The sequence below is a fragment of the Perna viridis genome, chromosome 8, assembly GCF_037379345.1.
Source record: "Perna viridis isolate PV_CMFRI_1.1 ecotype Kerala chromosome 8, ASM3737934v1, whole genome shotgun sequence".
NCBI classification, from domain to species: domain Eukaryota; kingdom Metazoa; phylum Mollusca; class Bivalvia; order Mytilida; family Mytilidae; genus Perna; species Perna viridis.
The window spans coordinates 42066233-42343466 of NC_142452.1; the positions used below are offsets into that span (position 1 = coordinate 42066233).

Here is a 277234-nt window from a genome sequence, read left to right on the forward strand (position 1 = left end):
ACCAAGAGTGTCACATATACTGAAGTATTAAATGAACTAAAAACAATAGTGGACGATAAGTCGATTCAATCGATACAAATAACTGAAAAGATTAAAAAGGGATGTATAGTCACCGTTCTTGGCCCCAACACAAAACATATACTTCTCACTAGAGGAGTAAACTTGAAAATCAAACGTATAAGATTTGTAGACGTAGAGAAAGAAGTAACAAATGCAAAGATAAAAGATGCCCCCGTCCACTACGGATTTTCATAGTCAATTTTATATTGTAGGCCAAATATTCTAGGAAATTATTACAAGATCTAACACAAGATTCTGTATTAATTGTGATACATATTTTGTACACTAATAAGCATTAAAAAATTACCATCAATACCATTACGTAACAATTTCTGCCACATGCACCCTATTTACAAAATCGAAAGCTTTTCGATATTCTACGAACTTTAAGGTGCAATACATTTTTTTCGTCTAAACAAACACAGATCGCTAAGACATTTCGAGTTGAAAATATGGTCAACAGCATCATACCCCTTCCTAAATCCAGCTAGCTCTACACATAACAAGCCGAGAACACAGGTACTTTGGGTCGGGATGTGTGTGTGTGTGTGTGTTTTTTTTTTGTTAAAAAGAAAAAAAAACCGAAATCATATGTTATAACATAATTTATTGCACTTACACTATCCAAATGGAGTTTTCTGATATTAGGGGTCGACTGGTATCCGGAATCTCACATGGACAGTACTAGTCATACTTTGATCATGACTAGGCACCATTCCGGTCAAGATTTTGGTTTCCACCAATGATTCTTTAGAATGAACTTTACATCAACTGATAGACAATAAAATCGTCCATTAGAATACAAAACATGTATGTAAATGGTTCTTGACTGGACCTTTTTTTAAGTCTGAGTTATTCATATTCTGATAGGGCATCCTTCCGGTAAATATTGTGTTTTTAACCCCAATTATTCTGTTATAATTATTTTATATCATGTATCTGAAAGGAAATCAAATTCGCTTATAGAACGTATAAATGGTTATTGACCATTACCGGTTTAAATTTGTATACCTTAATGATATGTTTTTTATTATAATGTTGACATGAGTAGAATGATCTTGTCAAAACCTTTCAGAATCCAATTAGATTTTAACCTAACTATAGCACTTTTTACGATAAGATACATGTATGAGTAATATTTGAAAAAAAAAAATGGTGTTTTCAACCCTTCCGTGTCTTAGATTCTTCCTTTTCTTTTCGGAATACCTTCAGGGTAGTCGATTCGTCGGACTTATTGAACGGCATGGCCAGTTTACGTGAGCAAATAGCCAAACTTTCTTCAACTTTACCAGAATTTAAGGATCCAGAAGACTATTTTCAAGATGGTAAGTGCATAGGTTAAAAACTTTTACTCATACAAGAGTTCGAAATCGAGGTTTGAACGAATCTAGGACAGAAAAAATACGTACAACTTCAATTTGTGTTATGTCACACGTCGAATCTCGTCTCCTGTTTCTTATTTGCATTCTTATATGTTAGGTTAGGTTCAGAACGATAATCTGGGGTAGTACCCATCAAGCATACTTTATGATTTTCCAGCTGAAATCAGGCATTCCCATCTTGAATGTTGTATATTGATTTGAATAATTTTGTCCAGTTCAACCTAATCTCAAATTTGGATTTTTTTGTAATGAAGAACAGGGTCCTGCACTTCAGTGTTCTAGGATTTTTCAGAAGTTGAGGTTTCCTTGGAAAAAATCATATAAAATCAACTTTCCCACAGTCAATGGCTGTTTTCATGACAAAATAAATCCTTACAGCATATGAAGTTTTCAACTTGCCATGGGAAAGTGTAACTAAGTACATAACTTTCCCTGACCCAAATTTCACTTGCCCCGGGTAACAGGAAATAGGAATCCTTGAACACTGCACTTGTGTATCAATGTTGGGTCAAGAGGTGTTTACTAACATTTTCAAATCAGCCCAATATCATATGGTACATGTATATTCTTTTTATACATGTGAGTTTGCCATTGTGATTTACTGCACTCCCTAAAAATTCATGTATGTATTCAAAATTAGATTCATGTTTTAATTTTGATTTTCAACCTACAATAATATAAACAGAACAGTTATGTACATGAAGGAGACATTCCGCACTAAAATCAGATGATAATTATATGCACACATGACCAAGAATTTCGCCATTGCACCATGAGATAATCCAAATTAAGGGTTTTGCATGTTGAAACCTTGTAAGTGCAACTCCTCCTAAACCACTCAAGGGATTTTGAAGAAATTTTACATTGAGTGGGGGGGGAGGGGGGTATTCTCTTAGTGAGCTTGTTCACAGTACATCTAGTTTGATTATGATTTTTTTCTACTGTACATTTAATTTGACAAATACTGTCAAATTAACGGGTTCAAGTTTTGAAGACAGATTTCCAAATCCTTGTGTTTATTTACTACACTGTCATATCATGTATTGATGTATTCTTTGAAATAAAAATGTTTATACTTAGTTTTGAAGAACCTTGTGTATAAACAAATTTTGAAATGACATGTTAGTCAACTCAGGATGTGAGTTTTTTTAAGGAGGTAGACCTATGGTAAGGGAAATAACTGTTGAAATCATTTATATGTTTGTATCATATTCAATTTCACCAAAACCTACCAAGCACTAATTTGAAACAGAATTAAATCAATCCAAGTTACTTTGATGCTTACATGAGATTGATGTAAAATGCTTATTACAAACATTAAGATGATTTGTAAGAGTTATGCCCCTTAGCCTAGGTCTACCTCCTTAGTCTGTTTTTTTTTTCACATTTTCTGGAATTTCAAAAGTTTTGTTTGCAATAGTCATAAGAAATACTATTCCTTTAAACAGTGATGTTTCTGGAAATTTTGTCGCAGCAATTTTGAAGAATTGTTACATTTTTGGAATATTTTTTATTTACCTCATGGTATGCAATAAATGTAAAGAACCACTTGCACAAGTTAAGACAGTAACATAGTAAATCCCAAACTGTTTATTTATATGGTGTTGATTTGGTTGTAATGTCTTAAATAACCAATGATGATTTTGAGAAGTTGGCAAGTATGTTTCTCACACTTTTGTCTGAATATTTTACCTCATTTAGCATGAAGAATTGAAATTTTGAATCTGTACTTTTCTTTGTGTCACACAGTCCATACAATTCAAAATTAATATCATCAATAGTTGTTGAACTGACGTTGAGTATAGTTTTACAAAAATCTTAACAATTTTCTCTTTCAGATACAACAGCAAGACTTGCAGAAAAAGGAGAGGAAGAACAGGATGATCTCCCCGTACAGAGTAGTAGTCTGAGAAAGAAAGCTGCAGTGTTACTGGATGATGAAGATCAGAAGTATGCTGGGAAAAGGATATCCAGAAAGAAGCTTGACCAGTTTTCAGGAATTGGTAGGGTTTAGGGAATAAAATAAGGCTTTTGTACACTTTGGTTTAACTCTTTCAGTTTCAAATTTACAAGAAAATGTGTAACATTTATGGTTTGTGGTTTTGACTTGAATCAGTTGTATTGGATTTATCATCCTAACACATTGGCATATTTTTCAAAAGATACTAAAAGGCGATTCTTTGGGTTTAATATCAATCAGTGTTAGGCCACATCAACTTAAATTGTTGATTCTCATTCTCAATTTTGATTTTGTTTATGGTTGTTCAAATTTCCAGATTTCTTTTATGTCTGTATCTGTCACAACTCTATTTATACACAATACTCAAAAAATGAGTAACGTTAGGTATGTTTACAGAATATCTTGATATTTTTCGGCAGATATCAGGATGGTTTTCATTGTTAGTCGCATTATAAAGGGAATTAAAGAGATAAAGCCTTGGTATGGCACAAACATTACCGAAAGAACACATTTACAGGATTTCTTTAACAAATTTGTTAGCGGGAATAAGATTTTACAAATCTTGGAAAAATAAAAAATAAAAAATAAAGTCCTCCTACCCACCCCATGCTTTTAGTTACTGGTGGATGAAAATCTTCAAATTAATTTGATGTGGCCTTGTAAACATATAGAAGAAGTTTACATTTTTTTGGCAATGAACAGCTATAATTAAAAAAAGTAAAGTATCTTTCTGACATGTATGATGATTTATTTTTTGGCTGGCTGGATTGCACTCATGCAATGGTGAATGTTGGTTGGGCAGGTTGATGGGTGTTGGAAATATTTTTGTACCATTTTTCTCAGCAACAATAAATCACCTTCACTGGATATTTGGTACGCAACTTCCATATGGGGTACCATATCATGGGATGTGATTTCTGGTCTTTCACACTTCTACTTCCTGTTTACCAACTTTACGACAACCTGGCTATTTTTGTCTTGACCGATTTTTGCTAGATTATTTTCATCCTTTTGGAAGTAGCTTGCAACAATAATGATTGTAACCTGCTTAGAAGTTTTACCCTGCTCCCATTTCCACTGTTCATTGTTCATTTTAGAAATTAATGAGGTAGACCTAGGGTAAGGGACACAACTCTTACAAATCATTGGAACATTTGTATTCAGCATTTGACATCAGTCTCATGTAAGCAACAGAGTAACTTGGACTGATTTCATTCTGTTTCAAAGGAAAGCTTGAAAGGCTTTGGTAAAAATGAATATGATACAAACGTATCACTGATTTCAAGAGTTATTTCCTTTACCCTAGGTCTACCTCCTTAAGTTAAATTCTGATAGAAGTTAGTTATGGAAATAGGTTCTTTCCATATTTTTCTGATCTGGTACATTTTTTACAAGCTAAGAATTAAAACAATATTCATTTGTTAAAAACAAAAACATTGAGAAGGTGGATGATCAAACCGGATAATTATATTGTGTCCTCATCACATCATGAACGACTACATTGATGTAAGAAGAAACAAATTTACAGTTTATTTTTGTTTTCATTATGTTCATAGAAAATGGTCAGTTTGAAGAAGAGGACTATGCAGAAAATGATGATTCGTTAGATGAAGTTAGTGAAGACAATAGAGATCACTCCAGTGATGATCTTGAACTGGCAGGTGATAATTCTGATGGAGAAGATGAAGAAGATTTAGAAGCCTTCCAGTCTAATTTTAAAGCAGCTACCTTAAATGACAGCAAACATGAGTTTAGGTAAAACTTATATTTTTTTATCAGTCTGTACATCCATGAGTGTAGGATAACTTGAGAAAACTTACTTGGATTTTTTTATTAGTGTTTGGTAGATTTTAAGTCTTTGTGGCATGTTACTCTTTGTTTTTCAAATTAGTTATTTTATTTTTCATTCCAGAGTTATGATGTTTAAGGAGTGTAAGGGACATAATGCATAAAGTCGGGGATATGTTTGTATCATATTTGATTTCATCAAAGCCTTTCAAGCTTTTGTTTGAAGCAGAATAAAATGAATTCAAGTTAATTAGATGCTTACATAAGATTGATGTAAAATGCTGAATACAAACGTTTCAATGATTTTTAAGAGTTGTGTCCCTTAAGTCTTTGTAAGAATCAGGAAAAGTGGAAAATATCAAAAACGTGCAAGTAAAAACCTATCAATGAGACGACTTTGAAGGTACTTTAATTCGTGGATACCAATTTTCATGGATCTGGAAAGAAACACAAGTTTCTGGGTTTCTGAATTCGTGGTTTTAAAGTTTAGAGTAATCACATCAACAGGAATCTCTTATTTGATGGAAACCAAATTTTGTGGTTTGGTCTACCCACGAAAACCACCAAAATTAGTACCCCACGAACAATGATGCTTCACAGTATATAATTTCACTGAAAGAAGTCTGCCTAATAAATTGAATACTATTTGATCCCTGCATCATAGGATATAATTGGAAATTTCTCTTTGAATGTTAGAAAATTGAGGTTTTGGACAGAGTTATTTACCCTTGAAATGTCCATTTGCAGTGCATAGTGCATTTCAATGAAAGTGTACCTCAAGTCTTATCGAAGTGATATGGAAAATCTTGTCTTTATTTCTTGATTCTGAAGGTACATGTAGTCAAATTACACAGTAGGTGAGTGATTTCATATATACCATGTTTTACTCACTGCGTGATTGTTACAGAAACTGACATTGAAAAATGCAAAAATTGTTGGTCAGGCATATCTTATTCTTAGGAGCTGCTGCTTATTTGAAATGTCAATGAAATAACAATAAAATTTTAAGCTTTTCAATCTCTGTACTGGGAGTTATGCCCCTTTTTAAATTGAAATTTTTTTTTTGCCGAACATAATCAGCAGGAAAGATGAAAAAATTGTTTGTAATTTTCTTTTAAAAAATTTTTATTTAGTTTTACATTTTACAAATTTTGCTTTTAGTTTTACTGATGATGGTGACTATGATAAATATGCTGATGACAGCAATGAAGATGATGATGAAAGTATGGACAGTGGTGATGAAAATGAAAATGAAGACAAAGATGATAAGCATGATGATTACATGGATGATAACGGAGATGATGACGGTGGTGTTAAAAGTTTTTCTACCTCAAGTGCTAAAGAGGAGGTTCAGAGAGGGGAGTCTGCTAAACAACAACTAGGTAGGTATTTGTTGCTAAAGTAAATATTGCAAACTTTGGGAATTATGCAATTTCTTTAATTGCAAAAAAATTGAAAGTGGCATTCTTATATTTTGGAAAGCTTATGAATGTAACAGAATTAGGCCTATTAAAATATCCTAGATGCTTATTCCCTCTGGGCCCAATTTTTTCACCCTCTACAATTTCATTTTGCCTAATTTAGGTCAATTTCTTTTAAATTGAACTCTTTTCACTTTATTTGATAAAAAAAATTAAAAAATAAAATTTGCCTTTCGGCCCCTAATTTTGAAAAATGTTGGATGAGATTCTAGGAATTTTTATTTATAATGGTCTTAGAAAAAATGCATTTTGGAGCAGGATGCCAAATTGAGAATGTTGCCTACTTTAGCCTGAGTATAATGCCTGATGGAGATATTTAAATATGTACTATTGTGAAAACTGTATAAACCCCCTTTTGGTTGAAAAAAATGGTTGTTTAGACAGTTGTTCAGTTTAGACAGGTGTTCTGTTTAGACAGGTGTTCAGTTTAGACAGATGTTCTGTTTAGACAGGTATTCAGTTAAGACAAGTGTTCTGTTTAGACAGGTGTTTAGTTTAGACAGATGTTCAGTTTAGACAGGTGTTCAGTTTACCAAGGTTCAAAATATATTTAACCTGATATAAAATGACTTGAAAAAGTGTCTGGTTAAGTCATGTTTTCAGATTATTCAGTGTCTGGTTAAGACAGGTTTTCAGATTATTCAGTGTCTAGTTAAGACTGTTTTCAAGTTATTCAGGGTCTGGTTAAGACTTGTTTTCAAATTATTCATTGTCTGGTTAAGTCATGTTTTCAGGTTATCAGTGTCTGGTTAAGTCATGTTTTCAAATTATTCAGTGTTCAGTTAAGTCATGTTTTCAGGTTATTCAGTGTCTGGTTACGACATGTTTTCAGATTATTTAGGATCTGGTTAAGACAGTTTTCCAGATTAATCACTGTCTGGTTAAGACAGGTTTTCACGTTATTCAGTGTCTGTTTAAGACATGTTTTCAGATTATTCAGGGTTCAGTTTAGACATGTTTTCACATTATTCAGTGTCTGTCTAAGACAGGTGTTCAGATTATTCAGGGTTTGGTTAAGATATTTTCCATGTTATTTTCATTTGTAAAGAATACTTTAAATAAACATTTTGGTGACTGTAGATCATAGTCATAGAGACAGAATGTCCAATGATTGGGATGGTACTTAAAACTTCAATGAGTCATTCTAAACATTCATTCTATAAATTATGATTAAAATGGAATGTTTTCAGCTGGAATGTGATAAATGGCATATGACCCTCTTAAACCCAAATTGTTGAATGTCCATTATTTTTCTAGGACTATGGGACAGTTTTCTTGAGGGGAGGATTAAACTACAGAAGGTTGCTGGAATTATAAACCAGTTGCCACAGTTTGAGATGTGGAGGGAATTTGAAAAAGAAGGTGGTGATGCATTTAAACAGTCAGCTGCTGAAAGTATGTAAAATTTTGATATTGTACCTCAGTTTGTATAAAAGGGAAATTAAGGAAATCAAGATTCAAATGGTAATATAAAAAAAAAACATTTCAAGGATAATGACCAGACAAAGAAAATAGATTCGCACATCAAAGAACAAAAGATAACCAAAATAACAAACACATGGAAGCAAAAATAAATGAGCAACTCCGACTCCACTAAAAACTGGCAGCATTGACCAAATGTACTGGAAGGGTAAGTTTTATCTGCTTTTTATATCACCTTGCTCTTAAAATGTCACATCTGGGGTAGAAAAAAGGAAAAAAAACTAAATTTGACATTACATAGTTGGACAGGGTTTCAGCGCAGTTAAGACTTTCATGCTAAATACAATAGTATTTCTGATGAAGGTTTTTGTTGGAGTTGCGATATGGTACTTTCATGTACTTATTTCCATAAATAAATCTATGAAACAGCGATGATAGTTTGTTTTTCTTTGTTTACTAAATTTTGACCCTGTTCTGCCAACTTGAGAATTATCCCATGATTCCACACATGGTTTCACAATTGTACATGCTGTATTTCAATCTTGTGTCAATATTGTTAGTTCTCTATTTATTTTCTGATTTCTGTTATAAATTTGATATCCACAAACTGTAAGCTCAGATTACATACACATTTCTTCACTTTTAATATAAGCTATTCTTTGAAAATGTTATATTTCCATTGAAAAAGCATGTTAACAATGAAAAGATTTTAATTATTTGAAAACTGTCGAACAATCTGTCTATGACCTTATGAACCTTTGCTTGTCAGGCAATTGGTAAATATGCTTTTTTTTCTTTAGCCCAGGCAATGTTAAAGAAGTTATTGGATAAACTTGTACAGTTACAGACTATACTGCTGTTACAGAATGCAGAAACCAGACATCTAGTAACAGGACAGTAAGTAAAGTTTTCCCTGGCAAAGAAAGTTGGTCCCAACCAACTTGCTCTTTGTTCTTCCATCTGTCCACCATTATGTAATACTCAATCCAGACATTTGTTGATAGGATAGTTAGTTGAGCTCAGTTATTTAATCAAGAATTGAAGGCCTAGATTTTCCATTGCTGGTTTTAATGTGAAATTTGCTTTTTACTTCCAGTTTATTAAACACAGTTTAGTTATGCCAAGTTTAGTTACTTTATGCCTTTAACCACTAACTATCTTTCATATCTATAATCTTTGGCTCAATACAGTGACTACCCATAAAGAAGAATTAGTGGACAGGAAATTAAGGAGGTAGACCTAGGGTAAGGGACATAGCTCTTGAAATCAATGATATGTTTGTGTTGTATTCAATTTTACCAAAGCATGTCAAGCTTTCATTTGAAAGATAATGAAATAAATCCAAGGTACTTTGATGCTTACATGAGATTGATGTAAAATGCTGAATACAATACAAATATTCCAATGATTTGTAAGAGTTGTATCCCTTATCTTATGTCTACCTCCTTATAAAAGCAGCAATAGTTTGAACAAAATTCTGGTATTTGATAATATTTTTTTTTATGTAAGGTTGAGGCATATGACTGTCAATAAAAATTACCATGACAGCTATTTCTAAGCTCATCAGAAATCTCTGATAGAATATCAGCCAAAATATATTTTGTATTGATGCCATGACACTTAAAGAGCAACAGCTGTAGATTACTCTCCAGTGATAAATATTTAACCTTTCCATGATTTACTTGACTTTTTGACCAATCAAATTACAGAAAACCAGGCAAGGTCCAATCAAATGCTGATGATGACGAGGAGATACCTAGTGACACAGATGATGAGCAGGTACCAGAAAAGAAACAAGAACCAGTCCATTTTGGTGTTAAAAGAAAGATAAAAATGGAAAATTACCCAGAATTCCTTGCTAAAAGGCACAAAGACTTCCAAACATTTAGGTAATTTTAGAATGGTTGATCAACTTCACATGATTGAATTTCATGCTTGTACTTGCACATCAATAAGTGAAAATTATCAAAACTATTAGTGTGTATAATCAAATATATTCTCAAAATAGAAATAATCTGTATTATCAGTAATGAAATGAATTTGACACATTGTTATTCTGTCTCTTTTAAACAGTGCCCCTTTCAATGTCTGAGGAAGTACACATTCTCAGCTTCATTTTGACTACTTTTAATCATAATACACACAAATAATGCACTTACAATGCATATGTCTAGGTTCAGTGTGTTTTTGGTACTACATAGGGGGGTGGCCATTTGACCCGGAAGTGGTTAGTGAGACCTGAGTTATAATTTCATTGAAATTCACTGAAAATGAATGTTTCAAGGGCAGATTACTCTAAAAACCATTCTATTGAAAAAAATTCTGAGTAAATCCAGTGATGCAGAAATCAAATAATGGTCTTTTCAAATAGAGAAAGCATCCTTGAGTGAAATTATATTGTCAGATTGGTGGGGTTTTGACAAGCATGTTTCTGATTTTTCCCATTGTGTCTGATTCTTATAAAGACTTACACTTAATAGTGCAAACATTCACATTCATTCTAATTGCATACATCACTTCCATAATATGTCAGTTCTGACATCAAGATTTAGAACCATACTATGGAAGTACTATTATTCTTGGGATACCAATGTTTGTGGTTTTCATGGGTAGGCCAATCCACTAAATTTGGTTCCCAACAAAAAGGAGATTACCTTTGATGTACAAATGTATATTCTGAAAACCTCCAAACCACTCATATGAGAATTTGTGTTTCATCCATAATCTACGGAAATTTGTATCCACGAATTAGAGTACTTTCACAGTATATATTTTGACAGAGGATCTACTTATGTAGGATTTTGATGACGCTCAATCCCCATTATTTTTAATACTGCATGACTTCTAAACAATTTAAAGAGAAACAGCCTAAGAGCATTAAGTAGCTGTCTTTGTAAGAATCATGCAAAATCTGAAAAATGTGATACACCCCAAAAAAGGCTACATATTTTTATTTTTGTAATTAAGTTTTATGGGTCTATATTATGAAATGTGTAATTATTCATTCAAATCTGCCTGCTCTTAGGAGATAATCAGCATTGAAAATCCAATAGATTCTATTGTATTTGAGTGTCGTTTACAGAGTTATCTCCCTTACTTTTGAATTCTACAGTGCATTCTATACAATTTTCATCTCCTATGAACATGGGTTATATGAAAAACCAAATGTTAATTTCTGTTTACTAAAGCATTTTAAACAAGATATCAAAAATAATATGTAGGCTTTCCAACCATGTTTTGCATGGTTCTTAGCTGGAGTGCTACTTAATTCTTGAAAACCTGGTTCCATATCTTTTTCGCACAGCTGTATCAAATTCAAATTTAATGAATTTTTATTTCAATTTGTAGGTTAACAGTTATGGCTTCCATTTTTTGTAGAAATGTCTCCTATTTCACTTCAATATTTATTTTTCTAGAAACAATACTATTCAGAAATGGTATGACAAGACCAGATTAGCTGGGGGAAAACTGAAAAGTAAATCTTTCTCCAGCTTTGATCAGTCAGCGCTGAAGCAGATAGAACAGGTAATAGGAATAATTCACTTTATTATATGGATAGCAGTGATTTATCGATTGTTCCCTGTGTAAAATTTTCGATAATTCACATTGGGAAATAAATTTGATAATTTCACTCTCAGACTTTCTCCTGCCAAAATATTATGTGAATATCAAGCAGCTGATCACAAAATTTTTAATTCATATTGAAAATATCAATAAATTATGGAGATCTTTATAATAAAGAGGATTTTCAATGGATCAATTAAGAAATTAAACTTTTGTCCTTGTAAATAATATTGCGTCGTCACAGCGTCCTTGTAAAAATACGTTTTGACCAATGAGAAATGTCATGAAGAATGGCAATCCCAGAATACAATACAGTTTCTGAATAGGTTTATTGATTATTGTGGAAAACTAATATATAATTACTGGTGCCAAGAATGCTGACAAATATGTACAAGAGAGTACATAAGGGCTGTTCAATTTAAATTTACATGGGGAGGGGGGATGCAACTTGTAATAGACCCCTCCTACCAATATAAAAAAAATGTTGCCAACCCCCACTACAAGATATTATAGATTCTTAAGGTACCACCAGAAAAAAAATAAAATATAAAAAAAGTGATCAATCTGTTAAAAAATGCACATGTAGTACTAAATTTTAGGAAATCATAGCATCAAAATTTCCCGAACCCCAGGTGTATTGAATTTTAGAGATGAAATTTCACCCCTACCAACATAATTTGATTTATCAAACATACCCCTACCAACATATAAAAAAATATTTTTTACCCCCCAACCAAGAGAAAAATAAAAAGTGGGCATCCCCCTTCCCATATAAATTTAAATGGGAGAGCCCTTAAAGATTTGCACAAGAGAAGCTAATGATTTCCTCCTTCAGATTTTAGGGGACCAGGACAGGCTGGTGAAGAGGACTCGGCTGAAACGATCAGTTTATACCATACTTGGTAAAGCAGAGGTAGAACAGATTGCAGAGACACCTAGCAATCAGGAGGAGGTAATGCCTATAGTTCATCTGAGGTCAAAATGGAGAACATTATCTTATTGCATGTGTTTTTATTTGTTTCATAAGTGCTATTCTCTATGATAATCAGGCCGTGGGTGAAACATGATGGAAAAAAACGCACAATTCTTTTCATTAAATTTTATTCAAAATGTTATTGAAATTTGTTTTTTTTTAAGTGTCAGTAATTCCATGTATAAATCATATGAAATGCGTTACAATTTCATCATTAAAGAGAGATAACTCAATTTTCCCCTATCATTCTATTGTAAAATTGAATTTTGATTTTCTCCATCCTCTGACACTTTTAAGATGAACAAACTGGCAACTCTTCTTTAAAAAGAAAAGACATTATTGCCCATAAATTACAATCAAACCTCGGTAACTCGAACTCCAAGGGACCACTGAAATATGTTCGAGTTATCAGGAGTTGGAGAAATTGAAGATTTCTGGATCTTTTTTGTTGTAGGTTCTTGTTGGACTTAATTGTTAGAAATTGCTTACTTCCTACTAAGTTTTGTTAGTTCATGGATATTTTTCATTCGCTTTTAGAAGGTTATGTTGATTTGTAGACATTACAAATGCTGTGTTTGCTTTTAAAGAATTTTCAGAGTTCCAGTGCCTTGGTCAATAATTTGTTCCATCTGATTTTCTTTGATGCTTTCATCATGCCAACTTCTGAACATTCTCAGACTTCAAAATCAGTACTTGATTAAAACTGCCTAATAAGTGATGACATAAATATTACCTGTAATTAACTAAAATGACACTTTGATTAATGAGAGGGTTTCAGTTTTTCACACCTTATTACCAAGCTGACAAAATGGCTGATGAGTTTGAGTTAATGAGGGTTATTCTCTTCGATTTATGATTCATTATCATTTTAATTTTGTATCCAGCAATTAATTATACCATGCTCCAAAGGAAGGGTTGATGTAATTTTACCTGGTGCCATATTTTTTTATTTGGTTTCGGGCTTTGGCATCAATGACTTTCTGTTTGACTAATTTATCATATTCTAAAGTTTGTGTTCTGGGGTATCTTTTGCTGGTATTAGCTCACAGTTGACATTTATTGGACTAGCTGAAAGCTAAAATATGATATAATGTTACATATTATGATAAAATACAGTGATCTCTTGAGAGCATATCATCCATTTCAATACAATGTTTTATGATACAATAGAAAAAGAAGTGTTTTTCACTTCTTAATGAAATTTTCAGGATTTTAAATTGTCTTAATGACTGTTTCCCTCAAATATAGCAAGCAATTTTAAATTTTATACATTTGTTTCCCTCAAATATAGCAGGCAATTTTAAATTTGATACATTTGTTTCCCTCAAATATAGCAGGCAATTTTAAATTTTATACATTTTTCAGATGAAAAAGAAATATTCTAAAATTTCCTCTTTTTTTTTTTCAGTCAGAGATTTTAGGTGATAACCTAAAGAGTTATGACCCAGAAATATTTGATGATAATGATTTTTATCACCAACAACTGAGAGAATTAATAGAAAGGAAAACAGCTGATGTTGATGATCCAGTGGCTTTAAGTCGGTAGGTGTTAAATGTTTAATACTCTCTGAAAAAAAACTGTATTACATTATCCTATCTGTCATTCTGTCTGTTCATAGACCAAAGAATTATGATTATTTTTTTATTGCATATTTTGATTTTAAATAAATTAAAAGGCTATTTTCACCTTGGATTCATTTCCCTGACCCATATCTGCGGGCCTGTCTGATACCTACTCCAATTTGACTCATGGGATGCTCGGTATAACCTGTTGGATCTATTCATTAGGTGGGCAAGCTTTTATTTTTTTGCGCATTATTCATAAATTAAGGTCACAATATAGTATACCCCCATTGACCAATAAAGTATTAATTATCTTTTCAAAAAAAGGAACATGGTTTAGCTAGATCCTTTGATCTCATTTTCTGCTATATAGATGACATATTGTTAAATAATCCCAGTTTCGGGGTTCAATACGTCACATCTACCCCAAAGACTTGAGATAAAGGATACTACTATACTGCTTTTTGTTATTCACAGGCAATGGTTAGAGATACAGAAGTTAAGAAATAAAGTAAAGAAGAAGATAGATACTAGAGCCAGCAAGGGAAGAAAAACAAGGTATTTTTTATGTATTGAATAGTTATTTCTGGTTCGCTTTCGTTACATCAGGCTGGGTTTCATAAAAAAATCTTAAACTGAGACTGTCCTCAAATCCTTCAGTTTGTCCTCAAATCTTTGAATTCAAGTGATTTGATATTTGAGTTGGGGAAGGTTTTGAGGAAAATCTTTATTTGAGATTTTTTTATGAAACTGGGCTCTGAGCTTGCTATTTATTTTGATACAGAAAAAATTAGTGTCAATTTCTGATGCATGACCATTGGAATTGAATTTACCCAGGTTTTGGCCTGGGTTTCATTAAGAATTTCAAATTGAGATTTTTTTATCAAATCTTCAATTTCAAGTGACTAGTTTGGTTGAATGAATTGAGCAAGGATTTGAGGAAAATCTCAATTTGAGTGTCTTTTTGAAACTTTGCCCTTGACTTACGTATACTTTACATTTACTCTTACAGAGGATTTGTTACTTCCTTCAGGTGGACCTTTCATTTAGAATGCTAAATTTTATAACCTTTTATTGTTGAAAGTAAATTTCAGCCCTGGCTTATTTTTTTTCATCAGTACAGAGAAATGTACATGTGTGAGAATAAGACTGTTACATATACTATTTTTCTGTTTATTCATGAAGGCAAAATAACACAATATTTTTTCTTATAAATAACTGCTTAAGGCCGTAATAAAAAAAATTTCTAGATTTAAACAAAATTAAGGGTGGGCAGGCAAATTTTATTTTTTATTAATTTAAGTGAAAAACGCTGTCAATTTAAAAGAAATTTACCTACATTGGGAAAATCCAAATAAAATTTTTCAGGGAAGGTGAAAAAATTAATTAGGAGGGGATGAAAACTTGTATTTGGTTTTGACCTAAGGTGGATCATACCTAATATTTCTAGTAGATAGATTTTCTCAAAGATGACCTTGAATATACTTAAAAAAAATTGCATTTCTTTGCAAGATCCTTTGTAAGAGCTTGTTAATCAACCTTGATCTATAAGTTCAAAAAAGTTATTTCTTTAAGAAGGGAAAAACTTCAGCATATGCACAACTATTAGTAGTAATTATAGGAAGAAAATACCTTTCTCTTCAGTAAGAATCAGGCAGTGGGTGAAACATCCGTCATTTTGATAGCGTAATTTGACAATTTGCACCATCAGAATCAAGGAAAAAGGACCAGGTTTTCCATATCATTTTGGCAAATTGAGTTATAATAATTTCATTGAAATGCACTGAAATGAATATTTCAAGGGCAGATAACACTAAAAAAAACTGTTAAAAACTCATTTTTCTAGCATTCTATTGAAAAATTTCTGAGCAAAGCCAGTGATGCAGAGATCAAATAATAGTCTTTTCAAACAGAGAAAGTATCTTTGAGTGATATTCCATTGTCAGATCAGTTTGTTTTTGACATGCATGTTTGTGATTTTTCCCATTTTGCCTGATTCTTACAAACACTTACACTTAATTATACTTTTAATTCATGTTGTGTATTTCAAACTACTTCTATGGCCTTTCAGGTACAATGTACATTCTAAGCTAGTGAATTTTATGGCACAAATGGACAACTGTTCATGGACGGATGATTCAAAGTAAGTAGAGGATGAATTATTATTTTTCAATTTTAAAATTAAAATTAAAATTAAATTTCGAACTCAATATCGCATACTAATTGTCTGATGAACATTGCCTTATATCATATTATTATAGTCTGGCCAGCATTGCCTAATGACTCACCTTTATAGTCTGATGGGGCATTGCCCAATATCACAAAAATATAGTCTGACAAGTATTGCACAGTATCACATCAATATAGTGTGACAAGCTTTGCCCATTGTCACACCAAAATAGTCTAACAAGCTTTGCACAATATCACATCATTATAGCTTGACGAGCATTGCCAAATATCACATAAGCAAGTCTATTATCACATCAGTATCATCTGACGAGCATTGCCTAATATCACATAAGCAAGTCTATTATCACATCAGTATCATCTGACGAGCATTGCCTAATATCACATAAGCTAGTCTATTATCACATCAGTATCATCTGACGAGCATTGCCTAATATCACATAAGCAAGTCTATTATCACATCAGTATCATCTGACGAGCATTGCCTAATATCACATAAGCAAGTCTATTATCACATCAGTATCATCTGACGAGCATTGCCTAATATCACATAAGCTAGTCTATTATCACATCAGTATCATCTGACGAGCATTGCCTAATATCACATAAGCAAGTCTATTATCACATCAGTATCATCTGACGAGCATTGCCTAATATCACATAAGCAAGTCTATTATCACATCAGTATCATCTGACGAGCATTGCCTAATATCACATAAGCAAGTCTATTATCACATCAGTATCATCTGACGAGCATTGCCTAATATCACATAAGCTAGTCTATTATCACATCAGTATCATCTGACGAGCATTGCCTAATATCACATAAGCAAGTCTATTATCACATCAGTATCATCTGACGAGCATTGCCTAATATCACATAAGCAAGTCTATTATCACATCAGTATCATCTGACGAGCATTGCCTAATATCACATAAGCAAGTCTATTATCACATCAGTATCATCTGACGAGCATTGCCTAATATCACATAAGCAAGTCTATTATCACATCAGTATCATCTGACGAGCATTGCCTAATATCAAATTGTCATTGTCTAACAAACTTTGCTTAATATAACTTTGACTTGGCTAATAAGCATTGCCGAAGATCATATGGCATATTGTGAAAATATATTTATTCGTTGATATCAGTTTATGTAGATTCCAGACAAATGGTTGGTTTGTGCATTCTTAAATTTATGATTTACATAACGGATAATATGTATTTCATTAGGAATTTAATTTTGTGGTTTGAGGCAGTCACGAAATCCATGAAAAATTTAGGTACTTTCGAAGTACATAATGAATATTAATGGCAATTTAGAGTACATGTAGTACCTTTCTCTAAATAATCAAGGAAATGCCATCCTTTTAGGTAAAAGTCTTGAGAAAAAGCCATATTTAAATACCTATCAGTGTTGAATATTTTCTTCTCTTTGCAGAGATGATTTGTACAAATCTTTGTTTGGTAAAAGATTCCAGAATTCAGCTGAGTCTGTCCAGTCAACAGAATTGATACAAGACATAAGTTAGCCGAGGTCTTAATATGTATTTAGATAATTGTGCAGTTTTAGTAAATAATAAAAATTGACAGACATTTCTTGTTTTCTTAAAACTGTCTAGAAAGAAGTGCTTTGTGACTATGAAGTTTTTATACGCCTGATTTTCTGGAAAGGGCATATAATGGTATGCTGCTGTCTATCTGTGATTCTAAATGTGCACAATAACTCCATTTTTATTGCCATCACTTGGCGTCCGTCGTCATTGTTGACAATTATACAAAACTCTTCTCCTCTGAAACTACTTAACTGATTAGAACCAAACTTGGTATAATGTTCCTCGGGGTATCCTGCATTGAACTGATGTGGGGATTTTTGATTCGATGAAAAACATGGCCACTGTTACTAAAAATAGAACATAGGGGTCAGACAGTAGTTTTTCACATACATCTCCAAAGCTGTTTAGCTAAATTCTGACAGAGTAAAAGTGTTCAGCATGATGAGATCTATCTCTGGTCAAATTTTGGTTTTAATTTGTTAAGCCATGTTGGAATTATTGCCCTTTTACATTGATTTTTGCAATTTTTAGTGTAATTTCTTTCAAAAACCTCTGATACTACATTCAAACCTGCTCTACTGGTCACCACAAAGCAACAGTCACCTTCACTTAACGGTCATTTCAAAACCTGCCCTACTGATTTCTCTATTTATTTTAACTCAAATCAGTGGTCACCTCCCTAATGCAGCCAATAGTCACCTACTTTTCAGGCGAAATCGTTCCTTAAGGTATCCTGCATAGAACTGAAGTGGGGATTTTTGATCCATCAAAAAACATGGCAGCCGTTACTAAAAATAGAACATAGTGGTCAGAGAGTAGTTTTTCGCATATATCTCCAAAACCGTTAGGTTTAGCCGAATTTTTTCAATAGCCGAAATGATCCTTATTACTAGGACTACAAGTCTTCAGGGATAAAAGTTGTCAGATGACTCCTTGTAAGAGTTATTGCCCTTGAACGGTGAAAAATTACCAGGTGAGCAATTCAGGCTCCTGGGAGCATCTTGTTTCATTAGGAAATTGTTTCTTTTTATTGTCCAAAATTTTCTACTTTTGAAACTTGGTCTGGGTAATATAATGCGCACACACATGTACTAAAATTAATATTGGATTTTACAAGCGAGTGCGACACCTTTTCGGTATTCAAAGTTACAGGACTAAATAAAAGGTTCATGAAGGCAAACATTTCTGTTCAATGAAGACCCATAGACTACCTTTGGCTGTTTCTTTTCCAGTTTGGTATGGTTGTCTCTGTGACACACTCCATTTCTACATCTCTATTGTACCATCATTTACCCTGCATGTACTTGAGAACGCACTGTATGACACGGGCAGATGGTACAGCATTATACAGGGAAACCTATCTAAAATGAAGACCAAATAATAACAAGCAACTTGTAGCCATGGCAACAGAGTTAAAAATACAAAAGTCCAATAACTCCTGTAAAATAGAGGCACAATATGATTAACTACAAATAGTGACAAACAATCCTACAAAATTTGAACAAAATCCATCAAGTAGTTTCCAAGGTGTTGTGTCCACAAATGTGATTTAAATCACACTGAAATTCTATGTCTCCTTCTGCATGGCAATGAGGTAAAAAAACCTGCCTTAACCCAGGCACTTAAGTTCCTTTATATAAGTTTGAAATTGTTTTGAACCTTAGTGAAGCCAATCAGTAAGTCCAAAATGGGTTTAGTTAATACTACAGAGACTAGTTTCAAAAACAACCAAGTCGTCGTAAGATTTGTAATATTTTATTCACATTTTATACAACAATTTGCTTAAAAGTTTTCAATTTTTATACAAAACAATTGTAGGTTTTGTGCATCAATATGGGAATACATGTACATGTAAGTGTTTTGAAGAAACAAGAACTACATGCAATTCCTCAATACAAGCTAATAAAAATTGAAAATTCAGGAATTTTACTACTGTAAGCTTTCTAGTACAGCAACACCTATCTTTAAAAAAGCGAAATGCATAATGCTGGCCAAAATTTCTTACAGTTCTTTTTTACTTAACAATTCATAAATTAGTTCGGAATTCATAACAAGCAGCAGTATTCTATTTATTTCTTTCAATAATTTTAATCAAATGTTTTTTGTCTGATAAAAATTATTCTTGTGTTGTAAACAAGTCTTTCCTGATTCTTAGATATTCCTAATATTTGTAAATCACCCATTTATTCAAAATGTCTCCAAATAGTTAACAAAACTTGTCTTAATTTTTATCAACATAAAGTCACTCAATAATATTCTTAACAACATGTAAAACTAAAAGAAAAAAAAATGACTCCTAAATGCTGTTTTCTCATTCTCAAAACGGAGTTAACTCCAACAATATCAGTATATGTACCCTAAAATGCTATTTAAAGGTTCATTGAAACTAATCAAAGATGTCAGTGAAAACAATGCATAATGAATTTTTTTTGTATCAATTCTTCCATGAAGAAGTAAAACATTTTAAACTATGACAAATGAAAGACTTTAGGACAACACTGTTAAAAATTGCATGAATAAGAATATGTACACCAATTACTGTAGCTTCAGATTATTGCAATAATTAGATTTTGGAGTAAAAAACAATATACAGGTTTCTTCATTATTTCTAAAAAAAAAAATTAATTTCAGGTGAGGGATGCAAGTGTTCAAGGCTATGATTTGCTCAGTTTTGCTAGATTTTTGCACAATAATGACAGAATTTTCCATCAAAGAGGGGCGGTATTCCAACTTCCAAATACCTCCCCAGCATTTGCAACTGGGAAACTAAATGTGATATCAAACTACTCAGTTCATATACGATGCAATAATAAACAAGTCCCAATTTGATCTTAATTTACAGACAGTATATAAACATTTCAAACATATTAAAATTTCTATCCCAGAATCTGAGCTGATAAGGAAACTGACATTTTTTTACATAACTACTCAGATATGGTGTTTCCTTTTGGCTATTTGGGATCTATGAACATACACTACAAGTCTGGCAAATTTTACAATTTCAACTAGAACATGGTGGACAAGTTTTACATGAGGTTTGGCAAATTATTTGCCCACTACAGCAAGTAGAAATTTGTACATGTAGTGTAATAATTGAAATAAACTTCAGAATCATTAAAATATATTATTTCAAGACTACTGGTATGGTATTTACAAGGAATGTGGAGGTATGAGACGGTTTTCTGAAAATTTTCCTTTACTGGCTGCCTTATTGAATTCAGATTTCAAAAAATGATCTTGGGGCAATGGCAGTTCGTGTAGCTCCTTTACTTGATACGTTTTTATGATTGGCTAATTACGTATAAAAAAATCCATTTCAATGTAAAATATAAGGATTCAATCTAATTAAACAATTGATTAAAAAATAAGATTATTTTAGGATGTATTCCAAATTAATAAGAATTTAGATCATTTACAAAGAATTGAATAAAATGCCCTAGCTATAGTCACAACTCAATAAAATCCTAGGAAAAGACTGACCATTATAAGCAACCTTGTAAAAAATTTGAAATTGATAAAATTTTATTTTTAAAACAATAACACAAAAATGAAAAACCTTTTTAATTTGAAGTTTACAACTTACAAATATATCTTTAACTTATAGATTTTCATGTAAAAAAAAGAATTTAAGAACCTGAGAGACAATTAATAGTGAAAAAAAAAGAATATATATTTCACATTTCAAACAGCATCTTTTATTTACTCATAATTATTTACAATAATCCTCTAAATGGAGATGTACAGATCACTTATTTACAAACCATGAAATTAGCAGTTCAACAAAATTATCAGAAATACCAGTACTGAATTTCATTTCCAATTAAATGCTAATGTCTTTAGAACATATCAAGAAGACTTTTCAGAACCTGAATCTTCCAAATTATAAGAGAACTATAAGTAGTACTCCAGCTAAGAATCATGCAAACTGTGATATGCGTTCAGAAAGACTACATTTTTTTATTTCTGATATTATGTTTAAAATGTTAGAGTAAAAAGAAAGCAACATAGATTTCTTTTCATTTAACCATTGTTCCTAGGAGATAAAAATTATAGAATGTGCCGTGGAATAAAAAATAAGGGAGCACACTCTGTAAACGACACTGAAATACAATAGAAACTATTGAATTTTCAATGCGAGTTATCTTGAAAGAGCAGACAGATTGGAAAGAATTATGAATTTCATCATAAAGACCTATAAAACAACTTAATTTCAAAAATAAAAAATATGTCGCCTTTTAGGGATGTATCACATATAATAGAATTTGCATGATTCTTCACTGCAGTGCTACTTTAAAAGACTTATAAGCACATATACAGTAGAGAAATAGTTCCTGCAGGTCGTTTCAAAAAAGCTTTTGAACATAAATGCTTAAAATTAGCTTTAGTTCACCTGTAAAGTTGTTCAGCTGAACTTCAAATTTAACTAAAAATCATAGGAAAAAAATATTTGAATGAATTAAATTACATTTTTTTACATCAAATATGTTACGATGATAAAAGCATTCCATCAGATAAGAACATGAACAAATTTTCCCATGTATACAATGTATGTGTATTGGTAACTTCTGAAAATTTCATTTAACTCTTACATTCATGAATGAATTAAAACTATTTACAAATTCACTAACAGTAACAATAATAATCTATCATAATGTGACATGAACAAAAATAGCTGCCTTGTCACTTAAATATATTGTTGGTATACTGTTGCCATTTAAATCCAATGAATGGCGAAGACTTCATATACTCTCAACTACTTGCAATATTCAGCAATAAAATACAAGATACAATAAGCTAAATCTGAAGTGAATATACAGTAAAATAAAAATCGATTGGTATCTGGATTTTTTTAAAGGTGCAATCCAGATTTCATCCCTGAACTTCATGTTGAATGAATTGCAATTTGAATGTGTTTGATTGAATTTAGCAGCTTGAAGCTTCAGAAATACTAAATCAATTTAGAAGACTGATTTGTGATTAATTAACATTTGTCAAAATTTATCATCAGTTTCAAGACATTGGTTTATTCATTAAATCATTTATTTCAGTTCAAATTTTTAAGTAAAATGAAATTCTCTGATAATGACCAAAACTGCAGAAATTATATAATTTTCTCCAGTATTATGAGGTTCATTTCTTATTTGTTCACTGTATAACAAAAAAATTATTATTTCATATTTTCAAAAAGGCATTCATTTTGAAATGACAACAGTACACAACCTCCTATGGATTTAGACATTTTCTCAGCACAATCACTCATGAAATCATGAATACATTGTAACATGTCTTGTCAACTCTTTCAATAAAATTTATTATTTCTTTTTCAAAAATGTAATGCACAAAATGTATTTCTCACATTCAATTTGCTCACATGAAGTCACAGAACTTAAATCATCACAAAAGCCGTAAAGTTTCTACTGACAAAGCAGCTCATAACACGGTTTCCCTGATCAAGATGTCAAGACATGCTACAACAACTGACCATGTAAATGAAATAAAATATAATAATAAAAACAAATCTATAACAAATAACAGTAGCACTTATTAAGAAACTACACAACAAATTTGTTGTTTTCCACCCTTGTCCGTGATGATTTTCTCTTTGTAAAACGATTGTCCCTACAGCTGTTGCAGATAAATGTCTCTGGGATATTGTTTTTACGAATTTTCGCACATGACAAATGGATCCATGTCTCACACACTGAACATTCTATCATGGGTCTTCCTCCATAAGGCTTCATACAAAAACAGGTTATCAACTCATATGACTCTTCATCTAAAAGAACAAAATGTGTGTTGTAAGGTGACACAATAAATCAGGTACAGACAGCTTTCCAGCAAAATTTTTACAAAAGTTTTTTTTATTAAGAGTGTATGTTTGAACATGCATGTATATTTTAAATGCGTTAAAATATTCATTTTTTTTTTCATTTCAAACCCATGACTTCTACTTCCTCAAATATTAATGGTCTCTTATTTCTAGGCCTTGCAGCAGATATCATTAAACATTTACCCTTGAAAAACACATTGTACATTCTATTTTTAAATTAAACTCCCAAACCTACAATATAACATGTCATACTTGCTGTAATAGATCATCTATTTTCCTTATCATTTAATTTCTTCACCATGGTCAAGTGGAAATGACTATGTCCACCTGAGATGTATTGTACACTACAGCTAATATGTATTTTGCATTTTCCACTAGTCCACAGTGGAGACATTATATAAGAAGTCTCATTCTAATCTAATGTGTTAACTGGATTAAGCTACAATGAACATATAGTCGCCAATGTTCCTAAAATTTTTGCTGGGCCACTACCTTCTACAAATTGTTTCTATATCCCTGGTCAAAATTGTTCCTATTACCACAGGAGTTCCAAGAAGCAGGAGTGAAAATGTTGTCAGTTACCTGGATTGCATTGCTTCATAAGGCCAGATTTGCCATGTAAATTTAAAACAGGAACTAAGTTAATAGTCTATGTAATAAATATGGTGAGGGTTTGAGTACTGATAAAAATCTTAGCTCAATATTGCCAACATTCGTCACAAAAAGTATATATGACTGACTCCTCCTGAGATGTGTAGTGTAACTTACCAGAATCAGGTATATCCGTACTGATTGATTGATGACCAGGACTTCCAGCTGATAATGTGGTGTCAGAGGTATAACTATCGGCTGTGCTGCCACTACTGTCTAAAGGACTGGTGTTGTGTTGGGTTCTCAACTCCTGAAATGGAATAATATTATATAAAGAATTATACACATGACCAAAAATTTCACTAGATCACTACATTTTTATAAATCAGTCCCACAATGTTGGTTGGTTAAAAATTTCCCTGATAGTGAAATGAATTCTGAGAGTGTTAACCTGATTACATGAAAGTGGTTTTTTTTCTTCAAGTTATTATTTAGCAGTAGTGTTAGCATATTGACCCTAAAACTGTCTATGCTCTAAAATGTTGCTTGCATTCATCAAACAATATCATGTACATGTACAGCAATTTGTATTGATAAAAAAACATCAGTTTTCTGTGCCAGAATCTGAATAAGATGAACAAAAGGAGGTGCTTATTCAAGGTTGCACCCCTTATATGAATATAATCATAAACAAATTACATGTACAAGTATGCCATCAAGTCGATCTCAAACTTCTTAATTAGACTTGCATGTATCATAAATTAAAGTGTATACAATGTACATATATAAATGCTTGAAAGATCAGTCTAATAGAAATGTAACAAGCACCATGTAAAAAGACACATACAGTTCATTTTCATGAATTACATTTTGAATGTTTATATTTTGTAAATATTAGTATACTTAGATACATTTGTACTTGTATTTTTTTGTACTTTTTAACTAATAATTAATCTTAATCCAAGTGAATTATAGCTACATGTAACAATGTAGCAAAGCCCTGAAGCTAGCTACACGTACATGTACACTGTTAATATAAACAAATTACTCACTGTTGTAATGTCATATTGTCATAATGAAAAAAAGAACTGTAATTTTAACACACAAGATTTAAATCCGAAACACAAAAACAAATGGCCCTCAGACATTTACACTTTTAACTTTAAAATATGAAACACACTGCTGGTTGCCCATTTCCCAATACAGGAAGTGTTTCAACACATTAGGTAACAGTTTAAATTGATATTTAATAGCTAATCAATTTCATCAAAGTTAATAACCAAGATGGAGTTCTTTAATTATTGATGACGTAAACAATGCGGGTATGAATTAAACTGCCCGATAACTCAAGTGGAAAAATTGGAAAAGTCTTCACTGCCAATAACTTTCATCATTAGCAAATGTGGAACTTTGAATAAGGTAAATAATGAAAATTACCTCTACACCATTAATGTTTTCATTGTGAGGTGATATGTGGATGCACTTTCATAATGTTTTGTTTGTTTGTTTGTTGGGGTTTAACGTCCGAGCAGCAATATGTCAGCTATATTCAGACAATGAACATGAAATTGATGATAAAATGAACATGAAATGATGATGAAATGAAAAAGGGATGGGACACAAGGACTATGGGGTCGACAAATTTTGATTGCCACTGGAAATAGGGAGAGGTGGGTAGGGTCGGGCAATTTAGCCTCCTGTGGCGGAGCCCTATGGTTCCTACTCCGGGAGAATACCACAGTAGGGTTCTTTAACGTGCGAGGAACGTGGCATCTTTCCCAACACGGTGCACCACTATGGTTTGTAGTCAGGTTTTCTGTATTATAGCCTGACAACCCCAGCATGTAACACGCCAGGGGTACCCTATTCCACCACCTGGGGCTCACATCCCAGTTGATCTGTGGGCAGAGCGCCCTAGCCCCCGGCTAGGGTACTGAGCACTATTTAGTCGCCTTTTACGACAAGCTTAGTGCTGCTGCAGGCCTATTCTTTTAACACCCGGATCTGCACGGGGCTTCATAAATGTAAGTATCAAAGTAAATACAGTAATTACAATGAATGTCAAAAATACATGTACGAAATGTAGACTTAAATAACAGAAACAATTACTCAAGTCAATTTTGTTTTTCTTTTCAAATTGTGTACATGTAATGCATGGTAAAAATTCATGTAAACAAACAAAAAAAATAAAATAATAACATGTTGCAGCTGAGATATTCATTTAAAAAGCAGGATACTGAACAAACAGTTTAAGAAAAAAAATCAGATAAATATTTAGAATATATTGCATACAACAGTAACATTTTGACAAAGCCTTGTATGAAAAAAATTATGCCAAACCCTTTTATTTTCTACATCTAAAGACATTGTCTCTGAGACATTTTCTTGTGACTTTGTCTGGTTTTAAGGCTTCACAGAACCAATGAAAACTTATGAAAACTACAAGATGTTGCAAGACATAGAGACAGAAACAAACTGAACAATGTACAGTGTAATACCTCTCTTTTGCTTGATTCATACTGAGTGTACTCCAAAATCATGGTACAAAATTCATAAAAGTCCTCTTTGGTTTTCTTTTTCTTTGGTGGTGATGATCCTGTATGCTAAAAGCGAAAAACAAAATACATAAGTAAAAAAAAGAGATAAACAAGAAAAATATAAATAAAAAAAAACTTAAGTACTACTTCAAAAAACACTTAATGCAAAACCCTGATTTCCGTGTCAGTTTTTTCTTGACATTTTCCCAAACAATAATGATGTTCAATCCTAGCACATGTACTCCTTTTAAAATCCTGAAGAACTTATGTCTGAAAAAATACACCTGTATTTCAACTAACCTAACCGACCCTAATTTTCTATGCCTTCCCTTAAGTTTTATGGCCATTTTTAACAAGCACAAGTAAAAGTCTGAATTTGTCTCTCAATCAAACAAGTCAAAAATAAATAGTTTCACCTTTCTACCAACCATAGTTTATTTTTAGATTACATGTTTACATGTACAAATGTATGTTGCACAGATTTCTAAACCCATTATTTTCAATGAAACTTTTTTCCTGCTCTAATTTGGTCATTCGACACTTGGTCCCCCTCTAATTATCACAGTCACTACATCCACAGACCACATGAATTAAATACCATTCTACAGAGAACAAATTTTCATTATGCATATCTTTTTTACAGTCATTTTGGTGTTGAATTAACCACATTGTGACTTCGTCAATTAGTTTGTCATCTGCCTGTTTAATATTAGAATGCCTAGATCTGAGAAGTACTTTGCAGGCTGCAGCAATATATTCACTGCCATCAGAAACGGGACTTCAATAACAATTTATTGAATTGACACTGTGCCATATGTTTTATGGATTTGAAGCAGCAGTTTGCAGAGATAAATTTTGGAATGATGATCTACAATGTACATATGTACATGTATGGGTCAACTTTCTTTTAATTTAAAAAACAATGAGCAGATGAGAAACTAACTACCATGAAGAAATGGGTTCAAAATGCACTGCCTATTATAATTATCAACTTTGAAAGGGGGTTAGACGTGAAGTCTCCACTAAAATGATCCTTCAGATGGTATGCAAGGTGGCATGACATATACAGAGTACAGGGAGTATTTGACAATCTAACATGATAAGTAATACTTTAATTGGATTCAAAATTATAATGAACACTACATGTAGATTGTAAACAGTCTGGGCCATATTTTCCACCAGAGGTGTCTTTATAAGCAAACTTGATCCTGCAAAGGACTTATTTAGTAATCCAGGGAAATCTAAATAAATTGGTTGTGGTCTTCAAAATCAGAGATATTTTGCACTGAAAAATTTACTTTCTGCATTTAGAAATCCTTAAGATGATAGAAAACACAAGAAAAAGAGAATCTTGGCAGACACTGTTATGGATTTCTAGTTTATGACTAGATGTCACTTAAAACTGCATGAGTGTCTAAAATGTGTAACCTATATCTGTACCAACTTTTCACAGAACCCAATTAATATTTTGCTGAAATATTCATTATTACGGAATGTTACGAGTTGAAAATTGCACGAGATGAGCAAATTTTCCTTTCAATTAATTTCTAGTCAAGAAAAGGATGTATAATTTTTCAATAATTCTTGTTTGATCGGTTTTCTGATTTCAAAAAGTCTATAAAATATGTAACCAGAAGTTATCGTACATGTACCAGACTAGTCATTGATTTAATTCTCACTTTCATGTCCGGATTTTATGTTTTCTTTAACGAGAAACTTTGGATTAAGTTTTGAAAGATAAAATTTTGTTTAAAAAAAGAAGTGATCCAAGTTTGAATTCTGTACAGCACCTAGTGTCGATACCCAGTACCAGCAAAGAATGGACACAATCTTGTCCAGGATGACAAAGAAAGTTTTATGAACAGAGTCTTATGGGATTTTAATTTATTGTCAATAAATATTTTGATTATATTATGATAATCTACTGTCAAATATGCATTTAAATTGTACAAGTAACAAAAATACCAGACTTTGATTTTGGGTCACACATTTTGGACCTTTTGAAAGCAGAAAATCAATTTTTTTCAAAAAAACATTTCACAAATCATTAATACTAGCCTAGACATCATGTCATTTTGTAAATATGTACCAACTTTCAACAGGATATATCAAGTAATAATGAAGAAATTGGCACAATGGTGCAGAAGAAAGTTGGTAAGGGTACACATGTAGGTTACATATTTTATACCCGATCAACCTTTAACTTCAACTTTGGTATAATGACTGCTTTGATTTAGTCACACTTCAAAAGTAAATGCACATTCCAATACTAAAACAGGTTGAACCATGAATAACCAAGTTTCCTTTCAAACACTGACTAAATCCACTTATACCCAATAAATGAATTGCAACCATAACCTTTCCATGGGTAGTCAAAGACCCCCCCCTTTTTGTAAACCAAAGTAAACAAATCAGAATGCCAGTTGATTGTTCAAAAAATAACAGATAATGATAAATTTTTCACTAGAAACTATTTCTAAGGCCCTTATTTAAGGGAAAAGCTCTGACAAAAACACACCTTTATTGAGTAGTGAAAGACTGTCAATATTAAGTGCCATATTTGTCATCATGAAAGGTTCACTTACAACTTGAAACTTAACAAACGCAGACGATAAAATAAGAAACCAACTTAACACAACAAACTAACATATAACTTATAATGAGTAAACACCTTTAACTCTCAACAAAATCATCATGTAAATTAAATTTCGGTCATGGCCGACTCGTCAAGAATGGCCAGCCGCCATCTTAGATATACAAAAATTGGAAGACAAATAATCGTATTTTCCTACCTCATATTCGGGTCTCCCTAATGGTTTCCGATTTTTCGGAGCTGAAAAATATCAGAAGAACTAATATTAGTTCCGATGAAACAAGTATGAACGAAAAATCATCACCAATCTTATTCACTACAAACAAAAGAATGTCATCAATACGTTCATGTTTACTGCAAGTTCAAACTATGATTTTTCAGTCTGATCTCGCAATTTTGAAACGACAACGGTGAAATATAATAGTCTGACATTCGATCTTCTTAAAATATTAAAATAAGTGGCAAAATTGAGCCTATTCTTAACGTTTGCACCGAAACTGTTAGCCATAGTGACGGGCATTTGAGATTTCAACAGACGTTCACAAAACATCTTTGAAAAAATCACTGCACACAAATTTTTCCGTTAACGTACTGGTATCAAAGTGGTTTATAAAGGGAACCTCACCTTTGAAGATTTCATCCGTCATAATTTTTCCTCCACTAATCACTCTTATACTCCAACAGCCTCAAATTTCTGCCACAATTTAAGTCGGCTGACATGCAAACGGTTCCTTCCTGTGGAAATGCGATACACTGCGACGCAACCTTTGCGCAGGTCGTGACCTGTTGTATTTGCATAAACGTAGTTTCCGGTGTGTTTATTTAGAAACATTGTAATATAAGGTGAAGGTTAGTTAATAAATAAGGCGGCAAATTTTAAACATGCTGTGTGCAAAATTTAGTTATTATAAAATTAAAGTTTTTTTTTCAGTTTTTTTTATCATAACTGTAACGAAAATCTAGGTTTTATGGAAACTTCATGATTAAAAATTATGATGAAATTCTGACACCAATGTTAAATTGATTCCTGGACCTAGTGCAGAAACTTCAACCACAGGAGCCTGGTGAGTATTTTTAGTAACATATGTGCCAGCTAGGCAGTGGGAACTTCGGAAAAAAACGTTTTTTTTTCCGAGGTTCCCATTGCCTAGTGGGCAAATATGTTACTAAAAATACTCACCAAGCCCCTGTGCTTCAATCAAACCTATTTTTTGAGAAAACAACCATTGATTTTCTGGGCTATGGATACTTTTCTGGACAACATGGAGAAAAAAAATTTGAATAATCACTGGAGAAGAAAAAAAAAGGTCCGTTTTAAAAAGAATGACAAAATATATAAATCATGCTGTCTACACTTTCATTGGCCCTGGAAAAAAAATCACAAGTTAAAATTATTTTTGCTCAAGGGAAAAAAGTTTGTCTCAGAAAAAATCCATAGCTCCAACCAGAGAATCAAATGGTTGCTGCCTTATTCTCCCATTTAAATATCAGCACTGGGATATATGATTCCACTAGCTTCAAATACATTAAAATCCAAAAACATGGCCTTAACCTGAACACTAGAAACAAATGAGAAACAAATCAACAAAATGAAGCACTATGACACTTGCAAAGATCAAATTTCATAATCTATGTAATTTTTATCCTTAAAATATGGTTCTACTTCCATAAAACGGTAAAGAGTAAATTAAGATCCAGTATATATCAAATTACCGGTAAGCAGTCTTCATAAAAATCAGACAGGAGACAATTTGTCAAAAACCCACCCAAATCAGTCTTATTTCTTGTTCAGAAACAGTTACTGATCACATAACCAGTCTTAGTTCTTCATTTGGTTGTTGCACTTTTGAGATAAAAATTATATAGATTGCACATGAAAGAGTTTCTGTTCTTGATTTTGTCTGATTTGATTGATTCTATTTCCCCTATGTTTCACAAAATCTAAATTTATCAGCTGTTAAAAAAATTCTAAAATTTATAGTTTTAATGTTTCAATATTTATTTCTAATATTTTACAATGAATTAATTCTTTTCATGCTAATTAGACATGAAATTGTTAACTATCTACAGGAGGCATTAATGAAATTACATTTGATTACTATTAAAGTGCTTTTTTTAACAGGTGTCTAATAATTAAAATATTTGTTTATTGCGTCAAAGATTAATTGCATTACTAGATATGTGGGAAGAAAAATTTATTACATAAACAATTTTGAAAATTTAAATGTATTTTTTAAGATATTCTTACAGTAAAATAGACAGTCCTGCAACAGCCTTGAGGGTAAATATTCCAAGATACTGAATAGTCTGACACTATTTCCATGGCTTTGGTAGGTCACACTATCATTATTTTGCATGTGAAGACAAATGAAATTAAACATCTGTTTCCTTTTACATGTCAGAAAAAAAATGGACGGTAGGTTATGATTTTATTGTACATTGTATTATATTTACTTATTTTTTCCAAAATTTCAAAGAATTCAACTTCATAAGATTGTATTAACCGCCTAGAAGATGACTGCAATCCGAAAAAAAGTTTTGGTCGGTCTTTTTTTTAATGACAGGAAAATTTCCAGTGGGGGTTGCAAGCATGAGTGGTGGGGTAACAGGAAAGGAAACAGAGCTATAATTTCATTCGGTCTTATTTAAGACATATGACTTGGAAGAAGTTTTCAGCTGTGATTTTTTATTTCATCTGTTTCCTCTCTAAAATTTATGCATTAGTATTACCTCTCCAAGTTATAAAATTGTATACTTTTAATCAATATTTTTCACGCTCATGCATTTGTAATGTACATTATATCAGCATATAGAAGTGTTGACCTAATCTAGGTGTGACCATAGGCATTCTACATTTATACCAGGTTTAGGACTTCATTCACCAGCAACAGAATTTTTTGTGTCATATTTTTGGGATGTTTACGGTAATTTCCCTCTATCAGATTTCCAATTGTCACTTCACAAGTTTTTTGTTAAAATCTAATTCTCCAAAATCATGGAATTTGGTACCTATACATTTAATCTAATGAAAGTGTTATTTCATAAATACAAATAAATGTAAATTTTTTTTATTAAAAAAGGGCCATAACTCCTGATTGTCAATGTGCATCATGATTAAGTTAAAAATTGTATTTTAGTATCTACAGTTGTGAGTATGGTTGTTTTGTTCTCCTTAAATTATCATCTAAAAACCTTGAGTTCATGGACCAAATAAAGAACTAGATAAATTTCAGACTTTTTGATCTGCATAGATTATAATCTATGATGTTTGATGGTTTGACCAATGTAGAACCCTCCATATCTTCTTGCTATTGATGTTTCTGAAGATAATAGTCAAACTTTAACTTTCTTTTCCTCATAGACCCAGTTTTGTGTACTCGACTTCAGATTTGCTTGACATCCATTTTCTGATTTAGTTACATTCCTGGTATTGAGGAACAGAGTTCCAACCACTCACCTTCAGCCAGGTGAGCTAAAAAAGAAGAAACTGAGTCGTCCAACATTTGTTTTGATTGATCGATTGATTGTTGGGGTTTAATGCCTGAGCAGCAATATTTAAGCTATACTCAGGTGATATTTGTTTTGAATACAGTCCATTGGTTCAGCAATAACAGTAATGAATATTTCTGATTAAAACTTAGAAGTTTCAAAACATCACAATAAATAAAGGCAAATCAATTTTTAAATCATTTATTAATATCATAGGCTCAATAAGAATATGTCATATTTGTTGTAAATAAAATTTCTTTGTTCTTAACAATTACTTACATACACAAAACAATAATAGCAACTACACATACAGTGTTGTGTGCTCCAAGTGAGGAATTCAGATTTGAGGGCAGACCGCGGGGTGAAGAATTTCCCTGCATCAGATAAAAACATTAAGTACAATACAAGGAAGTTACTGATTGACCCATCTGAAATACTTAAAATTCTATATTTAGCAGACACAATTTTATCTATCCAACCCAAAAAGATACTTTTGCATTCACATTTCTGAAACCTTATCAAAATATGACACTAATCCTTGCTAAAGCTCTTACAAACTCTTATTATGAACACTGTTTTTAACACAACCTTTAAAATCAATATTTACTGAAGAAATGTGAAGTAAGAATTATCATAACTGATACATAAAAAAAGAAAATTATTCAAATTTATTCAAATATACAACTACCCTTGTTGATAAACAGTACAGATTCTATTTTTAAAACATTTACAATTAGTTCTGATTGAGCGTAGGCTTTAGACACTAAGAACTATGAATGAGCTATCAAAGTGAAATACATTATACAAAATTCTAATCTAAGATCTTGAATTAGGTACATATATTTTTGTTTTCTCTTGAAAATTAAATATGGACAAGGAAACCACAAAACATTCATCCAAGAAAAGTAATGTTATATCCATGGATATATTTTCATGACATCTTTTGAAATAAAAAAAAGATATGGAGGTTCCACAAGTATTCAAGTTATATATAATATGCCTTCCAAAAGGTTTTATCTACATCATAAATGACAGGGTCATATAAGTTCTATGCAGCACATCTTGAAACTCTATGCTTTATTTGGAGGTACTGTAAAAACAAGCTTCATGTACATGTAGATCGTAAATTCCCACTTGAAGCAAACAAAACATAAGACACTCTGATATGTCACATGACATACGTCCAACACTAGGTATTATTTGTCTGAAGCTACGACATTACAATATTTGTTTGTCCCTTAATTGTCAGTCCCTGTAAGAATCAGGCAGTCGGTGAAACATGGTATGAAAAAACCCATCATTTTGAAAGTGTAATTTGACTATTTGCATCATCAGAATCAAGGAAAACATACAAGATTTGCCATATCATGCTGGACCATTGAGTTACGATTTCATTGGAAGGCCTGAAAATGAACATTCCAAGGGCAGATAACTCCATCAAAACCCAATTTTTTTCTAATATCCTATTGGAAAATTTCTGAGTAAATCCAGTGATGCAGAAATCAAATAATGGTCTTTTCAAATAGAGAAAGCATCCTTGAGTGAAATTATATTGTCAGATTGGTGGGGTTTTGACAAGCATGTTTCTGATTTTTCCCATTTTGCCTGATTTTTACAAATACATTTGATTGACACTAGAACAGTCCTGTGCAGAGATGAAAAGATGAGGTGCAAAAAAACATAATTTTAGGGCGATTGTTCTCACCTTCCAAGGAATTACCAAGACCTTTAAAGGAGGAATTTTGTAAAAAAAAAAAAAAACAAAACAAAAAAAACAAAAAAAACCTGTTCCAACATTATATTTACTTTTCCTTACTTAAATGAAAACTCTTTTCAATAATTTTGGGCATTGGCATGTAGGTTTTGTTTGTTTGAAAATATCGGATACATGAGATACCAGCCTAGCAAGGCAAAATAATTCAGAACCTGACTTATGATCACACATTAAGTCACTTTTAAAGAGTTCTACAGAATGGAAAATAAACTTTCATTTCGTTTCATTTTCAAGAACAACATTTTTACCACTCACATTTCGGTGGAATGTATTCATCTGGATTTTTTTTTCAACATTGATGGCTTTATTTACTGAAATTGGTCATTCATCAACTTTGGCTCAAATAACTGATCCCAGTTTTTATAAAAATTAATAATCTTAAATTGAATTTTTTCCTCAAACCCTTCTTCAACTCAAACTGATTGGATTGCATGAAGTTGAACATTAAAGGAAAACTAAGACTTTGAGGAAACCAAAATATAAGATTTTTTTTTTTTTTACAAAATCAAGTTTTCCACTACTTATACTAGTTTTTTAACATTTGGAGATTTAAATTATACCACACCTACTAAACCACAGAATATCTTTGTAGAAATGATTTTTTCTTATGTTGTAAATTTTAAAGAATACTACATGTGAATATTTAAAATCAGACATGCAGGAACTTGTACATGTATGTACCCTTAGCATAAATTCAAATAAGAATGAACTTGAAAAAAGTATGCCAAGTTCAGAGAAAAAAAATACTGTTGGAAAATACAAAATAAACTGCATCAAGCCTAATTTTTACTAAGTTGGTTAAGGCTCATTGAAAACGTGGGGAAATAAATAATAATAGAATCCAAACTAGTATATACCCTCGCTATAAACCACTTTTTCATGCTCATTTCTTATAACGAGCTCTCTGTATAAATAATCATATAAAGCATACACGTAAGTTTATTAGTGGAGATAACTCCCATAAAATCACAGTCAACAAGAAACATAAATACTATTAAAGTCTGACAGCAGCTGTCATGATGAATGTTTACATCTAAGATCTATAGGGTGACAGAATACTAAAAGGGGATATACATGTAACTCTGTTTCCCAAAAAGGGGAACAACTCTATCTCTCATACATTTTCCACCCTCATAAAAGTCAAATACTAATATTGATTTACAAAACAGAGTGGTGGACTCTACATATATTCATCATTAAACATTCTTTCATACAACTTCTGTCAATGGAAGTCTTTTGCATGACCAAATCTTCATAATCAGACATGAATCTTGTTTACGCTACTAAAACATATGCATTGAACAATTTACTAAGTGTCAAGTGTCTGACCAAGGTGCAAAAAAAAGTTGTTTGAAACCATCACTTATATGTGCTTTTAGTACTGGCAAGATACTTTACTACCAAACAATTACACCGTAAATTCAGTTTTTTTTTGCAATATGTTTGTTATTGCAAAAACTTGACAGAGTCAGTCTGCAATAATTGAAACTTGCAAAATGCAATTTCTATCATTACTGACCCTGTTTATTTATGAAAATTGCAAAAAAAACTATATGGCATTTTCAGCTTTCATTACAAAATTGCAGTAATTAATGCTTGCAATAATTTTCAAATTTACATTACTCATTTTTAAACCTACAGGTCAGATTTTATCATATTTATCATGGAAAATGAAGATGAAAGTCAATGGCTAAGCTAACTTTACTAGGACTAGTTATCACGGAAAGAGGTATAACAGAAAATGGTCCTGGCAAAATCTAAAAAATTTGGCTAGCAGAAAAAAAAATGAAATGCCCTCCTTTAAAACGGGGATAGAAACCTTTACAACATCAACACTGACCCTATGAAAACGTGAAAGCACCATAAATATTGCTGATATTACTATACAAGTAAATAACGATGGTAAGAAGTCAACCCATAACATTTGCTTGAAGGTAATAATGATAATACGATGGTGCTCAAATGATGAGGTACAAAAACAATGTATTTTGAGGTACATAAAGCCTAAAAATAGATGTGTGTTTCCGGTAACATTCCACATAAAAAAGGGTTGGTTAGTTGGCAATTATTTTGTTGTTGTGTACGGCCAATACAAAAATAGACTAATTCAGTATGGGTATTAAAATAATTTTCATTTCCAGTTGGCCTCAAATTTTAGAAGTTGTTTTGTCCATCTGATATGCTTTTGCTATATTTTACGAACTATTTCTCAAAGATTTCTAACAACGATTTAGCAGTTGGACAAACCAAAACATTACTATAAAAAAAACCAGAACATTAAAAAAAAAAAATTGCCAAAATTTTATAGAAAAAAGTTGGGGAGGGCAGTTCAGAAATAGGGACTGTCAGGTCACAGGAAACACACATTTTTCTTATGCTGAAAAAGCCTTCTTGATTAGTTGGACTACAGCTGCAACCATTTCAAGTTAAGGTAAGGGACATTATTCTCATCAATCACTGTAATGTTTGTATTCAGCATTTTACATCAATCTCATGTAAGCATCAAAGTAACTTGGACTGATTTCAAGCAAATGAAAGCTTGATATGCTTTGGTAAAATCTGAATATGGTACAAACATATCACTGATTTCAAGAGTTCTATCCCTTACCCTAGGTTTACCTCCTTAAAATAAGGCTTATAGAGTCAGAAGCATCTCTTAATGAATATAAATGTTGTTTCAATGAGAATATTTTCAGTGATGAGAGATTTTTACCAAATAACCTCATAACTATTTACCATGGAAACCATATAAACAAATTCACAATGTTTTCAACAAATAAAAAAAAAAAACACAATTCGAGAAGCCATTTATATAGTAACACAAATTATAAATAACAAAATATGGATCCAACACACATGTACTAATGACACACACGATCAGATCTAAAAAAAACTAACAAGACATACACAAGCATCCACACAAATACACCTTTAAGACTGTCATAAAACTTATTTAAATGTACACTTACACATACAATATCAACTAACAAAATAAAAATAGCAAAGTTTACATTTGTAGCTCTTAAAAATCTGATATGGTACACAAAAATAACAAATTTCTCCCTTAAAAAAGGAAAAACGTGACATGTACAACATTTATAATGTAATTTTTATTGGTAAAAAAATGTACATATTTTCACTATTCTACACTACAACTATGTACACTGTACAAATTACATTGTATGTACATTTTATTATGTCTCCTATATAAATGAATACAGAAATATAACTATCATCTTCTTTTGTACATGTTTATTGTGTTAAGTTTGAGAAAAAAAGCTCACTTTTTATGATTTTATGGAATTTCTTGACTAAAGCACTGGAATTATTAGTTATAAGCACTATATGATTAAATACTATTACACTGCCTAATCCTACATTCTTTACTTGCAATACAATGTTTTTTGTGTATTTAAAATTGTTTTGGAGGGGATGTAATGATCTTAATTTAGACAAGGACCTGAATAACAAGAATTCAGATCTCTCAGCCTTTGGTCATTATACATGTAAAAGAATTTTTAAATTAATGAAAATTTTGATGCAAAAAAAAAGAAAAAAAAAAGAAAGAATGTGAGATTAATTTTTGCATTTTGGTCTTTCAGGTTAATCATCCGATCATAATTATAGTGATTTCAAATTTTTCTTCCACCGATACATCTACTCTGCAAAATTTGAAAAAATAATGAGATAGCAAGTTTTCAAACTTACAATAAATTGTATTCAGTTTTAAACATAGACTCTATCAGCTATAAATCCTTAGGTATATGATTAATACATCTACATATACCACATGACACAAGATTTGAATTTATTGACAGAGATCATCAATAATAATACTTTGTTTTTTTAAAGAAATAAATATTTTTCATATAAAGCTTTAAGCATATAAAGAAAACCCCTTGCTCTTGAGATTGCCCTTTTTACATTACAAGATTAACTCTATAAAGTAGCAAAAAGGGTAAGGGGGTACTTTGAAGAGTCTTTTCCATGATAACTAAGTTCAATTTCTATTCACTGAAGCCATAACTGTCATTAAGTCCTGTCTTCATATACCATTGCCAACAGATCATCGAGGAGTCTTCGAAAAATTCAAAGGATATCTATCCAGCTTTTAATGTATCTTTACATGATAACAAATATTGCTATCAACTAAATGGTTGCATCTGCTTTAAATTCTTGCTAAAATAGCATCTTCTTTCAATATAACCTCTGAACTCTGACCTTTGAAGGGAAAAAAACCTGATTCCAACATGAAAGTCTCTGTATTTAAAGGTCTAGTCTTTTGAGAAGGTTATCTGCCTTCATAAATTCTAGCGACCTCTGAGCTTTAGATAGGAAATACTGTTATGAACAAGAGGACAAACTACAAAATGATTCCATACAGAGTTATTGCTCCTAATCACACTATATGTTACACAATGCCCTCCATAAAACTTGTATCAAGATTTTGTATCAACGTCCGAATAAATCCCATTTCTTTCCGTGTGTTTTCGAATATCACTTGTGGTTCAGTGCTTTCACACCTTAAACAGTTTGGGGCCATCACCATGGCTAAGTTGTTAACGTCCATTTTGGTAACTTTAGAATTGTCGTCCGCAGCAAATACCTGAAAAGATAAAATAGGTGTGATTAAATCTAAGAAATTGAACATAAGGGACAATAAACTATCCAGTCATATGGTAAGTTAAATGTTATGTTTCCAAACCTTTGTGATGATGCAATCTTGTACAAAAAATTACAAGAGAGAAAGACAATCTGTTGATTCTCAAATTCAGAACCGACAAGTTCAAAAATTTACAGGAAAAATCAACTGAACTCTACATATACTGGTAAGTAAACTTCATCTGTCTATGGTACATTCAGCTTTAATCAATTTGGTTAAGCCATCCAGAAAGCTAAAAAGTCAAATGTTTTAGTTGTGAAAAGGGGCAATAACTCTTGAATAAATTGTCCTAACCAAATCCTAGGGAATGACAAATGGGTGGGATGAAGAGAAACAGGCTATAATATAATTACACATACAAATTTGGTATGGAGGACATAAAACCATTTTCATATTTAAAGATTTAAAGATATGAAACACTACATTTAGTGATCAATACACTCAAACTGATTTTCAATGAACCATCTTGGCCATTATATTGTGATCATTTTCTTAAATACAATGTACAGGTCGTAAATATTCAGATTTAAAAGAGAAATTATATTTAGTACCTAATTTACATTATAAACAAAAACAACAATCTCTAAACTTTTCATTTATAGAACATTCCTTTTGAAAATTCAATTAGGAATATTTTTATAAACAGCTTCATTTGCAATGCAAATTTTAATAGGGTATTTAATTTACTGCTTTATCACATGAACAATATAACAGAATTTGCACAATTAATATAAGTGGTATTTTTGCATTTACAGTCAAACCTCTTAGCGACCACCTGTATTCAGCAATAACCTGTATTAAAAGACTATGATTAAAATATCCCTACGTAATGCATTTTATGTAAAATTAACCTGAACATTAAGACCACCTGTCTTTTATGTCCAGTATTAATCTCTTCCTTAAAACGTCACTCAAGCCAGGCTTGACTGTAACTAAAAGAGGACACAGCTATTTACCTGTAAAAATCTAATAAGATACGCTAGCACTAATCTATTTATATCTGGTAATTTGTTTACAACTTCAATGGCTTCTTCAACATTTTGATAGTTTTCAATGCACTCCTCATAAAACTCTGCGGGAATCAATGGCTCCTGGAGCTCACGATACCAGAGCTTGAGAAGTGACGCTGGAATGTGAGGATCTGGACAATCCGACGGGACCATCCACTGATCACATTTGATTTTTAACGCATTCACCTCGTCAATATCGCCTGGGACTCTGTAAAATACACAAACTGAACAGCTGTAGTTTTGTAGCTTTAAAAATTTCTACTAACTATAACTCATTTATACAGTGAAGCCTGTTTTAATCAAACTTCTTTAAAACTGAAAGAACTGTTTAGATTAGGAAGGTGTTGAATCTATACAGGTTCAAAATGTACTGAAATTGATACTAAAAGAATTTTACTGAAGAATTTTAGAAAAAATCTGGTTTAGACAGGTCATCAGTTTATAAAGGGTTTGGTTGATATAGGTTTCACTATATTACGTATAACAGTATCAAACTTGAATTATCTCCCTTGAAGTAAGCATGATTATGTAATAAATTGATTCAATCTGAATGAAAACAGCTGCTATTTAAGTTTTTATTTTGACATACAAAACCACTTAGTAAAATAGGTATTTCTATTTTCTGTTGCAGTTAGATTAATTCAATTTGTGTGCTGTATACCGAAACTGAACAATCTCAAGCAAGATCCAAGTATGTTTAAACAACAGAGATGGATCCAGAATTTTGAATTACATGGGGTGGGTGTAAATAAAAATTAAGGCAAACCAAAGCAAGGCAAGAAAAGTTTTGGAGAGAAAATTTGTAAAAAATTAAGATTTTAAACATATACAATTTTTACTCCAATTTCAGGGGTAGGCGGGGTTGGGTGGCAGTTGTGGATACACAGGGATTGCCCCTAGGACCATATCTCCTGCTTACAAACACACTAACCTGTAATTTCTCCATGAAAAAGAAAGTTCCAGGTTGATATAGGTTTTCCACTCTTATATAGATTGGGAAAACTTAATGTAATCAGATTTTTGAAATTCATTAGGCAGTCCCTTTCAGATCAGTAGTATTACCAATTTTAAAGTTTTTTCATTGGATAAGGATCAAATCTAATTCATTTTTACATGAATTTGACATAATTTTCACTTGAATTCAGCACATAAATTATGAAGGAGTTCATTAATTTCATGTAAAATTTTCAGGCAAAAATCAAGTGAATTGAATTTTACATGTGAATTTCATGTGAACAATATTTCATGGTATATAAGCACTTAGTACTTAAGTAGTAGTCTTTGTAAGAATCATGAACATTCTGTAAAATGTGATGCAACCACAAAAAAGGCTACACATTTTTATTTTTGTAATTAAGTTGCTTTATAGGTCTCTATGAGGAAATGCATAATTATTAATTCCAATCTGTCTGCTCTTACAAGATAATCTACATTGAAAATCCAACAGTTTATGTATTAGTGTCATTTACAGAATTATCTCCCTTAATTTTGAATTCTACAATACATAATTTTTATCTCCTAAGAACAAAGGTTATATGAAAAGTCACAGGTTACTTTCTGTTTTCTACATTTTAAACAAAAGATAAAAAATACAAAATATGTAGGCTTTCCAACCATGCTTAACACATTGCAAGATTCTTATGTGGAGTGCTACTTAAAAAGCGACTTCCAATTTAGTCAAATTTGATACCTGAAGATTCCCTCTGTTTGAGCACCATTCAACCGTAAAACCTCCTCTGACAGGGTTGTCTGCAACCATGGTAACTTCCTGTCTGGGAAACGATCCTTCTGAAGAGCTAAAATTTCCTCCAATGTACTTCCAAACATTGAGGGATTAAATATTGATTTCTGAAAAAAAAAAAAAAATACCATGAATTACAGTAAGTATATATATATGTAGGTAATTTAAAAGCAGGAAATTGTAATTTTCTCATATCAGGAAATTTGCCAAGTTTTGTTTTTGCTACAAGACTTATGTTAAGCAACAGAACTTATTTGAACTAAATTTCCTGCAACAATTTCACCTGAAAGACGACACACAATGTTTTCGTATATTACAATGACGGTAAATTTTTCACAGGTTTGAGATAAATTTGTTCGGACAAAATTGAAAGTAATTTATTATGATTTCAAGACAAAAATTCAAATAAGATAGTAGAAATTTCTGAATGTGGCTAAATCTCCTGCTTTGACATGGGCAGGAAGCAGAGGATTGTACAATTTTTAAATGAAATACCCTGAGGCTCTCCCTTAAAGTGGGAGACTTAACACCTATGTATAAAAGATAAATGAAATATCCTGAGACTCTCCCTTAAAGTGGGAGACTTAACACCTATGTATAAAAGATAAAGTGGGAGACTTAACACCTATGTATAAAAGATAAATGAAATATCCTGAGGCTCTCCTTTAAAGTTGGAGACTTAACACCTATGTATAAAAGATAAATGAAATATCCTGAAGCTCTCCCTTAAAGTGGGAGACTTAACACCTATGTATAAAAGATATATTTTAAGGATGGTAGACCTTAATTTATGGCAGCTACCAAACTACACAACAACATGTTAAGCAAGAAGTTGTAAGCGTTATCCTGCCAGGTATACCCCAATTGTACAAGTCCCATCAAACAAGAAGTTGTTACTGAATAGCAATCACAATTGTTAACAATGTATGGTCCACCTTAAGAAAGCCACATACCACATTTGAAATCAATTTGTTAACAAGCAACTTTTTGCGGTCATAAAAAAGCTGAATTACACTTGAAAGTGGAAGACAATCATATCTGTAACAAACAACAAACCTTCGCTTGTTCTATTTCATCACTATTGGGTTTCCTTTGGCCTTTCTTTGGTCCACTTTGTAACATTTTCTCCAGACGTTTACAGCACTGAATAGCAAAATGACTGATGGGGATCTAAAAATAGAAACAATACATGAACTTATTGGTAGGTATTCATCGTTGCTATTTCAGTATAGTAAAATATTTTTTGTTTAAGACAAAAAAAGATTTTAAGGTACAATTAAGAAATTGTGATACTTATTTGTGTCAACTATAAAAATACATTAAACAGTATGCATTAGTTTCAAGAAAGGAATTTATGGCATTCACTTGTAACTGCTGCAAATTGTTCTATAAACATTTAATGCTGCATATAATTATAACTTTCAAAAAAATTCTTCCACAATATACAATAACCCCACTTATTTTTACAGTTCTTGATATCAATTCTCGAGAAAAAAAAAAAACAAAACTTGGTTTAACATGTATTACCTAATATAGAGACTTATTTGCTGTGACTTATTAATATGATTTTTTTTCTTGGTTGCCAAATCAGCGAAAAAAATTGCTCACGAAAAATTACTTGGTTTACAATATTTCACATTACAAAATTTCATCAATCAAAATAAAGAATCACTCAGGGCCCAAAATTATGACCAACGGTTGAACAGACATGGGAATCACTACATACCAACTTCCCCTACTTTTCAAACAGGGATTTTAAAAATTCACTCGTCATGAAACAAAACATTATAATTGACACCATAATTATTAGACCAATAAGCTCAATAGAAACTGCCATTGTGTGTCAGGACAATCTATATAATTGTGGTCTTATTTCCTTCCCTGCTTGCAAAAAAGAATGGACATATATAATTATTTCAGGGAAAAGGAAATGTTTTGATGACTTTATTGATAACAATTTAACAAGTAAGCAATCTCACCAAATGGTACCTAGAAAAAGTTCATCCTGTGAAATATTAGATATCCCCCATTAATAATTTTCAAAACGAAAATCGTCTGAATATAGCTGAAATATTACTGCTCGGACGTTAAACCCCAACAAACAAAAATACAAACAAATCAAAATGAAAAAGGGACGTAACTCCTTAAGAGAACATGCAAAAGTAAATGTCACTGTCCAAACTTCAATTAAAGTTAAAATCTTTAACTGTCATTTGGAAACTCAACTGGGGATTGATTGATTGATAATTCATGAGAATCACTACATATCCCCTGATTTGTCAAGTTTGGATATAAAAATTTACTCATTATGGAGAGAAAAAAATTGTCACTAAAACTGAACTTATCAGACAAAACTATAGCATAGTAGAATCTACCATAACCACCCCCTGGAAATGCTTATTGTATTTAAATTCCTCAGGGAATGTTTCTGTGGTGTATAATTGTCTTTTTCAACCTATGAAAACAAAAAAAAAAAAAAAAATACGTTTGGCCGCAGGTCTTCTTCAGTTTCCTTGTTCAGTACCTTTCTACTTCTTTGTCAGTTGGTGTTAAACAAAAACTAGTATAGCATATACTTCATCTAAGTGATTATGATAGAAATGTTAGAAAATACCCACAAAAAGAGACATAAAAATATAAATGCTGAAACAACTCAAAACTTTTTTACACCAAATAGTGGTTGTAAGTCTCGTCATGTGACTTCGTGGTTTCACGAGAAAGGGTCCTAGTCTACCATTCAAATGCACAGAGATTTGTCATTTTAAGAGCATTGGGTTCAGTATATAAATGCAAAACATATTTTCGTGAAAAAATATGAATAAAAATGACTAAAAAATATCTATTTTCACATGATAAAAAAGTTGAGAAAAAGTGTAAAATAGAAGATTTTGCATTGTAATACAGCGTTTTGAGATCCCGAAAGTAAACAATTAAATGCAGACCAGTCTGGATTTCAATACATTCTAATCAGAAATTCCGGCAAGGAAAATGGAACTAGAACGAGACTTACAGACCCTATTATCAACTAAAAACCTTCTTAGATAGTGTACTTACAAGAATACCATCTGCCTGGCTGACAATCAAATCTGGGAGATCATTATCAGATTCCATGTGTCGAGAGATGTAACCCTCTAAATAGGACTTGAATTTGACAGTTGGAGGAAAGAAGTTCAAGCATATTGCCATGAGTTCCCATCCCTTCAATAAGCTGTCACTGAAAAGAAAGACAATTCAATGTCATGACTTTCTATGCCATTTGCATTGGCTAGTGTTCGAGATCAATGAATCTGAATTCTAATTCATTATCAACAAATAAAAAAATCATTTTACTTGTCTTGCCTTATGGACGAAATAATCTGATTGAAACCAAAAGGTTCCTATATCTAGAGAAGAACTAATTTTCAACTTCCATCATTTACATTAAAGTCAAGATTAATATGATAATTAATTGGAATGAGTGAATAACCAATTGATTATCCTATCAATTATATAGATTTCCTTAGATATTCATTGCTATTTTCAACATAAATTTTGTGAATGGCTGATTGATATTCATGTTGAGATGTCTGGCGAGAGAAAGTGCGAGAGTGAAATTACCGAATTTGTTTCACAGTGTGAATTACCAATTTTTTTTACACTGGGAACACACGGTAAATGACTGCTGTCTATATAATAATAATAGTTAATGATTTATAGAACCTGCTTTGAATTAAGGAACCTAGATAGCTCCTTAAAACAATGAGTATTTAGTTTACACAAGAAATTTTTCTTAAAAAGATTTTCACATGAATTGAGCAAATAAAATTTGTGAGAATTCACATGTGATTTGACTCTTCATGTGAATTTCCCATGAACAATATATGCCTGTGAACCCTTACTTGTATTGGGATAACAAATCATATACTTTGAAAGTTCTCGATCAAAACGTTGCCAGTAAGGCCCATAAATATGGCACAAATTTTGGCATTTAATCCTAATCTGACTATGTATACAAACTGTACTTACAGTTTAGGATTGTCTGTTGTTTGTTTACATAACTGCATATATATTTCATCCCTGAGAGCCACACAATGCCAGCCTTTAATTATTATTTCTTGGGCTGAACTCAGTTGTGTCCCTTTGCCTTTGCGGTCACCCATGTAGACTTGTATCAGTGCAACAGTTAAGGATAAACAAGAAAAGTACTTCATAAACAAAGACACTGAATTCAGATTTAAGACAAAAGCACACAGAATATTCAGGACTTTTTTAAAGCACTCTTTATCTGATAAATCTGACTGCATGTGAAAGGATTTTGAAAAAATCAAAGATTTACACTAAAATTGTGATACAGAACTAAATTTGAAACCTATGTACTTGCTACCCTCCCCTTTTTTAACAAAAAAATTACTATCAGTCAGTCTAAAAATAAGATAAGAATATATATAATACGACTAAATTTAGAATTTCCAGTCCACGTCAAATGATACAAAAAGACAATTCTTTCTGAAGTTAAAGTTCAATATCTATTAAAAGATATGACTAACAATGTATCAAGAAATTCAAGAATTCAATCAAGTATATTTTTAGCTGTATCATACAATGTGTATTAAATTGGACAGATTGATACGCTGTTGTGTACAAGACATTAGCTGTAAGCCTTAAACATAAAAGTGTGTTTTTTAAGAAATATCCACCACGAACAGGTGGAAACTTTAACTTCTACATCAGCTGTACTGTAAAAGGATATGTCTAAAGACTTCACAGGCCTCCTTCTTTACACCTTTATCTTCAGTTCTTAGAATAGGTTTCTGTATGACATCCTGGAAAAGAAAAAGATGGTTTGTGTCAATCATGTAAATATAATTTTATATTTAAAAATTAGGGTCCTGGTACCAGCTCAGCTTTTATTAAAAGGCAAACAAGAGTACCAAGAAATCTTCCCATTAATAAAATGCTCAGACAACAGAGGTCCTAAAGAGTGTTCTTTGGGAGGCCGACAGGGTACATACTTTACGTATAGGTTTGACCATAAACATGAAGTGCACATCCCCACTGATACATGAAGTTGAAATTAGAGAGTAATTTAAAAAAAAACTGATTATAATAGATGCCCCATCTATAGGAAGCAACACACCAAATTCAAAATCAATCCATCCACTGGGAGCCAAGACAACTGCGGTGAAAATTTGGATGGACTGGCGAAATGATGTACGGATAAGATGATTCCAATTCCCACATGTTGAGTGAGAGTACAAGTACAATTTGAGAATGAGTGGATGCAACAAGTAAGTCCTTTCTCAACATTGCATGTCAAAATTATAGAAAGAAACATGTCATATCAAGTTTACATCATACGATATTGCATACAAAAGTTCTGAAAAGGGGGGGGTGATGGCAAAATTTTTCAGACCCTACTAGTGCTTAACCAATTAATAGCTTGTTTTCAACAGTTTTTTAAGCTTTTTTTGCTTTCAAGGCGGGATTTGTCATAATATCCTGAACCCTCTGCCTACATGTATGGAGACCTTGGATAGACAGCCCAGTGAAAAGAATGAAATTATTCAAGATGAGGAAATGGACTTCAGAGAAGTTGTATTCATGTAGTCAAGAGAAAAAAATATACAAAATTAGTCATTACAATGCAAAATGACCTTCTAAAAAATATTTCCTGTAATACAAACCCGCTGATGAATATGGCGTTTGTTCGAACTAAAAGTTAGAACATAATCATTTTCATCTAATGGTTCATATTCCTCACACAAACAATTCCCCATCTCATTTGATTCGTACGACTGTCCCCAAAATGTCCAATTATGTAATTAACAATTTAAACTAGAATGCATCATTTCTCAAAATCTCCCTTCCTGCTTAGAGAATAATTCTCACATCTTTATAAAAGTTGAAGTGATGCTGAATACTTTTTTTGTAAATTCATACTTCCCTGTAATTGATTGGTTTTAAAACAAAAGGGAAATTAAAGAGGAAATTATGACAAGGGTGAAACATGGGGGATTTAAAAATATGACATGTTAATAATTAAAAGATTATAGCGTCTTTTTTCAGAGTTATTTTTTTTCTCATTTATGACCCTTGACCACCATTTTAGCAAAACATGAAAAGAAAAAAAGAAATTTGCTACTGGACCATTCCTTATATCCATAGGAACAAAAGAAAATGGATTTTTTTTTTTGCATAGCAATATCCTTAAAGTCCTAAGAAAATACACTTTAAAACACATTAAAATAATAATAATTAGAAACACTGTTAAAAAAGTCTGATACTCGTAACGTTGTTTGGAAAACTTATAAATCCTGGATTTTGGCCATCATTAATTGGTTTAAATTACCTCCCTTTAAGTTCTAATGTGGCAAAACAAAAACAAAACAAAATATCAGTCATATCAAAGGAAAAAAATATATAAAGTTGAAATAAAGCAGGCCTGACTTTTAATGTTGAAATTTATAAAGTACATGTAAATATGAACTTTGAAATGATAAATACCAAGTCTATTGAAATAAATAACAATATGAATAAATGAGAAACAAAAAATGGGTGTAAAATACTTAAAGGTTTATCATGATGCAGAAGTAATCTTACAATAAAAGTGGGGGGGGGGGTGTCAATCATACAAAAATACACATGGTTATTTTTCTCTTCTATATTTCTATATGTCATACCCAGACTTATATATCTACAAGTATGTAAACATAATATTCAGATCAAAGTATTATGTAAACAAGGATATTATCCCTGACACATCACTTAATCCACTTGATTACAACAAAAACAGGTTGACTAGGGTCTATCCTCTTCATGAGAGAGCACATCAATACATAGACAAGTATTGCTTTAATGTAATACATGTAGTTGAACAACTCTTGTTTGATGTTGCCCTGTAGTATGAGGGTTTCCTCACTGTTCATTGAAGACCAATGGGTGGGCTTGGGCTTACATTTTTGTTTCAGTGTAGTTGTCGTCTCTTTAAAGCTGCATTAGCTGTCATTTTCGTAAATTTTTGTTTCTGTTGAAATATACCTTAACTTTGAATTATTTCTACTGAATAGTACTTTTCTTGTACAATTTCATTTGATATCCACAAATAAAATGCATTTAATACATGAAATGGATGTCTAAATATTTATTGTCTTGCAAGACAAAAAATTGACCTAGTTAATTCGTACGCATGTGACGTCTGGTGACCTTAATCAGTGCATGTGCTGTAAGGGTCGCTTCTTTAATAACAAATCTGATTGCAAAGCGAAAGTGGTATTCAACGACAAGGAAGACAGACGGACTCAAGCCATAAAAGAAATAATTTTGAATATAACGCAAGGATCCTTTTGAAATTTATGTATTGTGATATAATGTGGCTCAAATATGGTCATTATTTATTTGAAACTAATCAAGAAGAAGATGAAATGAAATGCAAACAAGACACATGCTTACCTGTGTATCCTTTATTGTTTTTTTTTACAAAGGTTATAGCATTTTTAATCCAGGTGAATGTCCTTTTGGCAATCTTCGGATGTGATGGTGAAAAATAATTATATCAGAGCTATCGATCTTCTCCGATTAAAAAAAAACGTTATTTTCACAATATTCTGTAGGTACATGTATTATCAACATTTATTGCTCCAATTGCAATACAGTACTACAAATTTATTTCATTGAATCAGCAAAATTCAGTAGAATCAAAACTGAACAAATTTGGCAGCTAATGCAGCTTTAACATGTACACCATACCTATTCTGGTTATATGTGTGTATCATAAATTTTGTTTGTCATTGCCCCTGTAATTGGCATAATGAAATACTTTGGGGGGAGGGGGTGGAAAAATATTAATGGAAGTTCATTCCATTCATGTATCAGTATGCATTTCCTACTACCGTTTAAAACTGTCAAATCCTTGGAGACTCCATTTTTCATTTAAACACATAATGCAGTAAAATTTATTTCTTTTTTTTTTCTATTCACAAAAGTTTTCAAAATCTAACCCATTAAGTCCTAAACATATGACCATTATTAACAACTTGGCCTTGCTATATTGGAGTACTTTTGAATGAAGCAGAAAAACCATGAAAAATGTTGCACCATGAACAATACATGTAGTATCATAAAATTCTTTACGATTTGGTTGCTTTATTTTGAAATTTCGAAAATAGCATTGTATTAACTAACGTTATCATAACTTTCTTCATATTTTGTGATCTCATTATAAGACCTATAATTTCCAAACAACTGTCAAAAGTCTGGAACGTGCTCTGTTGTTGTCGCCATCAAATCTTTGTTATTTTATGTTGTAATGTTTTATATTGACTTAAAAGAACTTGGATTTTGTACCCCTTGATCATTCAGGGGCTGTGATAAAACCTTTCTATTATGGTAAGTACTAGTAGTACACCATGTCAAGAGCAGTTCCCTTTTTATAATGTAACGAGAGAGCATGATTATACCTCTGCCAGGAAGAACTGAAGTCCAGACCACTTGGTGACAAGCCAGCAACAAACCGATTTGGCTAAAAAATTAATCCTTTAGACAAGTCAATCAACTGGCTATTTCAATCTCACTACCTAATACAACACAAGTAGGCCATTCTTCCACATATGTTTGTTTCTTTATAGCCATGACACTTGGGTGATAATATTAGGGTCAATCTTAACTTCACCCATATATATCTATTTATTACCTTTTGCCAAATCAGCATGGCTTCGAATGAGATTTTCTTGCCAAACAGTCCTTTCTTATGTCTGTTCATGTAATTTTCAATGTCACTTTCCGAGTGAAGCTTCTGTTTCTGTGAAAGGGGACTAGCTGATCTGATAGGCGGGGCTGTTCCAGCACGGTTCTGTTACAAAAAAAAAGAATTCTTTAATTGTATACTTTCACAACTGAAAGCAACTCAAAGCATTTGAAAAATAACATCTCTCAATATTTGTATAGGTACTAATAAGGTTTTCATGACAAGAATTTTATTATGCTGCTTTCAGGTTAACTTCACACCGTCAAATAAAACTTAAAAGATATAAACATAATATTTCTAAAAATGGTAAGAACTACAAAAGATTCATTTATTTCTTATTCTTCATGTGAATCATTTTATCCAAGTTTGGCAGCAAATCATTTGCAATTTAATTTTAATTTTTGAGATAAACTGTGAAGATAGTTAACAGATATCTACAAAATAAGGCAGTTGTGCCCAACAGAGGCAAATAATATTCACATGAAATAAATGTAAATTCAAATTCATGTCAAACTATAATTTAGTTTGAAATCTGTCATTTTTATGTGAAATGCACATGAATGAATTTTATGTGAACTCTACACAAACCTTATTTCCTTGACTAAAGTGAAAAATATGTGAGCATAATATCCTTATATACCGGTACACAAGATGATACACTTACCTGTCGGTTCAGGGACCCTATACTCGGACTAATTGAGACATTGGCTTCCGATTGATAGGGTACCACCATGGATGCTGGTCTGGGCTGCATCATGTCGGACTGCATGGAATGGCTTTTCTCCATTGCTGGACTGTGAATAATGGAATCGCCTTTTTCTGGCTTCTTCCTCTTCAGTGAAGGATGATGGGACATGTCGAACCCAGGTGACGAATCGTTAAGATTGAACATGTTATTTGCATCATCAACATCTTCGAAGCTTTGATTCAGTTCAACTAAAATAAAGATGGCAAAAATAATCATCAACTAGTAAAACTTCAGACAGGAACTACTTTTTATACATGATGTCATAAAAGACTATGACAACATGTAGACTTGCAATGTACTAAATTGACATAGTTTGTCTGAATGGCACAATATGACTATGCTAATCAACCAATTGTGGTTTAAACATATAAATGACTCTAATTGTGCAATTAAGACCAATGTACCAGTGTATCAAAGAGTTTATTGCCAATTATAAATTCTAAAGTCTAAATCTTTACCATTGTACAAATACCAGTACCGGTATATTCAATTGTCTTACTGGCATTCACTTCAGGCACAAACATACAAGGATAGATTTTACCTACTCCCCCTCTAAATTAGAAAAACATGATTTTTTTGTCGTGTGGAATTATTATACTTGTTTCAGAGTACCCCCTAACCAGCTCATGTTATATACCTCCCACCAATTTTTATTCAATATCTTCTAACCTTTAACTCCTGATATACCCCTTTGTTGAAAATCTACTGGTGCATGAAATTTTTTTTAATTTTTTAATTTTTTAATTTTTTTATTTTATTTTTTTTTTATTTTTTTTTTTATGGAAAAAGTCATGACTTAAAATTTTTCGTCAGTAGATAAAATAAACAACAACAAAAAACTACCTACCACTTAGTAAATCAATTCAATATTATTGCTATAGCTTTATTCAGAATACTTCCATTATTCTACCTTCAAAAATATTCACCTAAAACTTCACTGGTATCAAAACTCCAAATTCCAAACATTAACAAATCAAATTAAGTTTTTCTTAATTCAATTTCAGGTAAAAGAGTAACCAGCCAAATGACATTCATGAATAAAAGAAGTACACGTAATATATCTAGCATTTACAATCCATCTTTCAAATTAATATCATGTTATAAATTGAATTCCATAATGTCCCCTCCATACCAAATGTATTTAAAAATCAATGAAATTTCTTACCGCCCTTGTAACAATCTCGAAATGGTGTTAAGTTTTTCATGTTAGAGATAAAAATGAACTATTCCTGGCCGTATTAATGATTTCATTATTATAAAATAAGATAACATGTGATACTGTTTTCTTAATTAGAAAGTCCTAAAACAATCTTTGTCCACACTTACAAATCTATTTTTATCAGCTATTGTCACTTGATAGATCTATAAATAGATTTGATGAATGTCAATTTCATTGACTAATCTTATTCAATAAAAACCCATGTTCATTGCTCTGTTCACAGCTATTTTTAGAAAAGTGAAAAATCTTAATTTAAATAGTGATGTGAAGAAAATTTTTCCTCCTTATTGTTTTCGAGAGGTTACATCATGACCATGTGAAAATAAGTACCCAACTCCTGTTCTATAACCAGATACAGTGCATTATAGCACACACAACGATAATGTTCAGTTCCTTGATTGAATGATAATCACCTGATGGACTTTTTTTTGAGAATGAAACTTTCCTGTGTTTCATTGAATAGCAAGAAATATTTGTATTAAAGGTGTGTCTGATTTGTCATGTGACTGAAGGATTTAGTCACTTTCTCCCTGACAGTTGTAGAGTCAAGTTTCATTATGTTTTATGTTCTATGTTTTGTACATTTTTTTTTCCTTTTGATGTCATATTAAAAAAACAAAAATGTCCAAAGCATTTCTCTTGAGATTCCGGTCTTCCAAGCATTGGGTTTAGGACACAGGTTTCCAACATTTTCTTTCCGCATTTTGGTAATAGTGGTTGGTTGGTTTTTCCTGGCCAACAGGATCGTTAAATATAGAGTTTCCAACTGGTATAACACATGGCTGAGGTGTTATGATATTTTTAATATCTATTTTTTCATTGTAATGAGTCCTTATATTTTGTAAATTATTATATTGTTAAACTGTTTTATTATGATTTGCAAAATAAACTCTGGTGTCATTCTAGCTTTCTGGGCATATGGCAATATGATATATTGTTTTTTTACTTGATGAGATGATGAATTTAGTATAGTTAATACAGAGGTTTATACTTTTTAACATATGTAGAATGAAATATATTTGTAAGAGTAATCAAGGTAACCAAGATTCTAATGGAAATCAAAAGAATGTAATCCAGGGACAAAGACAAGACATGGAAAACAGACCAACACAACAAAGAACATAAAATAACCAAAATAATACGTACAAAGTAACAAAAGTAAAGGAGCAAGTTGGACTCCACTAAAAAATGGGAGTATGGACCAGCAACTTATGAAATATGAGAAAAAGTCTATATCACCTTTTCAATTGTTCAGTTTATATTTTAAAATAATTGATCAGGTGATTGTCATTTAATAAAGGGAAGGCTTACTCTATCCCATGAACATCACTATTGCATACATTGTAGACTTCATGGACAATTTTTCTTCAGCATATATTTGATTTATTGAACAACAGGAATATTAGTCAGCACCAGTATTCTAGGATTCCTATTTCCCTTTACCCAGGGCAAGTGAAATTTGGGTCAGGGAAAGTTAGGTACTTAGTTACACTTTCCCGTGGCAAGTTGAAAACTTCATATGATGTAAGGATTTGTTTGTTTTTGTTTGTTTGTTTGTTGGGGTTTAACGTCCAAGCAGCAATATTTCAGCTATATTCAGACTATGAACATGAAATGATGATGAAATGAAAAAGGATGGGACACAAGGATGAAAGGGTTGACAAATTTTGATTGCCACTAGAAAAAGGGATGGGTAAGGTAGGGCAATTTAGCCTCCTGTGGCGGAGCGCAAAGGTTCCTACTCCTATCGAATACCACAGCAGGGTTCTTTAACGTGCGAGGAACGTGGCATCTTTCCCAACACTATGCACCACTATAGTTTGTGGTCAGGTTTTCCATATTATAGCCTGACAACCCCTGCATGTAACACGCCAGGGGTACCCCATTCCACCACCTGGGGCATGCATCCCAGTTGCTCCATGGGCAGAGCGCCTAGCCCCCGGCTGGGTTCCTGAGCACTATTTAGTCGCCTTTTACGACAAGCTTAGTTCTGCTGCACGCCTATTCTTTTGACAACCGGACCTGCACGGGGCAGGATTTGTTTTGTTAGGAAAGCAGTCATTGACTGTGGGAAAGTTAATTCTATATGGTTTTTCCTGAAGAAACCTCAATTTCTGAAAAATCCTAGAACACTGAGCACTCGACAAAGCAAAGCAAAGCTGAATTTTTTTCCCCCGAGGAAATTACTCAAAAATTATTTGTCTTAAAGAGGAAATGTTATTAAATCAAAACTTTCACAGTCCAAAGTTTCACACATTTATTTACAAAGTATTTGTATTTGTATGCAGATTGCAGATTTATCTCCCTTTCCCCCTTTGAAGATTTGTCTCCCCTTTACAGCATGTATTATTTTTTTACAGCAGAAACTTTCGGGATAAGAAGATTACATAGAATAATTATCTAATCTGAAAGCACTATGGGATCTTACTGAAAATTATATCTAGCAAGGGCCATATTCATTTTAAACATATTTAGTCAATCTGAAAATTTTATGACAGCAAAGACCAAGAGAAAACACTCAAATTAAAAAATTACCAGATAAAACTGAAATTTGAATTTGAATTTTATCAGTAACATATCTAGATCTAACTACAAGCAAATACAGAATACTTCATTTTAAGGCAAATGAATGAAGTTAAATGACTAACAGACAGACTGACAGATATATGAACTGATAGACACAGACCACAGCTTTTAAGCTTCTTGGGCTTTAGAATTTTTCAGGCGAACAAAAAAACAAGTCTCACATTTGAAGTGTTCGAAAGATTAGTTTAATAATGACAGGAGGACAGAATGAAGAGTAAGGGTTAAACTACTAAAAACCAATTTATTTTCGCAGTTTTTGAAGTCAATTCAATTCTGCAGTTATTTAATTTTGTATCTAATACTTTTCCTTTTTAAAGAGACTTTTTCCTGGCAATTCATTTTATGTTGCTCACAAGTTCTTGTTCACAAAATAAGCCAAAATAAATCGCTAGGGAATACAGTACATGTCATGGTCACTTTCTGGTGAGGGGGGTAAATAGCACATGACAAAAAAAACCAATAAATTTACTATCACTGGAATTTTAAAACTTGGGGGAAGTCAAGCCAATAAATTTAAACCTAAAAGTATAAACATACCCTACCCTTTCATAAGAAAAGAAAACAACCTACAAAACAATTAAACATATGTAAAATAAATGTACTCACAGACATAAGTTTATCTCTCAACACAATCCTAATCACCTTGGATACATGTACATTAAGACAAGAATAGCTTCTCCAAATATAAACCTCTAAAATCAACACATCAACCTCATAGATAAAATACTCATAAATTCCACACAAATTTATTGTTGTATTTCGAAATGCATTTGCAACAACTGTTGAAAGGAAACTCCAGCATCTAAAGCACTCAAAACTATTTCAAAATCATCCTATTAAAAGCTTCAGGCTGAGATATGGCAAACATATGTTTCATTCATGTTACAAGAAAGCGCATCCTTATCATCATCAAATAAATACTTGAACAGTCGTCTATATCTTAAAATGAACATTTAACCAGAAAAAAAATTAAAAGATATGGTAAAGTGGAATATCATGTCTTTTAGCATGTTTTTTTTTCCAGAAAAATTCGGTCTTTTAATTTTTAAATACATAAATTACATCCTGTTGGCAGATCAGAAGGAGAGGGGTTCTGATGTTGGAACACCCTATAGGGTAAAATTTTCCTAATTTAGTGCAAGCAAATGACAGCCTGAAACAGGACCCCCTTTTTGGAACCACTGCCAAAATCTCTGGATCCAAGCCTGAATATATTGCTATCCTTATGCCTACATTCTCTGATGTCTCTAATTGAAAGCACACACATCAGTGAAAATTTTCAGTTAAGTAAAAGTATGTCAACATAAGAATTTACTGAAAATTAGAAACTCCTCCTTAGATATCAATTCCAGATTTAAATTCCCTGACTGTACAAGAACTACTTTTACCATATAAAAATATATAATAAGATCACTAATATATATATATTATAAATCTTTAAATAGACTAAATATCACATGTATGGCATACCAAGGAAAACCGACAATTGCGGAACTGTATCCTATTTTAAGCTACCCATAAACAAAGATTTAGCTACCACCCTCTGATGACAAAATCCTATTTCAAGATACATATAGATATCTCGCAATATTTCCATTTTTCATAACATTTTGTTTTATTTAGCATGAAAACCAGAAATAGAAAGGAAATTCCAATGTCTCCTTTTCAACTGTTCATGCTCTGTAACTCCTTGAATCAAGATGCAATTTCTTAGGAAATATTATAACAACTATTTTAAAACCAATAAAACCTCATTAAACTTATGGTCAAAATATTAAAAAAAAAAAAAAAAAAAAAAGTCGTCAAACAGGAAGTTGAAGTTGTTTCAGCCTGAAATCCCTTTAAAAATATCAAGGGGCTGTAATAATAAGTTGCCAAGACTTACAGAACAAGTTGTTGAAGTACTTACACAGACACCAGACCACTATGTAGCTTCTACACGGCCAAATAAAGCACTAAAATCATGAGTAGTTTTAAACTGTCTGCTTATAATCAACCTGTCTACACGACATTCCATTTGCAATTTCATAATCAAATATATCGTATGTACATCCATTTCCCAAGTAAGCAACTTTACTGTTAAGATCCATTATCAAGTTTGCAGAAACTTGTAAACGTTGAAAACTTAGAAAAAATACAAAGGAATCTCATCTCAAAATGTATAAATAAAATTCACTTACACCTACTCTCTAAGACATGTAGACATCACTTTTACATGTAGCAGTTTGAATTACTGTAAATCATCAATTTTAACATATCCAATATTTTCACAAGATCAAGAACAAGATTTACAATGATCAACAAGAAAAATCTTCTCAAATCTAATTTCATACTTCCCAGTAAAATGAAGTTCTAATTTGCCTCCCAACTGTTTACTTAAAAGCTAACATTTTCTAGTGATTGCATATCCAAATGCTTAAATTGTATATCGTAGAAATTCACACACAATCATCAACAGTTTTTACACCAGCAGTATGTATCTGACATGACCATTAAAAAAAAATAATCTTCAGATCCAATTTTATTGAAGCTAACCAAACAATCCACCTGTAATTCAGTAACCCAAATTTACAGTGAGTAACATAGTAAACTTCATGAAATAGAGTTGATTTTCCCTTGATTGAACATCCATTACCTGATTAACTTCATTACCTGGTAAACTGTACAACTGATGAAACCTGTCTAAACTGAACCCTGCATAATCTGAAAACTTGTCTAGAACAGACAATTTTCAGTATCCCATTACATCAATTTAAATGTATTTTAAACTTTGGTAAGCCAAACACCTGTCTAAACCAAACAAAAAGGGATTTGGTTTGATAGGTTTTCCTGTAACAGAAGGTTTTAATCTCCTTGTTAACTATCCAGTTGGTTATCAAATCAATGGAAGACAAACTGTATTCCCTGAATTTAACTATTTCACTCGCTGTAATCTATCCTCACAATTTTGCATGGTACAAGTGCCATAATTTCATATTCTTTGATGTACAATTACTTAAATACAATCAATAGAAATTTTTACAAATAAACATACATCTAACCATGCAAAAAAAACCCCCAAAAATTCAATTTCATTGTACAAGCTAAGAGCCATTTTAATTGGCATAAACAATTTTTACCTGTGAGCCTATATTTTGCAGTAGAACTCCACGATTTTACTTCCAAATAAAGTGAGAAAAAAATCCTAATATTAACTGTCAAAGTAATTCCACTTTTCTATTAAAATAACAATATGAAACATACAAATTGTACCATTCTCCTACACCAACCATTAGCTTTAAATACACATCCTTAAGTTGTCACTTATGAGTTACTGATTACCATAATATATCACTACAACAGATAAAAAATTTCCACAAGATCAGCAGCAAATTCTACACTGCTATGAGAACAATCAACTTGACCCTACAAGAAAAACATCTTCAAAACCAATTTCATTATTTCAAATGCTTACCACCCTGTAATTGCCTTACCAATTATCTATCTATCAGGTAACATTTTCCTGTGGTACTGATCATATCAGCCACTATGATATGGTCAAGATTGGCCTTGAATGAGTTATCTATGATTGAGATGATATTCTTTCACCTGAATTTGTGTTGTAAGTACTCATTCATGGTATAGGTTTGAAAAGCATTTTTTCTACTTTAGGGATGTTCGCTGCTCAATTTTTAAATTACAAGCTTTCTAAACTTTTGGTACAGATTTGTAGACAAATGTCTTGGAAATAAAAATAGCAAATAGAATGTTAAGTCAATGATCTTGTTTTCGAGATATGAAGAGTTAAAAATTTGGCGGGAAACAGACTACTCTTGATTTTTTTTAGACTTTGCATTAGCACCTTCAAACCATCGTTTAACTATGAAAAAAATAACAAGGATATGAAAATATTTTGTCACATGGATCAGAATGTTGTATATAATGATATGAGAAAAAGAAAACATAGGGTCAATGGACAAAATTTTCTTAAGGCATTTAGTTGGGTAGAACAGTACAATCCTGAAATTCTAAAATGAGATCAGTGGACATCCTTAAAACAATTTTTTCTGAAGAAATTGCCAGCCTTTTTTATTGTTCACTTTGACTTTTGTAAGGATTTTTCAAAATTTTTAATGTATTTCATTGTACTCAATGCTTTACAATGTTTACAAATACACTAAATAAATTTTGTTATTATTTGAGTTGAAATTTGCTATTTTTTGCCCTTTTTGGGGCTTCAATTGGCTATTTTTCAGACAAATTTTGTTATTTTTGGTCTAACTTTTTTTCATTTCTTGCCATTTTTGTGGCTTAAATTGACTTTTTTTTCGGTCAAATATAGTAATTTTTTTGTCTAAATTTTGCTATTTTTTTGCGTTAATTTAGTTAAAATTTGTCAAATGAAATCAACTACTGTAAATAGAATAAGTATACCCTTAATTTAATGACAGTCATCTGAAGAACTTCCTTCCATAATTAACTGGACAGTTGACAAATAGATTTATGTTCTCCCTCAAACTTGGCTATAACATGCAAATACATTTTGTATCTATTTATGATGAAATGGTATTTAAGAGTACTTTGATATTTTTGTGTGAATTCCATGAATTCTAAATAAACAGAAATGTTTCCATAGACTGCTGGGGGTGAACTTCAATGTATGGGATTACCATAAACCGTACCGCATATAAACTGGTAAGTGAAAGAGTAATCAAGGGAACCAAGATCATAGCGGTAATCAAAAGAATGCAATCCAGGGACAAAGACCAGAAATGGAAAACAGACATACACAACAAAGAACATGAAGTAACTAAAATCATACATACAAAGTAACAAAAGCAAATGAGCAACTCAGACTCCACTAAAAACTAAGTTCTCATTCTGAGTCAACTAGCAACTGGATATACAGTGAGCAAGCTTACAATTAGAATACCATGCTCCAAATGGACTTTAATTATCTGAAACCCATAAGTTAGATTAACTCTCTGACCTGCCATTACTTATCTTTAATCATGTGAATATACATATGGTGGCTAACCATCCTTCATAATTTTATCAAAATCCATTCAGTAGTTTAAGAGGAGTACCTAATCCTTAAAGCTTTATGCTGCATTATCTCCCTTTGCAGGTATGGGGCAATAATTACTACCAGCTTTCTTAATGCACCTGAACATGTGATGCCTAACCTTCCTATAAAATTTCACAGACTGACAGTTGGACAAATGAGGTCATTCTTATACATGTATATACTCAAAACTTCATTATAAATTTTATTAATTTGTTTTATTTTATTAAAACTTTATTAATAATATTAAAATTGATTCAAATCACTATTATTTTCTTTCATGTAAAACTTCATCTTTTAATAAAACTATGTGAAAAAAATGTCGGTAAACTAGCCCAATAAAAAAATCAACAAAACTACGTTACAACAATTTAATGAAAGAACGTGTAAAAAAATAATGGACATCTTTTGTAATGATTTTGAAATAATCATACTGTGAAACTACTTTTATTCGTGGATATCAATTTTCATTACACACATCATTGGAAATCTCCTTTTCTTTTGGATCCAAATTTTGTGGTTTGGTCTACCGACAAAAACCATGAAAATTGGTATCCCATGAACAATAGTACTTTCACAGTATGTAAATCTTGAATACATCTCTTCCTTTTTCATCTTTAAACTTAGGACTTACTTTCTTGTAAATAAAATCCAGATTTCATTACATGAGTATCAACATTATTCTATTTCAGTCAACCAGCTATTTCCATGAAATGTACGTCTGTTTATTTTCATCTCACAAGAAATGAACATTAAACTTACAAAAAACTGCGGCTTTCATTTCACAAGAAATTAATGTGAAATGTACAACTGGCTATTCTAATCTCACTAGGAATAAATGTACAATGTACAATTTACGACTGGCTATTTTCATCTCAGTAGGAATAAATGTACAATGTACAATTTACGACTGGCTATTTTCATCTCACTAGGAACAAATGAACAATATATGACTGGCTATTTTCATAACACAAGAAATGTATGTAAGTAGGAATAAATGTACAATGTACAATTTACGACTGGCTATTTTCATCTCACTAGGAACAAATGAACAATATATGACTGGCTATTTTCATAACACAAGAAATGTATGACCAAAGCTCAATCAATAAACCCATCCATCATTTCCGTTATCAATACTGGTATTTTCGATGGTATTTTTAGACTATTAGTAATTCTCCATCAATAATAATTGTATACAGTTAGTCTAGACAACTGATGTTTTCATCTTCCTCAGAAGAAGGGGAATCGATAATAATAATATGGACACTATAATATAGATATCACTCATTTTCATCCCTACAGTCTAACCCAATCAAGCACTTTTGATGAACATCACATGTACAGTAACTATGCACCTTAGTATTTACTTTTCAGCATCATGGATTGACATTAACAGTGGTCCGGTACTCCTGCGCCTACCTTATTTTTGAGAAACTACCTTAAAATCTATTAAATTGGTAGTCCTTTAGGCTAACTGAATTAATTAATTCAGATTTTATTAGTCCTACAGACGGGACCTACAAGAAATTTGGAAGACTACTAATACATTTATAAGAAAGTCCTATGGGGTACCTAGCAGGAAAAGTTAGCATCAAAACAAAAGGTCATGTGCATATTTAATCACTAGCCTAGAATGAGAGATTGATACAATGAAAACAGAGGTCATTGAAAACTTGCATATGTTAAATGCATAAATACATACAAATAGGTTTTCATTTCACAAGAAATAAATATGAAATGTTCAACTGGCTATTTTCATCTCACTAGGAATGAATGAATGTACAATGTAGGACTGAAACTGTGCAATGAAAGCCTGTGTTTAAACAGGTCTGATTGTATCAGCTTAGAACATTTATCTTCCTATCCTAGGTTTCCAATAAGATATATGACCCATGATATTAGATGTAGAAATTACAATATTAAGACTATTTATTGCATTGAGAAAATTAATCCCCATAAATTCAATACAAAATTTTATATACCATAAATTTTGTTGTAAGGTTTCTAAAAACAACAGAAAGCAGAAATTGACAAAAAAAAATAAACATCAGTAATATAGAGAAATCATAATAGTAAAAAAACTGAATTCTTAAAATGGGATTTCTGCAAATCCATGGCAAAAACCCAATGTCATTTGACAGTAGCAAAATAAAAAAAAAGTGAAATGCAAAGGTCTAACCATTTCCACAAGACACCCTACATTGATGGAAACACTTCCCTACATTCATTTTCACAAAAATCTTTAAACAAAAAAAAAAAAAAAAAAAACCAAAAAAAAACCCCAAAAAAAATGGAAAACCACAATAAACTGAATGGGGGTATCTGTTCAACAACAAAATGACTTACAAAAGAAATATTGACATCGATGTGTGTGCTAGAGTAAGTTATTTCACCATGAGGTCACATAGTGTTGAGCCCCATGCAGGTCCGGGTGTCAAAATAATAGGCCTGCAGCAACACTAAGCTTGTCGTAAAAGGTGACTAAATAGTGCTCAGAACCCTAGCCAACAGAGCAACTGGGTTGTGTGCCCAAGGTGGTGGAATGGGGTACTCTTGACGTGTTACATGCTGGGGTTGTCAGGCTATAATAAGACCTGACCACAAACCATAGTGGTGCATCGTGTTTGGAAATATGCCACGTTCCCCGCACTTGAAAGAACCCTGCTGTGGTATTCGATAGGAGAAGGAAACTTTGCGCTCTGCCACAGGAGGCTAAATTGCCCGACCTTTTCCATCCCTCCCTTTTTCTAGTGGCAATCAAAATTAGTCGACCCTATCACCCTTGTGTCCCATCCCTTTTCTCACTTCATCATCATCATTTCATGTTCATTTCATCATCCATTTCAAGTTCATCGCCTGAATATAGCTGAAATATTGCTGCTCGGGTGTTAAACCCCAATAATCAATCACATAGTGTTGAGTCTGACCAACAGATATATAACATTGCAGGATAAAATTAATTGTTCCCTACTGTAAAATAACTTACCTTCTTGTGGGAAGTTTTCAAATGCTGGTGCTGACCTATGACCTCTATTCATCAGGTGACCATATTGCTCATTAAGCTGAAAGTCATGTGGGTAGTTTAATATCAATTTATCCTTTGAATTTCTATCAGGCTGGAAATCTTCTGGATAATTCAAGATGTTCTGGTTGTCTTTAAGAACTTCCTTGTAAGTATAACTATTGGCATCATTTAAGTTTGTAGGAAAACTAGGAGTCCGTTCATCTTTTGACGGAACATTTGCATAGTCAGGTTCTGAGTCATCTGATGCTTTGGAATCCTGGGAAATCTGACTTCCTGTTTTCACATGTACAATGTCAACATCTCCCATGCTCTTGTGAGAACCTCGCGATGAAATACTGTCATTGAACCCTTTCATTTCACTTTGAAGTTGATGAAGACGTAACGATCCGTGAGATGAGTGCATGTCACGAATTGAACCTTGAGATGATTGTGAATCTGATAAGTCACGATTGCGTGAGGAAAATGATGTTTGACTGTCTGCTCTTTCATGCCTTACAGCCCTTGTAGAAGAATGTGAGGTGTCACTATCAGAGCGTTCGTGAGGATGATAATAATGGCCACCAACGTAATCCCCTGGCGCCATCTGGATGTCAGATGAGACAAATGCTCCAGTTTCTGGTGTAGAGGTAGGTTCATAAGAGACTGGTTGTTGTTCAACATTCAAACGTTTATATGTAGTCGACCCATTACGTTTCGGCACTCCAACAAATGAGGGATTTGTTCTTGGGAAAGACCTTGGTTTAGGTTTTTGAGGAACTGGGCTAGCACAGCCCTGCTGACCAACTATATCTTGGCTAAATGCAATACATTCTTGATCAAGTTGATTTGAAGCTGCTAAAACAGGGCTGTATAGTCTCTCATGAAGGTCTTGTGGAACACTTGTTTGGTTTGTAGAATATCCAAAGGCAGAACTGTACATATCAGGGTTAGGAGTGCTATAGGAATCTGATCGACTACCATAATCACTCCCATGCCGTTTAGAACGACTTGAAAAAGACAAGTCAGAGTCATCATGCGCACGTATTTTTGCGTAATGTGGCTGAGAATCCTCCCTCCCATAATTTGTGTAACGATAACTGTTAGAACGCATTGGAAGTGCACCAGGAGAAACTTCAGATACAGATCTTTGCATTGCATGACCTCTACTTGATCTTGGAGAATCAAACCCTCGTGGAGACATTTCTGTTGAAGAATCCCGCCGCAACACACCAGAAATTGGAGGACTTGGCGAGGAATACCCTGCTTGTGTTGATTGTGATGATTGGCTGCTTCTTCGTCGCACATGTTCACCATTTACAGAATGTTCCTTAAAGCTATCATGGCGACTAGAACTACTTTGAGATGATGTGGAATCTTGGCGGGAAAATCTCTGCTGCAATATTAGAGAAAATCAATAATTTTTCTTAAATTAAATAAATACAATCATTCATAATAATTTATATGATACTATAATATTCTGTTTAAAGCCTTAAAATCAAAGGAATTTTCAAAGAACTTTCTTAAATTATAAACACTGTGGGTTTTTTTTAAAATCCCTGACACATTTATGATTAGGTGGATTGGCAGACAGCGGGATGAAAAGTGGTACGTACATGTATATACAAAATATGGGCATTAATTAGTTAACTGCTTGAAAGTTCACTACAGGCACGTGGCAATTGTAACATTCACAGGAAGTGTAGTGTATCCTTGAATATACCGTGAAATCTGTTTAAACTGAAGCTTTTCTTGGAGAAGAGTCTCTTAGTTAGGCTAGTGTTTGCTTTATACATATTCATAGTATTTAAGTAGTATGCCAGCTAAGAATCATGCAAAATGTGATTCATGGGTGAAAAGTCTACATATTTTCATTTTTGATATTTTATTTGAATTGCCATAGTAAACAGAAATCAACATTCAGTTTTTCATATGTTTTTCATCTAACCTGTGTTCTTACAAGATAAAAATTATATAGAGTGCACTGTAGATTTCAAAATTAAGGGAGATAACTCTGTAAATGACACTCAAATACAACAGAATCTATTGGATTTTCAATGTTGATTATCTCCTAAGAGCAGGCAGACTTGAATGAATAATTACACATTTCATAATATACTCCCATAAAACAACTTAATTAGGAAAATAAAAATATGAAGCCTTTTTTGGAGTGTATCACATTTTTCAGATTTTGCATGATTCTTACAAAGACAGCCACTTAAAACAACTGATGTGAAGGGGTTAAGAATAGGTCTGATTTTCTTAAGTTTTCAGTATATAAAGAGTTCAATTCAGATTGGTTTTACTGTATCATTGAAAATGTAAAATGAGAAGTTATTTATTTACAGTAAAACCAACAATACTCCATGCAGTAATGAGTAAATACATGTATTGTACATTCTGTGAAGAAGAATCAATGCTGAACTTATATACTTCCATCATATCTTTAGCTCAATTGAGCCAATGAGCTTGGCTGACCTGTTCACAAGAAGTTCAGTTAAGTTTATGTGAAATATTCATCTAACAAACAGGTGAATAAGTTTCAAAGGAAAACTGAAAAGGCTAAAACATGACTTTTTCGTCTGAGAAAAAAGTTCAATAGCCCATTTCAAACCAGGAAAAATGACAGTAAAACCTGTCTAAAACAAACCCTTTCAGGACAAAGATTTTTTTCAGTTTATGCAACAGTCCCAATACACAAGTTAGGAAACTAACCCATCTCTAGATTTACCATGGTGTATTTGCTTTCAATGAAAAAAAAAAGCAATTTTCCATATATTTCCATGGAATGTCCATGGAATTATATGGAAATTACCGTTGTAGATGGATTTTTGAGAGATGGATTTTTGGAATACTCAATGTAACTTATTTCCATGGAATTCAATGGGAATTTGTTATTTTTCCATGGAAAATCTAGAGATGGGATTTAAACTGATGAGAAATCACATCAGAAGATGTCACATTTCAATCAGTTTTCTATTAAATTCAAGGTTTGGTTCAAACAAGTGTCACTCACAATCTATTTCAAAATATATTTTCTCCTACTAAATTCTATTAGCCATAATACGAGCCTATTGGCCATTTGTCAAAGAATTCTACAAATATCGGTAACAAATGTTAATTTAATTATATGTTATCATTATATGCTAATTGGATAATTATATGCATGATAAAATGATCCAACATGGTGTAATTTTCATGTGAAGCTCATTAAGGATGCATTGTGTGGGTAAATCAGTAAAGTATGCATATCATGGTCCATGATTTGGCAATAAATATGTGTTTGAAATCGACCACATGTATGAACAAGTCATTATGTCTTCAACACATTATTTTAGATACATGTGTCTAGTTTTTTTCTTTTTTTTTCATTTGTTAATTGCACTTTTGTCTTCATCATTAGTTAAAGTACAGCAAGCTTAAATAACCAATTAGTTTAGATTTTTTTCTGGTCAATTAAAATTCATAGGTGTTTGTTTGGTGGGAATTAAGCATTTTCACAGACACCCTCAGTGACTAACCTAAAATAACCAAAAAAAGTGGTATGTATGTAAAAGGGCAGTTTTGTTTTTTATTATGGGGGGTGGTGTTGGTTGGAGCTTTCAGGGTACTTCCACCTGAAAAACTTATTTATTTGCTATAGATAAAGACCCCCCCCTTTTCCTTCTAGTAGTACTTAAAATTCAAAGTGTGATAATTTTGGTGCGGTGAAAGGGCACATACACAAATCTTTCCTTTAAGTACAACAGGAAGCTATGATTGAGAAACGATAAAAGTCATCAAAGCAATGTTAAAAGGGAGGTAATTAACACTTGTTTAAATGATAGTTAAACATGACCTTTTAACTCCAGGTCATTCCCCTTAAATCTGACACCAACAACACTTGTATACTTCATGTTTAGCTATAAAAATGATGCCTATGTTTTTAAAACTGCACACATACATCATAATGATAATATCTTTAATTTGAAGATAGTAAACTCAATGAACAATTGTGGAGGAGTGCTCTAGTTTTTCATCTTTCACACAAGGGTGTTACATTCTTAAAATTTCTTGTATTTGTGGCACTCAACCAGTTTAAATGGAATGATATTTACCACTCCAGATCTGTTCACTCAAATTGATTTCATATTTTCAACAATTTTGACCATGATACATTATATAAGCCTGTAATAACCTTAAACGTTATGATTTTTGTAGCTTAAAATTGTAGTTGCATAGTGTAATTTACAGGCAAACCTGCACAAATGGGACGTTTAAGGGTAAATAACTCTGCTTTTCTTTCTTTAACTTGAAATTAATTCCAAGATTTCAGTATTGAATTCCTTTGTATTTACATGGAAAGCTCATTAAAAAGTGGAAGCTCCAGCAACAGACTAGTACAAAACTATACCTTATAAACTTTAAGTGAATTATACACAGGTCTGAATCTAGACTGAACAAGATAGGTATAAAAATATGAATCATATTTACCCAAAACAAAACAAAACAAAACAAATTATTGTATAATACAGGTTTCACTATACCAGTGTTCTTGATCCCCTTTTCCCATCACATGAGGCAAGTGAAATTTGGGTCAGGGATTTTTTTCAGTTATTTTTCAACTGCTACTTTCCCTTAGAAAGTAGAACTCAAAGAATTTTTTATATGATATTTTAAGCTTGGAAAGCATATTTTGATAAATGGAAAGCTGATTTTCATGCGGAATTTTCCCATTGAAAGTTAGAATTTTCAAAATTCCTAGAACTTTGTATACCTACCTTCCGTGATACAATGGGACTTGTTTGAGGAACTCCTGTCTTTATAGACCCTGCCCTTTGGTTCTTTGGATGTTCTCGTCTCTTTAAACAGAAAACATACAGAATATAAAGCAAAGGAGCCAAAATTACGCATAAACTAACAGCTAGCTCTATGTACAAACTACTCCTAATACTAACGTCTAAAATTCCCATCACACGTTTTAATCCCTTCATGTGAATAAATATGACAAGTCACAGACACTTTGTAAAAATCGTAGATCCAATTGCCACTGTTTTTTCATGTAATAAAATCTTTTATCCAAATTTTATTTCAAACATATCTTTAGAAACAGAAGTTACTGTATTAGTTTTTAAAATTGAAAGATCCAATAACTACAAGGATTTGATTTACACAATCATATCACATGGATGTCTATGTTAGTGTACAAATTTGATCTTTAATCCTCACTGCAATCCAAATTAATTCACAATTAAAAGTTATCTCCCTTGTTTAGGCCTCATCCTGTACTTGTCTATGTAAAAGCTATTTATGGTATTTAAAAATGTCCAATTGCTCAAAGGAAGAAATATTTCCCTGATCTGTATTCTTCATAAATATAAAACTTATGCAACATTTTGAATTTCCATATCTTTTTTATTTTTTTTTATCTAGATCACCTTTCACCAAATATCATATGATATGAAGTAAACAACACAAAACGGTAGCTGGGACGAACAAGATAAAAACAATTTTAACGCAGATCAACAATTATCAACACCATGTACACTGAACACTTCACGTATTGACATTATAATCTCCTTCCTTTTTCCTTCCACCGGACTTTATATACAGTCAACATGTTTAAAATCGTCTGAAAAGCTGCACAATTTTAACGATTTTCACAAGTCAAAATGCAAACAAAGAAGAGAATTTAACTTAAAACTTTTATCAATTTTCGTTATGCAACTTTTCCATATGTAAATTGTTCCATATGTAAAATTGCAGTGTCAACAATTTTATGCTGATAAATTACCGCAAAACTATGAATGTCAATGAACTAAAAACTTTTAATGGGAGACCCTCCTCCTTTTTGGTATTCTGAACATTCACATCTAATCAAACATTGTCCAAGTTCAACAGAAGAATATCTTGACAAGGGTGTTCTATTCATTGCTTCCCACTTTTTGTAATTTATATATATATATAATACATTCCACATGAACATACATGTAGATAAAATCCATTGTTAAAACACAGTTTTTCAACATAGACAATGTTTAAAAATGTACTCTTTCCCTTTGACATTTGATCCAATCCTGAGATTTGTAGAAAAGATTGCGGGAACTTTAAAACGGTGTCGTTACAAAGCCAAAATTAAATACTCCGAAATCCACAATGAAATACCTCCACATGAAAAGCTCCCAGGATAGTCATGAATGACGCTACTAACAGTTGCAATTACATGTATCAGAATTTGCACCTTATGTGCACCTCATGTGCATCCTGCTTTTAACCTTCCAACAGTAATCACTGATACAACACCACTTGTTAGATTAGTTCAGACAAAGACAAAAATGTAATTATTGCACCGTAAATAACAACTGCCAATTATAAACCACAAAAAACAAGCCACAATGCTAAGGCATAACATATGACAAATATGTAATCATTAATGTCAATCTCCCACACTGAGCTCTGAAATTTTTTCAACACTATCAAAATCTATCGAATTTTTCGAGGAAGAAATTCTTTAGTTTGTTTTTCAATCAGTCTTATCAGACTTCCAGGTTAAGTTCTTTAAAATAGCATTGAAACTGAAATCAGTAAAATTTTCACTTTTTGTTCACCTTTTCTGGAATTATTTAAGAAATGCAAATCTAACACTTTCTTCAGGCTAATAAATCAACATCTCACGGTTAAAATGACTTCTACAGATTTTTGGCAGAATTTTCCAGATTTCTGCCTTTTAGCAGTCCCAAGCAATGAAATATGTCTCTTCAACATATTCCTACTCTAACAAAATGTAAATATAAACGAAAATGTAAGAGTCGCTAAACTACATGTCCACATTTCCATTCATATACAAAAATACATTTCATATGTCATTGACACCACTTGAATTATTGTATTTATATCGATTCAGTCCTATAAAAATCTCATAAAATTCCTAAAAAACATTATTGAAGTGCATAAAACCTTAAATCCAAAAGTCAAAATATCCCTTTAACTTTTCACTTAATTCAGTCTCTGCAAGAAAAATATCCATGTAATTCAGCCTTTCTGAGAAAAAAAATACATCCAGACAATTCAGCCTCTCCTAAGTCATGTTCAGTGACATGGGAACAGTCTTCACACCTGGACATCTGGCCTTCACATTTAACAGAATATGTAACACATAATACTCATCTCTACCCCTCAAGGGAAAGAACTTGTCAAAATATTACAAGACAACAAACCAATCAGTCACTGATCAACCTAAATTAATACCTGCTGCCCTGAACATCTGCCTGATAAAACTACCACACTCCTTCCTACAACTGAACTGGTTTCCTCATCAATTTATTCCAGTAGATACATTATACATTGTAAATTTGACAGGTAGTTCTAGACAATAGATCTATATAGGCCATATGAACATGATTTTTTCATGTTCTCCTGATCAGAAAGAAACTGTAGGAATAACTAAATAAAAACATGTAAAAAGATACCTGTCCCACATTTAGCCATAAATCAAAACACCAAAAAACAGATAATTTTTTGACACAGCTACATGTCAAACCAGTATTTTATCACATTTCCACAAGTTGTTGTGCATTTTTATGATAAAAATATTTTAGGTATTTTGTTAAATTTAAAAACTTTTTTTGAAAAGGAAGGTATTAATTTGACAAGAATGAGGAAAATTTCTTATGGAAATACCATTTTTATACAAAAAGAGATAATTCAATAAGTCTTCCCTGGAAATTAGATATATTTGTTGTTGTTATTTTTGGGTGCTATATTTTTAATGTCTAATGTAGAAAATGTAGAAAATTGGATACATTGTCAAAATATGACATAACACTGCATTAGTTTAAATAGCATACATCTATTCTCCTCAATAGTTTTTTTAAGTAAACCAAGCCTAGAGTCTGTGCACCTAAGCATGTTAAAACAAAAATTCCTTTTGTCTGTCCATATAAAACATTGGTCAAAATGATAAACATCAAAAATATGAATTATCAATGAACTTTTGACTTCACAATGAGCTTATTAAATGCCTGAAACTATCCTTGAATGGTAATGCTTATATGTCATTATCGTCAGCCATTATGGAAGGTTGTACAAGTCCACAATTTAATCACTTTCACTTTGGGAAGTACAGTATCACCAGTGGTAGATTCAGAGGGAGCGGGACATTTAGGCAAGGGGATATCTGTCCATGCACCTTCCCCCTCCTCGGAAAAGATGAATTATTTAACACAAATTTTACCCTTAGTAAGTCCTTTAAAAAAAAAAAACAGAATCAAGCCTAGCTCAGCTTCACAATTACTTAACATACCCCCTAACCTGAATCTTGGATCTGTCCATGATCTTTTCCATTTGCCTGTAATATATCTTGTAACTAAAAAGATCTAATTTGTTCTCAGCAATTTGTTGAAACTTTATATGAAGGTCTGGTAACATTATTATGTAGATATGTATGAAGCATGAATGATATTTTTCAGTGTCTTCATAGGGAGATAATCCAAATTAAGTTATACATGCGGCAAACTAGGGTATTCGTTCAGTGTATTAACAAACAGACTTGTCTAAAATTACCATACTTCATATACATTTGAAGAAAAGAGTCCTTAAAATTTCCAACCCTAACATTAAACTATGTTTGTAAACAGGAAGTCGAGGTCTGACAGAGAATAAAGTCATACAAATGATACACCCCATCATCCAGGAACCAGTATCATACCAAATTTCAAACCATATGTTTGAAGGTTTCTCGAGTTCAAATTATGACAAAATTATGCAACACTAACATTCAAATTGAAGAAAAAAGAGAAGGACATGAGACATGACTGAAAGTCCCTTAAATATACTGTACAATCTCTCATGAAGTAGCATACCAAATTTCAAGCTAACCGGACAAAAAAGTCCCTCCCACTGTACAACCCATCAAGCAAAGTTTACATACCAAATTTCAAATAATCCCCATGAGCAGTTCTTAACAAGTTACAGGCAAAGGTTTAACTTTATATGCACCCAACATGTTAAGGCAAGGGGGGGACAAACAGGGGGACTGATTTTAGACTATTACTTGTCATACAGGAAGGTAAGACAGTCAGCATTTAAATTTGGAGACCCACTGGCTAACATTTGACCCATCAGGATAAAATATATGATAAATGTTATATCATGAAGATATGAAATTTCATCATAAATATTTCATAATATTTTATAATAAGAATGATATTACATTTCTCAAATGGCAAATATTTTCCACCTAAGTACCAATACAAGTTTTTTCATAGTACACCTAAAACTTTTCAACTTCAAGTATTTCATATCACCAAAAGGTATTTAATCCATATAAAGTACTATCTGTAGAAAACTTTGATAGGGCAGACAAATGAAGCAAGAGACAATTTTTTGGAGATTCAGACATTTGGAGACAATTGGTCATTTGGATAGGTAGACATTTAGACATTGTGAGAGATACACATATGAACATTTCAAGATGGACATTTGGACATTTGAGGAGACTTTTGAACATCTAGAGTCTGATATTTTGAAAGATATACAATTGGAGAGAGAGAGAAAGAGAGGGAGAGAGAGAGAGAGAGAGACTTTAGAATAAGAAGATTAGGGACTTATTTGTTCAGTAAACAAGAAAATAATGATTTGGACAAAATGTCCATTGGACAATGGCAACAATCCAAACAAAAGACACAGGTTTTATTTCAGCAAAAGCTGAATCATCCCTTTACTTAAGAAATAAATCATGGAAATTCAATGGCCAGCCAGTGGTAAAACAATGCTAAAATGGAATTTCCATGATTTATTTCCATTCTAATAGGACTAGTTTTGTCACATTTTTTAATAGATGCCACCTATAAGTTGCAAGAAATGTTGGTTATGTGTTTATCACTTTGTTACCATGATTGTGGTCTTAAGAGTTTTGAAGCAAGTCATATTAGTACCGTGAATAAACTGACAAACAACAGTAAACAATAACAGGGTTACCAAACTTAGATCTTTCATATTAGACATTTTATTAATGTCTTTTCCATGCCGAAAAAAACCCACAAAACATTTGAGATAACTATCTTTAAACCAAGCAAGCAAGGAGCATCCATAAATTAGAAAATTGTCATACCAATAAGACAACAAACGCCCAAATAGTTAACGATATGAATCATAATAAATTTCAGTCTTGTTTTTAACATACATAATCCATCAACCTCCAACAATAATTCAATTTTATACTTTGTAAATAATGCATAAAGTTGTACAACTATTACATATATGTAGTATGTAGTACACAGTACATACGGTGGAAAACAGAATTAGTGAGATGCTCAATTAGATAAATTGATGTATAAATTAACACTACATTTCCTACAATTGTGTACAATGGTACTGTGTTGATCTATAAATTGTTTGCTCTTGCAGTGGATGGGACAATTAATAGACTTATTTCTCCAAAAATTAGTAATTTTACCACATACTTGTTTTTAAATATTCATTATTCATTCTTTATTTGCAATTTATTTCTTTTAAGACTAATTTTTTTTCAGCTTAAAATGAAGACCTGTAGTTAACCTCTGATTAATGGATACAAATTCATGAACAAGACCGATGTTAGCGATAGAAGGTAGCCACGTAGCCAAATGCTAATTGAGATTGAACGCAGCTAATTAAATTTTGAGGATCGCCTATTAAAAAACAATGGACATTAGCCACAACAATGTCTATGCCTTTATTTATGTCGTAGTGCGGCTAATGCAATTTTTGTACTACCATTAACACATTAACCAAATATCAAAAACGACTTTCATACAAAAATTGTGGCATAATCCACACTGATTGTAAAAAATTAAATTTGTGCAAAGTCCAATATCAAAAAGGGGTTCTGAGTTTTCTCATGTGAGGCTTATATACAAAAAATTGACATGATCTATAACAGATTGTAAATTATAGCAACTTTCAAGTATTTACCCACAAGCGATAAAGTACATTAAAGAAAAAATAATAAAATTGTCAAGGTTACATGATTTGAAGTACATTTTCCTATCTAACAATGATTGGCCAAACTAAAAAGGATACTTTAAAGTATCTATATGCCTTTATTAATAAAATTTCAGAGTTGCAAAATTTCCTGAATACTTCATACTTGAAAAATCTCATAGATCTTTTGAAAAAATGATGACATTGAATTACCTCCCTTTTAACATAATAAGTTCAAACCCTCTTTGATCTGTAATTAACAACTAAAGTCAACAACTTTGTTTTTTATAACACAGGGTGTGTTAGTCTCGTCATGTGACTCAGCGGTTTAATGAGAATGGATCCTTGTACACCATTCAAATGCATGGAGATTTGTTATTTACTAATTTACATAGTGTTGAGATCAATATTTAAAGCAAAACATCTTTTCTTGTAAAAATAATCATAAAAAATGACAAATATCTAGTTCTACAAGATATAAATTTTAATAAAAGCATAAAATATAGATTTTACATTGAAATACAACATTTTGAGATCCAAGAAGTAAACAGTAAAACGCAGATCAATTTTCAAATTTCAATACGTTCTTCTTTAGGAAATTCCAGAAAAGAAAATGAAACTAGAACAAGACTTACAAATCCTATTGCTAGCTGAAAGTTGTCATGGGTTACTCCCTGTTACATTTGTTAGGACACAAGTACTTACTGTCTGTGGGACTGGTGTTTGTGTGGCAATTTCTCGCTTTTGAGAGAGTCTATCCAACTCATCATTCCTCACTTCGGTATTCTGTTTCAGGGTCTGAAATCAAAAAAAGATTTTATTGCATTGCATACTGGTATAAAAACTTTAATTTAACAGGGTTTGCTATATTGATCAAATATTCTCATCCTGAAATGCATGAAACATCTGCCAATCAATCAATCAATCTTAAAATAGAAAAATGAGAAGCACTTTACTTTTGGACAATTTATCAAAAGGTATGTATAGGTTACTCAGAAGTACTAGAAAAGCTTTTTAAATAAATACACATACAATTTTAATCTTCCCCATAAAAAATGCAAATACACTTATAAATTTTTGCCCACCCCCCAAAAAAAAGTTTTAAAAAAGAGTAAAAAGAAACAACTTCAATTTGTTTAAATATATGATTTACTTTATGAGTTTTCAGCTAAAAAAATATTCATTTTATCCAATATTTTGTCAAATTCATATTAAATCTAAATATATGCACATTGCCAAAATCCATAAGTTTTAACAGGAAGTATTCCTTTCATAGCCAAATTACTAAATAAACTTAGCTTTTCTGCAAAAAAGGCTAAATCTGTACATAAATAAAATGTAATAAGATATTTACAAAAACGTAACAGCAACACAAAGCTGGACTCATCTTATTCCATAACAGAAACCTAATCCTCTTCCTTTTATGTGCCATTGGACAGGTGCTTATGAAACTTGTCACTGCTTTATCTCTCACAAATGATATAATTTTCTAAATCATTTCAGATCAAGTATGCATTTATTGCCGATATTAAAATTATGAGGTACAGCAAACATTTTGGTAGCTAGGGGACAAAGATTTAAAGTTGATTGTTAAAAATTCAAATTGTCTCATTGATAATGAAATGTGAGTCCCATTTTTATGTTAAAATAACCTTCTACAAAATCAAATAATTATTTCAATTTTCTGATAAATCTAAAGTATAAACAGTCAAGATCTGAATAGACTTCCTGTCCTCGTACCCCACTTAAATTTCCGTATTATCATTTGCAAAAAGATTACATAAAGGTAATCGTGTATGTATTTGTCAACAAACTGGAAATGCTAAGGTAAAATGCAAACAAAAATCGTTGAAGTACAAAAATCACCATAACCTGAGTGATGACTCACAATGAATCTAATGACCTATTTATTGATTTTATCTGACATAATTAATAGGTTTTTGTCTCCATTTCCTGTTTTAAAAGGGCAACCTGTGCCAATAATCTCAAAAAAACATCAATTATAAATGAAATCACAGATTTGTAGTCAAAGGGGAGTAACTCAATCATGCATATCATTACAAAAACTAAGAAAAATCTGGATGAGTAATTTCAACTTTTCTTTATAACAAGCTTCATCTTTCATGAGGGTGCTGGGCTAGATATTTCACCTTTAACAATCTCTTGAGGGTACTGGGCTAGATATTTCACCTTTAACAATCTCTTGAGAGTGCTGGGCTAGATATTTCACCTTTAACAATCTCTTGATGGTGCTGGGCTATATAGTTCACCTTTAGCAATCTACATGTACTGGTAATCTGCAAATAACTTTTTCTTGCAATTCGAATTTTTTTGTATACAAAAAAAAAATGTGTTTTAAGAATAATACACATCCTGTAGGAGTTTTAATTATGCAGCAATTACTTTGGTTACTTTTTTCCCTTCAATATCTTAACCCTTAGCCACAACAGCACAACTGTCCCCTAAATGTTATTTTTACTACATTTTTTAACACATTTTCATAATTTTAAAAAAGGTCAAGATTCATATAAAAAAAAGTAACCTCACTGGATCATTTATCTTTTTTATATTTTTTTAGCAATTTTCTATACCCCTTTGGTTTTCAATGCATGTAAGAAGGCTAGAGATAGCAATCTTACCATCTCTTAGATTTGCTTTCCATGGCAAAATGGAAATCTTCCATGGATTTCCATAGAATGTTATCATCTGAGAATCAGTATGATATACACAAACAAGCCACCATAATACAACATTTGGTAGGCCTATGTCTGTCAGAAGAATACTCTCTCTCTCTCTCTCTCTCTCTGTCTCTCTCTTTCTCCATTTATTGACCCCCTGTAACTTTCACTGAAAGTAAGTCTATGTCTGAGGTATGATATAACATATATTTGAAGTGGGACGGTGGTGTTTCATTACAAGGTTGTGAAATGAATCTAGTGTGGCAGAGAACAAAATTGTAGATCTACTGCTGCCATTGGCTAGCCTATTTGTATGTGGGAAAGAAGTAGAGTGAGTAAATCTTACCTTGCCAGGACAAAGCCTCTGCACTACCAAGACTTAATCCCTTCCCTGTGGCAATGCCTTTCAACTGGGATCTAGTATCTAAGGTTGAATTGATTGGGATCTTGGACACAACCCTGACTTCACCTGGGATCTCATGCTTAATTGATGGGGATGGAGAAAACCATGATACTAAATGAAGTCTAGGACAGGTAAAGTCTATCCTGTCCTTCAAGGTAAGGTCTAACAAACACAAACCCTAAGTGCTGAAGTCAGAGGTGATTGGGCCTTCAATGGCACACTTAACAGACCACAACACACATATTTACAGCCTTAATGATACTTGGAATATGGCCCATGCCCTGTGGACACCCACCAGGAAGGTGCATTGTAGGGCTACCTACTGTGAAGGAGCCTAACTGATGCTGGACACTAGATACCTTACAGAAGACCAACAGAGGAAGCAGAAATCCAATTGGAAGGTCAACAACAAGAAGGCATTAATTGAGCCACCGGTAACTTGGCAAGGGGAAGTATGCCTATGCCTATGGGGTAATATGACATTATTCAAGTCACCTTAAACTTGGTCATGGGTATAATACCACATTTATTGATTCATCTGTAATTTGGCAAGGGGTATGATGTCATAGTATGTTGGCCCATGTCTGAGGTATGATATGACATTTATTAGCTCACCTGTAACTTGACAAGGGATATGATATCACAGTTAGCTGACTTGATACAACATTTATTGGCTCACCTGAAACTTGGCAAGGGGTATATTATCACAGTTATTTGGCCTATGTCAGAGGTATGATATGATATTTATTGACTCGCATGGCCCCGTGCAGGTCCGGGTGTCAAAAGAATAGACCTGCAGTAGCGCTAAGCTTGTCGTTAAAGGCGACTAAATAGTGCTCAGAACCGTAGTCGGGGGCTAGGGCGCTCTGCCCAAAGAGCAACTGGGATGTGTGCCCCAGGTGGTGGAATGGGGTACCCCTGGCGTGTTACATGCTGGGGTGAGGCTATAATACGGAAAACCTGACCGCAAACCATAGTGATGCACTGTGTTGGGAAAGATGTCACATTCCTCACACGTTAAAGAACCCTACTGTGGTATTCTCCCGGAGTAGGAACCATAGGGCTCCGCCACAGGAGGCTAAATTGCCCGACCCTACCCACCTCTCCCTATTTCCAGTGGCAATCAAAATTTGTCGACCCCATTGTCCTTGTGTCCCATCCCTTTTTCATTTCATCATCATTTCATGTTCATTTTCTCATCAATTTCATGTTCATAGTCTGAATATAGCTGAAATATTGCTGCTCGGACGTTAAACCCCAACAAACAAGCAAACAAACAATTGACTCGCATGTAACTTGGCAAAGGGTACGATATTAGTTAGCTAAGATTTTACAACAATTATTGGCTCATCTGTAATTTGTCAAGGGGTATAATATCAGTTAGCTGACATAATGTATACAACAATTATTGGCTCACCTGTTACATGGCAAGGGGTATGAAATCAAAGTTAGCTGACATGATACGACATTAAATGGCTCACCTTGAACTTGGCAAGGGGTATGATGTCACAGTTATTTGGAATATGCCAGAGGTATGACATTTATTGGCTCACATATAACTTAGCAAGGAGTATGATATCAGTTAGCTAACATTATGTACACAACAACTATTGGCTCACCTGTTTCTTGGCAAGGAATATGATATCAAAGTTAGCTGACATGATACGACATATAATGGCTTACCTGTAACTTGGCAAGGGGTATAATATCACAGTTAGTTGGCCTATGCCAGACAGTTTTCTGACTGGAGGCATTGTAGTAGTAGAACCTGGAGGTGTTTGGATCAAACAGTTCCCACCACTGATTGTTATCAGTCTTCTTACTGAAATAGAAAAATAGAAACATGAGGATAAAATTACTTTCTGATAACACATGTATTATAAAGAAAGGTAGAAGGCAATGCTCATTCATTTCTAAACCATGAAGTTGCTGAGCTTAAGAGTTGGGGTATCACGCTTTCAAAACCCAAATGCAGGTAATTAGCAAAGTTTTGGAATAATGCTTGAAAGTGGAACCAAATCAGCTTCAAAATGCTTGAGTCTCACACAAATTCTGTGAGGTTTGGAAAGCCAATTAAGTAAAGTTAAAACCAGCCTCATTCTAATCCAACCATACCAATTTCTTTTAACTATATATGGCAGGAATTTTCAAACAAAGTTATTAATTTTTAAAACTTGATCAGAAGAAAATCGCAGGAGAGTTTTTTATTCAACAAAACCATTCATTTCTTCCCTTTCTACATAGATGTAAGAACTTCTTAATTCAGGCTCATAAGGTTCTCATAATGCAAAAAACATTTGAATGGAATAATATAACTCAGAATTAACATTTGCCCATGATAAAAGCAGATGACTGACAACTTCCCTATAAAAACTTCATAACCTCTTAAAAAGTAATTGAATTATGCATTGGAATTACATGAAACTCACAAAAAATAATTCTATTTAATTATTGGTTGATATTTTACAGCAAAAGTGCAATGAATGCACAATAAACAAAACATGACAAATACATCGCAATTACTATTTAATGCTTTTAACGATTGCAAGAAGTTCAAAACTATTGCATAATTCTGTCACTTCTGCTGAGCTTCCAATTCTCTTTATTTTCCCATCTTCTACTATCACTTTTTTCCCCAAAAACATGCAGTCATCTTCTTTGAAGATATGGAATCTAATTAGATATCAATTTCTCCCAACATACAAAACCAGACAGTATTTCCTGAGGCGTACAAGATAATATGAAATAAACATCTGTCCCTCAATGAATAAAACAGCTGATTTTGCACCTATCATTGTTTTCACTAATGTCGATTTCATCTGCCAGTCAAAACAATGATCTGTTGGAATTTCTTTATATGTTTTTTTGGTTTGTGTTTTTGTTTCTTGTTTTTTTCTGCTTCTTGGTCATGTTTGTGTTTGTATCCACCGAGGGTGACTGATCTGAGGTTCAACCACACTCATTCATAACCAGCTGGTTAACTCTTGTCAGACTCATTAGCTTAGAGAAATTACTCACATACAACTTGCAGGAGTGGTGAAGTGTTATTTTTATTTTAGGGAGGGATATCTTTCTTCTGAATTATCAGTATAATAAAATAATATTGCTCTATATGCATACAAGATGTGAAATAGATAAGCAAACAAAAACAAAATCCACAGAAATTTGTATATATTTTTTCCATGTAGGCAGGTATATCAAAATCAAAGCCTATACCCAAAATATGAGAATGCATTGGTTCGAAGTATGGCAAGTAGTGCTAATAACATAAGACTGTGAAATGTATGCTGCCAAAATAGGAGACCACCTAGATTGAAAGAACAGCAAAGTAACAAATATACCAAAGTAGTATAAAGCTAGCGATCCTCAAAAACTAAAACAAGCAAGAAAATTGTGAGTCAATGCCCACCAGTGGTATCCACGCACCCCAAATTTGGTATATGATAAATAAATATACAAACACATTGAATGAGAAATTTATGTCCCCAAAGCCTGAAATTAAATTCCTTGATATTACACATAAGTTGTGTCAGTATGGTGACAGGCAAAAATTTATGACCGATAGACTGATAAAAACAGGTATACCCCATCCTTGGAAGGTGGATATAAAAACTCTAAGAAACTGTTTCTTTTGATTTATGACAAGACAAACATACTTATCTAATGATCTGTCAATATCCAAGTCATTTCAGAAAAATTAATGGAAAATTGATTCAAATACAGTTTTATAGTCTTCTAAATGAGGCACTTTATATTCTGTCTACTATGAGCAAAACATCAAATAAGTCTGGCCAAGACATCCCAAAGAAATTAAATCAATTTGCAGTAATGGTCGTCAACTATATATTAACCCAAAGCATCGGTCTATGGCCATAATGGGAGTTTAGTCTTATCATCAACAACTAGTAATCTAAGTTAGGCAGCCATGACAAAATTAATATTTATTTTCAATTGCCTAGCTATCCTTTCTATTATGAAATAAAAAAATTGTTTTTCCAGCATCAGAGTTTAAGTTCAGAACCTGCAAACACAGTTCAATAAAATAATAACAAGGGGTACAAATGTACTTTCAAAACTGAAAGGTCCTGGACTTTTTTTGGTTTCTAAATGAGAGGTCCTCAAAAAGAATGGTAGGTCCATGACCTACGTATATGAAAATTCAATGGTCCTGCATTAAAAATTGAAGGATCCTGGACCTCAGAACAGTGTGAATTTGAACACATGATGAATTTGATAGTTCTTCAGGTTTTTAAAGGGGATTTAGAGTAAGTGCCCATGTTACATAATTGCAATATTTATAGAAGGATGCTCTGGATAGATACAAGTACATGTACATGTAATGATAAATACCACTTGGATGTAAAAAAAAGTACCAGTATCAGTAAATACCAGGAGTACATGTATTGGAGAAAACCATTAGAATATTCAGAAGTCCATGTACAATGATATATACCAAAGAGATACCCAGGAGGAATTATTTAAGGAGGTAGACCTAGGGTAAGGGACACAACTCTTACATATCATTGGAACATTTGTATTCAGCATTTTACACCAAACTCATTTAAGCATCAAAGTAACTTGGACTAATTTTATTCTGTTTCAAATGAAAGCTTGATAGGCTTTGGTGAAATTGAATATGATACAAACATATCACTGATTTCAAGAGTCATGTCCCTTATCCTAGGTCTACCTCCTTAAGTAAAATACCAGCGGAATATCTACAATAGTGTATGTTGCAAAATAAAATGGGCATATGACATACAAGATATACAAGCAAAGAGAAACTTGAAAATTCATCATAGCCTTAAACCATATAGGAAGTTTGCAAGTGGACCTCTGTCAATTTAAATCCTATCCTCAAAGTACATATATTGGTGGAATTGGTACTCCTGGCTTTCTTACAAGTACATGCAGTCACTAATCTACAACCTCCAACACTATTGCCAAGTACTTTAAGCAATTTTTCTCACCATTAATGCCATAATAATAAAAGATCTTTGATTCTCATAGGCAAGGCTTTAGAAAAGATGTGTATTTTATTACCATCTAAAATACATTAACTTAATCAAAATTTACTCAAGGCATCCATTAATCTAGAAATTCATTTCCCCAAATCAAAATATTCATTATAAAATGTTATAAAGACTAACTATATCAGACAGAACAAATCATAACATTTGATTATGTTAAAAGTAGGTAGGCGTTTACCAGTGAATCAAGGGATCTCAACAATAAAAATGTTACTTCACTATAAGATTGATTGATTATGGTTTAACGTCCTATGGCAGATATTCCTTGCATTTCAGTAGGAGAAAGATTGGCCAACTGAACAGACCATGCTTTGTACTAATCTGACATGCTGAGCCAGATTTTTATTGGGCTAGCTCACCGAAGCAACAGCTAGCAGGAAGGCACGCTGCCCCACAAAGACATATCATTCTGACATGGTGCCAACCAGTTGTCCCACTATCCCTTTAAATACTGCATGCTGACTCTGGATTGAGATGAGAATGCTATCCTGAGATCACCCAGGTGAGAATGCTATCCTGAGACCACTGAGGTGAGAATGCTATCCTGAGACCACCAAAGTGAGAATGCTATCCTGAGACCATCAAGGTGAGAATGCTATCCTGAGACCACCAAGGTGAGAAAGCTGACCTGAGACCATAAGGGTGGTTGTGACACAGTGTAAGAAATACGTTTTCAAAAGTAGGTGGTAGGTGACGAAGGTGGAAAGTGGCAATTATTACCTTCTGCTTTACCATATATTCAAGTATATGACGAGGGAGCAACCAACTTTTGTTGATAAGGCCATTTAACCCTGAAACTTTTAAAAGCCCTGCTTGCCTGACAAATTTGAAAATGGGCAACTAGATAACTAAAGCAACCTGCCCTTTGGAGATGTTAAAAAATGCCTATAAAAACTTTCTTTCTAAGCAGGTCAATTATGGCATGTATTGGCAAGTTGAAAAAACTTAAAACTTGTGTGCTAGGCAACCTTTAGTAAAATGTTTCTTAAACTTGGCAGTCATGGTTATTAAAAGTTATTCAAAACCATAGCAACAGACAAAAACAATTCAAAGAACATGTCAGAAGACAAATACAATGTACAGTGGAATATTCTAATTGTATGTTCTAAAAAAGGCACAAAAGAATATTCAAATTTGTTATTCACTTAATACATGTAGTATGTACCAATATCATGTGCTGTGAAAGTGCATTAATTCGTGGATACCAATATTCGTGGATAAGGGAAAAAACACAAGTTCATGGATTCTAGAATTCATGGTTTTGAGGTTTTCAGTATACACATCAATAGAAATCACCTATTCGATGGGAACTAAATTTCAAGGATTGGCCTTCACACGAAAACCACGAAAATTGATACCCCACGAACAATAGTACTTTCACAGTATTTGACAAGATTTTCCTCTATAATTAGAAGTGCTCCTGAACTAGTATTGCATGAAGTTCAAAATGAACTTAGTTGAGTTTTGTTTGTCAAACATTACTTAAATTGTGTTAAATCAGAAAGACACCATAACACACCAATTATTACAAATCAACTAACACCTGGCGAATACAGCAACACTGCCTGAATTCCTGAATCCCTTTCAATCCATGAATCCATTAGTATAACAACATCATACAGTCAGCATGATATAATAGACAATAAACTACAGTACAAAGTACTTTACTACATTCTCCTGTCAAAATACTGCAACGTACCTGTTCATATCCCATAATGAAATGTCAAATACAAGGGAAAAAAAATTCTACCTGAACTACTATTACTGTACATGTCTACACCAAAATCAAAGATTTTAAAACTTGTTTTCACAAGTCAAAACTGCCTATCTGTAAAATGAGTATAATATAGTTGTGTGCTTCAGACAAGTTTTTCTCAAACCCCTACCCCCCTTTTTTTTAAACTTACCTCTAAAATAGAGAAGAACAAACGCTTACGAAAACGTGTATTAAAATTATACTTTCATCAGTGGTTATCAAGTTTTTATGTTTAACAAACCCTTGGTTATTTATGGATTTCAGTAAAGCTTCTAGATTTTCTAAGGAAAATTTTATTTTTACATTCAAAGGTTTGACCATACCATAAAAAAAACCCATGGAAATTGGAACCAATGAACTACAGATCTTTCTCAGTAACAGCTGGCAAATACAGCAACACTGCCAGAATTCCTGAATCCCTTTCAATCCATGAATCCATTAGTATAACAACATCATAAAGTCAGCATGATATAATAGACAATAAACTACAGTACAAAGTGCTTTACTACATTCCCCTGTCAAAATACCGCAATGTACCTATGATAAAATGTACAACATGATTGAGAAAAATTACCACTAGTAAACTACTAATGCACCTGATGGAATACTTGTTCTGAGAAAGGAATGAGGTAACTTCTAAGACACATAATTATAACAAGTGTAGCTTGGTATATCACGAACTTGCCAATATAAACTACATGCAAGTTCTACCTATTTCCCACCACCCAGAGCAAGTGAAATTTCAGTGAAAGGAAGTTACACATATTTATCATCAAAGTTAGAAATAGTAGCCTGCCTGAGACTGGCTATTTTTTGGCAGGGCTGGCTAATTTTAGCAAAATTCCATATAGCCATATAGTAAGTATATTGAAAAATTGTATTCAGGACTGGCTAGAATTTGAGTCAGTTTCCTACCCTGTTATCATGCTGCCCTTTCTATAAAGATAAATTTGACTTCAAGCTTTCTGGTTTTCCGAAAACCTAAAATTTTCAAAAATCATTGAACACTGTACTTACAATGCATTTACAATTTTCATTTTTTTAGTGTAAATATTATGAAAGATCCAATACAAATCTCAACAAAGCTAGGATAGACCAAACATCTGTAGATGTAATAGGCTTAAGTAACCATGGTTATAAAAGGTCAACCAACTAACCTTTCAACTTTTACCTTTAGCTTAAATTTAAGCATTCTTAATTAAAGGAGTCATAGCATAAACTTCAATCATCTCAAATTTTCAACAGTACAATACATTTGGCACTGAGAATAAAAATAGTAGATAGTGCAAAATTTACACCCCAACATTACAACATTTCATACAGAGATATAATCATGCTTCAAAGACTTGAGTAAATAAACTATCAATATTTATCATACAATATATTGTTCCTACACAGCGTGAAACTTCATCAACTATCTATTTTATTGCATGTTAGCATAAACATATAGAGCTGTTGCTGACAATGGCCTTTTCATCATATCTAGAAGGAAAGAAAAGCCTTCTGTCATGTTCAGCATTCTCAATTTTTAAAAATTCTAATGACCTTGACACAGACTCTCATCTTTAAGGAAATGACCTTGAACCAAGCACAGAGGGTATGCCCATATTTGGTTTTAAATATGTCTGAACTAAAAACAAGCTAAAGATCTAGAGAGGAAAAAGAGAATAACCTTTGTCCAAAAAAACAAACTGATAAAGCCAGTTTCAATTTTACATCTTATTGGACAAAATTTTCTTTTAGTATTAAAAAGCTGTTGCTACATAAGGAATGAAAAGAAATGACCTCATGTTGTTGGAATATCTGAATAAAAGACAGAAAAAATAATGAATACTTTAAAAAGAATGCAAAGTACAATCTTTATTCTGCAACTTACACTTATTGGTATCAATTCAAACCATTGACCTTCGACAGTCATGCCTCAATGACAACAAAACTTACCTGTAATAGTAATCCACCTGGCAGCTAGCCTGACAACTTGAATATTCCACTGTTTCTGAGGTAAACATATACATGTACATTTGCTGGTTGGACATGCTTGAACGCATGACTGTTGAAGGATCCATTGCAAATGTGTTAATAAATTTGAGCACAATTTCAAGTCGATCAACACTCACTAAAAACTATGCAATCCTTCACAAATTCTCAAATATCCAAATAATTTTCTCACATTGAAAATATATAGTCAAAATTCATATAATCTAAAATAAGTTGATAAGTCATCCCTTCTACCTCAATAAGTATACCATTCCAATCTCCCAAGCTGTCTTAATTAGTAAATCCAATATTTCAAGGAAACTCCAGAATGCTATAAGCTGCCTGCAGACGAAATTCCAAAAATTGGAAAGAGGTGCAATTAAACTAAGAACATCATCCTTTCACCCTGATAATATCATCTCAGTCAGAATCAAAACCAATTTTCAGCACATCGTTAGTGATTAACAAGCGAAATTCTCCGTCAACAAACCATAGTTCTGAAGTATCTATGTTCTAATCTATTTGTTTTAACAACTTTCTTCCCATATCAACAGACTATTTCTTGTTACCGATTTTCAAACTTCTAATGACTCTTTTTCAAATTCCAGGAAATAACTTTGTGAATTCTTGCCTTATTATCAACCTGCTTTTCAAAATCATCAAATTGGCTCAGTTTTTCATAATCTACTTCAATCTTTATTTTTTGAAGTTCCTTGTTTCTCAGGACAAGGCCATAGTCTAAAATTACTAAATCTCTAACATAATCATAACAAAATGCATCAGCTCATTCAATTATCTTCAAATATTCTCAAATTTCTCTTCAAAGTCAAAATCCTTTGTTTGTAGATGTTCACATTGCAACAAAAAAATTATCGTGACTATCGAATGATGTTATCTTCTTTGCTGATAAATTTATATCAGCTTCATTAAAAAAAATTATATATAATTATCTCAGATGTTTTACCTTTACTTAATTTGCTTTTTCACTAAAACTACAGTCTTCAAAATCTAACTTTTTTTCCAGCTACTAAAAACAAATTTCCGTTTTTCAGTTCAAATTACTTCAAACTAACAGATTTCTTCCATAGAGAGTGTCCACATCACTCTTAAAATCTATCGTCAACAAAAAAAAACCAAAAAGTAACCCTATTTTTGTCGGTTAAAAATATTTCGAACTGACAAATCTCTCCTGCAGAAAGTCTCCACACAGAAATACACCAGTCCTTCTAAAATTAAGGAAGAAAACAAAAAAAGTAACCCCAAAATTTTTACGCATCACATTTGATTAAGAATCGCTGGTTACAATCATAAGATAATATAACCTCAATACTCCAGGCACAACTAAACGATAAGAATCACCACAGATGATTTTCAACACAATCTGGAGTTCTACCCACGTCATTAAAATTGCCTCATTTGTTTTTTATCGAAATTCATGAAACAAATCATTATTTCAGGAACATAACAATATTCAAAAATATCCTGAAGTATATAATTATCTCAGAAAAAAATCACAACAGAATAACCTTTGTTCAATTTTGACATGAGAAAAATAAATCTTTTATGCTCCCAATTTTCCAATCAAGTCATCTAAAGTTGAAGTTCTGCTAGCAGTAACATGTCAAAGACAGCACTACACCTTCTATAATTTTTCACTAAAAACCTTGCTGTTTGTTGATTTCTATCAATTCAAAGACAATTTTCTTCCATGAAGCACCCAATCTGTTGAAAGTCATCAGCTTTAGTGAAATTCTGTCAGGTCTAACATATGCTAGGAGTCTTAAATGTGTCTCTTATCGAATTTGCCAAATTACAGTGACTCACAACACCTTAATTAGTTTTAAGGCAACTGCTGATTGGTTTGCTGAGCAGAATCCATCATCAAGTTCCCAGATTCAGCAGGAGCTTTGACTACTCAAACCCTGCTTAACTCAATTGGCTTGTGGGAAATGGCTTAGGAAGCTTTAGCAGGTGATTTCCTAAGCCATTGGCTATGGACTGATTTCATCTTTGATGAGGATATAAAATATATCAATTATCAGGACACTACAATCAATGGATGACCAATAGGTTGCTAATTGGATTTTTTTCATGGCCACATGTTCATTAAACACCCAGATACAAACATTGATATATTACCAATAAAAAAATTATTCCAATTCCCTAGCATGTTTGTCACCTTTTGTTAGAAAATGTCCCCAAGAGAGAATACTTTTATAACATTTTTCATCAAAACAATGACATTTTCAGGAACAAGTGTTTGCCTTCATTATTTGAGTCAATTTTCTCCTAAATTCTGATGCATTAATAATTCCATGCCTCAATTACCATTTCATGGATTTCCAATAAAAAAATTAAAAGATGGAAACTAATACCGAAGAGGTATTCTTTAGTAATTATTTATTTTGCCCATAATTCCCATTCAACACATGGAAATTCTGAATCAATGCTGTGTATGCTTAAGCCTAATGGAATTTCCGTGCTTTAAAGCTTTCATTCTTCATCATTATCTTTTCTCTAAACATTCAAAGTTGAATGCACATGTCACAACCGATGGAGAGGCTGTCGATCTGCGAGACACGAGCCAGTCTCATCGTTCCTCAAGATGGCAGATCTGTAATTCTGATTCGAACAGATGATTAGATGTTTAACTAAAATGTCTGGTTTCAAATTGAAAATATTGATTCTAAATTTAGAGATGGTATTTATATTTACAGTGAAGTAATCGCTTGTCAGTTTAAGTTGAAGCAATCCACTTCAAAATCTTCCATACTCGTCAATCTTTCATGAAGACATATAGTCCCTTCAATCTTAAATAACTATTCTTTAACACTAAAAGTTCCAGTAATAAATCAATGAAATCTACAGAACAAGGACTTATCCAATGGAACAAATTTAATGTTAAAAGACAAAGTAGAGTTTTTTAACCAGGCCCATTTGGCCAAAAGTCATAATAAAAAATTATACAGAAGTATAATTGTGATTGATTGATTGATTGTGGTATGTCCTATGATAGATATTTCATCATTTTAGAAACTTGATTTGTATTAGTTTCAGATGCTGAGCTGGATTTTTTATTGTGCTAGCTCACAGAAGCAACAGCCCAAAGGTTGGCATGTTACCCCACTTTGACACATTATTCTGACTCCAGGCCAGCTAAGTCTTCACTCTATCTACTATATACCCAAAGCTTAGTACTCCAGGCAAGCACGGTGCTACTAGACCACCAAGGACAGCAGTGCGCAAAAATATTTGGGAAAGGTTTTTTCAGCTGTACTACTGGGTATGCCAGTTTATACTGTGCTATGATATTCTGGAAACATCATATGAGCTGTACTAACAGGTATGCCAATTTGTTGTGTGCTATGACATTCTGGAAACATCCTTTGAGCTGTATTAACAGGTATGCCAGTTTGTACTGTGCTATGATATTCTGGAAAGGTCTTATGAGCTGTACTACCACGTATGCCAGCTTGTACTGTTCTATGATATTTTGGAAACATCTTATGAGCTAAATTATGTCAGTATGTATTGTGCTATGTGATTGGTCATTATTTCAGTTGAGGAATGGATTAAGGTACTAGTAAATAAGAAACTGCAGTCCAGTTCAAGGCAGTTGGCGGATCACACTTTCCAAACATAGTCACTGCTGCCAGACAAAAATGACATTATACGACAATCAGAATTGATTACATGTATTCAAATTAGTAACAGTAATAGAATAAATGCTTTATTCAATCTTAGATTATGCAATAAATACTCAAAACAGTTTCACAGAGAGCTTTCAAATGAGAAAATTATGATTTGAGATAAAATCAGTTATAAATTTAATGTTTTCAATCTGCACTCCTACATCACAGTTTAATGTCAATAAAACATGTAGAAAATTGCTCTTTGATGCAATTGTATTAAATTTTTAAATTTTAACAGTTACATAAGAATTGCTTTAAAGCAATTGTTTCATCAAAATACTTACAAATGTTACGCAATAGCACAACAATAATTAAATTGTTACCAGTATAAATTTTCAGTTTATTTGTAAATCAGGTTTTGAAATGTAAAATTTGAAAGCAATGCTTTTAAAAGCAAGCTCCTACAAATAATTACCAGCATTTAATGTTGTTACACAATTTTACAAGCTTTTATAAAAGCAAAAAACCTTTCCTGTTTGATGTACTCACACGGCCTTCCACTATGAAACAATTATATTGCCTTGTTTTCATACTATTTCAAAGATGAACAGATCCCTTGTGACAAATTCCCCAAATCATGTTGCACAAATATTGATTGTTTTTTTTTCTTCCTGTTTATGATTTCCTAATATACTTTTTTTTCTTATCTGTGAGTTTATGTGCGTATATCGCATCTGTGAGGTAGGCAGTGCACAATCCCAGGGACTTCGGGACATTGGAACCACTCCCTCCCCTCCCCCCCCCCATTTCTGACCAAAGTTAATACATTTATTTATTTTTCATTAAAGAGCACCATATGAAATGAAAATTGAATGCTTCAGATCTTGCCTTACAATAAATACTGTAATCATAGTAATTTTTGTGGTGTTCCAAATTTCCCTATTTTTTCTGATGGAAAGAAAAAAGTGTGAAAAATAGTACCTACTATATTTATTTGTATCACTATATTAACACTAATCATTTCTTGAAACTTCGAAAATTGATATCCACAAAAATGTTCACTTGACAGAATCAGTGAAAATTAACAACTGTGAAATAAAATACATTTTTTAGTATCATTAAAAAAATTACCTCTTCATTAACCTCATTTTCATTGTTTTTTAATAAAATACTACAAAGAAGAAAGAAAACACAGTTAAGTGTCATAACTGTCATTATAAATGAAGAAACCAATACATGTATACATGTATGGTAATCAAAATCCAACAGCTGACAAACATCCTCTACCAGTACTTCAAAGAATACCAGATTCTTTCAAACAGCTTTTATATCCACAATGTGCACCCAGATTCTCTCTAGAAAAAAAGAACCTTAGTCCAAACATACTTTTATCATACTTGTATATCACCATGTTATCAAAGTGAGATAAAAAGTCATGTTCACAGCACCCAACTGTGGTAAACAGCCAATGATAACCATCTTCTTACAGAAATACTTTCACAGATGTCTAAAGAGGACTGCTTTTGGGAGAGAGAGAGAGAGAGAGAGAGAGAGAGGGTTGGGGTGAAAGAATGTAAAGGTATCTAAGTGGAAGCAATGGTGACCATTAAAAATGAAGGGGTGTCATGGGTAGCACACTTAACAGTGATGGGGGACTAACTTACTGGCCTAAAGACAAACAGACAGATTTATTTATCCCTCCAAAATTTTGTTTGTTGGAATATAATGAAAGTTTAGTAGAAGCTTCAAACTATAGAAACTAAGTATCTTAAAGGAGCTAAAAGTATTTCAGTGATCACATTTTCACTAGAAACTTTTACAGGTTCTATTTATTCTTCTAAATATACCAAGTAACCATAAACAAATCTGGCAAAAAAAAACACAGTATGATATTGCAGAATTACTTATCGATTAATGACCTGATTTTATGAACTTATATTGTATGACTCAATAAAGAAGGCTCCACCTCAGCTAAGACAAGACAGCTTCATGTTCCTTGAAGATTAATAAATCTCCTTTTCCATTCATTCTACATTATTATTATCTCTTGCTACATTGTGTGTTTGCTTAGATTTGCTCAGAATTATCAGTATTGCATATTGTGATCTGCAATAAATAAACAATACTATGATTCATAGATACAGGAACAATGACTGGTTTAAAAGGGTGCCAGTTTAGAAAAACACACACTAAGTTAAGGAATAAGTAACAGATGGCTGATGGCTGTTATGAAGCTGGGTGAGGTAATTTTTGGGATGACCATTGTATAAACAACTAACATACTAAAAACAATGCATTGCTATGAAAATGGCTTCTTTTTTAAATAATAGTGAAACTTTTAAAAAACATTCAGATATACTAAAATACCTGGCCATTCCCTACCTAAAAGCAAGCACAGGGGAGAGGAAAAGTGGGTGCCTGATTGCTAGGTGTTAAATGTTAAGAACGCTATAGTGAAATATTTGAGGACGCAAATAACACTAAAAAATCAAAGTACCCCCAAACCCTGAGTCAATTTTTTCAGGAACTGAAGTACTGTTGTTGAAGTTATACATGAAACCTCACCCTTAATTATATTCATCACCAACCCAAGTGTCTGCAAAATGCCTACTGACAGATAAGGTTGAAAAAACATTTTCTTACTTCAGTTTGCAAAAGTTGAATAGTTTTCTCTTAGCCAACATCAATAAATAAAGCGGAAGTAATTGTCATATTAAAGACTTAAAGAGTAATAATGTAGCCAAAAGCTAGTGTGCGACCTCAAAAAATGAAATATCAAAATATCATAATCGATGCTGTTCATTTTTGAAAAACAAATCTATGAAATATAATGATATGATTGGCACAGACAAACCATTTCAAAGTAAATAACAAATTGAAAAGTAGCAAATAGGTGTTGATAGATAAGCATGTATCGGGGAAAAAAAACACAAGTTTTTACAGAAAACAGGTGAAACACATAAAATCGAATAATTATGTAACATGCATTGAACACATGTACCATTATTTCTAATTCTAAATTACTAATATGCATTTACTGCCAATATTAACAGTAATTTTGTGATCTATGGGCTTGTCTTATGCAACATTATTGCCCAAGATTGTGTAGTAAAATCAAACCAACACAGCTAATGTACAAGGACCCAGAACATGGGGTAATCAATTTTTGCATGTGTTGGAAATATTTTGTAGTAAGGTTTTCAAGGATGAATAATGGTAACATGAAATTACCACAAAAAATAGACATGTATTCTGAATTGCCTATCATACATGTAACATGAAGCATAGAGAACATTGAAGTAGCAAGATTGAAAGGCAAGATTGTGTCAGTATTTGAAAAGGTCACTTGTCTCAATTTCCTTCTAGACATAGCTGTATTGCACTTTGCCAAAATTGTATTGACTATTTCCATGAGGTGCTCCTTTATAACTTGTATTTGTCATCTTATTATGATTGAATAGAAATCTCTGTGCAATTATTCCATTATTTAAATAAAAAATAAACAGTTTATATATTAAAGACAATACAGTCTGGTCAGTGTAAAATTGGCCGTTTTGGGACCTAAAAGTATGCAAAAATGTTTGCAGTTTTTAATTATGTCTGCTTACACTCAAGAGTAAATTTTAGTGGAATCTAACCTGGCATTTTTAAACAAACTGCTAAAATATATGCCCAAACTGGCACCCATAAAAGTTATCTGCTATACAATATATGTATTCCCAGAGAGCAAAGGAGGGGAAACTACACAGGTAAGAGGCAATTTTTTGCACACTGAGCATTTGATTGCAAACACTACTGTTCCATGAAAACCAATGTAGAAGAAACAAGAAATCATACTCGTTGCAGATTAAAGATTGGGTTAACCTTCACTCGTTAGAGAGATTATTTTTTTCACCCTTACAGCTATGCTCTTCCCGTTAAAAAAAATTTGAATTTCTCCAACTCCTGAAAAACACATTTGTAACCTGATCTTTAAACTTCATTATACAGTAAAATCACGATTTAAAAAAGCAGAAATTCACAATATAGTGAATATACCCTTATAAATATGGTTTCATTCCAATCCCACAATCTTAACCTAAGGACTTATTAACAGGGAAACATTATCCTTGTTTTTCTTTTAAGTAGCTGTCTTTGTAAGAATCAAGCAAAATCTGAAAAATTTGATACACCCCAAAAAAGGCTACATATTTTTATTTTTGTAATTAAGTTGTTTTATGGGTCTATACTATAAATTGTGTAATTATTCATTCAAATCTGCCTGCTCTTAGGAGATAATCAACACTGAAAATCCAATAGATTCTATTGTATTTGGGTGTCATTTACAGAGTTATCTCCCTTAATTTTGAAATCTACAGTACAATCTTTATAATTTTTGTCTCCTAAGAACATGGGTTATATGAAAAACTGAATGTTAATTTCTGTTTAATATGGCAATTTAAACAAAATATCAAAAATAAAAATATGTAGGCCATGAATCACATTTTGCATGATTCTTAGCTGGAGTGCTACTTAAGAGGTCAGATGAAGAAATGGAATGTCACGATAGTAAATTGTGAAACAGTGCTGAGGGCCTTTCCAGCATAACAACACTCAAATACTGTAAACCTGGAATTTTTCGCAGTGTTTTTTTCCCCAGGTTTCTTCTATAAATGTACCTTCACAAAGTTTTAAGTTCATGATTGTTCATCAAAGTGTACTGTAATGTTCTTTGAAGAAAACATTCAATGACAGTTTAATTTTCACGTTACGAATTTTGACGGGAAAATAGTGAAAATAAAACTGCCACAAAAATTTCATGGTTCACAGTAACCAAGAAGACATACATGTTGGTAAACCCTGAGACAAACTGAAAGATCTTTGTACAAAAGCTGCAAATTATTTGACATAAGTATTGGCTCAAAAGTACATCTGGCATTATTTTTTTTCATCATTTACCTAGTTCTTCAACCTACATCAAACAATTAGTAAACCATTGGAACAGATGTCTATAGTTTCATTAAAATCCATTCAATCTCTGAATCCCTACATACTGATTGCACAATAAATAAAACCCATGAAAGCTCACGTCTTCAAGCATATGTCTTTTGTTTTATCAATTTCAAGTCAATCACATGAAACCCTTTTAAATGATTGCGCAATAATCACATCCATATGAAATTTATATCTCAACAGCACCACACTTCAGTTGGGCATAGTTTATTTTATGGAGTGGAGTTTTAGAGTGGACTCTTGAAGTGGAATCTTAAAAATCGAACTTTGAAGTGAAAATTTAAATTTGATAGTGGGTTTGAATTTGAAATTAATTTTTGACTTTGCCATATATTGTATAATATACTGTTCATTATTAGACATGAGCGTTTTATAAATGAATGATTGTTGGAAGGTTATGTATTTTTTTTTAAAATCAGAGTCTTAGTTTTGATATATTCTGAAACAAAACTACATGTTTTTAATTAGTAATTATGTAAGTCAATGGCAGATTTAAAAAATGAAAACTCCACAACACTAAGTACTGCACCAAAATTCACTCCACAATACCACTCCATGACTCCACTCCATAAAATAAACCATGTGCCCTTGAGAGGAAAGCATCATTCATTTGAATGGTAATTACATTTCTGAAGGGTTTGGTATCTACATGTAGGAATGATGCAGTATCACTAAAATAATTAGTAAACTCTAACACCTTCAAATCATGAGTCACACGAAAGCCTCTTGGTTAAGTACTTCCAATGGGCAATTTGTCTTCAAATGATGTAATACTACAATATTCATTCAAGTTAAAATGGTTTTGTGCATTGAGGCATATATATATTTGAATGAATAAGAGTAGGAAATTGAGATGGTTAGCTATGGGTTTTATGCAGCAGAAGTGATTCTGTACACAAGAATATTACAAATGAGGATCTAATGTATCGACTACAGAGTTTAAGAGATTTACCACAAATATCACATTTCTGGATAAAATGAAATTAGAATTCAACAATTCTTCAGAGAGAAATCTGGATTTACAATCCCATGTGTCCATGACCCTCCAATTTCATTACAGATGAGACTGGTTAATAAGTAAATACTGTAAACGGAGCACTAAACTTCTAAACATCTTTGTTTGCCTATGACATATGGACCATTTCTTATGTTTAGGAAGAACTATAATCTCCTTAGATTCAAATTTGCAGGTCATTTTTACAATTCAATTTGAAATGTGATTCAACACAGGGCTCCCTCTAAAATGTTTCATGTGCTTATTAACTTTCAAAGGAGTTTGGGTCAAAACTCTGAAAGGAACTGACCAAATAGGATTAAATATCAATCTTAAATGGTTTTTAGTACCAGTATATAAAATCCTTTAAAAAACATCTTTACAGAAAATGAAAGAAATATCATCACAAGAAAACAGACATCTATATGAGAACTGAGTTAATAATCAATAATGATAAATCATACTTCCAAATTTTTTAACGATCCATCACACAAAATTACAAAGACAATGAAAGTGACAAACTGAAATAGACAGTATATTTTGACCTTTCAAACTATGAGAAATACACAAAATTGAAGTGAAGTTTGTTTTTGCCTTCAAAAAAGTATGTCTGACCTGTTTCAAAATTCATATGGGTATAACTCCCCTTAAAATTTAGAAGATCCTAAAGTCCTGGAGGTTTGAACAACTCCCAATCATGTCCTAACAACACACAAAGTTCCATGAAATGTGGTACAATATTTTCTGAGGAGTTGCCCTTAAAAAAGTGTGACATACGGACAGACAGACAGACAGACATGTCAAAAACAATATGTCTCCTTAAAAAAGTCAATGAGACATAATGTACATTGTTGAGTATGACTAAAAAATCTCAACACTATTGTAAAAATAGACCTACCTTTCAAACCATACAATTTTTTCTTTCTACGCATTAACAATCGGCAGCAATTATCTTATTAGATCAGACTCATAACATTGACATATTACACATTGGATTTAGTTGAAACTTGGACATCTCCCAGACTAAAAGATCATTATAAAATAAACACTATCTTGTGAATATTGGAGCAAGTCCAGTCTGAAAGCAATATGAAAATTTGCCAGTGGAGAGTGATAACAGAGAAAAGGGTGTAATTAAAGGGGCCTACTAAGTATATTTTGCCTGTCTGTCTATCAGTACTTTTTTTTCTGAGGACAGTAGTAAGAGAAGTCAGATGATTGCAAGACTAGGCCCAATTAATCCGCTATATCTTTCCATTGTGGAAAAAACAGAAACCACAAATCTTTCAGTAATAATGGAAACAACTAACAAAATACAGAAATGGACCAGGACAGTAGCTTAAGATAATGCCAAAAGATATTTTTGCAATCAAACAGAAGACTTTCCCACAAAATCATACAAATTAGTTAAAAATAAACTCTATCAAGATTTCTTTATGATTTCTGCAGCAATCAAAATACAGAGCTACTTCATCAAACCACATTACAAGGCAACGAAATGCCCGATCAATGGATTATATGCAGATTGCAGAAAAACTGGAATCAAATGATAGATTAATTTCTGACGAAAAGATGAATATCGCCACATGAGATTTTTGATGAAGGAGAAATCAAACACACTTTTGCTGCTGATCAAATCAACAATGATGTAATGCCGTGTTTTTCCCACATTTAATAATAATATCTGATTAGCTGTTTAATTAATGATCAGAATCTACAAAGAATAAAATAACAGGAAGAAATTGTTGCTGTCTTATTAAAGCTGTTGATTTGTTTGTTTTTCTTACATCTTATTTACTTCCACATCCTTTTTATTGGTGTATTTGTTTGTTTGTTTTTTTTATCCATAATTCAAATTAATTTTTTTTTTCATTAAGGCCCATAGAACTAATTAAACAAGAAATTACATGCATTGTTGTGTTAGACAAATGCCACTCATTCTGCATAATGAAAATAAGAAATTCCCACAAAACAGCTGATATAAAACAGCATCCATTGCATGCTCCATCTATATAATACAGTATTATTGTGTAATCCATATTGGCTTAGATATTGGTCCACGGTTAGCCATATTGGACTAAGGCATAGTCAGTATGGACAACCTTATGCAATGATACCTTTATTGACTAACTAGATCAATACGTCTAATTGGCCTAGGCCAATACAGATTTTAACCACCATGCCAATATCACATATTGGATTGGTAAGAGTTGATTGGACGGCTATTAAATCCCATATTGGTGCACTCTTGTTTTTGTATTGTATTAGCAATTTTGGTCATAATTAAGGTAATATTGTAACATTAGTCAATAAAACCACATATCATATATGAAATCAGTCCATCAACAGGAAGTCAAGCAAATTGTGACAAAATTTAGACAGAATGATAAATGTACTGATGGACAAGGTGATTAGGGGGCATCAAAATTAGTAAATGAGCACCAAAATATTGAAGAATCATTACCTTACGTCATACTATTGGTGCTTCATTCTTGATAGGTCTTGTACAGTGAAATCTGCCTAAACCAAACCCTGAATAAATTGGAAACCTGTCTAATTCAGGCACCTTTTGCAGTCTTTACATATCAAACCATATAAACCTAAGACATAATATCTAAACCAACCTATAAATTCAATCCCAAAGGAGTGTGGTTTTGGCAGGTTTAAGGAAGTAAACCTGAGGTAAGGTACACAACAATTGCAAATCACTGGAATGTTTGTATTCAGCATTTTACATTAATCTCATGTAAGCATCAAAGTAATTTAGATTGATTTCATTCTGTTCCAAATGAAAGCTTCACAAGCTTTCATGAAAATGAATATGATACAAACATATCACTGAGTTATGTCCCTTACCTTCGGTTTACCTCCTTAACTGCAACATTTTTTTTCAAATGTGTTGGATTAGATAGGTTCCAATGTACACATGTAACCAATGAATAAAGAGGCAACACTTCATCACAGTTATAATACTCTTACTCTGTAAACACAAATACCAGAAACTGGAAAAGCAAGGTTTTCATTTTTTAGAGTGAAATTTATTCAGGACTTCACCATACAATATCTACAAGCCCATGCGTGACAAAACCACAGAAGTTATTCAGCATTCACCAAATCTCTAGTTCATAATTATTTCATTGCATGTCAAGTACCATAGAATTAACAAATCCATGAAGAAAATGGGTTAATTTTCTGACAAGCATCTCTGTAATAAACATGAAAGAAACAATAAGTGAAATGTACATTGTCGAAATGTACACCAAATGTCAAAGAGGACATGAAATCTACAACACCCAAATAAACTGAGGGAATTATGATTAAGAATTACATAAATAGGACATAACAATTATTAAATGGAATCTGCAATACGACCTTAGGAAACTTTGAGTGATTGGGCAGCCCTAAACTCAGCTATGATGATAACAGAAAATCTACATGTATGCATAACAGATAAAAACAAAATATCAGTGACAGCAGTTTTGAAGTAGCAACAGAAAATATCAAGAGATGTGATGTTCTGTTGAGACATTCAAACCTGATGTTTATCATGTTGATTTGCAATGGCAATCGACATGATACAACATTGTCAATGAAAATTTCCCATATTTTTTGGTATAATGACAGTAGACTAAGATGGAAACTATCAGATAACAAGAACAATGGAAAAACATTAGCAACAGATAAGAAGGCAGTTTGTTTCGTCATTTCTGATAAGTAAATTAATATCAGGGATGATTTTACGAGGTCTACAAACAAAGCGGAAATAAGTAAAATCGGAAGTAAATATACAGTAAAAAAAAAATCGGAACAGTGAAATCCAGAATTGAAACAGTGTAGTTCTGCTAAAAGGCGGAAAAAAGTTATCCCTGTATTATTTCTCACCCCACACACACCTAAAAATTTGACAAAAATATACAAAAAATGGAGAGGGAATTTTTTTGCATCAGCATCTAGCATTTAGATAACACACAAATCTTTCATATCTTGATGACTAAAACATTTCTTCTTTGAAACTGATGTGGCTGTGGATACTTCAAATAGCTAAACTTAGGACAGCAAATATCTGGTAAGAAATAAAAAATTAAAAATTAAAATCTTCCCAGCCGCCCCATATTTTTTGTGAAGGTTGGATGAGAATCAACCATTTAAGTTTTCTTGGCATTACTGAACAACTATACCCAAATCCCTAATCAGTAAGTATTCTTGCATACAATATATATATATATACTTACAACAAATGTCTGAGTGCCACTTGTCTAATAAGAAACAGTTCCATTGTTTTCAGAATAATTCTCTAAAAACTTCAAGCATGAAAATACAGTAGTCTCCAAGTACTGGTACAAAGGTCCACTTAAGCAGAAATATGATCAGTAAAAATGTTACTTTTTTAAATGTCAACTTCAACCTGCGCCAATTGGAATGTCAAGCAAAATTAATAGAATTTTTCAAGACTTGCAATATATAAAAATTCTGTTACAGTTGAATAAGTAACAAGTTGGAACATAAAATAAAAGGCAAACAATCTTAAGTAATCTACAAATATGGCACCACCTTGTCAATTAAATTAAATCCATATAAATGTGAGAAGACTTCATGAATTCAAAGAATGTTCTTTTCTCAATAGAAATACCACAACTGAGAATAATTCCACTGAAAAATGTCAATCGTGATTTGCTTCTACTCAACAATTCAAAAAACGCTACTTGAATACCACACAAAACGGCAATTCCCACATCCAAGGAAGAAAATCCATAGAATAATTTCCAAATGCTAACAATCCAAAATGTCGATACAAAAGTTCAGCATAGCCAGAGACGAAACTCATCAACAAGGAGTGGAAATTATTGTTATTATGTGTCGTCCCGTTATTTCCGGACAAATGGACATTACTGTTAATTTCAATACACCTGTCAATCAGCCAAAAGGGAAATAAGACAAGATACTATTTTTATACATTAATGTAACGTGTATTGTCAAATGAATTGTCAAATGTTCATAGTACATACTATTAGGAGTTATCATGTAACTGATGTCCTCAGCCTGAGGGCTATGTGGTCCTTGATTTGTTGTAAGATAATTTTCTCTGATACATGAAGATGTATTTCTTCTAATTGAAAGTGATAAGTAGTGTAAAATGACAAGACATCACTAGGTATATCTAGATCAACTGAAGGCCATCAAAACCTAGTCACATGGTTTTTGGTTTGATTTCTACTTGTTCTGCATTTTTTCCTGTTTTACTAAGAAGCTGAATAAGTTGAAAGATATCAAACAAATGAATGCTACTGAAGATATAAACACACACTTCCATATCAATAAAACTTACAAACAAGAGGCTCCAATGAGCCTGAATCCCTCACCTACCTTTCAAAGGCAATAAATTTAACAAGGATTTGTCCAACAATTTTGACTTAAGAAGACTTTGGTAGGACTTATCATAAAGATCATTTCAGCAATTGAAAGAATTTGGCTAAACCTAATGGTTTTGGAGATATAATATGTGAAAAACTACTGTCTGACCCTTTTATGTTCTATTTTTAGTAACAGCAGCCATGTTTTTCGACAGATCAAAAATCCTCACATCAGTTCTATGCAAGATATCCTAAGGAACATTTTCACACAGTTTGGTTCCAATTTGTAGTGTCAGAGGAGATTTTAGAAAGAAAAAAAAAACAGTAAAAAAACATCGATAAAGGGCAATAACTCCAACATGGCACCACAGATTAAAACAAATATTGGACCACAGGTAGATCCCTTCATGCTGAACATTTATACCCAGTCAGAATTCAGCTAAGGTGAGCTAAGCATGAGGAAAAATCCTCTCAAAACTAAAGGGTGGGACACAACAGAAACCAGGGCAACACCATATAAATCTTTTGAAGATGCATTTCCTCTAACTGAATGAAAAGAAGCATAAAATGACAAGACATAAGAGATATACTTAGATCAACTGAAGGCCAACAAAATCTAGTCATGTAGATTACTTATTCATATTTTTTCTTGTTTACTAAGACAATAGATAAGTTTGATATGACATTATGAATATTCTTAAACATACTGAGTTCTTTATTAATAAGACTTACTGAAAATGAGGAAGAAGCTTCTCAAATTTAGAGCAAGGGACCAAACAGGAAACATGGGCAAGCAATGCACAACAACCCTACAAATCTTTTAAACTGATAATAATAAGGTGCCAGATAATCGAAAGGCCTAGTAAGTGTCAAGTTTGGTTGAAATTATGTATTGTAGGGTGTTGATTCTATAGTAATCTAAAGGCAGGGGTCCAAATTTAATTTTGAAACTAGAAGGTCCTTGACTTCTCAATGTTTTTAATCAATGGTCCACTTAACAAAGTGTCAATGAGGGTCCGTAGCCTAAGTTAAAGATATTGCAAGTCCTAGACCTTAGACCACCACAAATCCCTGCAAGGAACTTCAGTAATGATTTAAGAACACAACTATTCCCATCAAAACATTAATGTCCAGGAAGGAAATTTATCATTGTTTCTGAATAAATACAAATGTCATTCCTTATTGTTAAAATGCTTGCTTAAGCTCCTTCATTCATTCTAAAGCTTGCTTAACTGGACTCTTTTCCATGAATGTGCACATAAGCTCCCATTCCCTTCTCGGCACCACCAACCAAGTCGAATAAACCCTACATACAAAATTCTAGGTAAATCAAGATAGATTCATAGTAAGACAAAGTTTAAGGTAAATAGACATTTCTATTTAGAATCATAAAGATCCTTTCTTCAATTTTAATTCTAACAATATTTAATTTGAAAAAAAAACACACACGAAATATAAATGAAGTTATTTTAAAAATGTATGAAAAGATCTTTGTTATTCTCTTGTTTACAAGTTCGAAAAACAAGCACGAGACATGCCACACGCTTACACAATGCCGAACATTTACCATAAGTTGAAAAGGTCAGAATATTTTCAGTTGATGGCAAAAGACAAGGTGCTTTCTTATCAGATAGTATATACAAATCAGAATATTATATCAGATAGCAAATATATCTTAGAATATTATATCATAAATTATCATAGAAGCCATCTTAAAGTATGCATCACACGATCTGGTTTCTGTAAACATTTTGAAACAACGCAGTTGTGAAATGACTGCATGTCTGTAACTCTTCAAAGGTCAACAAAGGTCATTTAAGTTATTTTTAATATTTTCAAGCCTACAGACTGTCTTGTTTGAAGTTTTTATTTGTTTTAAAGTATTCATAGTTCTTTTTTTTGTTTCCAAAATGCAAGTATAAACTTGATAGATATTATGAAACATATGTGCAGCAATTTATATGTATACAACAAAAAAATGACAGAAGCAATATTGTTGAAATAGTAAGTTAGGACATGATCAAAGACAAATCGCTTTGTTTTTAGAATATCAGAATAGATTACACCAGAAAGTCAAAATAGAAAGGAAAACTCCCCTTTGCTTTCAGTCCCTTCAATACATTTTTAAAACAAATTTTTGAAATTTCTTTAAAAAATCTCAGGGCAATAACTCTGTCAAAAAGATGACATGGTAGCTGACGCCATGAAAATACTTTATTAACAGAAATTCAATCACAGTTGGTTAATAAATGAAGTTGTGTGTCTAGCATTTATCCTTAGATTTTCTTTTAAACATTTGTAGGAATAGTGTTCAGGTTTCACACAATTTGCCCAATCCAGTTAAGATTATGATAGTTTTTGGAACATAATTGCAACTTTCTCCTGCAAAAAATGCCAGCTTAATTTCAGAAGTATTCTTGATGAACAGAATCAATTAATTTTTGCAACATTTATGCTTTAAAAAGACCAATAAACAAAATGTTTTCTAATTGTACTGACAAATTATATGAATCTTAAAGCTAGATCATTATAAAGTGAAGTCATACAGGTCTTTGTAAGAATCAAGCAAAATTAGAAAAAAATTAAGCAGGCCTGTCGAAATCTCCTCATGTCTGACAAATATTTTCAAGTAAAGCAGTCTTCAATCAAATTTACTCTATTTTAGTTCCAAACTATAATAGGAAATTAGACATTTTTCAAATGAATGTACAAATATCCTTTTTGACAGAGTTATCTGCCAATAAAATATTTATTTGCAACACATTTCAAGGTAATTTCAACTCATTATAATACCAAAATTATATACCATTGTCTTCATTAGAAATAAATGGAAGTGGACTGTTTAAGTGATACTTTTCTGTAATGATGTTTCATCCTTTGCCAGACTCTGACATAGACTGCAGGTAGTGAGGTCCTAATGGAACTCTTCAATCTGGAGATTATTTTTTGATGATAGGAGGGCATAATTTATAATTATCATCTGACACATCTAACATGTGAGTCCCTGATGCACTGTTGGCTCCAGCTCAAATTTTTAAGATGTAAGCCACCCTTGAACTCATATACTTCATTCTTTTCCCAATTGTTCTGACCTAAAAATGCATCTACTGCAGTGATACAAATTTTCATGGCTTCTGTTGTTGTTAAGTGGCAGTCTTTGTTAGAATCATGGAAAATCTGAAAAATGTGCTACAACCAAAAAAAGGCTAAATATTTTTATTTTTGCAATTAAGATGTTTTAAGGGTCTATATTAAGAAATGTGTAATTATTCATTCCAATCTGTCTGCTCTCAGGAGATAATCAACATCGAAAATCCAATAAATGATATTGTATTTGAGTGTCCTTTAGAGAGTTATCTCCCTTGATTTGAAAATCTATGGTGCATTCTATATAATTTTTATCTCCTAGGACCACAGGTTATATGAAAAACCGATTGTTAATTTCTGTTTCCTTAATGCAATTCAAACAAAATATTAAAAATAAAAATAGTAGGCTTTCCAACCACTTTCCAACACTTTGCATGATTCTAACTGGAGCGCTACTTAAGAAACCATAAGTCAAGGGAAAGATACAAAACAAATAAAACAGAACGTAGTCAAAAAAAAAAAAAAAATCGAAAAACCAAATGAATCTGGCTAAATTTTCATGTAAAAAGAAAGTTTTTTTTTAAACTCTTTGCAAACAGGAAATAAGAAAGTGATGATGTTAGTTGGAACAGAAAATTCAGACATTTTGTTCCCTTTTAAAAGTTATTTGTTTAAGAAGTAACTTTTAACCATATTCAATTGACAAAGGATATTATCTCAGAAAAAAAAAATCTCCTAGTGGAAAATTGTATTACATTGATGAATATGACTTCTCTTTGAATGTGTACAAACAATTGAAACATGAGTTACCTCCCCTTTTCACTTTATATATAAAAAAAAAAAAAAAAAAAAAAAATTATGGCCATTTTCCTTCAGGATCCTGAATTTGTGAATAAGATCAATAACCTTTACTGAAGTTTTCAGACATCAATCACCTGTATCAAGTTTAATAGATCAAAGCGATAATCTACCATTGAAACACCATGAAACAGACAACATATGGCAGAAAATTTATTACCTTCTCTTAGCTATATTTAATCTTTATTATCTATATAATTTTTGAAAATCATTATTAATTGGTAATAACAAGCCCTGATAAGTTATTTAAGTTTTAAGTAGATCTTTTGATAGATGAAGCGCTTTAGTTTTTTTTTCATTTTTTAACGGAAATTTTATTTGGCTTTGTTTCAGAAGTTATGATTACATCATGTACACACACAAAATATTGAATCTTACAAAAGGTAGACCCTTGAATTCAAAAGCAGTTGATACTGATGCATAAAACATAATGAATATATTTCAGTTAACTCCAAACATCAAATTACATAATCAAAGTGTTGTCAGCACTGAGGCAATTGTCACATTCATCTAATTGTGAAAAGAATATTCAAAACTTAACAGCATAAATTTAGAGAGTTAGATACCGTAAAGTTCTATTACACTCAAAAAACTATTTCTTGTTTCAAAAACTAGTTTTTTACATTAAGAGGAGTTAAGGATATGGTTCAAACTGCTTTAGAAAAGTCAACTAAATTAAATATCCTATAGTTTAAATAAAATGTATTTAAAAAAAAAAACACAAAAAATATAATGACTGTTGAATACTCTAAAATCAATTATAAACTGGGTTTTTCTGGACTTGATACTGATCTTACCATACTTTTAGGTCAACCCAGGTTTTAGAGTAAGCCAAGTCTATAATCATGTCTAGCAAAAGGGACATAAAACTGGACCAACCATCCACAAATCAATCCCTCCATCAAAGCTTCCCAAACAGGTGAAATCCTCACATCTAATTCCATGATTGATTTATGGTAATAGAAAAAAACCTCCTCAATTATCTCCCTAAAAAATTATTGTTCCTATAAGACATAAAAACTACAACAATAAAAAGCTCTGCCAATGAGTCAAAGATGTCAGTTCTCATGTTAAGTATCAATTAATCTTTAAAGCAAAAAGATAATGAAGCCAACAGCTGTAAGTTTGTAACAACAAAGCAGTCCTCTTTGGCTCTAGTACCATGATACTGCAAATGTGGACAAAATACCTTTTTTTCCATTTGTTTAGTATCCTTGCTACCTCCTACTATTGTGAGAAGAACTGGTAAAATCTTAAATTCTATTTGGTAAATTCCTGTTTATATCCTTATTATTTCACAATGTGTGAAACAAATTTACCTAATTTTAAAGTATTGTCTGGTCAAGTGCACCCTTGTTTTACCTATGCTGGGTTCATCTATATTTAGTCCATGCTCAAAGGTTTTAATGTAGGGTTCATGTGTTCTTTTATGTTCAGTACTTTGTAAAAGCTAATTTAGCAGTTGACTTTAGTAATTTGAATATATTTCTCATCCTTGATTAAACTTGTGATATGGTTTGCCTGATTCAATTCAAACACTTGCCCAATTAACAATTCTGCAGAAAACCCTACTCATGAGTCAAGGTTGTCAGTCATCTTGTTTTTGTATTAATTAATCTTCCTAAGGACATGATAACGAAAACAACAGATGTACGTTTGTAAATACTGACAAAGAGATCTTGTTGGTTTTTGACACTGATTATAAAACATCGTTAAAACATTTATTTTTCTGCATTTAGTAAATCGAAAATGACTAATAGCTGAACTTGTATAAATTTATCTTAAAATTACTTTACAGTACAGTAACCTCACAAAGAGAAAGTTTGCATTAATTTTAGATGCCTTAGCTATAATACAACTTTCAACAGAAAATATGTCATCATAACTGTGAATGGGATAGAGGTCATAGATGAATATGAAAACAGACGCTGATATAATTATGTTACCCTTTTCAGCAGATATTAAAACTTAAGGGTTTTGAGGGTCCCAAAACTGTGTGCTGTCTCAGAAACTGCCTTCAATGCTTTGGGCTTTCACCAAGCTCTTATGAAATCTACATATTACCTATTCCCATAATGTAAGGCCAGAATAAGCTTACAAAGGCATAAACATTATTCTTGAAAACTTCTTATAACTACATGAGTAAGTATAGGCTACAAGATAATTTCAAATATTAGACGCTTACATGATGAGCCAGAAAATTTTAAGACTTTAACTTCAGATTTTTAAAATTTAAGTGTAGCTACATTAAAACAAAACCTCCTTTCAAACTGCATAGTTTGTCATGTTTAAGGGAGGTGTTCAGTTTACATAGTTCATAACACATTAAAATTAATATATAGATAATCTAAAATACACCTGGTTAAATGCATTTCATTGCACTGACATAACACTGATCATACATTCAAAGGGGAATAACAAGAAAATACCCCCAAACAATTCATTTTTCTGAACTCAGTTGTCTCCCATGTCTGCAATTTTCCATGAATATCAAACAGAGTTATCTCCCATTATAAAGCACATCTTTGTCATTAGAAATTCCTCTTCATATTTTTCATCTTCATGAGTTAAAACAAGATCCTAATCAAGGTCAATGATGCAAAACTAACTAATTATGAAAGCGACAGGGTTAATAGATACTTGAGATCAATATAAAGTTTACTTCTGAACCTTAATGCAGGTGCATTGATTTTTTATCCACAATTTACTTTCTAAAGCTTACAAATTCTCACAAAGCTAATCAATAAATGCTAAAAAAAATCAGGTGTGAATGATATTGTAATGACTCAATAACGAGATATTCAGATTTTACAAAATATTTAACTGGGATTTCCAGATTTTAGCATAGTTATTTTCAATCTATACGCAATATGATAGATTTTTTGGCCTCTAATATTCAAAATATCAAAAATACTAAAAGACACAAGTTTCCAGCATTCCATTAAAATGGACTTGAAACAAGAAAATATCTCTGATTGCTTCAATTTTCATGTACTTAAATTTTTTAGGGGGGTAGTCTTCGAATGTCTTTTCAAAAAAGGAGAATTGCAAATTAAAGTGGACATTATTAATGAAAATACAAGAGCATTCTATAAAATATAGAACCAACACTTCATACCTTCCGTAATCCCATCAATTTAAAGTATACAAAAAGGATTTGTAAATGTCAAATATCCTAAAGAATTCCACAACTAATAGGCAGTAGATGTGACATCTCTAATTGTCAAGTCAAGTTGGTTTAAAAGACAATACATTCTTTAAAAGAGTTCAGCAAGTTCAAGCAATGTTCGTCAAGAATACTGCAGATAACCATATTTGGCAGAAGTCTTCTACTACCATTTCCAGAACAAATAGAATTATTTCCATAGGAAAAGATGCCCCTGCCTGTCACAATTACACTTTGATCATTGATTGGGAAGTACAAACTGCGTAAATTTGTATAGAAAATTTCAAAACTTTACAATGAAAGATTGCCCTTCTACAACATATGGCCTAAGTAGTATAAAGAGAAAAACACCAAATCTGAAACCTTTTTGGTTTTCTTTTGTGATGAAAATTTTCCCTATCACTGCATATAGTGTAACATTGCAGAAAAGTCACATGAAACAGGAAGTTGATATCAGATACTGAGAAAGTACTATTATTTGTGGGGCACCAATTTTCGTGGTTTTCGTGGGTAGGCAAAACCATAAAATTTGGTTCCCAACAAAAAGGAGATTCCCTTGAATGTGTAAAATGAGTCTCAAAACCAGGAATTCAAGAATCCACAAATTTGTGCTTTTTCCCTAATCCACGAAAATTGGTATCAATGAATAAAAGTACTTTCACAGTAGCACTAAAAATTGCTTACAATGTATGCCCCCCATCTATATAAAGTAACAGACCAAATTTTAAATCAATCCATGCATCAGGAGCTGAGATATATGCTAAGAAATTCAGATGGATGGTCAGACAGACAGACAAGATGATTCCATTATACCCATCACACCTTTAGTGGGGGTATAAAAGAATACCCTTGCTATCATACATGTACTGTAAAAACAAACCATTCCTGTTCTGATACATGTACTATAAAAATAGAACAAAGACCCTCCTATACATGTACTATAATCCTTCAGATCTAGTTGGCAATTAATTTTCATAAATATTGTGAGAACAGTTATGAAACTAATTTGTTAGAAATTCTAACAAATTAATTGTCCTTTCCACAATTTATCTTGTTAATGTTAGGAAAATAAATTGTCAAGAACTTGCACTTTTCTAAAAATGAAAACAAAAGTGAAATAAACCAACTGTGGAAATAACATGGTTAAAGTACCTGCATACGGAAACAGTAAATCAGGTGAAAGCTACCTGGTTTCAGTAAACAGTAAATATGTGTTGAAAACCTCACAGTCAGGTAGACAGACAGACAGAATGACAATCAGTATGTACCATATAACATAAGAGCAGGGAATTACATGTGTATCCACCTACATGTACCTATTTATGTCAGGTTTGGTACAAACTTGAAACCTGTCTTAACTAAACCCTCTAAAAAGCAATGAAGTGATTTAAATGAGTTTTGAACCTGTTTAAACCAAATATTCCTTCAGAATGAAAAGAGGTGCTGTTTAGGCAGGTCTCTCAGCCCCAAATATTTTAACAGTAATAACATTACATAACTACTTAATACCATGTAACCATGCAGTACAAGGTAACCACAGCATAGCACCTGAATCAATTTTCCTTCCAAAATTCAGGCTATAACTGTCATTAAAGAAATGCTGCTGAAAGCACTGACTGATGATTCAAAATCATCTCATCATGTAAAGGATGGCTGCCATCATAAAACCAGGCATAAAATTTCAATCAATTATGTCAAAATTCTGATCTTATGATAAACAAAATGTTGCCCTTCTTCACACAGATGATTCAAAGAGTAATCGAGGGAACCAAGGTTATAGTGGTAATCAAAAGAATGTAATCAAGGGACAAAGACCAGACATGGAAAACAGACATACAAAACAAAGAACATAAAGTAACTAAAATCATACATACAAAGTAACAAAAGCAAATGAGCAACTTGGACTCCACTAAAAACTGTGAGCATGGACCAGGTCAAAATAATCTAATATTTGTATATAGGTTTCAAACTTTGAATTCTTTAGAAGCTATACCATATTCATGTTTTTCAAATATTAATCTTGATAATAATTTTCATGATGAATGTGAAATACATTTGTAAATAAGTTTTTTGGTCTCTTGTGAATAATATAAAAGTTATAAAGTATTTGAAAGAACATTGCATTAGTCAAATTGCAGACAGTATTATTTCATCAAACTTTATATAACTATTGAAGGGGAGTCTGTTCTTGTGATTATAGATCCCCCCAACCCATTCAAAATTTTCAAAGTGAAAAAAGAGCCATAATTCTTGAAGGGTAAAGTAACAAAATGTTGCAAGTTACATAGTGCTAAAAATACACCCACTCAACCATTTCTTAGATAAGCCAGGAACCTGGAAAGAGAAGATAAGCGAGGAACCTGGAAAGAGTAGATAAGCAAGGAACCTGGAAAGTGGACACCAAGCAAAAGCAATACACATGTACTAAATTTCTCAGGATTCCCTCCAACAAAAGCTGAGGAATCTGGTACAGAAAGTGTAATGGACAGACAGACTGAAGGTCATACATAGTGCCATTAGAATGGGGTTTTAATAATATACACAATACTACAACTTCAACTATATTTCTTTGTCCAAATTGGAAGACAGCAACTGAGGAGCTAATTTTACAGCAAGTAACATGGCTAACTTCAGGGGATAGAATTAGACTACCCAACCCATTAAATGACAATTATGTTTGTACCTGAGGAACTTCATTAGATTGTTAACTGGGCAATAAACTTTCTATCAAACTAAGATAAAGAAAATTTATAAAATGACAGGAAGTTAAAATATCCTTGTTCAATGTCCAGTTTTTCATCAGATAGTTTTCATTTAATCAAGACATTCTTAAGTTAATTATGTTACTGGCTGGAATTACATTAAAATTAGAATGCTGTAAATGAGGATCACTTTGTATTCTGACCAATCAAGTTCAACAGCCATTAAACAACTACAGTGGTTTTATTATTATTCAAGGGCTATCAACTTCCATGATAAAAGATATCAATTCAATTTGTACATGTATTCGAAAGACAATTTTGGAACTACATGTACACCATTCATTATGTCACTTCAAGAGGGTAAGTGTACTTAGCAGCAGCCACCTTTTTTTTTGGACAAAAATCTTAACAGATATCATTATCATAATGATTTAACTGGAATCTTAAATTAAGCCACCATAACTATTTTCAATTAAAAAAAAATCTATCTTTCAAAAGGAAGATAATGAAAAACAAACAAAATAAATCTAAATATTATCAACCAAGTTGAAAAAGAACAAGCCATGTTTTTCTTCCTACAAATTGCATCATAATCATCCAACACTTGCAGAACTGGTTGTAAACATTAACCTGCAATAAAAACTTAATTAACTTATCAAAATCCTGCTTATTTTTTAGCTAATCAATAAACTTCCCAGACAGTTAATGTACCTCCATTATTGAAGAGTTCCACAGACAAATGTGTGGGTTTGCCCTGTAGACAGTGTTTCTCTGCCAGATGGGATTCCCTCTTATCATGTGTTTTTATGTCTTGATTCACTTAATTAACAAAAGAGAAATGAAATAGGCTGCTGTTTTTCTCAGAAGGATGGTGGTTGGGGTCATTAGGTACAAATCACTTAGCTTAAACTTCATTTAGTTCTGTAAAGCAACAGGTTTCTTTTCTAGGCTTTATTTGGTTTGAAATTAGCATGGGCCAACTTAATGCCCCTTTATTTCAAAGTGGGCTACCAAAAATATGGATTTTTTAACCATCTTCTCTACTAGTTCTCCTACAAAATGTAAGAAATTTCCAGTACAAGTTGTAAGAAGTCCTCCATTCCAGTTGTAAAAAATCTTCCCTAGAGGTAAGAAAACTTGAGTAAAATAGGCAGGACTAAATATCAACACACTATATGAATGAAAAAAGTGAATATTGAAGCTTTTACTTTCATTCATGTTCCCAATTTGATTGCATACTAATTGCACACTGACCCAGTAACCTTTGACATTTGACTTTGAGATAGATTGTGATATAAATAAACTGTCCTCAGAATAAAATACATGTATGTTTCAAGTTGGTAAAAAAAATCATTAAAAATGTTAATACAAGCCCATTAATAAATTTATTAACAGTCCCAATGTGATTTTGACCTGACCTCTGACTATGACCTTGAAAATCAATACACTTCTTGATAACAAAATACAAAACTCATCAAAGAGTGATTGATAAGAATGTTTCAGAAGGATGAACAGACCACAGTAATAAAATATCCCTAAAATCCAAACTCATTGGAATTGGAATAATAAAAGTGGCCATTGGACAGTTCCAAGTGAAATACCAGAAAGCCCAAAACAAAGAACATTCCCAAAATTTTGTGCTAATTAAACACAATTCAGAACAACAGATGTTGAAGACTGTTAACACCTTGAGGAAAATTAATTAACAGTCTTTCACAACCCCATCCATGAGGTAGTTATGACAGGCAATATCTTATATTTACTCATCCATCTCATTAGAGGAGGTAAAAGAGGTACTAATAAATTACTTCCCTGAGTTCAAAGATAAAAATACTTTTAAGTATGAACTTATGTACTTTCATGATTTTATACAAGAAATGTGTTGACGGAACTGTAATCTACTACAAGGGTAATTTAAATAACGATGTAGCTAAGGAGGTAGATCAAGGGTAAGGAAAACAACTCTTGGAATCAGTGATATGATGGTATCATATTCAATTTCACCAAAGCCTATGAAGTTTTCATTTGAAACAGAATGAAATCAATCCAAGTTATTTTGATGCTTACATGAGATTGATATAAAAATGCTGAATACAAACATTACAATGATTTGTAAGAGTTGTGTCCCTTACCCCAGGTTAAACTTCTTAAATAGGTTCATTGATTGCAATGTGCATTTGCTTACAAGTTTAAGGGAAAAAAAAACAGTAAGGACTGGGATTCATTCTCAATCATGAGAAGCTTCCCCACCTTACTGGGATTCATTCTCAATCATGAGAGGCCTTTCCACTTTACTGGGATTCATTCTCAATCACGAGAAGCCTCTCCACTTTACTGGGATTCATTCTCAATCATGAGAGGCCTTTCCACTTTACTGGGATTCATTCTCAATCACGAGAAGCCTCTCCACTTTACTGGAGTTGCATCCAACAATGCAAGTAACCAAACTACTGGAATGCACAGGAATTAGAAGTCTATGTAATCTTGTTTCACATAAGCCAAAATGACAAGAGCAAGAAATTCTATAACTTGACAAAGTAATTTAATAGAAATATGGATATCCATTTCAATGATACACATGCAGTCAATCTCTTTACATATGCCAGAATGTCACAAAGGCCTTTAAATGCAGGAATGAGAAATTTTCTCTTCAAAGAGAAGTAACATGTTGTCAAGCATTGTTTCTCACAGCAAGAATGTCAAAAGAGCAAATCAATGGAAATTTTTCTATCCACAAGGTCAACAGAAATCAGAAAATCAGATTTCAAAGAAAATAAATGCCAAACATTTTTGTTATGACATCAATGAAAATGTTATCTATAGCTAAAGAAAGTCTTTGATTCTGTATATGCAAGAATCATACAATGAACAAAGGTCAAAGGTCATTGTCAAAAGGTCACAGCAGCCAACAATGCTCACAAACAAAGGAACATGTGAAGTTGATGAAAAAAGACAAAGAATATAATAGAAATATTTTCTCTGCATGTCAATGCAAAATGATAATAACACCTTGTTTTTAATTAGTGTACAGATGCTGATGCCATAAACTTCTTGTACTTACTCTTTGCTTACCCCCAAAAAAACTTGAGCTAAGATGGCACTATTATAGCGCATATAATAATGTTGTTCAGGGGATAGAGGTCATCTACTATTGATTAAATAACAATTGCTAGATGAACTGCCCCAGACAGTATTACTAGACATGTCAACTTTCAATCAGACAGTCTCATTTGTCAAGTAAACTATATCAGGAAATTCATTGGGTGATTGTTATTTAATCGAAAGATGACCAACTGTAATTCCTGAACATCATTAATGTATTCGCTGTAAGCCACAATGCAAAATAGTTTTGTAGCATAACTTGAAGAATTAATTACTTAAACATTTTAAGATTTCAAATGTCTTCTTTTGTATATCCAAGATGAAAGGAACCCTCATCAAATATCAGGGGCGGATCCAGGATTTTAGATTTGGGGGGTGAGGTGTGTGCACAGTTAAAATGTTTTTAGGTTAAATTTTTGATACATTCTTCTAGAGTGGGTGCAATTAGATATCTTTTGTGGTAAAATTTGCAAGAAATTAAAGTTTCAACCTGACAAGCCATGCTTTGCATATTTTAGGGGGTGCATGCCCGCCACGCCCCGGCCTGAATACGCATCTGAATATGAAAGGTTTCAGATCTACGCCGCCAAATGTGCCACACATGTGAGTTGCTGTACATGAAGAACAACCTAAGATTATCACATGAATTGAGTAACATTGAGTCATCAAATGTGACTATAAAGTGTTAAACTCAAAAAGATTCATTCTCGAGGAATGAATAACAAATGTGGCTATATAGTGCAAACCAAGTCTAACTCAAATAGATTCATTCTCGAGGAATGAAATGAAATTAAAACTGATTCTTAGGATAGGTGGGGCTGTTGAAATAATAAAAATTAATAAGGAACAATTGCCTTTTACCATAGATATTATAATCTTATAATTTTGAAAACACCACAGGAGTTTTTAATGATGAAGTACTACCATTGTACATTTTTTTCTAAAATCAGAGCAACTGTCTCATCTAATCTTGTAGTACATTTTCAACATGCCTTGTCTATTATGAACAAATTAATCGAAAATGTTTCTGGATTGGTATTTATAGACTTCTTCTGATACAACCACTGCTATTGATTAGCAAATGGCATAATGCCGATTATTCAATGTTTCGGAATTTGTAAAAGTTCAGAAACGAAAATAGCACCTTGTTGTAAATCTGTGCTGTTTCCTGCTACAGTTTCTCAGGCATCATTTAATGATTTTCAATGAAAATGAAATACTTTTTTCTTCAAATCCCCATTCATTGCATAATTTGTAACTCTCTCAATTGGGAATTTTGCCCTGACATGATAAAAACAGCATATCAATTCTCTTCCATCTTTCATAGTTGAATAGGCATATTAATTCAGAATATTATGTAACCTGCTGCAGAAATAATAAAGAATTGTGTCAATCCTAAGCATATACCCTCGTAGGCAAACAGAAATATCAATACATTCAGTGAACATGCAATAATTTATGACTGCTGATAACTGCATGTAAATAATATGTACATGTATCCCAAAGTTCTAATTTGACTTTCATGAAACAAAAGTAAAGTTTGCATATGTTTAAAAAAAAATTCATCAGGTTAACACCGTCTGCATGGATTCATAATGGTGTTGGTCAAAGGTCCAGGGCCCTCAAGTTCTCACTGAGGAATTTCTAAATTTCATTTACCTGGATCTTTGACCTTTAACCCTTTTAATTGACATAATTGTGAGCTGAAGATTTTCCTCAAGTGGACCATTGCTTTGAATCTTGGAAAAGTCCAAGACCGTCTACTCATCCTCTGCAGTTTATAAAAATGTCCATTTGAAAAATTAATTTTATTCTTGGTAAATGCAAGTTCTATTTTCAGGATTTACCAGTAAGTTTTCATTATGTCTATTGTTTATGGAGAATCTGACTTGGCATAAGTCCTTAAACAATCGGTCTTCAATAGACTAATTCTGATTTCATTTGGAATTAAGATTTCAAGGGTCATTAAAATCGGAACTCCTAGAACAATTAATGAAAATGGATATGGTGAATATGTCAAATAGAAAACAACCTCACCAAATGAAAATAGTCAGGTAAAGGCCATCCATGGGTCTAGCATGTCATTCAAATTATTTAGTTCACCATTTTCAGGGTGGGATGAAAAAAACACATACAATTGACAATCCTCAAAGATCAAAGCTCAATAATTTTCCCATTTTGCTAATCAAATGCCCTAACTATCAGAAATCCTCTTTATTTTCTACTCAGCAAAACTACAAAATAATGTCTAAGCAATAAATGACAAAAGCCATAGCTTTGATTGTTCTTCCCTACAATACTTAACCCAGCATGATGTAATATTGTTCTAATGATATAACAAGCTTATACTCAAAACATATCTTCACTCCTACTTAGTTTAGTGTTTTATCCTATAGCATATGATACAAGGTAACAATGAACTCTCTGAGATTGTTATGATGTTAAAGACAGTTTAAGCATCAAATTATGTAAACAGAAATTTTGGATCAGTTTTATTTTTTGCTTTTTTTGTGACATAAAAATAAATCTGTTCCAAATATTTTCTTCAAGGAAGATTGTCAAAAGTTTTTACAGATGATCACACATTACTACACCAAAGAAGATAAAAGGTGAAATGTCCCCACTTCCCCCACCCCAAAAAAAAGGGGCAGCACAAAAAAGTTTCCTACATGCAGTAAGTTCTATGAAGAATAGCCTGACAATTCTTTGTAAAGCAGCACAGGCTTCTGTTGAACATTGTATCCAGGCCATCTATATGGAATGTTATTTTAAGATATATGAATGGTCATAATCTATGTGAAATTTTGTTATATCAATTTTTTTCAAATTTTTTATTGGGGTAAGGATGATCAAGTACCAGTAAGCATTGGGGTTGGCATGATTTCAGATCAAGTAGCAGCAAGCATTAGGGTAGAGATGATCAAGTACCAGTAAGCATTGGGGTAGGGATGATCAAGTGCCAGTAAGCATTGTGGTAGGGATGATTTCAGATCAAGTACCAGTCAGCTTCAAGTACAACTAATGCCACAAACCTGGAACAACAAAAATTAAAAAAAGTACTTACATTTTAACTCCAGGAGGGGGGTCCCACACACATTCCCCAGTGGTCAGATTGGCGTACATGTGTTCTTTGGTGCGGGGTTCGATAATCTCCACCCACTCCCATCTGAAATCAAATTGCAATGAAAGAATTAGGCAAAAAACAATTAAACAATACATTCTAATAAAATAACAATTTTTTTTTTATTTTGCCATCTAGACGCAAAACTATTTTTTGGGGTATTTTTTAAACGTCTAGATTGTAAAATAAAAAAAAAAATTTCACAGCTAATGTAAATCATACATTTTTAAGGAAAAATATACTCATTCAGAAATCATATACAAGAAGCATGTTAACCCGTATTGTGTCATAGTAGAACTTCATAAATACATCTTAAATCACAAAAAAAAGCCAAACATATTAGGAATTCACAATTTTTCATGTTATATCAACATCCCTACTTATTGCCACTTAAAGGCACTTAAACAAAATACTAAACTTGTCTTTTCTAAGTTTTCAATTCAAACATACAAGTATTTCATTGTGCAGGCATTGGTTGAAACTCATTCAGGGGACTTTATTTCTCAGACTCATGTGAAAAATTTTCAAAATGACATCTGATTTTCCCTATACATTACTTGTATAGACAAAAGGATGAATTTCAGTCACATGTTACAACAGGAAAACCCTACTTAAAGCAGAAGGAGCTGTAATGTAAGATACAACTTCCTAACCACTGTGAAACATGTATATATGGATCTTTAAGGGTTACATGTAGATGTAATTTCTGTTCTTGTTTTGGTGTAATTGAAAGATTGGAATGTAATCTATACAGCTGCTTGAACATTTGTAATAGAGACCTTTGGCCTACATGTAAAAATGTATGCATGAATTACATGTACAAGAACTTGGTAACGAGAGATTTTTTCAATTATTTAAATGTGGGTTATATGTATGCATATGTCTCAGTAAAAAAATAAAGAGGATTGGAATGTAATCTGTACTGCTGTTAAAGAATTGGCAAAAAAGATCTATGTGCAAAAATGTACATGTATGTGTATGTTTGAATTGAAGAAAACTACTGGTATACCTGTATGTAAACAGCATTTAAAGGTCCATATTGCATTAAAAATATTAAAAAATAATTTTGTGCAGTGTACCAGTGAGAGAAAAATTAATTTATTGTATCCCTCTTACTTGGTACATGTAAATTAAAAAAAACAAATGCTTGGCTAAAGCACATTGATATGCTTGTCGCTCTGTTTTAGTTAAAATTTTCATTGGTACCCAAAAATGAAGAAATAGGAAAGCCATGAAAAAGAACAGAAATTTCCATTGGTAAGGAAAACATTTACCAAATAAATATAATTGAAATCTTTAAAATAACAAGTGTGGACAGATGGACAGACACAGTATACCTTCAAAATGTCAATCAAAAGACATGGATATAAAGAGTAAGTGAGCAATGGCAGAGATGGACAAACAATTACTCTGAAAGAACAACAAATATGGTGAAACTCTACTAATGTACCAATGAATAACCTATTGGCAAATCTAAAGTAGAAAATACCTTTAGAGATCACAAAAAGGTCTTTAACATGTGTAAACACACCTTTAAGTTCTGAAAGGCCCGAACAAAAATAGTAATAAAATCCATGGCAACAGAACAATTCTTCACAACCAAATAAAAAGTAATATAAGGATTCAAAGACACATTAATGGCCAACATCTCAAGACTATGTACAGGCGTATGAAATCAGAGATAAAGTTTAAACTAGTTTTATAAGGCCTCAACCATCCTCTGAGTAAGCAAACAACTTTAAACAGTATAATAGTGATGTCATATCATTAAAATACTTTTCCCAATTATTTCAATGAAGAATGAATCAGTGTAATTGGCTTCTACTGAAGTCTGAAACTCCATCCTTTTGATTTATCAGTTATCTAATCAAAATATCTTACATGAAAACACAAGTATTGAAAAAAAAATAAAAATAATTTAGATATTTTAGGATTTAATGGCACAAAAACTTCCATCAGATGGTTATGGTATAAGTATAATAGGTTGGATCCTTTCTTAGAAACATGACCACATAAAAGCTTCTAATTCAGAACAGTTATCTTCACTATACATCACTCTAATATTCACCATTAGGACTTTGCTGCAAACTGGTTTACCTTCTAAAAATAGACACCCCCCCAAAAAAAAAAAAATACGGTGATTTTGAAATTCTTCTACTCTGGATACGACCACAACCATAAAAAATTATTGCTTATTTGTACATTGTGAAAATTGGAAAAGTTCATTTGAGCTTCCATGTCAATTTAAAGCACAACTTTAACATAGAACACAGTTTAAATTTTGGCTTTCTTCAGCAATTTTCAAATACAAAAATACCAATCATATAAATGTTGTACACCTGTTTCGAGGACTATCCAGTCCAAATAATCTAAAATTTCTAAGTGGTTAGGACAAACATTTGGTTGAATATACTTGTATATGGAATAACTTGTGAACATTTTTGTTTTTAAGACCATTGACCTAATTTTGAGATTACATCTAGTCAACAAAAATATCAATATTGTTATTTTTCAAACAGAATTTTCTGTAACTTCTCATTGAAACGCTGTTATAATATGTATAATCAGTTTCTCTGCATTGTTAATGTATTTGGCGCCATGAAATAATGAAAGCAAACTAAAAGGCATCATTTTACCACCCTTTTTGTACTGGCATTGTAAATGTTGCATCAGTAATGCAGTTTTGATGATCCTATTTAGATACATGACCCCATAAAGGCCTTGTGGTATCACATATATGGTATCCTATCATTGTGTATCTTTCTCCTTAGGGACTCTTCTCCTATTTATGGAGCACTGCAACATAGAACCAGTGCATTACATAATTTTAGATATTTGGAGTCAGAAATTAATTGCACAAGAATTAATTGACATATCTTTTAAAATGATTCTTTTGTCCATCATTTGCTTCAGGAACATTTTAATTTATTTTTGATCCCTTTTTGAAACATGACCTACATGTGACAGAACCATCAATTCATTAGACACATTACATGTAATTTTGTAATCAAGCCTGTATTTTTATCCTGTGGAACTCCCCTCCTATAAATGGAGCACTCAACTCCCAATTTGGTCTCAGTTGACTGTGGCATTATATTTCAAGTCAGAAATAATAGCCTGTATTTCTATTTATATTGACATTACTTAAGTGCTGGAAAAGTCACATTGAATTGTGGACCAAAACATCAATACTCCATCAAGCTGGAATTCATTAGTTGAGTTACATTTTTTTTACCTAAAAGCATGTTATTCAATTGCTGAATAAAGGGGGAGTGTATCTGATAAAAGTTAAGTAATCTATAATCTATAAGGGACATTAGCTAACAAGTTCAATGGAATAAATGGGTTCTCTGTACATCAGTTGTTTTATAGAACAAAAGAATTAAACAGAAAATTTGATCAAATTATTCTTCTCTTCGCTGTCAGAAACCCACGGACATTTGCACTTTCAATTTTGCTACATCATACTGGTACACAATCATGCCATGGCTTCTTTTAGGCTTTAGCATTTAAATCAAAACCCTTCTACTAAGTATACATTAAGGGCCAGCTGCAGCCTGCCCTATGGTATGATTTCCCCTTCATTCATTGAAGACCAATGAGTGGCCTTGGGCTGACATTTTCATCTTAGTGGGATTATTTGTCTCTTTGATATATACACCATACCTTTTCTCGTTATATGAATCTTGTACAACATTTGAGTAATTTCAATTGGTCCGTAACATAGTAGTTTTCTGTTTTAAAAATAGCACTTTAGTATGTTGGTCATTTTGAATTATTTTTTTTGACCAAAAATACTGTTGTAAAACTTGTATTTTTATCAGCCCAGGGTTACAATGACACTAACATTCTATCAACCTTGTCCTATCGGGCAATTTGAAAAAAAATACATTTTTGGAGATAAAACTATGAAAAAAATTACATTTCCTGCTATGAAAAAAAAATAAATTTCCCCAATTTTAGAGGCATATGCCTAGCATATCTATCCTTTGATTTCTGCCTGCATGTCAATTTTGCATTTTAGTTACTCTATGTTCTTTGTTGTGTATGTCTGTTTTCCATGTCTGGTCTTTGTCCCTGGATTACATTCTTTTGATTACTGCTATAACCTTGGTTCCCTTGATTACTCTTGCAACTTCAGTATTAAGAAAAATATTTAGGCAAAATTTTATGAATTTGTATACTAAGCTAAAATGCATCGTAAATCTCACTCTGTAACAGTAACAATAGCTTCTTTATTGTCAAAGATCCAAAACAATAATAAGTTATTGACCAACGCCAATGTTGACAGACTTATACTAACAGATCTCTACATCAATATCCTATCAATGGTGACAGACTTATACTAACAGATCTCTACATCAATATCCTATCAATGGTGACAGACTTATACTAACAGATCTCTACATCAATATCCTATCAATGGTGACAGACTTATACTAACAGATCTCTACATCAATATCCTATCAATGGTGACAGACTTATACTAACAGATCTCTACATCAATATCCTATCAATGGTGATAGACTTATACTAACAGATCTCTACATCAATATCCTATCAATGGTGACAGACTTATACTAACAGATCTCTACATCAATATCCTATCAATGGTGACAGACTTATACTAACAGATCTCTACATCAATATCCTATCAGTGGTGACAGACTTATACTAACAGATCTCTACATCAATATCCTATCAATGGTGACAGACTTATACTAACAGATCTCTACATCAATATCCTATCAATGGTGACAGATACTAACAGATCTCTACATCAATATCCTATCAATGGTGACAGACTTATACTAACAGATCTCTACATCAATATCCTATCAATGGTGACAGACTTATACTAACAGATCTCTACATCAATATCCTATCAATGGTGACAGACTTATACTAACAGATCTCTACATCAATATCCTATCAATGGTGACAGACTTATACTAACAGATCTCTACATCAATATCCTATCAATGTTGACAGACTTATACTAACAGATCTCTACATCAATATCCTATCAATGTTGACAGACTTATACTAACAGATCTCTACATCAATATCCTATCAATGGTGACAGACTTATACTAACAGATCTCTACATCAATATCCTATCAATGGTGACAGACTTATACTAACAGATCTCTACATCAATATCCTATCAATGGTGACTTATACTAACAGATCTCTACATCAATATCCTATCAATGGTGACAGACTTATACTAACAGATCTCTACATCAATATCCTATCAATGGTGACAGATACTAACAGATCTCTACATCAATATCCTACCAATGGTGACAGACTTATACTAACAGATCTCTACATCAATATCCTATCAATGGTGACAGACTTATATTAACAGATCTCTACATCAATATCCTATCAATGTTGACAGACTTATACTAACAGATCTCTACATCAATATCCTATCAATGTTGACAGACTTATACTAACAGATCTCTACATCAATATCCTATCAATGGTGACAGACTTATACTAACAGATCTCTACATCAATATCCTATCAATGGTGACAGACTTATACTAACAGATCTCTACATCAATATCCTATCAATGGTGACAGACTTATACTAACAGATCTCTACATCAATATCCTATCAATGGTGACAGACTTATACTAACAGATCTCTACATCAATATCCTATCAATGTTGACAGACTTATACTAACAGATCTCTACATCAATATCCTATCAATGGTGACAGACTTATACTAACAGATCTCTACATCAATATCCTATCAATGGTGACAGACTTATACTAACAGATCTCTACATCAATATCCTATCAATGGTGACAGACTTATACTAACAGATCTCTACATCAATATCCTATCAATGGTGACAGACTTATACTAACAGATCTCTACATCAATATCCTATCAATGGTGACAGACTTATATTAACAGATCTCTACATCAATATCCTATCAATGGTGACAGGTACTAACAGATCTCTACATCAATATCCTATCAATGTTGACAGACTTATACTAACAGATCTCTACATCAATATCCTATCAATGGAATTCATTAGCAGCATTAATAGAATGCCGTTTATAGTCTATATATAGAAATAGTCATCACAGTAGGCAGACGATAAAAAGATGTAGGTCATAGTTTGTAAATACAGTAATAAATTTCTAGATACTGAGGGAGTGAAATAAGCAGTTAAAGCACTCACCCACTGGCCTGTGGCGGGCAAATTTCATGAGGGGCAAGTCAAAGTCAAACAGAGTTTGCTCACTTGGCCACCTTATTTAGATTTGATTATTCTGTCCATTTCAGTTCTACCAAAACTTGCCTGTTTGATAAGCTCAACATTTCTATCCCTTGATACAAGCTTACATACAACTCCAACAATGCCAGAGGTTGTCTGGTGAACTTGGTATCATCCTTGGAGTATAGGGGAATGGAATTCCGAACTCTTATCTCGTAGTAGTAGTATGCATACAACTACAGGGATCAGAAAGACAAAGACCAATGGGATAATGCCTTAAAGCTCGAGATGTTCAAAAAATTTGTCTAATATCGGTAAAACCTTAACATGTAATGAAACAGGTACATGTAAGTGTCAGGTACTGCAGCTTTTTTCCAGGGCTTAAAAACTATAGTCACTTTAAGGAGGCAGACCTAGGGTAAGGGAAACCATTCTTGGAATCAGTGATATGTTTGTATCATATTCAATTTCACCAATGCCTATAAAGCTTTCCTTTGAAACAGAATGGAATCAATCCAAGTTACTTTGATGCTTATATGAGATTGATGTAAAATGCTGAATACAAACATTCCAATGATTTGTAAGAGTTGTGTCCCTTACCTAAGGTCTACCTCCTTAAGTCACTTTTGTGTGAGACAAGGTAGGAAGTTTTTAATAAAATTTTTAAAAGCAAATACTGTAAATGTATTAACTTTCACGGCTTCAAAAATATTTAGTTTTATATAGTGTTAAAATCAATTTCCCAGGTATTATTTTTCGTGTTTTTCTGTCGACCATGATAAAGGTGAAAATTAGTAGGTTTACACTATTTGCATCTAATATTTGTACATGCAAGAGACACCTGTTAAGCATACATCATTAAAGTAATAACCTAAAATAATGATAAATCTGTTTGTCCAAAGAATCATACACAAGGAAAGGTTTGATGGGAAATAAATCATAACATCTTTCACCAGTCTCTCACAGTTTCTATGGCTGATGGTGCTAAAATCAGGCATACACAAGGAAAGGTTTGATTGGGAAATAAATCATAACATCTTTCATCAGTCTAAACTCTCATAGTTTCTATGGCTGATGGTGCTAAATTCAGTCATACATTGATAATCCTACCTACCCAGACACAAGGTAAAAAAATATTTCATTTTTACCATACACTCATAGTTCCGCTGGCCAAGATGACTGATAGTGCCATATTCAGCCATACACTGATAATCCTACCTACCCAGATGCAAGACCAAAACAATATTTCATTTTTAACATACACTCATAGTACCCCTGGCCAAGATGGCTGATAGGTGCAAAATTCAACTACATGTATACATTGATAATCCTACCTACTCAGTTGCAAAGCCAAAAAAATATTTCATTTTAAGTAGTACATGGTGTTCATGTATTTTTGCTATAAACTAGGTAAAGGCATAAATTTCAAACTCTATGATATGTAATAATCCTTAGGGAATGTTTGAATTCTTTTAATATCATGCATTTTGATTAGCTTTCAGCACTGACTCCTTGTTGCCAAACTGGGTCTGATATTAAAGGTTGTCATATTGCCTGAGATGAGTAAAACTGACAAGTAAAAGGTTTATCATACTTGAATTAACATAAAGACAACCCAGTATCTATTTCAGGCAAGTGCAATTTGCATCAACTTGCCCAATAGTCCTAATGGATGTGCAAGGTTTGTAACATGTTAACATCAGTCAATGCCAAAAAGTATGGATCAGAATCGAGGGGTACCCAAATGTGCTTTTACATAACTGAAGAGTATAATACAGCTACAATTACCCTCAGACTCTCAGTAAATTCAATACTACTTGTGTTGATGACAATAGAAACATGTCCTTTAATGTATGTGTTAAGCATTACTCAATTTTAAAAAATTATCATCATCAGGGTTATATTTGGTTGTTAAATCAGGTAGAAGGTAAAAATCCTTATCTAATTGGCATTTCATATATCTCCATAACCAATTTCATGCAATGAATATATGACAAATGATTTGTTAATTCATGTTCTGTACCAATTTAATGCATATAACCCAAAGCAAGCACTATAAAACTTAGGTGGAACTGTAAAAACCTGTTACCATCCCCTCCCTGACTCAAACATCATAACTGCACTACATATACATCTATACCTACTTTACAGATGGAGAATGACATCGTAGTCTCACAAGTGACACGTAATGATTCCAATCATGCCAGTCAAAGTAACGATCCATCATTAAAATCCTTGAAAAATTTCACAAAACATGGCTAGAATCGTTAATTAACATGTTAGTCTAATAACTCACGATAAATAACGTACTAAAACATAAGTAGGTCACATTTCTTGTTTAAACTTCCTTAAAATTAACAAAAGATAATGTTTACATCCTCTTGGCTATTGTTTACAACAAAAATTGATACTCTAATAACTTTACACACTGCTAGCTACTTTTTGTTAATCCAATGAATGAACTGAAATTTGATATCAATTGGAGTAAATTCCACAAGATACTGATAATCACAATTCCCCCTTTATTTCTTCATCAATCTTTGCAATAATTCTGTGAAAGAAATGAATTTCCACTCAAATTCCTTAAGCCTTTATCATCAAATAACTACTAGTATTTAAATCCATAACAACAGATTGAACAGTGTTTTTATGTCAATACATCAATATACAAATTTATGAAACAATTTCCTTGTATTTAATCCATTTATACAATTTTTGAAGAATTTTTCAGCTGATACAATTTCGTTCATAACCCATTTATAGGGACATAAATGATGCGCACTAAGATCTGCTGTAAACAATAGCGCACTTTTCTTTCGATGTTTTTGCTGATGTCTTATCAACCATAGTTTATAAACCGCAAACCACCTGCATAACTTCTTGCAGACAAATCTCGTTAACCCTAAGGTGTAAAATCAAAATACTAGAAAAATATCAATCCCTGCTCAAAAATAAACTCTTTAACTCCAATCAAAAAAGAATACACCTTTCAAGCGTCAATCCTTGAAGATCTTTTCTGCCATATTTTTCTCTCCTGTTTGTCTATCACAAAAGTTAGAAAAGTTTATACAAGAATTATTGGCAGAATTATTACATTTTTATCTCAAGAAATAATCACTCTTTAATGAGAAATACCATCTGCCATTCTTACCAGAAAAAAAATAACAAAACATATATTAGCATGAACCCAAATAAACAGGAGTTTATGCCTAAAACCAGGAATCACCCCCTGCTGTTATCATTGATATAATAGCTACTAGTGACCAAGCATTTTACAATGAATGAACTTTTAGAAAAAATAGATCTCTTAAAATCTTAAATACTTATTACATCTAAAATCTCTATCAGTAATTTACACTCAGATCTCAAAACTAAAACTGTAAATGTTAATACTTGCAAAAAAAAAAAAAAAGTAAAGAGAAAAAATGTATAAAGATAATTATCAGGATCTCTGCCAAGGAAACTGCCATGCTGTTTTGACTGACCAGACACATCTCCATAATGATTTGTCAATGATTAAATTAGCTCCACATCATATGTGGCCGAAATGTCCTGATTGGTGAAGAATATAAATAAAGGTGCATTGATCTCAAACATGGGTTGATTGATCAGCTAATCATTAGCCGATTTGTCTCCATTGAAGATAAATCACTACACTATACATCAATAACTCAGCATGCAGCCACTCAAGAAGTTGTTTTTAAAGAGGGCAAGCAAGTTGTATACACAGATAAAGCTTTTGTAGTTACATGCAAGATACTTAAAATATTTAGAAATGCTGTGCAGTGTAAACTACTTAATTAGCACTCCTGCCTATAATTAATGGATATCTTGGCTCCTTATAAGGCAATGGAAGTCTTTGACATCACAAACGTAATTGGAATAAATTTTGTTCTTAAATGGAAATTTTTAAATTATTTCAACACATACATGTACCATGATTTTAAATGATAGTGAACCCACATCAAAGGGATAGCTAGACATGCATTTTGAAGACCAGACAGATAAAAGAAATGAAAACAAAATCTGCAACTTGAGCTTGTCAAACAGGGATAGAAATTTGAGGTCATCTTGGGGTATGAAACAACCAAAATTTCACCTGAACACTTTTTTTTACCAAATGCTGTACATTAGCATTACTATTAAAAAACAATAATTTTCTGCTTTTGAGCAACGAAACATTTTGAGTGTCCCTATGCCAATTACTTCATCTTTATTTTGTGTATCAGAGTATTAAAAATACCTAAAGGTGTCTGGTTTATACTGGTTTCCATTTAGACTGTTTTCAGTTTATATCAATATACAATGCATTGTGACAATTTTTCAAAGGTGGAAATTTAAGACAAGTTTTTTCACCAACTTGTAATGCAGCGAGAATGAGGCTTTTATATACATTGAAACAATCAAGTCAGAAAAGGATGGTTAAAAGATAAATTACAATTCTGCTAAAAAAAAAACCAAAAACATGCATACTTTAGTGAACAAGTACATGTAATTAAAAATACATGTATACATGTAACAACATTGTGTAACAAACACCCTGATTAGGACAGATGTTAATAACCCATAAAATCCCTGATCCAAATTAATCCCCCCTAATTCCTAAATCATATGGTTATCCTTGGCTTAAAAACCACCCATATAATTTCAAACCTAATTACATGTATATATTGGAAAAAGGTAATCTCCTTACAAGGCATAAATAGAATTCAGTGTATGTCTAGGCGACCTAAGATATAGGCCATGTAAAGATAAAACTGTGAGGTTAGGCCACAATATAATATGAGGCAGTTAAAACCAAATTCTAAAGTCAGACCTGCTTGGTCTGATCAAATGTTGGTGCATCACTTGTTCCATTTTCCTTTCTATACCTTGGACTGGAAACTTTTTTCCATCATCTTGTAGAATTTGTTTTTACCATAGTATATCGTATCCATTATGAATTTCTCTACTATTAAGCTCCCTAAAGGATGCATATAATTACCACATGAAAATAACTCATACACATACATTCAGAGCTATTATCTCACATGATTTTATGCACCCCTCAAATAGTTATATGTACATGTACAAATGTACATGCATTCGTGAGTAATATCCTACCATTTGAATTTTAAGGGCTGTGTTTCTTTATCTTAGAAACCCTTGAGCCTTGACCTTCTGAAGAAAATTTTGCTATGAAACAGCAATATATATTAAGTAATAAGAGCTTTTGAATAACAAACCTATACAAATCGTTAATTACTGTACTTGTACATGCACAATATTAACATGTAATATCCTGTCTGAGTGATGCTCCCAAATGATATAAGTCTTCCTGGGGAAACTAAGGCTTGACAAGTCATAAACATTGCCAACTTTATCACTTTTCATTTCCATAAAAATGTTTTATAGTATTAAAAGTCAGAACCATGATGATTACTGTTTTTATCCCAGTGTCTTTCATAGATTTTTATGCTTCACAAGTATGGTATTTAAGTATTATTAATTGAAAAAAAAAAATCTATCTTATAAAAACAAAATTTGAAATAATAGTAAGTCCAAGCATGGCGGACAGAGAGTCTAAGGGTTACTAGATCTGCTTTCACCAATGAAATAATTCACATGACAGTCCTATTTGAAAGATGTTGTTTTACTACAGTTTATTCCCTTTGATAGGTTATATAAAAAGGAAGATTATCAGGATTGTAATGAGGTATTGAATTTTTTTTTCTCAACTCAACAAAGTGTGCAATAAAAACTAGTCCTATTTAGGCAACTTCCCTACATCAACTGTTCAGCAATAACAGAAGTAAAAAAAAAACAATTACTAGCTTAAAAAAAAAAAGATGGCCGACGCTGTAAACTTTGCTCCTCATATTTATAATTTTCAACATTTCATTCGGGAAATAACACATGGCACATGATTTCAAATTTTGATACAGTTTTTTTCGAATTCCACTATGTTATCAGTATTTGGCCAATCGGGAAACAGAATTGCGATCAGGTGACTTGAATTTCCATGGAAAAGCTTCTTTAAGGTCAAAGGGTAAAAAGCAAAACTATACCGACTGTGTCAGAAAAATTGTACCATGAACAAGTGTATGGTTAGCCAATAAAACAATGTATCAGGCTTGGAAGTCAACATTAAACTGCATCAGTGTGGTCCAATTCAATCATGAAATAATCTTTTTATATAATACAGTAGTAAGAGAACTAACACAAAATGCAGAAAAGTCATAACCTCTGCCCAGAGGTGCAATACATTTAGAGATGCATTCTTATTCCCCCTTCAAAAGGTCTCTGACTTCAAACGTTTGCCTCAAAGCTATCTGTACCATCTGAAGTACATTGTAGTGTATGACAAAAAGAATGTAAAACAATGCAGCATCTTTTTATTTCCTTTTCATCTTGATAATTACATCATGTCAATTTCAGATGTAATATACACTCATCCATCACTTTAAATTGGATAATGTTGATATCTTTACAACTGTATAAAAGTATAAAGTTTAGTTTCTTGAAGAATTGTTGGCATAGCTGCTTGATTACATGAAAATGGTTTTTGTGTAAGTTACTCTTCTTTAAAAGTTACCAGTACATTTTGCAGTACATATGGGCTTTCATGCTTACCTATGGTACATGTAATTCTGACCATTCTTTATAGACTAAGACATAACAGGCCTTCTATTTAGTCTATTTCTGACCATTATTTTCAGACTTAGAAATGACAGGTCTTCTGTTTAGGGTAAAAAAATAAAGTTTTAATTGAAACCCCTAAAAAACAAACATGAAATTTGGAGGGTTGTCATTCTACGTACCACTCGTATGGCAATACCACAGAAGTGGAAGAGTAATCAAGGGAACCAAGGTTATAGTGGTCATCAAAAGAATGTAATACAGGAACAAAAACCAGACATGGAAAACAGACATACACAACAAAGAACATAAAATAACTTAAATCAAACATACAAAGTCACAAAAGCAAAAGAGCAACTCGGACTCAACTAAAAACTTAAGTTTATATCTGACAGCAATGATTATCACTTACAACATATGCATTTTCTATCTATATAAAGCTGTGTTCCAAATTTGCAATCAATCCATCCATCGAAAGTCAAAATATAACAATGAACACTGATGGACAGACAAGCAGACAAGTGGATTCCAATAAACCACCCACTCCTTGTGTGAGGTGTAAGTTATAACTGAATAACACTTAAAAGAGATTTCATGCTTAGACAATAGACAGACTGAAAAATCATGTCTCAGTTGAGAAACTTATAATATACAGAACATGTATACATGTATACATGATCATTTTTGTACAAGTAATAATAGCATGACTTTTTGGCAGATCAGATACACTGATACACAATTGAGATTGTCACATATTTCCTGAGCTAACAATGTGCCTCTCAAATGCTCTTTCCTTTCAATATTGTTTTGACCAGGTTAAGGAAACTTGATATCATTGATTGTAACTATAATAGAGGTCTGACAATGGAAAATATCGAAATTTATCATAAAATAAGGGTGGCTTTTAACAAATAATTTTTGTTAATTCACCTGAGAAAAAAATATTACACTATTAGTTTATTGCTGCAAAGAAGTTAGTAGTGGATCAAGAGGAGGGTAGCATGGGGTTGGCACCCCCTTTTTATTGGAAAATTTGTCATTTTCATCTGTAAAATTGACAAATAATGGCAAATAATGTCCTAACACCCGCCTTTTCTGAAGCACCCCGGCTAGCACCCCTCCTTTTCAAAGTGTCTGGATATAACCTGAAAGTCATACTTCTACATGGTATTCAACTTAATCAATGGTTCAAGAAATTCATAAGCTATTCATTGAAATTAGATAACCATCTGTAATAACAATAAAACATAGAAAAAGATCTACATAAAGTAATAATCAACTGAATATTGTGAATACCAAAGTATGATCACTCAAGCCAAGAACATTAAAAGATCAGAAATTTTCCAACCAAGTCCAACTCTAAAATCGTAAACTGGAAATCCATTTCCAAGCTCTTGTTTTATTTACACTGTGTCCTTTACATACAATTAAACATTTAAAATTTTCGGTGAAAACAAAATACCACAGGACCGACAGACATGTCTGGTAAAAATGCCTTCAGTCCTGTAAAAAATATTGTCTTTTTTAGTTGCCCAAATAGATTAAAAGTTGAAAATATGAGATTTGGTCTGGTAATCTCTTGACCAATTTCGCATACACTGAATTTTGATTTGTCATATCAAAATTTCATACCATTTTTTACTTCTATTTTCAATGTAACTCCATAAAATGGACTATGGTTCAGTGTTTGGGAAGAAAATTTTGAGAAGAGGTAATTTGCTGATTTTAACAAAGATTATCGAAATATGAAAGGGCCATTTGTTAACAAATCATAATTTCTTTTTTGTGAAGTGGCCAATAGCCAATTGCTCCTTGCTTTCCTAAATCTTGAGGGTTGATGCTAAATGTAAGGTCAGTCAGGTCAAAGTAAAAATCTGCTTTTTAACAGACAAACTCACTGCCCCACTCTTAAAGAGATCATCCATACAAAGACCAGGCAGTGGGTGGTACATGACAAGTTTTGTTTTCAACAAAAATTCATCTATTTCATATCGCAAATGCATCCTTTTTCAAAGTTGAATGTTGGTTTTTGATACTACAATGACCAAAGAGAAATAAATTACATAGAAAGCATTGAAATTCATTCAAAAAGAGAGACAACTCTTTCATTTTGTGCCAAATTTAATTGTTTTCTTAGGGAACTTTGAAATCATTTTCTGAGTCATCCACTGTTGATTGAAAAAAAATTCTGTACTATTTAACATACATATGATATAAACGTTAGATTGGAACAAAAAATTCTGTGGGATAAAATTTTAAGTGTGCCATCGATATCAAAGGAACTGCCTGGTTTCTACATGGACAGTCTCTTAAGGAGGTAGACCTATGGTAAAGGACTCAACTCTTAAAAATCATTGGAACGTTTGTATTCAGCATTTTACATCAATTTCATTTAAGCATCAAAGTAACTTTGATTGATTTCATTTTGTTTCAAATGGAAGCTTGATAGGCTTTGATGAAATTGAAAATGATAAAACATATCACTGATTTCAGGAGTTATGTCCCTTACCCTAGGTCTACATCCTTAAATGCATAGGTATACATGTACACATCATAACCTGTACATTTATCTGCACTCAGAAGGTACATGTTCTTGTGCAAATGTAAAATTGTCTGTTTTGAATAAATTTTCCTTGATTTTTGTTGTACATTTAATGTTGTCATGAAATTCAGATCAAATAAAATATGAATTCTGTCTTTGATTACCAATACTTCAAATGTAAAATTATTTAAATAAAACCAACAATTTACATAAAATTCTTATTATTTACAACATGTACCAATAAATTTCTAAATTTCAAACGGTAGAAACCACAAATAAAGTTGTTCTCCCAGCAAAGAGAAAGTAAACTGGGAAAAATATATGTTGCCCCTATGCATCACTGCAAATTTTATCCTACAAACAATAAGTTAACTTGTTCACAACTGCATTATTCAGCGAAATAACAAAAAAGTCACCTTGATGCATAAAAAAACAAGAAAACATGGGATACACACATGTACAATTACATGTCATTCATCAAATTCCCCTACATACATGTATATACATGTACATATAAGTTCAACAAGTAAATATGAGACATAATTTAAAATTCTCATAAACCACACTGAACATGAAGTATGAAAATTTCAAAACATACATGTACTATAAATCTCCTTTAATTTCCTCTCATGTCTTCAATACCTATATAATGATCTTGGCTACCATAATCCTTTTCATTGATAATAAGTGAGAAACTTACTTAAAATCCCTACATCTTGGGTACATGGGATATATCATAAGTAAAATATCCATTGCTTGACCCCTACATGTACATAAACACAATATCTCCTCTTGTATCAACGGAAAAAATAATCACAAAATATTATCAGGGCCTTTCCTCAGCAGATTTTCCACGTTTCAATAAATTTTACTTCAACGATCTTTAAATGTAGATTTCATTCATCCTTTTAAAGTATACGATACACTGCAGGTAATATACATGTAAAATGGGTTTAATATTGACAAGGTTTTTTGAGATTATCTGGATTTGAAATGATTGGCTTTTTCTTGACAATTTAAATTTATAAATAGTACTAATGAGACATGCTGAGTTTCACAGTAGTGGGAGTCTAATGTCAAGATCTTATACATAAATATACCAATAAATTGTATGTGGAAATCTAAATTAAATTATTAAAAAGTATATACACTTGTACATTTTGAACATCCTATACATGTATGTACATGTATGGCTGTTTCTATCTATTGTTGCCAAGATAATACACAAATGTTTTTATTCCTATAACTAATTGCCAAAATGTACCGGCTTAACATTTTTAAACAGAAAAATCTTAGGCTGTAATTTGGCAAAGTAATGTTGAAGTATTGTTTCAGTTTTCTGAGTAGCTTTCCTTCAGTCCATACATAAACCTGATCTACCAATGTACATGTACCTGAGGCTTGAAATTCTGATTCATTGTAAGTGAAAAACTCAATCATACATCATTCATGTTAACATTTTATTCACAGACAAGTCTATTAACTATTAAAGTTTAGTTAAACTGGAAATCATTAGAGTGCCCCTCCCCTCTAAGGCAAATCAGTGGGCCCCCTTTGAATTTCTGGATCCCCATTGCAAATGTGACATAAAGGCCTTTAGAATGCCTATTTTCTGTTACCAGTAGTACAATGTATATAGAATTAAGGCATGGCAATGTCATTTTTGAAAGGTTGGTGTATTGGTTTCTTTTGCAGAAAAAAAATGTACATGGCAAGCTTTCTCATGGAAAGCAGAAACAAAAACTTCAAATTTAACCTAAAATTCTAGGTAAATCACATTTGATTACATGTACATGTTCATGTAAGTTACATGTGTAAAACATAATTTATGCGTATATGATGTGTCAAGCTTCGTTTTTTCACTACCTTTTTTTATTATTTCAGATGAAATAATCTAGTAGCATTTGTTCTCTTTTTGTACAATAGTATACAGTCATTAAATGGGTTGGATGCAATAGACCAATCAAAAGGCTTAGATAAAGGTAATTAGGGGGTCAGTGCAATAGACTCCTCAAGGAGACTACTGCACCGTGCAATATTACATCGACAGTGCAATAGATCACCCTGTCCTGAATAAATTTTGAAAATAGAGAAAAATATGGGTATATTTAATAAACAAGATAAAACCTTATAATTAGGTAATAAAAACTGCTGTGCTAGTCAACAAAAGTGCATGATCTATGAATTTTAATCATATCAGCAGAGCATTGATATGGCCAAAATTCTCCAGGCAAAATTTTCAATTTACCGTAATTACAGTAGAAATGACAAACAAATAAACAACCTATTGTCGGAAGATTGTAATAGAAAGGTTCATTTGTCAACAGTTGTAAAAATCATCACAAATTTCGCACATAGATCAATTCTCACTTACACCAAGTAAACAAAAGCAAATTGAAAGCAAAACATCAATTGGGTCAAAATTGACAACATTGCCTTTTCATTTTCAATAGTAACTCAATAGAAGATTGCGTGATAGAAATAATTAGACGCAAGGAAAATGAAAACTGACACAACAAAAAAATTACAAACTTTTGATCAGGTGTTATATGAAAGAATGTCAATCAATGAATCACCTTCAATTATATTGTATGTTTAAGTACACATTCTATTTTGAGGCTTAAGTAGCTGTCTTTGTAAGAATCATGCAAAATCTGAAAAATATGATACACACCAAAAAAAAGGCTACATATTTTTATTTTTGTAATTAAGTTGTTTTATGGGTCAATACTATGAAATGTGTCATTATTCATTCAAACCTGCCTGCTCTTAGAAGATAATCAACATCGAAAATCCAACAGATTTTATTGTATTTGATTGTCATTTACAGAGTTATCTCCCTTAATTTTGAAGCCTACAGTGCATTCTATATAATTTTTATCTCCTAAGAACACGGGTTATACATGTATGAAATGCTGGATGTAAATTTCTCTTTACTATGGCAATTCAAACAAAATATTAAAATAAAAATATGTAGGCTTTTTACCCATTAATCAGTTTTTGCATGATTCTTAGCTGTAGTGCTACTTAATACTGAATAACTTGTTGAATTTCAGTCATTGATCTAATTTCAGTAGTACCAGTAGCTATTTTCAGAAAGTGTACAAAAGGCTACACCAGTGCTCAACTACCTATTTATATACAGAATATACAGTTGTATTCTTGTAAACAATGAATGGTTCAAATTTAAAGAAGGAAAATCGTGCTGGTTAACTGCATCATACTTCAGAATTGTAGTAATTACATGTACATGTAACTGCATTCTATCAAGAATGGGCAAAAACAGATTTACAAAAGTATTCTGGTAAAAACTTTTAATAAGTCTACAGGCAAATCCAGGGATTTTGGAAAGGAGTGTTCAAGGTATTTAATTGGCTTGCCCATTTTTGCACAAATAAAAAAAAATAAATTTCCAACAACAGGGGAGGAAGGGGGTTACCCCCCACCCCGATCTACAACTGAAGTTGGCTACACCATAAAATCTAAAAGGCTTATATTGTTCCTTGGATTTGTCAACTTAAATAGTCTGTGTGTTAGCATCAATAGAAAAGCAGAAGATGCTTACCCTAGCGGTGCACCTGGTCCATGCTCCCAGTTTTCAGTTGAGTCCAAGTTGCTCATTCGATTTTGTTACTTTGTATGTATGATTTTAGTTACTTTATGTGCTTTGTTGTGTATGTCTGGTCTTTGTCCCAGGATTACATTCTTTTGATTACCGCTATAACCTTGGTTCCCTTGATTACTCCTTAGCATCAATTTCAAGCTCATACTAGTAACCTGACATGTTTATGGATGTTCTAAGTTAATTAACCAACCAGAGTCTTTTTAATGTCCATACATAGAATTTTCATCAGACTGCTTCCTATTAATAATGTTAGTTCTAACACTGAGATTGAGTTACTGGTCTTCAGGGTGGATTCATGAATTAAGACAGAAGTTTTATGGTTGTCATCATGAACTCCTGGGTTGTTTTTGTGTATCCATCTGCACCATGAAAACTGATTTATTCAACGGGTCATAGTTTTCCTTTCCTCATTTGTCTACCCTGGACTTGACTTTTTATGAGCAACTCGATGGGTGTTTCTAGAAAGCAGAGCTACTGGTGCACCTGGTCCATGCTCCCAGTTTTTAGTCGAGTCCAAGTTGCTCATTTGCTTTTGTTATTTTGTATGTATAATTTTAAATACTTTATGTTCTTTGTTGTGTATGTCTGTTTTCCATGTCTGGTCTTTGTCCCTGGATCACATTCTTTTGATTAACGCTATAACCTGTGTTCCCTTGATTACTCTTAAATTACAGAAGGGATTCAATCCATATGTATTTACATGTATGGTTTTATAAAAGAGGGGGAGTGGCTCAGAGGTATAGTTCAAATTCACCATTTGCTCATTTTTGTCAAAGACTTGCTCAATTCTAATATTCCAACAGAAGGAAGCTGCATGGTTCACACCCCACAAATTCCCCCAAGATTTGCCACTGTAACATGCACAATGTACATGTATTCATGCATTTTTCTAAATAGGTAAGCAGTAAACAAGATAGCCTGTAAAGTTACAGTTAATGATCTCAATTAAACACTTCCTACAGAAAATAATGATATACTCCCATGATAATAGAACCTAACCAAACATTTCACGCCATCCCAGCTTCTAATCAATACCTGTCAACTATAAGACTTACAAACAACTGTGAATGACTTTGTTATTTCCCATTCTGAATTAATTGATTGTAATAAGCACAAACATTGATACTATATAGGAAAGAGTGGGCTAAATTATGGATGGAAAAAAATCACTGCTGCATGGAAAATTCTTGGATAATTGGTAGTCGGTCAAAGTATAGCTGGTTGTTTCTACTGTGAAACAGGACAGAGTGTGGTAAAGTTTCTTAATCATCTGGTCAACATTTCCAAGGAGATGTTTAGTAAACTTTTGAATGGAAACACAATAAAACCACTTGTTCTTCCAGACTTTCATTTTAACGAATTTCATTCACATCCTAATGTGCAACAGCTACAGGTACATGTAGTATACATCTACATGAACATGTGCATGTACATCCAATGAAACAAAATGTCTTGTACATGTATGAATTCAAATTTGCCTGGATTTAGAAAAAACACTTTTTTAAATAAATTAAATAAATGTACCACACTAAAACATGAGGCTCCCAGGAGCCTGAATCGCTCACCTTCTTGAATTTTGCCTTTCAAAGGCAATAAATTAAACAAGAAGTTGTCCAACAATTTTGACTAAAGAAGTCTTTGATAGGACTATCACAAAATCTTTTCAACAATTGAAATTTTCTTTTAATCTATCATAGTTATCAAGATATTGACTGAAAACTATTAAAAAAAGTCATTTTTCCACTTTCAAGGGCAGTAAATCTTACAAGGAATCTGAAGACTTTTGTAGTCCTAATAATATGGATCATTTCAGCTATTGAAATAATTTGGATAAACCTAATGGTTTAGGAGATATATGTGAAAAACTACTGTCTGACCCCTATGTTTTATTTTTAGTAACGGCAGCCATGTTTTTTGAGGAATCAAAAATCCCCACATAAGTTCTATGCAGTATACCCCAAGGAACATTCATACCAAGTTTGGTTTGAATTGGTCAAGTAGTGTCAGGGGAGAAGATTTTGGAAAGAATTAACATTAAAAATAGCAAAAATTGTTGAAAAAGGGCAATAACTCCAACATGGCTTAACAGATTAAAACCAAAATTTGACCAGAGATAAATCTCATCATGTTGTACACTTTTACCTTTGTCAGAATTCAGTTAAACCCAATGGTTTAGGAGATATCTGCGAAAAACTACTGTGTGACCCCTATGTTCTATTTTTAGTAATTGCGCCCATGTTTTTTGAGGAATCAAAAATCCCCACATCAGTTCTATGCAGGATACCCCAAGGAACATTCATACCAAGTTTGGTTCTAATTAGTAAAGCAGTTTCAGAGGAGAAGAGTTTTGTATAATTGTTAACGACAATGACAACGACAACGGACGCCGAGTGATGGCAATAGCTCACATGGCTTTTGGCCAGGTGACCTCAAAATAGGAGATCTTCCATATATTTGTATTCCAGTCACTTGGACCTACATGTAAATACCAGTACATGAATATATGCGGGACCACTGCAGAACCTGCTGCTCCAGAAGTGTAATAGACATGTATTTTGCCAGATTTATTTTGAACTTGACTTATTTATGGGTCTAATTAGTGTTCAGTAGTTTTATTGTTACCTATATTCACTAAGACTGTTCACATAGAGAAAATAAAACTTATACATGTACATTTCTTGTCATGTAACAGAAAGAACAATGGGCTGGAACTACAGATGTTAATAATTATTGTGGCTTCAGATTGAAAATGAGTCATTTACATGTAGATTTGAAAATATAAAATTTCAAAGAATGAGGCCTTGGATTATATGTCAATGAAGAAAATGTCAATTTCTAATACATGTACTTCTTTCAAATCACTGTACAATGTACAGAAATAAACTGATATGTGTACTGATTTAAAAAAAACACACACACATATTGATAATTGCATTCAATTGCTTGTACACTGGTTCAAAGTACAAAATGTACAATGTACATGTACACTTTTTAGTGAGCACTTAGGGTCCATGAATAATAAATGAGCATTAAGTACAAGTACATGCATATTTTGGAATCAACATGTCACTCATAAATTCTTATGTCAGTTTCTTTTAATGTCACAAATGTTATGTAATCTCTAAAACAAAACAAAAATGAGATATGGTGATAAGAATATTACATGTACCGATCGTCCCTTATGCAAACAATAAAGGCAACACCTGGATGATATTTTTACGTCCTAATTCAAACAAATACCATTTAGGCGGATATGCTAGAACATCATCAATATTTACCTAAAGATTGCTTAGCAGTCGTAAATAGATCAACATTTAACTTACACTTTTGAAGATTCATTTACTATTTACTTGTGGTTAAAAATGTTGAATTTTAAAGTACCATTCTGTGTAAGAATCGGGCAATGTGTAGCACATGATTTTTCTCAATTTATCTTTTTTAAAATTTTTTAAGTCCCAAATATATTCAATACATCTCAAAAACTATTTTAAGTAATCCTGAAGCATCTGTGACATAGAAATTTTGTGACTGCTTACATACAAATAAAGGGAAAAAGTGCCATTTATCCATATACATTTCAACTTAATTTGATCTACAGTGTACATGTACATGTATCAATATCTTAATTAGGCAGACATTAGAAACACTTTGATGATTATTTCTAGAGGGTACATGTATGTGGTACAAGTACTTGGATAATGCAATAAATTCCCTATGTTTTTGGTCTTCATGGGCCACACCTAAGATACTTTATACACATTTTGCCTGATTCTAAGACAGAAAAGTACTTAAAGCACAGACTTCTCAGAAGTGTAATGCAAATATACAATGTCAGTGTACAAGCTTTTTAAATAATTAGTCATCTTTTACATTTTTAAAATGTCTATGCCGATATGTTATATGTGTACATACTGGTATATATGTACCATGTACCATTGTACCTATACATTGTACATGATCAATGTGCTTGTACATACATGTATTGTACAAAACAGCTATAGAATTAGGAGTCAGAACGTAAGGAATGTTGGGCCAATCATGAAACATTTATCGAGTTACATTTGTAGCACTTCTATGAAAGACAGAAGGTCTCTTCAACCTGATTCAAAGGACTTACTAAATGTACATGTACATGTATGATAATGAGGAAACCAAGAATTGATTCCCCTTACTACATGTACATGTGGACATTGTACATTATACAGTGTACATGTACATGTACGCACATTCATAAAGGCAGACTTAAATAAAGTGTTGGTTTAAGACAATTTTATGGGTAGAGAGAGGAAAATAAATAATACAAAACAAAATTTAATTTTAGGCTAAATATTTGCAATGTAGTTAGCCCTTGAAAGAACTTTTACATTAAAAAAATAGACCAACTAAACCAGAAAACATTTTCATTTCTTTGTCTTGCTTTCTCAGGGATGTTCCAGGGTCCTAATGACAGGTTTTGGACTTATCCTTATTTTAAATGAATGGTCCTCTTGAAAAAAACAAAGAATCTTCAACAAAATGTCAATGAAATGCATTCAAAGTCCAGTGCCTATGCTGTAGACACATGCTAGTGAGTCTTCAAAGGTCCTAAGGTTAGAAATTTAGGGTCCAAGAGCTGGTACCAACACTATTCTGAACCCCCAGACATTAGGACCTAATATCATGAACATCATCCCTTACACTAATAGTTTCACACCTGTAAGTATACATGCATAATGTGTTTTTGTGAACACAGTATAATTCTTTTAATGCTATTTGTGACCTTTGGTATGATAAATGGATGCCAAGGCAACATTATCAAGGAATGAAGCTTTTCATTAATTTTAATGATTTATCATATTTTGACATGTACATATACATATAGTACATTGGAAAACATGCAAGTACTTGGTACATGTACTTTTATCATTTGTATAAAGAACAGCATTCCTAAAATAAATGTGTGTTCATGACCTGATCAATGATTGTATTACAATACTTTTTTTTAATTCAAAATCACACAAAATATTTACAAAGGCTAGAGCTTCTTGAAGTGGACAACACAAAAAATGTGGTGGGGTTCAAGTACACTTGTAGATGTACATGCATTTTGACATACATGTATTGGTTCTAAACCCTCTCCCTGATTCCCTAGCAAATGTAAATTTATGATATAACAAGATAAATGTGTATTTTAAAGAGGTTTGAGCAAAATGTACTGAATGAGAATTGAACGGGCAAACTGATTTCCTTTTGTTTTTATGTTCAGTAAATTAGAAATAAGCAAATCAAAATCAATTGCTACATGTTCACCTCTTTGAGTTACATGTATCATTATTATTATTTTTTTTTAATGGTTTAAATGAAGATAGATGGTTTGCAGATGAATGAAGCAACTAGTCTTCATGGGTAACAGAAAAAATACACAAGCTAACTTGCAAATGGGAAGAACCATTGTAAGAATATTGGTTCGAGTAAGTAATAATTCATTAGCGAAACTAATCATCTTCCACCCAAATTTATTTCACTAGGTTAGATGAAATCAAGCAATAAGATTTCATATGTCTCAGCTAACTGTAGCTTCAAAAATTTGTAATTCTACAGTAGACTTTAATTAATGAATACATGTACAGTTGTAAGCAGTGATGTCCACCCTCACCTAGGCTAGGTAGAAATAATTCTGACCTCTATTACATTTTGGTAAAGTGTTGGCTTATAATACCAGGGTTCCCAAATTTGATTCCAGAATGTTACTGCTCTAAATTTTGTCAAGCACATCATGCTTAAGAAGTTAAGTATGTATAAATACAGGATTGACAAGTCTACAGCAAATAAATTTGGTTGCATATGGTTAAGTGCTTGTTTATGACCCTCGCTGGTCTAGTAAACATTGCTAGTTACTGAGATATAACATCATTATTACTGGATGCAATATAAAGTCGAAAAACTAGATTGTTGTCATGGGCAGGGTATGGATTCTCACCAGTTGCTGATGCAGAGCAGGTGCTCGTAAATAAATCTGAGCCTTATTTTTTGTTCTGATAAGTATTTTTGACAGTAAAATATATTTATTACCTTTCTGTCATCTTGGCAATGTCTTGATTTAAACGAACTATTTTCTTTGTGTAGCACAATTCCAGGTCATCTTAACATTTTGACAGATCAAATCGATTTTAGGATAAATATCCGCCATCTTGTTTCTTCCGAGGCGTTGTCACGTTACATTCCGAATCAAAACGATGTTGGAAAAGATATTTTGCAGCATTTATGCAATGATCATGGGCTCTTAATAAGAGCAGTTAGTCGAATGGTACTGAAAATGGCATTAATTGGTAGCAGGAGGAGAACTTGGGCTTATTATCTACTTATAATTTGTTTACTTCCGGTACCGGCAGTGAGTTCCGGTTTAGAACAACAACAATGAGCATGAACTGGTGATTTCTCTATTCAAACGAAATTTCATATTGGTTCCTTCTATGTATAGTAATTTCAGCCAGTGTCTTTGGTTGAGCTAAAAATTTGATATCAAAAGTCATACATCTATCAGTTTTAAGGTGTAATAAAGAAAAGAAATCTCTAAATACAATACATCGACAACAATGAATCTATCTTTGCCTTTTGCCTTTGGCAGGAAGAAGTGTCTGTTCTCTTTTCTGAACATCTTGGCACCTGACTACGAAATATGGAGGTGTAGGGAGGTTACACATTTTTAGTTGCCTTTGGTTAACTAAAATAGAATTCAGAAAGCTAACTCAAAACCAGTTGCAGTTTCCTTTTTTATTCCTTTGGTTCTGAATTGGTTTCAGCCAATTAGAATTCTCTTAGTTAACTACATTGTACATGTACATTGTATTAAATTAAACCATGATTTCACACCAAAAATGAGGAATCAGGGTCTGTTCACCCTGAATTAAGCTCACCCAGTGTTGTTTGCCCCATTCAACTGAGAAAAGAGTACCTTTTTTGTTCATTCTGTGATTAATTTAGTGTTGCTTTTATTGCATTATACAATGACAACTAAAATGTGCACTGAAGCCAGGAACTTTTAGCATCTGAAATGCCTTTGTAATTTCTTTCAAAGTTTTTGTTTTATTTATTTATTTTTTATTTATAGTTTGTTTCATTTTAAGCTAATAATTCTTTTGATTTGTATAGTAATGTTACCTTATTAACTGGTACTTATAAAATTGACACTGATTATCTACAGGTTTTTTATAAGCTACATGTACATATGTAATTGATTTGTAATCAGAATTTGAAACTGACTAACTTATCAAAATACACTGTATACCATATATACTGTATTATTGCAGTATAACAATTTTTCAAGCTGATAAATATTTCAACTTTAGAATTCAAAAATATTCTAAGGAAGCTGTGAAATATTTGTTTCTATCAGTTATCAAAATAAAACCATATTTTTTATTACAGACCAAAATGTATAAAAACTCTTGAACTATGCAAATACAATCTTTATTATTATTTTTATGATTACATGTGTAAGGAATATTTATTGCTTCAATCTGAAAGAAATTTGTAATGATATCAGCGCAAAGGACCCAGTGCAACTTGACTCGGGGCAAAAAGACTTGATGCCAAAAAAATGAGAATGTGCATGTATGAAAGTGAAACCAGTACTTGGCTTCCCTTAATCAAATTACATGTATATGTCCCATTGATTCTGTTTCAGTTTTTAATGCTGATTCTCTTTTCTGAACATCAAGACACTATAAACTCTATGATGGTATTGAAAGGTGACACTTCTTAAATATCTTTAATGCATTTACATAGAACCCCCAAAATTAAATTCAAAGTCTGTTTCAGTTATTGTCTCTATATTTTGGAAGTGTCTTCTGTTTGTTTGTTTGTTGGGGTTTAACGTCCGGAAGTGTCTTCTGAAAAATCATCATAGGAGTAAAAATATTCATTTGTACATATATGTTTGAAGATACAGTATGTACAAAAATGTGCATGAAACAATGTACTGTACACGTACAATTGTAAAAGAAAGATTTGTTGGTCTCGGCATATGTTATTTCCAGTTAATTTAAATTCCTGTTACTAACCAATTAAATTGAAGTGTGATGTTAAACTGAAAAAGAAAATATCATTTGACACTTGCACAATTTTTTTCCTGAGGTTGGTCTTGAAGCCCAAGTGTTTTTCATAGGGTAATTAGATTTTAGGAATTCTGTATATACATTTTCAATTGTTGTCGGTCACTATTTGGCCGTTTAAATAAATTTTAAACAAGGTATAATTTGAATTTAGAATTAATTATGTATGAGCATTATTTTCTACGGGGTTAATCATGCTAACATTGCAGTTACATTTTGTACAATATTGGGTAGGCAGTGATACATGTAGCTGGTACATGTAAATGTCCTCTGTAGCACACAAATAGTCTGTGGTTCACTATTAAACAAAAATTTTTAAGTGTAAGATTTATTTAATCCATCTTTTTGTCAAGCATGAAAAGGCTTTAGAGCCTCAGAAACATTTCTATTGTAGTAATTGATAGAACTGGTATTCTTGCGCTAAGCGGTTTATGTTATGCTTTTTTCGAACCAAAGTTCTTTGTACACGATAATACATGTATATTCAGATATTAGTAACATTCCTTATGATTTAATATTTCGGCTAAACCTATGGTAAATTCATATGAATTTATTATAAAAAGTTATCGTATTTGTAGGTATGTCACCCGGAAGATGAATTTTGGAGCTGCTGCCGAGAAACTTGAGGAAATTCCTAAAGAAGAATGGGTGGAACGACTGCAGGGGGTCCAGGTCACTAGAGGAGACATGAATAAACTTATCATGAACTATCTAGTAACAGGTATACACAGCAATTCTGAAAACTCAAGTGTGTCTTTCTAAGAATCATTCAAAATCTAAAAATGTGATACACTCCAAAAAAGGCTACATATTTTTGCTTTTGTAATCAAGTTGTTTTATGGATCTATAATATGAAATGTGTAATTATTCATTCAAATCTACCTGTATGTATGAGATAATCAAGATTGAAAATCCAATAGATTCTATTGTATTTGAGTGTCATTTACAGAGTTATCTCCTTTAATTTTGAAATTAACAAAGTATTCTATATAATTTTTATCTCCTAAGAGCACGGGTTATATGAAAAACTGATTGTTAATTTCTGTTTACTATGGCAATTCAAACAAAACATCAAAAATAAAAAATATGTAGGATTTTTACCCATAAATCACATTTTTCATGATTCTTAGCTGGAATGCTACTTAAAGGTCAATCCAATTAAAATTAGACCTTTGAAATGTTCTATGTAGTAACTGAATGTATGCTCCAATAACATTCTACTTTCTGTTCAGATGACCTTTCCAGAATCCTGTAGTGTTTTTTTCTTTATATGATGCTTTCAGTATCATCAATTTTATTTTTCTTTCTACAAATAAAATGTATTTACCTTCTTACAGTCCATGCATGCATAACAAAAGAACTCTTGAAAACAAAATGGCAAAAATGTTGCAAATGACCAAAGAAAACAGCTGTATTACTATTTATTTATTTATAGTCTATAAAATTGACCAACAAATAGAGTTAACATTTATTTAATGTGTATGCAGGATGTAAAATCACATGCCTCATCAAAAATATTTCAACTACAAATAAATGATGATTTATGAATCATACCTACTTCTGACAAATTTAGTTGGTTTGAGCTTGCAGTCTATGTTTTTGGATGAAAAAAAAATATCTGTAAAGCTCAGATTTATCAAATACCTTTAAAATCTCACCATCTAGCATCATGGATGTCACTTTTTTCTGAAATTCTTTACTTATAAAAAGGAAATAATTATGACCTTTCCTATGAAGAAGGGGAATACTGTTTTATCTGAATGTAATAATAGGATGATAAATTGGAAAGAGTGAATAACCAAATTATTGTCACGAGTGCCGAAGGATGCCTTGATTTAACAATTGTGCAAAATGAGTTACATGTAAATCTTCATCATTCTTGTTGACGGAAGTGACAATTTGGTTATCGTTTTTCACAATAACTGGTTGATTATCCTATATATTGTATAGATTTTCTTCATAATGTTTCAATATTTTCAACATGAATTTTTAAATTCTGTGTTCAGCAGATTGATATCAAAGTTGTGACGTTATTGCGGGAGAGGGTCAGAGAGTGAACATACCAACTTTATTTCACAGTATGAATTATCAAAATTTATTACACTGGGAACATTCCGTAAATCAGTGCTATCTATATAATCATGAAATTTTGTCTTATTTTTGGTATGAAATTACATTCTAGCTGCTTGACAGAGGCAGATTGGTATTCTTTTCAGTGGTAGGTCCAGGGTAAGTGTTCAGGGTTGGAATCTCTCTTTTGTTGGAAAATTTTATTTAATTTTGTGCAAAATTCTGACAAAAATGAATAACTGATAGCCGAGTACCTTCTTCATCAGAAACCCCCTTTTAGCTTTTATCAATATCTGGATATGAAGAGCTATGATATCAGACACTGACAATGTTACTTTTTTTAGATTGTACAGATTTTAACATGATTGTCTTACACTATTTTTTGCACACTTTATTCTGCAATTACCTGCTTTATTTGAATGGGGATTTTTATAGACATGTCATGATGAGCCAAACTGTAATTGGGCACTATAAAAGTGGGGCTGTCATAAGCTCACAGTACTTCTTAATTCCTTATGATTAGGGAGGTAGACCTAGGGTAAGGGACACAACTCTTAAAAATCATTGGAACATTTGTATGCAGCATTTTACATCAATCTTTTGTAAGCATCTAATAAACTTGGATTCATTTTATTCTGCTTCAAATGAAAGCTTGAGAGGCTTTGGTGAAATTGAATATAAGACAGACATAGGTCTCACTAACCACTTCTAACGTTTCCATTACTTTACATGTTAAAAAAGTAATTTTCAAAGTCTCACTGTGAATTCCCAGGACAAATGACATCTTAAAGTTGCATACTGTTGCGCAGCTTGGAAAGTTAGGCTTCCAAAATCATTATGCTAATGGTACGATGATAGTAGAAATTCTTCACAAAATTTACTTGAATAAATAATACTGAAAATCCACATTTTTACCTGTTCTGCTAACTGACAGCATGGAGGCCAATTACTCACACATGTAAACAATATTCATACACTTTTGTAGTTAATTACATATATGATTTTAAAGTACACATTCTTAGCTTTATTTTGACTACTTTTAATCATAATACATGCAAATAATGCACTTACAATGCATATGTCTAGGTTCAGTGTGTTTTTGGTGCTACATAGGGGGGTGGTCATTTGACCCGGAAGTGGTTAGTGAGACCTTAAAAACATTTTATGAATTTTTATGTTTTTCTTTTTTTACATTTTATGAAAGCTTGTTGTATTGTGAGTCTAATAAGACCAAAACTATCAAAATCAGACATAGGACTACAAAGAAATGGTCATTTTTATATCATGCCCCTCAGTGATATTTCCCCTAAATTACTAAAATATTACAATTTTAACTAGCTTGTCACACCTAATTGATACCTATGATAATTCAAGAAGTCGTAATAGTAAATATCATTTATCATTATGAAAAAAGAACAGATTTCAACAATTTATATCATACCTATTTCATTACTGTGTGATTCTAAATCTGTGCTGTGTGAGTATTTGAGTACTTTGAATATCCCAAGCAGTGACGTTGTGTATTTCATGGATGACGTCAAGTTATGAGTCACTGTTACTGACAAAAATCTTGTTGCTATGTTGTTTTTTAAAATACCTTGCACAATGCACCTCTTAAAATATAGCCAGATTACCAATATCACTATACTGATTTTATGGGAAAATGGAAATAATGACCAGGAAAGGCAATTTTCCTCAAATTATGCATTTCCCTGAAATATGCCATAATTTAATTTATGGTCTCACTAACCACTTCTAACGTTTCCATTACTTTACATGTTAAAAAAGTAATTTTCAAAGTCTCACTGTGAATTCCCAGGACAAATGACATCTTAAAGTTGCATACTGTTGCGAAGCTTGGAAAGTTAGGCTTCCAAAATCATTATGCTAATGGTACAATGATAGTAGAAATTCTTCACAAAATTTACTTGAATAAATAATACTGAAAATCCACATTTTTACCTGTTCTGCTAACTGACAGCATGGAGGCCAATTACTCACACATGTAAACAATATTCATACACTTTTGTAGTTAATTACATATATGATTTTAAAGTACACATTCTTAGCTTTATTTTGACTACTTTTAATCATAATACATGCAAATAATGCACTTACAATGCATATGTCTAGGTTCAGTGTGTTTTTGGTACTACATAGGGGGGTGGTCATTTGACCCGGAAGTGGTTAGTTAGACCATATCACTGATTTCATGAGTTATGCCCCTTACCCTAAGTCTACCTCCTTAATTTACATTTTTAGACTTGTCATCTTTTTTTTTTCGAGAAAATTTGAGATCAAAGAAAATTATGAAAGACCACACACATTCAATGAACACTTTTTAAACTACCCTATTTTTAATTGACACAACAATTTATACAAAAATGTACTCTTCCATCTAAGTGATAAGATAAAGAAAGTTACTTTTAAACATTACAAGAAGTAATGCTTTAAATACATGTCAGTGTAAAGGTCAGGTAGGGGCATTGTACATAAAACTGTTTGTAGAACCTTTTCTTGTTGAAATGCAAAAAACAGCTTTAATTATGTATGTGTACTGCATAAAATTTTCCGTTTATGTTTTAATTAAGAGGGTGTTCATGCAAAAACCAGGCAGTAGGTGTCACATGACAAATTTTGTTATCAAAATTTTTTCACTCATTTCATATCACAATGCATCCTTTCTCAAAGTTGAAAGTTAGTTTTTGATTGAATTCAATGATTAAAGAGAAAGAAATTACATAGAAAGCATTGAAATTCATGGAAGAAAGGGAGATAACTCTTTAATTGAGCAAAATCTTGTTGCTTTGTAATGAAACTTTTAATTCATTTTCTGAACCATCCATTGTCTATTTAAAACAAACTCTATAGCATTTGACATACATGTACATACATGTATGATATATACCTTACATTTGAACAAAAAAATTCACTGGCATAAATTTTACCCAGTGCAATCCATACCATAGGATCAGCCTGATTTTTACATGGACAGCGTTTTTTTTTTAGGTCAACAAGCATAAGATCAGAGAAATTGCAATGAGAGCAAGGGAACAAAAATTTCAATTGATTATTTCATAAAAGTTTAGAATGAGGTATTGATGGAAACATATTACCAAAATACTTTAACTAGCCAGTTTATGATGAATAAAACAATTTTTTTATTTGTACAGCATAAGACTGTAAGCTAGTTTTAGTAAATATGAAGAACATGGCTTTTGACTGATGTTATAGGAAATAAATTATAAAAATTGCTGTAACATTTCAAAGGCCATCTTCAATTAGTTTTTTCTTTATCATCCCAGATCTGCACTGTGTATAAGGGTTTTCTTGAGATACAGTCTAAATGTAGTAAAAGACCGAAAACTTTTTATTATGAGTAACTTATACTGTTTTCCTGCCTGAATCTTAAAGGGATCTGTTCTTTATCAAGTTATCCTTGAACTTGATTTTACTAGTCTGTATCTGTGTCTGGTGACAACTAGTTTAAGCTAGATTAATTATCAAATATGTTTTTGGTGTTTGTATATATCGGGTCAGGAGGAGTTTAGAATCTAGTATCTTTTTTTTATTTTGGCCTAGTGTACCAATTTTAGGAGAAAATATGCTTCTATACACATGTACAATGGGCCAGATTATTTATCTTATTGATAAAATGATTTAATCAATGTGTCTATTCAACATTGCACCAGTTTATGAACTGCCTAAAAATTTTGCTCATGGAAATGCTTCCATGATACATATTGAGAAATATATTATAAAGGTATATATACCTTTAATCAGTTTGGAAAAAAAGACAATTTTGTAGTCTATACTCGTTAATATGTAGTAATTTTGCACATTTTAGAGGGTTTCAAAGAAGCTGCTGAGAAGTTCAGAATGGAATCTGGAGTGCAGCCAATGGCAGACTTGGATCAAATGGATGAACGAATCAGAATCAGGGATGCAATTCAGAATGGTAAAATAGAAGATGCAATATCATTGGTCAACAATTTACACCCAGAACTGCTGGATAATGACAGATACTTATATTTTCATTTGCAGGTATGTTTTTTCAACTAAATTATTTTCCATAGAATCAGAGTAACAGTGGGACAATTTTGTGAGAATTAAAGATATTCTACAGTAACACTAAGACCTGACTTTAATTTTGGGTATTCGGTCATTTAAAATTAAATTTAGTAATGAAAAGAGTCGAGTTGGCAACTCACAAAATAAAAAAAATTACAGTATAAAAAGTCATTTACCCATTTATTTTTTTTAACAATTTATTTAAGTAGCACTCCAACTAAGAATCATGCAAAATGTGATTCACAGGTAAAAAGCCTACATATTTTACTTTTGACAATTTGTTTGAATTGCCATAGTAAACAGAAATTAACATTCAGTTTTTCATACAACCTGTGTTCTTAGGAGATAAAAATTATATAGAATGCACTGTAGATTTCAAAATTAAGGGAGATAACTCTGTAAATGACACCCAAATACAATAGAATCTATTGGATTTTTAATGTTGATTCTCTATTAAGAGCAGGCAGATTTGAATGAATAATTGCACATTGCATCATAGTTTAGACCCATAAAACAACTTGATTACAAAAATAAAAATATGTAGCCTTTTTTTAGGGTGTATCACATTTTCAGATTTTGAATGATTCTTACAAAGACAGCTGCTTAATTACTGTTCAATCAGGAATCATTGCAATGTTATGTTATTATTGTGTTATTGAAATTTGATTTTTTGCTGATGTTGTCATTTTTGAATTTTAAATCACTTATAAATGGATAAATGGCTCTCTAGGTAGAGTTCTGCTGTATATGTCTGTGTTCTACTATATTACATCTGAATATCTGTGTAATTGTTTTGACACAACCTTCCAGTTGTGTGGCGGAATCCTACCTAGAGAGCTATTTAAATCTTTCAGAAGTTTACCTTAGTTTGTAATAAAAGTGGTATCAGTTCATTTCAAATTGCTGTAATTATGCTCACTCATTGTTTGATTTCCTACAGCAACAACATTTGATAGAACTGATCAGACAAAAAAATATAGAATCAGCTTTAGAATACGCACAGACACACCTGGCTGAGAGAGGAGAGGAAAACCCTGAGATTCTAGCAGAGTTAGAAAGAACACTGGCACTCTTAGCTTTTGAGAACCCTGAGTTGTCTCCCTTTGGTGAACTGCTTCATCCATCACAGAGACAAAAGGTATTTGACATATGGGTTTTGTTGGCAACTCTTGACATTTTTTACATTGTCCTTACTGCCATATCTTTCATGATTTATAGGTCCTTTAATACCCAAAAATGGGGGGATAGTATATCATGTTTTGAAAGAGGCAATTCATTATGAAGACAGATATCATTCTTGTGAAACTTAGTACACATATGATGTAAATTTCTTGTAGTATGTGTATTTATATATTTATTTAAAAAAGTTATAAAGAATTAAAACTGTGAAAACTATTTTTTTCTTCAAATTTTAATTTTACTTGAGCTACAGTCGGACTTTGGTAAATTCAAGCAAATATTTCTGAAGAAAAATAATCATTACACTTTTTCTGCAAAACTATGAAATTGATTATATGCTAACTGGCCAAAATAAATCCATTTGTGCAACACTGTAAACATGGAAGTGCAGTGTTATTTTCACAATTTTCTGGGTAATACATTTTGCTAGGGTGTTAATTTTGCAGTATGATGTCTTAATGTTTTAAACAAATTGTAGATAGAAAATTTTTCTCGTATTGGATGTCTTTTCTGATATTTTGTGACTGCAAATGTTACTAAGATGATTCCCCATGCAAAAATACCACATTTACTGAAGAATTTGAAGGTATGACTACAGTTGAAGAACTTATTGTATAGCAAAAGAATTTCGAATATATCAGTGGCAGATCCAGAAAAGGGTGCAGGGGTTGGCACCCCCCCCCCTTTTTATTGGAAAATTTGTCATTTTCATATGTGAAATTGACAAAATTTGCAAATAATGTCCTGGCATACCCCTTTTTTTTCTGAGAAACTCCAGCTGGTACCCCTCCTTTTCAAAGTGTCTGGATCAGCCCCTGTATATTACATAAAACAAATTTTTCGTTTTTTTTTTTCCCATTTCAGGTTGCCAGTGAGTTAAATGCAGCTATTTTAGAAATGGACTCTACACCCAAACTTGCCAATCTTGTTAAACTGCTATTGTGGTCTCAGGAAGAATTAGACAAGAAGAAAGTGAAGTATCCACGAATGATGGATGTTTCCCATGGATCATTTGAGGACACAAAATCATGATCAGCAGTGCATGAAGAAATATCATAAAATTTCGCCACTCTCATTTGGTTTGGTATATTGGTTCATTTTTGAATAATCATTCGAAAGCAAGATTGAATATTTATAATTCTAACAGTTCAGAATTATATGAGTATGTTCTATGTTATACCATCTTTAGATCTTATGTAAAAACCATCTGACAATGAAAGAAGTGTTCAAAGATATATTTATGAGTAGTGAAAACAAGTGCACATTTCCTGTGGAAAAATCAACAGGGATTTGTACTTATTTTGTGCTGTTTATTTTATATTTTCATGAAATTTGTGATAAGTAATTATCCACAAAATAAGTTCCTGAGAATATGCAATAATTACAGGGAGGAGATCCAGGATTACATGTAAAAAGAATTAAATGCCATGCAAACCAAGGAAGGAACATCTTTTGGGGTAGAACTAGTGAAAAATCAAGGTTTCATACTAAAAAAAGATTCCCAATTTTGCGGGAGGTGAATGCCCCCTGGATCTACCACTGGAGATCCTCCTTGACATCTCAAAAAAAAATCCCACTTTGGTAAAGAAAAAAAAAAATAAAATGCAAAACAGCAGAAATTAAGGCATGCACTAATTTCAAACCCACCAATAACAAATCACAAAGGTGTGCATTTTTTCATACTGATAGTTCTTCTTTGAAATTACAGGTATTGAGAATGAATTTGAAATTCCACAATTCATAAATTTTACATGTATCATTACAAGTGTATGGAAAATGTCAAAATGTGAAATATGGTACTTAACACTTGAAGAATCACATACATAAAGTTTCAAACTTATCATTTTTTATATGAACTCATACCATAAAATATAATTTCAAACTAATCAGTTGTCTTGGATTTCAAATTGTGACACATTAAGTACCAGTCTGTGTAAGAATCATGCAATGAGTGACACATCATTTTTCTAAATTTGAGCTTTTTTGCCTCAAATATATTCAATACATGTAGAAAACAACCTGAAAGCTAAAAGCTATTTAATTTTATCCTGAAGCATCTGTGATGTAGATTTTTTTACTCGTTATATTGGGGTTTTTCCTGCCATTTTTCCATGTAGCATTTTAACTAGATTTAACCTACCAAAATCTTGAAAAGGCAAAGTATACAAACAATTTGTTGGTTATTACAGGAGGTTATGAGGTATAAATACTTAGATAATGCAATAAAATCTCTGCAGTTTTTTTTCTTCATGTTCCACACCTTATACACATTTTGCCTGATTCTTTGGTAGAGAGGTACTTAAAATTTTCAAGGTTAGTCTACATATAAGGGACATGTGATCATTAATCTTGTAAGAGAATTGATTGAGAGCTGCCTCATAACCTTAAAACATTACTTTTACTGTTTTGGGGTTATTTTTTGTGTAATCTTTATTTTGCAGTTTTGTCTTGAAATGTATGGTTAAGTCTTGGTGGTGTCCATCATGCATTTTTTTGTGTATTTCATTGTTTTGTATAATGACTTTGTATTGACACACATTTCTCAATGTATGCTTTATGTATATGTTTACATGTGTCTTTCAAATGTATTTTTTTAATTATAAAACTGTTTATTTAATATACATGATGCTACATTTGTATTTTTTTCTCTCAGTCAAAAACAATTACAAGTGTTACAGTCTTGAATTTGTAGTTTTTTAATCTCACCTCACCTGGCCATGTGACCTTATGCTATCACTTGCCATCTGTAGGCCAACCATGGATACAGTTTCAAAATTCTCCTCCTCTGAAACTACCTGATCGAATGGAAGCAAACTTGGCATAGGGGTCAAACAGTATTTTCTGCAAATATCTCCAAAACACTAAGGTTATGTTAATTCTGACTTGGGGTAAAAGTGTTCAACATGATGAGACTTACCTATGTCAAATGTTCATGAAAATCCATTGAACATTTTTGTGTTTTTGCCCTTTTTCATATTTTTTTGCAGTTTTTGATGTTGTAATTTTCAAAAATCTTTTCCTTTGAAAATACTTTCTTGATTGGAATTAAACTCGGCATGATTGTTTCTTAGGGTAACCTGCACAAAATGACCTTTGGGTTTTTTTTATCCTTGTAAAAACATGGCCGCCATTACTAAAAATAGAACAAAGAGGGTAAAACAAGGGTTTTTTGCAAATTTGCAATAACATTAAGTTTTAGCCAAATTCTTATTTGGAGTAAAGTGTTCAGCATAATGAGACCTATCTGTGTTCTAGTTTTTGTGAAAATCCACTGACCAATTTAGGAGTTTTTGCACTTTTAGCTCACCTTGCCAAGGCCATGTGAACTTTAAACAATACTTAGTGTCCGTCTTTGTTGTCATTATTTACATTTTTTTTTCAAAACTCTCCTCAATTAAAACCACTGGACCAATAAGAACCAAACTAGGATTAATGTTCCTTATGGTGTTCTGCAAAGAACTGATGTGGGGATTCATTGATCTGTCAAAAAACATGGCTGCAGTTACTAACAAGTACTATCTTTTTAAAAGATAGCCGACACGGTAAAATTATGCTCTTTCTACTTATAATTTTCTACATTTCATTCGAGAAATAACACATGGCACACAATTTCTAATTTCAATACAGTTTTTTCGAACGCCACTAAGTTATCAGTATTTGGCCAATGGGAAGACAGAATTGCGATCTGGTGACTTGCGTTTCCATGGAAGATCGTCTTTAAGGTCAAAGGGTAAAATGCGAAAATATACCAACTGCATCGGAAAAATAGAACATAGGGGGCAGACAGTTTGCATATATTTCCAAAACTGTTAGGTTAAGCCGAATTCGACATAGGGTGAAAATTTTGCCGCATGATGAGATTTATATGCTGTTAAATTTTCGTTTTAATCTGTCAAGCCATGTTAGATTTATTGTCCTTTTTCATCTTGTTTTGCTCTTTTTGGTGTTTTTTTTTTATTTTAAAAATCTTCTCCTCTGAGGGGTCCAGAAATTTTGACTGCCCATGGCCATGCAGGACATTTTATCGAACTTCAGCAAATTTGGCATGAATGTTCCTGATAATATACTTCACAATAAGTGATCTGGCAAAAACCATGGCCACTGTTGCTTAAAATAGACCATAGGGGTCATGATGACATAGATCTAAGCTGAATTTTTTTTTATAAAGATCAGTTCATTGATGTTGGAGTAATTGCCCTTGAAGAGCCAAAAAAATAATGGTTATGAGACATTTTATTTATAATTTGAAAATCTACTGGAAAATTAAGATGTTCCCCGTTGATTAAGTAGTTCTTTTGACAAAAGCACAGTATAGTCCAGAATCCAAACTCGAGTTATTGTTTTAGAATGCTTAAAGGACTGTTTATGATCAGGGTTGGGTTTCAAGTTCTCTAGAACCTCTAGTTTTAAAATTTTTCGCTTTAAGTATTTAAGTTAAAATTGTAAGTAAAAATGGCACAAATTAAAAGTATGAATTCAAGAAAATGGTGTTCTTTTAAGTACATGTAATCATAATACGGAATATTTTTTTTTATATTTTCATCGTATTTGTTACAAAAAATGCACACCACTATTTATTAAGTTATAAACTTATAATTTTATCTTCAGGAGGTAGACCTAGGGTAAGGGACATAACTCTTAAAAATCATTGCATGGAACGTTTGCATTGAGCATTTCACATCAATATTATGTAAGCATCTAATTCATTTTGATTGATTTTATTCTGCTTTAAATGAAAGCTTGAGAGGCGTTTGTGAAATTGAATATGATACAAACATATTACTGATTTCAAGAGTTATATCCCTTACCATAGATCTACCTCCTTAATTTGTGGAATTTTTGCAGTTGTTACAAAAAAATGAAGAATTTTGTTTTGTCTTGGACGAATGTCACGAAAGGTGAGATTAAGGTATTCATTTAACAATGCTCCATTTTAACACTGAGCCTTTGATTTTGAACACTATAATTAGGATGAAATAGTCTGACCTCCACTATCTAGAAAATAAAAGAAATATGTTTTTGGCCTACAAATTTTATTGTACAGCACAATCAAAATAGAAAATCAAGCCATATATCATTTGAAAATATATTTTTCGATTCCAAAATCTTTGAAAAGGAAAATCTCTCCGAACCACAACCCCCCTACTTGAGACAGAATAAATGATCATCCCCTTATGTAGTGTTATAATGTGGATTTTGGACGTCTTACTGGTTGGACCAGCTTCCTCCTAAAAAATAGACTTCTTATCAGTGGTTTATTTTATCTGCATAAAGAATAGAACCAATTCGACTAATATATATATTATACCAACATTTCAAAATAAAACACACATATTTGAAGGTCATATTAGTTTCAATGGAATCGATCTGTATAACTAGTCTTAATATCCACAATGAGTAGTTGTCCTGCACAACCAATCAGAAGTTGTTTTTTCTTGTAAATTGTAAGACCAGAAGGTTCATTAATGCCATAACATTCTCCAAGACTTGTTAGAAATATTCCATCTTGAGACAGCATGTGGACTTTATCAGCTGTCTTGTCAGCAACAAAAATGTATCCTTTTGGAGAAGTTGTGAGATGTTCCGGTAAGAAAACTTCTTCACCACCCTCCCCTTTATATTCCCATTTGAATTTTCCCCACTTGTTTAAAACAACAAGTCTTCCTTCATTCTCATTTATCTGGTCTAGAACACAGATATCATCATAGCAGTTGGTTGTTATTGAATTGAGTATAGTAAAAGTCTTGTGATTTTGTTTAACGTAATGTCAGCCAGTTTCAAATATGCATCATTGTACACCATGAATCCTCTTTTACTTACCCAACTAACTTGAAAGCTATCTGTGTCAGTGTATCCAACGTAAATGTGACCTTTTTTGTCAAATTATATTGCTGTTGGAATCAGAGATTCCATATTGTGGAAATTCAAATACTTGAGACGGTCACCCATCAGTCATACGGTACAACCATGAAGTTGAACTTGGTATTAGTGTAGACAATATCTGCTTTGACCCATTGATAGTTACATTTTTTATACGTTTTTGTTCACGAGTATCAAAAGTTTTTATTGTTTTTATATCGAAGCATTTGTCAACAATCAATACAAAATACTTAAGATAATTGGAAGCTGGGTTGTAACCTAGTACCAAGTCTTCATCAACGGAAAGCAGTATGTCAGTTGCATCATAATCACGTGTCTTGACAACTTGGAGCAGTGGTGCTCTCACCAGTGTTCCTAATGTTATATTCTTGGAAGATGTAATTGTAGAAAATTGTATTGGCATGGATGTTGCATTTCTAGTTCAATATCCACAGCAGGTATTTCTCTGTCAACTTTGTCAGCAGCTTTTATGATCTTACCAGCATTATCCGAGTCAAGAACTTCCTTTATTATAGATTTTCGTTCTTTAAAATCACTTTCTGTCGTTTCTGATCTCTTGTCTGCTATTGCAATGGAGTCTGTAGTGGGTTTCCACCATTCGTCCAGTTTTTCAATTGGCATGACCAGTGATGGTGTCTTTCATCGCTTCTTTTTTGTTTAGAATTTCAACTTTTATATCATTTTATTTTTTCTCAAATTTTTCTTTGAATTGTTTTAGTTTTTCTGAGTTTTCTAATACAATTGGTAAACCTTCATCAATCTTTTTTTTTATCTCCCTCAGTTTTTCTCTTCTCGCTGTAGTAATTTCTTCACTGGGCTCCTCTAGGCATTCTATACACAGACATTTGGTACAGTGTGAACATATTGCGAAACATGTCTTCTCATCATGCACCGAGCAATCTATTTCAGGTATGTTATGATTCTGGTAGACTTCGTTAGTATCACTATTTATTTTGTAGACCTTATGTTCCAAGGTTGAAGTAATTTTTGTGTGAATACTTTGCATATTCCACATAATATAAGCTTACATCCATGGCATTTCCACAGCTCTTCTGTTTGATTGCTGCAGAACTGACGAATTTCAGAGTATGTTGCCATCTGTGAAGAATAATTGTAAAAAGATTCATCGTAAAGAAAGTAACACATGTAGATGTAGTTATTTTTTAACTCACCTGGCCCAAAGGGCTATGTGAACTATTGCAATTACTTGGCGTCCGGCGTCGTCGTCCGTGAACATTTTTTTTCAAAAATCTTCTCCTCTGAAACTACTAGACCGACTGAAAACAAAGTAAGCATGATTGTTCCCAACGGTATTTGCACAAATGACCTTTGAGTTTTTGATCCATAAAAACATGGCTACATTGTCTAAAAGTTGAACATAAGGGGCAAAAGTAGTTTTTGCAAATATCCCCAAAACTATAAGGTTAAGCCGAATTGTGACTGTGACAAAAGCGTTTAGCATAAGATCTTCCTGTGTTCAAATTTTCGTGAATATCTATTGACCGATTAAGGAGTTATTGAATTTTTCGGGGTTTTTTTTGTTTTTTTTTTTTGCAATTTTTGATTTTATGATTTTCAATTCTAATCTCGGGGATTTGATACATCGCATTTACCCCCCAAAGAACTAGAGATAAGGGATACTACAGACACTGTGAGGTCAGCCTCATATCTTGACCTACACTTAGAAATCGATGGTAAAGGAAAACTATTGACCAAACTATACGACAAATGTGATAATTTTTATTCAGAATTGTCAACTTTCCTTCCATTTGTGGCAACATCCCTTCAGCACCTGCGTATGGAGTGTTCATATCACAACTCATAAGTTATGCCAGAGCTTGCCGAAACTACGCGGACTTTTTGAATCGCGCTAGAATTCTAATAAATAGGCTTCTGGAACAGGGTTATGTTGCTACAAGATTGAAGTAATCACTACAGAAGTCTTATGGTCGTCATCATGAACTCATGGATCCCTACGGTGTATCCATCTGTACCATGAAAACTGATTTGTTCAACGTGTTATAGTTTTCCTTTGCTCTTTTGTCTACACCGGACATGCCTCAGAAAAAATCATTTAAAATATTAACAATTTATTAATTTAAACATTTATTTTAAGTAATATTTATGAAAACAATGGTTGATGTTTGTTTACATCTATTTTTGGAGTGAATGTTTGGACCAATGAGCGATGAAATCGAAATAAAATCACCCTCTCGGAAAACGAGAAATTGGTAAATTTCCAGTTTTTAGTGGAGTCCGAGTTGCTCATTTGCTCATTTGCTTTTGTTACTATGTATGTATGATTTTAGTTACTTTATGTTCTTTATTGTGTATGTCTGTTTTCCGTAGCTGTTTTTTGTCCCTGGATTACATTCTTTTGATTTCCGCTATAATCTTGGTTCCCTTGATTACTCTTTCAAATATCTTCTCTGAAACTACTGGACCGATTTAAAATCGTTTAGGATGATTAGCTGGACCTTTGAGAAAGATCCATTGACAGATGCTGATATTCAGACGCGTAGCTGCCGTTAGGCAAGAAAGCTTTTGCCTGCACTTAATTTTTTTTATTGCGGGTGATAAAATACATCCAGGAGAGGCATAAATGATGCTCTAAAACGCTATTTTCGCGGAGCTTCGGGGGGGGCTTTGCCCCCCTGGACCCCCTGCCGTAATTTTGCCTACACTTCAATTTGGCCTCAGCTACGCGCCTGATATTGTTTTTTTTTCCGAATTTTACATTTCCAAATTTGAAAATCTTCTTATCTAAAACTACTAGATGGATTGTAACCAAACAGTGCATGAAATCATTAACAATCAATGTTTGGGGAATTTTGCTCAGACAAAAAAAAACCATGGCCACTGGTACTTAAAATAGACCAGGGGCCAAATTGAGTGTTATGATGTATCCATCTGCACCATGAGAACCGATTTGGTCACAATGTCATAGCTTTCCTCTTTTGTCTATCTCAGACGGGACAATTATTAGGAACAAATATGTGGATGTTTCTAAAAAAAAAAAAAAAAAGACGCCTCTTACCCTTCCAGTGCACCTGGTCCCAGCTCTTGGTTGAGTTCAGGGTATTCATTTACTTTGTTGTCTATGTGTGTGTTATTTTGGTTATTTTATAATCTTTGATCCACTGAAAAAAGCCCCTTTGATCTTTGGGATGGAGGAGGATGACATACATTTTTGTAGGCAAACACAAGCTTTTTTTTCACATCATTTCACTAGCCCGAAATTTTTTTATAGTCCCGGCCTTCTGGCTAGTGACTAAATGTGAGCACTGTATTGCACTCATTATCATATTTTAGTTTTTCCAGTTAACTACCTATTATTACCTGGCTCGGTATTATGGATGCATGATGTTCAAGCTATTAAATATTTGCAGAAAACCCGGCCTGTTTTATTTTACTAAAATGTGATGAACATTAATAATTTGCACATCTGAATTATTTGTATGGTTTAATCTTGAAAATACATTTACATTCTGTCTAAATACCAATGCCATTTCAATCATACATTACAGCAGGACTTAGTTATTTCAAATAATAAGGCAGTTTTGCATTATTTCAGCAGTAAAAAAATTAAAATGGAAGTAAGATAGTTCCCAAAATCACTATTATTGAAACTTGCTGGATGCAGTTGTTTTATTTCCTAATAAACAAATACGTTTTTTCTGTCAGAAAATTACAATTAATAATTATGAGTAATTGATACTGACAAATAACGTCATAAAACTACTGAGGTCAGTCACGTGTTTTAATGTCCCATGGATTACGATTGGTCATTTCTATACAGAGATACAAATACCTTTGTTGTTGTTTTTGTTTGTTATCATGATAGAATGACTGGTTATGTACTAACTCGAATAATTCAAGCCCTAACCGTCATCGATTCTCTCCGACTTACGATAATGTAGCGATCGATAGTGAGTGGAATATAACGACTGAATTATTCGGGTTAGTTATGTACTATCAATGTTGATTGACCCTTCACAGTATAAACACCCAACCAAACTCACGCCAGGAAATAACTCTTCATTTTTCTTGGTGTGTAAGTACGAGATCACAATTAATTCCCCTTGACTTTTCGTTGTATAGGAATATAGTTCCTTTTTTAAGTGTGTTTCTCCCTGATTTTTTTCTTTGATGTCATAAACTTTATTGCTTAGTATTTACTGCAGAAATGTAGGGCAAGGAACAAATTTACAAGGGATTTTTTTTTCATTCTGTAATTTTATGTGGAAGTTGTGATTTCGTCCTATGAAAGAAGGTCAAAATTTAGGACATTTGGCAGTGGTCACTTTTCTTGTCTACGGGGTCTCCGAAGCAAAGTTGCTAAAAGTAAAAAATGATGGTGAATTTTCTGGCACTCTCATAGAAATCTGCTTTTATACATGTTTCCATATTGTTGAAGTTTTATTGAGTTTGAAGCGGTGGAATTTTTTTTTATATGTCAAGATGGGTCTGTTGAAATGCACTACGAAATTAATTGTGTCCTCGTACCTGTATTGTCAAAATTACTTGCGTTTAACTACATATAGGTGCTTCGGTTGGGTAACCATCCTCAGTTTCTAATAAACGAACACTAAGTTATGCTGATGAACATATCAGATCATCAGAGGTGGATTAAGGATTTCAGTTGGGGTGCGTAAATGTAATTATCGGTGAATGCCAAGAAAATTTGGGATTGGATTTGCAAAAATTGGTCAGGATTTCATGCAAAAAATTCCCCAATTTTAGGTAACATACGCCTGGCATGCCCGTTCTTGATCCGCGCCTGATCGTCAAGATGGTTTTGGACAGTATTTTACAATACCGCTTTTACACAACTTGAACAGCGACATATGTCCACACTTGGAACGTCTTCGTTTTAACGTGTAGGTCAGTCTGCAAGAGGTTTAGGTATTTTTTCATGTCAGCTAGTAGTTCACTCTTTAACCGTTATTATGGCTAGCGAGAATACCAGTTGACCTAATAAAAAATAACCCTAATTTGTGAATGGTTTATTCTTAAGTTTGAATTAACCAGGGAGTGAAAATTACCTATTTGACGGGAAGACATTGAATCCGTTTAAGAATCACAACTGGTCAGAAGTTCCACGACTCTGCAAACACGATAGTCCGCAATATCGAATTAAAAACGAGGATCGAGGGTTGCACGCAGATACGTGTGGACAGGATACTCTTATTATGCCCAAATATGGATGGCGTGTACTGTGAATGTTTCTCAATATCAGGAACGCGGACTGTCGGTGTTTCCACTTAATTGTCCGTCAATATCAGAAACCCCGCTTGTCAGTGTTTCCACTTTATGTACATCAACATCAGAAACCCCAATCTGTCAGTGTTTTCACATAATTGTCCGTCAAAATCAGAAACCCCGTCTTTAGTGTTTCTTTAAGTTGTCAGTCAATATCAGGAATCCCGACTGTCAGTGTTTCCACATACATAATTGTCTGTCAATATGAAACACTTTCCCGGTACACTCCGCCCATATTAGGGAGCAATGAGGGTATCATGTTCACACATATCTATGAGGTTACAGGGTCAGTGGAAATTCTGATAAATTTGAATAAAGTGATTCATTCAAAAAGTCACGTATCTTTATCATTCATGCGAGTTATCTTAAAGCATTACATGTGTTGAATGATATTTGGTATGAAGTATTCAAGTAAAAGATATAAACTTGAGGTAAAAGTTATAACAGAATGTATTGGCGTGAAATGATCCTGTATCCATTGATGTTTTTTTTTCTCTTGCCTCAGGAAGAATGGTCATATTCAGTCGCAGATCAAGGATGCGTTCTGGGGATTGGACCCCCTGTTGAAAAATTTTGTTAACTTCGTGTAAGTTTTCAGCTAAATGGGCAAATAATACTCCAGCAATGCTAGAGGTTGTCTGGCAAGCTATTTTCTGACATGGCGCCATCCTAACCTCTAGCATCTGACATGTTGGAAGCTACCGCCAATGTGAATCAGCTAAATATGTGTTTTAAAATATTCTAAGTCTTTAATTTACATAAAAGAAGTTTAACCTACCGGAAATCGAATGATAAAAATCATAAATATTTGTTAAATACCTAGGAAGACAGTTTTCAAAATGACCAGCCATTTTGAATTAGGTCACTAATTTTACGGAATACCATATGTTTTTGACAAAACGAACTTGGTAAAGGCAATTCATTGGGTAATTTGATATGTACGTTTCGCAAATTTTAAAATCCGTAATTTTATCAACCGGAATTACACACTCAAAAAGCTAAAAACCAAATATACAATACAATACAATACAAAAACTTTATTTAACATCGATATTTTAAAACAATACAACATAAGCTCCTGGGAGCCTTTAAAATCGAAATATGAAGTTCATTTTAACTGCTTTTACAAAGGATTTGCAGGAATCCTGGATTTTCTCATCAGGTAGGTCATATTTTTTTCTTCAGTTTAGCCAACTTCAGTCGTGTTATGGTAAAGAAACTATATAAAACGTTTTAAATGACAAATAGTTAACTATAATTCTGCCGATTTCAAAGAACGGCGGAACGAGTGTTATTCAATATGGCGCTCGGAAGTAAGAAGTTGGGATATGGAGGAACGGAATTCCAACTTCTTACATTGTAGGAGTAGGGCAAATAATAGCCTGGAACCCCTTTCAATATCTCTAGATCCGCCCGGATATAATTTTTGAAATTCAATACCCTAAAGCATTTCTAACGACTTCTTAAAATAAAAATAATAATTTGATCTTCCAACCTACAAATCACTCCTGCGTGACTTAGATTGACGGCTACTTAACGTGCATGCCGAATGTCAAGTTCATAGAAAAAATGTGAATAGAATACACTATGTGTTTTTTTCGTGTTTATTTTAACTTTTAAAACAAAACAACATTTTTTACAAAAATATCTTTTAAACATTATAAATATACTGTACATAAATTATTTTGATTTTTGCCAAATACGGAAATCCAACTTGATATGCTGCATACTCTCTCGTCTCGTAAATCTAGAACTGATCTGGTACCGGCTATCATGCTCCATTGGTAAACACATGCACCAAATGCCTGGAATTTAAGGGCCATCTATAGCAAATTGTCTGAAACATCTGACGTAAAGGAAAGAGTTTTGATTCAAGAAGACCAACGTTAACATTCATGAAAAACAATATGAATTTTACTCAACAAGACTGTATTATCTCATAAATGGTAGATTGCATGCTTTCTTATAGATTATTAAAATTGAGTTTTTTTAGGGAGCAAGCCCTGCTTGACTCACGCAAAACACATGTATATGTATGTGTGTATGTATGTATTTGGTACACGTGAAGGTATGGCTGTATGTAATTAACTATTTAGCTTTTTATCATATATGTGGTTATCAATTTTAACATATGAGGAAAGGAACAAATTACCATGCAAATGAAAAACATTTACCCCTTTTTTCACCCGAACCCTCTTCCCCATCTTCGCTCAAAACCACCAAACGTACACCTGTCCTCATCACAACCTCTACATATTCGTCTGCCGTTATCGTCTGTTACGTATGTTGGTCGTCTGCAGTTTGCAGGTACAATACGCCGACATTCGTCACGTGAAGGACATCTTTCACGTGATCGATCGTTGTTCTCTGTCTGCCTTTGCCTGTTTGGAACTACTCCAGTAGTTCTTATTATTTGTGGGCGTGTCGCTTGAGTATTTCTATTTCTTTGTTGATTTCTATTCCCTTGCTGATTTCTGTTTGTTTGTTGTCTATTTACAATTGTCCTTATAGAATTTACTAAACTAGGACGATTCAATGTATTAGTTTGTCTCACCAACGGCACTGTCACTCTTGGGACTGATGCCGCTGAATTAGATGTCGCCCTTTGCAGTACAGTTGAAGCTCTATTGCTAGTAATGAGTGGACGGCCTATTGCTCTGCTGACTGATGTCGATGGTGTTCCTCTTCTTAGGTTTGCTGGTAATCGTACCGACGAAATATGCAGCAGATTCACTCGATTGTTATTCCTATCGCGCGAGGACAGCACGAGAGGTGTCGACGCTTTGTTTGATACCGCTGTCGATCTTGGCGACCCTTTGTTGTCGTTTATTCGCTGAATGTTCTTCCGAACGACTAAAGGAACCAATTGTCGTCTTTTATTTTGTGCATCACTTACAGAAAGAATTTTGACGGGAGATCGACTACCGGTTCTTCTTACTAGTTGGGTAGGTTCGTTGATGTTGTTCTTTTTATCTATGCCACCTATTGCACTTTGAAGGATTGCATTTATCTGCTCATGAGCTGACGATTTTATCAAACCAGACAAACCACTTGCTTGTTTTGAAATATCTTTTTGAATCGACCTTGTAATCAAGTTAGCTTTCTTGTTAATAGCATTTATGATTCCATTTATAGATTGGGTGATTCCATTAAAACCTGTACCGGAAGCAGTTGTTCCAATGGGTGTTAAAGCTGTCGGCGATATAGGAGAAACAACACGTGCAGGAACCGGGTCAGACAAAAATCCTTTTGGTAGAAAGGATTCGTTGATTTGGTTTGGGAATATGAAACGTTTAATGCCTGTCTTTCCTTTTTCAGGTGATACAAGTAGTGTCTGTTGGCTTTTAGGGACAAGGTCTCCGCTTGTTGCGGGTTCATGTTTGCTGACGACAAGAAGATTCTGTGCTATAGCTTCATGCTCTGAAAGAAGAATGAATAATTTTCTAAAGTTTTAGTCGTTAAATAAATATTGACGTGAAAATACATCATAGAAGGGTTAAGGATGCTATCGATTAATTTTTAAGGAGATTTAATTCGTATTTTCATCCCCATTTTTTTCCTAGATAAAACTACGAATTATTTTGCATACCGGTGATCAAATTATTTCACGGTTGGCCAGGCGGGTTCAGAAAATTCAGAAGCGGAAGGGGCTGACTTGTCTAAATTGAGCCCGATCTAGTGATTGTCTGTACAATGCATAATAAAAATATAGTTTTCCGCCATAAAGGAGATTCCCCCCTAAGATTCGCAACATTTTCAATGCCTTAAACAATAAATAATCATGTTTAGTTTGTTACCAAAATTTGCTTTGCAATATTTATACTTATTTAATCACTTATTTGTAATTGCGAGACATTGTGTCTTTTTGCATTTATGTGGTTAGTGTGGAATTCTTTTTATATTTCTATTTAATATAATTATTGGTTAGCCATCATTAGATTGGTTGACAGTGTCTAAAATTGATGACATGACAAATTCGAAAGTACACTACAATGCAAGTGTGTTTTTCATTGCTACTAACTCAAATACTAGACATCATGTCAACCAGTATCCAGATATCCACCCTCTAAACTGAACGAACTAGGACTTTTTTGTATTTTTTTAAGATTTATTCGCGCATCTTTTAGCACAAGAAAGCGCATTTAAGATTTGAAATATTGTAGTGCCTGGATTTAAAAATATACAAACAAACGTTGCAACGGCAGAGAAGCAAAATAAAACAACATTACAATAAAACCCCCTCCACCCAAAGAAAAAAGGAAAATGAAATTTAGAAAATGAAACCATGTATAAATAAATGAACAGACGAAAACAAAAGTAATGTTGACGAGGACACCAGAAAATAAGCAATGAATCAAACAAAATATATATGGTTAATTCTTTGCTTGAATAGTTTGTAGCACACCTTTAATCATATTGTGTGACTCCTGATATTTACTCAGGAATTTCTTCTTAGACATTTACTGCCAATTAGATTTTAGGATCTGACATTGATAGTGTTATTGACAACATGACGAGATATTTTGAAACTTGAACGATTTTCCTGGATTCTACAATACTGTACACTAGTATAGCTACAAATATGGTAACAATATATTGATTTTTTTTATAAATAAGAAAATATTTAAATAACATTTATTGCAGAAAAGGGGGATTCTAAACTCTGGATGACATCGGATTTTCCAAAACAACAATATTAAACGAAAATCAGCACTTTTTTTATCACTAAATATTTCACATTTGCCTCGGAGTTGTACAATGATATCCATTACGCGGTATTCTATACATATGTACAATTTTATCAGCTTATGATTTAGCTCAAAATTGACAAAAATCATAATAAGGTAACGACAAAAGAAATTAAAAAAATAATAAAAAACAAAAAAAATAAAAACAAAAGCAAAAAAAAACCAAACAAACACAAACAAACAAACAAACAGACAAACAAAGAAAACAAAACAAAACAATACAAAATGAATGAGAAAATTTATTAATTAAATGAGATTTACCATTTTATATAACTCAAAATTCGACTCAAAATAAAAAAGTAAAAATAGAAAAAAAATGCATATTGTTTTCTTGTATATTCATGATTTATTTATGCTTTGTCATTGTTTGTTTGAACTTTTGTTGTGTTTTGCGTTTGAATTATTTTATGTATGTGCGTATGCGCGTGTCTGCTGTTTTATTATTGCTGTTTTTTTTTTTTGTGTTTTTGTGTTTGTTTTTGTTTTTGTTTCAGTTTTTGTAAGTACACCATACACATTATTTGTCAAAGAAAGATAAATTAAGTTTAAGAAACAACTTACCTAATCTTACAAGAAAGTAAAAAAACACAATAACACAATTAAATCCTCTTATATACATAATTATAAAATGTTGAAAAAATTGCAATCAAATTATTCCCGAATATCCGCCATACGATACACATAAAACTGAAGAAACTTTTCGGGAAAATTGCACAGCTATTACATGAATGATTTCAGATACACTATAACTATTATACACGATATGGACATTTTTGACAATCGTTGAAATGTTTACTGTCCATAACTTGATCATAAGAACATAATTTATGACGTTTTTGTCATTTGTTGGAGCGCTTCTACCAATTGCGGACGCCTTTGTATTTATGTTACATGCTTCATTGTGTATTGATGAAGATCCAAGTAAAATAGGTGACCAACCTTTCACCCGATCTGGACATGGTTATGTCATTGAGTTATAACATCGCAGGTCAGATTGTCATGTACAGGTGATAAAACATAAATGTGGGAGAAAATATATTTTGCACTGATCTTTCTTTTGTCTGTTACAAATTCGGTGATGAAAAATATAATAACTCTATTTAATTTAATATTCAGAAAAATGAATGTAAGATCATAAAAAATCTTTTTTTTTCAATAATATTTAAATACTTAAATATATACTTTTGTTGTTTTAAATATTTGTACCGAAAATTCAACATTATATTTAAATTAACAAAAAGTATCATCAGACAAAAAATCAAAAACGCTTATTAGTTTTCATGTTTTGTTAAATTTCACAGAATCAGTTATTCGTTCCGATTGTATATAGAATACCGCATAATGGGTATCATTTATGAACTCCCAGGTAAAGATGAAACAGTGGGACATTTTTTTTTAACATGCATAAAAGACTAATGTCCTAACAAACTTTTGAAGATTATATATCATTTCAATTTACAAAAAGACACATTTAAGTCTTTCATATTTGAAAACAAGAATGTTTACATCTACTTACATTTCCGATGTTATTGAGTTATGTAATATAATTAGTCAATTTGAATACACATAGTTTTCATGATTTAGCTGGTTGTGTTTCGTTATAGTTGGAAATCACGCTTTGACTACTAAATACCTACTTTACCGCGTTTCTTCAATTATGGTGGTGATGCATGCACAACTTGAAATAAATTTGCCATTTCAAGCCAAATACTGTTGTTAAAGTTTTGAATTGCATAAAAGCAATACCAAATGCAACGAATTTTGTTCTGTACAACGTTGAGTACAAACTATCTCTGTGAACGTTTGACCAAGTAATATCGATATAAAATGAACGAGAAGACTTTTCTGAACATCAGTAGATCAGTAGATCTACATATTCTATACAGAGTCTGATATTTTATGCATCTTGCACCGCTTGTTGTGTGTAGTTATAGTAGAGATGAATAATGTGAAAAAAAATCCTTTCTTGTGCATATTATACACTGTAAAAAGTAGAAAAAAAAAACGCATTCTGATCTCTATGAAATGCTAAAAATGTCCCTTGGTTTCTCTGCATACATTCATTAACTTGTTCATAGCATAATTATATCTGGTTGTGCTGTCGTGTGTTGGCAGTGTTATAAGACTGCATAATCTAACCCCACTTAGTTTTAAGTAGCACCCCAGCAAAGAATCATGCAAAAGGTGATTCATGGTTGAAAAGCCTACATATTTTTGTTTTTGATATTTTGTTTAAATTCCCATAGAAAACAGAAATTAATATTCGGTTTTTCATACAACCTGTGATCTTAGGAGATAAAAATTATATAATTACATAGAATGCACAGTAGATTACAAAATTAAGGGAGATAACTCTGTAAATGACACTCAAATACAACAGAATCTATAGGATTTTCAATGTTGATTATCTCCTAAGAGCGGGCAGATTGGAATGAATAATTACAGATTTCATAATATAAACCGATAAAGCAAATTAAATAAAAAAATATGTAGCCTTTTTGGGGTGTACCCCATTTTTCATATTTTGCATGATTCCTACAAAGACAGCTACTTAATATACATTTTTGGTCATCCTTTTTAAGCACAAATACCTACTTTACATTGAAAAGTTCGCCATTTGTATTTTACATTGAGTCATCTTAATAATTCTGTGTTTCAAGTTTATAAGGTTAATGAAATATAAACAAGAAATCTTTGAGCAATGGCTTTCTAGCGAAACCCCGGTTTTAATCACGATATAAGTAATGTCCTTAAAAGTCGTCGAATTTTCCCGCAAATGGATCCCGCCATATGGCATACCTACAGGGAGAATGTTTTAAATTTTCAAGCCGCAGTAATGAGTAGTTACTGCCTGCGAAAAGTGTGACGGAAAAATGTTATTGATGAACACACGGACAAGGGTAAAACAGTTTACCCCTCTCCATCGGAGTGGGGGTATTATTAGAAACGATAATTCACAAACTGCATATCACTTTTATTATCAATATCCTGTGCAGATGGATAATTTGGCTAGGCCAGCACTCTACAGTATTGTAGAACTGGCTAATTTTGGTCTTGTAATCTGATGCTTTGGAACATTTATCACTTTAAAAAATGTCAAACATCTGTCAATCTATATATCTAGAAATAGCTCAAGCCAAGGCCTTTAGGATGCAGTAAAAAAATTACCCACAACATATAGGGTTACCATAGAAACCATGCAAAAATATGCTAAAATTAGCCAAAAAGTTGATAAAATCGGGTTTAAAAATGTCAAATTTCCCGCAAAATATCTTAGATTTTTATTTCATGCCCTGAAACAGTCAAAATTTTTCCTCTGAAAACCCTTCCTCATATGGGCATCGCCGGTTAGATTTTTAGGTATTTCACTTTGTTATCCGCTTATCAAATTTAGCATGGTAAAAAATTGACTTACTTTCACTATCAAAATGAAGTCAAATTGTCATTGAAAAAAAAGCCCCTTAAACAAGGAAAATATATGAAACATTTCAAAGTACTTTTAAAAGTACCCTTTTTCAGAAAATGTTTTATCTACAATAGAATCTTCATTTTTAATCACTATAGCAACCACCATTTTCCATTAATGCCATTTTTTCACACCTAGCCGAAAGTGCCAAACTAAACTAAACTGTGGCTAGTTTCAAAGTAATACTCAGCACTTAACCCCACTTTTTTATCCAATAATATCATAGCACTGGAAGGAACCAGGGGGGATGCAGGGAGTTGACACCCCTCCTTTTTATTGGAAAATTAATTATTTTCATTTGTTAAATTGACAAAAATGGTAAATAAAGTCCAAGCCCCCCCTTTTTGAGAAACTCTGACTGGCACGTACCCTTCCTTCTCAAAGTGTCTGGATCCGCTCCTGGAACCTAAAGCCAATTAAAATTTATTCCGTGTGAATCCTTTCGTTTTGGCAAAATATCACATCCAGAAACCAATTGGTAATATATATTTGATCACGTATCAATTGTTTTGCGGCAAAGACGATTCGATTTGTGTGTATATACATGTACTTGTGCTAGTAAATCATTTATTTTCGAAATATAAGAACTAGAAACAGTTATAAGACATGTAAAATAATGAACATAATTATAGTTATAATAAAACTTCTATAAAAGTTAAAAAGTGAAAACATCACTTAATATACATTGTATCACAAATTGTTAATTTAAAACATATCAAGTATATACAGGCGATCGATCGCGACCGGAAGTTTACAAAGTTGTCATCACTGTTTCCTGTGAAACCACCCTTTCCATTTGATTGGTTGAACCATTGGCGGAAACATTAATAGAGTATGAGCTAGCACTTAGCTTCTTCAATGAGTCAACTTCCAGATAGTCTGAAACGAAACGGAAAAACACAACTGTAAAAATTCTTGAATTATCATTTCTTATGGTATATGACGTCAACATTTGACTTTCATGTCGAGAAAATCGAACTTTAAGTGCATATGCGGGACCAGACAATCTGGAAAAGCAGTTGGTCTTATCACATAAAGGGAGTCAACGATGAGCAGTTCTACAACAACTTAAAATCCAGGACATACAGAAAACTTACGAATGCAGCGCTCCCTAAGTACATCAAAGTAAAAGCCAAGAGATTATGATTAGAAAGAGGAACATGATATACTTATATTCCGGGACCAAACACGAACCAACCAGAAAAATAAATAAAATAAAAAATAACAATAATATTCCCCCAAATAAACACAAATAATACAAATATAAATAAAATAAAAATGGTTGCACCCTATACATTAAGTCCAACACCTCTTGAGAGTGTACCTATTTACTTAACATTTCAGAAGGACGTCCACTATATACTATCACAATTAAAATGTTGTAGGGATCAATATAGCAGATCAGATATCTATAAGATTTTTCTGATTCTAAACATAGTTACTCCGTGGTTTCATAAGAATGTGTTCTAATTTACTATTCAAATGCTTGGAAATTTGTTCTTCACAGAGTATTGAGATCAGTATTAAAAGTATTACCTTTCTTTACAAAAATATCGATAAAAAGATAGGTATATGAATTTCTACACGATAACAAGGCTAAAGGTGTAATACCACTATTTCGGAAACCGGTTGCCTGCACATACAAGAAAGTAGTTCGTAATGACACAAAGTAGTCCCAATATTGAACTATGTTTCTAGTTGCACCTGTCTACTTTCACTTCACCGTTCTTTCTTAGAAGGCACATAAGGTATGTTGGCATTTTCATGAGAGATAACGTAAAGGATGACCATCATCATGAAACCCCTCCAGCATCATCTGTACTGCAGTGATTTTTTTAGCCTTATAAATAGCTGAAATTAACAAAGAAAGTAACGGAGACCATAAATAGTGGTATGACACCTAAAAACCAACAAGTGATCCAGGAAGTATTCAACAAAATACTGATCGGTCACCGGGTTTCAATACGTTCTACATATTGAAAGAAAACTGAACTAGAATGAGACTTACGACCCTATTACGGATGTTAGTGTAATCTCTGATATTTTTCCTGTACGTTCAGTAAAAGCAAATTCAAGATTTAAAAAAAAGTTCTACAGAGTTTATGGGCTTCTCCGAATTTCCATGTTTCTTAAACCTAACAATCGTCATTATAATCTTAAATAAAATTGACTCTTTTTGCCGACATTTTACCAACAGCGACTGCTGCTTCTAAAACAAAACAAAAGCATACCTGACGCTCTCATTGATAAAACTGGATTCTCCTTTTTCGTCAGTTGTTCTATCGAGTGTCCAACTGTATCCCCTTGTTCTCCCCATCCGTGTCCATAGGCCCCGACAGGGTATGCTGGTTCTCCGTGTTTGGGAATGTCAAGTCCTGAAGACAAAATATCAATCTTATATTACGCAGAGATTCGTTTTCGACGATGGTTAAATCTGCCTAACGACGTGACCAGAAGGACTATTTTGTTCAATCGAGTATCCAACTTTGTGTAGAGTAGTTACGATCGTCGATTGAAGATCGTACCTCTTTTTCAGTAAAAAAAAAAACATACATGTAGCCACTGAATGGAACATGTTTTGAAATTGAGCAATCATTGCCATACTCGCTTTTAAAAGTCATGTACATTTCACCAGAACACATTTCAGACAAATAATAAGTCAAAAAGTAGTTCTGAGAGATGGACATTATTTGACGAAATATTGTAAATTGTTACATTTACTTTTAAACGAGTCATAAACATATTAACATGAATATTCAAAATTAAACAATGATTTCTGTCATTTAACATGTTTTTCTGATGTGAAATAAATTCTTCCGTGACCTACTTTCACTTTTGACAAAGTCATTGATCTTTTGTAGGCTGTGTACGAATTTTATCTGGGCTGGTTTTAGTTTCATTCAACATTGCATGGTGATGACCTAGGGTAAGGGACACAATTCTTACAAATCATTGGAACGTTCGTATTCACCATTTTTTCAATCATTTATTTAGTTCATTTTCATGAAAAAAAAATGGGTCGAAAATCTTTGTTGCGACAACTGGAAACAAAGACCGTGCTTGTTGACATAATTACCATGTTTACAAACAAGAGATCAAAGGTAAAAAAAAAAGTAGTCTGGCTTGTGACGTCATGATTGCTTTATTCGCTACTATACAAATAAACCAAAAAATTATTTGACACCCGTTATTTGCCCTTTAATGAACTCATCGCAGGATAAATTGGATCTTTCGCATTTCATGTGCTAAAAGGTAACTAATCGAGATGATTTATCACAACCAGATGACATTTAAACCCAAAAGATTCTGAACCCAAATCAGTCAGTCGTCAGTAATACTACACGAATGGCAGAAGACAGCAACTTTCTATTTATGCCTTTAGTATAATTATAAATGAAACCCACGACCTTTTGCATTTTATTGCCAAAAGACCACCAACCGAGATGGTTTATAACAAATCAAAACAATAAATACAAAGAAGAGTGTACATAAACGCACCTTTGACTTCCAAATCAAATGAAACTCGTAGAATATTGGTCTTTTTCAGGATAAAAAACATGATGAAACTCAATACGACAGACCATGCAATTATCGCGCCTACTCCTGCTAACTGCCAGACTAGATGCTGAAATGAACATGTAAGACAATATAGTTATTGAAAAAGTTGTTGTGGTTGTGCAATAAAAAATAACTGACTGGTACAACTCATTTATCTTTAGTTAAGTCTAAAATAAGCATGGCTTTACAGTAGTGCCAAAATCTTCACAACATGAGGAGTCTCATTTTCATGTTTGAATTTTTGTTACTAGGAGTTCTTTGCGGTTTTTAGTGAAGCAGAATAGAATCCAGATTTATAAAGTGCGTTTATTAATTTCATATACAATAATATGGGTTTGTGAATAAAGATCATTGCAAATAGAAAATCGTATTAAAAGACCTCTTTGTGCGTAGCCAGTACAGGCCTTTAGCTAGAAATTTAAAGTGGTTTGAAAGTGGGTACCAATTAACAAAACTAGCTATATATAGTAGCGAGCGCCACGAAGTGGTGTGAGCTCTACGGTTATTACATGTATTGTCTAAATTTCCCTTAAGGTTCCCCAATATACTAACGAAAAAAAAGCCATATCCCGGAAGTAACAAAAAGTAACTGTCCTTTCGGAGAAAATTCATCGCTTCCTTAAACCAAACAAATAAAAGTACATAGGTTAAGACTACGATTCAGTAAAAATGAATTAATCTTTTCTGATAGTTTCGAGTCTTTCTCAATTTTTTTACTAATTAAAAGAAGTGAATATGATGGTTTTAAAGGGTTCGGGAAATACGTGGATGTACGTACATTTATCGTCGCTGTTCCACTGTCGCTGTTGTCAAGAACCTAACCCGCCTTGGAAAAAAATATAACTTCGATTATATTATCCAATTCGAAGCATTCCCGACTTGCGGACCAACATTTATCTCCCTTTGGAGCAGGTGTCTTCGGAGCACGTAAGGTTTTCCATCCGATATCGACGATACTTTAGAAAATCTCGAAAGTCAAAAGGGAATTTCTCGTTCTACTAACCCTGCCATAAATTTTCTTTACCCGGGATACAAATGAAAATCATCCTTATGTAACCTACCAACAAAATGAAACATCCTGTAAATTTTAGAAACACCGTTGTGTTTGTCTGCTGGGGATTCCATTTTCATTCGAGTTACCTCTTTTTCTGCACCCGAATCCGAACATCGATTAGAGAGACTTCGAAATTACACCTGCTCTTACGGGAGGTAACTGCAAAAACAGGATAAAATATGGCTGCATCCCGAGCTCCGCAAGTAGGGAATAGCTTTTCTAAGACAGGAAAGGCAATCATTTTCTTGTTTGGAATTTACAGCTATCGTCTGAATTTTGTTTACGTCACATGATATGTGTAAAATATTCCCCCCATCCATGGTGAATTGAATATTTCCGGTATCTGTACAGGGCCAAAACAGAAAAGGATGTTGCTAGAGATGCCCTTAAGGGATAAAATATGTAAAGTATTGTGAAGTGCTGTAAAGTTATCGACCATTTCGATAGCGAGGGAGAAGGGAGTATGGGGTTGAAATTTTGGGGAATGAAATTTCTTATTCATTTATTGAAAAAAACAAACAAACAAACTCCCCCATTAATTAACAAGGCAGATTTTGAAATAAAATTAATCATTAAATTCGCTTGCTGCTTAGATATAAACAAAAATATTGCATTTGCGAAGCAAACATTTTCATCCGGGTCGACCCCCCTTTTGTACTGTCCTGTATTATTTTTATCAGTCTCACACAGACGGTACATGTATGGTAAAGCTCACGGTGCTCGCTGATTTAGCAATGCCTACCCCATATTAACAACTGCACCTGAGTGTTAGTTTGTTTTTCAGTAAGATATACGTCAGTATGGTGTATTCATAACTCGAAACTGAAGGTACAATACTAAGAATTATTTTTTTATGAGCATGATGTATTAGAATTTCACGTACCAAGGCCGACTGTCTGTCCCCTTTATAAAATATGCCAAAATCTGTTGAGAGAAGCGCCGTTGCTATGACACCCCACAATCCTCCTCCAAGGTGCACTGAAATATAAACGTTATTTCATTTAATTGTGCTTGTAGGTCACATATACAATCTGTGATGACTTAATTTAAGTTGTAACCGAAACAAAATCGGAACTATAAAGAATAATTAAAAATCACATGCAAGACGGATAAGTATAAAGTGAAGAGACTAGCGAACATATGAAATACGTCGAAAAAATGAGAAGTTTAAAGCTGGAGCAAACTGGAGCAGTCTGTATTAAAATATAGTGACTCTTACTCCGTTACTAAACAAGAGGGCCAATTTTTAAAAACGTACCTGCAGTAGCATCCAAGGGGTCATCGACCTTCAGTTTTAGCACGCCCCAGGTAAATATCATGTAGAAAATGCCACCACCAATACCAATTACAAAAGCGCCATATGTTGTGGTCTGGTTACAGTTTGCGCACACAGCCACCTGAAAAAAAAAAATAAAAAAGAGGGTTGGTATTCATAAGCCGCAAGTGGTCAATAGTATTATCTGCAGGGTAGTCTGTACATGAAGAATACGTCAAAAATGCTCATCGATTACAAAAAAGTAAATTATAGTAAAGTAAAGGAATCTATAGAATGTTTTAGCCCACCCCCCCACAAATCTTAAACTTTTAGCATAAGTATAGATATACGTGTATTCAACACTTTAGACATTCCATCAAACAATTAAACAATGGTAAATAAATGTTTTTTTTTCTGTTGCCTAATTTATTTTAGTTCCGTTTGCTATTTCTGTAATTTTATGAAATTATATCAGTGTTGTAGTTGAAAGGTCAAGACAGTAACTGTATTCCCATAAATCTTTATAGCAATTGTTTGAATATGTATTATTGAAATTGTTTAGGGTGCGTTGTGTCCGGACCTGCTGTTTCGCATCAGTGGTGGATCTAGAGCGAGGGTTCCGGGTATTAAATCCCTCATTTTGTAAATTTTGTGAAAAATATGGGCAAATGATTACCTGATTCCCCTCTCTTGATATGTTTCTGGAATCGCCACCGGGTGTCTTAATTTTGGTACTACAAACGGACGCAGACTCAGAAATTCCGAAAACGGAGGAGGCTTTGAGACTGACGGGTCTAAGGGAGGACCACTCCTGTTATTTAGTAAGAATAGCCAAAACGTTTTAGCATACATGGGGGCTCAGGTTCCTCTGTCACCGCTTGGCTCCGTATATGGTAACTTACCATCCCAGCAAGGCAACCATTAAGGGTTGTTAGGAAGCTCCATGTACTGTTACCGAACCATTTTATTCTGTTAAGGGTTAAAGTAATAAAGGCGCCACCTGTTCCTCCCAAAACAGTGTTCTTGACAGCTGTAGCAACGACTGTTCCGTCCCCAGGACTCGAAATAGCTCCCTGGGATGATCCGTTGAAGGCGAGGAAGCCGAACAATAGGATGAACCCGCCTAAAGCTGCAAGCTGTAAAATAGGGGAAAAGATGGGAAATGATTTAGACAAAAACAAGCACGCTTTTGGATAAAAGTACAAATGTATATTTTAATTCCAACAAGTAACTTGACTGTTTAGAAATTAACACGAGTCAGGCAGAGAGATAAATAAACAAAAAACAAATATTCCATAAATATTCCTTAATTGAACAAAGATTGTAAAAATTAGTTGTTTTTTTAACAATTAAGATTTCTTTTAAAGTAGTACATAAAGTTATCAAGTACGGTTATTCCACTGGAAAATGGAAAAATGTTAAGATCGGCAACGTACATATGTTTTCGAGTTATGTGTAGCTTTTTCACATGAAGTAACCAAAATAACACGTACAAAGAAACAAAAGTAAATGAACAACCCGGATTCCACTAAAAACTGGGAGCATGGACCAGGTGCACCGGTAGGTTAAAGTCCTCAGCTTTACAAACACCCACCTATTTGCTCATAAAATGTCACGTCTGGGGAAGACGGAAGTCCTTTTTCAGAGTTGTTTATAAAACAAATCAATAGATGTTATATGTAATAATTCTGTTTGTTTTACACCCAACATCAGAACTCGGGGTGTAGTGATGGTAGGGTTTAAAAAAGCAAGAATGTGGTCGGGAAGGAGTATGTTCTTTTTTTTAATCTTATTAAAATTGCCCATCTCACCTTCAATCAATGTCAACGTCTCTAAACTTATTTTATCAATAGTATATAAGCCGTGAATATAGTATACAACTTACTGGAACGGAGTGACCCTTTATATCTTGTGGCTTTCCAGACTCTTTATCAAACCTCCCTTTACGTGGGCCTATTACTGCTGCACCTACAAATGCGCAAACTCCTCCAGCACAATGAACAACGCCACTTCCGGCAAAGTCCTAGAACCAAAAAAAATATTCTGATTCATAACATATTTTTCTCAATGTAAACCCTGTCTTTGTTTCATGATATGTTAGTCTTAAGCGCTCTTTTAACGGTTTTGTTTTACTTCGTTTCCTTATTTAGTCAACATCCGTTTACGACATCAAACAAGTTGTCATCAATTAACATCAAATCAATGGAAAACCTTAAAAATAAATTGAATTTAGAATTGGATTACAGAAATATACATACCTTGACCCTGGCCCACATAATTGTTTCTTAAACTGGACAGTAATAAATAATGCTTTACCAAGCATATTGTAATAAGTAAGTAAGGGTAATTAACGGAACCAAGATTTCAGCGGAAATCAAAAGAATGTTATTCAGGGACAAAGACCAGACATGGGAAACAGACAAACACAACAAAGAACTCGGACTCCACCAAAAACTGGTAAGTAAGTAGTTTTTATTTAAAGTCGGGTTAATGATTACATTTAACAAATAACATAAGCTCTCGGGAGGTTTTATACCGACTCAAGCTACATGTATATTTAGCTGAAAATCATATTCACATGTGTATCTAAGGAATGACTGACGTCTGTTATATTTTTTCGGTATATGAATCATTAATAGAAGTTTTATGACGTCACAATCACTTTACATAAGTCTTTGAGAGGTTGGACAACTTTTATTAATCAATTAGAAACCGTGTTACTTCTGAAATTCAATTATTTATGAAACAGTTAAACTTACACTATATGAAATCTCTAGTTCCCCATCAGTGAAACCAACAGCTAGCCATCCACCAGATGACCACGCCCAGTGGGTTATTACAGGATAAATAAATCCTGAAAAATACAATAGTCAGACTGTCCGTGCGGCCCAACAGGGTAATCAAGGACGTTAAAACCCCCCTTAGTTAGTTACAATAGTCAGTGTTTTGATCAGTGGCAGAATCGGTGGGTGTATACCGGGCAGGGGCGGATCCAGGCGAAGGCGTAATTTGCATATGCCCCCACTTTTCAAAGAAAAAAAAACAAATAAAAATACATCGCAATCTGCTTAATATTGTATTGAATATTGCAATTTATTACATTCCTTCATTAAACACGTCAAACTCGGGTTCCCTTTTATATTGATTCTCGTAATTACGCCTTCCCTTCATGAAATCCTGGATCCGCCCGTGTCGGGGGTTGGACCCCCTTCCCTCTTGTTTGAAAGTTTCGCGTTAATTCTATTGCGATATGAGCAGATAATCCTCTGGACACTGCTTTTATAAAAATCTTGATCGATTTCTCTTTCATAAATTCTTGGATCGGCCCCTGTGTTGTTCATTTATAAAAGGTTGTGCTATCAAAGAAAGTGACTATGGCGAAATATTAAAGATTACTATTCCTCAATCTTGTATTAGTATAGGAAATATGATTTATCTTCTACTGCAATAATATTTACTTTACCTTTATATAAAAGCTTTGAACAATTTCCACCAAATTACCTGTAATGCAGAAGCTGTAGACAAGATAGGCCACAAAGTCGCATCTTTCCGCAACCGCACCGGATACTATCGTAGTTGCAGTGGCGGCGAATACATACTGGAAGAACCAGAAGGCGAATTGATCACCTTCTACACCGGAAAGCGCGAATCCATTGTAACCGATAAATTTGTTACCTTCTCCAAATCCGAAAGCATAACCAAAAAGCCAGTAAGATAAACCTGATATAACTGGAATAATAAAAGGAGACGTACATTTGCGACATTCATAATGCATAATTGTAGCAGAGAAACGGAAATAAGATAGGCACTTACCATTTGATTTTGTTGGTTAGAAAATGATTCTGTATAATTAAATATTCTGACTCAGTAAACATGCCAAAAAAATATCCCCCACCAAAAAAAAATGTCTGCCTCAGGGTTGGAGAGTGGTATACATGGCGATTTCCGGATGATAGTTATCGAGTTTTCCAAATTTTACAAATGGCTATGAACCATAGAGTATGATTTTGATTATGATGTATGATGTACATCACACCATGCAAGGCATTAATTAATTTGATTACTAAGTCTATACAGGCATTATGTTTTTTTAAACTTGGAAATATAGGGGTATCTGTGATTACAAAATCAATTTTCTCGTATTTAGATTTAACATATTGGTACCTAAATAATACTCACATGCATCCAGTAAGTTTTTTATCAAGATATTCGTTGTGTTTTTACTTCGGACCGATCCAGCTTCTAGCAAAGCAAATCCACACTGCATCACTGGAAAGAAGAACCAACATATATTAGAACCGAGCTTAGAAATAAGTCATTAACCACTTTATGATAAAGGGTACTATATTAGTTTCATTTATTCAATTCGTAATCGCGCCCGTAGGTGTTGGAGGATGAAAAAAAAAAAACACCAAAGAAAATTATGTTTTTAGAAAATAGGCGGAACAGCTTGTTTCTGTCTACTCGACTCCTTATCTATTGCTGCTTTCACGCGATAAGGCGCATTACGGTACGCATTATCCAGCATTACGATTCTCATTACCCAATTCGCCTGATCGATCGATGTACATTTTTAACGTTGTACACTATCGTGGTAGCCCTGACATTTATACACGTCACACGTTTTGAGATTTAATATTATACTGCGCTCACGCGATTGAAACGTATACATTCTGATGCAAATTCTACTTGCACACTGCGCTAAATTGGGTCATATCACAAACAGTTTATTTTTTACATGTGAACTCCTCTGCGTGTTTGATTCGCATTTGATTCCGCAGTGTATGCATATTATTTATACTTTATATTAGCCTTCAAATTTTTATCCCGATTGAGATCCAACGGCGCAACTACCCAAAAGGGGAAAGATCTTATCAAGAAACTCGACGATCGAGAATATCCTATAATACATGTAACACCGCCAGGACTCGTTTTAATTACCTCGATTAAATTGGTATTTTTACCTCGACAAAATAATCGTATTTGCGGTAAAAATATCACAAATAATTAATATTATTCGGGTAAAAGTATCTTTACCTCAGTAAATAATATTCATATTCTTTTCTCACGCTTATAGAATTATATAACATGTTTAATTACACTAGTTCCGATGTAAGTTTAATTATTTGTGAGTGCAATTTAAAACTTTTCATCAGGGAAATATTTATTTCATTTATAGATGTTAAACAATAACAAGTTATTCGTGGTTGGCACACGATAATCGTGCAAAACGATAGTTGACCTTTCCGGAAAGGCAGTGGCTGATCGTCCACGCATCCGTGGACGGGGAGCCTCTACAAGCTAATCGTCCTCACATCCGGTTTGAATTTAACTGAAGAGACTCTGCGTCCACGAATGCGTGGACGAGGACCTATTGCCTTCCGGAAACGGTTCATATATATAGAGATTCTCCTTCAGTCTCGAGGTGATTACAGGATTTCTCTTCTCTCGGTAGTTAAATTTTCATATATTTTAAAATACAAGCTAAAATTTAGCTATCGAGAGTGGAGATAAAACCATAAACACCCTAAATTCTCCCAACATCAACTGCTTTATCAAGGACCTCCCCTTCCAGTTATCAAGTCATTGCGTCATCGATATCACTACCATTATGATTTAGTTGACACACTACCAACTAATCTTTTAAAATATGAATAACATTCGTAAATTAACAAGCATTTAATTGATTAGCAATATGAATAACAACTGTGAACTTGGTAAACATGGTAAGCGCGGTAGTCTTCAAGCGACATTTTAATTTCCCGGCACGTGGCGGGAAATTACAAATTTTTATTCATTCGCTCGTGCGGTGTGAATGAAGCCTACGAATGGGAGAGACAATTCTTTTGTGGTGATGCGTATAGAAATAATAATATATGTACATGTATATTCAAAATTTAAAAACTTACGAAATATGACCATTCCCATTATGAGGAGGAAAAACTGATCCACTTCGGTCCCATGTATAAACGAATCCAATATTTCATTAGTAGCGTTTAACTGTGCTTGCAGCTTCAGGATTTTTGCATCCATTTCTGACAGCGACATTTTGTAAAGGAATGTACAATAACACGGTCAGGTTAAACTGCTGAAATGCACCCAATGTCGGCGAAAAATATCTTTTTAAGTCCACTTCTGGAAATGACTTTATTGCGTTTTCACGCGAAGTATTAAACGTAACTTTTTATTGTCCTTTGGATTTCGGAAATTTTTATCTGTGCGGGAGAAAAATATTCCAGCTGTTATTCCCTGAGTCTCGATTCTTTATGAAAAGGGGACCCCGAGGAAAATTATTGGACCGAGAAGAAATAAAAAGTACTCATCCGGTCATGCCAAATTACCTGGACAAATCAAGTGCGCCTTTGGCATGTACTAACTTATTATTTATTATTTGAGTTGTTTGTGAAAAAAAAAGATTTTTGACACCTTTGCCGCATTTCAATTAGTTGAACTCAAATCTACCTTTTCACTCCTGCTAATTGTGGCTTTGTTGTACATTAGCCTGCACTTCTTTTGTTTCGTGCCGTTGAGTTATTTTCATAGGCTAAACATGTAATTTAAAAAAAAAAGTTTTGTGAAACTTTATTTTCACAATATACTACTGTGTTGATATTGTTCATAACTTCCCGAGGGGCAGTCATAATCTACAAATGGCCAACCACTCTTTGATCAAACCATAGAAAGAATTCATATTAGAAAAAAAAAACTATTGTATAGGATCATATTTGCAAATATGCAATACAAAATACATCTTTGGATGTTGTATTGCATATTTGCGATATGAAACAAACCAGTCGCTGAAAAAATCGGTTTAGAAATCACATTGGAGATGAAAAATACATTATAATAGCAGTACGTGGGCTGAGATAATCCCGTGCACCCCCACTCATCAACCAAAATATGATTTTCAGGTACCGTTATACCTCCCATTTACGAATCTTTTTGTCACCAAAAAATAAACTGAAGCATTTTGGTATTTTTTTGCTACTTTTTATACATCGTTGAGGCAAAAAATCATTTAAAATTTTTTTTTGATTCCACGAACTTCTTCTTTGTACAGACCGAAGTAAACTGACATATGTATATCTAATCATATAGCCCAATGTCTCAGCTTTACAATGGTACCATGAAAGGTAACACTTGGGTGTTTGCGGTAAAATAAAAAAAATGTACCCCTACCCCCCTGAAAAATCGCTTAAATTGACATATTTTTCAATGTCAAAACCCTTAGAGTATTAATACTTCAGTAAAAATAGCTGATATGGTATTTTCTGTTTAGTACTATCACAATTCATACTTCTGGAGTTCTTTTGATGATTTTTGGCCATTTTTGTAGTCAGAATTTATCAAAAAAATGCAAAAATGGCATTTTCGATTCTTCGGTTAGGGGAACATTTTTTTTTCATTTTACCGCAAAATCCTAAGTATTACCGCAACTTTCTTGGTACCTTTGTTTAAGTTAGACATTGGGCTACACGATTACTTTTAAATTTATTTAGTTTGTTCTCACATGCTGTCCCAGGAGGACTTAAACGCTTAAACAATTGAGTAAACAAAATCTTGGCTTTTTTTATCCAGTGGGGTACAAATATAGGCTTATACTGAAAAAGAAAGCAATATATTTATCATTCTAAATAGAAAGGGACTTGCACGTATTTTTTATTTAGTAATGAAAATATGTTCTTTTATACAGCCAAAATCTGTCGCGGGCTTTTATTAACTAGAAGAAATATTTGATATAAGTAAAATGAGTATCAGTGTTTTGTATTTATATTTTGTATCCTATTGTGTTTTTTTGTTTTTGTTTTGAGTATACAGTCTCTCATAAATCTTTAAAATGAGTGGCTCTCAATATATGTAGATAAATGCACGTGTTTTTAAAGGCAATGATTCAAAATATTGTTATATTGTATGATGTTGTATGAATTATATGGTGTGAATCACTAGTTTATATGTATATGTATGTATATATGAAATGCGAGACTTTAAGTATCAATCTGTGTAAGAATCAGGCAGTGGTGAAAGATGGTATGAAAAAAAACTCACCATTTTAATAGTGTAATTTGACTATTTGCACCATCAGAATCAAGAAAGAAGACAATATTTATCATATCATGTTGGTGCATTGAGTTATACTGTCACTGAAATGCACTGAAAATGAACTTTTAAAGGGCAAAAATCTCATTTTTCTAACATTCTATTGAAAAAATTTCTGAGCAAAGCCACTGATGCAGAGATTAAATAATCACGATCCTTTCAAATAGAGAAAGTATCCTTGAGTGATATTACATTATCAGATCGTTAGGGTTTTGACATGCATGTTTCTGATATTTCCCATTTTGCCTGATTCGCACAAACACTTATACTTAAATAAAGATTTGTCCTGTCTTATATCTTATTGTCATAATCAAAGGTTTGTAGGCTTTAAAAATTTAATCATGATTATGTTTATGGTATATGGGATTTGATATGTTGTACAAGAGATAAATAGTGAGACAAATATTGCATCTGAATCTGAATCCATGTTTTTAGTTTTGAAATGGTTTGTCAGAATCATAACATTGGAAATGGTTGAAACTCGACTCAAAAATGCGCGAGATGTGATCTCAATCCTTTATGAATTGTTCGCAAGTTAAAATAGACTGCTAAGACCTTATCGATAATTACTTAATTATAACAAAAACTCCAAATATAAACCGATTACATGTACCTGTATACAACTGAAAATTACTCCCAATTTTAAATTAACGAACTTCAAGACGGAACGAACATATTATATCATAAGCAAATCAAACGAACTATATCGACAAAATTATTATTACTATTTTATATGTAATTAAAAAAATCTTTGCGTTAAAAACTATACGTCTCAATTTCCGCTTACGCATTACTACTACAATATTTCTTATATAAAATATGGGGAATACAGGAGAAAGACCTGAATACTTTTGATCAAACAAAACTTGATTAAAACAAAACGAGTTGATCCATCGTTTTTTTTCCAAGAAATAATAATAAATATTTTTTATTCGTTATAAATCAGTTGATTTTGTTGCGCATAAAATACATATGTCTAAGTTGAGGTCACTTTCCCATCAATGCATCGCAGTGTCATTAATCGTATTACCTAAACCCCGGACCGATTTCTTTCTCCTCTATGATAAGGATATGTAAATGTCGTCATCTGACTCTGCTGTTTCACGAGATTGGGTCCTAATCTACCATTCAAATGCATGGAGATTGGACATTTACAGAGCGTTGAGTTCAGTTTTAAAAGTAAACATCTTTTAGTGGTAAAATACCGATTGAAAATTACAAATATCCAGTTTTACATCATAAAATGTTAAGAAAAGCCAATAAATAAATAAAGAAATAATAAATAAAATTGAAGATTTTGTATTGTAATGCAACGTTTTGAGATCCCGGAAGAAAACAATAAGATGCAATTCGGTCTTCGCATTTCAATAAGTTCTACATCTGAAATTCCGGAAAGGAAATGCAACTAGAACGAGACTTACAAATCCTATAGCCTCTATCACCGGGGCTCAATCTTTCATCAAGGCATAACTCGAATTGAAAATTTCACCATTCACATCTTCGAGGCTCGACAGTATGTTGTAGAATTGATTTATCATTGTTGCTACATAAGGCACTGAGGCTAAAAGGTTTGACCAATGCATTTGACTTAATTATACAAAAAATAAAAAGTTTTCACTGATGGCCATTCAGAGACCTTTCTTGGTTTAAGGCCTACTTTCATACAAAAAAAAAACTTTTGTGGCAAGTGGCATTTAGAAAAATGATAAATGAAAGAGGTGCCTTTTCCCTTTCTTTATTGATATGACAATAAATAGTTAATTAAAAAGACAAGGACGGACAACGTTAAATATTGTGTGTTAGAGTTGACTGGTTTGTGCTTGGAATTTTCTAGTACTCTATTTTCTTGGTATATATGATTAAATATTTGAAAATTGTAAAAATGTACCAAAACATGTAAATGTATAACCTTCTGTCTTGGTGGAACGCTACTTATAAAGTGAACCGTAATCACATTCGACTTCCAAAATCCATTCCCAATTTTCCGAGAAAAAAAAGAAATGAATAAAAGAAAGCGATTAACTCACATTCTAAAGCTACTAAGTCATTTAGAGTTATCTAACTTTCCTTATTTTGGATAATTAAATCATGTTCATTTGCACCATCGCTACAAGCACTCTTACTTGAATTTACTGTATACATGTATCTCCACGTATACTCTAAGCGAACCATATAAAAGTTCTGAAGAAAGAGTGGTGATGCAACATAGAAGAAGGGTAAGGTAAGCGTCTTATAGATAACTTGTCCGAGAGCCCAGTTGTCTTGTACCTGTATGTTTTTCTTGGGAATATTTTTGCCCATGGAGCTTTGATATTTCCTTTTTTACTGACGCTTCGGTATTTTTGCCTTTTCTTGCCAGAAATAAATAGTGAAAAAAATTATGTACATAATACAAACAATTGTTAAAAACTGCACGACGACAGAAAAGATCTTACTAACAAAACGCAGGTCCATTAAATTTTGGAGTCGTACTCAGATCCATCGTTTTTTTTTCAGCTCACCTGGCCTTTAGGCCGTGTGAACTATTATCATCACTTTGTGTCCGTCATCCGTCGTCGTCTGTCGTCGTTAGCTTTTTTTCAAACATCTTCTCCTCTGAAACTGCTTGACCAATTTAGGAATGAAACTTGGCATTTTTGTTTCCTGCACAAACTGATTGTTTAACATTTTTGATACTTGAAAAACATGACCCTTGTTACTAAAAATAGAACATAGGGGACAAAATAATTTTTTTGCAAATAACTCAAAAACCGTTGAATCTAGCAAAATTTTGACAACAGGTATTACTGCTCACCATCAGAAGACAGACCGATGCCGAAATTTTCAAAATGATTCATCGCCTGATGTAGGAGTTATGGCCCTTGAAACATATTTTGTGGTAGTTTTTCATGCTTACAACTTTGAAAATCTTCTTTGATACAATATGACAAAATCTGTAAAGTTGGCGTAATTGTTTCTTAGGGTATCCTGCGCAAAATGGTCATTTAAAATTTTATATCGGTTGGAAAACATGGCCGTCTTTACTAAAAATAGAACAAAGTAGTCAAAATGTCCTTTTTTTGTTATTTTTTCCACAACTATTGAAGAATAATGAAGATGAAAGCTTCTTATAAGATAAACATGATATTCTGAGTTGACTGGCAGTATTGAAATTTATTTTAGGTGGCCATTTTCAAAATGGCGGCTATTTTGCAAACATTTTCATTAGTTGCCCAGATTTCAAATATTTCAATAGGGCATGGTTTGCCAGGCGAACAATTTTTTAACGTAAGATCTTAAAATTATGTTTAATAGGATTTCAGCAGCGTCTAGAAATAAAAGTAATCGCAAAATCACAACCCAAACAAGAAGTCTGTAAGATTATTTGACCCATTATATGAACTAGTGCTTAAAACTTACTGATTGGAAAAGTTGAACAGTTTCTGCTTCTTATACGACACCCGTCATGCATGCTGTTGGTGAAAGGGGACGGAAATCTATGACAAACTGAAGGCCTTGGTTGAACAGTTTCCGCTGTTTGCAAGTCATGCACCTGCCATACTTTCCGCAAGTTGTGAAAAAGTACAGAAATCTACAAAAGGTTTAAGTCGTTGGTTGAACAGTTCCTGTTGTTTGCAAGGTATGTATTCTGCTCGCTGAAGACCAAATCCGGTGAAAGAGGACGGAAATTTACGCCCGAATGACGTCGTTAGTTGTTTGCAAGGCATGCACCTGCCGTACGTTGATATTAATCTTTTTTCCGGTGGAAAGTATTGCACACACGATACTATTGGATATTACACATGCACCCGCCGTACTTCTATCTGACGCAAGCGATCTGATGATCAAAGCCGGTGAAAGAATACTGAAATCTACGACAGATTGAGGTCGTTGGTTAAACAGTTTCTGCTCTTTGCAAGGCATGTACCTGCCGTACTACTCTCAGTAGATCAAATCCGCTTAAAGAGGACAGAAATCTACGACAGATTGCATGAGGTCGTTAGTTGAACGGTATTTGCTCTTTGCAAGGCATACGCCTGCCATACTGCCCGATGAAGATCAAGTTCGGTGAAAGAAGACGAGGTCGGAGGTTATATTGAAAATAAACGACCACATTCTTAATCAATCACTTGATGTGTCGACCATAAACGTTGATTGGTTGAATATGGTTTAATTTACTTTGGAAACAATATGATACATATCCTACTAGAAGTTTTAGCATAATTAAAAGTTGTGAAATGACCTTCTAATCCTTGTGTTACCTAGGCCCATCTCAAAGGATATAAAATTGATCTTCGACGTTGCCGTTGTTGGTATGATATCGGTGTTTAGCTTTATAAAACACTTTAGGTGACCCATGAGGGATCATGTTTTGTCAATTAAATATTACTTTGTTATCACTGGTGATTTCATCTAATATCTCATATGAAGAAAGCTATTTTGTCATCGTTTAAGTATGTCCACGTGTGAAATGTCGAATTAGTGTATAAATTTAAAAAAAGTGTATTCACTATTAGGGTACGATCTAGAGATTTTAAAAGTAGGTATCCAGAGAAAAGGAGGGGCTTCCAGAATGTTATTGGTAATTTTTTTTGGCAAAATGCTTCAAGGTAATCAAAGGAATCAAGATTCTAGCGGAAATCAGAAATGGAAAGCAGACAATCACAACAAAGAACATATAATAAATAAAATAATACATACAAAGTAACAAAAGTAAACGAGAAACTCGGACTCCGTTAAAAACTAGGAGCATGAACCAGATGTACCTGTAGGGTAAACGTCCTCTGCTTTTCTAGGAACACCCACCGAGTTGCTCATATCAAGTAAAATCCAGGGTAGACGGAAGAGGAAAGGAAAACTATGACACGTTGTACAAATCAGTTCTCATGGTGAAGATGGATACACTGTAACGACCCACGAGTTCATGATGACGACCATACAACTTCTGTAGTGATTACCTCAATCTAGTAGCAACATGTACGACATTAACAGTTTTTTAAACAACAAATTCAACCATCGCAACCGCCAATGCTTATGAGTTGATTATGAGATTCCAGTACCAGCCCACATAAAATTCAGACACTGTCTGTGGTAAATGCGCCCATTGAATAAACGAGGCTTGTCGGTCTATTTAGTCTATATTTTTACATAATGATAGCCCTTTCTGTATTATCTTTTTTTTTTTAAATAATACATTCATCTTCCGCATACATTTGTAAATTAATCAATGAAAACTCATGCAAAGAGCCAATTTCCAAAAAAAAAAAAAAAAAAAAAAATATCAACGTTTCAATCTAAGCGTAACATTAAATACATGTATATTTATATGGCACAGATAATAAAAATAACCAGAATAGAAGTTATAATACTTTCATTAGGATTTAATTTAAGGAAGGGTATATTGGCTTGGAAAAGGGGTGGGGGGGGGGTAATAGTCCTCGGTTACAAAGACCCCTATTTCCGCCTCAACTGTATAATTTACCATACTCTTTGTAGTTTTCCTACAAGTACCTTAATTTTGGTAGAAAACAGGAAGTTTGGCCAATTAAATGTTTCTGAGACGCATGATTGTCTCGAACCTTATTCATCACATTGAAGGAACCTTATTAATTACAGCGTATACAATAGTTACTTCTAGGGATACATCTCACTATTACAGCGAGTAAAGTAGATAACTGCATGCAGTGAAAAGAAAAACGGTCTTCCTTCGATAGCATGACCATTACATGATGAACTTCCACAGGTATTAGCTACATGTTGTAACTGAACAATGGGCAAAGAGATGTAGTAGCTATCATTCCAAAAGGTATTATTAAAATTTGTATCACGATAGAAATTTTGAATCTACCTGTCAATCGGTCAGTTAATGCAAGAAGCAGTACTTACAATTTTAAAGACTTAGTTGTGACTCGACTGAGGAGTGAGACGTTCACGTTATCCAAATGGACTGACGAGGCGGTACACATGTAGAAGTAGCACATTAATAAATGATACGTTTTTAAGAATATAATGTAGGTTTTAATTTATACATATCTCATCGAGACTAAGTTGTGTACTAGGGGCATTCGGGGCAGTAAAAGTTACAAAGTAACTGACGGACAGACAAGATCATTGCTTATAAATATAAGCATTTGGGACAGTGAAAGTGTCTGGTCTTTGTCCCTGGTTTGCACTCTTTTTGATTTTCGCTATAATACTACTATTACAAAGAAGTAACTGACGGACAGACGAGAAGCTTATAGATGATATGAACATAAAAACAGAAATATATATAATATCAATAAAATATTTATTTTATTTGATAAAAGGCACATGATACAAATTCAAAAAAAAATACAATCAAAGTAATGAAACTCCTATTTCACTAACAATTCACACTATTTTTTAACATCATAGCCCCTTTTCTCATCCACCCTAGTTCATTCGATCAAAACTATGAAATCAGTATTTGAATTAATGCGACATAACATTATCAAGAGTCGGATCCAACAGTTTATAAAACGAGGGGTCCGACCCAGCAAGATATGAAAAGGGGGTTCCAAGCAATCATTTGCTCACCTTTGCCAAAATTTTTGCACAAAATCTTATAACTTTTCAGCCCCCTAAATCCATCAAAGTGACTAAATAACTAGAGCTTAGATTTGTATATGATACACATGCATATACAATGTATAAAATCCATACCTCAAATCAACGTGGTTTTAAATATAACAATAAGCAAGCCAAAATCTTACTTATCTGAGAGGAGAAAAAGTAAGAATGAAGGGTCGTTTGTCACACGTGTAACAATATATACTATGACGTTTCGTCTTCGTTCCTTTTCTCTTCCTGAGGAAAAAAGAGGACTTATAATAAGAATATTAACAAAATGTATCAGAACATTAACAACTTGCAACAACAAATGCCAATTATCAAATTTAAAAACATACATACTCATAGTTTTGTATTCCAATATAAAAATCTCCACAAGTCACTCTTCAAATAAACTAAATCAGATCTAAAGTGCAAAATGCAATGCAAATCAACAAAGGACACACACTTCTTATTTCTAATGTGCAGTTACTTTTATTATTGTAACTTCAAGGATAAAAAAACCTGGTTTTTGCAAAATATTAAAGAAAATTCAGATGGTTTCATAGAATCAAGTAAAAATTACAATTTTAATATAAGCTGCACGTAAAATTTTGGTTCATAAATTATGGTCATCATTCATTCAGTACATGTGTACTTTGATGATTTTTAGGTGTATCACTCAAACCATTGATGCACGTACGGGGCAATGGAAAAAGCCTGAAGTTGGTGAACCTCCATGAAAATTTTGCAAGTTATAATGACATATGATACAAAATGATGAGAGACTAGTTAAATATGAACAATTTATGATTAATTCTGAACAAAAGTTAACAAAAATAAGACAGGTATCCTGAGAACAGATGGAAACTATTCTAGAACAGTACAAAACTATAACAAAACTATTTTTAGAGCAACATCTACATTGTATCTCATTCTAAATCTTAAACAAACCATAAATAAACTTTATTTTATTACCAGCTGTTGAAAAAGTATATTACCTCTTGTCAGTACCAATAATTTTCTAATATATTTTAACACCATAACATCATTATGGAGGCGAAACAAAAAAAACCAACCACAAATGATCTTCTAATTCAATGTATTAAAATTTGGTCTGTGCTATTGATATCCTAAAATAAATACCTATCACATAATATATCATTCTATACTGTGGCATTAATATATCATTCTAGATTGTGGGCATATATTTATTGTTGTATTTGCCCATTACTTTACGAATATAGCAATTTCAAAGTCGATATATCTGTTTCAAGAGACTTTTACGAATTGCCGCGTACTACTAAACATCTTTAAAAATGTGAATAAACCATTTATTCTATTTTCATTATAGGTACAGTGAACAAAAAATACAGTGAAACCTGTCTTAACGTGAACTCTTTTTGGATTTTAAAATTGATTCGGTTTAGACAGGTATTCGGTTTTCCGAGGTTAAAAATACATTTGCATATTTAAACTAATATTAAGAGAGACTTTTCAGTGTCTGGTTTAGCCAGGTTTTTAGAATTTATCATGGTTTGGTTAAGACAGGTTTAACCGTATTTCGTTTTGTTTTTGAGATATTTTACTGCTCTATTTCCGTTGGAAAAGTTACAGCACTAATCAAAGGAATATCATAGACTAAAAAAATCTGAAACAAAATATCATTCACAATATATAATCCTTAAAAGTATAAATAAAACAATGTCTACGACTAAGACCACGTCTGTATTTTTTTTCATAGCCTTTACTTGTTTATAGGCCAAGTTCACAAGAGGGATCCAAAGACTCAGGGTTCAAGGTTAGTATTTGCTAATTTTTGCCAAAACTTTAAATTTGCTGTAATTAAAAAAATTCCAAAAACTTAGAATTTTCCACTTTCACCAGTTGAAACGAAGGTGTGTTTTTAATAAATGGCTGGTGCCTATCAAATATGAATAAGATATGATGGCACATTGTTTCGCACCACATTAGCTCACTACAGCGTGCTGTGGTGAATAAAGTATCATTGCACACGAATTTGGTTATGTAACTTAAGAAGGCCTCCTGTTTTTTTTTAATTTTTCATTATATCAAACACAATATAATATATATACACAAACAATCAATAAAAATCTAAAAAAAAAATGGAATTCATATTATGGAATGCTTGAAGATAAACAATTGAGTATCTTGTATGAAAATCATGGTCATTTTCGCCACGCTTAAGCAGGTCTTTTTGGTATACACATTTTTTGGTTTCCACCTTTGATGAAACAAAACAAAAAAAATATTCTTAATATTAAATTCACTGAATAAACAAAATCTATACATCCCACAAAACCCAAAATGTCCAGTTTAAAGAGATTTTGAACTAATTTAGAAAAAAACCGAAGTTGCTTAAAATCCGAAGAAAACAAAAACACAACAGTCATTGTATGAACCCTGTGTTGGTACAGCTATTGTAATTGCATACATACATATAAATAACGTACATCCTTGTACAGTGTACATGTATTTGGAAAGTGCATATGTATTTTCAAATGTATGCAGATGGATTTTGTGTAACAATAATTAAGATATTTGTCATCTACTAAGCTTTAAAACATATATATATATGCGCGCGGTAAGTTCGTATTAGGTAGACATGGACACGTTACGAAAATCCCACACGCATGTATATTAACACATATTAATCACCACTAAACACATAACAAATGAATACTTGGAATGCTTAATAAAATTAACAATATTGAAAAGGTTTTGATAAAAATAACATTTCATATAAACATTCAGGTAAACACGTGGAATTATTTTTTTGCAATTAAATACTAGAGCGAGAATAAGAGTATTTCGTAAACATTGAAAAAATCAACATATTTCACATATCAGTTCGAAAGCGAAATGAAATATCGAAAAGTTGGCTTACAAACATGTAAAGTAAATAAACCACTTCAACTTCAAAAAACAAATACGTCAAACAAGGAAACAAATAACAAACACGTTTAACAAAATTTGTTAAAAAAAGTTATTTGTTCTGTATAATGATACAAACAATCATAATGTAAGGAAATAAAAGTCTACAGGATGGTTACATGTTTCAAATCAATAAGAACTACTCCAGACATTCTCGCTTGAAGGAGGAAAAACCTCGTATGCAGAAAGCGGAAGATTGTGTCCGGATTTCTACCGATCCGATTCTAAAATTAAAGCTTGACTGGTTGTAGCCTTTTTTAGGTTACAGTTACTTTTTTCTTTGCTCCTTTGTTCGCGCCAAAATTCTCAGTGGAGTTATTGTTACTTTTTTAAATGAGTTATTGTTACTTTTTTAAATGATAACCATCAATCTCGCATACAGAGTTGTCTGTCCTTGCATTCCCTCTCAGCTGAAGAGAAGAGAAGTACAAGGACTAAGAAATCTGTAACAGATCGAATATTCATACGTGATAAGCGAAGCTTAAGTTATCGAGGCTATAGTGAAATCTCTTTAGTGCCACCCGGGGATGGAACTACTTAGTCGCGGATAGTCACAATTCAGACATTTCTGCGGTTAAATAACGACCAAATAGTTCCAATTGGTAGACAAATACGATATAGGAATATGCACGTGTTTTGTTCTTGGCTCGCTGTAAATCTAATGGTCATAAAATAAACAATGATAAACGTATAATTGAAAGAAAGAAAATATCAAACAGCCTACGCAAATCTATCTATTAAATCTGTTTTTAAGACTTGCTCTAAATAAATGTTCCAAATGTGTCCCTGTGAAGTTTAATCAACTCGTACCTTGACTGCACTTCTACTAAATTTAAACTATGTGCCTATTTACTATTTTTGCAAGTCATTTTTTAAATTTGATGATAGTAATAAATTAAATTCCGAAAAATATATAATTTCGAGTTGACAACTTTATACTCCGATTTTCAGTTAATCTGTCTGGTCTTACAATTTCCAATACAATGACATGATATATGTGTGACGGTCCTATTCTACTGTCTATAAGTAATTTTTTATATTATTAAAGGAATGACTGTTATATTTTTTCGGTGTATGAAGAAATATCCTCAATCACATGATGCACACGAAATATATCCTGTGTAGTAGGTTATTTTCAAGTGTGCACCACAGGTATTGAGGATTTGAGGATATTTCGAATTAACCGAAAAAATATAACAGTATTCCTTATAATCTATTTTTTTGTATCAAAATTCAAATATGAATTGATTCCCGAAATATTATTTTATTGTTTTTCGGGGAAAAATACATAATATGCCATAATTTATCGAAAAAATGGCACTAAAACATTTTCTTAACAAAAGTGGTCGAAAGACATTATTTTCAAAGGATAGATTATGGTACAAGCTCATGCTCATGGTGATTTTTCTAAAAAAAAAAAGGACCACAACGAATCGGATCAAGCTGTTTCCACTATAAAAATAGTTATATAAATGCGTTTAATATCTAAAAAATGTATCAACATTGCAATATTTTCTTTCCGGAATCCTTTAAGGAGATTTAACAAGCAGCTTAATTTCGCAACATGTGTTCCATGAAAACTGATTATGGAAATAATTTACCATAAAGAAAACTTAATTTGTTTGATAATACAAGTATGTATTAAATGTACTTTCATTTCTTAACCTACACAAGTTAAGAGCTGACACATTTATATTGACGATTAAGCAGCCCAGCCCATATCTCAGTTAAACAGTATTGATCACAAGTCAAAAGTAAACTTAATAAATAGATTATAATATAGTTTATAAATGGATTTGTATGAAGTCAACAGGTCCAGTTAAAGCATGGAGAAATTTTGAATGGGATTTGCAATTTTGAGCTAAAAAGCATGATGAAATATATTCAAAAAAAGACCATATTGGCATTTGAAAATTTCACCAATCATTAGTAAAACTTCATCAACTTTATAAAGTAGTATAGTGTGGCTAACTTACATGATAGTTATTAGTAGCGCATCGATTATCAAAACCATCGATTAATCGGTTGTTTCCCGATTCGCTCATCGAAACCATCGATTAATCGGTAATTTCTCGATTCGCTCATCGAAACCATCGATTAATCGGTTGTTCCTCGATTCGCTCATCAAAAACATCGATTAATCGGTTGTTTCTCGATTCGCTCATCGAAACCATCGATTAATCGGTTGTTCCTCGATTCGATTATCAAAACCATCGATTAATCGGTAATTTCCCGATTCGCTCATCGAAACCATCGATTAATCGGTTGTTTCTCGATTCGATTATCAAAACCATCGATTAATCGGTTGTTTCCCGATTCGCTCATCCATTACCAACTTATGATCGAAGACTAAAAAAGACGGAAATATAAGTTGAATATTTAGATACAGCTTTTTAAACATACAACTTATTACATCGAAACCCGTCTGATCCAACAAAAATAGAGATTTAAAAAAAATTATAGAATAAGATAAGCAGTTAAAATTAACAACCTACCACTAAGCTGGAAAATCATAAAAAGATCAAACTTAGACAAATTTAAGAAGGTGAAACAGGATTCTGAAAGGTAAAATTTTATGGATTTCCCTGATCCTGCTCACGACAAAATTAAAAAAAAACAATCTACAGTTCGTTTGACTTAAGTGTTGACTTTCACAGTTCGTTGTCCTTGTCATGTGGGATATAGACACACTAATGTTGAAAAAAAAGAATTCCTCAAGGCTGTGTACTAGTTTTCTATGATCGAATAATAACGGTCAAAATGAATTCTCACCTCAATCATGTCAGAATATTTCCTGAAAACTTTTAGTAAAGTAAATTGGTAGTCAACACTTAATCCAGTACGGTTGTAAAAATCTAAATGTCAGATAATTTTCATATCAAATATATATACATGTAGCAGTTTGATTGAATTATCTTTTTTGGACTAGGAAAACTCAACAAATGTTGAATGCTACATGAACAAACCATGAAGGAAAAGTGAAGTTAACGAACTAATCAGATCTCTCTATAAATCTGCCCAATAGTTATCAATTATATAATCCCGCTTCGGCTGCTCTTTCCACTTGCCTTGTCCTATGCACACACCGTCGCCTCGCCACCATCGGTTAATGTCCCTATATGACATCGGTTTATGAGAGGGTGCTGCGTGCAACATTGAGCAAATCCTACACCAGTAGAAAGTGTTTGTTGTGCTTGCTGTACCTTTCCACTGGAAGTATTCATTATAAAGATCGTCATTTTGGTCTAGTTTATGCAAATAGTCTGCGAGATCTTTGGGAGTGGGGAAATCCTCAATGTGGATGTAGGAATGTGGGGGCGCTGCTCTCTTGTAATCATCGGGATGCGCGCCCATCACAATCGGCAGGACGTCGTGCCTGGAATGGAAAATAAAGTCCAGTGTGTTAATCCAAAAAATAAAATAATGTCTATGTTAACCCAAAATATAAAATTAAGTCCGTAATAATCCGGCTGAAGATGAAATGAAACAAAAAAAGCAACAGCTGTAAGGCAGGAAAATATCACAACATACCCAAGAAATCTACTAGCTAAACCCGTCAAAACACATAAATAGTTTTCTCCGTATTAGCAAGTGATTGTTTTATAGATAAATATTACCTCATATATGAACAGTTGTGGTTTCATTTTCTGTTTTCGGTTTACAGTTAAAAAAACAGTCTTATCAAAAGGAATAGGGGCATGAAGACCCGTTTTTTGGTAAAATACGGAAATTACTGTTTTAAATGTTAAACTATTTGAGAGCAATGTCTTTTTCTCAAACATCACATTTTTTATCATTGGTTAACTTTCGATTTACTTTTTAATGTTTCACATTAGGGCTTACATAAACAAGACCGGTAACACGTCTGGAACTTCGTCAAAATATACATTTGTCGGTACAAAAATATCTTCAACAGTTATTTATATAGGTTACAGACCACCAAATCAACCAATGAGCATTTGGAACGTACGCAAAAATAGTCCTACGCAGAAAGTACCCCTGTTCCTCATAGTGCTGTGAAAAAAGTTCTCATCTTATTTAAAAAATTTAAACAGTTTCTGAAAGGAAAAACATTTCTGTACATTTTACAGGTGCATTTTGCTTCTTGTGATGTGAAGCCTAATCTCCATAATGATTTTTAAATATACCCCTATCTTGTGAAAACACTGGGATTTCCCATGCTATTTATAGACCCTTCACTTCCGGTGACCAGTACTGCACTGCAAGTCTGCTAACCCCACATGCCATTCTGAGGATTGTGAGCTGACATATGTAGAATCATGCTGATATATAGTCCTCTGCAGGTTAAAGTTAAGGTAAAGTCCAGAGAAGCCATTGAATATTGTGAAATTAGCATAGAAGCCTATGGAAAGTGGAATTAGTGGTTTTTAGCCTATAAACACGAAACAAGTTTTAAAATTTGCACCGTGTATTAAGTTTGTGCCTAGGCCAAAAAAAAATATGTGCGTTTACTGTCATATGCTGAAAAAAAAACAATAGGGTCGGTACGTCGGTTTTTCTTGGGGTGGGTGGGGAGAGTACAATTGTAGTTTTTTGACTAATAAGCTCCATAGAGAGAAACGAGAAACAGAAGACACTGTAATGGTGCACATGCTTGTCTATCAGGTAGTTTTCTTTTTAATTTGCAGAAAGTGCTGGCACTGGAGGCCGCCATTGTTGTTTAATACGATAAATAGCGAAACCGGTAACGGAAAAGGCGGGAATTTTTGGAATTTCAGAAAATTGCTGATAAAAAAATGTGAGGGTCGCGGCGATAAAATGAGGGTGGTCGGGTGACCGTAAACACACACATTTTTTTTTGCCTTATGATAGCAAATGGGTAAGTTTGATAGGTAAAAATTGTGCGTTACTGATAATACAAAGTAGGTAGCCATGACGGATAGACGGACGGAGTTGAGTTACTACTAGACGAAGGCAACAATAAGACCAATGATCCTCTGGGGTTGATAAATGGCTCCATAGAATTTTCAATAGTTGCCCCGTAATTTACTGAAACTCTAAATAAAAGAAAGTAAAAAAAATAGAGAAAAATCCAAAACAAATCGTTGTAAATACATTCCTTGTGACTAAACTAACGAATAAGATGCGTCAGCACGTCTGTCTGTCGAAAAATCTAATAAAAAAAATATCTTAGTAAATCTTTACGGTGCATTTGAGGATTGAATCATATATATTTTGGTTTAGAGCATCGTCAAAATGACAAAAAAAAAATACATTTAGTGCATAAAAATGGTCCCGAACATAAGTAAATGTTAAATCTAAAGATATACCGAGCTACCGTAGCCTTAAGACAACATGAATGGATCTTCAAGCTTATAAAAACAATGAATATTGATCAGAAAGTGTCTGGAAGCTCTATATTTGATAGTCTGTCGAGAACAGATTGTTAAGATAGAACACATTTGAATATTTTTTTCCCTATGTTGGTCACATATCTACAAGAATCAAAAGCTTGAACAGTTGCTAGTATAGTGTACATACGTGTACGTGTATGTAAATGTACATCAAATTTGGTCATGAACGGTTGTAAACGAAGTAATATGCACATGACGGGCACATTTTTGTTGATTTTGTCATCAAATTTTGCCATCCTTACTCGAAGCAGAAAGTTTTTGGATTAGTTAAACCCATAAACAACACAAAAATATCGATAACAGATACGAGTATCAAGGACTGAAGAAAATTTGTATCAAGTTGTATTCCTGTATAACACTGGGAAGACCAACTATTTAATAGTAGATGAGCATGCGTATGTGCTCAATATACCCTTCCTCGAAGAAAATTCGTTTGTTCTACCAAAGGCCTACCTCTAAGGCGTGTATAGTTAGCATGCTCATCAACTGATGGTCTATTCACTTGTAAGTTATTTTTTTCGACCTAGGTTTGAATTAGCCGAGATTTATGCTTTGTGTTTTCAGGGCCATGCTAATGCCGACACGCTTATGAATATTTGTTTGCTTCCTCTCCCACCCTCTCAGTAGCATTTTAAGGGTGTGGAATCTATTTGCGTATACATCTTATCATGCTTTGCTTTAAATTGTAATATTGGCTTTTATGCTTACTTATACTTTATGGGGGACTTTTTGTATGATTGGGGACATGAATTATGGGGGAGGGGATGCTTGCTTGGAGGTACCAGCTAATTGAAATTTTGCAACACGTTTCTCGATATATATTTGTAAACCAAGATAGAAAAAAGTACACTTTCAGATTTAGCTATCAGGTCACTCTACTTCATAATAAAACTTCTGAACGAACAGTAAATCTGGTATTCTAAAAGTGCCCCTGTCATAATAAAATGTTTAGAGACATTCAATGCAGTCACCATTAGTTATTCGAGTTATCTGTATAACAACAAAAACAATCGCCGGATGGATTGGACTTGAAAATGTTGAGATGTATCAACATGTACATCCTCGTTTCAAATACCATTCTTCTTTAATAAACAAAATGTGGTTGATTTCTTTATAAACCATATCTACGATGTATATGTGTTTAAAATACATGTACAATGTACGCAAAGATAGCAAACTTATAGCGTATCAGAATCTAGAGAAATGAAAGGGAATTATTTTTGGACGACATTCAATGGTTTAAGTTCATATCCGATTCAGAAATTAAAAGGTCACAGAGCGCGGCAGAGTATTTAGTTATTTTCTTAACAGTTCAACAACTTGAATAACCTGCAGATAATAAGATCTTCAAAACTGCAAGGGCAAGCAATATGATGCATTCAGGTGTGATGCGTTTTAAAATACACCAGGCCAAACATTTGAACACTTCTTGTACACCCTACCCCACAAACTATGTTAAAAAAGGAGGTGGTATAACCAAGCCCTGTGCTAATACCTTGAACATTTTACGGATTTTTATTTTATAGTAAGAACCACTTGACACCTCTGCTTATAACTACTGATAAAAAAAAAATTATTTCACTGGTTGTTTTTGGGCCATTTATGGGTCGGATACCTTAAATAATCTGTAGCACATTCTCCACCAACGTAATAAATGATAAAACATTGCGGTGAAGATAAAATTAATGACTATACATAATGAAAAAGACACATCGTAATTAAATCTTTTGATGCAATGCAAGCTGAAGATGATACAATTTAACAGGTTAATTACATGTACCTTTAGAGTAAAGATTATTTCGATGTAAAACGAGAAAAGAGGTGTGTGAACAACGATGTTTTTTCATTTGCGTTGTTGTTGTTGTTGGGGTTTAACGTCCGAGCAGCAATATTTCACCTATATTCAGACGATGAACATGAAATTGATGATAAAATGAAAAAGGGATGGGACACAAGGACAATGGGGTCGACAAATTTTGATTGCCACTGGAAATAGGGAGAGGTGGGTAGGGTCGGGCAATTTAGCCTCCTGTGGCGGAGCCCTATGGTTCCTACACCGGGAGAATACCACAATAGGGTTCTTTAACGTGCGAGGAACGTGGCATCTTTCCCAACACGGTGCACCACTATGGTTTGCAGTCAGGTTTTCCGTATTATAGCCTGACAACCCCAGCATGTAAGAAGCCAGGGGTACCCCATTCCACCACCTGGGATACACATCCCAGTTGCTCGGTGGGCAAAAAGATTTGCGTAAAAAGATATTAAGTAGTCCGAAATTCCCCGGACCCAAAAATCCCATCTATTTGAAATTAGACCTATCAATTGTTCCCTTCCAGCACGACATGCGGTGATTGGATAGAACACATGTAGAGTTGATAGATCCAATTTTAATTAGGTTGTTCAAAACACTCTTTCTTTTTATTTTGAATGTTAATGATTATCTCGACAAATCAACATCCAAGTAAAATGAGACTAGATATTTAGCATAAAAAAACATGCCGTATCGTGGTCGTGCTTTATTTCCCTGTTTGCTACATGTACATGGTTGGGTACTTACATAGACGTCTTCACTCTTTGTTAGATGTATCTTTCGGGTCACTACATAGTGTTAATTATTCAATCCCGTGTTTTGTTTCACGGACTGTGCGTGGACATATTTTTTTTTTCAGTTGTTTTAATCTGTGTATTTATTTAAACCGTTTTCGAGAAATTTCAATCTAGGGGCGTCAATGATTTCAGATAAATCCAATGACAAGACCCAAATTAGCCCTCCCTTTGTAACGTCACGTGAATACAAATATATGAAGCTACACAGGCCAGTAGTCAGAAATTATTAGTTTAGGATGGTTCCCAAGGTTTTTTTTACCAGGGCGGTTTGAGAACCAAAATAAATTCTTGACTTCGATATATTCAGTTCGACGTATTTAAGTTTTTAACACTTTTTCGCCTCAAAGGAGATTCCGTCGAATCCTTCCATCACACTTTTGCCACGGGCCTGGCTACACATATATCACGCCCTACATTTAATATGTTCGGAAAATGACTGTTACAGACACTGTTCAAAGTAAACGTGAAGATGAATTCATTTATACCATGCAGGGGGGATCCAGAAACTTTGAAAAGGAGGGGTGCCAGTCTGGGTTCCTCAGAAAAATGGGGTACAAGGAAATTTTTTATCATATATTTGTCAATCTTACAAATGAAAATGACAAATTTTCTAACAAAAAGGAGGAGGGAGTGACAACCGCCCGCACTCCCAGGATCCGCCACTGCAATATCATATCTACCTACAGTTTGTTACTATGAAGGATCGTTGCCCACATCACGTGCTTTTTAGGTAACAGAACATATGATTTACAAAGCGTGTGGTATGGGCAATGAACCATCATACTGTCGATTACAAAGCATATGTTGTAGGCAACGATCAATCATACTGCCGATTACAAAGCATATGATGTAGGCAACGATCTATCATACTGTCGATTACAGGAGATGCATGTGATGTGGGTAACCATTTTCATACTATCGATTACTGGACATGTGTTGTGGGAAAAGATTCTTTGTTTTGTCGATTCATAGTGCACATGGTAAGTTAAGAAGGGTAATAAAAAATATCGAACTGATAAAATCTAGGCAGTAGTCAAAAGAATGGTTCAAAGGAAAGTCTATATAAAAAATAGCAATATCAGGGTAAAAACCCTAAGGTTGAAAACCACAGCAATGGTCCTGAATGTCCAATTCATGGTATAGTCCAAGATCTAATGCCACATTTTTTATAATCTAGGTAATGTATTATACGGAATAGTTCGAGGTATAGTCTGTAAGTTGAATCTGCGTGTTAGCCTAGTTAAAGCAGGTTTTAATATGTCAACCTAGTTAAATTGCGCAAGATTAATACCTTAGGCTATTAAAACATAAAATCTAGTTTACATACACGCTTCGAAGCATAACCGAAGTTAATGCATGACCGAAGTCATTATATAAGACAGTGCATGTACTTGGAAAATCTATGTATAAGTATCAGTCTTTGTAAGAATCATGCAAATTCTGTAGTATGTGATACAGCCCCAAAAAGGCTACATATTTTTATTTTTGTTATTAATTGCTTTATAGGTCTATATGATGACATGTATAATTATTCTTTCCAATCTGTCTGCTCTTAGAAGATAATTTACAGAGAAAATTCAACAGTTTCTATTGTACATGTATTTTACTGTCATTTATAGAGTTATTTCTATTAACTTTGGATTCCATAGTACGTTCTATATAATTTTCGCCTAAGAGCATAGGTTATATGAAAATCCACATGCTTATTTCTGTTAACTATAACGTTTTAGACAAATATCAAAAATAAAATATATAGGCTTTCAAACCATGTATCACATTTTGCATGATTCTTAGCTGGGGTACTACAAAAGTACCTCACCGTATTGTAAAGGTAGATGAGTTACCGTGATGAGCGTTTTCGCGAAACAAAATTGAAAATTTGTTATCTATAACGTTTTTTTTTATATGAAAGCATTATATAAATTTTGACATACAAGTATTCTTTCTGATCCGACATTAAGTCCAATTTCGAAGAGTATTTGAAGTTCGATATCAAATTTTTCAATCTTTCGAAGTTTTCAGAAGTGTTTGTATACGTCCGTATTCAAAATAAATGGTTAGTAAAGTCAATTTAAATTGTAAATTAAGATACCTTAAAGTGGTTCGGTGCAAGTTTGTTTATGACTTTAATCGATAATTTCTTTGATGTATAATAAATGTTACCCTGCGCGTACTGTTTTGCAATTATCAAAGTTCATATGAGCTAAAACCCCGCAGGGATATCAACATAAGTCTCATAGTGAGCATAATTTAACTTAAAAGATAACTGCATATTTATTCAAGGATTGTTTTAAACTTGACCTGGTTTTGCGAAATAACCAACTATGGGGCAGTTAACGCTTCCATGAACCGCGAAGCGGTTTATAAACAAGCGTACTACACTGTCCCCAAGTTGTTTATGCGAGCGAGTAAAAATTAAAAACAATCCTTATGATTTAATTTCTAATCGATTAAAGTCAAAATTAAGATTTGCCCCTCACCAGTGCCTTATTCGCTCTGGAATTATTTGAAATGCGGTCTGTGGACCAATCGACTTTAACGACGTCACAGTACCAAGTTAGTTTATTGAAAATAATCTATCCAGCCCAGATGAGAAATTAACAATTAAATGTAAAGTATTTAAAAAATAATACGATATTGCAATTTTCGATATAATATCTAGCCTTTAGGAAGAGATGACTCATAATCAGTTTTACATTCAATTCATGTGGATGTAGCTGGATGAATAGCCAAAAAAATTTCGTATCGGTCTTCCGACAAAGTAAATATTCAATAAACACCTGGAATTTTACTTAGTCCCTTTCAAAATTGGTTGAGATTCTTGCATTATTTCATGGCAGCTTTCTGAAAATATAACTGAACATGTATTTCGTAGTACTAAACAACTGTGCACGTTATCATCTGTAAACCGTTGGTGCAGACAGACGGACGGACAAGCAGTTTTTCGGAGGGTATCACATAATACTTCGCCAAATCGTGTGGCAGGATACAAAAATTTAAATTTTTGGTTAAAGAAGGATGAATTTCATTGAAAGAAAAGTCAAGTCAGAAAATTTTATTAATGTGATTTTGAAAAAAAAAAAAAAAACACAGTACCCAGTGCTTTAAATTCCACTTCCAATTAGGAAATTATCATCAGATTTGGGATGAGTTTTAACCATTTTTTTTTTTTTTTGACAAATAGGGAAACTCTCAATTGGTGGTAAGTTATGGCAAACAATATCATTATGTATGAAAGTCTTCTCATATTTACGGAATACAAGCGTCCCGTGCGGGCCCGGGTGTCAAAAGAATAGGCCAGCAGCAGCGCTAAGCTCGTCGTAAAAGGCAATTAAATAGTGCTCAGAAGCCCACAGAGCAACTGGGTTGTGTGCCCCAGGCGGTGAAATGGGGTACTCCTGACGTGTTGCATGCTGGGGTTGTCAGGCTATAATACGGAAAACCTGACCGCAAACCATAGTGGTACACCGCATTGGGAAAGATACCACGTTCCTCGCACGTTAAAGCACTATTAAATTGAATATTTGAATCTGGAAGCCAGTCTGTCGAATTACAAGAATGAAGAAAGCTACTTCCCTTTGCTTAAAATCTTAAAATGTCGGGAATATGAAAAAAGACTATTCACAATTAAATGCAAGATCTTTCAATTCTAATGAAGTCAATATATGATATATGAATCTTGTATTATCTGTATTGTGGTCGAGGGTCAACTCCAAGGTCAGCAAGACTACATACATGTTTTATGCAATGAGGATTGAGTTAAAATAGTGGAACCTGGCTGAATATTGTTACAGTATTTTTCCTACATGTATACTAATGTAACGGATTTTTCCTACATGTATACTAATGTAAAGGTCCCTTAAATAACAACAAAACGTCAAATAAATCATCATATCAGTCTCAGTCTCAGATAAAATGCTGGTCTGTTTAATAAATACAGTCCTTTACAGAATCTCACATAACGGCGTCAGGAGAAACAAAAAAAGTAGTTTTTTTTCCACTCCTTTATAAAATACATTTTCTCCGAAGACCAACCAACATTTTTAAGTTTACACATTTTCTTGTTTTCAAGAGAAATAGAGAGAGAAATAAAGGCCAATTATTTTTTTTTGTTTACACGTTTACATGGTAATTATGTTTACAACAAATTTTGGGTAAGAAGCCAACAATTATTTAATTTTGGCCTAAGGAAATTATAGTGCGAACAACTTTCCTTCCGCGTTAGTGATGTACAGTGTTTTTGTACATCATCTTCCTGAATAAAATAGCGAAATTTCTGTATCACATAATGTAGGAGAAAAAGAATGGGGAAATTGTTGGTGAGAAAATTGAACAATGTATCATAAGTATATATAGATCAATATTAAATAAAAGTGTCCATGCGTGTAAAATTTGAATAATTTCCGCGAAATTTCCCCTATGGAATTAGTTTTGCTTTATTTTGAATATTATTTAGTAGTATGTAAAAAGAGAAACGTTTTGAGACAAAAAATAAAAATTTCATTGTTTTTAGGATAAAAATTCCTTCTCTTCAGACCGAGACGCACGTTCATCACAAGGATCGAACAGATCATGACTTCCAATGTTCAAATCTCCTGTGCAAAGGGTATACTCGCAATTTCAAAAGTTTTCACTTCTGCCACACACCGAGTGCAAAACCCCACTCCTTCATGCAAATTAGTACAGTACAATCGAAAGAGCTTCGTGGGTAGATAATGAGTAATACTCGTGTCTTGTGATTTGTTTTCTTCAAACCCTGTGCAACAGAGCCTATAAGCCAGCGGAGTGATACATATTCAGTCAGGGAGCTGTTATGTGTTTATGGAGGAGAATGGTAATTTTCCATATAAAATATTTTTACCCAAGACTGCTCATTCAGAAAGGAACAAGATAGTTACGGCTTAAGCAAACAATACAATATATATACTTACGAAAGACCATTTACGAAGAATTTTTCTGTTATATAATCCCGACAATTCGAATTTTCGAACGACAAGTAGAATTTATAATCATTATCCAACATTTTAAAGCACTGTTCAGCATTGTGTCTTGGGCACTTGTAGGGACCACATGCTCCATAAATATCTACTTGAATATGTTTCCCAAGCTCGTCTGCGAATTGCCTGCGTCCATTCCGCGCGCCACAATTTGAAACGAACCATGCAACTTTTTTAGTCTTCCCTGCCGCGTAGTTTTTCGTCTGCTTCTTTGTTATCACATTGGGGTCAAAGGGCACCATTTTTTCATAAGGTGCTACAATAATAGAGTCATGTCTATAGGTTGCTGTCCAATTAAAGACATTGTTAAATGAAGAAAGACCGGGGGTATGGTATGGCGACTCGAGCAAAAATAATATCCAAACTTGATTAAAAGGACGAGTAGTCCATGGTTTGCTCGGGGAATGGTGAAACATAACAGCGTCCGCCGTCTCCGAGGCACGTCGATCATCAGTAACTGTACAATGCTGGACGGGACATTCCTGTTCCTGAAATGTCTTTTGGCCTCTTTTAAGAGCCCAACCACCGAAACCATGATATAACAATATGGTTTTTAAAGGCACTTTTTCACCCTTTTCTTCCGCCTTGATGATATGTGGGGGTTTATATCTCATTTGAGCTACAATTCGGTCGTCACTATAGTAATCCTCGCTAAACCATACACGACCTTCGACACCATCATATGAAACTTTCTTTCCGAAAGGATTCTTTTCTTTGTCTTCCAAAATGACAACTTCCTCTTTCTTGTAAAATCCGCCATTAGTTCCGTTTGCGGACAGCTTTTTTGTAATATTCCTACTGTTTTTAAGAACGTGTTCATGAATCAATTGCCCTGAATACTTGGGTTTTCGTGGCACGTGCAGGGGCTGAGTTGGGCCCCATGGTGCTTCATTACTTTCGAACACCCATGGACTGTTGCCATAGAGATTGATCACAAAAAACAATACCAAAGCAACAAGAACATAGGTCACTGTTTTTCTTAAGTGAAATCTCATCTTCCATCAGGCTTTCTTATCTACGCTTCACAATCAGAAATCTGCAAAAAGAAAGAATTTATGAAAATAACTTATACTTCCTTAAAAAAGTAATAGATCGATGTGCATTCGCACCATTAGAGCATGAAAGACTGCTACTTCACAACAGCTGGAAATGATGTGTATGTTCGGACAGATGGCAAGTCAACTGTTTCTACATTAATTTTAACCTCTAGTAATATAAGTACGAAAAATTTTAAATACTGAGCAATTGAATAGGCGCAAAAATGAAGACCGAGACAGCGATTTGTCGTTATAGAGGCCTTTAAGTGATTGCTCACATCACTCAATTAAGCAAAACCAGCTCCCTTTATATGCATGATGCAGAATATTTTTCAAGCTTTTTGTATTTTCGGCTCTTAACGCAAATTTGTACATATCGATCATCCGACCAAAAATATGACATGGATACCTTTCAAATTCAGCCAAAAATCAACTTCTGGTGTAAAAATTTGGTCAGGGATTAATTTAGAAAAAATATAAACTTGATTTTCACTATTGTGTCTATATGGAGATACCTACCGAAGTGGTGGTCAAAGGGAGATAACTCTGTAATTTGCAAATCCAGAATATGGAGAAACCTGTCTGAACCCCACAGGATTAGTTCAGTTTAGGAAGGTTTTCGGTTTATACAACTTCAAAATAAATTGAAAAAGTAATGACTTCAGAAAAAAATCTGGTTCAGAGAGGATTTCATTTTATTCAGCGTTCCGTTAAGACAGGCTGTACTGTACTTACACGTAATTCGAAACTGAAAAAAGTCATTCGGGAATCATTTCAAAACAGTTTTTACACTACATAATTTCGGCCTCTAGAAATACTAGATTACGGAGGCCTTTAAAATAGCAGTTAACACCATATCATTGAATCCCGTTATCCCTTGTGACCATTAGCTTATTACATTTTAAGCAAAGCAAACCAAAATCAATGGGTTAAAATAGCTGAAGAGTCTCCAGAGAGCTGGAATAAAAATTGGATACAGATTTACGGACGAACAAATTCAAGATAAACGTGATTGAAAAACTTAATTTAAGGCAAATTTGAGTTTCATTGAATGGTTGAATGGAAGGAAAGGGGAGTATCAATTTTGTTTCTTTCTTTCTTGCGAAATGTTTGCATGTAAACATGCTTAACTTCCTTTCACCCTAAACTATAAATACAAAAGCGAGCCCGAGTAGGGAGGGGGGGCACAAAGGGTTGATTTTGCGGTCTTGATGGATTCAAAAGAAAACAAAGAACGATTATCAAAACTGATCAAAGTTTGTAGAACTCTTTTGCAGGAGTTTGAGAAAAGTGGTGACATTTTTGGGGGATTTTTGTTTTTCGGCTGATAAATTAGATTGTAGTCTTAATCAAGTTGTGGTCGTTGAGTTCCTTCTGCTAATGAGCTACGTACTCCTGTGCTTCTAGATATCGGCTTCTACTAAAACTAGTTTTTCAAAGTAAGTTCATTCGTTTTGTTCTCAATTTTGACCTTTAACTTATTGGGGAATACATGCTTGATAAACCCTGGAAGAAACTTAGATTTTGTCGGTCTGACATTACATTATCATTTGCTGCAGCACTGTGCAGTGTTGATGTAACCAACCTAGCCTATAGCATATGCGTAAGGGTAGATAAAAAATAATTTCTTTGCCTTTGGTTGACGTCTGGACGTGGTCTGTCTTATTACCAAAGCACTTTCAAAGCGAAGAAGAAAGTACTTTCTCGTTGATTTTTTTGACGGCGATATGGTTACTCGATTAAAAGTGTACTTTATTACGATAATAAACCACCAAAGTGATGCTTTATTATGAGAATCTCAAGAAATGTTATCATTTACACACGTTAAAACATGTTAAACATGCATTTGCAACACAAAGAAAAGTAATTTAAAAAAATCATGATCGAGGCGATTTTTTTTCTACAAGAAAGTTGAAAAATGAATGAGGGGATCTTTAAACTTACTTGAAGCGTTAGTCTAGCAAGAAATTATATTTCAATTCGATGCTTACCTTCACACAAGTTTGATAATGAAAATTTATGCATATTTCATTGGAAGATGCATTTTTAAAGCACAATTCTCAACTCTCGATGATTTTATTTTTCAGAATGTTCACGCTGTTGTCACATTTATGATATAATTATTTCAAACTTGCATTTATGTATATAGCATTTAATCGCATTAGCATTATCGAATAACTGTATGCGTCGATAAGACATGGAAATTGATATTTCACAATGCACCCTTTTTTACATTTAATATCACTTAATTTTTTTTTCAGCATTTCTATTTTCAAGTAGGATTCTGGTGGGTAAAAACATCAGAAAAAGCATTGCCAGTCCAAAACTATTATTTGTGCCACCAAATGAGTTTCTCCATTCTGGTCCCATTAAACAATGTGGCGCAGACGTTACCTCTTAAAATGCATTTTCCCCAATAAATACACATGTACGTCCCTTATAATCTGAATTCTTGGATCTGCCCCTGTGATTGATGAATTATTAGCACTCCACATATGAATCATGCAAAATATGATTCATGGTTTGGAAAACCTACATATTTTTATTTTTGATATTTCGTTTAAAATTTATAGTAAACATAAAGTAACGTATGGCATTTCATATAACCCTTGTTCATGGGAGATAAAAATAATATAAAATGTAAGTGTAGAATTCAAAATCAAGGGAGATAACTCTGTCAATGACACTAAAATACAATAGAAACTATTGGATTTTCCATGTGGATTATCTGCTAAGAGCAGACAGATTGGAACGAATAATTGTACATTTCATTTTATAGACCGATAAAGCAACTTAATAAAAAATAAATATATATAGGCTTTTTTGGCTGTATCACATTTTGCAGAATTTGCATGATTCTTAAAAATACTGCTACTTAAATTAAAAAAAAATATGTTGTCTTCGTTAATCTTTGATTAAACGCTAAGTGAAATTAATCATTTAAGTTTCAATTGTTTGTGCTGATAAACTAATTCGATGTACAACAATAACGACTAATTATTCATAAATAATGTATTATGTAAATAAATAGATAGCCAGATTGTGGTGAATTTGAAGTGAGATATTGACGGATAATTATAAATATATAGCAACCCTTATTAAGTACGGCATACATTATAGTAACCCGAATAATTCAGTCCCGTTAATATGTAACATTAAGGTTCAGCTAAAGTCAATGTAGCACTGGAACATTGCTTAATGCATCTTTATATGTATATGACACACAAGCACAAGTCAAACTTAGCAACAAATGTTTTATAACTTCTATATAACATTAACAACAAAAAAAGTAAACAATATACTTTAGAATAAATCTACAGCTGTCCAAACCATGATTTGACACCTGAAATTCATATAGTTCTGTTCCTAAATGAATAATACAGTGCAAGCTAGCAATTATTTGTGACAAATTTCTAGAACTGAACGAAAACTTGAATATTTCATGTTTATTTGTGTTGGTATTTAGCTGTATCATCTCAATTCATCTAAATTTAAAGGAATTGCAATTTTTTCAAGAAAATCAATGCACTGCATTATACATTTAGGAACAAAACTATATGAATTTCAGACTTCAAATCTTGTTTTGACAGCTGTAGATTTATTCTAAAATATGTTGTTTACATTTTTGTTGTTAATGTTATATAGAAGATATAAAACATTTGTTCCTAATTTTGACATGTGCTTGTGTGTTATATTCATATAAAGATGCATTTAGCAATGTTTCAGTTTTTAATTTAATGTATTATTAAAACTATGAATGAGAACATTTCATTAAGGAATGTCCTAGATATTGACTTTAGCAGAACCTTAAGTACAGTATACATAATAGTAACCGGAATAATTCAGTCCCGTATGGTATCCGATTCTCTTCTTATTGAGAGAACGGAGTAATTAGAGGTAGAACGGTACTATTTTTCCCTGGGCGACCATAGCAACACTTCTGAAAGATTTACCCCTTTAAAACAATGACGGAGCCTTAAACTGACTTATCCCCGTAATGTCTTCATTTTCCTAACTAAAAATGTGAGCAAAGTCATTGAAATACTGCTTACTTTTTTCTGGAGCAGATGATGTTTGGGGTCAAGTCCCCTATGTTTCTGCTAATGCACTAAGTTACTGTTAAACCGTGTGACTTAAGACTTAAATGCTCATACCATTCGACCATTGCCCCACTATACATATCAAAGATGCTAGCTATTTAATCCACATACATGTACATTTAGGAAAGTGAAAATAAATGTGTTAGAATTTCAGTCTTACAGTCAAAGGCAGACTAGTTTTTCTACTCGAAAGAAATTATGAAATAAGCAGTTATGCAAAGTTGGAAGAGACACAGGGCAAGTTACAAGTACTGCAACAGTAAAACCTACGTTAACCAACTTCCTGTATTAACCGGATACCTTCTGAAGTCCCTACATTCCAATTTGAATGAAATTTAACCTGTGTAAACCAAGCATTTCTCAATTGTCAAACAAATCCTTCAATACATAAGGGTTCGGGTGAGACAGGTTTCTCTGTACATGCAATGTATATTTTTGGACCTATTAGATTCCATTTTGTAAAACTAGAAGCCTAGTCCCGAGATACTAGATGGCGAGAAGTTAGGGAGCACGTTGTGTTTGTTCGTAAAAAATACAAGAGTTAAATATCGCGTTCCACTCCATTAGCTTCATAGATGTACCGCTAGTGGATTATTCCTTTAAATATAGCCAAGAAAATAGTGCACCAGCTAATTATTGTGCCAAGGCGTCACGGGTGAAATTTCATCCCCGGCTGGAACTGTTATGTTTTTGTTTGGAAAGTTTATTGTGGTCTTTTAATACAACCCCAAATTATAGTCGATCAGCATGCTAAATATGAAGATGATATCAAGACCACGGTCACAGTTACACGGATATTTCTAATATATTAACAGTTTTGAAATATCTTTCACACGCAATGTGCAAGGGCAGGGCATCATTTAAACATGCCATGTAAATATATTTCATACGTAAAATAACAAAATAACACATACCTTGTCATTGTAATTTGTGAAGAAAATAGATAATCAATTGTTTCACAAACACGTATATGTACCCTAAAAATACACATCCTGTCAAACGGCCTAAATACTTCCTTGACAATAATGTCCTCTAATAAGGGTAATGCATGTACATGTACTATCTTATATGTCTCGTATATGTATGTATACAACTTTTCTGTGAATTAAATGTTCTATGACAATAAAAATACTTAGTGGGAAAACGTGTACTTGTAGTCTACTCACTCGAAAGATGCAGTTCAAGCGTAGGTTGTGACAAAATCACATGTTATAAAATTAAAGATAATTGCCGCAATTTTGTAAGTAATTTTGCACCTAAAATTAGTTTTTATGTAAAATTATACACGACGAAAAGACTAATCCTACACAATTTTACACCATGAGCTTCAAGTATAATAATGCCTTGTCGTAGAAGCCTTTCAAATGCACATTCTATCATCTGTATCATAACACTTCGTGCTTTGTGTGGTTTCTCTTTAAAATAAATCAATCTTTTGTTAATTTCAATTTACCTTCTGCAGTGAATAGTTCAATTCAAAATTATCGACAAATCCGACTACATTGTATTCAGCAGAGTAGAAAGTATAAGATACAATTTGATATTATCATTTCAAAGTCATATCTATCAAAATAAGACACTAAAGAGAAATTCCTGCTTCACTACGTACATCCTTGCGATGATGCTCTTAATTAGATAAATATTCGGTGAAAATTGAATTTTGATAATCTATCAAACCAGTTTTAGCCTAACAACAGTAACAAGGTCTAAGAATGCCGTTTTGTAATTAAAATTGTCAGTAAAAATTAACTTCTCGTGTGTACGACCGTCCTTTAACGGTGTAGTGGTTTTAAACGCATACTTTTCGTGCGGATTAACACAGGTTAGTAAAATATAAAATCTTACCTCATAAATCCGTTTCTATCACTGAACTACAATATCCCGGGTAGCTCCAGGCAAATCCATAATTTTAATCTAAATATCTACTATGTCGTTTTTTTTCCGTTCACATGTTCAATGGCGATTTCAACAATCATTTCAAAAATCACCTTCCAGCATGTACATACGTGTGTCACTGATCCATGGCGGCCTTGTAAATTTTTAAATTCCTTTTATTGGGTATATACGTTTGTCCCTTAATACACAGGTGACGTTTCGACAGGTAAAATCCATAAAAATAGATTGGGTCACGTGACGTCTCTAATTCCATTTGATTACCAAGTCCATCAATACAGAATTTCGATAAGTGAAAACATCGCTAAATACGAGCAAACAGGATTATTTACACTTCAGCTTATTTGGATTATATATGTGATCAATATATTCACAGTGGTCTTGACGTTTTGCTTCACATGCGAAGAACAATTTTGCCTTAATGAATAATTAACTCCATGCTAATTGATAACTACGAGCGCACGCATTGAGAAATTACAAGCTTGGGAAATTTAATTGGAAATAGTGAAGTTGTTGAAACTTAATCCGGAGTACTGTCGATCATACGAACTTAATATTCCTTCAGAGTTATTTAAACACAGTGATTCAAGACGAAAATTATGTCATTTATGAAGAATAAACTTCATTCACATTCTTGCGAATGCTTATAATAGGGGATAATAAGTAAAACATGCACTTTCCCGCCATTTTACCAAACGTGACATATGGGAATATAGAGACCACCCGAATGAGTCTTCAGGGCTCTGCGTCTGTATGGTGTGCATCGTTTACATAAGTACAAAATGTTTTCCTTTGAGCAAGTTACTAGTAATTCAAATCGGGATAGCGATCTCCCAATTCCTTTGATGTGTCTATTAGTTTACCTTACATCGACTCCTTGACCTCTGGGCTTGTTTACTAATTATTACAACGTAAAAATTAAATACGGTTTGATGTAACTAACGATATACGTGATTTTTCTCGTCGCGACCGTTCACACTTGTCTGTTTCGTGATCGTTTGTTTCAGCCTGAAGTACCGCTCAACACCACCTTAAAGTAATAAAAAAGACACTATCAATTTAATTAAAAAAAAATTGTCTTATTTACGCAGCCTCAAATTTCTCCATTTTAGAAGATAGTCTTTCCATATACAGTCAAACCTGTCTAAACCAAACCATTCTGGACGTTAAAATTAGTACGGTATAGACAGGAGCTAGCTTCATCAAGGTTCAAAGTATAATTAAAATTGATATAATGGAAGTTAAAAAAGTGTCTGGTTTAGTCAGGTTTTCCAATTATTCAGGGTTCGGTTTAGACAGGTTTCAATGAATTAATGTAATGGAAAATATTTATTTTGTAATGGCAGTAACACGGTATTGATGGAGGGTAAATGTCGGGATGAGGGTAAGCGTAGAAAAAAAAGGATTCCAAGTTATAAAAATCCATTCTTGATTTTTAATTTCAATCATACCAGGAAGATTAAATTGGGTTAAACATACTTCCGCATTCACATATAAGGTAATTTCAATAAAGATATTTATCATCAAATTTTACGTGTGAATGGATAAAACCCGAATGAACTGAAACACGAAAATATTAAAATCGGTGGTGAATTCACCGGCCCAAGTTAAAACGGAAAATGGGAATGGACGTACGGGTTTGTTTTTGGCCACGGTGAATAAAAAGGAGGTTCGTCGGGGTTGTACAAAATGGGAGAAGGGGTAAAATTAGTAAGGGATAACACAGGGCCCCTTTTTATCATTTTCTGGATCGGATGCCCTTTTGAATAATTTTCAGGGTCAAATCCTGTGGTCGTAAATGGGTGGATGATAAAACCTGGTATCGTGTTTAATTTGAATTTAAAAGGTAAATCCTGTCTGACGATCTGCATGACTATTTTATATACTCTTTATATGAAAAGGGTCCTCAGATGTAATGATACTTATTCATAGGAGTTTAACATATACACGTGTATTTTTGTATATACAATTTGCGGATGGTAGTGGTAGTTTGTGTTGCAATGTGCAGTGTCTAAGTGTTTAATTAAACTAGCACTGAAGTAGGTGTTGACAATAAAATAAGATGAACTCTTATATCTTGTATATCTTATAATCTTATATTTTGTAAGCTAATACACTTGAACTTCATTGAAGCGAAGAGACGTAGAGATGATATCCGGATCATGTGGTAATTATATCCACTTAAGAAATGACAATGCGGATGTCAGTCTGCTATATTTTATACAACTTTTGTTAGACCTGACCTGGCTGAAAGTACCAACGGCGTTAAGCACACAAAATAAGAGCGAATTTCCAATAGACCACGATTTGTGGGGTTAAATGTGGACTCGTTTACACACACACACACACAAACACACTGTGGTATACTGTAATCAGTCCGTCAGTCTGCACATTCACACGTTGTATGATGACTCCAAACAACGCTTTGACAGATTTACCAATTTTTGGTACAATATTTTTCTTCATGACAGGAAGCTCAGTCCTCATTTTGATTTTCTTTGTTTTCCGAATTTTTGTTTTAACATCGGAAAGTGTATATATGAAATATGGATAAATGATTTTTTGAAATTCGCGTGTTCGGGATGGATATACACGAGGGCTTTTTATATCACCTCTCTTTATAAACTACAGGTACTGGAGGTATTTAGAATTTCACGGAATATTCCGGGACAGAAGATGATGTATTTCTTATCAACCTTTATCTGTCAATTCAATGCTTTGTGTCCATGCATTGAAGGGAGCAACAATTTGATTTCTATGGCGACCAGTATCAAATTTTGTTATCAACATTTATCTGTCATTTCAATGCTTTGTGTCCATGCCTTTAAGGGAGTAACACTTTGATTTCCATGGCAACCAGGATCAAATTTTGTGTCCTGGATTTTTCCAGGTATAATTTTTTACCTGACTTTTTTCATTCCTTAATCTACCTGTCCTAGCTTATTTTAGATTTATTCTACTGACTTTCATACTGCCTTTTTACTTTACCCAGTAGTTCATCCTGGATTTTAACCGTACATCATCATTCTATCTTTTTATATCAAATTTGATCCAAGGCCCTCTCCCCCCCAACAAATAAATGAAATGGTTCTCCAGAGCCCCATCTGTATCAGACACAACATATGCTGGATTGAGTGAGGCATCAGTTATTTTTAAAGAGATAAAACTATTTTTTTTCTTTAACCCAGGAACTAAACATCCGTTCAAGAAACAAAAGAACAAATAACCAAAAATGGCGCTGCACTGACTTAATTTTATTGAAGAAATAAATCACGTAAACTCCATTTTATCAGTGCTTTACCACGGGTTGGCCATTTATGACGCATTATTTTATTCCGAGCGATAGCAAGGTGTTAAATAACGACACAAATGGTCAGTCCGTGGTAAAACAATGATAAAATGGAGTTTCCTTGATTTATTTCTATTGTACTAGGACTATTTTCTTCGTATCTTTAATAGACAAAGCATGTGTTGCACGTAATGTTGGTCACGTGTTTATCACTTTTTTTTTTACCATGGTTGTTGTCTAAAGAGCTTTGTAGCACGTCATATTAGAATGATCGATTCACCTTTAGTATAAAAAAAACCCAAGTCAATATAATTTATGTAATTCTAGAAAAAAAACTTCAATCATCTGTTAAAACCACGACTTAAAAAGTCCACAATAAAACATGTTAAACCGAACACTTTTATTAGTTTGAATGAATTTTGTACCTGTGTAAACAAAAGACCTGTCTGAATAGAACAAATTTTAAAGTCAAAATGGGGCTCGCTTTAGACAGTTTTCACTTTACTTATTTATTCATTGAAAACATGATAAGTTTTTCTCCGTCTAAGAATCAGGCAAAATGTGTATAAAGTGTGGCACATGAAGAAAAATACAGAGATTTTATTGCATTATCCAAAAATTTATACCTCATAACATCAAGAAATTACTATAAAAATGTTTGTAATTAAAAGTTTAATTGCCTTTTTTTTTAGATTTTGGTAGGTCAAATTTAGTTAAAATGCACTATGAGAAAATGGCGGGAAAATTTTGCCGAACTTTTTTCCTTATGAAAGCAGTCAAAAAATATATACGTCACCAATGCTTCAGGATGTAAATTTAAATAGCTTTTCAGTTGTTTTCTAGATGTATTTGAATATATTTCAGACAAAAATTACCAAATTGAGAAAAGTGATATGCCTCTCATTGCCCGATTCTTACACAGAATGGTACTTAAATGTGACACATTTTTTTACTTGTCCATGTTTATTTTACATGTATATCGCAATTTCTCTTTTTATACAATGTCGAAGTGTAATTTCCCATAAAATTTACAATATCTGTATTATACTTTTCCACAGTGCTGTAATTTTATCTATGTATTCGCCAAATCAACAATATCTAAGTATTGTATTTCATTATTTACATTAAGCGCTATATTTTTGCACCATCTGGTTAATTATTTTGCCAATATTCATGCATGTTTTATAGGTAATGGCATTTTATAAATATGTACATAATACCTAATTCAAATCTACAACCCTTATTCGTACATTCATGTAATTCGATGAAAAATAAAATGTTCATACTATAATTGGTATTTTACGGCATATGTACGTTAGGAATTTATTTCATGGCTACAACTGACATTGCTGTTAGAGCTATATTCAACTACTAATATAGCAAGACAATCTATGGGGCCTATAAAGGCCCTACCAGCTGGCTTTATCGGAGACATTAACAACCTCTATATAGAAGTAAAGCAGTAGTTGCGTCAAGAACATGTCATGCAAGCTGGTTTTAAAGGGGATCACAAAAGACTCGGTCTATAGGAATAAAATACGTACTTGTGTTAAGCTCTGTAAGAAACTTTTAAGAAAGAAAGAAAAAAAAAAAAAAAAAAAAAAAAAAAAAAAAAAAAAAAAAAAAAAAAAAACAGATGCGTTACCATCAACTATCTGGAAGCAACGCGTGACAGACAAGATCAGCCACGTCCGGATCTGGTAACATGTCACAACCCTACGACGACATATCAATAGCCACTGACAAATCTATCACAGCCCTACAACGACATATCAATAGCCAATGACAATACATATTACAGCCCTACGACGACATATCAATAGCCATTGACAGAACAGACCACAGCCCTACAACGACAAAACTGACAAAAAATATCACAACAGCATCTATCAGAGTTAAAAACATATCTTGTCAGGAAACAAATCACCAGGGGAGCAATCAGAGTTAAGAACAGTTCCCATCGGGAAATATCAAGGATTCAAACATGTCACCAAAGAAATACAAAGCAAGCTGAGAAATATAAATTTAAAATGGCCATGAAAAAGGAAGTTTTTACAAGAAGCTTTCAAAGATCAGATCCATTTTCAGTGGTGCGCAATCATTGATAGGATTTGGTCAAGACAAACCTCTATTGGTCAGTATGTGTCTGAGTTAATAACATTCCTAATTTAAGCGACTGTAAAAACAAAGCGGTTCATGTCAATAATCACTTTTTGTCAGAACAATAAACGTTAGAAACTCTCAGAATAATGGCATTCCATAGCAACACTGACAGGTATTAGAAGAGTAATTGTTAGAAACTGTTAAGGTGTCAGAACACAGATCTGACACTGCCCGAAACTACCAGCGACCAGTCACTGCCAGGATGTTTATCAGGTTAAAACAATCATTGTCAGAAAACTGCCAAGTGTCTATTCAGGACAGGACTCGACTTGCTAAAAAGCTGCAGTGCATTCAATATTTGGAATTTTGGAATATTCCCTGCACACCAAAATGGCCGTGTTTCTATAGCGATACTAGTGATTAAACATATTATAAGACCACTAGAGTAGAAACCTTGACTTCTGTCGATGTAGTTTTTTGGTCCGGTCATAAAATGTGTATGTTGTTTCTTGGTTTATTGCATTTCGTTTAGATTATATTTGATAAATGGATTTTTTCCATTAGATAGTTGTCACTGATATGCAATTGTTCCGGAATTTATGGTCCCGGCATTGGATTCTGTTTATACGATTCTACGAAATTAACTAACGCAGCACAATTTATTGCCGCAATGAAGTTTTGTGTTAATGCATGGTGTTCGAAGTTTAACGGAAGTGACTTTTTTTTTTATTTTTGTGAGATTATTTTTCGCAAAACAAAAATCTATTTATAGTAACATTATTTGCTTTATTTGTATTGTTTTATCTAGGTTTATTGCGACGGAGGTCAATACAAAGAGACACGCATTTTAGACATCCGTATTATTTAAACTAAGTATTAGCCACACACACATACGATACAGATGCAACCTTAACCGGAATTTGCCAAGCGAAAAAGTATTCAAGGAGGTAGACCTGGGGTAAGGGACGTAACTCATAAATCAGTGATATGTTTGCATCATATTCAATTTCACCAAAGCCTATCAAGCTTTCATTTGATATAGAATGAAATAAATCCATGTTACTTTGATGCTTAAATGAGATTGATGAAAAATGTTTTACACAAACGCTCCAATGATTTGTAAGTAATGTCCCTTACCCTATTTCTACCTTCTTAATATGAGACAGGATTACCTTTTACAGGACGAAGTTCATGTCATTTTTCTTACTGGAATTTTCGATGTAGAACGTATTGAAATCCGAAGACCGAGGTGCATTTTATTGTTTACCTCCGTGAACTAGATATGTAAACTGGTTCTCGCTTGCATTCTACGAATGTAGTAGTCAGCCGAGAACCAGCTTACTGGATATGCATTTTTATCATGAAGGAAAATATATTTGTCATTTTTTGTCGGTATTTTACACAGAAAAGTACTGAACTCAAGCGCTCTAAATGAAAATGAAAGGTAGATTAGGACCCATTCTCGTACCCTATTATGTCACTAAAATGAGTTAAATTTAATTGTTAAATGACATCCTATGACCTCGATATCTTGGGACCACCCGAAACTCTATCTACCCGCCACTGGTTACAAATACGTATGATTAGTAAATGATACAATATGTCTATGCGTTACTCCCACTTTGGTGTAGTGGTTAAAAAAAAAACAACCGTTCCTTCTTTAAACCGTTATTTCTTTGTCACGAATATAAATCGTATATTGGAATTGATGCCTTAGACACTACCAAAACATTATATAATACTCCAAATGAGTTTTTCATTAGCTGATCCTTTCCAAATACTTAGCGTATGCCACGCGGTTTTGTTGAAATATGACTTGTCTTTGCTAAAACGAGTATATATATACAACTCTATTTCATTCTCATATGCTTAAAGTGCTATTTGTGTCAATATATAGTCGCAAGAATGATTATTTTCTGAGAAGGACCGTTTATTTGTCTAACGTCTGCTGTCAAGACAAGACAGTCCCAGCAGTAATCTCAATGGCTATGTTTTCGAGTATCAGACTTACAGTGGAACAATAGTCATTAATCTGATAAAGCTGTTTTGACTGGCTCCTTAAAGAGCACAACAAGCAATAAAACTATCCATTTGATTCTCTCTTACTTCGCCTTCGGTCGTAAATGAATGGACTTTCCATGACTATGGGGATTAACTAATTAAACGTCTGTGTACTTTTAAAATTTACAAAAAATTACAAAATTTGACTACACAAAATCACTAATCCCACAAATAAGCAGTAAAATAGTTGGATATTATTCAGAAAACACAAGTTTAAAGTATGATAATTTTAGAAACAAAAAAACAAAAACAAAACAAATACAAACAAACAAACAAAAACAAACAAACAAACAAACAAACAAAAAAACAAAACAAAAAAAAAATGATTGCAGTTATCACTTCATTCAAGTTAGGTTCGTATATAGTGAACGCTCATAGTAAGGACATGGGCAGTAATAATCTAGCAACAATAATTCAATTTCGCGACACGCCCCGTGCAGGTCCGGGTGTCAAAAGAATAGGCCTACAGCAGCGCTAAGCTTGTCGTAAAAGGCGACTAAATAGTGCTCAGTAACCTTGCCGCTCATAGTAAGGACATGGGCAGTAATAATCTAGCAACAATAATTCAATTTCGCGACACGCCCCGTGCAGGTCCGGGTGTCAAAAGAATAGGCCTACAGCAGCGCTAAGCGACTAAATAGTGCTCAGTAACCTTGCCGGGAGCTAGGCGCTCTGCCAACAGAGCAACTGGGATGTGTGCCCCAGGTGGTAGAATGGGGTACCCCTGGCATATTACATGCTGGGGTTGTCAGGCTATAATACAGAAAACCTGACCGCAAACCATAATGGTGCACCGTGTTGGGAGAGATGTCACGTTCCTCGCACGTTAAAGAACCCTGCTGTAGTATTCAATAGGAGTAGGAACCTTTGCGCTCCGCCACAGGAGGCTAAATTGCCCGACCTTACCCATCCCCCCTTTTTCTAGCGGCAATCAAAATTTGTCGACCCTATTTTCCTTGTGTCCCATCCCTTTTTTCATTTCATCATTTCATCATCATTTCATGTTCATTTTATTATCCATTTCATGTTCATCGCCTGAATATAGCTGAGATATTGCTGCTTAGCCCCGTGCAGGTCCGGGTGTTAAAAGAATAGGCCTGCAGCAGCGCTAAGCTTGTCGTATAAGGCGACTAAATAGTGCTCAGAAACCTAGCCGGGGGCTAGGCGCTCTGCCCACAGAGCAACTGGGATGTGTGCCCCAGGTGGTAGAATGGGGTACCCCTGGCATGTTACATGCTGGGGTTGTCAGGCTATAATACGGGAAACCTGACCGCAAACCATAGTGGTGCACCGTGTTGGGAAAGATGCCACGTTCCTCGCACGTTAAAGAACCCTGCTGTGGGATTCGATAGGAGTAGGAACCTTTGCGCTCCGCCACAGGAGGCTAAATTGCCCGACCTTACCCACTTCCCCTTGTTCCAGTGGCAATCAAAATTTGTCGACCCTATTATCCTTGTGACCCATCCTTGTTTTTTTTTTATTTCATGTTCATTATATCATCCATTTCATGTTCATTGTCTGAATATAGCTGAAATATTGCTGCTCGGACGTTAAACCCCAACAAACAAACAAACAAACAAACTGCTTGGACGTTAAACCCCAACAAACAATCAATCAATTTCGCGACACGCGACATTAGGGTGTAATCATTTTTTAACTAAGTATTATGTTGCAAACGTAGATAACTTGGGTATAGTAGACAAAATCCAAACTTGACAAAATTTACGGTGGACCTGCGTATGAATATTCGTGTATCTCATAAACTGTGTGCGTTAAAGGTTTTTGCTTCGACTCCGACACAGGCTTATCATTTCCTTTTGTGTTTTTTTTGCCAAAATGTCATTTATTGCATTCATTAATTCTGGTAACTGTTTTCTCCTATTTCGTACATGGACAATTCGCATTTTCCTTGATTTCATGGTCCCGTGATTCCATAATCGACCTTTGTGACGTATATATAAAAAGTCTAATTACAGTTTGTGAATACATTCACGGAAAAAAATGACCCAACTCCTTTACATCCTAATCGAAATTTATCGGCATTTTATGGTCTAAAATATTGCCGTAAAGGTTACAGACAGACATGAACATTGCATTCGTAGTTGAATAAATTGATATTTTTACATCAACTAGAATTATTTTTTCTTCATAATTTACCACATATTTAAGATGTGAGCAACATTTTGTTTTGTTAAAGATACGAAACTAGTTAAGAGCCTTGCTTAGTGTTACAGGTTATCTTCCTGGTAGACTGAAATCGGGCTCTCGCGATCAGTCTCATGTCATAGGCTGCATTCGTTTTGATAACCAGTACGAGGATTTCATTCTTTATTACATACATATGAACAATAAATACATGATTGACTACATAAAAATGTGACATGTGATATGATTGCAAATGAGATAATCATCCACCAAATACCAAGCAACGAACAATTGAACTTCTACAGGTCACCGCACGGTCTTCAATTATGGGCAAAACTCATACTATAAAGGAAGAGTAATCAAGGGAACCAATGTTATAGCGGTAATCAAAAGAATGTAATCCAGGGACAAAGACCAGACATGGAAAACAGACACACACAACAAAGAACATATAGTAACTAAGTCATACAAACAAAGTAACAAAAGCAAATGAGCAAATCGGACTCCACTAAAAACTGGGAGCATGGACCAGGTGCATCTGGTCAACAAAAGACCTAATCTATAGAGACAACGTAAAACGAATAACAATATGACCATAAAAAACCACAACCACTGGACTTCAGGTTTCTGGCTTGGTACGGGCACTTAAAACATGTGGCGGGGTTAGACATGTTTGTGAGGGATCAATCCTCCCTCTAATCTGGTACAGTGGTGGGAAAATACAACAAAAATATGTCGAATTCGGATTCGCCGTTGTTTACAGGAAACCGTAAACGTTATGATTGGAAAAGTTTGATCACGTGAGTAACAACAAAGTGACATATCAAAATATGTAGTGGAATTCATTTCACTCGAAAATGTTGTTATATCACACTATTAGTATTGTTAATTGGAAAAATAATTCCAGCAACTATTAAAGTAGGGATTGTATTGGTTACAATATTAAATTAAAACAAGAGAAAGAAAGAAAGACAGACAGAAGCAAACACTGCTTTGGTGTTGAAAATGTATAGTGCTGATTATTATGCTGACCATGTCTGTTGTATTTTCCATAAAAAAGTTATGCATTCTTAATAATGAAATCAGGACATTAACAGCGTGATATGAAATAAAATAAGACTGTTTTTCTATTAATATAATCGATAAATCAAACAGACTTTATCTTTTACTCTTTAACCACAATATATATCTGTAATGTAGCAAAATAAAATAAAACAGCCGCAGGAAAAATCGTTATTACTTTTGTGGAATGTATCGAGAAAATTCGTAGGGCTATCAACAGAAAATCTAGCTAGAATCTAACCTTAGCAGGTATATCAGATAATTCAAAATTTCCATGCCATGAATTTGCTGCTCCCAGTAATTCAATCGTTGTATATATAACATCAATTTCATGAAAAAGTGTCAATAGTGAGCTCGCAGCGCAAATAAATTGAATTTTCTCCGAACGAGGTACCATATTTGGCATCCACAGTGTTTATATATTATCCCTTTTAATTTTTAAAAAAAGTAGACCTCACAAAATGAACAATTGTATCAAACTCACAATCCCTGCTAAAGCAAGCAGACACCGAATGTATCTGAAAACGAGCTAAAGTGTTGCATGTTACACCACAAATGCAGCCAATAGAAGGCGTTACGTAACAGCCCTTCTGGGAGAAGTCACTTCGCATACTCAAGTTATACTTATAGCGCGGTCTTACGAGTTATTGAAATAGACTTTGAGCCCACAGGGCGAGAAGTCTATTTGGATAACGAGGAAGGCGGTGCTGTAAATGATTAGTAACACGAATTGATAACACCTATTACTGGTAATCAATAATTGACCAATGAGATTTATACAGGCACATGTAGCTCGTGTTCTCGTTCCATATGGAGTCATTTTCGTCAGATGCGGACTTGTCCCTGTGCAATATTTATGCTAATGAGGTTAGATATTGCATGGCTGTTTTCGAATTGAGTTCTATAGGAACTCGCGTCCTTTCATGCAATATCATAGCACCTTTGGTCTTTCTCGCATATTTATTTGTGAAAAACAACAAAGAAAAGATTTCAATTCATTTTACAGGTACAATTATACCATATCGATTCGACACAAAACACCTTATCTCAGTATTCCAAAAAATAATTGGGCGTCTCAAAAGAGCACTATGTATCCTACAAAAATAACAATTGTAAAAACTCGTAACTTTCATACCAACTGAGATAATTAGTACTCATACAGTGAGATAAAGGTATCAAAATGTTTATGTAATAGGGAAGTCACTATGTGCAAAGGAAATCAAGATAATCATGATTCGTATTTTAAACTTTAAAATGATAGTACATGTACATGTACATTCGAGAGAAATAGTATAATCTGATTTGTTTCGTTTAGTTTAATGATAAAAAAAAAAAAACGAAGTTACCCAGAGGTAATGCAAGAAGTGTGATACAGTTATAATCTCTCAACTGCAATGCTTAGTCTGGAATTGTTCTGACAAAAAAATTGTCATGAATCGTTTCGACACAGAATTGATATCGTTTTGATATCGTAAGAGTAATCAAGGGAACCAAGGTTATAGCGGTAATCAAAATACTGTAATCCAGGGACAAAGACCAGACATGGAAAACAGACATACACAACAAAGAACATAAAGTAACTAAAATCATACATACAAAGTAACAAAAGTAAATGAGCAACTTGGACTCCACTAAAAACTGGGAGCATGGACCAGGTGCACCGGTAGGATAAGCGCCCTCTGCTTTTCTAGAAACACCCGCCGAGTTGCTCATAAAAAGTCAAGTCCGGGGTAGACAAACGAGGGAAGGAAAACTATGACCCGTTGAATAAATCAGTTTTCATGGTGCTGATGGATACACTATAACGATCCACGAGTTCATGATAACGACCATAAAACTTCTGTTATGATGACTTCAATCTTGTAGCAACATAACCCTGTTCCAGAAGCCTATTTATTAGAGTTCTAGCGCGATACAAAAATTCTGCGTAGTTTCGGCAAGCTCTGGCATAACGTATGAGTTGTGATATGAATACTCCATACGCAGGAGCCGAAGGGATGTTGCCACAGATGAAAGGAAAGTGGACAATTCTGAATGAAAAGTCATCACGTTTGTCGTAAAGTTTGGTCAATAGTTTTCCTTTACCATCGATTTCCAAATGTAGGTCAATATATGAGGCTGACTTCACAATGTCTGTAGTATCCTTTATCTCCAGTTCTTTTGGGTAGATGCGATGTATCAAATCCCCGAAATTATGATTGTTTAAAGATAATACGTCATCGAATCGTCCTGACCAAGAAATGTTGGAATCGTTCAGACTAATATTATCAGGTGATATATAAAAATTGTCTAATTCTTGTAGGATAACTATACTGAAGGAGTGAATCACAAAAACAGGTTTACCAGTACTAAAGAACACACAGACTATAGTACTTCTCTGTCTAAGAATCAGGCAAAATATGTAAAAGGTGTGCCATGGTACATAACGAAAAGAAACACAGAGATTTTATTGCATTATCATAACCCACAGAAATTACTTTCAAAGTGTTTGTTAAGTTCGCCTTTATAAGATATTAATACATCAAATTTAGTTGAAATGCATTATATACAAATGGCAGGAGAATGATCCCGCGGTTTTTTCCTTGTATAAGCAGTATTTGTTTGTTGGGGTTTAACGCCCGAGCAGCAATATTTCAACTTTATTCAGGCGAATAAAAACAGTAAAAATATCTACGTCATAAATGCTTCAGGATAAATTTAAATAGTGTTTGAGCTGTTTTCTTGATGTACTGAATATAGTTTAGCCAAAAATGACTTATTGGGAAAAAATGCCTGATTCTTGAACAGAATGGTACTTAAGACGTTTTTAAACATTAATTAGTATAATCATCACTGTACACACATGACCATTATGAATTCAGTTGAAATAAACATGTTTTTTTTTACACGAAATAAAGAACATTCACCAAATACGTACGTTTTAATTTTTTAATTTTTTTTTTGGGGTGGGGTGGGGTAGGGGGAATTGTCAGAAATCGCTCTGTCCTAGAATTGCCAGAAATTGTTTTGACTCAAAATCGTTCGAAATCGTTCTAACTTCGAATTGTCAAGAAATCGTCCTGACTTTAAATTATCAAAAATCACTCTACAATTGACATAAATCGTTCGAGGATATCAGTAGCGTCTATTTACTTTTATATTAAAATTAACTATAATGCCACATTGTCGTTTGAAAGCCGCAATTTGCAACTTTGGTGTCAATTTCAATGAATGAGAGTCTCCTTGAAACAAAAAAAACTTTATAGATATTGTGGAAATGTAGTTGTAAAGGTTAAACACTGTTTTTTTTCTATCCAGAATTTATGGATGTGTAAAGTCAGAACATTAACCTACAAATCTGACAAAAACTTTTCTTTGTATCAGAACAATTTATGTCATGGTAATAACCACAAAACATCGACGTCATAAAAATTCTATTCAACTATAATAAGCGTTAAAGTAATAGTTCTCATGAATAAAAGAACAATTATAATCTGTTTGTTTTTTTTTTTTCAAAATTAGTCAAAATGTTGCCAGTTTTATAAATAATTACCGGAATTTTAATGAAAATTACACAAGGCAATTCCACTTACAAAGTTTCAACGCATTAAATTAAAATGTAACGAACACCGGTCTTATCGTCATTGGGTGTTTACCCGAAAGAATGAAAATTGCACATGATCAAGTATGAATATGCTAATAATTGTACAGTTTGAACTCTTTGAAGGGCAATTTACTAGTCCAGTGTGTTCAACTAGTCTAGGTACGCCGATGAACATAATGCACGTGTTCTAATCGTTCCTTTTCTATGTGGTAGGACAGCCTTTGTCGTAGGTAGTGAGATTTGAATAGCCACTTAATTGACTTGGCTAAAGGATTAAGTAGTAGTCTTTGTAAGAATCATGCAAATTCTGAAAATGTGTATCTACACATCAAAAAGGTATTTCTATTTTTTGGTATTAAGTTGCTTTATAGGTCTATATGATGAATTGTATAATTTTTCGTTCCAATCTGTCTGCTCTTAGGAGTTAAAACACATTGAAAATCCAATAGTTTTTTTAATTGTATTTTAGTGTCATTTACAGAGTTATCTCCCTTAATTTTAAATTCTACAGTGCATTTTATATATTTTTTTTATCTCTGATGATCAAAAGTTCTATGAAAAGCCACCTGTAATTTTCTGTTTACTTAAGCTTTCTAAATAAAATATCAAAGATAAATATATGAAGTCTTCCCAACCATGAATCACATTTTGCATGATTCTTAGCTAGAGTGCTACTTAATTCTTAAGCCGAATTTGTTCACTGAGCGGTCTAGGGTTCGATCCTCGATGGCGGAGATGTAATTTTGTGAGTTGGATCATGCTCTCCCGTTACATCTATATACTTTTGAGGCTTTTTAGTCCAAAACTCACTCCAGTTAAAGTTGGCAAAGTTCTGTTTTCAAGTTAAACGAAATTTCATCACTTCATTACCATTGATATGGCGACTAGTCTCATTAAGGGCACTACAAAATACAATAGTATTTATCTTCACTTTTATTATCTAGAAAAAAAAATAGAGGAAAGCTTTTAACTTAACTTTATGACAAGCATGACGACTTTGATCTTTCCATTTACAAATACTATCCTCTATTCATATGCACTAATATTCCAGCTTCTCAAGCGCATGGGGATTTTTATTTCGCTTCTACGCTTTGTCATAAAATGAGACAATTACAACCACTTTCTGTATAAGACTTCTACAAAAGCTACTCGGACAAGGCTTTGTCGCCCATTTGTTGAAATCATAGACAGGAAAGTTTTATAGTCGCCATTATGAACTGAGTAAACGATCTGGAATGTCAAAACGATTATTCATCAAGGATACTCCCTTTTTTTCTCCGACACGTTCTGGTTATCGGCAAAAAATGCCAAAGCGTCAGCAGTGGGATGATTTATAGGTCTATATGATGAAATGTATAATTTTTCGTTCCAATCTGTCTGCTCTTAGGAGTTAATACACACTGAAAATCCAATAGTTTTTTTAATTGTATTTTAGTGTCATTTACAGAGTTATCTCCTTTAATTTTAAATTCTACAGTGCATTTTATATATATTATCTATCTCTGATGATCAAAAGTTCTATGAAATGCCACCTGTAATTTTCTGTTTACTTAAGCTTTCAAAGATAAATATATGAAGTCTTCCCAACCATGAATCACATTTTGCATGATTCTTAGCTAGAGTGCTACTTAATTCTTAAGCCGAATTTGTTCACTGAGCGGTCTAGGGTTCGATCCTCGGTGGCGGAGATGTAATTTTGTGAGTTGGATCATGCTCTCCCGTTACATCTATATACTTTTGAGTCTTTTTAGTCCAAAACTCACTCCAGTTAAAGTTGGCAAAGTTCTGTTTTCAAGCTAAACGAAATTTCATCACTTTATTACCATTGATATGGCGACTAGTGTCTTAAGCGCACTACAAAGTACGATAGTATTTATCTTCACTTTTACAAAACAAAATAGAGGAAAGCTTTTAACTTTATAATAATATTCAAATATTACTAATATTCAAAAACAAAAAAATAAATAAATAAATAAAATAAAATAAAATAAAATAATTGAAAATGAATAATTGACTGTTTTGAAGAAACGAACTCATTTCACCGACAATCAAAACTATTGGTTGATTGTTTTAATTAAGAAATGTATAAAATCATGCATCTTTATAACTAATAAAAAATAAGTCAACGTTAATGGAAAGTCTCCATTAAATGTTTGAATAACATAAATAATGCTTCTAAGAAGGAATGGAGTGCCATCGGTTTTCAATAATTAATGCTTCTCTGATGTTTTCTGTCGTCTACATGAAATACGTGACAGTGCTGTAACTTTGATAAAAGGCTGACATGAATTGGCGAAAGGTTGCTGTCGTTTATGCTTACAGTTGCGATTCATGATAAAGTGTTCGTTAAAATGACATTCACTTCTAATTCGAAAGAGGGCTTTAATTTGATTGGGCAATATTTTTTTTCAAATACCAGGTTACGACACCAGTATTTATTTTTTAAGGAAGTAGACCTAGGGTAAGGGACACAACTCTTAAAAATCATTCAAACGTTTGTATTCAGCATTTTACATCAATCTTATGTAAGCATCTAATTAACTCGGATTCATTTTATTCTGCTTCAAACAAAAGCTTGAGAGGCTTTGGTGAAATTGAATAGAATACAATACATGTCACTGATTTCATGAGTTATGTCCCTTACCCTATGCCTACCCCCTTAAATACAATCTAATAGTACCACCTGTGATTTCAAATCTGTTTCTTGGGTCTCAAGTAGTTTGCTTATTTATTCTGAGATGTCAAGAAAGATTCAATTGTTAATGTCTTGATAATGTAAATATAATTAATTTGATTAATTATCTGTTTATTTGATGAATGAATTTTATGTATTTGTTACTTAAAATATATAAAATAACTTTTAACTTGTTTTTTTTAATTGAGGCGAAATAGCATTATGGTTGTAACAAGTACTATAACCCATTTTTAATAATACAGTCAATACCTTTGCACCCAATGAAAAACGACATTTTCAAATGAAAATCATTTGAAAACAATATTTATTAGGTGTTTCATTAATATTTACGTAACAGTTCATATCTGTCAGCATAGAGGTGTATGTAAAATATCATTATTACCGTGAAGAAACTTGTTTGGATTTTTCTTTTTATTCCTTAACAAATTTAACACAACCCAGTGAGGAAGATTACAAATTGTTTCGTTTTCCTTCTGAACGAAAAAAAAACAACTATAAATTTCATATTTAAAAATATCAACAATCGATAAAAACAATTCTTGCTGGACCTTCACACTTAAGTTAATTAGTACAGCATGCGACAAAAAGTAATTACCTTGAATGTTTTGAAGGACATAGCCCGGTGATATATACTGAATATTACATGTCAAAATCTGTATCACATGCTGTATCAACCTGAGACTCCTATATCCCCCCAAGGGCCTCCAGCCCAGAATAGGTCGAGATTGAAAATATGGTTTAAACAAACACTTATAATGCATATACAAAAAAGTTATATTTTAATCTTATTCAATACTTCTACATAGAAAGATAAGTTATACGCATATACTTCAGTAAAATCTTTCACGAGATGGAAAGAGTAATCAAAGGAACCAAGATTTTAGCGTTATCATAAACACATCGCCTTTAACGCATACAAAATAACAAAGTCCTTTACGGAAAAATCAATAGATATCTATTTTGTGAAAAAAAAATGTAAATTACGGAAAAGGTTTCAGAATGAAACAAAAAAATTGAACTCAAACATGCAAGATAAAATAAAAGTGCATAGAATCAGACACATGTTTCTGACGCTTGCCGTAAATAAAACCTTTATTGTTAACCATCACGATACAACATATATTTAGCAATGAAAGCAAAAAAATCTTCGACGTGCTCTTTCACATAATGAAAAGATTATTGCTTGAATAATTGGAAATATTATCCCTCGCAGTTTTTGCAATATGGATAGTATTATAGAAATTTTCCCTTTTATACAGAGATTTCAACATGAATGAAAAAAAAGCTATTGTCAATACATAAATGAATTGCATAATAATTGTAGTTATTTTCTGAACAAGTTGAATTATTGAAAGACCGACAACAGATGGTAAAAATCTTTACGAAAATCAAGAAATTGATTTTGAAAAAAAAATGAAGGCAATGATTTAGCAAGGGAGGAATACCCAGTAGACGAAGAAGTTGGAAATTATTCTTCTTTTCGAGAGAAGAATAAGACATTAAGAAAAAAAGAAAGTATATTAAAACGACGCTACATATACTAAACTTCAAACTAACTTGGGAAGTCATGCATCAATTCCACTGAAAAATGTGTAAATCACGATAAAAGAGCATCTGTAATACGTTTTAGAAATCATCGAAGTCTAAAATGTATAAGAAAACAAATTAATGTATACATTGTAATGAAAACTTAAATGTAGGGTAATGTAATTTCAACAGTGACGTCATTTATTGAACTAGCCAATTAAATCAGCATGTGTAGAGTTGAAGGTGTGTGTGGCTGTGTGTGCGTGTTTCTTAAGATCATTTTTTAAATCAATGTTAAGCTAAAAAAACATTTAAAATCCATGACATATTAAAATAATTAAACGATTACATTTATTGCTGTTTATTGTATATTTAATTTCTTGCATCGCCTTTAGATGTGTTTCAGAGGTGGATCCAGACACTTTGAAAAGGAAGGGTGCCAACCTGGGTTCATCAGAAAAGGGGGTGTGGGGCGTGCTAGTGTATTATTTGCCTTTTTTGGTCAATTGTACACATGAAAATGACCGATTGTCCAGTAGAAAGGGATGGTAACCCCCTGCACCCCCTCTAGATCCACCATTGTGCTTTTAATTTTGTTTTTACTCGAAAATTTTGAACCTGATCAGTTATTAACCAATAGAGAAACAACGTATTGCTGGGCCTTACTTTTATTTATTTTTGGGAAATCCCTGAGCTTGCCATTTCGAGAGAACAGAGAATATTATTATAAAATAAACCACGATTTATCGATACACGATAGAATACAACCAGTAGTTGGCTTGAACGTACAAATGGATTTACTAATGTTCGAAAACTATTATATACAGTGTGATAATAAGATCAAATAAACCTTTTCATTTAAGTAAAACCCATTATTTTTTTTTGATTCAAGAAAAAATTTAAACATTATTTTTCATATATAATCAACATAGTTTATATGTTCCACTCAATGATTTACGTCATGAAGCCGTGATTCCAAGGCTTAAAATACAGTAAACAAGCCATTGATTTTCAATAGTTAATGTTCCTCTGTTGTTTCATGGTTTCTACATGAAAAATGCAACATTGCTTTTGTTAGAGTGGCATGGTGGTATAAGCTTCTTACTACTGATCCGTATAAAGGAAATATATGTTAGTGAACCCGCATGCTTTTTCACTGAATTTTGAACAGAATTATCAAGTTTTTATAGAGAACGTTCGTAAACAGACGATAAACTTGTGAAATTGCTATAAACGAAATGATTCAACTGCATGAGAATACATAAACTTCCGTACAATTTTATTTCAGAACGGAGCTCAAGTTCACTCATTTTTTTTTCTTCAAAATTCTCATACAAATTGGAACTTATTGTAGGAAACATCTCAAAGATGTTTTTCCTCAATAAAATATTTTTAAGTTCTAACAAGTTCTTGCCCCGTGCAGGTCCGGGTGTCAAAAGAATAGGCCTACAGCCGCGCTAAGCTTGTCGTAAAAGGCGACTAAATAGTACTCAGTAACCTACCTATCCCTCCCTTTTATCTTGTGGCAATCAAAATTTGTCGACCCTATTATACTTGTGTCCCATCCCTTTTTTCATTTCTTCATCATCATGTTCATAATACCATCCATTTCATGTTCATTGCCTGAATATAGCTGAAATATTGCTGATCGGGCGTCAAACCCCAACAATCAATCAATCAATCAATCAATCTAACAAGTTCTTAAGCAAGTTTTAGGGGATATGTAGCCTATTCTTATTGTAGCTAATTTCTTGAAAAGCAGAGGACGCTTACCCTACTGTGCACCTGGTCCATGCTCCCAGTTTTTAGTGGTGTCCAAGTTGCTCATTTGCTTCTGTTGCTTTGTATGTATGATTTTAGTTCTTTTATGTTCTTTGTTGTGTAAGTTTTGGGTTTACAATAGTTACATTTTCCTATTATATTCATGAGTACAGTTACATAGGTAAAAAGATACAGTTATGACTAGGTAGTAGATTGTTTTTATATTAATTTTTATGGACACATGCGTGTGTAAATATATGCATACACTATAATGAATTTTATGTGACTTCGAAAATTGACTTCTCTGTTACTTATTTCTATTTTCAAAGATAAAAATGGTTTGTGACCTTTCATGATTAAGTCTAACTAATTTTTTTTTACAGAACCACTATTACGTCGGAGTAGCTCGGAGTCCCAGTGCGCCATTACTGATATATTGATGTATCTAACATGTGTAGTTTTTGCCAAATAACCACAAATTTGAATCAGATATAAACAAATCATTTATCACTGTAGACAGTTGATAATGATTGAATCGGAACTATATTGCCCGAAACAACGCAGCTGTCAAATTAGTGAAATAGCTTTTCAGATGTAAATATTAAATATAAAATGTGACAAGTATTGCAATTGATTCTTTGAGGCTTGAAATATATATATAAAGGTCTGAAAAATTCCCAACGATGTTAGAACTGTCAAATTTGCGATGCAAATTTTTGGTCGTTCCCTCCGCGGATATATATTGTTTTATCTCCTAAGAACACGGGATGTATGAAAAACCGAATGTGAATTTCTGTTTACTATGGCAATCAAACAAAATATCAAAAATAAAAATATGTAGGCTTTTCACCCATGAATCACATTTTGTATGATTCTTAGCTAGAGTACTACTTAAACTTCTACACGTCAACACGAGCGATCTTGAATAGTGATAGTGGTTGTTTTAAAACAGAGGTAAAACTACATTTTCATAATGAAGCATAATACTGGATCAGAATCACGACGTACAGAGATATATTATTGCTTGTTGTGTACATATGTTTAAAGCAATTACCAAGTGGGCTAAACAGCCAAGTTGATAATACAATAAATAATATTTCTTGAGTAAAGATTATATGTGATTCGCCTGTAAGACAGTTCTGGCAAAAGAGTAATCAAGAGAGCCAAGGTTATAGCGGTAATCAAAAGAATGTAATCCAGGGACAAAGACCAGATATGGAAAACAGACATACACAACAAAGAATATAAAGTAACTAAAGTCATACAAACAAAGTAACAAAAGCAAATGAGCAAATCGGACTACACTGGGAGCGTCCTCTGCTTTTCTAGAAACAAAATCATATGATATAAATTCAAATTGATTTCGTTAGTTATGATTTAACATCTTTGTATTTCTGCTGAAGGTAGTTTTGACGCATCGATGTACAATTTGTTTTTCAACCTTCTGATCTTGTACGAAGACAAAGCAAAAGAAAGGTAAACTCGAATAAATATTTCTGACAATTTATCATTTGATGTTTGTTTGTTTGTTGGGGTTTAACGTCCGAGCAGCAATATTTCAGCTATATTCAGACAATGAACATGAAATGGATGATAAAATGAAAATGAAATGAAAAAAAAAGGATGGGTCACAAGGATAATAGGGTCGACAAATTTTGATTGCCACTGGAAAAAGGGGGTGGGTAAGGTCGGGCAATTTAGCCTCCTGTGGCGGAGCGCAAAGGTTCCTACTCCTATCGAATACCACAGCAGGGTTCTTTGACGTGCGAGGAACGTGGCATCTTTCCCACCACGGTGCACCACTATGGTTTGCGGTCAGGTTTTCCGTATTATAGCCTGACAACCCCAGCCTGTAACACGCCAGGGGTACCCCATTCCACCACGTGGGGCACACATCCCAGTTGCTCTGTAGGCAGAGCGCCTAGCCTCCGGCTAGGGTTCTGAGCACTATTTAGTCGCCTTTTACGACAAGCTTAGCGCTGCTGCAGGCCTATTCTTTTAACACCCGGACCTGCACGGGGCTTTATCATTTGACCTGACCCCAATTCGATAATTATACTATATATTGGTACATTAAAATTTTAACAAAAAATATTTTAAATTCAGTTGCGGAGCATAAATTTCAAATTCCGGTACTTGAATGGGTTGTGAAATTTGTGTAAGGAATGAATGTATTATTTTCTCTGTCTATGAAGAAATAACCGCTATAAGATTGGATTAAAAAAATAACCTTTGACGCAGATTTATTGTAAAGTGTGTACCATCACAATTGAGGTTATTCTAAGTAGTCAATGATTGATTGATTATTGGGGTTTAACGCCGGAGCAGCAATCTTTCAGCTGTATTCAGGCGAATACAGTCATTCTTTATGATGTAATTCAAGTATGGTAATTAAAGAAATGAATCTTAAAAATGTTAATGACACCACTGTCGCATGCCTTATTAAGTTTATAAGATGAAAGTTAAACATTTTTTACCCCATCAGGAAGCGTTTTATTTAGTAGAGACATGTCTGAATCACAGTCTGTTAGCTTCAGTTTGATGTTTTAGTCAATACCTTCAGCATCAAACGGGGCTCAAGTGTGCCAACTATACACTTAATGAATCTCGTTTAGTGGCAGTGTTAAATACTTCAAACGAAAAAAAAAAAATAAATTCGCTTCCATTTTTACTGACTAGGAAGATACCCAGCCACCTGTGTTTATAATTTTTCTTTGAGACTCTTATTCATTGAAATTGACATCCGAAATTGACATTGAAAATGGCGGCATTCATCCGATAAGGTGGCATGGGTGTCAATTTCAATATGGGAAGTGCTACGGATTATCATATCCTTTCAAAATTGTTGTTTTACATATACGATGTCGGAAATAAATGGAATATGCAAATGAAGCCATTTCACGCTTTTGATAGTCTCTAACCTGTCGTGGCGATGGTAGCCGTGTTGGTTTACGATATGTACATGGAATGTACACTATTGTAAAAACCGTCATCGATGAAACAATTCAAGATGAACGACCAATCATAATGTATGAAAAAGACATATGCTCACATGTTTGATTTTCTTTTGGGCAATGTTTTCTAAGTTTCAACACATAAAGGTATTAGTCCCACAATAAATAAGGAATATTTATCTTGCAATGTAAGAAGTAGAAATTTACGCAGTAGAAAAGCACTTCCACTATTTCTTGACGCTACGAATCAACTTACAATATTTTTCTGCTCTTTCCTTACACTTTGCAAGGTTTAACACTTCGTGATCAAATACGCAGCATTTGCAGTTTGCTGTTGGACTGTTGAAATGGTAGAAATTAATGACTGGTAGTAGATATGTCATTTCTTTTATATGTCAATAAAGGTAATATTTTTATTCAAGGCGACAAATAAGCACAGTTAAGAACATTGTATGACGAAAACACAATCATTGTATCCTGAGTATTTCGTACTACAAGTACAAATTTCAGCATATTACTGGTTTTCTGAGCCATTAATTGATAAATGCATGATATTCATCAATGATAGGGTTTGTATTTATTATAATTTCTAGGTTAAGTGGTTATTGATTACTTAAAATTGGTGTTATTATATACAGTTTTACACTGGTGTAAAAAAAGACAATATTAAACAATTGCAGTAGGACATGCTTAAAACCTGACAATGAGATCATACAATGCTTATTTGTTCAAATTTCTATATGAAATCCAAATAATGATAGTTGCTAACGCAAGTAGTTCAAGCAGCTCTGTCTTAGAAAATATCGATATTTGCAATCAAAATAAATCGTCAATATTATTAAACTTTATATTCATCATTTACAAAGAACTTTTCGTCTTAAAGGGCTACTGCTATTTGATGCCTCTTATCAGATGATCTATAAATTCCATTGTAGACAACCTTCACGGTTTTCAATTCTATGGACTGATGTTATCATGAAGTATTCATATACCCATTGCAAGCTTTCATCAATGCACGAAATTAAGTCAATAGCAGAATTTTAGAATAGGATAATTCGCATTATCACAGGCGAAAATGAAAATAATCACAGTATGGAAGAGACAAATGCTTAATCCTCCACAAACTTGAATTATTTACATACATATGTACAAGACGATACTTCTAAAGCCCAGTGACTTTGCAGGTAACTATTGGTAACAAACACAAGAACTTACACACGGCGAACATATGTGCTATGTTAAAGTATAGTCTGAATTTGAAATCGTACGTTATTTGTTTAAATTCTTGGAATCGAATTCTATGTTGCTAGCTGCTATTGGTAGTAATCACGTGAAAGCAACTCAGCCGTAATAAAATGACATTTCATCACGTATGCAAATAATCATCAAAAGATTTTTTTTCTGAAATGGTTTCTCTATATAACCACTAAATGATCAAAGAATAATTAAAAAATCATTTAAATATTTCCTAATTTGAAATTACTGGAATCATTACCTGTATTGTAATTTCAGCTGGTGCCTTCCTACTTTTATTTGTTTCGACATGAGTATTTTTTGTAGACTATTACTAGACCTCGATCTTTCTTTGTATTTTTTGTTTTTATTGCTGATGAAAGATTTCTCACTGTAGCATATGTACAACATTTGAATTTGTTTTCAATACTGATAGTTTTATCATATACTATGACAGAAGTTATATTCGTGCAAATTTTCGTGGTTTAGGGGAAAAAGCACAAGTTCATGGATTCTTGAATTCGAGGTTTTGATGATACTGTCAAAAAAATTTAAAGTAAATAAGCCTTTTCGTTGGGAATAAAATTTTGTGGCTTACCTTACCCACGAAATACACGAAAATTGGTAACCACGAACAATAGTATTTTCACATTTAGTATGTTTTTTTTCTTTCATTTGATTCAGACTTGATGCGATGACATTTGCAATTCGAATTCTTTGTTATCAAAGAAAGTTAAACATTAGTATAGTGCGAGCTAAGCCAGAAATAGGCCACTAAGACAGCACATGATATTAAGAGAAGTCTATTTATGAATTGCGTCATAAGATTACTCTTGAAAATGTACACGTTTAATAATTAGGAACGTATGAATTGTTTTAAAATCTTTAAATTCGCTACTTTACGTCTGTGGTATATGTATATTAGCTGGCCGAGTGGTCTAGGGCGCTGGACTTAGTGCAGCCGGTGTTGCCATAGATGTCACAGCGGTACGAGGTCGAGTCCCGCGGAGGGAACGACCAACAATTTGCTTCGCAAATTTGACAGTTCTAACATCGTTGAGAATTTTTCAGACCCTTCTATAAGTTGACGTTATCTTCCCTGTATTAATTTGATCCGAAAGAGCAGTGTAGCGAATAGAGTCGTCACATTCTGAGACGTATAATATTGATTCGCTGTGACATGCATCATTAATTTGATTCGCTGTGACATGCATCATTAATTTGATTCGCTGTGACATGCATCATTTATTTGATCCTCTATCCTACATAATAATACCTAGATGAACTGTCCCGTACTACCATACATGATGTACTAAGTTACAGCCGTAGATTAATCCTACGAGGAGGAATGACCTGGCCAGCGTAAGCTATATTTTTTATATAGCCTAGCTGGTCGAGTGGTCTAGGGCGCTGGACTTGGTGCAGGCGGAGTTGCCATACATGTCACAGCGGTACGAGTTCGAGTCCCGCGGAGGGAACGACCAAAAATTTGCATCGCAAATTTGACAGTTCTAACATCGTTTGGGAATTTTTCAGACCCTTCTATAAGTTTACGTTATCTTCCCTGTATCAATTTGATCCGATGGAGCCGTGAAGCGAATAGAGTCGTCACATTCTGAGACGTATATATATATATATATAAACAAAAACGAAGAATTTCAAGTGCAAAACACAAAGCATTCTTCGACAACAAGATCGTTAAAACATTACAACATGGTAATTAAAAAGGTAAAGTTTTATGTACAGATATCAATATATTACATGTATAAATTACACAATTAATCAACGTCAAGGTCAGTGTCAATGTCTTATGAAATCGAATTAGTATGGCATTAATAAAAATAGAATTGAATATTTTTTCCGAATACAAATGTTACCTCCAATAACTCTATTTCAAACTAAATATTAACATCACAAGTATCAATCTGGAAAGCAGATAGTGCTGCAATTAAAATGTATTACCCGAAATAGCAAAAGTGTTGAATTGATCGAGAGAAGTTTTCACTTGAAAATATGCATCCAAATGTAACATGTATGGCAATGACTAGTCTAAATGCAGTTTTGCAAAGAGAGTTTTTATTGCAATTATTGCAAACGTTGAATTATTTTATGAAAAAAAAAACAAATATAAGAATTCCGCCTAATTTTTAGTAAAAATGTCATTTAACGGACATTTTAAGTATTTTTTTATCCGAGTATAATATATCATTACTCTATGTAATGTTACACAAGTACATAAACAATTTTTGTCTCTACATTATACGTAACAGAAAAATGTTAAGTATCATAATATCCATCTTTAGATGTTTAAAATCAAACAAACAAATGAACAATCATACCTAAAAAAACATTAAAATAGTATATAGATATAAAAAGACAGTGTCTTAAACAATATCATCGAAAATAATATTTTAACAAACTTCAGCCAATATATTCTCTTAAAAGGAAATTGATCTTTCAGAAAAGTTACTTAATTTTACGACTAAGCTGGTTGTGCCATCAAGTCGATGAACTGCCTTGTACAAAGTAAAAAGATAGTGCGATTAATGTTTTGAAATGTTTCGATAGAAATGAGTATTTTCTTTATGATTAAAGTACTGTATTTTGCGAAATTGATTTTTTAATACCATTGTACATCCTGAATTAATCGCCAGCAATACTTCCAAGAAATCTTATATTCACCGAATTCTCTTGCTTCATATGCATGTGCAGTAACATAGTATCAACAATTACATATAACGCAGTTTATAAAAAAAACTCTTTTATTTAGGTTCCTTTCGAAATAATTTTCTGAATTTTAACAAGCTATTATACTCATTTTTACACACAAGCAACCGTTTCGACCGATTAGGTAAATGTACCGATAACAAGTGTGCATGATTTATGTACAGCTCTGCCTTAACACCAGGCATAAGCGTATAATTGGTTATTCATGCATTTCTTAATCTCAAATAATTTTGATTGGTACTCTTCAGGAGGCATTAGTGAAGGTTTACTCGACAATATGAGTGCAAATGAAAGTTGCCACTGGAGATATTAACACTTAAAATCTGGTTACGTTCTATTGTAGAAAAATATGGGAAAACTTTCCGCTAGAAATTGTACACTATAACCGGTCAAAAACTCCGGACGTTTTGTCAATATGTCAGAATTATAAATAAGAAATGGATTCTCTCATTTAGCAATTTATATCATCAAACTGATTTTCTTCATCATACGTTAACCCACATCTTTTTGTATGCTCATAATCATTACATTTATCTCTCTTGCTGTTTTGTTAGTTTGTTATTTGTTCTACAACCTTTGTCCCTCAACAAATGTTAATAAAAAATGTTTGCTTTTAGAACAAATGTTAAAAGATGGAAAGCAGCCTGGCGAAGATTGGGACAATGGGCGAAAATAATTGAATCATTGCTAGGATTAGAGGTACCGTGCTTGTTTTTATCTTATAAAAGGTAGTGATTATCGTTTGTTGGAAAGTTTAAGTACACAAATAGTCCAAATAGACTTTTTTAAATGAAAAATTCAAAATGCAGAAATTAAAGACCTTTAGTGAGCACACTCTATATACCATGTGGACACATCTTTGCATTCTAATAAGTCCCTAAAAAGTGACCTCCCTTAGCTGATTTTCGTGAAATCATTCCTATCCAATTTTTTTTATTGCTACCAATAAATCACCAATGTTTGAGTGAAATCCATCAAAATAAAGGCGCAATGCAGGAGACAAACCTTGATAATTGGTTTTCAAATAAACCCTCATCTAAAACTAATTGGCCCTTTTTACCAACGTTTGCTTAAATAAATCCAATCAAAGTTTTTATCACTACTTCTTATTCGCCAAAGATTAAATAATTCAATATAAAAAAGATGAGCTTTAGCCGACAATCAGTTTGTAAAGAATGCACAATCGGACGAACGGATGGACCAAAAATATTTCACCCCTGCAACTGCGTTGCTTAGAGAATAAAAATATTTTTTTTCGAAATGGTTTTTTTTTATTACAGCCAAGAATTTGTTGTATCCGTGGATTGGGTTAAATGATCCTTAAAAAGAAGGTCGATGGCGTTGGGTTTTCGACAATTCTCTTGTTAGATTTTCTGCATGGAAACCTGGGGAACCAAGCAACTATGAGTTAGGAAATAACTGTGGGATCTATAACCCAGTGCAGTGGAACGATTTTGCATGCACAAATAAAGTCAGTCACATATGTAAGACCTCGGTGAAAAATGAGGAATATCAAATTAATAGTTCACAAGTTTAGTAAAATACAAGCCGTAAAACCAATATAAAAAGCTCAGAAATTTAAATGAACTAGGTAGATATAGGGTAAGGGACATAACCCTTAAAATCAGTGATATGTTTGTAGCATGTTCAATTCACCAAAGCTTAAAGCTTTTAATTCAAACAGAATGAAATAAATCAAAGTTACTTTTGTGCTTACATAAGGTTGATGTAAAATGCTGAATACGAACATTCCTATTTGTAAGAGTTGTGTCGCTTACCTTATGTCTGCCTCTTTAAAGTAACGATTATATTAACTGAAAAGTCATTCATAAAACCTCAAGAAATGGGAGTGAAAAATAGTACAAGATACTGACAAATTTAGGAAAATACAAGCTATGTCCACATTCCATTTTTTTCTGAACACTTTATTGCTGTATTTTACGCATTACATCTATGCCTTGTTTTATCAAAAACGCAATGAGCAAAATTAAAGAACCAAACAAATAATAAGAAAAATTAAACAAAAACAAAAACACAACAAAAACAACAAAAAACTTCACACTTTCTTTTCCTCTTTCGACTACCCCGGAGTTAACTATTTATGAGCAACACAGAAGGTGTTTCTAGAAAGGCAGAGGACGCTTACCCTACCGATGCACCTGGTCCATGCTCCCAGTTTTTAGTGGAGTCCGAGTTGCTCATTTGCTTTTGTTACTTGTATGTATGATTTTAGTTACTTTATGTTCTTTGTTGTGTGTGTCTGTTTTCCATGTCTGGTCTTTGTCCCTGGATTACATTCCTTTGATTACCGCTATAACCTTGGTTCCCTTGATTACTCTTTCACATCATAGCAACAATGTCACATTCAAATAGAAATTCATGAATATTAAAAATATTTACAAATATAACGCTATATGAGTGGCAAAATATCGAATTAGAAGGAAGTCGAGTAAGTAATATTGAATTTCCTAATATAAAGTTTTCTTTTATCATACCAGTATCTTTCATAAAAATATACAAGTGAGTACTGAATGCAGATAAGATTTAGGCATTGCTAATTGTTTGATGTGGAAACACTTGCCTGAAAAGGCAGTATGTCTGTGAATTGTCTAAGATAAATAAGGTAAGGCTGGACATCTCTAATAAAATATTGAAAATACAAAACGCAAAGAGACTTGAAAAAGTGAGCAATCCTCACTTGGTGATACGATACCCCCGGTACACCCCCTAATAAACTAACAGGAAGTCACACAGAGGAAAAAGAGAGGTAACAGTAGCTCATTATAATGAAAAAAAATCTTTCATCAAATTCCATTCTGCGGCTTAAGAGGAGTACCGGATTAAAACTGGGAACATATGAACAAACGAACATACAAACAAACAGACAGTATGATCACTATTCCCCCTTTTTCAAGCAGCTGTTTAAATATATCGAAAGGATGTTCCATACTGATCTTCGTGTTGAAATCGAAAGTCAACGCTGGTAACAATCTAAATATTGAGATAAAAAAGTTCATTCTGTCAAATTCACATGGTTATAAGATTCTTGTTCTACTTGTAAAGAACTTAAGGAGGTAGACCAAGAGTAAGGGACATAACTCTTGAAATCAGTGATATGTTTTGTATCATATTCGATTTCACCAAGCTTTCAAGGTTTGAAACTGAATGAAATCAAAGTTACTTAAATGCTTACATTGGATTGATATAAAATGCTGAATTCAAATGTTCCACTAATTTGTAAGAGTTGTGTCCCTTACCTTAGATCCAACTCCCTAAGTTGAATAGACTTACATTTAATTGTTGTATCTGATGATATGAAAACTTGAATTCCAACTTTAAGTGGAGTAATCAATATTCTTCATAGAAAAGTCTAGACATCTACTCTGTTGCAAAATTGAACTAATTCTTCTTCCAAATTCCTGAATGATAGCTATTATATTTCCAATGAGGAATTGTCCAACCATGTAACCATACGTGATGATACAACGTGATAATACAACTATTTGTGAGAACTAGGCACGGGTTTCATTTACACGCAAGGACAACTTAATAGTTTCCTTTGAAACAACTTTTTGTGAGAATTAGGCACGGGAATTCACACACACAAAGAAAACTAAATAATTGCGTTTAAAAACAACTATTTGCGAGAACTTTGCAAGGGGATAATTTTTCACACCAAAATAGTTCCATTGAAAAGTTTTCGTACAGATTGCTCTTACAACTGACATGATATGTAATTGAATCAAATTTCAAATGAGATGGTACTTTATATTTTTGACGGAGCGTTAGCGACAGCTTATATATGTAGAATGTGAGATTAGAACAATTAATGGTTAGAAAATATTCTGACAGAAGTGAGAAAAATTGTCGAATTATATACGAATACGAATTATGTTTATTCATTTAGTTGATAATAATTATTGACCTTGTAGAAATGTACAGCGAGTAATCAAGGGAAGCAAGATTCTAGCGGCAATCAAAATAACGTAATCCAGGGACAAAGACCAGATAATGAAAACTGACAAATACAACAAAGAACTTAAAATAAGTAAAATAATACATACAAAGTAACAAATGTAAATGAGCAACTCGGACTCCACTAAAAACTGGGAGCATGGACCAGGTGTACTGGTAGAGTAAGCGTCCTCTGCTTTTCAAGAAACACCCGCGAAAAAAGTGAAATCCGGGTAGACAAATGAGGTAAGGAAAACTATGACACGTTGAGAAACTCAGCTTCATTGTGCAGATAGATATACCGTAACGATCCAGGAGTTCATGATGACGACCATAGAATTTCGGTAGTGATGACTTTAATCAAATATCACTCTAGATTTTAGCAGACGATTTGTCAACCTTAAATTTATTCATGCTTGTTCTAGAATATTATTTGTAGAACGTATTCCCTTTTCGTCAATACATATATATATATTTTATAGAATTTGTTCACTGATCCTAGCTATGGTTCATTTTTTTTAAACGTAAAAGGAAGAGGACCATGATGAAAACGAAAAACAAAATATTTGTTCATATACACTAAAGGGAAAATGAACAACCATGTTCAGGAAACTAGGAGTACGGACCAAGTGTTAGGTAGCAGTCTAACATATAAATAAGCATTGTTTGTTCCGCGGGTTTTCTACACTATGAACCACCTTTACCGTAGGTGGTGTTTGAATTTTATATCGGTTTGTACTTTGAAATAGTGATGTGAAAAAAGGAAATTACGATTACACACTAAAACAAACAAAACAAACCTGGTCAATTTAGATATCAAAATAAATGTTTATTAAACAATTTTGTGAACTTTAAAAAAAAAGATGTGTTTTCGCTAATCCCAAAGGATTCAAATATTTTTGTAGCAATTCGTTTAACATTAATAATCAAAATATCAACACTCGTTTTTAAAGCCAAAAATGCTTTATATTTAGCCAATTACTGTGTCTCTTAATTAGAAAACCGTGACTGATAATGGATGATTTTCTTTTTTTATGCTGTGTATTTATATGAAAAATACTAAGAGCAGGGATGTTTAACCATGGCTCATTCCTTTACTACACTAACATTAATAGTAGCCAATTCAGCATTTTACGTATATTACCCCTGATTAAAAGGGAAGAGATATAATAAATAGGAAGATACTGTTACACTAAAGAGGTAATGTAGATCCTTCTTCTATGCATAATTGATATGAAGTAAATTATTCTAAGTTCCAGCAGATTTAAGACCTTGCAATTGCGATTATATAGTGCTCATTTCATGCTTATTCCGTATTATTTTTACACATTACATTTGTCTCAGGTGGTTTTCAAGGTATCTACTTTGTTCGATTCTCAGTACGTACTTTTAGTACCTATGTGTTGAGCGACTTGCTTAGAATTTGTTCTCCTTTTGGTGTACTGGGGATTGTTTTTCCGCGGATTCCACTTTGTTTGTACCTTCCTATTTATATATTTATATATTGTTTTTGATGAACTATTCTTTTGTCAGTGTTTCAAAAAAAGAATATATTTCTCAAGTTATGCCCAAAATAATTTGACAGGAATTATAACGTCACAATACTTTGATCTTCTGTGACGTCATTATTTATTTTACGCTTACGAATTTTTGTGAAAAGGACAACACGGTCGTTTTGTCTGAAACAAAAAAAATCCGCTTTTTATGGCGAGTCAAACCTCACGCTTCCATAATAGCTATAATAATTATTTTTTAACCACGTATGCAGGAGACTCAAGTGTATGAGACACTTCATGTTTTCATTTATTCAATAGATTATTGATGAAAATATACTTGAAATATCTACACCCTCTTCTAAATAGATGTTGTTAGTAGCAAATTATTGTTTTTAACTCAATAAAATGAACACATTATAAAGCGAATAATAAAAGATGATTCTGATACATAGATGAAGTCAACATCTGGAAGAGTTATAAAGGGAAACAAGATTATAGCGGAAATCAAAAGAATGTAACCAATGGAACCAGACATGGAAAACAGACAAACACGACAAAGAACATAAAGTAACTCAAATAATACATACAAAGTAACAAAAGTAAATGAGCAACTCGACTCCACTAAAAATGGGAACATGAACCGAGTGCATCGGTAGGATAAGCGTCCTCTGCTTTTCTAGAAACAACCGCCGAGTTGCTCATAAAAAGTCAAGTCCGGGGTAGAGGAAAACTATAATACGCTGAACAAATCAGTTTTCATGGTGCATATAGAAACACCGTAAGGATCCACGAGTTCATGATGACGACCATAAAACTTCTATAGTGATGACCTTAATGTTATAGCAGCATAACCCTGCTCCAGAAGCCTAATTGTAAGAAGTCTAGTGCGATTCTAAAAGTCTGTGTAGTTACGGCAAGCTCTGGCATAACGTATGAGTTATGATATGAAAATTCCATAGATCAAGATATGAGGCACCCCTATTAGTGTCTGTAGTATCCTTTATCTCAAGTGATTTGAGACGGGTGTTGTCAGATACAAATCTCAGAGATAGAACTTTTAAAATCGGATGTTTTATCTGTTTTGGCAATATTCTAAAATACATAACAAAAAAATGCCTTAAACAGACCCTTTGTAGCCTGGTAGTGACGTCACACATGAGAGTACTCGTTGAGTTTTAAATATGGAATTCCGTATACGTTAACCGTCCGTAAGGTATGGTTGTAAACTAATTAACTTAGCAATCAATAGATAATACATGGTTTTGCGGAATGCAGGGATACAAAAAAAAGCATTTATAAAAGAACGTAGACATCACGTCAGTACTGACGATAATTTTTATTTCGATTAATGACACATAAACTGCTACTGCAATAATCAATGCAGTTTTTCATTCTTTCTTCGTTAGATATTCATTGATGTCATTTAAGCACAAGTTAATCAAAGAGACATGCATAAAAAAATGAGACGTCGAAATGTTTTTCATCCTTCTTAAACCACCTTATATCTTTTGGAACATTACAAATATCATGACATATTAAAATGAGGCTGGTGAAACCTGAAACATAATTTCATACCACCTTTTTAGTTGTTTGGTCTGATCGAATCCCGTGCTGAATCTCCGTGTTTCGTTATAACGTCATAATATTGAGAAAGTTAGAAAGAAATTACGTGCAGGAAACCCTTATCCGCCATCTTGTGTACCATTTAGCTCCCTCCGTGAACATAATACGCTCCCAAAAGGAGCGTATATGGCTGTTTTATCAACTGGGTCCTGCTTACTTATGGCAGAAAAAATACCAATATCCGGTTTGTGCATGTAAAATCGAGAGCTTAAAGCAGTATAATGGCTTCATTTTTGTATACTTTGAATCCACACCAGTCTAGGAAACATTAGCTAGCTTCGATTATTAAATACAAATCAAATCTTTTTCCAAGATAGGGATGATCAAAACATGGCACCCTAATGTTTACGAAAATGACGTTATCAGCTTTTCAAAACCGGACAATTTCGGACCATGTTAATCCACATTTCCTTACCACAGCCGGACATTTCTGTTCCTACATTTTTCAGACCATGAGAACAGGAGAATGCATAAGGAAAATAAAACCGTATATCATAAAAACAAATGTCACCATTTTGGAAGTTAATAATAGCAGAGCTGATAAAAATTATGAAAGGAATTAGATGTTTGTATTCAAATGTTTCTCCGGGAGCGTTTAAGGCTTAAACCTCCTTCAAGTTAAGAGTTGTATATAGGGTTAGGAAAGTAAGGGGATTTGTCAGAACAGTTTATTTGCAAACAAGTGTCGCCTTCTTTGTTTACTGCAGAAAATAAATTTACCAACCTTGATCGTTACTGTTGTTGGAGCTCAATTTTATATTTGGGGATCATGAATGCATTTACATTTGTAAAAAAATCGACAAAAATATACTAATCACTATTTACATCATTCTTAGACGGTCTTGTACGTAACATTAAATCAATCCACAAATGTCTACTAATATAACTTATTAATACAAACAAATTCTTTTTAAAACGTGTATTCATTATTCTTGCATTTAAACCATGAACAGAATATTCGTTCGATACGACGAACAATGAAAGTAATACATTCTAGTGATTGTTAAAAAAATCTCTTTTTTCAGTAGACGTTGTTGCAATAAGAATTCTTAATGTTTTGTATGCCATCCATAGCAAGCACATCTAGTATGCATACGAGTAGTCTAGACAAAGACAAACATCACTTGGTTAAACATTTGTGGAAATAGAATATAATAATCACATTAGCAAGGTAATTATATATAAACAAAATTTATACAGAAAAAAATATCGGTGCGTATTAAATGCGTTAATGTTCTTTGCAATTGAAAAAAAAGACATATTAATGTTGACCGTATATCGCCTATTAGTGAAGACAAAATATAGTTTATACTACTAAAGCAAAGAGCGTTTATCATATGAAGATGCACTTATTCCATACTCTTACAACTAAAAAATGTAACTGTTTGTTTTTTTTAAGATTTTGTGCGTGTTCCTTTGGTTTCTTTGTATTATTTACGATGTTTTTTCTGATTTCTTTATATTTAATTTGTCTCCGGATTATTGATATCCTATTTCTCTTTCTGTCCTTGGTTTTCTTGCTATTACATAAATGTATATACTAATATACTTAATTATTTAAAAAAAATACATATCGGTCAAAACCATTTTCATGACCCAATGCAAAAATGTTCAGAAATGCCCATCTACAACGGTATTTTGATTTGTTTGACCCACCAGTACAATAATAAAGCTTTGTAAACCTTATTGATTTGTCCCCAGTATATAATGTAATTGTAGACAAACCTTACACAAACTGATCAAAATAACTGTAGTATTTTTACATCAACATAGGTATTTTAATTTGTTCGACCTCCAGGTCAATGCCTTAAAAAATTCCGAAGTGCACGAGTTTATAGCACAAACAGCAAAAAACCAAAACAACTTTACACGAACAGATTAAAGGACACGATTCAATATTTGTTGACATTTACTTACATGTTAATGGTATGTAGGGTAAGTAAATGGAGCATGTTCTAATTTCTGTTTCATTCATTTTCGTACTTTTAAGTAGGGGGTTGCAACGAGAATTTGAGTACTCGAGTTCTCTCTCGGTAGACCGAATTGTCGATCACAATTAAAGTAATCGGAAATCATCTTGCAACAGTTCCCTTTGCAATGCGCTTTTCGTGATAGTAGTTAGTAACTATTATCATCGTTCATACTGTTCAAGCATCTGATCAAAGTGTTGGTACAATAATTAACGCTTTCACTATGCATTAACTGTATAGCTCTAAAACATTTGTTTTTCAATCAACATAGTTGATATAAAATGAAATATAATATTTGGAAGCAGCGGTCAGTTGTAAATTGTTCAATCGACAAAAAAAAAAAAAAAAAAAAAAAAAAAAAAAAAAAAAAAAGAAAATTGTGACACGCATGCAAAAGGGTCTCCTTGTAATACACGTACTATAGTACAGTGGCCCTTTCACAAAATGTCGTAAGAGTAAAATTAGTCGTAAGTTGTGATGTCACATAATTTTTATTTACTATGACGTCATAACTAACGACTAATTTTACACTTACGATTTTTTGCGAAAAGGACCACAGGAAACAGATATTTACAATATGTAATTACGTGTTGTATTTGTATTTTCCTTTTCTCAATGTTCAAAAGCCTCATCCAATTGAGGGTAATAAAACAAATTTCCAAACTGATAAAATCTAGGTAGTAGGCAAAAGGAATAGTATAAAAGGAAAGTCCGTATGGCAATATCAGGGTAAAAACCCCTTTTACCCATTCCCAATGCCCTATTCTCAACATGTATAGGACAAAACTTATTACACAATGTACAAATAGCATAGTACTTATACGTACTTAGAGAGCTTTTACAATGGAAGCTCCCTATAAACTGTCGATCAATAAAACCAGATAAGATTTATTAAAACGTGAATCAAAGTCTATGTTAAGCATGTCATGGGAAGCGCACATCTCAATTAAACACCGCTTAACTGTCGTATTATTAACACAATACCGTCCCGAGTAGATACAACTAGTAATTTCTGTATCGTTTGCAAGATTATCTTAAGAAAAGCACATATAAAGCACATATGTTGGCAAGCATAAAAATCACATTATTGACATATTACTATAATATATAAATCACAATAATAATATCACAGGGTAATTATATGATTACCATATGAATTGAGCAACACACACACACACACACACACACACACACACACACACACACACACACACACACACACAGTATGCTATTTAACTAGCACTCCTGATAAGAATCATTCAAAATGATATTTTGATATATTTTTATTTTTGATATTTTGTTTGAAATGTTAAAGTAAATAGAAATTAACATGTGACTTTTCATATTACCCATGTTCGTGAGAGATAAAAAGTATATAGGATGTACTGTAGAATTCAAAATTAAGGAATATGACTCTAAAATACAATAGAAACTGTTGGATTTTCAATGTGGTTTAACTCCTAAGAGCAGACAGAGTGGAATGAATTATCATACATTTTATCATGTAGACCTATACAGCAACTTAATAACTAAAATATGTAGTCTTTTTGGGGTGTATCCCATTTTACAGAATTTGCATGATTCCTACAAAGATTGCTACTTAATAGATTAGTTAACAAAAGGCTAATAACTAAATTACCGAGATGATAGACATACTCTAGGCAAAAGTATAATTGAATAGTCAATTGGACGAAAGGACAATAAAACAAAGCAAAAAACAGGGAAGGTGGTCCAGACTTGGTACATGCATTTCCTATTGAATAATCAAAGCTCCAGTGAGACATCCTTTCAACACACAATGAATTATACTCAAAATATTCGTTTGAAAAATCGTGCATTTTTTATACTGAAGAAACTACTTTTTGAGTGAAGAAAACAAACTCTATTAATGCATGAGATTTTTCAAAGGACTTCCGTTTATGTACACTTAACCTTTCTAAATATTTGATATTATTCTTTTGATTTAATAAATACTGTCGACACTTTGTTGTAATTAGCATACCAGTCATCCCACAACTTACTCCAAAGTGGCAGAACTAATTTCGTAATGCACATTCACAGCGTGTAATATACTTTAAAACCGGTATTTTGATTATAAAACACTTGAACGTATAGGCCAAAATTCTTATCAAATTATTAATTTTAAGAGTATCTGCATGAATAAAATCAAAATTGTTCGCCTTTAAAACGTTTTGTTAAGACGACATTATTTAAGAATGTAAAGGCTTCGATCATTTGTAAAATCGTAAGTTGAATTTTAGACATGATATCAAAAACCTTAGTGATAATTACAGTAGAAATAACCTAGGTGATAATAAGAGTAGTCATTTTCTTGGTGATAACAGTAGTAGACATAACCTATATATTTTCCTTGGTGATAATAACAGCAGACATAACCTCGGGGAAAAACAGTTGTCTTTCCTTGGTGATAATAACAGTAGACATAGCCTAGTTGAAAAAAAACAATAGTATTTTCTTTGGTGATAATAACAGTAGACATAACCTAGGTGATAACAACAGTAGACATGACCAAGACGATAATAACAATGGTCATTTCCTCGGTGATGAAAGCAGTGGAAATAACCTAGGTAAAAGAGAAATCAAGAGAACCAAGATTCTAGCGGAAATCAAAAGAATGTAGTCCAGGGACAAAGACCAGACATGGAAAACAGTCACACACAGCAAAGAGAGAGGAAAGGGATCGGGTGGTGGGGATGCAGTGTATTGTAAAAAAACAATTAATTTCTTTTTTTTAGTGAACAACTCGAGAATCGAGATTTGTTTAATAAAATACTCAATATCAGTCATTTTTCATTGGATATACATTTGTAACAATGATTTTGCATCGAAAAGTTTTCATCAATCTTTACATTTCGCAACAAATCAGAATAAAATATCAATATAATTCTTGTCATTAATCATTTATCACATTTTTTACTTTATCTGTAAAAATGCCCATATTTAGATTCTTAGGTGAATCATAAAAGTTAATGTTTTGCTGAAATTTACTCCCATGTTATGTTATCAAGTTACGATTCTAAACCATAGTCCTTGTAGCTTTTTTTCTGAATCATCCTTTGTCATCCTCATTGACAATGAATTGATTTTAGAAGATGCAAGATTTCTGATTGGATAAAAAATGTCCATCATCTCCTGGAACAATATGTGTAATATGACTATGACTATGACGTCATCAATCAATTAAGATAAAAAAAACTCAAATAATATAAATATAATAGTCATTTCCCTAGATAAAGATAATGGTACATAAAAATGTTTATTGATTCTTATGTAAATTAAATCATTGATCGCATAAACCATTCAACTGAAAAGAACTATGTAATCAAATACATTTACATGTTGGTGGAAGTATAATTTTGTATGAATTTCGGTTCAGAAATATCAATTCATAATACTGACCAAACCTAGTCTTGGTTTCTGAAAGAGAACTCAAGGGAACCAAGGTTATAGCGGTAATCAAAAGAATGTAATCCAGGGACAAAGACCAGACATGGAAAACATACAAACACAACATACAACATAAAGTAACTAAAATCATACATACAAAGTAACAAAAGCAAATGAGCAACTCGGACTCCACTAAAAACTGGGAGCATGGACCAGTTGTAAGCGTCCTCTGCTTTTCTAGAAACACCCGCCGAGTTGCTCATAAAAGTCAAGTCCGGGGTAGACAAACAAAGGAAAGGAAAACTATGACCCGTTGAATAAATCAGTTTTCATGGTGCAGATGGATACACCATAACGATCCACGAATTCATGATGACCATAAAACCTCTGTAGTGATGACTTCTATGTTGAAATAAATGGAAAAGAACACAAGTCAGGTAATGGACCTGGTTTAACCAAAACTAGATTATACTTGTTATATTATTGACGAATAATTTCATTCTCTACTCAAACGAGCTAAATTTTATGCCCTTGGGCTCAAGTTTATGAATTGTTTTATACACGATGCAATTTGACAATTGTCTGTCCCAAGGAGACTATTATTGACTCAATCTCAAGCACAAGCCCAAGATCGTAATGAATTATTCTTTCAGTGATATCTTGTAAAATGACTCAGTGTTTTATCTGTATCATAACCAATGTTGTACTGATCATAAAACGACACTGCTGTATATAGCAGCTATATAAAATACCAAGTAAACCTAAGTAATATCATTTTTCCAATTAGATATGAAATAATATATGACGTTAATGTCAAGCAATCGACCTTAAGTTCAGAAAGGCACTATGTATGGACGATTTCTAAATGGCACGAAAAAAGAATGCTCTAGATTAATAAGATAAAGCAACGATCGAGACAAATAAAACTCAAGTCACCAGATACGTAAATGTACTAAGCTCTGAATAATTACCAAGTTCAATGCGTATGATTTAGTGCAGTTGACTGTATATTTGTAACTAGAATAGATATGGTGAATATGTCAAGGAAACAACAACCCCATTGTGATGGAAAATGTCAGCTCAAGGTTACCCATCGGTCTTCAATGAACGACGAGGAAATCCTCACACCACAAGGCAGGCTACAGCTTGCCCCAAAATAACATTATACCAAATGTTTTACTAATTCGAAAATACCTAAAACACTTAGGCTTCAATCCTTGCAGAATCTTGGTTCCATTGATGACTCATGTACATGGTAGAACCTGTTGTTGATGGATATGGCTTCCTATTTCAATAGTTTTGGTTTTAAGTACTTCGATCTTGTATACAATTGGTATTTGGATTTTGATCTTCGTATTTATTTGATATTAATGCTGCTGGCGATAGGTTACTCCTTTAAACTTGTGAAACTGAATATCGAAATTTGCAATATATATGATTTGTATTTTTTGTATTTTGTAAAAGTTCAAATATGATTGTAAAGAAAAAAAGGACACAGCACTTCCGAAGGTTTAAACGTGGTGGAAGTTAGAAACGCCAAAGAGAAAACAGGCCAAAGACAAAAGAAAGTAATAATACAAAAATATAAACTGAATAACGTAAACAACGACATAAATTTAAACCTGAGATAAACTCAGCAAGCCCCAGAAAGATAAACACATCTTTTTCAATGAAACCTGCCATCCTACTCTCGTCTGTGATCAAGGCCGATGACAAAGGGTGAATATTCATATTTATACAGATGGAGTCTCCGATTTAAAAACGTGCTCCAAATGCTGTGAATGTTGCCAAATTTTACTGATAAAGTTCAAGTGCACGTAGAGAGAGTTCAATATAGTGTCGTTTTCGTTGTAAGGGGCAAAGTTTTAATCCATGTGACTTTACTACAAAGGAATTAAGACAGAAAATCTGTAATATATAATATTTAATAAACAAGTGTATCAGCTTCACTAATCCAGGGTTCTCGGTTATATTTGGGTGATTGATAGTTAGGTACTAGGTAATCCATACGGATTTAACATATTTGTAACGGCTTCCTTAACGTGAAAATAATCAAGTATTTAAATTGAGAAACGTAATGTTCATTTATACAGTGAGTGTATATGGACCGAATATATTTCCTCGTTCGTTAGGTCGTAATAAAGCAAGTAGTCAAATACACTTTTGTAACAAATGCATTTATTTATAGGCAGAAAATACCATAGCATCAAAATATAGGATAATTTAGTGACATAACAGTCCATAATAAGAAATAAGAAAGACTGATGCAAATAAAGATCGTGGACATCAGAATAAAATGCAATTACATGTAAAAATTGAAATTAAGATTATAAGAAAGATGACATTACACAAAAAGCACAAACAAGTATATATATAAAAGTCTGAAAAATTCCCAACGATGTAACTGTCAAATTTGCGATGCAAATGTTTGGTCGTTCCCTCCGCAGAACTCGAATTCGTACCCCTGTGACATCTATGGCAACACCGCCTCCACAAGTCCAGCGCCCTAGACCACCCGGCCAGCTGGGCTATATAAAAATATGGCTTTCGCTGGACGAGTCATTCCTCCTCGTAGAATTAATCTAGGGATGTAACTTAGTACAAGATGTATGGTAGTACAGGACAATTCATTTAGGTGTTATTATATAGGATAGGGGATCAAATTAATGATCCTAATATATTTCAGTGTAGACTCCACCAAAAACAAAATATATGTATTGGCACTATGTAATACGAAATAGTTGGCAAATGTTTTATTCTTTTAATTTTGAATTGGTTATTGATGTGCAATTATTGATTTTGTTTTTTTGCTTAGCAGAAAGGTTGGGAAAATACCTTCATACAAAACAGCATATGACGGAAAAAAACATAAAGGCTATGTATAATTATCAGTCATTGTAGAGTAACGTTCCTACAAAAAAGTAAAAACCTAACAGCCTGATTTATTGATTGAAAACAAATAATGTTGAAAATAAATACTGCAACATTGCTTCAATTGCCAGATGTAAATTACTGTAGTATGTCAAATGTTCCTTAGCGCTTTTATTCTATAAAAATATTTGCGAAAGAAAAAGATTTCTCTCCATATTCTGCCAACGACAGCCAACCAGTCTTCATGATGTTTTAGTTAAAAGAGGTTAAGAATGAGGGTTTGGCATCGCATGTTATTGATTTATAAAAATAAACTTGAGATAGATCTGTCTATTGCCAATGGAGCATTGTTTTCTCTCATTTTGCAGAATCATACAGACGTATGCACTTTCAATTAATTAATAATGTTTGGCATTATATTAAAATAGTCCCATTAGTGTCACTATTAAAATTGACATCAACAGTAGTTACGAAATAATAGGTAGACCAGTGGTTTATTATAATGATATCAACGTTTTCTTTTGCAAGCATTTTAAGCATACAGAGCTACGGGCCATGGTTAGGAAACAACCCATATACTAAAGAAAAAAATATCATGAATGCCCTGCGAAATTAACTATACCAATGTCTTGTAAAATTTAAACAATACTGTAGGTCCTTATAAATCAAAAAGAATAAACTTAGGAAACCACTTACTATTTGAAACTAAATATTATGATAAAAAATATCCTAACTATCCGTTGGCATTTTCTTTATTTGCAACTGACGAACAAGATTGTGCCTTCGATACATATGGCAGATTCGTGAAAATAATATTTATTTATCTCCATGAAGATAATTTCCGTTTGAAATTATGAAAATGCATACTGCGAAAATACTTTATTGCCGGATGACAATTTTGGTATTGTCAAATATTTATCAGTTCACGTATTCTGTTTAATCAATGCGCTTTATATTCTACATTAGGCAACCATCTTATTTGTCTGATGTATGAGTTATCTCATTTGCATGAAATGTCTAGAAACTGAGTGGAAACAGAAATGGTAAAAGTACTTTGTTAAAACATATCAAGAATAAGGACTTGTCATTGCAAGGTATTGATTACGAAAACTAAACTTGAATTTCTTTGTCGAGCAAAGTATTTCACCGTCATTTAGACATATTTACTTGACTTAATGCCACTATGTAAAGGATAGGTCTCCGACATTTGTCGGAATCTCTGTTGAGTAAATGTAGTGGATTTAAGTTGTGAAAAATTGATCAAAGTCTTATTTATTATATATCTTTGATAAACCGTCTTAACTGTACTTTATCTAGACAGTCGATGACAAAGATAGTCCAGGATACATAGTAATAGACAGAGAATCCGAGTTAAAAAAAATAGATATATCACGTCATTGCTGAATATTTTAAGAATAAAACGTTTACTTTGGAATGTGAAATGAGTGAAAATAGTAAATGTAAAATACTATAAGTATAAGTGTTTATTTATACCCCATGACTTCAACACTATATCGCATACCCTATATCACACCCCTAGACCTATATCGCAACCCTCCACATAACACACCTGAGGTATAGTTAACATATATGCTATAATGAACATTATATGTCAAAATCTGTATCGCATGTGGTATCAGCCCTCGACCTTTATCTCTCCGCTGGCTGGTGTCCTTTGGGGTGATAAAGGAGTCTCTGGTTCTTACACATATGATACAGATTTTGACATGTAATATTCAGTCTACATTTAAACAGAACAAGAATATAAGGGTATGGTATCGCAAGGCTTGTTGATTCAGAAAGCTGAACTTTAATATCCAGACCGACCGAAGAAGTTTTTGAATGTCATCTAGACATATTAACTTGATATAACGTCCCTAGGTTAAGCATATGTCTCCGACTTTTGTCGGGATCTCCGTGGTGTAATAACACTGGATATAAGACGTTAGGAATCGATCAAAGTCTTACTTGTTTTATGAACTTTGATCAACGGTATTTACTGTACAATAACTAATCAATTGCAAAGATTTGCCGGGATATAAAGTGATAAGGTTAGAATTTGAGATCAAAAGTTAGGTATATGATGCAGTTACTGAATAATTGAAGAAAGCGTTTGTCAAAATAGGACCAATTTTGGAATTTAATCTAATTCCTGCCACTTTTACGTAACTATTAAAGGTAAGAAATGAAAAAGATAAAGAAGTGATTTATGCACGAAACTCATACTTGCACATAAATTGTAAGTCCATTGGCCACATACAACCCCTTTGCGTCGAGACCACATTTTAGCTGCTTTATTACCTATAGAAAGGAAATGCACCTGTTAGCCAAACGATATTTACTACTGCAAAGTATGAACAATTTCAAGATAGAAAGTATATCGCCAGAACTTTAAACAGCATTATTAAACTGATCATTACTGCTAAAACGACAGATTCTTTATCCTTAACTTCCCTACAGAGTTTCCGTTTTACTTTGAGACTAAACATTTTAATGACTTGTTGCATTTGAAGGAAAAGATCTACTCCTACTCCAAAAACATTTATTTTGTTCTGAAAATTTCGAATGTTTCTTTAAATGGTATATCTCGATAAATTAAATAAAAAAAAGACTAGATTGGATCAAAGCAGTAAGCCTTCCATCGTCCAAATAATTACTACATGTCAGATATTTAAAAAAATCATAAATGAAAACATACCATTTTCTGTTTCCTAGAAATATCACATTGCAAGTGTATGGAATTCATTTGATCAAGTCTGGCCATTGATATGTACAAATCAAGAACGTTATCGTATTCTTCTACCTACATATTTATTTCAGTTCTTCATTCGACTATGATCTTCCTGTTTCAGGTGTTTATGTTGGTGAAAAGTGGCTACTTCTTGAAACAGGTTTTTAGGATACCGAATTTTGTTGTATTAATATGATTGATATATTTTTTTTAATTTGAGGATTTGAAAAAAGTTGTCACTTAAAGTCTCCCCTTTTCGCATACATAGAGGTGAAGTAGCCATCCCTTCAGCAGTTGTTTTGAGTAATTTGATATATGCTTGTGTAAAGAAGGATTAACCCTTACATTGCCGAAAAATAATTGAACTTTTACTTCTTAATGGAGCGCTAATATACAACTAACCTTGCGAAATGCACATCCAATAAATAGTTGTCTTCAATTATAAAATAAAAGAAAGGATAACGTGAAAAGCAACAAATGTTTGTTTGACCTAATTCCAAAATTATAAATAATTTGACAGGTTACCAAAATGTCCCCAACAAGTACATATTCCTTTAAGTAAGCTCTGAAAGGCCTTTAGAACGAAAGTTATAAAATCCTAGGTAACATATATATCGGCAAAATTAGTGAAGCGTCACCAGTGGGATGATTCAAATACGTCAAAATAATAATAATAAAAATAATAATAATAAAACATAAACATTAACACATGAAACAAACACGATGCGAATTCTTCCAAATCAAACTTAAAAGTAATATAACAAAATTAAAATTTGTCTCTATTCTGTCCTAACACAGTATGTTGCTTTCATAAATCTTATATTTAGAAATCGGTGGAATCCTTGAACAAAGGTAAGTTCCAGTTACCGTGACATTGTAGTGGGTTTGAATATCAAAATTAGATCACTCGATTTAAAGAACACTATTCTTAATACTTCACAAAATGTTGGTTTGAAGTGCATTTTACAAAATATTTTTTAATGATTATTACTGATAATACTAATAATTTACTGGTTTCAGCAATCATGGACATATTTTTTCTAAAGAAAAAATTCATTCAATTAAGATGTATATTATGCTAATCAATATTAACAATAAAATAAATATCTGCTTACAGGTATTGTTACAACTCAGAAGATAAGCGACCGACTATCAAATGTATATTAATTAGTGTATTTTGTGAAGAAAAAGAGTACAGCGCACTAAATTCTACACGATGCAGCAAACCAATCTGTTCGAGTTATTCCCCTTTGCATGGAATGTTTAAGAAACTTAGTAAAAACAATAAATGTGAAAAAAATGGACATTGTATATCAAAAAGAAACTGCGAACTTATCATCGTGGGGTATTGATGAAAAACGCTAGACTTAGATATCTGTATCGAAAAAAGAAGTCTTTGATCGTCATTTAGACTTGGAGTTTCCAGGTTAAGGATGGGCCTCTGACAATTGTCGGGATCTCCTTAGATGAAAGGTAGTTGATTAAAGGCGTGATGTATCGATCACAGCCTTTTGTTTGTCATATTAACTTTGATAAGCCATATTTATTGTACTAATACCAGACAGTCCAAGTCAATGGCAAATATTTGCAAGGATTTTAAACAATTTAGTAGAACATCTGAATGGTTTAGTATAAAAACGTAGGTACACGATGCCATTACTTGAGAGTTGTCTATGCAAAATTCAGGCAGTTGGTTGCACATGACAAATTTTGTTTTCAAAATATTTTCATTCATTTCATATCACAAATGCATCCCTTCTTAAAGTGGAATGTTGATTTATGATTTACTGCAATGATTAAAAAGAAATGAATTATATAGAAAGAATTGGCATTCATTGAAAAAGGAAGATTACGCCTTATTTTATGCAAAATTTGGTTGTTTTGATAGAGAGCTTTAAAATTGTTTTCTGATCCATCCATTGTCGATTTAAGGAGGTAGACCTAGAATAACGGACATAATTCTTGAAATCAGTGATATGTTTGTATCATATTCAATTTATCCAAACCTATCAAGCTTTCAACTGACACAGAATTAAATCAGTCCAAGTTACTTTGATGCTTACATTACAATGATGTAAAATGCTGAATACAAACATTCCAATGATTTGTAAGAGTCGTGTCCCTTACCCTAGGTCTACCTCCTTAAAAAAACTTTATACTATTTGACATACATTTTTATATGAAGATAACTTTGGTGCACCTGGTCCATGCTCCCAGTCCGAGTTGCTCATTTGCTTTTGTTACTTTGTATGTATGATTTTAGTTACTTTATGTTCTTTGTTGTGCATTTCTGTTTTCCATAACTGGTCTTAGTCCCTGGATTACATTCTTTTGATTACCACTATAACTTTGGTTCCCTTGATTATTCTTTTGATTACCACTATAACTTTGGTTCCCTTGATTACTCTTTGGAATAAAAATCAGTGGGATAAAATGTATCTAATATCGTTCATTTCATATGATCTCCCTGATTTTTACATCAATAGCCTTTTAATATTCAAAGAAGACGAAAGTCAAATATGACTTACTAAACGGGAATTTATACAAGTACATGATACAGTCATTAAATAATATAAAAGAAGGGAAAAAAACGTAAGTGATATAATATCAATTCTGAATACTGAAGTTCCTGCCACCTTGCAGAAAATATTCAAGTTGGGAATTCAATATATATGAATACCAGTAGCAAGCGTTCACTATTTTAGCGCCAAGACAATTGCTCTCTTCCGGAGCACCTGATATCACTTCTTTTGTTTAGTGGGAGTTCATATTTCTAGTGCTTTAGTGTTTGTGTTATGTCTTCTTGTCCTGATCTTCATTTTAAGTATTAATCTATTTTACTTATTTCGCTATACTTTGTATGTATATCGTCTGATTTTCGTGTTATAATGTTCAGGCCAAGTACGTGAATGATGACGCTGTTGAATTGTCCCATTGTTGAGGCTTCGGTATTTGTTTGCCGATATTGAGGTGTCACCTTAACTCGAAATCAACTAGGTCCGGATCTTTCAATATGAATTAAAAATAGGACTAACAGTTTATTGCCACAATCATACATTTAAAAACACAACAACCAGCCCAATCATACGCATCAGACACATTATTTTTTAGACTTTGATAAAAATCCCAGGGTTAGTTTTTATAAACAATTGGTGATTAGAAAAAATGGATAAATAATGGGATTTCTCGTCAGGAATTTGTATTTTTTTATTGTTTGGTTTTTGTAAAAGAGATATGTGTATTCCAAAATCAAAAGAAAGACAACTCTGTCTCAAGTATAGAACGGTTGATAAAAAATATTTAAATCAATAACGGTCTTGTAATGACGTTGACTTCAAGTATTTAAGGCTGAATGCGAAATCTATTGTATCATTACACTGGCCTCATCTTTATGAATTTTTGGATGTTATTGTGTTTCCATCTGAGAATCAAATTGCTCACCTTGTCATAGTTTTTCCTCTTTCGCAGAAAGAAGAGAAAGGTTACGTTATCGATGAACCTTGTTTAATTGCTTGAAATAAATATTTTTTTCTCATTAAATGTGTAGCCTTTGTTTGTTTCGAAATGACACATGAGCATTTTTTCTTACTCAAGATCTTTGAAACTTTCTTCATTATACAGTGTAAATGTATGCACTAGTAAGCTACAGAAAAGTTGCACAGTTGGTCTTGCTGTTTCATGTGTGCAGTCTTTGATTAAACAATGCATTAAAGAACTTTACGGTACAAAAAAACCCTTTGAGACCATCAAATTGAAAAAAATTATCACTTACGGTGCAAATTTTACAAAGCTGATTTTCTGTTAATTTTACTTTATGCAATTATTTACACATTCGATCGTTTTTCTGAAGAGAATGTAAAAAATCTTTATGTATATTTTCAAGCTGCATTAGCTGCTAAATTGTTTTGATTCTATTGAATATTTTGCTGATTCAATGAAATAAGTTTGTAGTAATGCAATTGAAGCAATACATGTCAATGATACCTACAGAAAAAAAAACCGTTTTCTTATCAGAGAAAATCGATAGTTCTGGTATAATTATTTTTCGTCATTACTTCTGAAGATTGCCGACAGGAAATAAACCTGGGTTAAAAATACTTTAACTTTGGTAAAAAAAACCAAGAAACAAAACAAAACAAAACAAAAACGGTGGAGCACGTGTCTTGTTTTCATTCCATTTCATCTATTTATTGATTAGTTTTCAAATAAATAATGACCATATTTGAGCCACATTATATCACAATATGTAAATTTCACATGGATCCTTGCATTATATTAGAACTTTAATCTTTTACGGCTTAAGTCCGTCGGTCTTCCTTGCCGTTGATTAACCACTTTTGCTTTGCAATCAGAATTGTTACTAAAGAAGCGACCATTACAGCACATGCGCGGATTAAGGTCAACAGAAGTCACATGTATTTGAATTCATCTAGGTCGATTTTTTATCTTGCAAGACAATAAATATATAGAAACCTATTTCATGAATTTTATTTGTGGATATTATATGAAATTATACAGGAAAGTACAATTTAGTAGAAATAACAAGTTAAGGCATATTCCAACAGAAACAAAAAAAATACAAAAATGACAGCTATTGCAGCTTTAACAAAACCACACATAAACTTTGTTTATACAATTCAGTTACAACCGTACAAACACTTATACATCGGTATAACGTTATTGTGTTAGAACTAATAATATGATGGAAAGTATACAAAAGACTTCAGGTAAGAATCATGTAAAATGTGATTCATGGTTGGAAAATATTTTTATTTTTGATATTTTGCTTAAAATGTTATGGTAGAAAGAAAGAACATGTGTAGCTTTTCCGATATCCCTTGATCTTGATAAAAACATATAGAATGTATCTTAAAAATCAGAAAGAAGGGAACTTAATGTGTAAATCACATCTAAATACAATAGAAACTATTGGATTTTCAATGAGAATTATCTATCTCGTAGGAGCAGATAAATTGGAATTTATAATTGTACATTTCATTATATGAACCTATAAAGCAAATTCCTTAAAAAAAAAATAGAAATTTTGTGGGTGTATCACATATAATAGAATTTGCATGTTTCTTAGATGGAGTGTTAATTAAGCGGATCAATCCTGAAGAATTTTTATGGAAGACTTCAAGATTTGTTGACATGTTTTATAAACTGGCTTGGCAACTTTTAAATATATAAGAATCAATTATGATACTGCCATATCGTAAATGAGATTTTAAAAGTATAAAATCACACATTTGAACGAAATTTAAAAAAACAAAAACAAAACAAAACAAAAAACAAAAAAAATACAACAAAAAATCCCCCCCAAAAAAACCAACAAAAAACAACAACAAAATAGCACTACATGTTTTGTGGACTTAAACAAAGTCATTTTTCAGTATTGCACTGCATCAAATAATACATATTTAGTTCTTGATGTTGCTTTTTTCAAATCCAGTCCACTGGAATTGTAGTGAAAGATTATCTTGGTGGAATATTCATTATTCTTTAATTTATTCTTTATCTTGTTGTATTCAGTGATGACAATTGGATGTATTACCTAGTGAAGTTTACTTTGTGTTTTTCAGTTCATTTTTGATCCTACATGAATGGGGATTGCAGGCGTGTTGGTCATAAAAGTGTCTTTTGTCGTTTTTTGACCTAATAGGTGATGTTTAAGATTCATTGCTCTGTTACTGTAGAGTTTATTACTTTTATTGTCGGGCCTTTTAGAGCGTGTATGGTGTATCCATCTGCACCATGAAAACTGATTTATTCAACGGGTCATGGTTTTCCTTTCTTTCTTTCGTTCGTCTACCCTGGACTTGGCTTTTTATGAGCAACTCGGCGGGTGTTTCTAGAAAAGGAGAGGACGCTTACACTACCGGTGCACTTGGTCCATGCTCACAATTTTCAGTGGAGTCGAGTTGCTCATTTGCTTTTGTCACTTTGTATGTATGATTTTAGCTACTTTGTGTTATTTGTTGTGTATGTCTGTTTTCCATGTCTGGTATTTGTCCCTGGATTACATTCTTTTGATTACCGCTCTAATCTTGGTTCCCTTGATTACTCTTTCTTATAGGTGTGTTTACACATTTTCAACACCTTATGATGACATTTGTAAATATTCACTACTTTTATAAAAGTTATAGGTTGCATTTAAATTGTTGCTCTTCACCATGTCTCTTCCTCTTTTTGGATGTAGGCCTAAACTAACTGTAATTGTAATTAACTATATCGAATGGTAAATGAATACACCTAAACTGTTAATTTGTGTGTTCCAATTAAAGCCGAAGCTCAAAGGCAATCTATATATATATGAAATCGTTTAGTTTATAAAGACATTCTAGACATCCAATACGAGAAAATGAACAATTTTTTTTAAAACAACAAACAAGAAATCTGGTTTCTTTAAGAAAACTACCCGTCTTTTAGTTTTCATTAATTTTCAGATGTGAAAAATGTCAAAACTACTGTAGAATTACTGAATTGATTTATTAGTTATCTACCATATGTTTGTTATAATATAGTTTTAAGCAGAAGTATATACATATTTTTTTTTTATTATTGTTGGCCAGTTGGACGGCAAACCGATGAATATGTACATTTGTTCTTTAATTTCAAAAGCATATTTTTCTTAAATTTTAAAACTTAACGACATTTCACAAATACACATTTACAGGTAAATAGATATACCAAAACGACATGTAATTTAAACGTTTATATTTTATTTAATTTTCAACTGGAAATCATGTTTAAACTATATTTTAACTTGATTCGTTAACATTTATCAAAGCTTTAGTTGAAGCATATGATAATTATAATCGGTTGATTCTCATATTAGATGCACGAATCTCACTTTTCTACTATTTTGAGATCATACACTCTGTTTCATTAATTTATTCTTACCTTTGATAAACTGAAGGACGTTGATGCAAGACCTTATACTGAGGTAAAACTTCTCCAAACTGCCCGTTATACAACAGACCACATTTAGTCGGGAAAAAAGTTGGACAAAACTGATTTAAACATTAATAATTAGTCTACAATTTTGACAAGACAAAATTTTTACAAATAAATCATGATCATTGGAACAAATTTTATGAATATGCTTAATATACCCCTTTTGTCATTGATTTAAGCAATATTTCTCAAAAACCATCCAATCTTTTCTTTTCTGGCATATGGAAGAGTAATTAAGAGAACCAAGGTTATAGCGGTAATCAAAAGAATGTAATCCAGGGACAAAGACCAGAAATGAAAAACACAACAAAGAACATAAAGTAACTAAAATCATACATACAAAGTAACAAAAGCAAATGAGCAACTCGGACTCCACTAAAAACTGGGAGCATGGACCAGGTGCACCGGTAGGGTAAGCTAGGGAAGCTAGCTTTAAAATGTACTTAAAAGATGACTCAAATAGTGTATACTTTTGCTCAAGATATGTCTGGAAAACCAGACTACTGTTACTTTTGTTAGTTCAAAATTTCTAAAATATTAAGCCTATAACCTCAAAAGACATGCAAGCATGACTTTCGTGGTATAAACCTGTTGGTACAATATAATTGAAGTCGATACCGAAACATATAAAAAATCACACGAATAATAAATTATTTGTCAATGACACAGACAATTCCGACGACGAAGACGCAGATAACGACAATTCCAAACCACAAAAAAGAAAATTCATAACCATAGCAACCCTGAATGTTTAAGGTAAATTAAGCGGACTATAGTTTACACAGCCAAATGTGCCTCATATGATAATCATATGGTGCTCGATTCATATAATAATCAAATGGTCATTATATGACAATCATGATATAGAATATATGATCGTCATATGTTTATCGTATTTTTCTCATATGGTAATTTTGGCTTACAAACATATGACTATCATATGTTTGTGAAAAACATATGTATACCGAAACATATGATTATCATATGGTGCTCGATTTATGTGATAATCATATGATGCAAACCATATGATTCTCGTGTGGCACATTTGTCTGTGTAAGGAAGAATAATCAAGGGAACCAAGATTACAGCAGTAATCAAAAGAAGTAAGCATCTGAAGTTATACGAGACGAACCCTCATCACTTGAAAGCCTGTACTGGTCTCATATTTCCGGGTTGTTTATGAGGTAAAATGACACCATTACTTCAATTATTTTTTCGTTGTTAGTTTGTAAGTCTAAACAATAGGATGAGGTAGTGCAATTCATTTTAAAATTCGAAAATAAGAGGATATAGCGATTACATACACTTGAACGAAAAGGACTTCATTATTATCACAAGAAAAACTATTCAATCTATCAAAGTATTTCAATATGAAATGTCAAAAGGTTATTAAGCACTGATAACCGTTTTCTTTTGTTCAACGCAGAAATGGGTATCTGGAGTTATTTGTTTGGGAAGAAAGATGATGATTTTATAACTGAGATAGAATATGTCCATAATCTATAGGCATATGAGAAAAAATGTAGTTTTTGCCTAACAAGCGTTTAATAGTGCTGTTGTAGGGAACTAAGGAAAACTAGTACTTGAATTACTCAAAGTGGGTGTCTGGCAAGAATCAGGAATTGTTCTTGATTCCTTCCGGTTTCAGTGGTGCTTATGACTTCCGTTTTTTTCTTGTGTAATTATATAGTAGTTTGTGTTGTTTAATTTGTTTTTTTCTGCCCTTTTACTGTTTTCGGCATTGTTACCCAGCCCCGCCCCCAAAGATTTCATATCGTTTTGTGCCTTTGCTCATTACCTTTCAAAATCAGTCATTATTTTTAAATTTAAGATAAAAGTTGTTTCACAAAAAATTCAACACTACCTCTACTACTCTATCGAACTATAAAATACATTGTGCTCCTCAGACTAATATTTGTAGTCACTGAGTTTTCTACTAAAGACGGAGAGGAAGCTTACCCTTTCGAAGCAAATGGTTCTAGTTTATAATTTAGTTTTAGCTACATAAACCACAGATACATGGAGCTGTTTTCATTAATCTGTGGTATTTCATTGTCATCGTCAACTTTTAAAAACATACTCTTCTTTATCTGATTCCTTTGTTATTTGATAGACTTGTGGGACTATCAGCATGATCTGCATGAGGTGAGAAAAAAAAGTAATGGTGTTGTTTTTTTCTTCTTTGTTCCATATTTTCTAGTTATAATGTTTAATTATGACTAGTTACGAACAACCAAAGATTATAATAATATATACTGTAATCGTGACTGTGTTGACCGTATATATATTGGTGATTTTTGACGTTTTGACGTTCACTGACAGTATATAACATCAAATCCCGCCTAATTCCTACCTTTGCATGAACTACCTGTTTATCGTAGCGTCAATATCCGGCGCCAATTGGGAAAGAAATGAAAAAAAAAAAAACTTGAGTAAAAAATGATAAGGATTGCAGTCACGACAGTAAAAGCGATATAAGAATTCGGCACGAATCGAAAGAAAAAAAAGAGATTCTTAACCTTATCCTTATATTGTTTTCATTTCTAGTTGATATACATTTATTTTCTTTATCAAATCATTGTTTTCAAGTTATCCGTTTTGACTCATCAATTTTTGGACATATTTAAAGCTTCGCAATATTCGAATTTATAAACTTGTGATTGACATAGTGTATTCTTCTGCATTATGAGAACCGATTTGAAATAGTTTTTCCTTCCTCTTCCGATTCGATCTATCCAGGACGTGATAATTATGGGCAAATCGGTTGTTTGTCAAGAAAACATATGACGTTCACCCGACCGGTGCATAGAGCGCAGACTCAAAGTTTTTAGTTGACCTAAGTTGTTCATTTAAGTTTATGGACGTGTAATTATATTCATTCGTGTTCTTTTTTACATGTGTCCATTTTTTTGTCTAGTCGTTTTTCTTGAACCATATTCTTCCCGACTATCTTTCCAATTGTAGTAAGTTCGATTTTCCTTCCAGTACAACACATTCAAATTAGATTATCTACGTACCGTAAAATGTATATGTAAATATCTCAAATAATAAAGATCATTATGAAGTTGCCATTTCGACAAAAATTATGTGATGGTGAGAATGGACGTTTACATGTAATAAAAGAAAAAGTAATGTTGACACTTTTTTGGTAGAAGACTAGGTCCAAAGGTACATTTACTTATGGTAATTAGGATAAAGAATCTATTAAAACATTTGCTTGAACAAACGTTTAGTGTTTCTGCTTGTTGAAAAAAAAAAATCTCGTGAATTAAAATTTCGAGTTTTCAATTTATAGTTCAAAATGCCATTGCATATTTTCAGATGTTTAGAAAATATCCATACAATTTCACTTATACTATCATAAAAGATGTTTTATTACTGCAACAAGAATTATTTTGCATTTACAGACAACTTATCTTCTCTTTGAAACATAATTGACGATTGGCCATTTAAACGTTAAATACCTCTCTGTCTAAGAATCAGGGAAATAGTGTATGATGTGTGGCATATGAAGAAATAAAAAACCTCAGATGTTTCAGTGCATTATTCGAGTATCTATACCTTACAACATCCATAACGATAAAAGTGTGTGTAACGTTTGCCCTTTTAAGATTTTTATACGTCAAATTTAGTTGAAACGCAATATGGAGAAATGGCGGGAAAATATATTCCCTTACTTTTCCCTATATTAGCAGTAAAATATCTTCGTTGCTGATGCTTCAGGATGAATTGAACAGCTTTTGGGTTATTTTTAAAGATGTATTGAATATATTTCATGCGAAACAGACCAATTTGATTAACATGATGTGCCACCCATTGCCTGGTTCTTGCACAAAATGGTACTTCAATGTAAATATCCATCGTTTTTTTTTGTTTTAGGCAAATACGCAAAGGAGATCATTTAGCAGTAGAAGGGAAAACTAACGAAATTAAAACTATCATCATGGCATCTGTCTTGATTTCGATAAGGGAGTTATACACTTCGGCAAAGCAAAAAAGGAGGAAACTTCATATAAAGTAGAAGATTTGCTGAAATATACAGTTTTTTTTAAACGACGCTTATTTAAAATCAATTATCTTAAAGACAGCCTGAAACCACAAGATGATGTTCAAAGGAACACTCAATTATCCGATAAAATAGCAATACACTGCAAGACTGGGAGGGATGTTTCAGAAGGGGATATTACGAAATTAAGAAAAGTGCTCAAATCCAAACTTTGTCAACTCTTACATGCAGTTAAACTATACGAAATATAGATTTATTCCAGATATCGCGACACTAAGAAAAAAAAAATAGGCTGTAACCATTTATGTACGACAATTATTTTTAAACAAAAACAAGATTTTTATTATTTTATTCAGCTTTGTTTTTATCAGTATATTTTATTTTAAAATTTCGGTTCGAAAACGTACGCGAAAATTACTTTGAAATATATATTTCGTACATATGTGTAGAGTCCCTTTCGATAAAGTTTTGCATGAGCGTTGGTCATCTATCTCATTTAAAGCTAGCGACTGCAATGTTTAACACTACGACAAAAGTTCTCATTCCGTCAAAATATTTTATGTCTTCATGTATTGGTAAAAACTGATTTTCAATGTTGTTTATTTGAAACAACCGAACACAGACTGGTTTCCGTTGTTAGTGTTAGTTTTGTGATATTTGTGTGTGTATTTGTTGGCAGTTTTTGGAGTAATTTGATTTATTCTTGTGTAGAAAAAAAGGATCGATCTTTACATTTGCCGAGAAATAATTCAACTTTTACTTCCTACTGGAGCGCTATTATACAAGTAACCTTGTGTAATACATGCCAAATAAATAATTGATGTCAATTATAAAATATAAAAAAAGTATAAAGTTAAACACAACAAATGCATCTTATCTAAATCCAAAATAGTAAATACTTTCATAGGTTACCAAAAGGTCTCCAACAAGTAAACATTCCTTTGAGTAGGCTCTGAAATGTCTCAAGAACTAAATTTATAAAATACACGGTAACAGATATATCGGCAAAATTACTGACGACTCAGCAGTGGGATGATTCAAATACGACAAAACATGCCATAAACACTTGATAAAAATAACTACAAATAAATAACGGTCTTGAAATGACGTCGAGTTGAATGCCTCTGGCATCTTCATCATGAATTTTTAGATCATTATTGTGCATCCATCTGATAATTAAACTGCTAACCTTGTCATTGTTTTCCTCTTTCGCAGAAAGAAGAAAAAGGTTACTTTTCTTTCTCGACATCGTTGAAACTTCCTTCACTATAAAATGTATGCACTAGTAAGCTACATACAAGTTAGTAATCAACTTCATGTTTTTTTTATCTTGCTGTTTCATATGTGTAGTTTTTGATTAAACAATGTATTAAAGTTCTTTACAGTACACAAAACCTTATAGACTGTCGTATTTAAATACTTATCACTTACGGATGAATTTGCAAAAACCGCTGAATTTCTGATAATTTTCCTTCGTGCAATTATTTACACATTCAAGCATTGATCTGAAGAAAAATGTAAGAAATCAAAAGCATAGTCTGACTATACAGTAACACAGTTTTTCCCGAACCCAGCGCATCCGGTAAGTCTGCGCTGACGTCACATATCCGTAAATAGAAAATTGACAATTACCTGTTTTCTCCATGAAGAAAATTATCAATCTAGAATAAAAGACATATTTGGTAAATTTCGTTCTGTAAATACCACTTTTAAGTAAAATCACGAAAAAAAATCTATAAAATCATAAAGAATTAAACCAAGGTCTCACTAACCACTTCTAACGTTTCCATTACTTTACATGTTAAACAAGTAATATTCGATGTTTCACTGTGAATTCCCAGGACAAATGACACCTTAAAGTTACATACCATTACAAAGCTTGGAAAATAAGGCTTTCAAAATCATAGCCCTAATATTACGATGTTCGTAGAAATTCTTCACAAAATTTACATGAATAAAAAATACTGAAAATCAACATTTTGACCTTTTCTGCTAACTGACAGTATGGAGGCATATTGCTCACACATGTAAACAATATTCAAACACTTTTGTAGTAAATTACATATATGATTTTAAAGTATATATTCTCAGCTTTATTTTGACTAATTTTAATCAGAATACACACAAATAACGATTCTTTTAGGTCACCTACCCCTTTGTCAGAAATTTGCCGGTTGTAGGCAAAAAAATAAGATATCTTCACATTCCGACTTTGAAGAGCTTAGAAATTTCAAGATGCTTAAGTATTCGTAACCTGAGACTATTTCATAGAGTTTGCAGTCATAATATGGTGTGAAATGTAATTCTGTCAACTTTTTCTAAATTACGAATCGAGCAAGGGAAGTAACCCGTCATGGACGCATTTGAAAGTTCCCAAAAGCATTAGTTGCAAACCATATATTCAATTAGAAATGTCCAGAAAAAAATATCTAACTAGGTTTTAATTTTAAATGTAATTAAATTTATTTTTATTGAACAAGGAATTAATTCATTTTCATATGAGAAATAGATTCTTGAAAATTAGAACTGAATTTTTAATATCAAAAAAGATATTATTATTATTTGTATATTGAAAATTCATATATTACAAAGTTTAGTTTTTGGTATTAGAAAGTTACTTTTTATATTTTCTAGAATTATTGTCAATTTAATTTGAAATTTTGAAAACTATTTCTAATATCAAAAATGATATTTATATCTGTATAAAATATAGCTTTTTGTACACTTTGTCCCACTATTCACAATGGAAATATTCTTAAATGTAAAACCATCACCATGCAGTGCATATCTGTCTTGAATAACAGATTCATGAAAAACATTGTAAATTGCTGATGGTTTTGAAGTTTTGTCCAATACTGGTATCTTTTGAAAAATAAAATTAAGGCGAAGAATACAACAACCAGGAAATAAATCCTGTGTTATAATGACATAAACAAACATGTAAATTGAGATGCATGCATACACCACGACACACATACCACGGTGTTTATACATAAAAAATACAAAGAACATATTTCCTTCTTAAATGTATGGGACCAAGTGGACTGTCAAGGAATTTCCAAAGTTTGATCACAACAGCTTGACACTGACTGTGGAAGGAGATTATCAAATGATTTTCTTAAATATAAAATAAACATTATTTCTTTGAAATGTCATAACTTGAAAGATACATTACCTCCAGCGGCATGTGCATATACTCATCATCTAGATTCGAAGAGGTGTAAAAATTCTTTCCAGATAATTTATTCTTTTGTTATTCGTTAATTAATTTGAAAATGTGATACACCCCCAACCCCCCAAAAAAATTTTGTAATAAAGTTGTTTTATGGGTCTTTACTATTAAATGTGTAATTATTCATTAAATTTATCTACTCTTAGGAGGTAATCAACATTGAAAATCCAATAGATTCTATTGTATTTGAGTGTCATTTACAGACTTATCTCCCTTAATTTTGAAAAAACAGTGCAATCTATATAATATTTATCTCCTATGAAGAGCACGGGTTATATGAAAAAAAAACCAGAATGTTAAGTTCTGTTTACTATGACATTTCAAACAAATTATCAAAAATAAAAATATGTAGGCTTTTTACCCATGAATCACATTTTGCATGATTCGTAGCTGGAGTACATCTTAATTTACTAACACCTAACAGTTTTACTGTCACTTAATTTGTTTCCAATGACAAAAGAGAAGGGATAATAAACATTTTGTATATACACACCAGTTATTGAAGATGTATTAAGTAATGTATAAAAAGGCAAGACATGAATACACAATAGTATCTTACTTTCATTTCGATGTTCAGTTTCTAAGCAAACGAAAAAAAACATAATTCCCATATAAATACTCGGTTGACCGAGGAGGTAAAGGTTTGGGTATTGTTCAGGTTTGATAAATAAATATGCATGCACTGACGTCTCACTTTTGGCAAAAAATTTAGTGACACACATAACAAATGAAATATGGACAACACTGGAAAGCAACCATGTTGACTTGCCCTAAAGTCTTTCAAAATTGCAAATATAAAGCTATCATGACTATGTCGTAATTAATCTTTGTTTGGTATTTCACAATAGACAAATGAATAAAGTGCAAAATGTTTCAATTGTGTGCTAAATTTTGTCATGTTTTTTTTCAAAGCAAAAAAATTGGATGGACCAAAAGGTGAGGATGATTAAGCAAATACTTTCAAAAACCTACTCAAGATAACCAAGTTAGAATGGAATGAATAATATGTTACTCATTTCCAACTTCAACTTTGCCATACAAAGACGATTCAGTGGAATTTAAGTGCAAATACACAAGAAAATTTAATGACAACGTGCTTTTTGGATAACCTTAGAAGCATTGCACATAATATTGAGAGCGACTTTGAACATGAAATACCCTTTCAGATCTTAAAGATCATTGGTCAACCGGGTTAGAAAAGCCTTGTTTTAATAGATATGACGTGTGAAATACAATTCTGTCAGATTTCCCATCGGCTTAAAATCAAGATAACGAAATCTCGTTCTTCGAGAGGGGGCCTTTTTCGTATATTATACAATTGTTTGTTAACCTATGACTTTCATTCAGAATTGTCAACTTTCCTTTCATCTGTGGCAACATCCCTTCGGCACCTGCGTATGGAGCGTTCATATCACAACTCATACGTTATACCGCGCTAGAACTCTAACAAATAGGCTTCTGGAACAGGTTTATGTTGCTAAAAGATTGAAGTCATCACTACAGAAGTTATAAGGTCGTCATCATGAACTCGTGAATCGTTATGGTGTATCCATCTGCACTATGAAAACTGATTTATTCAACGGGTCATAGTTTTCCTTTCCTCGTTTGTCTACCCCGGACTTGACTTTTTATGAGCAACTAGACGGGTGTTTCTAGAAAAGCAGAGGACGCTTACAGTACCGGTGCACCTGGTTCATACTCACAGTTTTTAGTAGAGTCCTAGTTGCTCATTTGCTTTTGTTACTTTGTATGTATGATTTTAGTTAGTTTATGTTCTTTGTTGTGTATGTCTGTTTTCCATGTCTGGTCATTGTCCCTGAATTACATTCTATAACCTTGATTCCCTTGATTATTCTTTAAATTGATTTTAAATCATTTAATTGCCACGTACCGGGTGTAAGTGATCAAAACACTTTGGGGTTCGTACCAGTTTTATCTCTGGATACCGCGATGGCATTGTAATATAGCGTGTGACAAAATGAAAATTACTGTTGCACAATACCAGGGCTTATCTTAATGCCTTAGACCAACCCACGGGATTTAACGAGATGGACCAGGGACACAATACATGCCATATTGATCATATATTGCGCAGATATCATATGTATTTCCTTAACTAGCACAGTCCGCAAAACAAATACGTGGCTTTATCAGCAATGGTTCAATACCAGTGCGTAACTTAATGATCTAAGCAGAGGTAGTTTACATGAAAAGTAATGTTTTAGGTCAATTACTGGGGTGTGGCCGATTCTGTAGCCACTGCAAGAAGATGTAAATTACTCTAAATAACCGTTGCACTGATAAAGGTACGCTTTATGACACGGCTCAGACATGTCTTCAGCAATGGTAAAATGAGTTGTCTTGTTCCTTACACAGAAACACTCAAAAATTCTTATTCAGAATTATACACTGTCATTTTTTTCAGAATTACCTTGCAACTCTAACCCTTACTAAGTACTTCAAAAATCTGTCCCCTTTATCATCCGATGACTACAGACTGACTAACTGATAAACTAAAATTCACTGCTTATATACCCAAAATAATCTCGAACCAAAACCATTTTATATCGCTAAACCAATAATATAATTTGTTCCGATTTATGTCGGAACCTACCAGCTGTCGTACCAGGAGATTAATGTATAGGAAGTGCATACTTTACGGAATGTAACTGTTTGATTTATGCAATTGCCTAGCAACAGAGAAACAGGTGTATTTGAAAACGTTAAGATTTGAACGTGTGCATAATTTATAAGTTACAAAGCAAAATCATTACATGATTATTCTTTGAAGCAGAGGAAACGTAAAATTTTCCCGAGAAAATTATCGCCGCCATGTTTAGAGATATCTGCTGATCGGTCACTGCGAATGAGATCAAAAGATGTCGGGGTTACGGAGGCACTTTGTTGTTTCACTGCTGTAAATTTATTTTCACTGAAAAATCACATTATCTATAAGATATTACAACAACTACAATTCAAACCAATATTTTTGCCTCTTTTATCGGTTGAAATCAACTGAAACAGTTTGCTTTGTTCAATGAAGGTTATGTATGAACAATTTGTATTTGAGTTAAAAGACAATGAATAAATCAGATTTGCTAATGCCAATGATTATATAGAATGATTTCTTTCAAAACACATTGTTTGCAGATTTAGTATTCGAAAGATCGAAAGAGTGATAACGAAAATAGTATAATGAGTGCCAAAGAACGCTTTCATCTTCAAGTTTCCTGGCACGAGAAATCATAGTTTGGTTATTATCCTATTTATTATATAGATTGTTTCATA

General features: G+C 32.8%; 7 protein-coding genes and 1 pseudogene across 9 annotated transcripts; 2 read left to right on the forward strand and 6 right to left on the reverse strand.

Annotated features, from left to right (window-relative positions):
* Window positions 1-1242: 1242 nt before the first annotated feature.
* On the forward strand, window positions 1243-17978 carry LOC148610576 (protein AATF-like). The gene is made up of 13 exons (XM_088595736.1): window positions 1243-1385; window positions 3281-3445; window positions 4959-5157; window positions 6352-6572; window positions 7929-8066; window positions 8894-8990; window positions 9803-9982; window positions 11510-11618; window positions 12493-12609; window positions 14039-14172; window positions 14671-14751; window positions 16265-16336; window positions 17824-17978. Exons 1-13 carry the CDS (start codon window positions 1304-1306, stop codon window positions 17912-17914), a joined length of 1686 nt encoding a protein of 561 aa, XP_088451862.1. The 5' UTR covers window positions 1243-1303; the 3' UTR covers window positions 17915-17978.
* A 1699-nt stretch (window positions 17979-19677) lies between these two features.
* Window positions 19678-30283, reverse strand: LOC148610577 (PHD finger protein 23-like). Its single transcript, XM_088595737.1, has 5 exons — window positions 30115-30283; window positions 29689-29729; window positions 26858-26962; window positions 24537-24669; window positions 19678-23714 (listed from the first exon to the last, which is right to left on the reverse strand). The coding sequence occupies exons 1-5, from the start codon at window positions 30134-30136 to the stop codon at window positions 23491-23493; spliced, it is 525 nt and encodes a 174-aa protein (XP_088451863.1). The 5' UTR covers window positions 30137-30283; the 3' UTR covers window positions 19678-23490.
* Window positions 30284-33163: 2880 nt separating this feature from the next.
* On the reverse strand, window positions 33164-126304 carry LOC148610578 (rho GTPase-activating protein 39-like). The gene is made up of 15 exons (XM_088595739.1): window positions 125672-126304; window positions 117223-117324; window positions 79195-79333; window positions 75136-75228; window positions 68250-68330; window positions 63475-64885; window positions 51553-51824; window positions 50835-50993; window positions 46896-46968; window positions 46172-46319; window positions 45221-45380; window positions 43223-43336; window positions 42116-42273; window positions 40372-40633; window positions 33164-39358 (listed from the first exon to the last, which is right to left on the reverse strand). The coding sequence occupies exons 1-15, from the start codon at window positions 125752-125754 to the stop codon at window positions 39164-39166; spliced, it is 3450 nt and encodes a 1149-aa protein (XP_088451865.1). The 5' UTR covers window positions 125755-126304; the 3' UTR covers window positions 33164-39163.
* Window positions 126305-142681: 16377 nt separating this feature from the next.
* LOC148610579 (glucose-induced degradation protein 8 homolog) lies at window positions 142682-154410 on the forward strand. The gene is made up of 5 exons (XM_088595738.1): window positions 142682-142722; window positions 144984-145126; window positions 150323-150519; window positions 151487-151684; window positions 152590-154410. Exons 1-5 carry the CDS (start codon window positions 142709-142711, stop codon window positions 152755-152757), a joined length of 720 nt encoding a protein of 239 aa, XP_088451864.1. The 5' UTR covers window positions 142682-142708; the 3' UTR covers window positions 152758-154410.
* A 2202-nt stretch (window positions 154411-156612) lies between these two features.
* Window positions 156613-158697, reverse strand: LOC148610580 (uncharacterized; annotated as a pseudogene).
* A 6351-nt stretch (window positions 158698-165048) lies between these two features.
* LOC148610581 (uncharacterized) lies at window positions 165049-167327 on the reverse strand. Its single transcript, XM_088543205.1, has 2 exons — window positions 167273-167327; window positions 165049-166287 (listed from the first exon to the last, which is right to left on the reverse strand). The coding sequence occupies exons 1-2, from the start codon at window positions 167325-167327 to the stop codon at window positions 165050-165052; spliced, it is 1293 nt and encodes a 430-aa protein (XP_088399331.1). The 3' UTR covers window position 165049.
* A 4225-nt stretch (window positions 167328-171552) lies between these two features.
* Window positions 171553-183196, reverse strand: LOC148610582 (putative ammonium transporter 1). Its single transcript, XM_088595742.1, has 11 exons — window positions 182858-183196; window positions 181128-181217; window positions 180450-180677; window positions 179708-179802; window positions 178834-178971; window positions 177851-178084; window positions 176952-177090; window positions 176577-176671; window positions 174580-174706; window positions 173313-173456; window positions 171553-171960 (listed from the first exon to the last, which is right to left on the reverse strand). The coding sequence occupies exons 1-11, from the start codon at window positions 182994-182996 to the stop codon at window positions 171833-171835; spliced, it is 1557 nt and encodes a 518-aa protein (XP_088451868.1). The 5' UTR covers window positions 182997-183196; the 3' UTR covers window positions 171553-171832.
* Window positions 183197-191294: 8098 nt separating this feature from the next.
* On the reverse strand, window positions 191295-215351 carry LOC148610583 (core alpha-(1,3)-fucosyltransferase-like). Of its 3 annotated transcripts, none has more exons than XM_088595743.1 (3): window positions 214511-215351; window positions 207463-208564; window positions 191295-197925 (listed from the first exon to the last, which is right to left on the reverse strand). In XM_088595743.1, the coding sequence occupies exons 2-3, from the start codon at window positions 208521-208523 to the stop codon at window positions 197556-197558; spliced, it is 1431 nt and encodes a 476-aa protein (XP_088451869.1). In that variant the 5' UTR covers window positions 208524-208564; window positions 214511-215351; the 3' UTR covers window positions 191295-197555. The 3 variants fall into 3 exon arrangements, with proteins under 3 accessions (XP_088451869.1, XP_088451870.1, XP_088451871.1); XM_088595744.1 differs by lacking the exon at window positions 214511-215351 and adding an exon at window positions 213580-213785; XM_088595745.1 differs by lacking the exon at window positions 214511-215351 and adding an exon at window positions 210151-210203.
* Between the last annotated feature and the right edge of the window lie 61883 nt (window positions 215352-277234).

Bases quoted from the DNA above. Each gene is read 5' to 3' on its own strand.
- LOC148610576 (XM_088595736.1), top strand. From the start codon at position 1,304: ATGGCCAGTTTACGTGAGCAAATAGCCAAACTTTCTTCAACTTTACCA. The intron at 14,173-14,670 runs GTAGGTGTTAAA...TGTTATTCACAG, and splicing joins GATCCAGTGGCTTTAAGTCG to GCAATGGTTAGAGATACAGA. The intron at 16,337-17,823 runs GTAAGTAGAGGA...TTCTCTTTGCAG, and splicing joins TCATGGACGGATGATTCAAA to AGATGATTTGTACAAATCTT.
- LOC148610577 (XM_088595737.1), bottom strand. From the start codon at position 30,136: ATGACGGATGAAATCTTCAAAG. The intron at 29,730-30,114 runs GTGAGGTTCCCT...GATATTTTTCAG, and splicing joins GACGGATGAAATCTTCAAAG to CTCCGAAAAATCGGAAACCA. The intron at 24,670-26,857 runs GTATTACACTGT...ATTCCATTTCAG, and splicing joins ATGAATCAAGCAAAAGAGAG to GAGTTGAGAACCCAACACAA.
- LOC148610578 (XM_088595739.1), bottom strand. From the start codon at position 125,754: ATGATGGATCGTTACTTTGACTGGCATGATTGGAATCATTACGTGTCA. The intron at 64,886-68,249 runs GTAGGTATACAA...CTAATATTGCAG, and splicing joins GTCCCATTGTATCACGGAAG to CAGAGATTTTCCCGCCAAGA. The intron at 50,994-51,552 runs GTAAGTGTATCA...TTTTTGTAACAG, and splicing joins TAGGGTCCCTGAACCGACAG to AACCGTGCTGGAACAGCCCC.
- LOC148610579 (XM_088595738.1), top strand. The intron at 145,127-150,322 runs GTATACACAGCA...TGCACATTTTAG, and splicing joins CATGAACTATCTAGTAACAG to AGGGTTTCAAAGAAGCTGCT. The intron at 151,685-152,589 runs GTATTTGACATA...TTCCCATTTCAG, and splicing joins ATCCATCACAGAGACAAAAG to GTTGCCAGTGAGTTAAATGC.
- LOC148610581 (XM_088543205.1), bottom strand. From the start codon at position 167,327: ATGTCTAAGAAGAAATTCCTGAGTAAATATCAGGAGTCACACAATATG. The intron at 166,288-167,272 runs GTGTGCTACAAA...TTCTTCTTTCAG, and splicing joins GTCACACAATATGATTAAAG to AGCATGAAGCTATAGCACAG.
- LOC148610582 (XM_088595742.1), bottom strand. From the start codon at position 182,996: ATGTCGCTGTCAGAAATGGATGCAAAAATCCTGAAGCTGCAAGCACAG. The intron at 180,678-181,127 runs GTGAGTATTATT...TTATTATTCCAG, and splicing joins AAAAAACTTACTGGATGCAT to TTATATCAGGTTTATCTTAC. The intron at 171,961-173,312 runs GTATGCTTTTGT...GTTTCGTTTCAG, and splicing joins TTTATCAATGAGAGCGTCAG to ACTATCTGGAAGTTGACTCA.
- LOC148610583 (XM_088595743.1), bottom strand. From the start codon at position 208,523: ATGAGATTTCACTTAAGAAAAACAGTGACCTATGTTCTTGTTGCTTTG. The intron at 197,926-207,462 runs GTAAGTATATAT...TTTCCATTCCAG, and splicing joins TTCTTCGTAAATGGTCTTTC to GCACGACGTCCTGCCGATTG.